Here is a 288358-nt window from a genome sequence, read left to right on the forward strand (position 1 = left end):
CCCTAGATTGTGTTTGGGTTTATGGGATTTTAGTCCCAACACTCAAACAGGGTGGCTTAAAACATGTAACTATGTCTGAGTATAGATGCAGTATGCTTAGATTTGTCCTTTTTTTTTTCTTCCTATCTCTAATGGCCTCAGCAGAGGGTTAGTTTTAAACCAAGCTCCAGAGTTTTCCAGATGACAGCATGTTTTTGTGGCATCCTAACCTCCTCTACATATTCTCACCCAGAACCTGGATTGGTTGTGCAAATTAAAATGTCTGATAATGCATCTTTCCACTCTTACCTCCCTATTCACATGGGTGTTAAATGTGTGGGTAACTTTGACTGAAGCTTTAATATCAATGATTTCCAATCTCATGGGAAGGAGCAGTGACAGAAAAATTTCTCTCTTTACTGGTGGTTTCTGAATGTGCTCATTAACCCCAGTTAGTCACCACAGTGATGATTTTGGTGTTAGCGGTGTAATAGTGCTTTTCCAGTCTTCAGTCCGCTGCAGAATCAAGTGACACTCCAAATAGTCTTAATATAAAAATATGCACAATTTATTTTTCTGTGTTGAAGAATTAGGGAAATTTCACAGAGAAATAAATAGTGCATATTTTTATGTGCATAGGAAATTCTTCTCTGTTTTACTAATTAGGGAAAGCAGACACTTCTCTGTATTTCCCAAAATAATGCTGTTTCCCTTTTTACCACTGACCATGGTATGTAGTAGGACCAGTCCACTGTTACTCACAATAGCCTGCAATTGCATTTATACCTGAGCATTTTTGATGCCTAAAACAATGGTAATTCCTCATCCCATCCTCGCATTCTTTACATCTTTTGCTAAATTGGCACACTACAGTTATTGCAGAATTATGTGTCCCTGTAGTTTTTTACTGTTAACAGAGCAACCAACCCTTCATAGATTAATCTTCATAAATTCTTCTGATTTTCCAGGTTAATGTTACTTATCCTCACCCACTCCCATCTTCCCATCCCATCATACCAGAGCATGGGATTTCTATGTAACACTCTGTTGGGGTTTTTTCCTTCAGCACATGGAAACATGGATTCCTAAGAATGAGCCCTGCAAGATCTGCACATGTCTTGATAACAAGAGGATAAACTGTACAGTCCGACCCTGCCCGACTGTCCAATGTAAATTCAGTATTATTCAATATTATTAATTAATATTATTCAAATTTAGCTCTGTGACTGCACTTGAATTGATGCTCTGGTTCCTGGCTTCCTAGTTTTTGTTCAAACTTGTTTTATGGATGTTTTCTCCAGCTGTCCAGTGTGGTCTGTGTGAAGTCGCTCGCCTGCGCAGGGGCCCTGACCAGTGCTGCCCTGAGTACGAGTGTGGTAGGTTCTTGTACACTTTTGTAATCTTCTTGGTCTGTACTTTTTCCAGATATTTCTAAGGTATACAGTCCCTTTTTAAAAAAATTAATTCTGCATTTTTTCAGAATTAGTGCTGCATTTTTGATACCACTGAATTGTTGTACAATCATCCATGTGGAAAACCAAACAGCTCCTAAGGATATGAGTCTCCATTCACTTCCAACTTTGTATCTCTTTCTGTAGTAGATGAGGAAGCAAATGGAGCAATTTTTTTGTCTAAATGGCATTAGAATGGTTTTTTTCTCAAGCATTTATTTTTGCATCATCTATATTTGCCCATTAAATATAACATTAGAACCTTAATCCGCATAACCAGAGCTTGAACACGTCTCTGAGCTATTTTGAAAACAAACTCTGACCTGTTAAACTTTAATATACTTCATATTTTAAGACAGCAATTGAGTGTGAGTTTAATGGGGATGTGCATGTGTGTGTGTGTGTGTGTGTGTGTTTTCTCGAGAACTAAGTAGACATGGTTTTAACCACTTTCTGAATTTCTGCTCTTAGTTTGTGACCTGGTTTCCTGTGATTTGCCTCCTGCCCCTGTCTGTGAGTTTGGCCTGCAGCTTGCCCTAACTAACCCTGGAGAATGCAGACCAAATTACACGTGTGGTAAGATTTTTCCTAGCAGGGAGTGACTCTGGAACACTGCATTTGAGCCACGCTCATAACTTCCTTTAGGCATTATTTTTTCCCCCCTCTGAAAGGTTTAATTTTGGTGCCAATGGATGTGTAACGATTTCCCAGACTTGGCAGAAGTATATTGCTGGCACTTGGAGTACCCTTTCAAATTAAGGACAAGAGAAACACTTTACTCTTGGGCGTGTGTTCTCTGACCCTGGTGCTTATTTTATAAATCTTCTTGTTTGTGTATGGGACAAGAATTTTTTTGGCAGGGCAGAAACTTTTCTGAGTTCCTGAACCAGTGCCTTTTATATCTGCGTTACTCTTCAGGCTTTAAACATGTTTTAGTCGTGTTTAAACAGTTTGAGGTCGTGATTAATGCCTTGCTGCCAGTGAACTATTTTGTTCACTGGCAGCACTCTGAAAATCTATGAGCTTGACATGGTGCCCACCTTTTCCTACCAGCCTGCAACAGGGAAATGTGCAGCTCCACCTCAAGCCTTTCCTGCCCATCGCACCGGATGCTGACCGTTGTCAAGACCGAGTGCTGTGACAAATATGAGTGTACCTGCAGCTGTAGGAACTCCACAGTGAGCTGCCCTCTGGGGTATCTCTCCCAGTCTCTCACCAATGACTGTGGCTGTGTATCAACCACCTGCATTCCAGACCGGGTAAGGGGTGAAATGTCTTTTCCACATGGAGCTGCGGCACCAGAGCAAGCAGGCAGCCAGCTAGATATGAATAACCCCCAATGAGACTGCTGGAAAGTGATGCCAGGGCATTTTTAATTTACAAGTGCCTGAAAGAAACACACTATTACTTCATACTGTTGCTTTTATTACAGCAATTTATTTTGACATAACCAGTCAATTATCGTAACTTTGAGATAATATTAAAAACCATTTGAAACTTAAAGGTTACTCAAACATCAGGAATTTCTGAGGTGATTTTTGTTTTCAGGTAACACATATACATACTTTGGGACCACTAGCATTACTATATATTCTTCCAATCCCATGCTAAATTTGTTGACATATTTGGTACACCTTAGACCTAAACTTCCTTGTGCTCATTGATTACCTTTGTCTCTGTCTGAGAAGGTGTTGTGTTTTTTAAGAACTGTATCACCACTTTTAAGTTTTTGCCAAAATATTATTCTGCAAAAGCTTCACCGGGGTATATTTTTCTTATTTTGCCAACCTTTTATTAAGTTGTTATATTATGTTAACCTTTAAGATAAATTTGCTTAGGGAAGATGTTGCAGGGCAATGTAATTTTTTCATTAAACATGAACACAGGGTTGCCTTTTCTTGCAGAACAGGACATCTACCTTTTATTGACCATTTCTAAGTAGTTCATGACCTTGCATAATTCATTTTATGTCTCTGAGACTTACTTGCTCAAGCTATAAAAATAAATGTTCTCTCTTTAATACCAAGCTGTAAGTTTATTAATAGGAAGTTCAATATAAGGGATGGCTCTACTTTTTAGGAGTAGCTGTGGTGGCCAGATGATACAAGAGGATGAAAGCTTTTAGCTCCAAGTAGTATCTCTTCAGATCAGATGGTTTAGCTGGAAGAAGTTTTGTCTTCAATGCTCCTTCTAGAGGACTTACTGTTTATTATCCCTAGATACTGTCACATTATACTTACGGGGAAACTGAGACCCTGGGCAGCTCCATTGACTGCAGATAAAACTCTCCAATTTATTTTCTGTAAAACAGCAGCTTTATTTGTACTTATTTTTCCTTTCCTCAACAGGCTGACCACAATTTTAAGACCGGTAGCATTCTAAGGGATTAAAAATACTCCATAGAATTTATGATTGGTTTCACACCTTAAAATGTAGCCTTTTGGAACCAGCAGTGTGCCCTGACAGCAGCAGTGTGCTCTTTTATGTATTAATTATTGCATTTAATAGGTGTGTGTGCACAACAATATAGTCTATCCTGTTGGGACAACCTGGGAAGATGGATGCAGGGAATGCTCTTGCAGCAGTCTGAGGGATGATGTTACAGGACTTCGGATGACGGAGTGTCATGACAAAGAATGTGACATGTTCTGCTCTCGGGTAAGTAACACATAAACCAATGCATTACCCAGCAGAGCCCTGGTGGGGACCTGCAATGATCCCTTTTAAGCCTCCTTGTTTAGAGAGTAACCAGGAAAAATTAGAAAAATAGGTGTTGTAGCAACGGATTATCTTGGGAGCAGAACCTAAGAGCATGAGTCTGGGCATTATTGACTTTATTTTAGGGTAATTGTTTTAGGATTGCATTTATTTTATGTTTTGATAGAAGAAAAACTGTATCCGGAAGTGTCTGTCACACCACTTGCACAATAAGTGTTCATGATGTCTGAACTTCAATTGCAGATGTCTGTTCTAGCTCAAGTTCACTTTCTGAAGTTCCCATTTCAGCTGTCTGTTGCTAAGCTCTGCCTATTGTAGCAGTAATAACACCTCATGCTGGGACCTTTATTGTGCTTAGACATCTGCTAAATCCTATAAAACCCTGTGGTTTCCTCTTGGAAGCCTGCAAAGGAAGTGTGAGCCACTTTGTTATATTGACTTAGATGGTCAAACAGGAATAGACAGATAATTGGTACAAAGAGTTGGTAGAGGAATGTGATTTAAGCCAGATATTCAGAAAAGGTTCTTCTCCCAGAGGCTGGTCGGGCACTGGCAGAGTCCACCGGGAATAGTCATGGCCCAAAGCCTGGAAGAGCTCAAGAAGTGTTGGGACATGGTGAGATTGTTAGGGTGTTCTGTGAAGGGCCAGGAGCAGGACTCAGTGATCCTTTTGGATCTTAAATACTGTATCATTCTCTAGGAACAACCAAAAACCCTTAATCCATTAGGAAAAAACCAGAAAGGAAGTGCAGAGTTTGATGAGTAAGTTTGAGGATGCCAAATGCAGGAAAAACCATGAGAATAGATGTGGCAGATTTTGCCTGTTGCAATACAATCCCTTCCTTGTGTAGAGAAGACTTTTCTATATTATGGCAATTTTTCCTTGTGTAGAGAAGACTGTTCTATATTATGGCAATTTTAATGAAATATTAGGTCTAAAGTATCTGGCTGTGTTTCAGCTCGCATCAATAATTTATCAATAATTTTTTATTCCAATAAAATCTCATTAATGCAGAGCTACAGTTCTTTGACATTGCAGCATCAAAAAATCTGGTTAAAAATACATAAAAAGACTCGGTGGAAACGATGCCAGTTCTTTATGGGAATTTGTCATTTCTTCAGCTCCTTTAATGGTTATCAAGGCTGTACAACCAAAACTGTTACGGATAGACTACCTGGATACCTCAGATTTTTTTTCCTTTGCTTACTCCTGATTCAGTAGATATACATATCAAGGACATCAGCGGTGCTGTCATCCAGTTTGAATTGACCTTAAAATTATTTTTCCGTTCAGATTAGATGGCATTAAAAGTTTTGTTGATATCAAATACTTACTTCAATCATGATTCATTACTAGGATGCTAGGATGATATTTAGTCTCTCTGCTGCTCCTGCTTATTAATTTCATTGCCAGGTGTTAAAGTTGTGCTGTATCATTTTTGACAATGTCATCTGATTTCTGTGAAAACAACTTGGAGGTTTTTTTAATCTTGCTACAAAAAAAAAAAAAGAAAAGAAGAAGAAGAAAACCCCTACCCCATAACATGTACTAGCTCTTGGATTTTTACTTCTCTTGAGTTTGCCATGCAGAAAGTGTCATCTGATACTTCAGATGCTTCAGACATGTATTTAGCAGATAAAAGTAATGTAAAACCAAATGCTCAACAGCACAACTTTTCTCACAAAGCTGGGTCAAGGCCTGACATCACATTTTATGATGTTATATGAAATAAACTTCCATATCAAGGACCATTGATTATCAAGGTTTGCTAATGTGCTTCATATTGCAAATCAGGGACTGTTCATGAAGGGAGGGAGCAGTTGGGAATCAGTTGGTAATTCAGTTTGACCAAAATAAAATTATGCTTATATTTTACAGGCATTTTTCAATGAACAATATTATGTCACAGAACATCTTTCCTTGAACTCTGTGCTGAGATCAGTTATGTTTTGCCCCTTGGACACTGCCTGGCTATTACATATAGAACATTTTATTTCTAATTAGATTAAAGCTTTTTGCTTTCTTGCACTTAGATATTTTACTGTTTCAGTATTTGGCTGCTTGCTTTTGGAGATTAATATGTATTAAAAGTGAGAATTGGAATTCCTGTTGTTTCTGCAGGTTGGGGTTTTTTGACCTATTTTGCTGGATTTATAAGATTTTTCTTTAGTAACAGAGGACCTACTGTTAAATTTTCATGCTGCTTATTTAGTTTTCCATAAGTAGTTGTTAGACTTTGATGAGATACATAATCTCTAGTGTTACATAGTAGTTTCATTTTGTTATCTTTGTAGAATTTTTTTCAAATGCCTTTTGCAGGTAAACTGTTGCCTGTAATTGTGTTGGACTTGACAGTGCTGGGTTAATGGTTCAACTTGGTCTTAAAGAGGTTTTTTAATGTAAATGATTCTATAAAGAAAAGATAAAATGATCAGTCAAAACCAGTCCCTGGATTACATGTCTGAGAAATCTGCATCCTCCCTCTGCTTAAACACAGATCATACCCTTGAATTTTCTGGAATGGGAAGGGCAGTTGCGAGTGCTGGTTAACCTCCAAGATGCCACAAAAGCAATTTTTACCTTTAATTTGCCTTTGTAAAATACTTCTAGATGAAAAAGAGTAAAAAAAATATTTAAAACCCCTCATAATTTTTCAAACTCTGTCCTTTTTCAAACTCTCCTTTTCATAAAAGTTGCTAATATTAAACATGAATCCTAAAAGAAAATGCTGGGATTGATGTTCTTGTTTGCCTCCTCTTCCTGGATAAGGAAGTTCTTTTATTTTCTTTCTTCCTCCAGGGCTACAAGTACATTGTGCCAGAAGGGGAGTGCTGTGGGAGATGTCAGAAAACTGCCTGTGAGGAGCTGCACTTTTGGTCTCGGGGTGATGAAGATCCTCCTTTGCATGAGGTGAGGCACCAGTGGGATGGACACTTTTCCTCCTCACAAAACCCTCTGGAATTATTTTGTGTTCCATGGAAGGAGATGAAGATGATATCAGCTTTTTCTTCTACACATCAAGCAGCACTGAGAGACAGTGTTTTGGGTATTCTTGTGACCTACCCAGTCAATCCCCATGTGCGAATCCTCCCCACCCTTGTCTGGGCCAGATATTTTGTGTGCAATCACTAATTTCAGCCATGGTAGCTTGAAAGAATGTTCATTGGGTATAATGTCTCCCTGGCTGTCAGCTATTTCTTTAAATTATCCCAGTTAATGTGTACTGCAATATGCTGCTGTCTTAAAAAAAGAATCTTGTTGAAGTGCTGTTTTGCAACCTGCCTTTTTCCTTGTTTTAGCATGAGGATTTCTTAATGTGGATCACTATACTTCTCTGCTTCAACAAACAAGCCTTCGGAAGGCCTATTTTTGTGTCCCACTGTCTCTCACTGATTTTTTTTTTTGTCCTAACACATTAATAATTATACTCTGCAGTCTTTTCCTTGCTACGTCCTCTTGTAACTCTTCTGTCATTAGTGAAGAAGTAAGCATTTAAACCCCCTAGAGGAATGTGTTTCCAAACTTTCTGAGCAAAGATGTTTGACTGCAGTTTGGGATCTAATCTTGAGTTTTGCTGTTCCTAAAGTATTTTCAGAGTTGTATCAGTGAAGGAATTAAACTAAAAAGCAGTGAGAGCTTCTCCCAGCACTGAACTGTGGCAGCATCTTCCTCCTGGCTGCTGTTCCCTGTCCCCACAAACAGCACTTGAAGTTCCTGCTTTGTCTGGTCTGTGGGTGATGATAATAAGAGAACTATCAATAGGATCTTGTCTTTTCTGCATTTGCAAGTGTTTCAGGTCCAGAGCCGGTTGCTTAAGCCTCCTGTGGGCTTAGCAGAGCAGATTTGCAGCATATTGCAGCAGAAAAAGGGGCTGCTCAGCTGCAGTGCAGTGCACCCAGTCACCAGGGAATAAAAGCAGATTTAACTCCAGTTAGGAGTGCTTTTCCTTCTTCACATGTTATTTGACCTGTCCCTTTCAAAGGATACTTCTCTAATTCTTACTCTCTACAAACTCAGCATACTTTATAAACTGATTGTCACGGAAAGGGTTTATGGAGAACTGTTAAATGACACTTCTTCCTGATGCAGTAAATGTGCTTTTGGCAAGCCAGCATCTATCTGGGGTGGCCTTCCCTCTGTCCAGGGGCACAAATATCCCTCTATCCGAGGACTGTTTGTGTTCAATCCACTCTCAACTTCCCCTCAGGTTGGCACGGAGTGGCGATCCCCCTGGAACCGCTGCATTGTCAATGAGTGTGTCCGGGTGAACAATGAGGTTTTTGTGCAGCAGAAGAATGCCTCTTGCTCCCAAATGGATGTGCCTGACTGTCCAGAGGGAACTGAGCTGCGCTGTGACCAAGTGATTGACTGTTGTCCTTCCTGCAGATGTGGTAAGGTTTGGGGCATGGCAAATGGGATCACTCCAGCATGAATTGTTTCATGGGGTGATTTTCTGGTTCTCAACAACAATTTTAAAAGTGTGTGTTCTGGAAGCATAGCCCCACTTTGAAGGGCTCCTGTGTAATTCAGACACTGAGTACAGAAGCACCTGCTGCTGCATCCAAAGCCCTATGGACAAAAGGGGAGGGGGGGATTCTGCTTTCCAGTGCCTGAAGGGAGCCCACAGGAAAGATGGAGAGAGACTCTTGACAAGGGCCTGGAGTGACAGGACAAGGGAGAATGGCTTCACACTGACAGAGCACAAGTTTAGCTTGGATATTAGGAAGAAATTCTTCCCTGTGAGAGTGGTGAGGCCCTGACACAGGTTGCCAGAGAGGTTGTGGCTGCCCCATCCCTGGAAGTGTTCAAGGCCAGGCTGGATGGAGCTCTGAGCAACCTGGGGTAGTGGAAGGTGTCCCTGCTCCTGGCAGGGGGTTGGGACTGGATGATCTTTAAGGTCCTTTCCAAGACAAGCCTATGATTCTGCAACTCCTAATATAGTCTTGACTCAAAAGTCTAAAGCAAAACGTTTGGTTAATTGGCCTCAATCTGGGAAGACTCACAGTGGTGTTTAGTTGACATGCGTGTGTGCAACCACAGGGTGAGGAGGGAGCACTAGGAGGAGGAAAGGATATATGCTGTCTAAGTTACAGAAAATTGGAGTTCATCCTCTGAAAGTGTGAGGCTTGAACTGGAGGGGAAAGTTTATTATGTTCTGCCACGTACTTGTTCAAAAAGAGCTCAGCCAGAGATAATTTTATGTAGCATCAAGTATAGCTCTGACAATTTGTTGCCTTTCAATGTGTAATGTAAGGGGGCTCAGTTATGCCTCTTTACAGTGAAACTGCATACAAATTTCTTCAAGCTGGAACTGTACTGAGTCAAAAGAGCATAGCTGTGGTTGATTAAATCTTGGAATTGTCATTATAATGGTAATGCTAAGAGGAATACTTTTTTCCTTTTCAGTGCCCCTGAATGGTTGTCCATTGAATGGCACTGTTATTGGGGTAAGACACAAATTCCTTTTACCTTTTGAGATGGCAAGATATTTAAATATATGAATGAGCTTTTGAACGACACACACTTGTCAGAATAGTCACACACAGAATACAGGGCAGCTTTTTTTCCAGATAGAATCTCTGCAAGGAAGACCTTGGAGTAAAAGCATTGCTAGGGGGCTCAGCATGTCTATGTCCAGCTCCTGACTCTGCCAGGGTCTCTTCCTATATGACAATGAGCATCTCTGCAAAATGGGGACAGTAAAGTTTCCTTATCTTGAAGGATGCTTGAAAAGAGTGCTGAAAAACTGTGATAATCTGCATTTTGTAATGGTTTGCAGACTACCAAACACACAGGAAACTCTCTATGAGGCTTAATCTCCCTAGTGATCCTTGCCCACTTTGGGGAAGCAAAACCTTCCCATATTCTGCTTAGAGGATAAGGCATATTAAAGCAAGGATGGAGACTTCCTCCACCTGTGTGGAAGGAGAGGTATCCCTCCTTGGCTATTAGCAAGAACAGGAAAGCTGAGCTTCCTCCCTGTTTGACCTCTTTTCCCTTTCAAGATCCCTGCTGATATGCCCTGTGAGGAAATTTTTTCTCAGCTGTGTATTTAATGGATAGATTAAGACATGTTTAACCCAGCCTGTGATAGTGGGAATGATGTTAAGCATCTGATCTCATTTATGCCGAATTTATCTTTGGAAAGCTCTGTCAATTGTCCATTGTTTCCCTAAATCCATATTCTGGCAGCACCTCTGGTGTCAAAGAGCTCTAAATATTCTCACCATCCCCCAGGGAAACAGGTTCTCTTTAGTCATTTAACCTAACTTTAACCTACTCATTCCTGCTTTGTCAACATTTGCCTTCCTTTTTCTTTTATTTAAATGTACTCAACAGTTATATTTATATTTTAGTGGTGTGGCAGAGAGAACCTTTCTCTATCTATTTCTTGTGGTTTGGATTTTTTTTTATAGTCCAAAGGCATAAGTTTATAAGTTTTTTAGAGCTAAAGCCATGTCATCAAACATCCATCATTCTGTGTAGAGATGACTTCCCTATAGAATTAAATCAAAGGAAAAATTATTGTTTTTCCTGTCAGAAAAGAAGAGCTTTCTTGTCAGAACACTGGTTTTACAAGTGATAAATTCTGGAATAATCTACTTTCTCTTTGATCTTACTTCTTTCCTCTTTTGTATGTTGTCAGAACTAGTTGGCATCCTATAAAGACAATATTAGTAGGGAATGTCAAGCAGGACAGTAATTAGCAGCTCTTGCCACTTTCTCTTATACAGGATTATATATTCCATATATATATATATAATTTCTGTATTGCAAACCAAAGCTGTTTCCAGTTGTGTGCTGTGCTGCCATGACCAACTAATTTTTTTTCTCCTCCAACAAAATGTTCACCTGATCTGTCAAGTAAGGTACTTTTTCTTTCTTCAAGCATTTGAAAATATTTACAAATAATTTAAAATGAAACATAGGAAATTTTGAAACAAAATGTCACATTGAAACCAAAATGAGAAGTGTCTGTGTTTTGAAAACTTCAAAATAAAATGTCTCAGCTTCTGCAATATTGAAAAAACAATCTTAAAATTTCTTAAACTAGCTTCATTTAATGACTTACTATAAGTTTATTAGCTGCCTGTCTGAAATATTCTGAGCACCTGGTGTCACTACAGCTTTGTTTTGTACTATTCTTTGCTTCGGTGACTGGTTCCAGAGTCATGGTCAGGAAGGAAGATGTGGTGTCCATAGAAGTTTATACTTCCTGGATTTCAAACCCTTTATGTTGGGTCCTTTAAGAATAGGCTTCAAGTTTCATTTTATATCAAGGGAAAACTTTCCTTCATTAACTCCTTCCCTGAATAGTTCCAAGTTTCGACATTTTACTGCATTTCTGGTAATTGACTGTGTCCTTAATCCCTTTACATTTTTATCATGTATTTGGTTATCAATATGATAGTCCAGTAATTTGGTGTATTGCATCTACTGTGCTGTTCTTAACAATGCCGTGGGTTTTAACTGCAAGTTTCCAAGCAGGTGGCTGTATTTACCAAAAAGATTATCTGTATCTCTCATCTGTTTTCTCAGGCTTTTACTGAGTGGCATTTTTGAAGGTGATCTGAGCAGATTTGAGCTTTATGCAGGTTATTTTGGTGGCGCTGGGTTAGCAGGTATTGACATTTCGTTCCAAGGTAGCCAAGAAAGCACATGATAGGTGTGTTATATAAAGGGAAAAAAATCTGTATCAATACATTATTTTGTTCAGTTCTGTCATGCTAAGCAAATTTGGGATCAGGGCTAGATCTTCCCCCAAAAGCTCAAGGCACTTGTGTGTGAAGATTTAATTTCAACTCATGTCTAGTAAATCCCTATGCTCCTGCCTCTCAGAGTGATTATCATGTGAGTTCAACTTTATCTATTTTGTACTTAATTGGAATGTTAGAACTATTAGAAGAATCCATGAGGATATCAGTGACATCAGCCGTGGCTTTGTAGACGTTTTCTTTATGATGTTAAAGCCTAGAGCCACTGAGGCATTCTTTGATAAAAATGTCATGTGGTCTGCACTAGAACTGTCACTCTGGTGTCTGACTGCTTTCCAGTGTTGAGATCAAACAAGAAATATGAATTTTTATAAGATATTTGCTCTCCATCTGTTGTGGTGTAACCCCAGCCAGCAGCCACTCGCTCACTCCCCACCAGCAGGATCGAGGAGAGAATGGGAAGGGTAAAAGTGAGAAAACTTCTGGGTTGGGATAAAGAGGGTGAAAGTAAAAGCTGTGCAAGCCAAGCAAATAAAGGAATTAATTCACTACTTGCCATGGTTGGGCAGGTGTTCAGCCTTCCCAGACAAGCAGAATGGTGCTCCTTCATTTCTCCATTGTATATTCTGATCATGATGCCACATAAGGTCTGGTATATCCCTTGGGTCAGCTGGGGTCACCTGTCCTGGCTGTGTCTCCTCCCAAACTCTGAGGCACCCCCAGTCTCATCTGCAGCCAGCCAGTAGGAAAATCAGAAAAGGCTTTGGCTCTGTGCAATCCCTGCTCAGCAGTAACAACATCTCTGTATTATCAACCCTGTGTGCAGCACAAATCCAAACCACAGCCCCATTCCAGCCACCGGGAAGGAAATTGTACCCCAGACAAAATCATCACACTCTCCCTCTCCAGGAGCAAAATTTTGAGTGTATCCCTATACCTGCCTCTGTTGAGGTTTTTTAACCCTCCAGATTAATGATAGTCACTACAAAAGGTTAAATCTGGAAAGCTGAGGAATCCCATGTTCAGGTCTCAAGCTAAGCTGTTAAAAGACAGGAATCTCCCTCTTGGTATTTCCTCTTTCATCATGTTTTATGTAGAGGATCTTTTTTTAGACCTCAGGAGAGACTCATTGTTTTTACTGGTTATAGAGACCTGAGCACCTCTGTTGTCCTGGGGCACAGAATAAGAATGTAGTTAAAATTCTGTGCTCAGAACATTTGTACTTTACAGTATTGGCTCTAAACTTCCTATAAATGCATTGCTTTTACACTGTTACTCTGGCCAGTTTCTTTGCTCCACTTGTTTCCTGAGCATTTAACAATTCAAAATGGAATCTGAGGATATGCATGCACAGTACCAAGTGAAATCAATGGTGGCGTTCCATTAATATCTGAAGCACAATTCAAACCTTTCATAATCTAGCAAAATTGTCTATTTACCTTATTTATTTTCCTTCTTTATTAGTTTTTAGAAGTTTGTGCAAATCTTGAGTAGGCTACTCCCACTTTGTCCTTTCAACCTTTGTGGTTTGTTATTTTGAGGTTGAAATGAAGGGCTTTGCACCTGGGAGGAAGAAAGAGTTTGTCTTGGGATTCCTTTCAGTGTAGGGTAACCAGTTACTGACTCCACATACTTTTGTTTCTTAATGGTTTGGCATTTTTGCTCTGCATTTTAAATGTAATTTTTGCTTCCTTTGAAAAGGTGATGGGATCCAGAAAACAAGGTGCTGGGCAAGAGCTCAGGGCATTTGAATTGTGTTCAGCCTGATTTGCTTGTAACTATGGACAAAGTAGAGTTCTTCAATCACTAATTTTGCTTTTTAAAATTTTGTCTTTTCTTAATTTTAAGCTTTTAGTCCTTTAGAGATTCCAAGCAGAATTATTACAAAAACAATATAATTTCTGCCCATAATCTGTGGGTTGTGATGGCTCTAGAATAAAAACTTGTTGCCAAATAAATTCATTGCACTCAAAAAACTCTTGGCAACCACGTAGTCAGAGTAAAAAAAAAAATCTTCCTCATAACTTTCAAGAATCCCTTTATTGCTTGCTAGATATTTAAGCAACAAAGAAATGTCAGTGCCATTTCTCAGATTAAAGACTTCTAAAGGGCTTCCTTGAAAAATAGCTTCATGCCATGCTGCTTGTTCTGGAATTAGAGATGAAAAATATTACGGTCTCTGGAAACTTGGCGGCATGGGTTTCTTGTTTCTCTAGCAAAGAATTACAGTGCAAGATTTAATGAAAGAGATTCAACCTGAAATCACTTGTTTATCTGGATTTTGCTGGTGAGATGGTCACTGACAAACTGATTCTGATGTTTCAGCACGGGAGGCGCCTGATGGTGGATCAGTGCACAACGTGTGAATGCTTCCAGTCAGCACCTCGGAAATACACCCTGAGGTGCACCAAACTCAACTGCCAGGCCTGCCCAGTGGTGAGTGGGAGCAGCCTGAGGGGGTCTGCTAGGAATGTGTCTGATGAGAGTTATGTTCTTCACTATACACACCACTTTATGTCAGGTGCAGCTCTGGGGCCTTTGGCCTTTCTTCAGGTTCTTCTGAGAAGTCTTGCTCTGTGTTCTTTCTATGAAGTAAATTATATACATCAAATCTGATCTAAATCCTCAGGGTAGCAAAGATAACTTTAGATGGTACTCAGCTCCACAGGCACATTTTATTGTTTATTTTAGATTACTTACTGTTAGGGCACTATAAGTTTTGGCAAATCATTTGCAAGAGGAACTGCTGAGTCCTCTTTCCTACAGTGTTACCTGTCCCTCCAGGGACTGGCAGCTCAGCCGGATCTCCATGCTTCAGGCCTTTCCTATGACAATTTTCCAAATTGTCTAAAAGCTGGGCTCAGTAGCATTTGTTTGGTTCCCAGCCCTTGCCTTTGGTGATTTGAAGTGATTGTCCCCATCAGTTCCCACTGGTTTTTGAAGTCTTTGCTGCTGCTTTGGTGCCCTCACCTGCAAGGAATGACTTTGGCTGAGAAAGCCGGAGAGATGTATATTCCATTTTTGCTCTGCTGACCAACAGTGTGACAGGACTGCCTGATTAGCTCTGCTCAGTTCTGTAGTTTTCTCTCTTAGCACCAATACCTCGAGTAGAAGGAGACCTAAGTGAGGTGCGGAGGCTGGTTTGATCACCCTGTGTCCAAAGAGCACAGACCAGAAGCTAAGTTTCACAGAAAAAAAACCCCAAAACTTATATGCCTGTTCCACTTCTTCATCCTTTCCCTGGATAGTGGATGGAGCACAATGGCCCCAACCAAACCCAGTGTGTGTCCAAGTGGTGGCCCTGGCACCCAAAATCCACATCTCTAACATGATCATGTGGGATTTCTGGCTGATGTCCAGGAGGGGCATACACTGATAGGGTCCTTGGAACAGAGAGGGGCAGAGTTTTTGATGAGTCCAATCTCCCATCCTGAAGTAGAACTGGAAAGGACTGGAAATGTAGTTTAAGTTTCTGTAGAGAGTAATCTGTACCAATAAAAAAATAGAGCAAGACTGCAGACGCAAATTATTTCCTGCAACTCTTTTTCTTGAAGAATTATCAACAGTGTCCCAGCTGGCCTGTTGTGAGTAGAAAAATGATGATGTGACTTCCAAATGATGTCCAGGACAGGTCAGTGGTTAGGGCAACCCAAGGCCAGCCAGTTTCATGTGGAGAATGCAGCTCAGATAATTCATAAGTGTTCCACTTGTCCATTAGGCCATCAAACTGGCTTTGATCCCTTTTATTTGGTGGTATGGATGTAGCCTCTGACAAAAAGGACAATCTGGAATACCTTTTGTGGTTCTAGACCCTAATATCACCCCTTCTGTAAGGTTTGATTATAGACATAGGCTTCTGAAGGGAAAACAAATGGCCAAGCTCAGTGCTGAGCATCTTTCTCAAAATGTAACCTGGCAGATCCATGAAAAAGAAAAACAGATTGAATTTGTGGCCAGAGACATGTGTGCATGTGTATGTTCTCACACAAAGATACACGAGCATCCATTCTTGCTGCTTAATGCAAGGAGCCAGCTGTAGAAATTAATGGTAGAGGAATCAATATAATACATGATAAAAAAAAAAAAAGGTGTGGGGGGGGAACATTCCTCTCCTGCTTCTTTCACCACCCACACATTACCCAACCAGTTCCTTTTCCCCATGTAACACAGAAGTACAGACTAGGCAGAAAACCCCGAAGAAAGGGCCATTTTCAGTTGGGCTTATTAAGGACTGTGAACTTGTGTTTGGGAGCTATGCAGCTACCCAAGGGAAGTTGCAGGTCTAGGAGTATATATCCCTTCCTAGCCATTGGAATGAATTTGTGGAGCTTGAGGGGAAAAAAATCAAATAAGATACAGAATGTCTTCACCTCCCTAAAGGCCAGTCGGATTCACACAATTCACAGGATCTTTCCTGTCTCAAAGCCTCTGACTTCATGGTATACCCAGCTTAAAAGCAATTCCTTGCTAATGGATAAAATTTAAGAGTACAAATGGGTTAAGAGCACCAGTTCTCTCAGGAACACCTGCTTTCTCCTGGATGCTGAAGTTGGGTAAGGAAAAGCACTGGCAATTGAAGTGCAGCCAACTCCAGCATATTCTGCTCAGGAGGGTCATTTTTTGGGTCATTTTATGACCTGCTTTAGGTGCTTATATTTTTGCTAGTAGGGAAAGTTCACCTAAGTAACAATGAACTATGTTTTCCCCCAATGATTTAATAGTAACTCTCCCTCCCCAAATTCTCTTCTGTAAAAAACATATGGATAACATGCATGCCTTCACAGAACCAGAAAGTGTTTGTTTTCTTAAAAATGTTCATCTCATCATAAGCAGCTGTTGGTTGTCTGCAGCAGCTGGGGACGTTATTATGGGATACTTCATGTGTTAGCTCAGTTGCTTTCTGCTTGGTTTGATTTTTTTCCTTTCTATTATTCACTCTATACCTTTCTGCCTCTCCACTTAGTGCTGCTTATTCTCCCATGCTCTTTTTCCTGCCACTGATTTTCCCTTCAATGCTGTTTGTGGGGCTCCATTATTCTCCTTTTCTTTCTTGCTCTCCTTTTCCCTTATTCTGCCCTTTCCCTGCCTAAGGCTTACTGGATACTTTTCCCTTTTCTCTCCAGTTTCAGCACTTCCAACTGCTTTTCCATGTTGCACTGTATAGAGCCCATTGGTTTTACTTAGAAGCATTTTGCTGGCTGTCATTTTGTCCACTGAATCTTATTTTTTTTAAAAAAGCTTCTTAAAATAAATACAGGATGCATGCTTAAAGCAAAATAAATCCAGAAAAATATCCTTCACCTTCTAGAACTACAGAAGGCAGGAAATCCCTGGCTCTTGCTGTGGAAAATGCGTGCCAACTTCATGTAGCATCAGGCTGAGAGATGGAAGGGTTCAGTATCTTCAGGTAAGTTTTAAGCACTCTTTATTTTATTTACTCATAGAGTAAATGCAAGTGCATCATCAAATGTAAATCAAATGCATCATCATGTTTTTGATTAGGTAACGTGTTTTTACCGGTGTTTTTTGTATCTCAGAATAACTGATCAAGGAAGTTAATTTGTTTGTAAATAAAAAATGGGTAACTTCATACCCCAGTGGAAAATCCTAGAGGAGCATTCTAGATTCAGGAATGTTATCACAGAACTTTAACTGGAATATGACCTCAAACAGAGGAAATTAAAACCTTCATTTAAGATGTGAAATATTTAAATTAAAAATGTGAATTTTGAGAAACTTCTCCAGCATAGAATCATAGAATGGATTGGGTTGGAAAGGACCTCAAAGCTAATCTTGTCTCAATGCCCTGCCATGGGCAGGGACACCTTCCAGTAGAGCAGGTTGCCCAGAGCCACATCCAACCTGGCAGTGCAGGATATGTTCTTAAACAGGAGTGGATATTTTTCTGGTTTAACCAGAAAAATATCCACTCCTGTTTAAGAACATATCTCTGTCACCAGAGACAGCATCTAAAATTTTCTTTTACTCCATTTGTATGAAAAATCTTAGATGGGGAGAGTATGGGAAGAGCCATGAAGCTGGGTAAGGGTCTGGAGCATGAGGAGCAGCTGGGAGGAGCTCAGCCTGGAGAAAAGGAGGCTCAGGGGAGCCCTTCTGGCTCTGCACAACTCCCTGACAGGAGGGGACAGCCAGATGGGGATCTGGCTCTGCTCTCAGGGAGCAAGGGACAGGACAAGAGGAAACAGCCTCAAGTTGCACCAGGGGAGGTTTAGATTGGATTTCTTTTTTCCACTGGAAGGATTGTCCAGCTTTGGCACAAGCTGCCCAGGGCAGTCGTTGAGTCACCAGCCCTGGAGGGATTTTAAAAATGTGTGGATGTGGATCTTAGAGATGTGGTTTTCTGGTGGACTTGGCTGGCAGTGGGACGTTAATGGCTGGACTTGCTCTTAAGGGTTTATTTCAAACTAAATGATTTGGTGGGGGGATGGGGGTGTGGTTGTATATATGTTTTCTAAAGAGGTTCCCAAGTCCTCCAGAAGGTAAATAATTGTATCTATATCTCTTTGAAAGACAGATCATAGGCCAGACCCCCAGATCTCTCACTTAGAGAAGGTTTTTTCGTAAGTTAATGGAAATTTCTTCCCTGTTAAGAGCTGAAAAAGTCAGGTTTTGGCAGTCTGGGCAGAGCTGTGATCAATATGGCCATGGAATTACACAGAATAAAACAACTTTGGTGATAAGCAAAGATTTCTATGTTTTATAACTGTCACCACCATGGTACTTTAGTTGAGACATCAGCAAAGTAATATCCTGAAAACTTCTTGTCCCCTGTTGTTTCTGGGTAAAGCTAACAGCTCTTCAATATTTCCAGGCAAATGCATCCCTTCAGGATGGCTGTGACAGTCACTCCTGCAGAGTAAATGAGAGAGGGGAATTTATCTGGGAAAGGAGAATCACTGGCTGTCCTCCATTTGATGCCAGAAGATGCTTGGCTGAAGGAGTAAGTAGTGAAACAGGTCCTGTTCCCAGGTTTCCTAAAGGACTCTGTTATGTTTCTGGTACCTTCTATGTGCTGGGCTGGGAAACCCCAACCCTCTCCCAACACCTTGGCTAAACTGAATTTGAACTTTGAAATTCAGAAAAATGTAGGTTTTCTTTGTGTGAAAATATAAGCTGTTTTTTGTGGGACTGTGCTGACTGCTGACCCTAATTCTGTTATGAATATGAAGCTGAATATTTGAAGTATCAAACATTTGCAAGTGGTTCTTCTAACAATCTTCTCAGTTTGGGATCCAGAGCAAAACTGTGTGGACAATGACGCAAACTGAGAAATATGCATATGAAATGCTATGGTATTTTTTCTCTGCCATTATATGACGTTAGGGAAAGGAATTTTCACACTGCTGTAGAAAGATCAAACTTCCACAACTGCAGTTGTTTAGCCAGATAAAAAGCCCTGCACAAAGTACTCATCCATCTTTCTTGTGATTTGAGGTTAATTAGACACTGAGGAGCAGAGTGAGGTGTGAGTGTAGCACATGGGGCCCTGTTTTTGCTTATCTGTCAGGTTTTACACATGTTACAGGTGTTTATATCCACCTGTTCCAATTCTCTTCTGCATGGCAGGAAGCAGGGAACCTTTAGTAAAGCTTGTGGCCAAACCAGTCTGCTCATACACATGAAACAAATGAAGAATTTACATATAATGTGGGAAAAATAAAACTTCTACAGGGCATTTCTCACTTTATGAAATTGTAATACATGGTTTTGTTGTATAAGCAAAGATTTAGGAAAGAATGCTGCGTTACATTATGGGCTTTGGGGTATTATCATATTCAAGTGATGTTAATGGTAAATCAGTGAAAAACAGTTTACTTTTTAAACAGAACTTCTCAAACTGCATTTATTCTTCTCCTATTCCCCACAAACAGAACTATTTCAGCTATAAAATTAGTGGTTTTCATCTTGTTGCAGATCAAAATTTTAGGGTTTCTAATTAAAAAAGCCTCCAAACTTTTGCATGTAAGCTCAGGGGTTGAGTGCAACAATGGTATCACCCTGCAGTGTAAATATTTCTCTATTTTGCCTTTCACTATAGTTTTTCAATAATTTGCACTACGCATATATTTCTGAGAATTTATTCTGGATGATAACAATGAAACAAAACATAAAGTTTTATGGCTTTTAAAATTTACTTGACAGATGTGATATTTCTTAAACAGAATGAAAGCTGAATGCTACTGGTTTTATCTTTCTGGTTTTCAGGAATTTATCTGTATTTAATGTCTTTATTTTAGAAAGCTCCTAATATCAGGTGAGAGCAATATTTTCAGGTGTTGAGCTTGCTAATAAGTCAATTACTTCCAGTTAGCTACCAGCAAATATCATCACAAGTCAAAAATCTTAAAATTGATAAAGAGAAGATTATTAATGTAGATTTATGATTTTGTATAATATAGAAATTCAGTTTGTTTGTTTGGTTTTTTTTTTTGCCTAGTATCCTGCTTTATACATCTTCTTCCAGCAGATCAGAAGTGTATCACTTGTGCCAACATCTGAGTTTTCTTTTTTTTATATAATTTTAGGGCAGAATAGCAAAAATTGGCAATACTTGCTGCGACACATGTAAGTAATTAATCCAGAAATCTTGTATGGAAAAGACAGAATATGTAAGTACCTACATTTTCCATGATATGCAGGGTAATGAACCAGAGCTTAGCAATGTGGTTATAATAAACCATCAAAGAAGCCCACCCTCTGACATGCTGCTGTCTGTCATGTTTTGTCATCTAGAACACATGTTTTGACAGTATTCCCAAGTGATGAATGAAATAGATACTCTCCACATTTTATGCAGATGTTAATTATGAATGTTTTATTTTATTGTTCATCTGGTGGTAACAGGAATAGTCCTGCACAGATAGCCTAGCAAGTCACATAACCTGATACTGCTGAATATGTGAGGAAAACACTTCATGAATAAAAGATCAACTTAAAATTAATTAATCAAAAAAGCCCAACCCTGGTGGCAGTAATGTTTTTAATAACATATTAACCAAAAATAGTAGGGGAAATGCATTCCTATGGAACAGCCTGACTGGTTCTTAAATTTGTCAGTTTAGGGGTCAATCAAGCAACTCTTAATTTCATGCATCTTTGGGTGGATAATCCAATGTCAGTCAGGCTGTGAGAGTAGGAAGGGTTTGCTTACATAAGGAAGGATTGCAGGGTTGAGTTCTCATTTCTAAAATGAATCACTGATGCATTTGTGAGCAGATAACCTCTCAGTTTTCTCTTCTATAAGTAAAAAATAATACTGTGGCTTATATAAAATTTAAAAATATAACAAAGGATTGAAATTCCCTTTTAAGGTCGGAATATCAAGATCTTGTCTGTGTTATGTCTTTTAATTTTCTTTTTTTTGCTATGTATGTGCTCATAAATAAAAGATGGCCGGCATAGCAGCCCATCACCACACTGGCACAGGAGCTGCTGCAATAATACCCCTGATGAAGGACGGTAACTCCTAGAGAGTTTGCAGCCTTTGCTTGTCTGGGTAATCACTGAGCTCTGGCTTGAGAGATAGAAGTCAGAAAGGTATTGAGAGACTGTCATCAAATGGATCAAAGAGGTAATTTGGTTAAAGAAGCTTTAATCTACCAGGCTACAAGTAAGGAATTCTCAAAATTCTTTATTAACAAAAACAGATTTTGAGATTTAAAAGACAGGGTGGTGGGCAGCTAGTGCCAATCCCTGTAATTGAGGAGAAACTAGTTCCACATGAGCAGAGATCAATGCATAGATTTATTTAATGGAATAATTTAAAAGCAATACCTCCCTGCAGCTGCAAAGGCAAGCTGATCTAAGTCATGTGCTGCCTGCCTAAAACCTCCCATATTGAATGGGCCTTCAGATCCTTATTTCCCAATGATGTTTTGCCTGGATGTAGCTCAGTTCTCAGTTTCTCAAGGACATAGATTACATTATCTTCCAAGGTCCTGAGAGAGTCTGTCTTTCAGATGTCTCTGTGCCATAAAGAATTGGGCAAAGAACTCACTCCCTCAAGTCCAGGCTGATGCCTTTGGCTCAGCAGAGTCTAACAAGTCCTTGGGCAAAGGAGCTGATTGAGGAGTCAGTTTCCCTTCCTATGTTATGCCTTCACAACTGGAATTTTTTTCATGTCTGAGGGCATTGTTCCGGCTGTTAGGTTTATGGAAGCACACAAGTGAACAGCTCCTATTTTCTCATGAGATTTTTGTGGTATTAGCCACAGAACTTGATAATTGGCAAAGGATATTCCTTATTTTCCCACTTAAAAAAGAAGTTGCATCTCTCTTCTCTGTTGATCTCAGTCTCACATGTCTTGTTAAGTTACAAGCACTAGCCTTTGCAGAAGAGGCACAGTCAACAAAAAAAAATAAAAAACAGAGGTAAAGTAACTAGAAAACAAGTTGATAAGTCAGAATCAAAAAGGGGATGGATCTGTGTTGAGGCTGATGACTTTTTTTTTGTGCTTTTCAGGTGTGTGAGCACAACTTGTCCAACTTTCAGGTGGACAATTTTTATAAAGGAGTGATGAAATCATTAAAAGAGAAAGGGCAGTTCAGCCCTGGAACCAGATACGAGCTGTATTTTTTTTTGTTTATGAAATTTAAGATTTTAGCAAGGCACAGAGTCAATTTGGTACCAACATGCTGATGGAAAGTTGTGTTTGCTGGTAGGAAGATGGATACCTTTCTCTTCCCTTTGTGTGTGTACTTAGTTGTGCAGTTGCCCTGCTGAATTCCTTAAACTTTCTGAAGTGTTCTGGGGTAGTACCAAAAAATCAGTCCAATATTCTGTTAAACACAGAAATTTCATTGGTTAGTTAGAAATGGGTACGAGTAGGCGTCTGTCTTCACAGCGACATAAAACTACAGTAACGCTACACAGACCTGCTGTTGTCTATGCACAAAATACCCACTGAAAAAAGCATTGGCTCCTTCACAAGTCTTTAGATGCAGACCAAAACATGGAAGAGTTCAGAAGAAAATGTTCTGGCTTAGTTTATATTTGAGCATATTAATGATGAGGTTCTCTTTGAAAGGAGGGGAACAGAGTCCCTGTTGGTTACTGGAGTTAACAGGAGAGTTGTCTAAGACCAGGGGAGAGGCTGGTGTTCGATGGCCAAAGTGACTTTAGAACAAAGCAGTCAATTGAAAATAAACATGAGGGAAACCCTTCTCTAATGGAATTTTAGGGCTGTAGTGTGGAATAGTCACACAGCTCTGCATGAATTACTCTGAGACACACCCAGCTAGAGGTTTTACCAGGAAGAACATTTCACTGACAACAATTTCAGGAGTAAAGGCATGTAAGTTACAACAAGCATTTGCCAGCAGTGTCAAACATTTTTTAAATTTTTCTTTTATTTTTCCTTTTTTTTTACTTGCTAGGTGTAGAGGTGGAATGTCATCCAGTAAGTACCAGACTGCAGTTTGGGAATATCAATGGATGTGTGGCTGAAAAGGAGGTGCCCATTTCTCATTGTGAGGTAAATAACAAAAATCAACCTTCTTTTTCTTTCCCTAAGTGAAACCATTTCTTCCACCATGGTTTCACTTCAGTAAGTGGAGCATCAGTTTCTCTTTGATTGGCTTAGTGTTAACCTCATTGGCACTTATTTCCTGAAGTAATTTGCTGATGCTGAATTTTCCCTAGTCAAACCAGCATGAAAAATGGCACGTTAGACACAAAGGCTTTGTTCATCCCACTCTCTTGCTTCCATCAGAAATTAATGACTCTGAAGTAGCTCTGTTAGGACTTTCTACTTAAAAAATATCTTCACATTTGTGAAGCTTATTTTCAGTTCTGAGTATGTAGTTAAGCACTGAGCCTCTGGGCTGATTAGGGGAATTTAAATAAGTATTTAGATAAATGGCATTTTAAAAGACCTTTAAATCCAAGTGCCAAGATTTGACTTGTATGCCTTAAAAGCTCTGGGATTCCTCAGTTAGCCTTGGCGCCAAGCTCTTGTGTTCTACATGTCTTGTATCTTCCATAATCAGATTAAAAGTTTAATTTCTAGCCCATCACTACTTACACCTTATATGGCAACTTCCTTTAAAGACAGGAGAATAACTTCCCTTCTGGGTGTTCCCATCTCTGCTCTTTCCAAGATAACGAAGCCCCATACAAGGATTTTAATCACCCTTGTGTGCAATCCAAGTTATGGCATAACTAACAATTCTTAACCTCTTGTCCTGTCAAAGTAAATGGTCCTTAGCCATAAAGTCATAAGTATTGATTTTTCTCCTGCAGAAGTCCAGATTTTACATTGGGAATAAACAATATTAAGTACATTTTTTCTAAAGCCATCCCTAATAATGATAGGATATTTTAATTTAATTAGACTGGGAAATAAGAGCACAAAGCCACCAAAGGAAATGGACTCTGACAGAGTGTTATGTAAGGCTACTTATTTTGACATCATGAAGGCTTACAGCTACAGGCACTGACAGCTTGGTCTAATTTAGTTAAGTGGCCAATCAAGCAGAACAAGAAATAATAACACCAGCAGGACAACAGTGGGTGTGTGGGTTGCAGCATTTGGGCTAAAGCACTTTCTGAATGCATGATAACCACATTTACTCAGAAGCCAACACCATAGCTCTGGACATTCCCTATAAGATTTTAAATTCCGGGCTCTTTTGTGTGTGTGAGCAGTTTCTTCGCCTCTCCTTTGCTCTGATTATGCTCATAAGAAGTTACTCTTTGTGCAGCACCCTGCATTCTGGACCCAGGCACCTGTTTCCGAGTTCATGTTTTCAGCAGAGCATTGAAGCCGGACAAAGTCACCCATGGATATTTTGAAGGAAGGAACCAGGATTCTGAGTATCATGAGGCTCTGTTCAAACTTCAGCTCTCTTCTTTTTCCATTTAGGGCAAGTGCAGAAGCACCACCAGGTACTCTGCTCAGACAGGGCAGTGGGAAGACCACTGCAGCTGCTGTACAGCCACTCAGACCACCACGGTGACAATCCCACTGCGCTGTCCCAATGGGACCATGGTGCAGTTCTACATCCCCTCCGCCTCGCTGTGCGAATGCCATGATCGCAAGTGCACACCATGAATATTGACCAGAAGCCCAGCTGCTTAATCTGAAGTTTTATGATGGAGGAACTTCACAATGCAAGCCTAATATTCTCTGTACACTGCCTTATCCATTAGAATCCTGAAAAATTGTACGGACACAGCAAACAATAAAGCTTATCAGCACAACAGATCACAGTCTGATTCATCTTGGGGTGGACTGTAGGAAAGAGATTCTCTTCATTTCACTGTGGAAATTAATCCATTTTATTGAAGAAAATCCCAAAAGGACAACCACAAAAAAATCATGCTCAGAAGCAGTTGCTTATACTTAAAGAATATTTCCCAAATCATTTGGTATTGTCTGCAGAGACATTACACTTTCATTCCCCACTTCAGTCCTTAGTGACACACGGTGGACTTATAATTTTTTTCTCTTTTTCTCCCCCCATTCTTTTCAGGGAGTACAGTAATTATGGGAGAAGGCTTCAGAGTAAGAATAGGATGTTCGTGGTACACAAACAATACTGGTTGTGGCTCAGACAACCAAATATCTTTCTGCAATGCATATACATGTTTCTCCTGAAGCTTAATGAAAAGAAACTGTGTGTTGAGGACAGACTGTGTAAGTTCTGCATGTCCTCAAGACATGCATACAGGTTTAAGGACAGCTCTTACTTCAGCCCTTGCCCAGACCAACTCAAGGAGAAAGCTTAGTGGTTGTCTCACCTATTTCCAGGTGCCTGGACTTCACCTGTTGCATTTGTTCCAAAAGTTGGAATTAATTTAGATGCAGAATTTGCAGTGGCAGGTGTAATTTAGTTATTGCTGCCAGGCATATATTTACAAGGATTTAAATTCTACTTTGTCTAGTTGGGCCATGGAACACAAAAGATCTTCCAGAGTGTTGTTGGTCCTGGAGGAATCTTGTGTCAGTGAAGCAGTTTCACTGGGAAGTACTAATTTCTCAAAAATATGAGAGAGGGAGGACTGTTATTGCCATGCGTGTTTTTGAAAGACAAGAATTATTTAAGCTTCTTGTTTAACTAACAATTTTTAAATAATGAATGGCACTTTGACATGATTAAATGGGTCAAAGCATCTCCCGAACTGCAAGGAAAGCTCCCTTTGGGAGTAAACAAAAACACCTGTGCTTTCAACTAAAAAGGTGAGTTGTATTTCTTTTTTAGAGGAACCAGGCAGATCCCTGCTGCTTCTCTCTTGCCAGTCAGTTGTGGATTCAACACACCCTGAATTGTGAGCCCTTTTTGGTTTTAATACTCTTTCAAGACAACGTTTATTGCTGCACAGTGGTAGAAGTGCAGGCCTTCCATGCATCTGTGTCTTCTGCTATAGTCCACAGTAATACCAGAGAGAGAAACCCAGTTTTAATTTGCACCAGCCCCACTTGCTGCAGTAGATTTGTCACCAGTTTACCTCCACCGTCACACCAGTTCCTTCCTCTAGCTGCCTCTATATGTTAAGCTCGCTGACAGATGCATTTGGGTTACCCAGGTAGTCAACAGTTCATCTGAAGCTGAAGGTCAGCAATTCCTGGAATAGCAACCTGCAACATCAGAGAGGAGCAAGAGAGAAGGGAGTAAAAGGCAAATGTCATCCTCTTCCACTTACCATGGCTGGGATGTCCCTTTGTTTCAGCCTGTGCCCTCACCCAGACTGACCCTTCTTAGCTCATGAAAGCTGACAGGATTGCAGCTTAAGGCTTCATGGCTGCAGACAGGTCTTCTAATTAGATAATGAATTGTCTGAGTCAGTGCAATGCAGCCCATGAGAGCACTTACTGGCTTTACTTACAGCTGGGATTTCTGGGGACTTTGTTGTGGCCTACATATTGTTACTCAGACCTGTGTATTCCAAGCCCCCGTCATGAGCAAGACCAGAAGAATCTTCTTTGACAATTCTTTTGTAGCAACAAACTGGCAAGGAAGAAAAAGCAGAAGGGAATATTATACTATCTTCTTTAACAGGCTGAGGAGGTAAATACATTTCTAACTTTGACTTGCTGCCATGAGAATCAAACATTTTCAGGCAGTCTGCCCCAAAAGAACTGTCTGACTTTTGCCCAAGGAGCCAGTGGGCTCAGACCTGCTCCGTGTGGGTTTCATTGCCTTTCCCACAGGCAGCTGCAATTAGTGCCATTCCAATACTTTCATCAGCATTTCTTCCTGGCAGGAGTGAAGAGCACAGTCCTGCCTACCATCAAGTGTGCCAGCACATCACACAGTACTCTACATCTGACTGCTCCATTTGCATTCTCCAGCAGAAGCCAGGCTTTGAAGAATGTTGTTTCCCAAGTCCATACATTCAGTTTGTAAGCCTTGATGAGTTTGAACAACCTTGGCCTCTACCTTTCCACCAATGATTAGGAGCACATCCCACCGTTTCAGACCACCAGCTGTGTTGTTGAGTGTGCCATAGGATAGATTTACAGGAATGCTGAATGGATTTGGGGAGGAGTCTTATATAACTCCTTAATAATTCAAAACATCTAATCTCTCTGCTAAATTTACAGACTTGCAAGCACCACTCCTCTACACCAGGTGAAACACGAGCAGGTATATTGGTATTATTTGTCACAGCTCTGCATTATCAATTAGCACCATACCCAAGTACCTCAGGAAAGATACTGATGCCAAGATATGATTTTCTCTGCTGGAAAGTCTTAAAAATAGACTACTTCCATTCTAAGCAGCTGGATGTTGCTTCCTTTCATATTGCTGTGTATCTTATTACCTGAGATAAGTGTATTACCTGTAACACACCCATCCTTATGGCTTATAGAAACTGCTAATTGCAACCTGTGTAGGCAGAGCTATAAGTCGACAGGGATCCCAGCAGGACCTGGCTCTACATTCCTATACTATTCCAGAATTGGCCAGGATTTGCCTTTCTGGTTTTGAGCTTAGTTGGAGCAGCATACATTGTGGATGGAAAATAGCAAAAGTTTCAGAACATTTTCATTTCCCTCTCCCTGAGATAGGTGTAGAAAGCAGGAGATTTGTTCCCTGTCTAGGAAACAGATTAATTGTTTTTAGAACTTCTGAAAGAAGTTCTAAGAGTACTATAAGATACCAGCAGGGTAAAAAGGAGAAAGTATTTGACACCTGTTGATATTTTGGTTAGAAGATAATAAATGCCATTTCAAAGTAGGGACCAAGAAGAGTGGAGGGGTTGAATGAATTTAAAATCCCATACAAATTTCTTAGTCTTGCTGGGAACATTTTACATCACCCAGCCCAAGTTTTGGGAAACAACAGCTGCACTGCTCCTTTTATGTACTCAGCAGGTTTGATAGCACAACCAGGGTGCATCAGCACATCTCTCTGTGACAGAGACAACTTCTACCCTTGCCAGCCATGACACAGTGCACTATCCTGATTTACAAGGTCGTAGAACCACTGGACTTTATTCAGGCATTGAATAAATCCGTTTCTCCCTATCACACTAGAAAAACCATCATTGTGTCATAAACAGGCTTAAAGAAAAAAAAGATTTGGACTCGAATAAGTTACATCTCTCATAAACTGGCTTAAAGAAAAAATATTTGGACTCAAATAAGTTACATCTCTCTTTAGTTATCATTAGCAAATAAGAGTCCTTTCTCAGATAGCATTGGTCATCAACAACTTTTCTTCCCTATAGTTGCTTAAATTGCAAGGTTGAAGGCTAAGCAGGATCCATCACCTGTTCTGATTAGACCATTGATTACAAGATAATCCCCTGAATATTTCATGCACGAATAACAGTGCATGCAGGCACTGAGGTAACTTGAGTACTTGAAACAGCCTTATAAAAAGCTTTCTGCACTTACCTCCTACCTGGAAGCACTGTGAAGCTTTGTAGATACAAAGACACACCTCCCCACAGAAACCACCTCCAAGACAATCTGATCCTTGAGTGCTGATTCTTTGGACAGAGCTGGCTCTGCTGTAGAGCCCTGGATCTGCATTAGCCTTTTTCCTTCCTCTCCACTGCCTTCTGGACAAAGTATGCTTGTTTCATGAGGTGCTATGGAACATGAGGACAAAGTGCTGAAATTCTCCAGCAGAGAATTGCCATGGCCTCTCAGGTCATGGGAGTTTGGTCTTTCTCCTTCTCTTCCCTCCATGATGGTAATCACCAAACCAGAAGGTCTCGCTAATTAGCTTCAGTTTGTGGTTTGCTTAAAGCAGGATCAAGGCAGGATAGAAACAGCTACTGGTGCTGTTCTCTCCTTAAGCCAGTGCAGAAGCAGATCGTGCACAGCATAGCCACATCCTATTTTATAGCACTGATGCAATTTCCAGCCAAACCTCCAGGCAACATGGAAACACACATGCCTGGTAAGTTTTTTTTCTGTTTCATTCTTATTGCTGCCTATGAAGAGGGATAGGCCAAGATGGGATGGAGAACAAAGAAAGGAGTACTTTGGAAGAACTTTTCTGTCTTCTTTTAGGGAAAAAAAAAAAGAAAGAGAAATCTGCAGCCCAGTTACATACAGAGAGCTCAGAGATAAAACATGCAGAGTTCAATTCTCCTGAAGCCTCAGAAGAGCAGCTGTGGGTCAGTGTTGTGATGCACGTGGAAAAGACAATCACTAGGCAAATGCCTTGAAATGCCTTGTGCTGGTCTTCTGCTGTTTCCCCCTGCATTTGCCTTATTGCATTGCAGCTGTGGGGAGTGAGCAAAATCCTTTTCCAGGAGAAAATGGGCAGCCTTGAGCTCTCAATTCCCATATAAAAGGAGCAAATCTGCTGAGACTCTTATTTGCATAAAACCTTCATGCTGGAGTTCCCAGTGTACGAGTTTAGAATAGCTTTCAGTGCTGATGTTGAGTCATTGTTCTATTGCTGTCACAGTCAAAAGCTCTGTGGTTGTTTCCACATTATCTCATTGTTTCTGAGGCTGTATCTCTCCTGTGAACTTCAAATTCCTTATTTGAGTAATAGAAAAATAAAATTTGACCTTTAAATTTTAGCTATCTGGTATTTCTCTCTTTAGAATGGTTCAAGAACTATTTAGGTGTTTAGTCCCCTGCTGCTTAATTGCTTCTATTAAAATCAGTCCCACAAGTAAACTCAGAATTGGATGGTTCTCTTTATAAAGAGTATTTCTTCTCCAATCGTATTTGGAGGTGGAAAGACAAAGGATATCTGCATTATGTACAGACAAATGTAGAGAAACACAACTGAGATACTGAGTCCTACCCACGAGATTCTCCTGCTGGGTGTCCTGGAGGCTCAGGACATTTCAAACTGAGTGTTAGCATGGGGTTCAGACAAGCAGATGCACTCAGGCTGTCCAGATTAGTTTGGCATTAATCAGGGTTTGTTGTTTTACCCTTTCCACCTGCAGTCTGAGAGGTACTGTGTGAGCCCTGAACACACAGGCTGCAAATTAGATGGCATTAGAGACAACCCAAACAGCCTTGTCTGTCTAATTCCTATATTCTTAAAAAGCACTAAAATGGTGGTTTTGAAGACACAGTGGAGGAAATAATGCTTTACTGTAGTTGAGTTTGGTGGAGATGTGCACAAGAAGTAATTTTGGCATGAGCTGAACTTCTTCGTCTACATTCAGACCTGAAAATTTATGATTTACTGAGAACCTAAAGAGCATGTGTATAGCCGTCTTTTCATATATATATATCTATATATATATATATAGATGTATATATGTCCTTTGAAAGACGTTTGAGTAAAGCTACAAGGAAACAGTAAGTTCAAGTAGGTTTTTTTTCATCCCTACTTGGGGGCTGGAGTTTGTCAAACAATGTTCCTAAATTACAGATGTTTTGAACAGCCTTGCAGAGGAGTATTCTTCAAACTCTGGTGTCCTTCAGAAATGCAGATATTTTCTAATACTTATCTAAAAAGAGAGTAAGATAAATGAAAGCAGTTCCCTGTCTGTGCCCTGGATGACCTAACCACTTGCAACGTATTCTGCAAGTAGCTATGCTGGGATAATCTGATCATCTGGACCACTCAGCTCAGTTAATTGGCTGTTACCCAGGATTTAATACAGAGCTCCTAATTAGGAAGACTCCTTTACTGCCTCTTTCATAAGCAGTGTGGTTCTTTAACACTCCCTCTCAGTCCTTCCACTTTTGGCAGTATGTGCAACTTCTTCATGGTGGCACTCTGGACAAGGACCTGGGAATGCAAACAGTGAGGTGAATTGCTGCACACGTGGGCAACCCTTAAGTTTGCAAAAAGCTGAGGCAAAGGAGTGCAGAGAGGCTGAGTGAGCAGGTGGTGACTGGCTGTGAACTGAAACTGGAGCTGGTCACTGATCTCTGTCCTGGAGGTACCTTGTCCTCAGAAGCTGTTTACAACTCGATGGAGTTTGACTGGAGGGATGGCTCCCCAGCCATTTTTGTAGAATGAGTGTAGTTCCTGAACATTTGCTTTCTAAGTTGAAGTCAAGATTCTCGGTACTGCTGTTCTTTGAAGATACATATATATGTAAATATACACCAAAACCATGCATGTGTGCATATTTAAATTTTTATATATATTCACATACATACACACACACACAGAGCTTGTTTCTATAGATACTAATTCCTCCAGAATATTTACAGAATGAGAACATGTAAGGCCAGATGTCATAAAGGCTTACAGGGTGGAATGAGGTCAGGCTGCATCTGAAGCAGAAGCCCCTGAGGCAGTGCTGTACCAGGCAGGAACTATCAAATGTGGAATGCATTCAAACCAAAACATTGTGGTTCAATTGGTTTAATTTAGGAAGTTGAAAAGCTTTTGGGAGAACAGGAGTCCTCCAGATACAAATATGGCAATTGCATTTTCATCAAAAAACTTCTTCTGACTGGGAGTCCCTGACTGCCTCACCAGTTTACCAGTGTTAATCTCAGGTTTGTGACACAGTTTCTGGAGGCTGAGAAGCATAATGGAGATGAAATCATGTTATAAATGAACTCCAGCTCTTTCCCTAGGCCTAGTTAAAAGGACTGGAAAGTAAAAGATGTCTTTAATTGACTGTGTAGAGGTCTTGTGAGATACCTCAGACTTAGTCTGAAAATACTGGAGAAACATTGTGTGTGGCCTTTGGAAATGAAACCTTCACTTACTAATTATTTTTCTTGGAGTTTCCCTCGTGGCATCATTATGTGCTTTGTTAAAGTGAGCCAAGCATGAGTCTGCTCGGGAGATCAGACAGGGAAGACTAGTGAGTCAATCTGTTGTACTGTTCAAGTGCTGCTGGACCCTAATCTGGTATTGGTAGGAAATACAAGAATAATCATAACATTTAGGGGTCAGACACCCTCCTCCAAGCATTTCCTTCTTTAGCATTCTACGGTCTCCTCTCTCAGAATGTGGTGGTGGGGAAGCAGTTTCAGTCTGAGTATAGGGGATAGAAGGGTCTCAGCTAAATGAAGGGGAAATACAACCTCCAGACTTTAGCAGTACACAGTGGATGTGGTATCTCCCTGGATAGATGGAAGCTGTTGTTTCTTATTCCTGGAGAAAAGTCCTGACTAGACAGAGGCAGTGGCGTATTGTCTCTGTAGTGGTGATGGTGCTGACCATGTAGGCAGATGTGTACAGGATGTCTTCTCCTGGATATAAAATACTAATGCCGGAAGGACCAAGACATGATTTTTCCCTCTAAGAGCTTTTCCAAGAGAATGAGAATATGGATCAGTCAATCCCATTTCAGCTGTGGCACCACTAGAGGGGGAAAGAGTATGAAACATTTGTGTGTTGAAACAGGTTCTGTATCCACTGGTTTTTATTAGCATTTTTCACCGTGCTACTGCCAGTATGGAATTGACCTGTTGGAATGAGGAGGCCTCTAAAAGAATCAGAGGGATGAAGCAGCTGTGCTGTGAAGAAAGACTGAGATAATTGGGAATGTTCAGCCTGGAAAAGAAAGGGCACTGGTGTTACCTCATTATGGCCTTCCAGTGCCTGAAGGGAGCCCACAGGAAAGACGGAGAGAGACTCTTGACAAGGGCCTGGCATGACACAACAAGGGGGAATGGCTTCACACTGACAGAGCACAGATTTAGGTTGGATATCCAGAAGAAATTCTTCCCTGTGAGGGTGGAGAGGCCCTGGCACAGATTGCCCAGAGAAGCTGTGGCTGCCCCATCCCTGGCAGTGTTCCAGGCCAGGCTGGATGGGGCTCTGAGCAACATGGGATAGTGGAAGGTGTCCCTGCCCGAGGCAGTGGGGATAGAAATGAGATTATCTTTCAAGGCTCTTCCAACCCATTTGTGATTCTGTGATGATCTCCATCCCCTCCAAACCCTCCATTATTCTGCACTGTGACCATGTAATTTGTCAAACACAAGAGATGGGGAGCATGTCTAAAAATTCCAGACATTACCCCCTAAGACCAAAACATGTAGGTAGATATACTTGATGAGCATTTCACATGTGTAAAGAGTTCTTTATGAAGAATGATCACGATCCACAAGTTTGTACCTCTACCTGATGCCACTGGATTTGTTCACATCACTAGAAATGAATAGTGTCTACTGACTGCAGTATTTTGCATTCCATTAGAGAACCACCTTTACAAAACCTGCTTTATGTATTTATCTCTCCTTCTTAGACTTTGCTCTACCCTCCTCACACCCAACTCTCAATGGACAGAAGACAGCAAAATCAGCAAGGGACTCTTTTTCAGCCTACAATAGCAAATACCTCACTGTTCCTCAGAACCGGACTTCCTGGCACAGAAGTGGGACCAATGGAGCTCTTGAAGCATCAGTGGTATCCTACAGAAGTTCTGTAAGTAGGGTTTCATATTCATTGACCTAGGTCAAGTGCATTTGGGATTATGAAGAGGCTGGAAGCAGAGTGAGAAGAGCAGGGTGCACTCTCCTGTGTGTTGGTTAAATCAGAACAGGGAGAAGAATCTTTATGAGGAAAGTGATACCACAGCCTCAGGTGGTTCATTTGTCTCTCTCTGTGTACAACAAGAATTAATTTCTGCAGTAGGAATCTCACCAAAATTTCTGGATTGTTTACTTTAGCCAAAATCCTTCAAAGCAGGAATGGAGGGGGTTGCTATTATCCCCAGTGGCAGAAAGGTCTGCAGGTTGATCACTAAATTGGGTGTGCCTGTGTCAGCCCTGAGTCAGCTGTGACCAAGGGGGCTGGATTGGATTGATTCCCTGTAGAAGTGTGGTGTGGCTGTAGTGTTCAGAGGAGGGCTGTCATTGGAGGAGGCACATTTGGGATGTATTTGTAGTGACATATTTGCTACCAGACCACTAGAACAAAATCATCATGAAGTGCGGATCCTACCTTCCCATTTTCTTATTCCTTGGTGTGATGGTTTCTTGTCTTGGAAACATCAAGAAGCAGTGAAAGCAGGAAATCTGGTCATTTACATCACTGTTTCTGACCTTTACAGTGGCTGTGAGAGAGGAGGAGAGAAAGATCTTGATAGTTCCTTCAGAGGCATTTTTGAAATTGTGACTTTTTGTGTTCCTCCCTAAAAATCTTCTTGTGCCAGAATGTCACATGGTAAGGCAAGCAGTGCAAATTTACAGGCAGGAAATGTCTTTAGTGAAATCTGTGGGAATTTTAATTAGCTTTCCGTGAATTGGACACACATAATTATGGGGATGGCACCTTGCTGCCAAGAGAGAGGAAAAGAGTCCATGGAGAGGGTATCACTGTTGACTCTCCACATCCCCTGTGTAACTCCAGCAACCCCAAGTGTTGCTATGGTGCTCTCTCAGGTGGCGGGGATGTGGCAGGTGGCTCCACACAGTAACAAACAGGAAAACCTTGGAGTGATTTTCACATTCTACAACCTCCTTGTTCCCTCTCCTGCTTCTTGTTCGTGCTTTTTGGTTCTGCCCACACTCTCCAGTAAGGGAGGAGAGGATCCTCAGAGCTCATCTTCTCTAGAGCCAGCTAATGCATTGCCTTGCACCAGTGACCTGCTGTGGTGACATCATTCCTTCTGCACTGTATAGCCTGAAATTCTCTGGGAGGGACACTAGAAATCTGCCACAGGTTTTCCCTCGCTGGGGCAGAGATGGATCTGGAGAGTTTGCATGGGCTTCCTGTGAGTAATACATGAAAATGTATCTAATCAGGAAATGGGGAATTGAAATAAAAGGATGTCTCAAAAGCAGTTTTATATTCTGCCAGGATGTAGTGCTGAGTGTAATTTTGGATGTGCCTAAAGGGACTGTATATATACTTTAGACATGAAGGATGTGATGAGTGTGATGTGCAGAACAGATTACTCAGTGATAATTTTGTAAAAGGATGAAGGATGTAGCATACCTTCATACCCTCTTGTAAACCCAAGATTTATTTAGTGACGTGACAACTGAAAGCTACTTTGTGGGAGAGTAAGTGAAGCGAAACACTCTAGAGAGCTCTCTGAAGGGCTTAACACAGCAGCATTGTGCTGGAAATGGTGGCTGCAAACAGTTTCAAAAACTCACGGGCTGCCTTTAATGAGTGGAAAGTGCAAGTGAATGCCTCAGTGTCAGACTTCCAGATGAATGCTGCAGAATTCCCATCCAGGCTGATGAGTGATGGCAGGATTACTATTGGAGCTGCATCCTGGAAGGGTTCTGAGAGGGAGATGGTGAAGCACGGATGGTCTGAGGGGCTGACTGGATGCAACATGGGTGGTTTGAAGGATTTTAGCCATAGATTTCTTTTTGCAGGAATTACTGTGTTACTGGCCAGTCACACAGTCTTTTAATATGTTAAAATACAAGCTAGCATGGCTAGCCATTCATGGGACATATCCTTTCTAATCCCTGGTATTTTCAAAAGTGTTTCTGTCCAGCCTGGCCCTTCTGAACCACATTAAAGATATTTCTCCTATTCTGTGTAAGATTGATTTCTTCCCTTCCAACATTTATTTTGCTTCCCTTCCCCGCCTGCTTTGCTGCACAGCACATAGCACATGGCCTATAATGTGGTCCTTATTCTCACTTCTCTGTGCCCTTTCATAATGTGTGTGTCCTCTCCCCTTGGTTTGTGCACGGGCAGAATAGGGCAACAGAGTTGGGGTGTGCCTCTGTACCTGCTTAGGAATCCCAAATGTTGGGATAAACTAAACTAAACTATGTTTAGTTTATGGCCAGAGGAGGAATGAAGTGAGGCTGGTGTGCAAAATTAGTATTTGTAGGTCATACCTGGATTCTTAGCGGCTTCATGTGCTCATGCGGAGATAGACCCCTCCCCCAACCCCCCACCTACTTGGGCCTTTTGGCTTTGTCTGTGCAACTCCCATGTTTCTGTCCCAGATTATCAACAACTATGTGGAAGGGATCCAGACAGGGGTGAGGGACAAGGCCTCCCCGAGTGGCCTGCACTTCAGGGACAGCAAGAGAAAGGTCGACTACGTCTTGGTCTACCATTACCGCAAACGCCTGGCCCGCCATGTGCCTGGTGCCGCCTCCCTGGAGCCGAGGCGCGGATCCGCCTCCGTGGCCCTGGTTTCAAACGGAAGCACTGGGAAGGGTCGTGCTGAGCCCCAGCAGCAGCAGGACGATGGCCAGCGTGCCCTGCAGGAGTGGCCAGGGCTGCCCGGCCTAGAGGTGGTGGAGCTCAGCCCGCTGGACACCCTGGAGGAGGAGAGGCAGCTGCAGCGGGAGGAGTACGAATGCAAACTGCTGGAGGCGGGGCTGGAGATCGAGAAAGACCCCGAGGTAAGAGGGGGAGATTTGCACCTCATACATGGCATCTGGTGTCCCAATGGATAATGGACACTTTGGATGCCCAGAAAATGGTGTGAAGCTAAGAAGGTGGCCAGGGTATTTGTTTGCTTGGTCCTTTCTGCCTGAGAAAGACAAGGTGGTTATTGTTGTTTAATGTAGTGTTGAGTAGAAATTTCAATCTTACTTCAGGTGAAAATGTATTCCTTTGTCTAAATGTTCTTATGGCATGCAGCAGACACACTTTTCTTACCAAACATCCCCCCAACAACTTAAATATTGCTAAAATGAAGAAAGTATCTCTTAAGTAATTTGCTGGAACACTGCTAAGACATTTCGTATTTCCTCACAATATTTTCAGTGTGACTCTCAGCTTTCTTCTCAGCCATACGTAAGTTTTGTGTCCTTCCTTCATTCCACCCACAAAATGAGTGGCCCCTATGCTTTGACAGGAGAAGATCCCAGCCTATGATGTTTTTATTCTCCCACATGTGTGATGCTGGAATGACACTATGCTCATGCCAGCTCAGAGCTGTGGTTATTTTACTTGGCTGTTGCCAGTCAGTTAGTCGAGCACAGGTCTTCCAAATCCCATGTCGTTGCACTAAGCTCTGTGCTATCCCTCTGTACCCCTTTGAAAGTCATGGATATTTATATCCAATGAAGGGAAATCCCTGCTAGGTTCTGGTTTTAGGTGCTCTGGTGCACTTGACACCAAATTTGAGAGATTTAGAGTGCCTTTTTGTAAGTGCTGAGAACTTACAGCTCATGTTGCTTCCAGTGCAGCCAGTCAACGCTTCCACAACATGGAGCAAATCACAGACTGAATCTGAAAATTTGAGACTGACTTGCTTAGCATAGTGTATGCATAATTAAATCACTGGCAGGAGTAGAAAGAAATAGAAAAGTCTTTTGACTCTTAACATTTTCCTTGCTTAATTTTCTGAGTTGCAGGTAGCTCTGGGTTGTATTTCACTGCACAGCCTGGCTGAGCCATCCTTGTACTGAGCAGAAAAAAGTGATCTCAGATCCTGATTCTTTTATGCTGTGCTCTGAGGTTTTGGTTCAGTACACGACCATCTTACTGCTATGACTTTTATAACCAAATTGCATAAAACCCAGGAGAACAGCTGTTTTTGGAGACCCCTTTCAGTTCTGAATTTCATCAGAACCTCAAAAGTCAAGCAGGAGATTTGGATTTGATTATTTGACACATTGCTTACCCTAAGTCTAGCTGGATACAAATTCTGTTTTGGCCTCCTTCCAAGTGGTGTAACATGCTCTTAAATAATATACAAAGTGATAAATGATGTCATAAAGTGTTGATCAAAAAAACCCTTTTTGTCACAGTCTTCACTATGAAGAGAAAAAGGCTTTTTGTAAAGGAACTGGGAAGTTCACAGGAAATTGTTGATCAGTTCTTTTATGGAAAAAATGAATTGATTTTGAAAATTACAAAAAAAGCCATTCCATCACTTCTCTAACTGTGTATGTACAGAGTCACTCCTATCCCCCACCCCTCCTCCTGTCCTTCCCCAACACACAAGCTGCCTAATCAAAAGGGGAAAAAGTTTTCCCTTTCAGAATCTCCTGAGAAACTGGAAGGGGCTGGAAGGACTATGCCTTATCTTTTTTCTTCCCTGCCCAAGACCTGTGGCTTTTACTTCCTTTATTTTTTCTCACTTCACTGATTTTTTTCTTCTGTTAGTTAACTCCTGTTGGAACATGCTGAAGGTTCTGTCCTTTTTCTTGCTGTGAATTTCCTAGAAAATGCTGAGTAGGCACATGTGAAAGGCACAGCTCTCCTTCTATGTGGATTAAAACTGTATGTTGAGCTGATACGGGAAAAACTTCTGCTTTTAGTCCTGGGAGAAAATATGTGTCTATAAATTCATTAAACTGAGAACAGCCTTAAAGCAGCATTTGTATTTTTGTATAGCACAGTGGACTTTCAACTACTACATTTCCAGTGGATTATGCTGAACTGAATGTTTGTTTGGTGGAGGTTTTTTTGTTTGTTGTTGTTCTTCTCAGTGCTAATATAAGAAACAGATTAATATAATATTATTGCAAGTTGAGATATATTCTCTAATATATACTCTGGACCAGGTTTTGAGAAAAGTCTGATCTGGCTGGAAAGGCAGATATTAGAGAGATTCCACTTTTGGAACCTTAGTTTGGAGCAGGCCTAGTTTCTCTGCATTACATTTCGTCTTACTATGGTTTTGCAAGAAAGTCCACTAATTTAAGAAAGATAGGATGTCCTGAATCAAAGAATCAGGGAATGGTTTGGATCTACCAACCTCACATGGGAGTAGGGACATGGGAGTTCTTCCAGAAGCTGGTTTTGTTGGTTTAAACCTTTTAGACATCAGGAAGTCCATCTCTAGGAACATAAGACGGAGTTACAACTATTTAAACATCTTTATTTTTTCAGCTGTCTTTTTTTGGAAAAGTGAGAATTTCTCTGATGTTAATATGTTTGCTCACATGTGGCATTATGATTGTTATATATTTGATTATTAGGGATAAACACCTTTCTCACTTACATTGTCAAATGTGTAAAAGAAGAGGACAAGAAAAACATGAAGACGTATAATTTGTATGTGGAGAGAGGCATATTGCTGTTTTTGAATTTGTGGAAAATAGGCAAAACTATGGACTGTCTCAATTCAGCCAGTTGTTATTTGTGAAGTAAGGAATTTTGGACTACATTTTCAACTTCCTAATAACTTGCTATCATTTGTTATTGCTGTCCTCCAGAGAAACTTCCATTTCTCTTAATAAAACATTCCTGGGATTTTATTTTTGTTACTGTTGTTTTTGGTTTTTAATTTTTTTTTTAATTTCTCTTTACCTTTCCTGTTGCTTTGTTTTTCTTTGTTTTGTTTTGTTTCTGTTTGTTTGTTATTTGTTCCTGGGGAAACTGATAATTGTGTTTCACCTAATCTGAAACCAGTTATTCTATTAAATTTGAATTTTACTGTTGCTTTAATGACTGCAAATGCAACACACACCGTTTTCAATTACAATTATGTATGGTAAGGCATAATAAGTATGGAATAAGAAGACATTGGAGATGTGCCTTGGCATTCTGACAGAGCTGATCATTTTCGAGAACATTGGAAGTGAAATGTACTATGCTAAGTAGCAGTTGGGAGAGGAAATATTATTTCAAGGGTAAGATGTCAGTTCTAAAACAAAGTGTAAATTACCCTCCAAGAAGCTCATCTAACCTCAATTTTTGAGCTAGTGTTGTTTCCAAAATGTCTCACTAAACTCCCTTGATTATATTACACTTGAGGGGAAAGGAAGTCCTTAAGGTCCTCAATGCTGATATTAATATTACTGATGATGGAGGTTGTGATTTGATTTTTCTGCTTGATATTCCAAAGCATATTTTGGAATTTTTGTGGAGAAAAATGCATGTAAACTTAAAAACCCAACCAGCCAAACAAATCTCCCAGCCTGACTCAAATAAAAAATCCACACAGACTTAAAAACCCAACCAGCCAAGACCTCCCCAGCCTGACTCAAATCAAAGCTTATAGTGCTGCAGTTGATTTTATTTATGGGGTAAAAATTAACTGTTTTGTTCCACTAAGGTGCTTCCTATTTGTCAGTGGGAGAAGGCCTCTCTCCTGTCAGCTGCTAAGGACAAAGCACAGCCAAAATGATGTCATGTATATTGCTTAATTCAGTAGTATTTAAACGCCTGAAAAAAGAAAAAAATTACTTTTTTTTTTTTTCCAAAATCTATCAGTGTGCTCTGTGGATACTCCCAGGAAAACATCTCCATGTCCTTAGTACATGTGAGTCACCTTGCAGGCACACAGTATGGATATTTAATTGCCTCAAAATATTCATTCATCTAAAGCGCAGAGGAAAGCTCAATAGTAGCTAACATTAATTTTAAAAGGATATGGAAATTTAATACCAGTCCTAGACCTTTATCCCTGTTAATGAATGCCTCCTGAAGCCAAGGAGGATACAGAGTAATGGAGCATTGGAAAAAGACTGGGGTCTTTTGTGCTCTAGGTCTTTGGACTTTGTATTTCAATCTCTCAGCACTCAGAACAAGGCTTTACTTCTTTGGGGAGCCAATTATATAAATATTTGATGCATATTTTTCAGTGACTCTAGTTGCAGAAGCATTAATTAGCTAAAACATGTTCTGCTTCTCTATGTTACTTATATGGGGCTGAAATGAAATACACAGCTCTTATAAAATTAAAGTTGAACAGGCAAGGCAAGGTTTGCCGTGGTAGTGAAGTGAACGTGATGAAAATATTGACAAGTTGATTAACTATTTAAGGGGAAATTATGTCTCCATTTTAGACAGGATTTTGAACTAGCCCCATGGGATTTAAGTGTGATTAATCATCAATGAAATAATGATCTATAATAAAAGGTAGCTAAGTAGAATGGCTGTGCTGTCAAAGCTCAAAATCCATATTATGGATCCTGGATTTTTTTTAATAACTGTGTTGTGGCTTGAATAGATGAATGGGCAGACTGACTCACTTTTAATTACCATCCAGATTCTTGGTGCTCAGCTGTGAGGTACCTTAGTCAAAAAGGCTTCCAAGAGATTCAGAGAAAATTGAAGAGGTGTACAAAAATCATCTATATTTTGTCAGTAACATTTATAAAGCTCTTGGGTAATCAGTAGTAAATCATCAGTTGTAGTCATCAGTTGTCTGCAGATTGGGAAATGGAGTCATCCATATCCTGAATTTTAGATGAAGGTAGAATAGGGCTGTATATGCTGGTGATATTTACAATGGGATTTGGGCCAGAGGCATCCTAATTTAACATATATTTTCTACGTAATGCTGTTTCTAGCAGACTTGCTTGGTAGTAATGGCCAATAGCCTCCTGAATTTGTGTTTTAATTTCTCTGTGTCCTGAGTTCTGTCACCTTCTGGGAGACTCCAATTCCTACAAACTACCTGGCAGATGAGAAGCCCACAGGAAATGGCTCATACATCTCTGCTGGGGGATGGACACTTGCAGTATAGGGCATGCACAGTAACAAAATCAGCTGCTTCGCCTGTTCACAGATGATTCCCTAAAAACATATTTTAACTATCAGCACTCTCGTTTGCAGCAGAAGTTTTAATGTGTAAATTAAATACCTGGGGAGGGTTTGAAGGGTGACACATGAAGCCCTGAGGGATGTGATGCTGCCACAGTGCCTGCAGAGGAGGCTTGGAGGCTGAATAGTGATAATTTCTCCAAGGCAATCAGGCCAGTGCAGCTTGAATAGCAGCTTCATGAAAATAAAGTAGTAAAATATGAGATACTTCGGGGAATTTGGCCCTGGGATTTGTTGCTTTTCTGAGCTATTAAATGGCAGTGGTCATGCTGCTGTTACTGGGGTGAGGTGCTGGGTGAGGACTGCCCCACCTGCAATGCCTAATGAACCCTGACCTATTCTTTGTCATAGCAAAAAAAATCCTGATTTTCAGGGTTTCTTTTGGAGGGAAAATGGGACTTTGTTTGCTTTCCTGTCCCCAGGCCACTGCTTGCTTTGTCTCTAGCAGCAAACAGCCCTGCAGGTATCTTTGGTGCCAAAGGAGTGTTCACTATTGACTTTCTGCTGGTTGGGTAATTGTTCTGTGATATCACTATTGTTTTTAGAGGCATTGCTGGTTAGCCATGAATTCACACCTCATGAAAAATCCTTTGCCTAAATCAGAGCCACTGAGAATTTTGCTTTGGAGCAGATGCAACACTGTAGATAAGTGTTCTCTGTTTTCAATATGTTGCTTTTATACACATATATAAATATATAAAAACTTATGTACTGCTTTATGTTGTAGATATAAAGGATCTGAGCTGAGACAGTGCCCCTCTCTTCTTCTCTTTTCTCTTTTTTTTTTTTTTCCTTCTGTCTGCAATGAGACAAATGAAAAGGTATTCCATAAGGTGTCATTGTTCCTTCTCAGATTCACGAATGGATTCTAGCAGGGAATCTGAGGGATATCTACAGGCTGGGGGATATCTGACAGTGGAAATTAGTGCAGGATAGGACTATCTTAGGGGGAAAAAACCCTCAACTGTTTGTGTGCGTGTGGGGAGTGAGGGGGTGGAACTTGCCATCCTTGGCACATCCAGGGAAAGGTAATGTAAATAATGACTCAGGGTTGTGGGATTCTTGTACGTTTTGAGCTCTTCTTGCTTTACTGATTACTCTAATGGCTGTGTGTGTGTCATTCTGCCCAAATCTGAGTTGCTGTAATGTCATGTTGATCATGACATTATGCTCAGACAGGCAAGCAATATTTTTCCAGGAAGTGAGGCACTGTAGGAAAGGAATGATCCCATGTAGGGAAGAAATGTCTCAAGACATTTTACATTGTGTACACTTTCAAATGTTATATTGTAGTTGAGAGGGAGGCATTTTGGAGTGAAAACTGGATTCAAGATTTTCAACATGAACAGTGGAGAGGTCTTTTCAAGAAAAAACAAAGTAATTTCCCCTCAGTAATCAGAACATCCTCTTCAGCTCAAACTGTTTCTTAAATCCTTTGCAGTCCTAAGTTCTAGGCAGGGCCAGAGTTCCAACAACTAAGTGCTAGTTCCTGTGAATGAGCACAGATTTAGTGGGGGGAAGCTGTCGTAGAGGGAAAAATTCATTAACTGTCTCACAATGCTACATCCTAAAAAAAGAGGGAACTGTGACGTACAAGCCACCAGTTGTAATCAGATGGTATTCAAAGTGTCTTTCCTGGTCATTGGAAGGTCTATTAAATCATAGGACAAGGCAAATCAGTCAAAACTGTATCACAGAGTTGCTTCTGTCATTCCAGTGGTCCCAGGTCAGCTGTTGCTTTGTCCTGAATATAACTACAAGGAAAAAAAATAACTTAGCAGAGTGACATTGGGCTGCATGGCTCTCATTAGCATTAATGAGAGTTTGGTGGCTAAATCCCCATGCACAGCATGGAAAATTTACACTTTGAGTGGGTTCTCTCCTTGGTAGACAGTGCTGATAAATGTGTGCCCTTTATTGAACCTCTTTTGTGTACAGGTATGTGCTCACAGTAACAGGCCAAAGAAAAAATCATGTTAGATCTTGATTTATGTAATACTGTGTTACATTCTATAATATCCTGAAATTTCTGTGCAGTTATTCCAGGTCAGCATTAATGTAACAATGATTTCATCCCTGAAACCAAATGTTTGGACAAAATTATTTCTTTTAAACAGCTGCTTGGATTTTTATTTGTTGTTTCTTTGGGGGGGCTTTTTTGTTTTTGTTTGTGTATGTTGATAATTGATATGTTTTCTTTAAGCTCTGCCATCTAGGAATTAACTAATTGGTTCTCTGCTGGCTTCTCCCTTCAGTTCCTGGATTCTGTAATAATTTTAAAGCATTACAAAATCACTAAAAGGATTGACACCCATATGCTGTACTTATAAGGAAACCCTGGAGGTGGAGCTTGGTAGATGATCTTGGAGTTTCATAAGACGTTTCCTGGTAAAATAAATACACAAGATATATTTGGGAGAGAATGAGTTACTTGTAGTTAGGGTGGGAAAAGGACCGAACAGCTATGTAAATTAATATTTCTTTTTTCTTTTTTTTGGTAACAGCAACCTTTTCAGGGGGAAAAAAAGACACCAATAGGAGCATTTTCCTGGAAATGTAGACGTGGTCATTGCTTTCCATAGGCTGGAGCTAATACAGTACTCTGGAAAAATACCAGCATCCTTCTCTTCCAGAGGAGCCCAGTTGCACTTGCCTTAGTCATGTCTCAGCTGTGACATGGGGAATTTCTCTCCAGCCTTTGTGTACATGTTCACCAGCTCATGTTGTGGTTTAGCTGGAGTAATTTAGTAATACAAAGAAAAATTAACATTTCAGAGACATATAATACATATATTCAAGATCTTGCAAATACTTAAGCGGAACTCCATGCTGACACCTCAAAAGTGTTAGTTCAACTACAGTAAATTTTCCTTAATCACTTCAAAATGGGGAAGAATATTGCTGCCCATCCTATACTTAGGACTTTTCCTCAAGACACTCAAAATCCTAAGTCTGTTCCTGTTGAAACTGGTTACAGAGTGTGAAGGATGCCTTGAGTTTCCTAATGCTTTGAAAGTTTCAACTCCATGCATGTCCTTTAAGTCACAGGGTTTTCAAGTTTTTCTGGATTTAATGTCATTGTTTCTATCTGTTGCTTGCCTCATTCCCACTATCCTCACTCATTTGTAAGTTTGCCTGTCTTAGAAATCACTGGTGTTTGAAGTGGTCAAGCTGGAGAAGGATTGTCCTTCTCAGACGTCCTGGCTAGCTATCCAGCACCGCTAGCAGTAGGGGAGCACTATCCCAATCTCCATGGTTCAGGACAGCACCTAAGGCAAACGCTCTGTGCTATGACAGCAGCGCTACCTTGTGGTAGGACGTGGCTTGGCTTATGGCTATAGTCGGCAGAAAAAGAAGAGAGCGCTCTCGAGCTGTGGTGAATCCAGGTTTATTGGGTCCCAGGGGAACCGACAGACGAAGAGGCGTTTCTTCCGGGGGTTGCAACAGCTTATAAGGAGGGAGAGAGACAGGGGAGGAGTCAGTCCTTGGACGAATAGAGTTTTAGAGGGGAGTGGGATACAAAAGATTGACTTAGGGAAAACCCCAATGGGGATAACTTGAGGGTGGGGCCCCGGCCCCTGAACCAATCACTTGACGCTGTAGCTGGAAGGTTCTAGAGATTAGGGTGGGAGCGCTGAGTGATGGACAGGGCACGGGGGAGGGATTTGAGAAAGGATACATTTGTCTCCAAGGCAACTAGGGAGGAGTTGGGATAACTGGCAGCACAAGGAAGGGAGGAGAGAACCAGGGCAGAGCCATTACATGATAGGGGGAACAGAACAGTCCAACATATACAGACGCAACACAACAGGTGTTCCTGCTCTTTTCCCAACTCTCATATTCCATACTTCATTTTGCAGGCTTTGACTGATCATTCTTTGCTTGCCTCTGAAGATGTACAAACATTCAGCTGCCCTTGAGCCCTGTTAGGTCATCAAGGCCAAAGTAATGTCCTAAAGATTATTTCTCTACGGAAGGTCACTGGAAGGCTCTTCCACCCTTTCAGTATACACATTTTGGTTATTGGGGTCTAGGAAATTTCATACCATGTTTTTCTTGTTAAATTAGGGGTACTTTCAGGCTCTTAAAATGCAGTCAACCGCAGCCCTGGTAAGGCTCCTTGCTTGTGGCAGGTCCCTGTGAGTTCACTGGATCATGTTTACACTCTGCCTGCAGTGGCACTGCTCAGCTTTTACAGGTCAGTGAGTGGTATCTGCTTTACCTTACCAGTGCTTGACCTGCTCACCTGCCTCTGGCCTCTGCATATTCCCCCCTGTCCCTTCACTCCAGTCTCCTGCAGGGCTGCTTGCCTGGCCACCACAGGGTGCTCCATTTCTGTCCACAAAGCTCTTTCTCCTTATCCTATATCCTGTAACCTGCTCTTATTACTAAGGGGAAATTACTTTGTTTTCTCTTGAAAAGACCCCTCCACTGTTCACATTCAAAATGTTGGAAATCCTGCCACTTCTTGGTGCCACTGTGTCTTTCTTCGGTCATAGTGAAGTCAGCCCTTCACCCTTCCCTGCTGCTCATCAGCTGCCATCAGTTGCAGGTCCACATGAAGTCACAACATCCAAGACAGCTTGATGACCCCTGTGAGTCCGTTTCACCTCAGATTATTCCATGGTCTGTGATCTTTTCCACTGAGAAAATCCACAGCTGGGACAGCTGGACATGCAGACTTCATACTTCCCAACTGCTTCTCTCTCAAGACTTCTGTGCAAAATTTCCTTCCTCCCTTATTCTGTCTTTTATTTCAAAGCTGTCCTTAGGAAACTGCTCACCCAAAGATGGCCAAGTTCAGCTTCGGTGAGGCACCAAAGTTTGCTCATTAAGGTACTTGCTTTACTTTTCAGCTGATGTGTTGTAGGAGGCACCTGAGAACACCGCTGTAACAACCTACGACACAGCTTGCACCACTAGGGACCCTGTGTTGTTTTTCACCTGGGAGCCACAGTTCACAAATGATTCTCCTGGAAAGTATTTGTTGGTTTAGGGATGTTTTGTCACGTCCGGCCACCAACTGGCAAGACTCTTCACACAAAGTCAGCACAAAGAATGCTTTTAGCAAGATCCAGCTGTAAATTGTTAATTTCCATGTCTTCGTAATGTTCAGACTCTCTGAACAAACCCCCCTATCAGGTGACTTTCTAGATGATGTTATTAAAGACAGCTCATTTTAGTATTTAAAAGTAGGTGTGGTTTTATAATGTAGTGGTTGGTAACCCTCTTGATATCAATATAGCAATTCTGTAGTCATGTACTGTGCTCCTAGCAATTCTCCCTTCCATTATTGTATAAGAAGATGAAAATGTAACTAGAATGTAAAACCTATTTTGTTAATGTTGTAGAACTTTAAGTACCACGAAAGACTAATAGGCAGCTCTAAAATGTATTCCTTCACTTGTATATGTCAGTGCTAATTATCAAAGATAATAATTGGCATATAATTACAGAGCACTCCAATGTAATTAAAGCCGTAATAAAAAGTGTAGCCAAGGGATTATACATCAAAAGCTGTAAGCTGAATCCAGGAATTGAGGCAGTTGGCATCCTCCTGCTACCTGGACCCCTGAAATCAGATGGGAAAGTGGAAGAAGTGAAAGAGGCGGAATCAGAATCCGAGGATGGCTCAGGCTGGAGGGGACCACAGTGGGTCACTGGTCCCACCTCCCTGCTCCAGCAGGGCCATCCCACAGCACAGGGCACAGGATTGTGTCCAGAGGGGTCTGGAATATCCCCAGTGAGGAGACTCCACACCCTCTCTGGACAATCTGTTCAGGACTCAGTCACTGCACAGGACAGAAGTTCTGCCTCCTGCCCAGGTGGAACCTCCTGGGCTCAGTCCCTGCCCGTTCGTCTGGTGCCATTGCTGGGCCCCTGGAGCAGAGCCTGGGCCCTGCTCTGACCCTCCCTGCAGACAGGGACACCCAGGGCTGAGGCCCCTCTCAGCTGGGGCTCCTCTCCAGGCTGGACAGCCCCAGCTCCCTCAGCCTTTTCCTGCCAGAGATGCTCCAGGCCCTGAATCATCTCCACAGCCTCCACTGGCCCTACTCCAGGAGCTCCATGTCCCTGCTGTCCTGAGGAGCCCAGGACTGGACACAACACTGCAGATGTGCCACACAGGGCTGGGCAGAGGGACAGGATCACTCCCTGAACTGCTGGCATTTTCTTAGCACAGGTCTAAGGGCTCTTTCAAGTACTAGCAGGACAAGGTAAACTCCTATTGCCTGATACTCTCCATATCCAGGTGCCTGTATGCAGATACGTTTTTGTATAATCAGTATTTTATTATACTGATAGGTGCCTTGAAGAACAAATTTCATCCTGACTCTCAGCTGCCTGTTCAGAGGAATGACAGGAGCTTGAGGAGCTGCTGTTACCTCCTGCAGTTCCTGGAGTGAAGTCTGGCCTGACTCATACCTGTGTCTTTTTCCATGTCAATGCCAAAACTGTTACTTTTAGAAGGAGTAGCTGTTTTTAAATTTAAACTGTTAAATACATGAGGGCAGAGACAAGAATCAAACTTAACTAGCCAAAAACTGTCATGAGACTGAAGGTATTTTTGGGCACAGGACCTCCTGTTCCTGTGTTCCCTGGCATCCTATCTGGGTTCCTTTCAGTTCTAGTTTCCTGTTTTCATCTCATTTATTGTTGAACAGAACACAACCAAAAAGTGGAGGTGAAAACTATGTGAATGCTAAGTTGTTTCACTGGAAAATGGGTTTATCCTACCATCCCAGGATGCCTTGGGTTGGAAGGGACCTTAAAGACCACCTCATTCCACCCCCTGGCATGGGCAGACACACCTTCCACAATCCCAGGTTGCTCAGAGCCCCATCCAACCTGGCCTGGAACACTGCCAGGGATGGGGCAGCCACAGCTTCTCTGGCCAACAAATGTGTGAAAGCGTTTGTGTGAAGGGGAATGAGAATGAAAAATTGAAAGTTTTCCCTTGGCAGCATGTCTGTATTTCTCTTTACACTTATTAACCACAACTGAAAATCTGCTTTGCACAGCTTCTGTTCTGAAAATGTTTTTCTTTTACCTCCACACACTTGATGTAAATCTTCAGCTTTTCTTCCTCCCAAGAAATTTGTGTTGTTATTCTGCCACTTGCCTGTAACATTGACAGCTGTATTTCTTATAGATCACTTTTTAGAAAGTATAAAATTTTAGTTCGTAATCATATATAAATGCCTAATAAATGATGTAGAATTTTGTAGTTATTAAATATTACTTAACAATCTGTTTTGTTCAGTTAGTGTCAAGACGCACATTACCACCATGAATTTGGTATTATTTTTCTCCAGAAGCCTGGGTTGGACAAATGAATCATGATTAGATGTTGATATATTGATATATTAATTGCAAGCAGGCAAAGTTTGCTGGAGTGGAAATGGAAATGTGAACAGCCCAGATGGTGTTTATTCTTTGGTGGGGGCAGGAGGAGAAGCTTTGAACCAGAGTAGTTTCCCTGGAGGGGCAATGTTCAAGCAGGAGTTTCTAATTTGGTTATAAATAATTGTATTTATATATCTATATCTATATCTATATCTAATCTATATCTATATATCATCTATATCTATATCTGTGTCTATCTATATCTATATCTATATCTATATCTATGTATCTATACTAACATGTCGACTTAAGGGGAATTGAGGCATTTTTAGAGTTCCAGAGTTATGCAAACCTGTGTGTGTTTGTGCTTTTTAGTCCAGAAAGAGCATTGCAAATAGATTCATTTTTTTTGTAAACCATCTCTATAAATATTTGAAAAGACCTAACACATGTTGCAAATATTTAGTTAATAGTCTTTGTTAAAGCAAAATTTGAGGAAGCTCTAAAATAATAGTATCTTATCAATATTAGAGGTCATTTTGTATATGTGTGAATGTCCCAGTTAAAGCCTGCTTCAGCCAAAACATCTGTTCAGTTATCTGTGATTGATGTGTGAATTTCTTGGCAAAAGCCCCACTCAATATTTTTAATAGTAAATGCTAAATTTAAATTATATTTTTAATGTTTTCCCATCATGTGAGCAAATTATTTAAATTATCCTTCATCACAAGTGCAATATTTGTGTAATAGAAGTGCCAGGATGGATATGTTGTTATGAAAGGTGAAGGCACAATTTTCTGTATTGTTTCTTTAGTGAGCTAAAATATGCATCTAATTTTTCATGCCTTAGTCTCCTCTCTTTTCATTTGCCAGTTACTGCTTAAATCTGCAGGTTTTTTCCTTGTTTGTTTTTCTTGCTCCCAGTTTTGCAGATTAAATCTCTCATCTCTGAATACTGTCCTTACTGCATGCCAAGAACCAAAAGCATTTTGTGATCAGCATTAAAATGATACTGATAGACAGTTGGTCATGCCCCCTCCAATGGACTCAAGTTTTGCTTGAGATCTTTGTTTACTGATGACTGACAAAACAAGTGGGGGGAAAATAAAAAGGCAAACCCCTCCTACTTTTCCCTTTTGATCTCAGTCCTTTTATATCCTTTGTTATAAACTTAATGATGTCACTTGAAATGTGATCATGTTGAACGGTTCATGTAGGCAGCAGTTCTCAGGTGATGCCAGGCCAGAGGACAGTGAATGCTGTGGCAGTTTGTTATAAGAATGTGTCCTGAGGTTCTTTATCAAGCAAAGAGTCTCTTAAGTCCTCAGGAGAACACCCTCCTGAGGCTCTCAAAGCTTGGCATAAGAGTTTTTACTCCACAAACCCCTTCCTATGTGTTTGTGAATGCTCTCCAAGTATTCTCGTAGTATGTGAGGTTAAGTGTGTGACCACATCAGGGATTTAAAGTCATGGCTATATTCTGCAGGCCTTAATGACAGTAATATAAATAAGTTTTTGTTTTCCCCACTGGTTTCTGAAAGCTTTGACTTGGCACTCATGAGCCACTGTCATGATGTATAGAAGGAACCACATTGGAGAGTAAATGTGTTATGGGCCATTAAGAGAAGGCTTTGGGGTGACCTCATTATGGCCTTCCAGCGCCTGAAGGGAGCCCACAGGAAAGAGGGAGACTCTTAACAAGGGCCTGGAGTGACAGGACAAGGGGCAATGGCTTCACACTGACAGAGAGCAGGTTTTGACTGGATATTACAAAAAAATTGTTCCCTGTGAGGGTGGTGAGGCCCTGGCACAGGTTCCCCAGAGAGCTGTGGCTGCCCCATCCCTGAGTGTCCCAGGCCAGGCTGGATGGGGCTCTGAGCAACCTGGGATAGTGGAAGGTGTCCCTGTCCATGGCAGGGGGTAGGAACAAGATGATCTTTCAGGTCTCTTCCAACCCAAGCCGTTCTATGATTCCGTGTTTAGGTGTTCTGTTGCTGAGCATATCTTCCTCTTATTAAGTCACAGCCTTGCATAGTGTGCTTGTGGCTTGGTTGCTTGGTCTCCCTTTTGTAAACTTCTAATATTTAGCAGAAAATCATTATGGTAGTAGTAGAGGAAAAATATGACAGAACCATGCCGAAACAAAAGCTCAAAAATGTTCACTGTGATGTAATGTATATATATTTTTAAAGGCATGAGTGCAAGCAGTGTCAATGTATGATTTTAAGTGAGCTGATATAAAACAAGCAAAAATATTTATGAAAATGACAAAATGCACAGTACTTCTAATGAGACATAACATGGATTTTAAGATGTGGAAGATGGAAGGTACCTACTGCTATCAATGTATAGCACCTCATTTCTTACAAAAAACAGGTAGTGATTTCCTGTAAATTTCAATTTGTGTGATGCCACCAGGATTGGAATAACAAATCTTACATTTTTTTCCATTGCTAATTCATTTCCCTCATGGCATAAAACACTTTGGCAGTGTATCAGGTTAATATTCATATTCTGCATTTTATTTGCTAATTATCTTTTTAGTAATAGAAAGTTAATAGTCCACTTGACCCTTATGTCTCTAGAAGGGATTTGTTCGTTTTCCACATAAATTGTCATATTTCAATGCCAAGCTAAAAGTTAAATCTCACTAAAATGTTTTTGTTGCATGCTGTTGTAAAATGTATTGGAGAACCTACAACTTTACAATGTGTCAAGCTTTAGCAAACATTGGTATTTTGGTGTTTGCTGACAGTTTATTCTTAGAATCATAATAGAAAATGAAATTCGTGTTTCTTTTATAATGATTTGACAACTGATTTTTTAATAATCCTCCTTTATTTTTAGTGTTACAAAGGAGCAAACTGCCACTTATATATTCTGACTGGCTGGTGTCCACTTTTTGTATTGTCAGAGTGACTCTGAATTGATGATGATGGAGAGCTAAATCCAGCCAACAGAGTTTAGGGCATGCAGAGAGCAGTACTGCCAGGATGGATGAAAAAAGTATGTCTTGTAATACTTATTGTACTGATACCTACTGAGTGATTCCGTCTGGACCATATTTTTGGTGAACTGAGTGTATTGAGTCATGGTTTTCAAAAGTACTGATAATTCAGCACATTCTGCAGAGATCACTAGAATGTGCTGGCTAATTAACATTCCTGAAAATCCAATATTGTCCATTTACTGGCTGATTTCAGTGATTACCATGCTCCTGTGGTAAGGTACTGTTTTGAGCCCTGGTACCACATTAGCCAAGGGCGCTGGATCTCCTGGAGCTACAGAAATTTCTGACACTGCAGTTTCCATCTATGACTGAGGTGTTTCTTGGACACTGAATCCCAGCCCATTTGCCAAGCTTCTGGTGCTCCTCTCAGCTGCAACATTTCAAGCAACTGTTTATATCTGCTTGATGAATCGCTTGGATTTCCAGGCTACAGCTGCTGCTCTTACTGCCTTCTAATCATCTGCAGAGTCTGCAAACACCCAGCAGAGCTCCTCAGCTCCACATCTCCACATTTCATCTGGAGCAGGCTTGTGCCTCGCTGGCTGGGAACTGCTTCTCGAGGTATTGGCAATACTTCCATGAAATGATCCTGTGGTGTGAGAGATTCCCTCAGTGCAGTACAGGGTCTCCAACAGCTGCAGTGGTAAAATGTTTAGGAAACAGCAGGAATGGAACTTTTGTGATGCTTTTGCTCTGATGTTCTGCTGGTGGCAGCTATGTCCAACTTAGCTGCTTTCTCCCAAGTGATGTTTGCCCACCTAGGAACCTTCTGGGGATCTCTCTCCCTAAGTCTGGCACAGTTTCTTCTTAAAATGCTATTCAGTTTTGCACCCACAAGGCAGAGGCACTTCCTTGCTGCATTGATGTTTATGTCCTTTTGTTGACTTTTAATTTGGCTTTGTCTGAGGCCCTGTCGTGCTTGTTCTGAAAGAGACTCCAGGCAGTCCATCCACACCCCATCTCCTTATCATGCAGGATTTTATAGACTTCCACAATAACTTCCTCAGGTTTCCAGAACAAAAGGTCTCAGTCTTTTCAGTGATTCTATGTAGATGCCATAACAAGGCTTTTGTGTGTCCTCTGAACCCATTTTTGGTCTAACTTGTCTCTTTGGAGGTGAGGAGGCAGAAAGTGCACGCTGAGTTCAAGATGTGGATACTGCTATGTTTGAATGGGTTTTTTTTCTTAGTCTTTGTACCTTTCCTAATAAAATGTAAACTTTACTTCGTGGCTCTTATAAAATACTAAGCTGCTATTTTTCAAAGGTTTTTCTGTTGCAAAATTGTCATTACTGACCAGTGACCATAGGTGAAATCAGAGTCCAGCATCTTATTATGTGAATCTAAATTTAACCCACAGGTATTGCTTTATATTTATTTACATTGAGAGCTGTTTGCCATTGTTCAGGCTCTTACAAAGCTTCTCTATAATTTTTCAGAGTCTGCCCTTATCCTTGCTTCCCTGAAAAACTTCATCTGCTTTATCTTTCTCCAGGCCACTTAAGCTGCTGTTGGACACTGCTAACACTGCAAAATCCCCTTAGTGACTTTTTATTTTTTTCCAGCAGTGCAGGTTCTCCTCCTACCCAGTTTCTTCTTGTTTCACTGATTATTTCTCCACCCCTGGACCTGTTGCCTTATCCAAAATGAGTCACGTGATGATACTGCGGGACTGCCCCTGACTCTCCCCATCTCTCGCTGTTTGCAGTGAGGCTGTAGATGTCCAGGGAGGTTTTGGACTTCCTTCCAGCAAAAAAGCCAGCCCAGATACTTTGATTATCTTCATCTTAGTCCTGTCCCAGTCAAGTCCCTGCAAATACAGCCAACCTTCCTTTTACTGCTACTGATCTTTGGAGAGAGAGACCTTGAAGGGCCACACCATCCTGGAAAAGCTTGTAGCCTCTGATTAGGAGAACCCTCTTATTAAACTGAATACCTTTGTACCATCTGTTAACAATTTCAAATTACAGAACATCCCCTAAAGTATATTTGCTAAGAACGAATTGAATTTTAAAATCTTTCAAGACAAAATTGAATCATCCCTTCATATGATTGTTGATCAACTATGGAGGAATGAAGCAATATCTTCAAGTACCTTTCCACTGTTTTTTCAAATTGGCATCCTACGTATTTTGAATTTTTTTTCTTTTTTCTCCAAATCCCCTTTTTTCCTTGAAATTTAATTTGCTAGAGTGAGGGTTCAGTCTCTGTTTCATTAATCCCCCCACTGGGTACATGCCTGTTATCTGGTCTAAAGATTGACTTCCATGATCTTGCTGCTTCATCTGGAAAATTGTTTAGGCCATAAATCTCTGTGCAGATTAGTGAGACTCATTCCCTCAAGAGGAATTACATTTTGCCCTTTTAAATGTTAACTCTTTGGTCTCAAGAAGTTTGTTGATTTTATTATGGATAATAAAGTTTGATATGATGTATTCCGCAGAATATTGGCTTATTTTTTAGCTAATTTGGCGCTGAATGTAGCTAGGCCAGCTGCTTACGTGATTTTCAGTTGACACTGCCAAAATACAGAAGATGGTAGAGAAGACACAGTCCTCCCTTCCTCTGTGAGGCAGTTTGATTTGGGTGAGGAGGCTCTTAATTTTGCATTTTACTATTTATGATATTCAACCTTAGAAGATGTATTGAAATTGTGCCAGGCCTTCATAGCAAGAAATTTGTGTCATTGACCCAGGAAAAATTTGCTGATAAAGTTATTGTAAATAATTAGAGATGATTTTGCTTTATGTTTGAAAGTCATAAATGTAGTGATTAGTGAACGGAGATAAACATTTGGAAAATATTGATGAAAGTGCAGTAATTTTTAATCCAAAATGTGCATTTAAAATGAATTAAAATGAATGACAATCCTGGCATATTTGTTAGTCACCTGCATATAGATCCTGCTTTGAACAGTGCAATAATGCACAGGTCTGTGCTCTGGGTTTTTCCTTTTGTTTTATTTGACAGATTTATCAATCTGTTCTACATTTGTGCTTGAGTTTCTGGCAGCTCATTTTCATTCGATTTTTCATTGCCATTAAAAATTTCCATCTTCTTTGGGGAAGCACACCTGTGTTTTTAGGCTTCCTGTATCATCTTCCATTCAGAGACATTTCCTGTCTGTACATGAGTGGGAAGATTTTGGTTGGAGAAGTTGCAATGCCATGAGGAAACATTGCAAAGGATGAGCAAAGCCAATTGTTTAATTCCACAGTACTTTACCTAAGAAATTGAGATTATTTAGGGGTTTTTTAGGTGTTTTGGCCAGATTTTTCAGGACCGGGTGTTCTGTTCTATGCTTATGCACATTATTATATTCTTTAACTGTTTGTGTTCACAGTGGGAGTAAGAGAGCAACATAAACAAGATATTGACACCATCACTGTTGGTAGAAATTAAGAAAGAGAAAAGTAAACTCTCAAAATGTGTACATTTTGCAGCTTTGCTTAAGGTCTTGAGCATGTCTGTGTACCCACGCACTAAGGTAAATCTACACCCTGGAGAAATAATGGAAAAAGAAAGGGGAAAGTTTGGCAAGGGTAAAAGGGTTTTGTGAAGGCAAATATGAAAAGGATAGGATGCATTAGTATAGCCATACTGTCTTATTAGTTTTTTGCCTTATTTCAGCACTTCTCAATCTGGAACATATTTATCTTCTCAAAAGGCTTTTGATAGAGGGGAGTTCCATTGTCTTCGTAGACTAAGAGGCAGAATTAAATTACCAGCCTAAAGTTATAAGATATAGCTTCTCCTATAAGCTAACATGAGCAGGGAGTTGCTCTGGACTGAGATGTCCATGTCAAGACATTCTGGGTGTTATTGTCTCACCTGGACCAGTGCCCTGCACTTCCTTTTCCTAGTGGAACAGGCCCACACTGTCATTGACTGATTTTGTATCTTGGACACAAAGTTCTGGAAACAGAAACACACTGTTTCACAGATAGAAATTCAATCTATTTGGCAGAAAACACAGCCACTTTTACATTCTCTGCCTGAATCTGGCAGAGCTGTGTCATGCAATCCAGTGCTACCCATGCTGGGGGCCAATAGCTCAGCACTTGGCTCTGCTCTTGTGAATTGAAGGTGACCACAGTTCTGGGATAATAACAAGAAATTGCTTTTTATTTGCAGTATTGCATCACTTTGGTATTTACCTCAATTTCCAGGGTTGGTATCAGGAGAGCAGATGTTAATTTTGAACAATTGCCTTTGTAGACATGATGGATCCATTTGGTGATGGAATTAATGGGAAGACGATTACTTTTACTGAGCTAATAGGACCTGTCTTTTCTTTTCCTCATTGCAAACTCTTTCATTTTCCCTTTCCCTGTGTTGTTTCATTATATTAACTGGAACCATTAAAATATTGCTCCCAAGTATTTTTCTGTCCATTGAATAATCACTGAAGAATAAAATATTTAAAGTTCAGTTATTTGGGTTTTTTCCCCAATAAGTTTACATGATTTATGCCTTTTCCATTTCCTTTGCACATTTTAAAAAAATCATTAGAAACACTGGCAGTTCCCTGGACTCCCTTAGACATTAGTTAATGACTTATTTTCAGCTTCTTTCTACCCTTTGGTGTTACTTTTTCTTCCTGTTAAGATACATAGCAGATTTTTTTTCCCTTTGGAATAGTATTTAAAAATAACTATTTATTTAATATGTAAGTTATTTATAAACGGTATTCCTTAAATATGGAGTGATTAGTGATTTCATGATGACGAAATGATGAGAAATTCTTACTAAGCTGTAGCATTCAGCAATGAATTCTGTATTTGTAAAGTTTCTAGGAACAGTGTGCTCACCATAAAAAAAAAAAAGAAAAAAAGCCTGGGGCTCTTCCAAAATCAAATCATTGGTTTTGCCCTTTCTTGGCTTGATAGTGACTGACAAACTTGATGTCTTTAGTACCGTATGATTTAGCTCATGTTAGAGCTGCCTAAGTAAATTTAGTTTTGTTTAGTTATGCTTGTCTAGCCATGTTTCAGAATGTTCAGCTTTCAATAAAAAGAATAATAATTTTATATATATCTATATGAAAACTTCTGTAGTTATCACAAATTTTTCTCTGCTGTGGCCTTGATGGTGATAAATTTGCAATAAATCTTAGACTTGCAGCTGATTCAGGTCCTCATTTGTTTTACTGTTAAGGCAGGAAAGATAGAAAAATCTCCTTTGGAGAAATTTGAATTTTATTCAGCCTATACATTTCCAGTCCAAGACAGAAAAAGTGTGATATAGGCTGCTGTTAAAGCCCTGCTTTAGACTACTAAGAATCATGGTAAACTGAAAGAAAGACCCAATACATTTTTCTTCATGTGCTGATTGAAAAGCAAAGCAGATCTTCCAGATTTTCTTCCATTTGACATTAATGCTGAGCTTTCCTATTGAAACAGGAAAACCAAATTCAGCTTCAGAAAACAGAGAAGCATCCAAGATATAAGTATATCTTGAATAATTCTGAATGAACTTATTAAAAAGCTTCCACTCTTGAAACTTATTGGAAGAAGTCTGTAATATGGAATATAGATTTGACAGGGAAAAAAAAGACATCATGAAAGTGACAAATCTGTTTGTCATGTGCCTAGGAATACTTTGTAATTTAAATAATATAATCAGGGAGTGCAGTGATAGAGACATGGAACAATGCAGGGCCAAGGATAAAGTCCTGTGGGACATCAGCTGCAAGTGAAAAAGGACTCGAGTAAGGATGGCTGTATTAAATAACGAGTAAATGGTCTAACCAATGTTTGCCAGCACCACATGTTGGCTTTAGTGACACATCTAGAGTACAGTGAATCAGCAGGAATGATTCTGAGCATTCAAAATAAAAGACTGACAGCATTTCATTAGATCAAAGTGATGAGCATGTGCACAATTGTCATTTCAGGTGATTAATCAGAGGACAGCAGTTAGGGGGTGTCTCCAGTAAACAGTTATAAATCCACTCTGGCAAGGAGAAAAGCAAGTTCTAACTTTTGGAGATATTTGCAATACAAGAAACCCTCTGGGAATAAGTTAATTGAGCAGATCCTTGCCAGATGTCATAAGGAAAAAAGGGCATTTAAAGACACCTGGAACTGCTGCAGGTGAAGCCTGGAAAAGTGGAGAAAGGAATCTAACCAGAGGAGTAGTCCTGTAAGTTTTTATTTTGGTGAGCCCATAGAAAATGAGCTAGATGGCTTGTCTCTTGAGCTATGATATTAAGTTGGTAGTTTCAAATTTATTTTAAAATGCTTTGATTAATTTGAATGTTAGGAAGATATGGGAGTATGGTTCTAGTAATCCCAAGGTGAATATCCAGCAGCCCATTGTTCTGCATCTTTTGACTACCATGCAGCTGGAGCCCCCTAGTCCGGTTTTCCCTACTTTATTCACTTTGCATTAGTGTTTATTAAAATTACCTCAATTTCCCATCGCGGGGTGATTTTAAATCTTTTAAAAGATTTGTAATGGTCTGATTCCTCATCATCTGCTATCACTTCATGAACAGCACAACTTTCCAATTTATTTTTGTTCAAATATACAAGGGTCATATTCTTCATCTGGTCTCTTCAGTCAAATTATTTGCCTAATTTTATTTGCAATCTGTGTAGTCATATGAGCCTGAGGTAGAAGCAACCATTTAGATCACACTGTCATTCTTCTTGCAAACATGGAATATAATCCCCCAGACAGGGACATGTGCTTGATTTTAGCCAAAAGCTCAGAAGAAACTCCTGATCTTCACCCACTGAAATGTAACCTCTCATCTGTTCTTAATCTATTTTCAGCAAATGATTACCAGAACATCTGCTCATGCCCAGTAAATTTTTCCTTCCTTCTCTTAAGGCTGACTTCCCCAGTGGACTGATGGAAGAGAGATTCTGCAGCTCTTTCTGCTCTTTAAGCACTAATCGTAGGATTTCCATCTAACTTTTTATTTTTGATTTTTAATCAGGAAGCATAAGGACACATTCAGCAAACACATGTTTGGGGGTTGCATAAAGATGGAAGCAGCCACACAAAGATCGTTAATCTTGGCTTTAATGAAGCCTTGAATCAGAGGATCACTGAGGTTGGAAAAGACCTCCCAAGATCTTCGAGTCCAACCTTTAACCAGTCACCATTTTGTCATCCAGCCCAGAGCACTGCCACATCCAGTCATTCCTTGGATAGCTCCAGGGATTCACCACCTCCCTGGGCAGCCCCTTCCAATGCCTAACCACCCTTTAAGTGAAGAAATTCCTCCTGAAATTCTTCTTGTGTCTACTTCCATGCCTTTCTCTAAGTGATATCATCTGACAGTCTGTGTTCAGGAAGATGATGGCAGAGGAGAGTTTTCAGGAGGGCTTTGAAATCTGAGAAGGCGGGAGCTGTTTGGATTTTTGTCAAGGAAATCCCCTCAAAGAGGAGGTGCAGTATGGGAGATGGTGTGACAGCTGGTCATTGTCTTGATTTCTCTGATATTCACTTTCTAATCTCCCTCCCAACTTTTCTTCCCTACATTTCCACAGCAAGCATTTATCTCTGTGATTTACTGGTACAATTTCTTTGTGTGCCTTGAAGAAAATGCTGTCTGAACCTTCCGTCATTTAATTTTCATGTTTTTCTCAGGGGTGCTGCTTTCTGCTCTCAGGGTTCCTTTCTGTAGCCCCGATGTGCTACCAGGACCTCTTTTGCATGGCTTGCAAAAAACTGGCTGTGCCAAAGCTCTTTTGGGCATTTTATGCTTCTGACCAGCATAACCAACCATTTACATAAACATGAGGCTCATATCTCTTACAGAAGTTAAATTTTTATATTTTCTTTAGGTTCGCTATTCTAACTGCAGATATTTAGGGCAACAAATGTTGGGCCTGATTCCCTGTAAGGAACCACTGATCTGATGAAGTGTCTGGAAAATAGCTGGGCAAAATGGAAAATGAGAACTAAAGCAAAGCCCACCCAGAGCAGGATAATTTTATTTTATCTTGTTGGCTCAGATGGACACAAAAGCCCACTAAAGAAATCAGATCTTTTCTCAAATATCAATGTACAAAAAAAAAAAAAAAAAAAAAAGCGGTATCTTGGGCATTTCTCATTTCCATAATTCCAAAATCTGGACCTGTAGCTTTCTGTCATCCTGGTGCACGCACAGCTACACTGCAGGCAGTAGATTAATGGATTTTAGAGCATAAAAGATTCAGGTTTTAAGGAAAATGTCACTTTGCTGTAGCAGAAGTTGGTTATTCCCTGTGATTGTTGCCTAGTGCTGAATGATTTTGTTGGAGCTGACAACTTGAGATATTAGCACTACATTGTATTCAAGCATATTTAAATACATTGTTTCCCCTTTTTTTTATGTTTCAGAACAAGAGCCAAGGAGTGAGTTTTGTCCGTATACACGCGCCTTGGCAAGTCCTCAGTCGAGAAGCAGAACTCCTTAAAATAAAAATGCCCACTAAAAAGGTAAATATCTCCCATTTTCTATCAATATGTTTTATGATTGAAGGATCAGAATCATCATTGAATGTATAGAAACACATGGAGTTCCTTTGTTTCAAAAATCAGAGAAAACGAACTGTCAGACTTATTTTTTTACATTTCCAAGTCTTTTAGATTATTTACTGTTCAGAGCTATATTTAAGAGGGGATTTCCAAAGGGGTTTTTAAAGGCCACAGAGGCAGCTGGCTGATGGACTGCATTCAGGAGGGTGATGACAGAGGTGAGTGTTAAAGAGGGCTTTGCAAGCTGAGAAGGCAGGAGCTGTCTGGACTTTTGTCAAGGAAATTCTCTCAAAGATGAGGGGTAGTATGGAAGATGTATGAAACTGGTCACTGTCTTAAGACTTCTCCAAAGAGAGAGAGGCTCTTCCCAGAGAATCTGTTTTTGTAATATCAATGACTTAGTGAATTCAGATCTGCCTGTTGTCGCTAAAACTTCAGCAAACTCTTCTTTTCTGTCTGTTTTCAGAAGAGTTGCTGGCAAACCTTGTAAATTCCAAGTAGCAAAGTGCCCAATCTGTGTTCCTGAAATTATTTAGTCCATTGATTAACAGCTCCACCGGAGTCAGGGGAACTGCCTTGTGCTTTTAGTTAGTGATACTCATCAACTGCACTAAAGAACATTTATTTCCTTGCATTGTCATTAGAAATAAAGGAAAAATTGATTTTGTTTTCTCCCATTGTGTTGATCTTTGAGTTTTTCATCTTGTTTTCACCCACAAAAAGCTTCATTCTGGTTCACATTTCATGCTGTTACAACATGTCATTATCAGAAGACTGCCCAAATTAATCTTGCATACTCTCGATGTGTTTGTATGCCAGGGGAAAAAAAAAAGGATATTTCCAATCAATCTTTGAAAATGAGTAGGTTTTAGACAGCTACAGTACTCCTAGAAACTTTCTACATATTCACCTCCTCCCTTCCAAAATTAATTAATTTTATGCATTTTTAGTGCCTACTTATTTCTCCCTCCTTCTGCTCTTATGGGAATTTTCTCATCCAAGTTTCTTGCAGATGCACCAAAGTAAATTTGACACTATTTTAATTGATGAGTATTGCCATCATTTTGGCCTGGTTAAGGGCTGTCCAGGAGCTGATAATCTCTGATGGCACCCTCCTCATTCACAACAGTTCTGCATCCCCCCTCTCTCCTCTGACTGGGAAAAAAAAAATCTTCTATTATCTCCAAAAATAAAAAAATTCTGTTATCTCTAGCTGCAGAAATGGCAGCATTACCAGAAACAAGCTTGACAGAAAAGCTCTATTCATATCCTAGGGTTTGGGTGTTTTTTTGAAATTAAAAACAGTTGAAAGAGGAATTTCCTTTAAAAGAAAAGAAGTTCACTTTGAAAAAACTGAAATCTTGTATTTTGAGGATTTGGCCATACAAAGTAAAAAAATTCATTCAGTAACCACTAAAAGGAAAGTTCTGGTTTTGTTCAAAGATACAAAATACTGCTGTCAAGGCACCTTAGGTAATTTCTGTGATGCTATTTTTATTTATTTAAGGATCATACTAAACCATTCAAAAAGGCATTTTCAGGGGAAAGTATTAATCCACCTCTAAACACGAATTGATTACAAATATTTTTTCCCAAAACATTCTGTTTTAAATAATCTTTCAGAATATAAGGCACACTGGGAAAAGATACCCTCTCAGCCCTTTTAACTATATATAAACTTCTGGATATGATAACAGAGCTGTTTTGGTGAGTGAGACTGTGCCAGGCTCAAATATGAGTATGGGAAAAAAAATAGGAACAACTGCGAGGGCTGCTCTGTGGTGAGAGCTGTGGTGTCTCTGGCTTTAGTGAGTTTTGGGGATTGAATACTGTGACTGGAGTGCTGGGATAGGAAAGTAGAGGCTGTTCAGGAGGGATAGGCAGAGATGGAGAGGTAGAGGAGTTGTCCTATATGGAAGGGAATAGCTGCAGTTAAGGCATTATAAGGCTGACATCTTCTGGATGAGGGTTAGGGGGATGGAAAACAAAGCAGATGTCATTGAGTGTTCTGTAGGACTGATGAATCATTCCATAGGCAAGCAGGAGAAATTTCTTGTGCTTGTGGGAAATGGCCACTTCCCAAACATTAATTGGGAGTGCTGTGACAAGCAAGTCTGAGAAATTCCTGAAGGGTGTTGAAGATAATACTTTGCAGATACTTTGAAGATAATACAAGGATTCAGCAAGCCAATTAGGAAAAGTGGTCTCCCAGACTGGATACTTGTGAACAGAGAAAGACATACGGGATATGTGATAGTAGGAGGCTGCCTTAGCTACGTCAACCATAAAATGGCTGAATTTAAAATATTCAGTCTAATGAGAACAAAAAAGGTCAGCAGAAGTGTTGCTGGTTCAAGAAAGGTTTCAAGAAAGTAAACTCAAAACCACCTAGGGAGCTACTCAGCACTGCTCCCTGGGAATCTGCTTTTGAGTGCTCCATGAGTGCTTGATTGAACAGGGAATTCCTCGTGGAGCTTGAGAAGAAAAATAAATTTTGCATCTCTAGCAGCAAGGCCAGGCCTCACAGGAAGTTTACAAATCTGTGGTTCACATATTCAGGGGGAAAACACAAAAGGCCAAAACTCATCGAGAGCTCAAACTGGCCAGTATTGTGCCACATAATTAAAAGACTTTTTAAAGTATGTTAATAACAAGAGAAGGTGTGAGGAAAATATTGGAGCAATCCTTGTTGAAAATGGTCACCTGACAAATAGGAATGATGAAGAAAGGGGGCCTTCAATGCTTTTTTTGCCTCAGCCTGTAATATTAATTGTCTTGGACTGCCTGATCGTGAGGCAGAGAACTGCAGCTGTAGGAACAGTTTGTGGCTTTCCATTTGTGGCCACTGAATTTTCAAGGGAGCGTCAGTATCCTCTGGATGTCCAGAAGTCCATGGGGCCTCGTGAATTGATCCCACAGTACCGAAGGAATTAGCAGGACCCGTTCAATCCACTCCCAAAGGACTTGGTACTTGCTGAATAGGAGCTACTTGGTGTTACTACAATTTATACGAGGGAAGAGCCAGGAAATGAGATCCCTAATATTCCAACCTCAGGACTTGGATTAATTATGGAGAGAGTCATACCATGTGCAGCAGAAAGGCATTTGAAGGACAAAGCATTCCTCAGGCACAGACAACAAGGTTTTACAAAGGAAAAGTCCTGGCTAATGAGCTATATATCCTTCTGCTATAAGGTTCCCTGCCTAGTGGTTGAGAGGAAGGTAGTAGACGTAACTGTTTTTTTCCCCTGGATTTTACTGAAGTTTTTAATATTATTATATTTTAATATTATCCTTCTGGACAGGTGGTTTAACTGTGAGATGAGCACATACCTGGAGCTCTGGGTGAAGGATTGGTTTTCTTTTTTCTTGTTTTAATAATTCTGCTCTAAGGTTTTTTCTTCTGGAATTAGCTTGTGAGGGACAAGAACTTTCTGGAACTGCAACCCATATGGATTCAGGTGCATATAGTTATATGGGAATATGTCTTCAGAGAAGGCACTTCATTTAATTACAGGTTTAAACATATGTGTACAGCAAAATTTTTTTTTTCCTTTCTTTATTTTAGTGTAATTTTGGAAGGGGCATACTAATGTACAGTTTTATTTCTTCAGATGTATGAAATCACAGAAGAAAGGGGAATACTCAAAACATTAAATAAAATATGGTGCAAATTGACTGGACCTCTGCAACCCCAGGTGCCACAGCAAGAAAATACCAAGATGAAAACCTTGTCCTACCCATTTTCCAGAGAGAAAATATATTTGTGAGTACTTTAAAATGTGATGGACTGTGGATGTGACAGCCTGGTCAGAAAGTGAGAAAACCAGATAAGTTTTCTCACAGCAGACATGTGAAAATTTTAGGGAGTTGTAGAGAAACGATAATAGCTTGTTATTATAAACAACCTGCAGGTGGTGTTTTCCTACTCTGTGTTTTCCAAGTTTTTCTCAAAGATTGTTTGTAAGAAAGGTGTTTTTATTAATTAGCCAATCAGGTGAAATGTATTGGATCAGTCTATAAAAAGAGAGAATTTTCATGTTAAAGCTTCTGCTGTGCAAACCAGCCTTCTGGTGAGTCTGTCATTTCTTACTCAACAGTGACAATGGACAGTGAAGAAAGCTGGAATGTATCATTTTAGAGTTGTAATTTCTTTTTCCCACATTTCAGTCAAAATTCAGAAGTTCATCAAGCATATCTGGAAATCCTGAGGGAACATCCAAAATTCTCAGTTTTTCAGTGGATTAACAGAAATACAAGCTGCAGAGACTTTCTGCCAGTGTTCCTCTTACTTCTATAGGACAAGACACTGGAAGCAGTGCATCAAATAAATTTCTGTATGTTTAGCTCGAAATGTAGAAATCCTCCCACCAAATTCCTGATTATTTCGTTAAGGATATTACTGCCTCTTTTGAAAAAAGCAGGAGCTAGTAGAAATACAGCAGTATTTTCCATCTTGATAGATTCGTTGTAGCAATTAAAACTCAGCTAATAATATGCAGATAAGGAGTTCTTGACGTCAGCTCTTTCACTCAGAAGAATATTTCTGGGCCCAGTTTGACATGAAACACTCTTTTTTTTCCTCCTGGGTGTCTCCTTGTATTTATGTCTGATAAATAAAATTCAGTAATAAATACAGTGACACACCATTTCATTTATTGCCCTCTGACAATTTGAATTAATTCTGAATATGAGTCAGATGGAAGAGAATGATGGTAGATGGAGGAGAATATACTGGGAAGCTAATTTCACATATGATGAATTTGAGGTTTAAGGGAAGGCATAATTGTGGTGGAATAGTTATTTGAAATCAAGTGAAATGCTGACTGTTTAGTAGCCAGGAAAAGAGTAATGAATATCTGCATCAGGCTGGTTGAAACCTACTAACACAACCTCAGTATGTTATTGTGTTGAGAGGATGTTATAAGAAAAATATTAAAAGGTCATCGTCTGTAAACAATAGAGAGGTTCTTCTTCCTCAAAAGGCATTTTATATTAGCTAATAATTTTGCATTTAAATGCCTACCGTCAGTGCAATCCTGGTAGAGCTCTGAATGATTGGGTCTTACATAGCACATTCTATTATGCTGTGCTGTGTAATCTATATTCCCTTTAAACATCTGCTTTTCTGATTAGCTGTGGTTTCTGAGTGACTTCTAAATTTGAATCTTATATGTTGTCTTACGTGTTGCTTCCTTGTCTTAAAACAGAGCTGATTTTCTTTTTCCTCAATGTTTTAGGTATAACATCAAAGACAAAGATACCTTTTTTGACAATGCAACCCGCAGCCGAATAGTAAGTTAGTAAAAATAACATATCCTTGTCTTCTTGTCCTGAGTGGGATTTGCTAGTGGGGTTTAGAATGGAATTTACAGGGAGTGTTTTAGTTTCAGCTTTGCTGTTTTCATTAATTTATGCATTTGTGTGTTCTTGCTGAACATTAATTCCTGACATATATGTGTATAAGGACTTCCTTTCTGGAGCTGCAGGAGTGGGAAATGCTCTGCAGGAAAGCTATTGACTCCTCTTCAGTGTTCAAAGCTCTTTTCAGCCCTACTCCTAATCTTTAACTAGATTTCCTGCCATATAGTTCTTATACTTCAAATACTTCTATAAGGACATAACACAACAGGCTTTAGCCTGCAAATGTTAGGGCAGATAATCCAGTCATAAAATCTGGTAAATTACTTAAATATTTGTGCAGATGAACACTGCAGAAGCCACCTATTTTAGAACTTAGTTTTATTGCTAATTCCATGATGAAATTAATGCTAAAAAGGATCTGTGTGTTATCCCACTGTTCTTTTTTGCAGGTGAGGGAAATTTTGAAGCGCACATCTACAAAGGCCAGAAACAGCATGGGTAAGGTGGAGGAAAGAGAATTAAAGGTGTTCTTTTGAAAGGAATTTTGTAGGTATCTCACAGAATATTGATTTTTCTAGCAGGACACAAAATATGCTGGCACATCTTCCCAAAAGAAAAAAAAATTAAAGATTGAATGAATTTTTTTTTTCTGAGGCATATAATCAGAATTTCTAGTCCATGGTTTGGATGGTAATGGGAACTGGCTTTTCATTTCTACAGGTGCAGCATCTGGCATATTACTCACATTTAATGAATTGTTATAAAATTGGATTTGATTACTGTATGATCTGCTTTGGAAAATTCAGATGTCAACTGCAATATGTTGTATTATTTCTTGCAGGACCATATTTTTCTTGCCATTTCAATTTAATAATTCACCTTTCCAGGTTATTTTTATTGCTTCTGCTTTAAAAATTACCTCCCTGAGCTGCCTAGTGAAATATATGACTTAAATATGACTGTTTTGAAGATACTTTTGGGATAATGCTGAAATACTTGGAGCTTGACGTTGAGAATTTATTTAATTTTCTTGAAGTTCAGAATTTATACAGGTGTACATATTCTCTTTTCTCTACTCTTTTCTCTCTCCCTTTGTGAGATCATGGCAGATGTGGAAAAGAAGTGATCGTCCTCCCTGACATATTTTCTGGAAATCTTCCTGTAAACTTGGCTACCTGTGGATGGATCACAGTGTCCAAGTGTAACGTTCCTGGCAAATAAAGTGCTGCAGCAAGATTCTGCACAGTCCTGATGTGATTTTGGGCAGGGAAGCTCCAATAACACATGTTATTGGTACAGGAAAATAGATTAATTTAGGTTTCCTTGAACAGGAGATAGATTTTGTTTTAATTACATAAAAAGCATAACAAAAATGAAAGGCACAAAGAATGTTTTTTCTTTTTCAACCAAAACCACTTGTCTTTTTCCAGTATAAACTTTTAAATTTATGACTGCCACACTGTTTCCTTTAAAAAAAAATTAAAATATGGTTTTAAAAATGTCAGGCATTCTCAATTTCTAAAACATTTTTTGGCAGTTGCTGCTTTTTAAACTGTTTAGTTGGTGGTGTTCTATGTTTTGATCTGCTCAAAAGTCTGTAGTGGGGCAATAGAGGGGAATGCTGCCTTATTTTTCTGGAGTGCTGGGAACCCTCCTGGAGACTTTGGAATTTTCTGCAGAGAAAACTGGAGAGAAGCTCAAGGATAGAGTAGGAAGGGACAGAGCACTTTGACAATGGAGATATATGCCTCTTAAGGTTTTCTTTACTTTAATAGCTTGTTCTGGTTTATAGTGGAATAAAACGCATCATTGGAGATCAAAGGACTAGTAATAACTTCTCAGGAATTTTTTAACTCTAGCATGAAAATACAGCCTGATGCGCTTCAAGCTCAGGTCAGCTCAAGAACTCATTTGACATGAAATAACTATTTTAGCATTCCCATCCTTTCCATCTTTCTGGTCTCTAGCCAAAACAGGATTGTGCATCATGTTTGACCTAAACTCACTTATTCCTTTGATCTTCTGATATCCTCCCCCAAAAGACCTCTGTTTCATATGTCACTAAGGCTTTCCCATCTCACTGGTCTTAAGCTTAAAACCACTCATCAGGAGAGGTTTAAAAGATTTTTTAATTTTTTTTCTTTTGTTATTAGAGTTCATTGCTTGTTTTGCACAAGAGGCAGGACAGTGATGTTGGAAGTGCTTATAGCAGTCTGGTTTTATAGACCTGTTTTATGAAATTAACAATACTTCAAACACATTTGCTTATAGATTTTTTTACATCTGTGTAAGGCTGAACCTGATTCTGCTCCTATGATATTGAACAAGGAAGGCTTATTTTCTTCTGCATAACTCTTGAGTCACTGTAAACTTCCAAACACTGAATGTTTTCAGGAGCAGGTTTGTCACTATCCAAGCATAACTTCCTGATTCTGTGAATGCATGTAATTGTACTTGTCCTTCTATCAAGGGAGACATTTATTGGTACTGCCTGTCTAGCATCTCTGACCAGAAGGTTTCTCCCAAATATTTCAGGACAACATGTAATTTGACTGTGGAATGTTTCTCGTCACTAAAGACATGATACCTGGTTACTTGTTTTTCTGGGCATTGAAAGCAGAGAGGCCTGGAATAAATTTATATATCTATGTTTTTCTATATAACTAATAATTAGAAATTACTCGTCTTTGGTTGCCTTTTTATGGAACAATTGTTTTCACCTCCAGGGACTGAAGATGGAATTGCTGTAAGAGTTGCAGGTCTTGAGAGCCAGTAGGAATCTTGTGTCTGTCTACAGGTGCTGCAGTCACTGCTGGGAATTCCCTTGCAAAACTAAATTCACCGAAGTGCCCATGGCCAGGTTGGATGGGGCTTTAAGCAACCTGGGATAGTGGAAGGTGTGTCTAGGGGGCAGGGACTGATGGATGTTTAAGGTCCTGCCAACCAAACCAATCTACGGTTTCATAACCAGAAACTTCTGTGGAAGTTTTTGTGGGAGTTGTTTTTAATTGTTGGCCAGTGGGAGCTGTAGCTCTAACTATTGTAAATATTCAAGAAGGACTTCTCGATGCTTTGCTTCTCAGTCATGTGGCTCTTTGCTGTCAGGGTGATAAAGTGATCAGAAGAGTCTTTGCCCTGTGCTGTTCACTGAAGAAAAAGCACTTTATGGACAGTGAATTTCTCTGAAAAATGTTTTCCACAGCCAGGAACCCTACGTGGCTCTCTTCTCATTCTGAATATTGTCAGTTACACAGCTCTGTCCCTTCTGGAATGTTATGAAATGAAATCTGTAATAATGTTTTCTGTTCAATTGTGCCTGTTTACCACCTGCATTTTTCTTTTTCTTTTAGGCATTGGCACGTTAATAGCAAACAATGTTTACGATGCAGCCTACCCACTTCATGATGTATGTATGCACTATGAAAAAATCCAGTCCTCTGCTGGTGTCACTCAGGAGACATCCATTCACAGACATTCTTATTTGCTGTCTGTGACATGGAAAATCTCTTTTAAATGTGATTCTAATATGAAAACTCCTTTATAAGTACATTTCAAGTTGTGACCTAAAAGTAAAATTAACAATGTAGGAACAAGTAACCAAACTTTTCTTTAGTTTTTTCTGCTTTTTCATCAGTTATTAAATTATTTTCTTTCTCCAGGGTGAATATGAAGGCCAAAATGATGACACGAATGAAAGAAAGGTAAAATACATAGCAAAATTTATTTCATATTATATTTAATGTAATAAATGATGCCCTAAATCTCATTGTAAAGCATTAGCCATTGTAAAAACAATTAGATGTTTTAACAAATGTATGCGCTTTTTGAATTACATATTTTCCTCTATTTCTACATTTTAAAATGTTTTCCCAAGATTTTTATAATGTCTTCTTATAAAGCATGTTAGTTAATTTAATTTGAAACTTACATCTTGAAATGCTTCCAGATTCCCTCTGCATACATATACATGATTTTCAACCTGTCAGGAAGCTAAAATTATTAAATAACTCATATAATAATTTTATTTTCCTAACCAAATGGTCCTAGAGAGCTGTGGTTACTAAAATAAAATATAGTTGTACTTTTCATTTGATTGTGCACTCAACTAAATGCATGCAATTTCTAAAAATCTGGTTTTAATTATTTAGTAAATAAAGTTTCTAGCTATCAAGACATTCAAAAATAGATCAATCCTCAAAATAAACAGTGTGAATTCAAACTCTGTTTAATATATATGCTTACTTTTAGAAATGGGAAAAAAATTAATTACTATTAAATAATTAATCTAGTTTCATAGATTACTAATAAGTCATCTATTAAGATCCTTTCCATATTGTTTTCTAATGTTTGCTCATTTTCTTTTCCTTGATATGCAAACAGTGTGATAGGAAATGCAGAGGGAAAATAGAAGGGAGAGAAAGGGGAAGAAGGTAGAATGAAGAAAAAGGGAATGTTTGGAAACCTCCAATATTTACTATACTAGGAAGATTGAGTTCATACAAATGAAGGTCAAACAAATAAATCTGATTTCTCCAATGCTGAATTAGTAAATTTTGAAAACACAATATTTGTAGTTTTTGGTAAATAATGTTGCCATTCAGCCGCTAGATGTCTTCATGTGCCGTATACAATTTAATTCAGTGTATGAACCTTGGTAAGCAAAACAAAGTTAGAAAACAAACTATAAAAGAAGCTTGTTTATTTGTGTCTGTTACTTTGAACTTTTTGTTCATGAAGGCATTGTCTCCTTTGGACTTGGAGAATTTTGTCTGAGAGGCAGCTCCACAGATTACTGACTTGGAAAACAAATATTTTAGAGGAAAAAACTAAATGAACATCAGTCAATGGAGGAAAATTGGGTACTGTGGAGTGGGGGGGAAGAGGGCCTAGAAGGACCAGTGTCTGGAAAAATATTCCCCCTATTAGTTGTATTTTGTGCTGCCCTCTTTTTATTCTGCTTATTAGGCTCAGTTATGAAGTGTTAAGTATTAAAAACATAAAAGCTTCTTTCCAGAAATACTTCATTGATTATTCACATATGTGCCTTCTGCCTAGGCCTTGAATCTTCTGTAGTATTCCTATCCATAACATCATCTGTTTTCTATCTGAATCTAATAGTCTCAGTGTTTAATTTCCTGAAGAACCCTGATCAGGTTTAAAAGAAAGGAGGCCATTTTTAAGCTTTTATTTTCTTCTGCCCTCTTTTATTTTGCCCTCTTTAACTTATCTGTATCTTTGAATTAAATTTTCTCTTGTAAAAACCCCAAATATGAACTCAGTCCTTACGGGGTACTTAAGCCAATAGGGCAGCACAAGTAATCAAGGTTTATGTACCAGTTTATAACATAAAAAGTTAATCCTTATCAACCTTCTTCAGGATTTCCTTGGAGAAAATGCACATTGACACAACACTTTTGTCCCATCCTACAAGAATTAGAAATCTGCAATGAAAACCTTAGACTGAGAGGGTTTCAGTTTTTCCTAAGACTAAAGGAATTTCCCAGTTTCAGTGTGATTTCTGCTCTAAAAAAAAAGTCTTTTTAAGAATGGTATTGAGCAGCAGAATGGTAATAACTCACCAAGAGTATAAACACTGGTTTAGTCTTCAAGTTTCTGGCCCTCTGGCAACTTGTAACCCTTCATTGCTGTCTCTACGTTTGACATTAAAAAAAATCCATTAGGGCTTTGTAACCCACCTGGGAAATCCACTGTTGTCATATACTAGAGCAGCATCCCTATTATTAGAAGCAGATCAGAAAATTCCTATAAACTTACAGAAAGTACCTGTTCCTAAATGAAATGCTGTTTTAGACAGTTTTCTTTTTGCTCTTCAAATTCCATCCTGTAGCTGTGTTCAAAGAAGCCTTTGGGGAGTTTTAGGATCGTGATAGTTTTAACTTTCTTCTTTTGTATATGTGAGTGAATGTATTTATTAGTATGATTATTTATGAAAATAAATAAAATTTTGTAGGTAATGCTTGGGGGTAATGGCAAGGGGTATTTTTGAATAGGCAAGAACAAATATTCATATGAAAATATCCTTATGGCAGCCAAGACAATCCTCTTCAGTGAAGTTGTGTCCCATAAACCACGGGAATCAGAGAGGGAATAAGCAAGTCTATCCCAAGTTCTTTGCCTGTTGCAGTTGAGTGTGTTGTAATCAATCTACCCCAGGTCCTGCAAGGTTTCCTTTTATCCCTGCTCCTATTCCAGCTGGATTCCTCCCACTGCAAGAAGTTTCTTTAGAATCTGGTTCTTCCTTTGAGCTCTCTGTAAGCTGTGGGGGGAATCTGCATGTCCAACAGCAGACGTGGCCTTGTGTTATGTCCCCAGCATGGGAACACAAGTGGCTTTTGTATGGGCACTACTGGGTTTATCAGCCCCAGGAATGCAGCAAATATTTTTAGCTCTTAGATGATTTTTGTGAAAACAGAAGGGGTAACTTTTTTCAATTTAATTTTCAGATTGTCTTTCTTTCTTTCTTTCTTTCTTTCTTTCTTTCTTTCTTTCTTTCTTTCTTTCTTTCTTTCTTTCTTTCTTTCTTTCTTTCTTTCTTTCTTTCTTTCTTTCTTTCTTTTCTTTCTTTCTTTCTTCTTTCTTTCTTTCTTTCTTTTCTTTCTCTCTTTCTCTCTTTTCTCTTTTCTCTCTTTCTCTCTTTTTCTTTCTCTTTTTCTTTCTTTCTTTCTTTCTTTCTTTCTTTCTTTCTTTCTTTCTTTCTTTCTTTCTTTCTTTCTTTCTTTCTTTCTTTCTTTCTTTCTTTCTTTCTTTCTTTAGCTGCTGTATCAAGAATGGGCAAGATATGGAGTGTTTTACAAGTTTCAGCCTATTGATCTCATAAGGTAATGTGGACTTGCATAAAACACCAAGGGATCTAGTTCTGAGGTGATGCAGATTAATTCATTTCCACTTACTTCAGCAAATGAAATCTTGAATTGATCAGAACATTGAAAATAATATCCCCACTGCTTTTTTTTGTGGCTCTGATAATAATTTACTATAACAAAAATCCATTTAACAATTTTTACCTATGCTTTTGGATAGTGCTTATTCCTGGAAGAATGTCATACTTGTTTTTGGGGTCTTTTAGGTATTGACTTGTTCAAAGGAGAGGAATTGCCATTTACATTGGTGAATCTTTATTGGAGGGTATGGTTACAAAATCTGGCAAATAATCAGAAGCTGGTATTCACATCATGAATCAATGTGAAAGGATTTGACAATTTTGAGATTAATTTGATTTTTTTACTCCTGATTTTACAAGTTTTATTCATCTGAACACATCCATATGTGTTCCCAGTGGGGTTTTTTTTGTATATTTATAAATTTTATCTTTACAAACATGAAAGAAGTTGGCTCTAAAATAAGACAAAACAAACCAGTCATGATTTTCAAGGATTTACCACAGTAATTAAAAGAAAGGCAAAACAATTTTTGTTGTATCATATTTTGTTTGTACTAGAAACACTAAGTAAAGAAAAAAAATATTTGAGTAAACAGCTGACTAGAAATATTCTTTTATAAGATGTCTACTTAGGAAGAAATGAATGAAGATATTAAGAAATGGGAAAAAAACCCTCAACAAATATCTGTTTTAAAATAATTTGTAATATAAGAAAGATGACAGTTATTACCATTTGTCTTTTGAATAATCAAACTCTAACTATTTTTTAATATATGATCTGCCCCTATGTGATTGCCTGCAAAAGCTGCTGTTGGTAATATGGAGAGCCAATAAGCTTTGTAAAATATTTTTTTCTATTTTGAGCAAAAGCTGAAGTACTGTATGTAGTTTTTCAAAGAGTAAAGCACTAACTTTCAATGTGAGAGGAATTACTCCTTATTGGGAGCAAGATGTTGCAAAATGGCAAGTGGAAATGAGGCCATCAAACCCTACTGAAGTTCTGCAAGGCTTTGAAATTTCCTCCTTTTTTTGCTTTAAAAGTTTTGTGCAAAATTGATGTACCTTTTTTATGGCAGTTTCTGTGGGACAAGCTCCTGAGTGGAACAGGTAAACTCAGAATAAGATTACAGCACCCTGCTGTGTTGTTGGTAAATATTACCAGTGTTAAACTAAACTGTCACTGGCTAGAGGAATTCTCAAGTTTTAGCAAACCTGACAGCTCAGCTGAGTTAAAAATAGAGGTACATCTGCTTACACTCCATCTTAATTTGTATTTTGCTCTCTCTATTATAATGTTTCACTGTGCTGATATGATTTCATAGAAATCCTGTGGTTTAAACTTCTGTGAGAAACAAAAAGAAGACCAAACATGTGCAATTGATTGTCTGTTCTCAGAGATGACTTTTCTTGCTTTTATCTTCCATATTTTGCTTGACTGCAAGTTCGACTGTTACCACTAAAATAAATGTGGGTTTTTTTTCCTGGGTAATGTTAGAGCTTTAGTGTAGATGTACCTGGAGAATGGCCACCCCTCTCTTTCTGCTGGTGAAGTGGATTTCTTCACTTTTGTGCCATGGGGGTATCTGAGCTCAGCCTTGATGTGGATACTTATTCCCTTAGCAGACATCAGTCACACTTTGTGCTTTCTGGTTATTTACTGTGACCCTCCTTTATTAGACTACTTAGATTATACTCAACATTTTTTTCTGTTTTTTTTTTCCTGTTTTTTTTTTCTTTTTTTTTTTTTTCTTTTTTTTTTGTTGTTGTTGTTGTTGTTTTTTTCTGGTGGTACTTAAGTTTAAATTCAGGCTTTGATGGACAGATGAAGCAACATCCTTTTTACTTAAAGCCTTTCCTGCCCGCTATTTTCAATAAGTGCCCTGCTAATTTTTAAATACAGCGTGCAACATATATTTAACTATTACTGTTTCACTCTTATTCAGTAGGAATGCCAACTGAAAGTCATTCTTTAACTCAAGTGTCTATGCTGGAAGATTAGATGTGGCACTGTAGAATTATTATAGGTTATTCCTAGTGCCTCAGGACCCTCCCTCTGACCACACAGTTGTTGCCAGTCCCCAGATGATTTTACACCAAAGACAGGAACCACATATCTGTTATACTCACTCTTGGTACAGACTGGGGATTCTCTTCTAACGTCTGTAATCCTCAGGGAATTTAACTGCACAGTCAGTCTTGGAAAATTTTAAAGTTCTTAATAACAAAAGGAACTAAAGGACCATTATAATATTCACCAACAATTCCATTCACTCCTGTCTCTCAATCTGTAAAAATATCCTTCTCTGGCTTTGTGGACTGCTTTGGGCTATAAGAAAAAGCAAATATTTTTGGCAAGGAAATGCAACTGTGAGTAAGTAAGTGAGTAACCAAATAAGAACACAGTGCATGTTACTTATTTCTATTCTACAGCAGAACAATTTCACTTTAAAACTTTAAGGAAACATATAAGCAGATTGTGCAAGTAATACAGTGCATAACTTCTGCTGTTACCCTACTACACTTTGAGGCCAACATCTATTTATAGTTCCAAGAATCTCTATAGTGAAGATTCCTTCCCAACATGAAATTGGTCCAGCTTGCAGTTTGTCATCATTAAAGCTCTAGGTGCAGGGGGAAGTGCTGTGCCAGCATACACTCATCCTTGATGTCCCCCCTGCCAGATTTTACAGCAGAGAGCTTCCTGGAGGGGGCCAGAAGCATGTGGGACTCTGGAGCAGTCTGAGCTGGTGAAAAATCAACATTTCCCCCGTAATTATATCTCTTTTCTCTTTCCATGATCTCATTACCCCCCACAACTCCAGTTTATTTATGAATGGCCTTTATTGTCATGGATGCCATACATCCATGAAAATGGTTTGCATTTTAGGAGTTTGATGGTAAGGCAGCACTTTTCAGCTGAGTTGTAGGAAGTTTTCCCTCCCCTCACTGGAACCTCTCATCACAGGCCTTACCCAAGTGCTCCAGCCATTGTTTATTGCAAAGCAGAGGGGTTTTACTTGTGGTGCATAAATCACCAAGGAATTTGTGTTGAATTATTCTGCTGGATACAGGCCTGTGACTGGAGTGAGATGATTTACTTACAGCTCTGCATTTCACGGACTTTGCCAGTCCTGTAGGAAGTGCTTCTCTCTGTCTCTTTTGGCAAGGGCTTGGTCTTATTTATTGTTGCTTGTATGAGAGATGGAATTTTAAACCAGTAGGTTTGGATTGTAGTGGTGAGGAAAAACAGATCCTTGCTTTCTGATAAACATAATTCCCAGGCTTCAGATCACTGTCTGAGCACTAGGATCCTCATTACCACCGAGATTCCTCCCTCCTGCAGTGGGATTTTCGAAAACTAGATCGAACAGAAGGTGTGTATACCTGCATCAGGACTGCAAAGTCAAGTCTCGGATGACTGAGGTTGCTGCACAACTTCCTGGGATCTCCCCCTGTGACTGAGGAGTTTTGTAGGCAGCTAGAATTCAGTTTTCATTGTGTTAAGAACTGTCTCAGGCTAAGTTCAGTAGTGCCTGAATGATGTCTAAATTTCACAGCCAGAAACTTATATTTTTGAATGGACATGACTGACAGGTTCCACCCAAAATGTGTCTTTGGATGTGACATCAGTGTATTTTGATAGGAAATGGAAGTTTTCAAACTAGAGGAAGAAAAGACAGAGGTGAGAGGCCACATTTGGAAACAGAAGTTGTGCACATTTAACTATTTACCTGTATGTGAATATTTGTAGGAATCTAGAGGTGTGGGTGGGTGGGAATTGCAGGGAGTAGAAAAAAGCTGCTGTATTTGGGTGGCTACAGATCTGCTTACTTTTCTTGTAGAGCTGCTCTTAATGTCTTGTCTCTGTAGAAGGTTCTGGTTGTGGCTTACTGGGCAGAGAGAAAGATCTTTTCTGACTCCTGAGTGCTGACCAGGGGTCAAGACCAACCCATTTCTGGTTTAAGGGTATTCCCTCATGCTAAGATCTTTTGTATGAGGATCTTCTCTATCCGTAAGTTATATTAGGACAGACCATGGCTTTGTCTGATCCAGTAACATTGGACAAAACCAGGAACACAAGGGAAGAGATCAAGACCTGGGCACCACATAAAAATTATGCCCAGAAAACACAAGTTTAAGGAAAGCTTTCAATATGGCAAATCTTCCACAGTCAGTACAGAGAGCAGAAAAATTTTTATGCCATATTAGCAGGGTATAAGAAAAGGATGGAACCAGGCTCTTTTCAGCTGTCTCCTGTGACAAGAGTTGATGCACACCAATGAGAGTCAGGTAGAGTAGGCTATAGTTCCATAGGTCCTTCTTCTTGTCCTTCCTGAAAATGGGGGTCACATTTGTTTTCCTCCAGATTTTGGGCATGTCTCCCAGTTGCCACCATAAATCAAAGGTTATCAAGAGCTGTCTTGCAATGACATCTGCTAGCTCCCTCAGCCCTCGTGGGTGCATTCCATCAGGACCTGCAGACATATGGATTTCCATTTTGCTTCAGTATTCCCTGACCCAATCCCCTTCCACCAAGGTGACTAAAAGATAAATTTTTTATACTTGTTTTTAATTGGAAATGATACCTCTGCTTATTAGCCACCAGACGGTGTCTATCTGAGAGCAGTTACACTGTGCAAGTGCTAACAAGGACCTACTTACTAAAATAAATACATGAAATGAATTCAGGCTCTGCAATAAGGGTTAGCCATATTAACTTGAAAAGCAAGAAAACTTTCATTAAATATTAGTTATTATAAATGAAAGATATTTAGGAAAAGATGCCAGTATTTGAGGTTCTTGCTCTTGTTCAATGAGATTAATAAAATCATGAAAATTATCTTGTGGAAACTGAAGATTAGAGAAGTGATGAGATGCAATGACCTCACATTTGTTCAAGTACAAAAAGGCAGAAAAGCAAGTTGTAATAGGTACTAAAAAAGCAGGAAGTAAAAGACTAAGTAACCTCCTTTCCTAAAAGAAAGTCCAAAAGAAAGGTTGATTCAATAGAAATAAGTTACTCCTTATTTGTATTTGTTTCTTATAGAGAAAATATTATCTGTATAATTGAATGAATTGCTTCGTATATAGAGTGTCACTTGGTGCCTGGAATTGTTTATAAAATGAAGCTAACTTCCACACAGGCGAGCTCTGATTGACTTTCATTAGCTTTGAATTAGCCTCAGGTAGCCATGGATTTTTAATTTTCTAGGTCAGGAAGGTCGCTGACTTTCTAAAAAATGCTAAATAAAGAGAATGAATAAAAGAAAGGTGAGGAGAGGCAGAGTGTCCATGGGTTGTCTTATGCATGAATTCTTGGATGTGACACTGTGTTGCTCCTGTTGAAAATGCCTTCCCCGAGCACGGTGTACTGCGGTTTCTGCAGGCTTTGGAATATTTAGAACTTTTTTACACCAAGCACATGACAGAAAACATCAACAGAATAATGTAATCAGGCACTTAACCCTTTCAAAGCTGTTCTGAAGTTTTGTATTGTCCCAAAACAGAGAAGAGAATACAATTACAGTGCCTCTGTCTACCCAGCATCGTGTTGTTTGCTTATACATTTGGCAGTTGTCAGCCTTAATTTCTGTCTCAGACACATTACATGTCTACTTATTATGCTTCTATTGTTCTTTCTCCTACAGTCAGTAAACAAAGGCTTTTTTCAGTTTATAATCCATCACCACAAGCTATGCACTTTCAGCTGTGTTCTGACAATTTCTTGGAATGGAAGCATAAGGTTTGTGAATTTGTGAGGCTTAGAGAGTGGTTTGTCCTAGTTTTACTTCTTTTCAAGGTCTGGCCTTTTGCTATTTTAACTTGCATTTAATACACAAATCCTGACTATTATCATCAATTATTATTTTTATTATTATCATCATCATCAATTATTATTATTATTAAAAATAATAATAATAATATTTCGCCACGGTTTTTGAATCCACTAGAATTTGAGAATTTGAATATCCCCTTCCTCCACAACATCAGCTTCTCCCTGCTACTCCACTGAAGAGTTATTTTTCTTAAGAGCCAAAAAAACAAGGAAAAAACATAGTTTTACCTCTAAGTAAAATTTGCAGTTTCTGTTCTCCATGGAGTTACAATATTTTGACAGAGGATTTTTTTCTTCTCCTATAAGGAATCACAATTAAAATTCCACAGTGCCTTGAAAGATAAATATATCTGTAATTTAGGTAAGTTTGACTCCAACTTTTGTACCATTGGAGGAAATATATACCTAATGGCAAATATTTGTTAGGTAATGTTTTCAAACAAGAACTTTAATGAAAATGGCTTGATTAAATGGCTGTGGTGGCACATTTTTTCATTCTGTTTTCAGGGGAAAAGGTTCAGGTTCTAAAATCCATTCAAACCCACACTTTTAATCACTCCCTACTGGTCATTCTTGATTTTTATGCCCATTATAGGGGGGAAAAAGTGCTTTTACCTTGGATGAAGTCTCCTTTCTTTGTTTTCTGTATGTAGAAAGAGCTGGCCTTTCTAAAGGACATTTTCTTTCCTACCTCAAACTCAGATGCATTGCAGTTTATCTGAGCTTCTGTAGTTGTTATTTTTCCCACTCTTAAAATTTTAATTAAAAAAGTTTTTCAGTCCCTTGGCACGTTGTTCCACGGGGGATTGTGTTCTGCCAGGATCTTTTCTTGGCTTCCATATTGCTTCATTTGGTGCACTCTCTGTATATCTGGATTTAGCACTGATATGTTCCTTCTTGAGATTCCTTGGATGGAATATGTGCTGTCAGGCACAACCCTGGTGGAAATCTCCACGATCTCTCAATGCACAGCAGCCTCAGTGCTGCTGCTGAGCAGTAATTCCACCCAGGTGTCCCAGATGGTTGTAATAAATGCTTGAATCTTGCCCTGAGAAAATTTTCAAGTGAAGAAAGAATGGCAAATCCAGAAAAGTTTGGACATAGGCAGCTCTACCTGGAGTGAAATCTTGGGGTGTTCAGCAATGTTCCTGATTGTCTTGTAGTGACTGGGGCTTTCTATATACTCCAGCAGTCTTTCTGAAAGAAGTCTGCAGTTTTGAGATGGAAACTTCGGATGGTGGGAACTATTATCTCAGAATCAAATTAAATACCTCTGCTTTGAACTTACCATGTGCTAGAAATTGCTTCTCACTTTCTAAGGGTAGTCATAGTTCTACCTGCAGCATAATGGTTCATTTTCCTCTGGTTGCAAAAGTGCTGAAAGAATAAATTGTGTTCCTGGGGGCTGTTGCTGCAGGTCAGAGATGGAAGGTGCACCTGGACATGGAAAAAAAGTTTTAAACTAGCCTTGGCCGTAAAGATGTTCTGACATGAAACTAAACTACTTGTCCTCCTCCCCGACAGCAGAAACACCAGAATTTCACCACCAAACTGTGCAAATAAGTTTATTTTGAAGGCATTAGACGTATGTGTGACCATTTGCACAGGGGAAACCTACCCAAGAGGCAGCTGTAAATCAGTTTTGTTTTGCATAGAAACTATTGCATCTAAATGGCTCCTCCACCAAAAGGCTGGTGGAATGAAATGGAGACATGAAGTAACAGCTGGCCTAGAGTGGGCTGTGGAAATTTAAAAACTGAAGAGTTCTGCACCGATTTCCTGGTTAGGTGACTCAGTGTCCACAATGCCTTTTCCTTGCTTTTTTAGCTTTGTTTCTGAACGTCTCCAGAGTTCTTTCCAGCATGTGTCACACACCACATACTTTATTCACATTCCAGGTACCCACACTTGTTTTCACAAGGGTTTTTTGCTTCTCTCTTTCTCCCCCCCTTCCACAAACCTTAGTCTATTTATAAATTGCACAACTTGGCATGGGAGCACTATGACCAACGTGCGAGCAGAGGGTTTAATAATCAGTTATTCTGTTTGATGTTGGTTTTGCAACCAGACAGACCAAAGTTCATTGCAGATGTCTGGTTTAGGTGTTATATGGGCGAAGCAGAGGGAACCGAGCCAATGTTTCTGCTGCGATCTTCTCAACACTTCTAATTCTGGGAGGGAATACACTTTCTACAGGTGGATGTTGTTGCTGTTGGGAGTTTTTTAATGCTGTTTCTGATAATCTGCTGGAAGAGCAGCTTTTGTTCAGTTTGTTCAGGAGTTATGGGTAATTTGACCAAATGTTTCCTTAAAGACGTGATTCTTGTTCATGAGAGCTTGGTAGGTGGTCATTTAACCATAAAGTCTTCTAAAATGAGAAGCACAAAATTTCACCTTATGATATGTCAACATACATAAGAAAAGCCTTGGGTGCTGCTCTTGATAGGAGCACTACACATTCTTTATCAAAGCCATTTGCTCTTTACTTTGGGAGTAACCCCTGCCTCCATGGAATACGTATATATAAAGGGGCATTTCCCTTTGTGCCAGGGACATACTTTTTTTGTGAACTTCTACAGTATCCATGAGCACACTTTGGAAAGGATTAGTCCTTAGCTTTGCCTGGATATATGTGAGGCATATGTGAATTAGCTACTGAGGTAGGGCAAGACTCTGGTCTCAATTCTCCTCTTTTGCTACGCCAGCATAAATCGTAGATAATTCCTGTAGGATAATAAAATCAGACTGGTTTTATCCCAATGTAAATGAGAGAACATGCCAAGTTCTTGGTGTAAATATGTAAAAACTTGTAAAAATACTTTTTCTTGCCTTACATCATCCTCTACCCTTGAAGCACATTTTTTCCCCCTCTGTTCATTTACTACTGAATCCAGCAGCAGCTGCAGTAGATGTTGATGCAGGAGGTCACACGTGTTTGCAGAGCCTTGACTGCTATTCAGAGGAACCAGAGAAGAGTTCTTGGAATGTGTCACAGATAAGACATGTCTATGTCCTGTGTTCTTCTGACTTGATAAGCTCACATCTAAGTTGTTCATTATGTTTCCAAGCTCTGTCATTACTTCTCCTTAGATTATTTCACTTTCTGGCACATTGGTGGACTGAGCTTGGGCACAGCATCTTAATTATTTTCATTTTTCAAAACAGTTAAGTCACAAAACACAATGCAGTTTTCTTCTTAGCAACTGGATTTTTTCAATACTGCCAGGACATTGTTGAGCTCTTCTCACTTTCTTTCTCTTTCTCTTCTTCCTTTGCTTTATAGGTTACATGTCACATTTCTCACTGGAAGACTTAAAAATTTGAGGGGAAGCCGCTTGAGCCATAAACTTCAACTTTCCTGACCCTGATCAGCTACTCTTTAGTGCTGCTGGCATTTGAACTCTTTCTGTGCTAATCTATGGCCCTTTGTCAAAAAAACAGAGAGTTTTGAGCAACTTTGGACAATTTTTTTGTGCCTGCTCTGACCTATTTGAAGCAGTTTACTAGCTGTGCCCATTGGCCATTTCTACAAACAAACAAGGAAGCAGTAAGAAGATATAATCAGGGTAATCTCCCTCTGGTCCTGCTTTTCCTGCTTTAGTGTCAATTTTAAGGTTGTCACTTCCCAGTCAGGAGGAAACTTGAGAGCAAATGGATTTTCCCTCTATCCTGTGCTGTTCCAACACCATTGCTGCTGTTCGTTGACTCACACAAGAGGCTTGAGGAAAACCTTTAGGCCTTCTGGTTAGTTCTATATTTCAATCAATTATTCCTTCTCTCATTTCATATTAAAAAAGTGTATTAAAATGTGTGTGTTAAACAAACTATAATAACAACATAATATACTAACAAACAGGTATATTAAAATATATATTTATTTTCAAATGTGAAAATAAAGGAAAGCTTCTTATAATTAACACCAAAATTACCTGGCGTGTACCAGGTCAGAGGGCAGTCCTACAGTATATGGCTTGTATTTGCAACACAAATATTTATCATTTCATAAAATGTGCTATATCATATAATATTTCCTTGTATTCTCTGCGCATCCATTGTCCCAAGGCGCTTCAAATCTTAACTTAGTGCCATTCAAGCCATGCTGTGATGCTGATTTCTCTTGTGCTGCTTGATAATTCATACAGTTTGTGGCTTAGGGTACCTTGCAGAGTCAGGTGTAGGGGCTGTACACTTTTCCTTGAAGATTTGTGAAATTTCCCAGGTTCTGGATGGCATCCCCTCATACTGAAGATAATGTTGTCTGTGTATCTCCTCAAAATGCTTTTGTTGTGCTTTCCCCTTAAGGATTGCATGCATCCTTTCTAATGCATAAGCAAGTTTGGTTAGACATGAGAAATAGAGCCACTCAAAGAAGGCAAAACTGAAATAGGCAGGATTGCACTGCCAGCTTCCATGGGAGAGCCTGGAAGTGTGGAGTTAGCTGCAGCTGCAATGGTGTGAGAACAACAGCAGGATCAGTAGTAATAAATATCCCTCACTGTTGCTTCCCTTATCCACCTCTTCTGAGATGGAAGTGACTGTGGAGTCTTGTCTTGCTGTCCCTTGGTTCTCTGACATGGTTGCACTCCTGCTCTGTCTCTCCTGTGACATGTCTGGCCCTTAGACCCAATTTCTGGAGTAGAAAATTTCAGTTTGGGCCTCCAAAAATCTCATTTAAGCATTTTCAGTAGGAATTATGCAAATCTGGGGTGCTGAATTTGGATAAAACTTTCCTAAGCTAAATGGCATCAGAATAAATCTCAGACTGGGATCATGCTCAACCTTTATGAGGAGGTTGTCTTTCTTTTATTATACACATTATCATGAATTTATTGTAATTTTTGCTGCTATCAAAGTGTAAATGTCTCACTGACTCACACTCCATGCCGTGCCCTGAGTACTCTCTTTGTAGCTGCTTTCTGTACAACACTGTCCATCTTCTTCTCTGGCTTGTGCAATTATTTTAACCTTGTTGGTTTTTATCTAAATTTTGGTGAATTCTTTAGTTCTGTGAAGGTCTTTGGGTTTTGCAATATTTGTAATCACTCCTAACTGTACATTAGAATGATCAGTGAGGGTCATCCATGCTTAGTTTACTTCTTGCAGTGTGATTCATGAAGATGCTGGGCTGAGTTCTACCAGTTATTTATCAACATCTGCAGTGGACTGTTCCTCAGAACAGACACTGTTTTTTCTAACCACCTGTCCAGGGGCTGTTAACCTGACAAAATTATTCCTTCTGAAAAGCCAGTGCTAAGTGTACAAGTAAACTTTCCTCCTTTAGCAGCAGTTCCAGATTAGTCATCTTTTAAGATACTAGAGGTTGTTGTCAGTATGATCCCATAGATGTTATTTCTGTGACTCTCACTGTGACAATGTTCACAGGGGTTTTCGGATGAGGGAAGAGACGGAGATCTGACTCCATGTTACAGAAGGCTTGATTTATTATTTTATGATATATATTACATTAAAATTATACTAAAAGAATAGAAGAAAAGGTTTCATCTCAGAAGGCTAGCTAAGCTAAGAATAGAAAGGAATGATAACAAAGGCAGCTGTCTGAGACTCTCTGTCCGAGCCAGCTGGGCTGTGATTGGCCATTAATTATAAACATTCAAGATGGGCCAATCAAAGATCTACCTGTTGTATTCCAGAGCAGCAGATCACCATTGTTTGCATTTTGATCCTGAGGCCTCTCAGCTTCTCAGAAGGAAAAATCCTAAGGAAAGGATTTTTCATAAAAAGATGTCTGTGACATCTCACTAACAGAATCCAGGAGTACTACAGAGGCAAAAATTAATGTGCTCCTCTGAGGCATTGTCGTGGGTTTACAGGAAATAAGTTTTTTGGGAATGGAGTGGCCAGAGGCCAATAAGTGTTCAGATTCTAAAACTGACACCAGGCTTGGCCACTGAGGGTGGATGCGCCTCTGAGAACACAGGGGTTAGAAGCAGAGCACTCCCTTGAGAGCTCTCCCTTTTTAATTTCTGGTCAGCAAAGAGTCAAGGCCTCCCCTGCCCAGCTTTGAGCTGGGCGGGGGAGGGGAAAACCTGCGGCCCAGCAGAGGTAGGCCTGACCCCTCAAGATAGAAGGGTGGTGGGGGCACCAGGAGGCGTTGGGCAGCCCCCCCAGGAGAGACAGAGAGAGAGAGAGAGAGGCCCCGAGAGGATTTGGGCAGCCCCCCCCCCCAGAAGACGAGAGAGAGAAAGCCGGTACAGGCCTGTGGCCTTTAACTGATATCAGCTTGTGAAGAAGGAAGAGGAAGGGGGGAGTGCAGCAGGGAAAGAGCCTAGCTGTGTGCAGGAGTTTGTTAACCCCTTTCTGGACGATGAAAACCTCACAGAGCATTTAGACCTTTCCTGGAGGGGAGATGGAGTAGATGATAAAGAAGAAATGGGCAAGTGAATGACAGTCAGAGCAGTGAGTGAAGCTAAGAAAGTAAAGAAGAAGCTGGAAAGAGATGATGGAGTAGCTAGTTGCTAGACTCTTTTTAGTACAGCCATAGACAGAACCATGCTTCCTTGTGTCACAGGAGCTGCATCCAGAGAAGAGGTGATGGCTCAGAACTGAGAAGGTTCAGTGTTGGAGACCCCCTGGCCCCAGGGAGTAGACAAGTATGGGAGGGACAAGAGGTCCCGAAAGTGAGAGACTGTGCCCTTTGAGAACTGAGCAATGCACCCTTAAAAAAGACAACCCTTGAAGCAGCTCTGTCCATGCGCAGTGGTGAGAGCACTAGGCATGGAAAGAAGAAGTCACCATAGCTCTCCAAGAAAGACTCCTCTCCTCCTGACAGACTGAAATTGAGTATTTACAAGGTGATAGATAGAGAGTTGAAATTTGGAAGATGTATTGGAAATGTGGTGGAGGGAAGAGGAAATGCTTTTGTGGAGTTTTCATTTTCCAGGTGTGTGTGTGTGTGTGTGTGTGTGTGTGTGCGCGTGTGTGTTTTTCTTTTGTAGTTTAGTTAATAAACCTTTTTTTCCTAAGCTAGAAGCCTGCTTTGCTTATTTCCTAGTCACATCTCACAGCAAACACCAAAGAAGTATATTTTCATGGGGTGCTGGCATTGTGCCAGTGTCAAACCATGACAGGCATTAAGTATTTTCCAATGTTTTCTCCTATTTCACTGACTTCTTTTAAGAGATGCAAAGACCACAGTTTTCTCTGAACAGACATTATGTATTGCAATGATACCTGCTTAATTTCAGCTCAGGAGAATGAACCAGGACCATCTTTAACTTCTCAAAACAGAGAAGCCCAAATTGCCAAATGCCTAAATCATCCCCTTCATTGGTCCTATTGTCTTCAAGATCCTCAGGGTTTTTGTTCATGTCTTTCACAATTCGCATTTTAACTTTCTGGGTCTGTTTAGTAGCTGTAAAACACATTTTAAAATTATATCCTTGGCATGTGCTTTTTCTTCTTTTTTTTCCTCTTTTTCAGGAAGTATTTTGGAGAAAAGATAGGACTTTATTTTGCATGGCTGGGTTTATACACAGAATTCCTCATTCCATCTTCAGTAGTTGGGACTATTGTATTTCTATATGGATGTATAACCATGGAAAGTGACATTCCTAGGTAAGCTTATATGTGATCCATGGTTTGTTATTTGAAAATTATAATACTTTTTCTTATTAATCTGTAGTGAGAATAACTGGTTTTAGTTGTCTGAAGAGCAGTGATGTATAATTACCAACCCTGCAAGCATTACAAACACAGAGGCATTGAAAAGGTATTTGAAGGGCACATATTTATTTGATTGGTCAGTGTCTCACTTCCTGAAACAGAAATGTGTAGTGAGTCCACTGTATTGAGTTCGTTTTCTAAGATATTAATTTGCTTTTTATGAGTGCACATTGCTCACTGCTCAATCAGAAAGTTGTTATATGAAACTCACCAAAATTAATGCCAACACTGTCCGTGACTCTTGGAACACTTGATTCCCATTAAAATCAGACCATTTGTACAAGTAAGATGAACAATAGTACAAGACTTAGCAAATGCCAGCAGATCAAGGGATGTGATTCTGCCTCTCTGCCCCTCTCTGCTGAGCCCACCTGCCGAGCAGTATCCAGCCCTGGGCCCAGGAAAGGAAGGACAGGGAGCTGCTGGAGCCAGGCCGGAGCAGGGACACCAAGGGGATCAGAGGGATGGAGCAGCTCTGCTGGGAGGAAAGGCTGAGGGAATTGGATTGTTCAGCCTGGGGAAGAGAAGGCTTTGAGGTGACCTCACTGTGCCCTTCCAGTGCCTGCAGGGAGCCCACAGGAAAGATGGAGAGAGACTCTTGACGAGGGCCTGGAGTGACAGGACAAGGGGGAATGGCTTCACACTGACAGAGAGCAGGTTTAGATTGGATTTTGGGAAGAAATTATTTCCTGTGAGGGTGGTGAGGCCCTGGCACAGGTTGCCCAGAAAAGCTGTGGCTGCCCCATCCCTGGCAGTGTTCCAGGCCAGGTTGGATGGGGCTCTGAGCAACCTGGGATAGTGGGAGGTACCCTTGCACATGGCAGGGCAGCTGGAACTGGATGATCTTTAAGGTCCTTTCCAACTCAACCCATTCTATGATTCTGTATTTGGTCTTCACAGTATTCCCCTTCTAGACACACAATTATGTTGAGTTTTGTGTGTCCTGAGGGGAATATACTACACAAAGACTGCCAAAGTGATACCGTGATGTTAATGTCTGCTTTTTCCAGTGGAAAAAAAAAATTCTGTGTCTTATCTGTGTTTGACTTCTGCTGGAGACAAGATACTGCAGTACTTGTATGCTGATCACACTCATGACAGTCCCTGAACTGTAAGCTTTTAAAATCGCTGCAGTAGGACAAGGTTACTGATAGGTAAATGATGGACAGCACCACATCTGAGGCAGGATCTGTTTTCTTAGCTTGATCTGAATAAATCTTGGTGCTTGTACTAACATTTAAACTCCGATGAGATTTATGGCTGAGATGTATCTGCAGCACCCTCTGCTGCCTCTTGAAATAGAGAATTACTGTAACAACATGAGAGCTGGAAACAGCTGCATGCTTTTCAAACTCTATAATATAAACATATTCATAATAGAGCTTGAATAGTCCTTTTTTCTCATTTGAAGTCATAAGGAAAAACCTATTTCAGAAGGGTCCATATAGGAACAGTCATAATCACCGTATGCCAGCTATCATTGAAATAATGTGCCAACTCAGCTCATGATCCTAACAAGGACATTTGAACTTTGCACTACTCAGTTCACCTAAGTGAGACTGTGCAGGTATGAAAGGCTTTCACATCCAAACCTCATGGAAAATACTGTAGGCATTCTCAGCCCTGACAAGAAGTGTTTGGCCTGTTAAAGTGATACTGATAATGTTTTTTTTCAAAGAGTTTTAGAAACTGAATACATACATAGCAAATAAGATGGAGTTTAAATGATAGTAAAGATCTTAAAAGATCTTAAAATCTGTAAAAAATTTTTTCTCTCATATTTTTGCGCTGCCATAAAAAAAATGCGTATTTTGACAACAGCACTGAATTTCTTTTGAGATCACTTCAGTCTTTCTTTTCAGCGATTTAAATCTGATCTGTATCAAATCACATAACTTGACTGCAGAGATGCAAACTCCACTTTTGTGTTTGAATTTTGGTTTTTTAGTGTGGTTAACCTTGTCTTCAGTGATGTTGTCTTCCTTAACTCGCTAATACAGTGCAGTGATCAGTCTAGTTGAGTGTTGCATCATTTTCCTGTTGGCAAGGTGCCTATAAGGGTCTAAAAATTTACTATCCATGGCAATGAACCTTGAAGAAAGACACAGCTCTTGCTCTCTGCAAGGGCAGGCCACAGATATTGCAGACAGCTTGTAATAGCTGTGATGCACTGCTTGATATCAGTACTGCACATCCACAGTTTCTGAGCTGGGATACTCAGAGTAACCTGTGCCCATGTCTGTCACAGCAAAGAGATGTGTGACCAACGCAATGCCTTCACCATGTGCCCCCTGTGTGACAAGTTCTGTGATTACTGGAACCTCAGCTCTGCCTGTGCCACCGCTCGAGCGAGTCACTTGTTTGACAACCCTGCCACAGTTTTCTTCTCCATCTTTATGGCTCTCTGGGGTGAGTACTGCTTTGCAAGCTATTTGGACTTTTCAAAGTGGCATAACAAAGTGCTGTTTGATTGAATGGGATCCCTATGGCTTTTGGAAGCTGGCAATCCTCAGAAGTCCAGGGAGAGTTGTCTGTATTGAGACTGGGGAAAGAAATATCACTGTCAACAGCAAGCCCTGGAACAAATGGAGTTGTGTAGTTCAGAGAAGAAAAAAATGTTTTTTCTTCCTCTACTGCCGTGTTTAGAATCACAGAGTTACCAAGTCTGGAAAAGATCTAAAAGGTCGTCAAGTCCAGCCTTTGACTGATCTTCACCTTGTCAACTAAACCAGAGCACTGAGTGCCATGTTCAGTTGTTTATTAAACATCTCCAGGGATGGTGACTCTACCACCTCCCTGGGCAGCCCCTTCCAATGACAATGGGAAGAAATTCTTCTTGAAGTCCAACCTGAACTTCCCCTGGCACATCCTAAGGCCATTTTCTCCACAGAGGACATTGTGCTGTTAATGGCACTTCTAAACTTTGCCATGTATTTGCTAATTTTTCTTCATTTTCCATCAACATATCACACCCATTTAATACCTTCTGCATTTGGGACCAGAATGTATTTGAGGATTAGTATGGTGCAAACAGCTGAAAGGGTCTAATTTAGTCATGGTCCCACTTTCTTGTGGGACAATGCAGTCACATAATTTTATCAAAACTTTATGGGATTCCAAGAGCAATGGGACTACTATAATTTAAGTTATAATATATTTTAGAATATTCCATTTCAACAAGCTTGCTTTTCTTTCATGGCAAATATCCCTGTCTCCATGAGGATATCAAAACACTTCATAAACATGAATGAATGCATTGTAGTATTACTCCTGTTTTTCTGACCTCACCTCTGCCCTGGAAAGCATGTGTACTGTGCTTACATGAATTTTTGCTGGTGTTATGCTCTCCTTTACAGCTTGTTTATCATGAAGTTAAATGTGTTATTGCTACTGTAAAATAATTTTTTAATTTCCCTTTTCATTGTTCCCAAAATGAGATTATCATTCTTAATATGAAACTGAGAAAATATGTTATTCTGTTATAGCCATCCCTCTGCAACCAGTGTGTTATTCTTTGCAAGCCTATTAAGATTTTATGGCTTGTTTGAGAAAGGACTGATTGGTGGCTTGGCATTGGGTGAGGACGGCAGAAGGTTTTTAAGGAACTTGCAGACAGAACAGATCATGGAAGCAAGAAGCATTTATTTACCAGTTCCTGGAAGCCGTAGAGCAAACATTAGAGAGAATTATGACTGAGAAATAGAAAAAAGAGGATTATTTATAGACTCTCAGAAGAATTCATTATACTACTTCAGATCACAGGGTAGACTGGCAGATTAAGTGTCACCTGCTGTTGTGAAGCTTAAAATAAATAAAATATAATTTTCCTGACAAAGAAACTCTTCTGTAAACTGGCATCCATGCAAATGACAATTGCCACTGAACCTCATCCATAAAAATTGTGTTTTAGTATCAGCAATGCAACGTGCAAAAGAAAATGTTGATATATCCTTGCACTAAGACAAATCAGAAGAATCTCCTATGGAACAGAACAGGAGGAAAAGTTCCATATGCACTGCTTTTAAAAAAAGGCATATAAAAATAACAGAATACTTTCAGAGCTGTAGCCCTCCTCCAAAAAATGTTTCCCACAGATTAGAAAAGTCTGTTCTTGGGACCATGATAACTGAGCTTGTCAGTTCAAAAAAATGCAGCTGGCACACACAAAAAGCAGCAAAGCAAAATAATGGAGTCTTTACTAACTCTGCCCAGCTTTCATATTAAGTATTACATTACATCAAATTTTGCTGCCCTACTATTAGAGGCTGTGCTGGTTATATCTAGAGCTCAATCTGTTTAATGGCAGAGCTCACTCACACACCTATTCCAGCTGTATAGTTAAAAGAGCAAACTGTGGTGATCTGGGCCGGCTTAATTTCGTGAGGGTGTTGGGCACTGGAATTCATTTATCTTTCTTGTTTTCTCCCATTCTTTAGAAAGCAGAAGGCTTCCTATGGTTAATATCTCCAAAGGAATCATGATTTTAGTAGCTGATCCTGATTCCTCATGAAGTATCTTGGTGATTCTAGCAGTCCTGCTGCAAGTGTCCATATTCACAGTAATGCATGGCTGACTGGGCTTGATGTCACTGGTGTTCTGGTGTAAATTTCAGTGCCAGATGCCTTAATTAGAAATTTTACAGAATCACAAATCACCCAAATGGGTTGGAAGGGACCTTAAACGTCATTCAGTTCCAACTACCCTGCCATGGACAGGGACATCTTCCACTATCCCAGGTTGCTCAGAGCCCCATCCAGCCTGGCCTTGGACATTTCCAGGGATGGGGCAGCCACAGCTTCTCTGGGAAACCTTTGCCAGGACCTCACCATCCTCACAGAGAAGAATTTCTTTCCAATATCCAATCCAAACCTGCTCTCTGTCAGTTTAGTTTTTCTGCTGGTGTAAGTCAGCTCAGACGTGCTGATTTCAGAGCAGCTGCTGCATCAAGCCAAGTACATTTTTATAGAGCTAAATGTTGAACTGAGCTTTTGTATAACAGAAAAGAATGGAATGAGTAATAGCACCCTAGAAAATAACCAAATGTTTTTGTATTTAGGAAATCTAAAATCCCCTGAGTTTTCAAACCATGCTAAACATAACTTTTATATGTTCTGTCTTCTAAAAGGGAGGAACACAGATAGCAACTTTATTGCTTAATGTGTGGATTTGCTTTCAGTGTGCTGCGAGTCCTGTCTTTAAATGATATTTATTTCTTATATAATGGGATGATACCTGTGAAGAAAATATTTGCAGCTAACTGTTGGGATAGATAATGACTTGTAAGAGCCAGGTTATTTTCACAGAGTTCCCACTTTTCTCAGTGTTATCTGATAGTGTAGATACAGTCAAGAGAAGCTGATCGGATTCTCCACTGTTGTCTGTCTTGTGGGGTTACAAGATGTTCAAAGTGGTCTAAACACTGCTGTGATCTAACAATGTTTTTACAATACCCTTTTCACCCACTGAAAAAGTGAGGTGAAGCATAAGAAAATGAAAAACAGTGCCCCAGGTTTTATAGGTACAGCTTTACTGGTAGAGTTTTGGTGTTTTTAGTTGGCATGTACCAGTTTAGTATTGCTATTGATATTGTTATCTGAAAATACCTGTCCACAACCCAAGATATAGAAGTGCTTTTTCTAATAAATCTGTAAGTCCATAAATTAAGAGCAACTAGGAAAAGGGCTATACTGAGTTAACAGCAATTATGAGAGGACAGCCAGGAGAAAAATATGTAAATATGGGACAAGAGGAAAATATCTGTTCCTTCTTATTAGTAAAAAAAGGAGAGGCAGGGGGCTGAACCAGAGGCCAGCCCTTTAGGGCAAAATCACCATGTCTTTGAAGGTAAAAAGCATTTTTACATTGAAATATATTACATGTAATATATTTCAAAATATCTCTTTCTACATCTTGCTGGGGATCCTAGTTATTTCAGTAGCAGGCTAAACCTACCTCAGAATGCTTCATGATGAATTAGGAGAGATGATGTCATCCATGGATACTCACAGTTATGGGCTCAGTTCCATTCCCTGACAAGACCTTAACAGTGGCTCTGGACAACCCATGTTCCATCTTTCTGTATTTTATTTTTAAAATATAGTAATTATTGTCCCACTGCTTTGCTTGAATTCTTTTGTTAAAATTGGGCCTGAGGCTATTTCTTAGTTCTTAATTTTAAAGGGTCTAGCACAACGGGATTCAAATATTAGTTGAAGCTTATAAGTAACACAAATGTTTACCACAAGGCTTTGGATTTATCATTTTTTAAATTGTTTAATTTCTTTTAAAGCTACCATGTTCCTTGAACAATGGAAGCGTTTGCAGATGAGATTGAGTTACTTCTGGGATCTAACTGGACTGGAAGAAGAAGAGGTAAATCTCCTCTCCCTGGGCTAATTTACTGTGTTAATTATTCCATAGATGCATATTATAGAAGCATTGGTATATAGATTTCTCATGAGTGTTCTCCAACCCAATGCAGTTTGTGGCTGTGTTTAGATAAAGGACTGTAACTGATACAGTTTTGAGTATCAATGTTTATTTAGGAAATCCTCACCTATATCTTACTGTTCAGCACTCTGAAGTTAATAATGAATGTTGAAAAGGCTTATAAGGTAAGAACAGATCATGTTTTGCTGAGGATGCCCATCTGCCATTGTACAGTGTGCAATAACACAATGACACTGAATAAATACTTTGTCATGTTGCTTCATAATGTGTAACATGAATTCTTTGTGATGATGACAGCCACAGGTCACAGTACCATCAGCAATTTTTGCATCAAGGTCTGGGTGGACATGTATGATGCCTTAGGTACATCATCCCGAGCTCAAGGTGCTCACCAACAGAACTGTTTCAAAACAATAAATAGTGTGGGTTTATTCAGAAAGAGCTTTCCAATGAGCCCTGGGGTCTCCAGACATAACCTGAACTGACTGAAAATGAGATGTACTTGTTTATTGGTATTTAAAATGTCCTAATTTTGTTCATAGTTTCATCCTTTGATTTGCTCTAATGATTCTCTCTCATCCAAGGATTAATTTCTAACCCTGACTAAAGAAAGTGCGCTGACTAAAATCATAAATAATTATCTTACTAAGAACAGGTAGACTTTGGACTTTGCCCTGGCATTAGATGCTGAGATGTCTCTAGAACAGGGTCATATTCCCAGCATCTTGGTTTGCTGGGAGGATTTGAATCAATTTTTTCTCTTCATGTTCCAGCAAAGTTCCTGAAACAACAAGCCACCTACAAGTCTTCAGCTCTGCTAGGTGAGCTCAGCTCAAACAGGAGATAACAGGAGCAAATACCATGGAGGAAAAGCAAGCTGACATAATGGACTTCATGATATAGCATGGTAGCAATGTTATTCCTCTATTTCCTATTTCCCAGATCAAAATATTTGGAAAACAAAACAAAACAAAACAAAAAACAAATTTAGAATAAAAACCAACCAAACAAACCAAAAAAGACCCTGAGAACAGACAGCACACTCTAGTATTCCTCTTCTTCCATCACTATCCTGTAATGCAGAAATATTCCTTCACTGCTGACTTGGCAACAACCTCCTCTCTTTTGTCTCTGTTTCTCAGCTTTTTCATGACTGTCTCCCCTGTTATGATGTGGATGATGCTCACAGTACAACCCAGTACTCCCAGTCTGTGAGTTGTCATGCAAACCCAGTGCACTAGCACATCACAAATTACAGCTTGTCCCACATGGGATGTCAAACTGCTCCTTGCCAGAGATGTACCAACTGCAGGGCAAACTGAGAGGCTGGAGAGCAAAGTCTGTGTGGGCTCTGGGGCATATTTGATGAATCACCATATTTTTCTGATTTTCTGAAGGCCTCCACCATCAGAAAATAGGAGGACACCTGCTGGATGAAGGGGAGTGGGAATGGGTCCCTACTTGGGGAGGTAATTAAAATTCCTCGTGACCCCCATCACCTACCCAGGTGCCACTTCAGAACAGGTATGAGGCTCTGGATGAGGACGGTCAGCCAGATGACGTAGAAGAAAACTATCTGCCCAATTACACTTCATCTGTCAGAAGGATCACCACCTGTAACATCAAAAAGAAAAGAGGTATAGTCGTAGTGGGTGACTCCCTTCTGAGGGGAACAGAGGGCCCCATATGTTGACTGGACCCATCTTGCAGAGAGATTTTCTGCCTCCCTGGGGCCTGGGTATGGGATATTATCAAGAGACTCCCTGAGCTAATTTGGCCCTCTGATTATTACCCACTGCTGATACTCCAAGCTGGCAATGATGAGATTAAAAAGAGTAGTGTCAGGACAATTAAAAGGGACTTTAGGGCACTGGGTCAAGTGGTTGATAAGGAAGGAGCACAGGTGGTGTTCTGGTCAGTCCCTTTGGTGGCAGAGACAAATGACAAGAAGGAATAGGAGAGCCCACATTACCAACAAGTGGCTCAAGGGTTTGGGTCATCAGCAGAATTTTGGGTTCTCTGATCATGGGGCAACTTTTAAGGCACTTGGCTTGCTGGAACCAGATGGACTTCATATCTCTGTTAAGGGCAGAAGGATTTTGGCTTGTGAACTGGCAGAACTCACTGAGAGAGCTTTAAACTAGTTTGAAGGGGGAAAGGGATGCAGCTAGGCTCTCTGGAAGCAGGCCCAAGTGTGGTAAGCCTGAGTTAGGAGTGAAATCAGTAGCCCAGCTGAAGTGCATGCATACCAGTGCACTCACCATGGGTAACAAACAAGAAGAGCTGGAGGCCACGGTGCAGCAGCAGATGATGTAATTGCCATCATGGAAATATGGTGGGATGACTCTCATAGCTGGAGTACTACACTGGATGGCTACAAGCTCTTCAGAAGAGACAGGAAAGGGAGAAGAGGTGGAGGGGTGGCCCTTTATATTAGGGAGGCTCTTGGTGCCATGAGTATTGAAAATAATGACAATGAAGTTGAATGCCTATGGGTAAGAATTAAGGGGAAAGCCAACAAGGCTGACATCCTACTGGGAGTCTGTTATTGTCCACCCAACCAAAAAGAAGTAGACATCTTACTCTCTAAGCAGCTGGAGAATGTTTCAGCATCACCAGGTTTTGTTCTTGAAGGAGACTTTAACCTACCAGACATCTGCTGGGAACTTAATACAGGAGAAAAGAGGCAGTCCAGGAAGTTCCTAGAGTGTGTGGAGGACAACTTTTTGTCACAGCTGGTGAACGAGCCCGCTAGGAGAGCTTAGACCTGTTGTTTGCTAAAAGAGACGGGCTGATAGGAGATGTGGTGGTTGGCGGCTGCTTGGGGCACAGTGATCATGAAATTATATAGTTCTTGATATTTGGTGAAATCAGGAGGAACATTAATAAGACTTTTTCATTGGACTTCTGGAGGGCAGACTTTGGCCTATTTAGGAGACACATTCAGAGGGCTCCTTGGGAAGCAGCCTTAACAACAAAGGAGCCCAGGAAAGGTGGGCATGCTTCAAAACAGAGATCTTGAGGGCACAGGATCAGACTGTCCCTGTGTGCTAAAAGATGAGTTGACGAGGTAAATGTCCTGCCTGGATGTGAAACAAGGTTTCGAAGGAACTTAGCAATAAAAAGAGGATGTATCATCTTTGGAAGGAGGGTCATATCTCTCAGGAAGTATTTAAGGGGGTTGCTAGGGCATGTAGAAAAAAAAATAAGAGACACTAAAGCTCATTTAGAACTTAATTTGGCAACTTTTGTAAAGGATAATAAAAAAATTTTTTACAAATATATTAACAGCAATAGGAAGGGTAAGACCAACCTTTGTTCTCTATTGGATGAGAGAGGGAACTCAGTAACTGCAGATGAGGAGAAGGTGGAGGGGCTTCACACCTTCTTTTCCTCAATCTTTAGTGGGAAGATGGCTTGTCCTCAGGACAGCTGTCCTCCTGGGTTGGCAGATGGTGTCAGGAAGCAGAATGGTCTCCCTGTTATCCAGGAGGAGGCAGCCAAGAACTGCTGAGCTGCTTGGATGTTTATAAATCCATGGGACTAGATGGGATCCACCCCAGGGTGATGAGGGAGCTGGCAGATGAGCCTGCAAAGCCACTCTCCATCATTTACCAGCAGTTCTGGCACACTGGTGAGGTTCCAGATGACTGGAAGCTGGCCAAAGTGACGCCCATTCACAAAAAGGGTGGGAAGGAGGATCCTTGTAATTACAGGCCAGTTAGCCTGACCTCAGTACCTGGTAAGGTTCTGGAACAGTTTATACTGAGTGTCATCACACAGCACTTACAGGATGGCCAGAGTATCAGACCAGCCACTATGGCTTTAGGAGGGATATGTCGTGTTTGACCAACCTGTTCTCCTTTTATGACCAGGTGACCCCCCTGGTGGATGCAGGAAAGGCCATGGATGTTGTGTACCTGGACTTCAGCAAGGCCTTTGACACTGTCTCCCATAGCACTCTCCTGGAAAAGCTGTCAGTACACGGCTTGGACAGGAGAACTTTTTGCTGGGTTAGGAACTGCCTGGATGGTCGGACCCAGAGAGTGGTGGTGAACAGTGCTGCATCCAGCTGGCGGCCAGTCACTAGTGGTGTCCCTCAGGGTTCTGTGCTGGGACCAGTTCTGTTCAATATTTTTATTGATGACATGGCTGAGGGGATTCAGTCTTTCATTAGTAAATTTGTGGATGACCCTAAGCTGGGGGCATGTGTTGATCAGTTGGAGTGTAGGAGGGCTCTGCAGAGAGACCTAGAATGATTGGATGGATGGGCAGAGTCGAATAGGATGAAGTTTAATAAATCCAAGTGCCAAGTCCTGCGTTTTGGCCACAGTAACCCCCTGCAGCATTATAGGCTTGGGACAGTGTGGCTAGACAGTGCCCAGGCAGAAAGGGACCTGGGGGTACTGGTTGACAGCCAGCTGAATATGAGCCAGCAGTGTGCCCTGGGCCAAGAAGGCCTATGGCTCCTGGCCTGTATCAGGAATAGTGTGGCCAGCAGGAGCAGGGAGGTCATTCTTCCTCTGTACTTGGCACTGGTGAGGTCACACCTTGAGTGCTGTGTCCAGTTCTGGCCCCTGAGTTTAGGAAGGACGTTGAAACCCTTGAGCGCATCCAGAGAAGGCAACGAGGCTGGTGAGGGGCTTGGAGCACAAGCCCTGTGAGGAATGACTGAGGGAGCTGGGGGTGTTTAGCCTGGAGAAAAGGAGACTCAGAGGTGACATCACTCTCTACAACTCCCTGAAAGGTGGGTGTAGTTGGGTGGGGTTGGTCTCTTTCTCCAGGTAGCAGCTAACAGAACAAGAGGACACAGTCTTAAGCTACGCCAGGGGAAATATGGGTTGGATATTTGGAAAAAGTTTTTTATAGAAAGGGTGATAAAGTTCTGGAATGGCCTGCCCGGGGAGGTGGTGGAATCACCATCCCTGGATGTGTTTAAAAAAGACTGTATGTGGCACTTGGTGCCATGGTCTGTCTGTCAGGACATGGGTTGGACTTGATCTTTAAGGTCTCTTCCAATCTAGTGATTCTGTGATTTTGTTATTCAAGTTCATCACTCACAGTTCAAAATCCTTATCTTTAGCTTAATATTTGCAAAATGCTGTGAAAGAATCTATAGGTTTGTGAGGCCCTGTGATGAAGAGGCCTGAAGTGGTAAAAGTCTGTGGACAGGAACTATAGGATCAGCAAGAATCCTTTGTTTATGACAAGGAAAGGAGTGCCAGACAAATCTCAGCACAAGCTGAAGAATTAGGAACTTAGAATCATAAGATAAGACTGGAATGGACCTTGAGGGGCCATCCCTAATTTGTTCTTAAATAAATCCAGCAGTGGAGATTTCAATTCCTCCCTAGGTAATCTACTCTAATACTTCTCTATCTGTACTGCTAACAAGCTTTTCCTAGCAGTTTTCAAATCTTCTTGCTACATGGTAATTTTTTCTCTCAATTTTTTTTCTTATTTTATCTTCCAAGGATCAAGACAGGGATTACTTCTGTCCTATTTTCAGCACAATTCAACATAATATCATGATTCTGTCACCCTTGTTTGTTTAAGATGAACAAGCATCTGCTCTTTCAGTCTTAATTCCTAAATATTTTCAGAGACTCATAGAACCACAGAATGCTTTGGGTTGGAAGGGACTTAAATATCATCTTGTTCCAACCCCCTGCCATGGGCAGGGACACCTCCCACTATCCCAGGTTGCTCAGAGCCCCATCCAACCTGGCCTGGAGCACTTCCAGGAATAGGGCAGCCCCACACAGCTTCTCTGGAAAACCTGTGCCAGGGCCTCAGCACCCTCACAGGGAACAATTTCTTCCTCATATCCAATCTAAACCTGCTCTCTGTCAGTGTGAAGCCGTTCCCTCTTGTCCTGTCTCTCCAGGCCCTTGCCAAGAGTCTCTTCCTCCATCTTTCTTGTAGGCTCTCTTCAGTTACTGGAAGGATTTTCTATGTATCTCTTTATTCTTGTTCCTTTCAGGCCATTTTCTGGTATATCCAGGTATTTTAAAAGAATAATGGACATGTCTCTTGACATGACAGGCAGAAAATGACAGAGCCAGAGGACACAGTCTCAGACTGCATCAAGGGAAATATAGGTTGGATATTAGGAAAAAGTTTTTCATGGAGTCATAAAGTTCTGGAATGGCCTGCCCAGGGAGATGGTAGAGTGCACCATCCCTGGATGTGTTTAAAAAAAGACTGGATGTGGCACTTGGTGCCACAGTTCAGCTGTGTTAGGGCATTGCTTGCACTCAATGACCTTTAACGTGTCTTTCAACCTAGTAATTTTGTGAATTCTGTGAAAATCATGCACACTGTGTCACCTCCTGTCACTTCTTGGTACTTCAACAAAACCCCAAAAGTTAGATCAGGTTTTGTTCACCTTTTATCCATAAGATTCATAAAGATTAGGATAAATTTGTCTGTAGAAAGTTACTGGCATCAGGTTTCAGTGATGGTGAAGTCTTTACAAGTGTTCAAAGTTATGTTGGAAAAGGAAGAATTGTGTCTGATCAGATTAGGCTAGAAAGAACCAGAAGTGGGATCAGTTAAAAGATCAAGAAAAGGGCAAGGAAGAAGCTCAGGAGGATTAAGAGTTTTAAGACTAGATGGAGTTAAGCTATGTATTGTCAATTTTGTTAGGAAGGGAAGGCACAGAACCAAAGCAGGGAGAAAAACAACCATAAATTTGAAGAGCTGAGAAGTACTTTGTTAAAGTTATATTGAAATAAATGCCCTTGGTGTAATTTTTGTGGACATTGGCTATAAACCTTTCAGTAAATTGCTTTCTTTAAACACACTGGGTCAAATTGCTTGCTTCAAAAGAGTCACACAAGATACTAATTTAGTTCTATTTATTTGTAAATAGAACTATTTATTTGGCAATGGCAGTCTGGGAAAGCAGACTCCCTAAGGCTTCTGTGCATCTTTGCAGCTGGCAGCTGTACAGACTTAGAGAATTTGTGTTTGGACACCTGAAGTCCACAAAAAGAATGGCAAGCATTGGATACCAAGTGGAAAACAGCAAATTGTGTTGAAAAGCAATAGAGCATCCAATAAACAAGTGGGAGAGAGAAAGAAAAGAAACAAACTCAGATCAGTGCCATGAGAGCAGACAAAGCCTTGTGAGCACTGTGCATAAACACACATAGAACCACAGAATCACTGAGGCTGGAAAGGACCTCCAAGGTCATTGAGTCCAGCCTTTGACCAATCCTCACCTTGTCACCTAGACCAGAGCACTGAGGCCATGTCCAGTCATTCCTTGGACACCTTCCAAGATGGTGACTCCACACCTCCCTGAGCAGCCCATTCCAGTGTTTTAACAACCATTGCAGTGAAGAAATTCTTCCTGAAATTCCTCTACTCAATGTGCCTTGCCACAGATGTGTGACTGTGTAACACAACGAAAGAGGTTGTTGTGCATATCATTCTAGTTCAGAGTGTGTAATAAGTGATATGGCCAACAGTAAACCAGGAATAGAGGTGGGAGAATCCATACCCTCTTCTGCTTGGTGAAGAAGTACAGATGGACTCCAATTAATGATTGGGGGGTAGAAACTCTTGCCTTCCCATGAATCTTCAGAAATGGTATTTCCAGGATATTTCTGCTTTCATTTTTTTGGGTGGAAGAGATTTTCCTATCATTTGCCAATGATTCTGTGCAAACTGAAATAGAAATGCAATTACAAAAGATGAAATTTTAGAATTTGGGCAAGAACTTGGAAGTCAAATGGATAGAGAGTCTGCATTAACTGAAATGCCAAGGAATCTCCTCTCACTGGTCTTGGTATTGTTCGAATAGTCAAGCTGTTATAGTGTTTTGTCATAACAGGGAGGAACTTGGATGTCTGTTTTCCTTAGGAATATTTAATTTCAATTTAAAATCCTGTGTTCTGTAAAATGTTTGCCAACCATTTTAGTTTACTTGAAAACTAATTCCCGAAGTCTGGTTCTTCCTTTTGCTATTTGATGAGTTTAAAAAAACCCCATAATTATTGAACCCTTAAGGGAAGTCTTTGATGTCTGTGGATTACCGCTGAGTTAAGGCTAATCAGGAAGGTAGATTGAGTAAAAGAGAATTAAACAAAATTAAAAAGCAAGCTGACTTGGTTACATTAAATATGTTTACAGGTACATTCCATTCTCACCTAACTTGATCTTGATTTAGCTTTATTTTCTCTACCATGGTTTCAAAATTCATTTTGATCTGATCAGTTTGATGGCTTCACTTTGTCTTCCATCTTGCAAATGATAGGAGCAGACTCCTTTTTCTGAAGTTTTAATAGTGTCTACTAAGCCACAAAGCATGAGATATTTTTGTTTGCTAAAATCCTCAAAGAGGAGGCTCTAATAAAATAACTGTGTAACCCTCTTTTCCAGTATTGGTAAAAGGGGAATTTGTAGCTACAATATTTTTTCTTGTTTCAAATCTCTCCTTTCTGCATCCTCAAGTTTCTTGTGCCAATGAGATCTTTAGTTTGGATTGTTTTCTTCAGATGCATTATCTCACATTTTTCCTGTAACTATTCGAATTTTCCTGTTGGGTCCATGTTTCCAAATATTTTTAAAATTCTTTGTATGCTTTTTTAGTAAACTTTTTTGGGTTTCATTACTCTTTCCAGTGAATCTTCCCCGACCTTCATTAAATTCTTTCTAACACTAATTAGTTCGTGATCCTTGATTAGCCCTGTTCTTCTAAACAAATCCTTTCAACGTTATATTTAAGTCCTGTGTTTAGGAGGATGAGAGTTTCATTAGGATAGTTGGGGAAGGAATGCTGAAGAATGAATGTTATCCCTCAGCTCTTTGGGGAAGCTGTTTAGTAGCAGTTATTGCTCCACTAAAAGATTATACATGAAGGCACACTTTAAACATGTTTAAAGTTGTAAACGGTAAGAACAAAGTCAGATGAAAATTTCTTTGCTTTCCAAGAAGTTGGTAAAGGTGTGTGATTACATTTTTTCACTCCCAGACTGTTGATCCAGTGATGTGCCAGAATATCCTGGGCCTTCCAGTATATTTTCCTCCTTTATTTCTCTTCTACAGACATATCAACATGCTCTCATTTACTTTCATTGATTCCTTTTCTGTTGTAATGACCTACTCTGTCCTTTCTAGAACTGAATTTTCTTCAAGGCTCAAAACAATTTGATTTTTTTTTATTGGTAGTCTTGATTCCTTGGGGCATTGGGATGGGACCACTCAAAGGCTGGGTTACTTGGGGTGGCACAAGTTCTTCCCTCCCCTGGGTTCAGAGAGGTTAAATCTGTCTTTATCCAGCACTGCCCCACTAGGAAAAGGGACCACCTTGAGGTCTTTCTTTGTTCCTCTTCTCCTTTCCTTCCATCGGGAGATCCAGGTAGGTAAACAGGGTTTGCCAAGGATGTGCCCCTTGGAGAACACACAAATTAGGGAATCAGGTGCTGTTTATGGGGGCCTGAAGTGACAGGACAAGGGGTAATGGCTTCACACTGACAAGAGAGCAGGTTTAGATTGGATATTAGGTAGAAATTGTTCCCTGTGAGGGTGGAGAGGCCCTGGCATAGGTATTCCAGAGAAGCTGTGGCTGCGCATCCCTGGAAGGTCAGGTTGGATGGGGCAGCCTAGTCTAGTGGAAAGTGTCACTGTGCATGGCAAGGGGTTGCAATGGGATGATCTTAAAGGTTGCTTCCAACCCAGACTGTTGTGTGATTCTACAATTTACACAATTCCACTCATCAATATAGGAGTGTTTAAATGGGTTGGATTTGAATTGTGTAAGGAACAACCATAAATGATGCTATATTCTGCTACAGTTACCCACAAAATATGTTACCTGCTGTTGAAATGGCAGCATTTGTTTGTTTGGTCCTAGCTTAAGGGAGTTTCAAAATATGAGGCCAAATTTCAAAATTTAGTTTTACAGCTATTTGCCCAAAGCATTACCACTGTTCTTGCTCAATGAAAGCAAACAAAGGCATAAAATCTCTCTGTCTGTCTGACAAATACAATCCCATAATAGAACCTTCTAGTTTATCTTGATGAATTCTGTTTTATGTTGCTCTAGAATATCTTTAATGACTGAGTTCCTGTATAGTTACTCAGTAGCTTTTAACACTCCTAAACTTGTGTTCATGCTACATGACTTATTCAAGCTTTTGCTTTAATTTTTCATTTATCGGAGTTATTTTGAAAGTGATCTGGACTAAAAAGATTGTGATAGTCAAGCAGTGACTCCATCCTGTCATATAAAACTATTTTTCCTTGACGAGCATCCTATTAATAGGGCAGTCTAAACAGATCCTTGGTGTGAATGACAAACTTTTCCCTAGACTTCTCACCCCCTGCATCCTATGTCACCATCATAAGAAACAGAGGGTTTAAGTCCTTGATTTCTAATAATTAGCCCTTTTGCAGCAGAGAACAGCTGGGTTCTCTGTTCTGCTCATTTCACATTTCCATCTGGCTTTGGGGCAGGAGCTGGGTCATTCCAATTTTTATTTATGGAAACCTTCCTTCCCATCAGTGTGAACTGCTTAGCTGCTCTGCTTGTGTTCAGGATGTTAGCATAAGGATGTTCAAGGAATTTTCAGTGTGTCTTTGCCTTTACTTAAAGTGTATGGCTCATTTTTTTTTGATAACTCCTTTGGTTTGTCAAATCTGGGATAGTTGCTACGGTTCTAATTTTTTTTTTTAAATACATTCCATGTGTTTGTCATGCATGTTTGTAAAATTTCATTATCACATTCTTTTTAAATCAAAGGGAAATTAAGGAGAGATGGGTTCACATTATTTATACTTATCAAACTGGATCATTATCTACAGAGGCTTAATTTGATGGATAGTGGATACACATGTGTATGTTTGAGGCAAATCCTGGAGAGCACTCTCAAAGAAAATTCCCACTGTCAACATGAGTTTTGCCTGAGTAGATATTTCATATTTTGGCTCTTTGGTTTCAGAATGGGAATTATCGTTTTCTACTTGGAGCGCTCATTTGGCCTCGCGGTACCTTGGCTCACATGGTTTTCAATAAGTGTACTGGCAAGTTCCAGCATCCTGGGATTCAGATCTATCTCTACATGGACATTTGGCCTTTGTGAAGACATCACAACTATTTCTAGCTTGCTGTCCTAAGTGCAGAACTCTTCCCATTTTCAGACAAAGAATTGATTCTGAACCACACTCTTTTAACAGCTGAGTGGAATTGTCCCTTCACATCCATGGATGCATGGGTCAAACATCTCTAAGTCTGGACTGCAAAGAAATATTTGGTGCAAAATACTCATAAAAGGAATATATACAAAATGCATTCCAGAGAGCTCTTTTGTCTGTTCAGTTAAGGGTAAGATGACTTGGCAAATTCAACAAAGACAGATCAACTACTATTCCAATCCAGGTGTAGGTGTATGAAAGGCAGTTAAAAGGATACTGGAATGTCTTACCAGGGAATTTAAACATAACTTAGCCAAATTTGAACAGAATATGCTCTCAGAGCAAAATTGTCAATAGCAAAAATGAATTTAGTGTACAATGTTCTGCTTGGCATTTGTTTTCTTTATTTCACCTAGTTTTCATTCAAATCAGTTTTCAAAAGTCGTTCTGACCTCTGGAGACTGCCCCTCATATCTCAGAATACTTTGCTAAGCAGAAAATAAGAGAAAAAGGGAAGAAAACAAATTCAGGTCTGCAGTAGCATAGTTTATCTAGATCTTCTCAGTTTCTTACAGCCTCATTTATCTCCTTTCCCTGCTTTGATCAAGCTGTCTCCTCTCATGTAGCCACCCATGCCAGATATCTTCATCCTTTCTTCATTTAAGTCTAAAGATGTTTGTCACATCCAACCTCTGAATCTTTATATAAGGAAGAATCGTAGCAAATAATGCAAATCAACACAAGCCAGTAAAAATTTAAGAAGCATCAGGATACAGGTGTTGACTGCAGCAACTTTAAATGCCTATTGTTGTATCTTTCTCTGTCTTTTTCTCATCCTGCTAACCACCATTTTTGCTGCTGATCAGCTTTTTTATTAGAGTTTATTTGTACCTCACTGTTTCTTGAAGTTCTGCATGTCGTCCAGAAGAGGGACACCAAGATGATCAGAGGGATGGAGAACCTCTCTTACAAGAAAAAGCTGGGAAGAATTGGGGTTGTTCAGCCTGGAGAAGAAAAGGCTTTGGGGTGGCCTCACTGGGGCCTTCCAGTGCTTGAAGGGAACCCTCAGGAAAGAGGGAGAGAGACTCTTTACAAGGGCCTGGAGTGACAGGACAAGGGGCAATGGCTTCACACTGACAAGAGAGCAGGTTTAGATTGGATATTGGGAAGAAATTGTTCCCTGTGAGGGTGAAGAGGCCCTGACACAGGTTTCCCACAGCAGCTGTGGCTGCCCCATCCCTGGCAGTGTTCCAGGCTGGGCTGGATGGGGCTTGGAGCAGCCTTGTGTAGATACCCAGAAAAGAAGTGTCTACTGAATGTGTCTCGAACACTGATACCGGGGTAGCCATGGAGCCAACCGAGGATTATTGGTAGACACAGGCAAGGGCTGTTGGTACCAGCATGCCAGGAGGAAGAACAAAATGTGACTGGTGAAGGGGTACATGTGGAGGTAGTGCAGCACTTTTCTGGGGCAAATATCTTGGTCAAGTCCACAGAGGCACAACTAAAAAAGTGCAGGAATGAGGCCAAGAAGTAGGCATGGACTGTAGGGGGGAGCAAGACCACCTAAGACCCCTGAAAGCTCCTTGCCCAGTTCCAGAAAGGTCTGAAAGGATGGAGGGTTCAAGATAACTTATTTGACTGGAAAGCAAGAAACTTTCCTTCGGGGGAGAAACCCATCCCTAAAAGGGAAACACCCAGCACTCCTAGGTGTCACCCCTCAGGATCCTGGACACCTCATCACCCCATCAGGTATCAACACTGCAATTAGGGCTGCTCATCTCTTTCTCTCTCTCTCTCTTATTAATCTCCTTTTCTCTCTTCCCTTTCATCTCATTCTTTTATCCAAAGCCCAGTGCCATGTTCTTTTATAGTAGGTTAGGGATTACACACCAATTTGCATGCCAAGTGTGTAATTAATAATTACATTTTTCTGATTGTTTGCAAGACCCTGTGACTTTTGCTATTCCTTACAACCAAAAACATTTACATATCACAGTGGAAGGTGTCCCTGCCCATGTAAAATGGGTTGGAATGAGATGTAAGGACCCTTCCAACTCAGACTATTCCCAGATTCAATTATTTAAATGATACTTTATCACATACTTTTTGAATGCATTAGGAAAACCTCAGTATCAGGATAAAAAATATTTTGGAGGTGTCACTGTGTTTATATTCTCACATGTAACAGAGAATAGTGAGGATTGTGCCTGCTGTGGTGAAAATGTCATGTCAGTTCCATGTAGGCCCCCTTTTATTGCTCATGAGGATGTATTAATTTAAAATGAGCTTTATTCTCTTCATGACTATCAGATTAATTAAAAATGTTAATACTCCATTATTTTCGATGGGGCTGATATGCAAGTGTTCTAATTATAGTAAAGATGGATGCTATGACCACTGCTGTAGGAATAGTCTTTTTTTGTGCGAGATATCAATCCAAATTCCAGCTCTGCATGGATTCAGAACTTGGTGGGAATGAGGACATGCATGATACTTTTCTCTTTTGTGAGCTGCTCACTTGAAAAGCCTGGTAAATTTTTGTCATCTTGCTTAATGTATGCTCTACTCTGGGAGAGGAAAATATATTTTGCAAGGACACATTGAAAGGTTATTGATTAGGGAAGCTGGGCCAGACCTGACAGCCTAGTCCAAAAGCTGTGTGGATTTGAATCATCTTCATGGCTTTATTTGTAAATGTGACCAAAAATTTTGGGGATTTTCTCTTAATCATAATAACATTTGTTTCTTTGTTTTTGTCTTTTTCAGGAGCATCCCAGGCCAGAGTATGAAACCAAACTGCTGCAGAAAAAGCTGAAAAATAAAAACATTACAACAGAAAGTTCAGACGAGGTGAGATGCTGCTTACTCTTTTCATTTATGTGGGATTTGTGTTTTGTTTTGTTGTGATTATATTTTTGTCTGTCTCTCAGAGGTTACAAACGGCACTTTTTGGTGCTGTTAATTAGCCTTTTGAGTTGGTAGGTGGCAGTGTGCTGAAATGTAGGCCTGCAGTGCCATTCCAGGGCTTTGAGGTCATGTCTTTCAAAGTAAAGCAATTTGCCTAGAAATGGGGTTGACAGGTGGTTCACGATCTAATCTGTGGAGTAGTGCCTGATTCTCAAGAGAATCACTACAGAATTCTTATAGCAATCCCTCATCCCTCAGAATGTCAGTACTTTCTGCACAATGGAGAAAGCAGCTTTTATTATGGTGATTTCATTTGCAAAGGTAACCTTGGTGACTTTAGTGCTGCTGCAGTTACACAGTTGTGAAGTTTTAATGGCATTTCCAGGACAAATAGCAAAATAGTTGGTAGATAATTTTCAAACTGAACAGGGTTCAGGATTTTTATGTCTATTTCAAACTTTTTTGAACAAGCCCTTTTTTATCAGTCTCATCTTGTAAATTGTTGACTGAGGTCTATTTTCTAAACACTCACAAATTCTGTACTCTTGGTCCATTAGGCTTGGTTAACCACTGCTCTTTCCCTGCATTCCACGTGTGCCAGGAAAGTCAAAGCATTCCAATACCATGTTCAGCTTCCAGGGAGAAAAAGACCAGTTTAGTTTGATTACAGGTTGAGAATCAGTATCCAAAGTGGAGAATTTTCAAGTTTTCAGGTTTGGTCCAACAATTTAGCTTGTGGAAGAGCTACATTATCCCTTTCTTCTGCTGACCACCATTGTAAAGTGTTTCCAGGGAATCTTTCATTTCAGTGAGCCTGTCTGTTACCTCTTGTGCCCATCCAAACACCACAGAAAAATAATGGAAAAATTCTCAATAATTTTAGTGGTGGTTTTGATCTTGCCCAAGAAGCAGACACTCACAGAGCACTGTGGGGTCTTACACATTGTATAGCTCCCTTGGGCTTTCAAGTGAGGAATCAAGGACTGTAAAAGTCCAATAAAATAGTTGCTCTTCAGCTTTTGTTTTTTTGGCTTAAAGTAAACAGGAACTGGAAACAAGTCAGCCATTGATGCTGTAGAATATTATGATTATCTTGCTTATCTGAGATACAGGAATAATTATAAATTATATATTAAGGTAAAACAAAAAGAAACAGAAAAGAGCCCCAACAAAAATCCCCCAAGACACCAACCAAATGAGAAAACCCCACACCAAAACCCAAAAAACAACCCAAGAAGAAATGTTAAGTAAATAGGTGGAAAACAAGGAACAGTGTAAGATCCAGCGCTACAAAACTAGGAAAAGCTCCTTTCAGATATCAAGAATGAAAAGTCTAACATGGTATATTTTTTGTCATATTGCTTTCTGTGCCAATGTGGATGGAAAAAAATACTGAATTTCTGAATTAGTGTTCCCAAAATTACTGAAATATATTCCAAGCAACTGAGCAGTTTTCCATCAGTGAACATTCTGGTTTACTAATTCTGTCCAGCAAACAGCACATTAGTCTGGGTTTGGAAGATGTGTTGCTCATGGCTTTGTACATCGGTATCTTATAAAATTGTGAGATCAATAGATGTTGATGTGAGAACTGCAGAAGAGGAAAAAACCTAAACATAACAGTTCCATTAAACAGTCCTAACTGTGGAAATGCACCATTACATTTTGCTTTGGAAGGCCTTGAAAAATTAAACATTAAAATGGTGAGTATTTAAGATTGCAATAATTATTTAGCCTTATTTTTAGAGATTTCAACCTTTTCTTTTTGCAAGACCATTAGCTCAGGAGATTTTGTGTGGCAGGTTAATATTAAGACACAGGTTTCTGTGAGGTCTCTGGCTCAATATTTCTGTCTTATTGAGTGGATGCCAGGGTGCAGAACTTTGTCATATTACTAGGGGAGATCTAGCGGCTGGACAGGCATCAAAGTAGAGATGTCTCTGTAGTTAAAGATTCAATCCTCCTAATTTCTTGGTTTTGTGTGAATACACAGATGTCTGTGAGGTTTCTGTCTCTTCATGTTTTGGTTGACAGTCTAATGTCAAGGCATAAGTCTCTGTGAAGTTTTCTCCTGAATATTTTTAGCTAACTATTGTAAATTAAAGGCATATCTTTTTTAGTGTGGCTGGTCAAAAACTGTAGTATTGAGTTAATATCAAAGGATTGGCTCTGGCACTGCTGCCTAAAATTTCTCATTACTTATCTAACATCAAGTCAGAAGTCTCCAGTTCAGCAGCTGTGGCTTGTTGGGATAGAAATGATGCCAAAGGGTGGCTATTGTGAGCATACTGGTCTAGAGTTTACTTAAAGGCATATATTTCTATAAAATTACTGGCTTGTTTCCAGTATGTTAATTCCTCTGTTCCAGTGAGGAAGTGACTGATTTTATGGCAAGAAGCAGCTTTTATGTGCAAAGCTCTTTGTACAGTGCATTTTTCCCTTGCCTTACTCCATCAAGGAGTTCCTGTGAAGTTAATTGGGTTATTTTTGCAATGAAGGGGACAGGGGTTTGGTTAGGGGCTGCTTTTGTGATTGCAGGAGAAAGGTCACACCACTTACATCCTCTCTTAAATGATAACTTGGGAATTCACGTTCAGAGGAAACCAGCACACAGTTTTCTCTCTCTGCTGTTCAAGTCATTAACTTTAATGAGTGTGGAAGATGCCCAGCACCTGTCAGGCCCAGTAAACATATGAGTCACTCTACCCAGGCAGCAAATTCCAAATCAGCCTGATGAGCCTGGCAAGACAAAGTATGATGCATCTAATATATTACTTGCCCACTGGGGTTTGTGTTCTAGAATATAGCTCTCGTACAAAACACCACTTGGGTGTGTTTCTGCTACTGGAATAAGAAAAGAACAAAATTTCACCTTCCACCACTGTGTTCAGGCTGTTTGAATAAATATTTTATTGGTTGTTTGGAGAGTGAGAAAGAAACTGTGAGGGCTCAGAGAGCTTCACAAAAGATTGATGAACAGTAACACTAACTTCTATTATTTCAGGAGAGAATTCATTTACAGCTAAAGGAGTTGAAACATTTGTGTGAAATGCCTCAGATTATGTAGCAAATAGATAAATAGACAGTCTTTATGAATTATGACATTGATTTTAGAAAATTCTAAGGGACTGATTTGGGAAATCTGGAATGACCTGTCTTATAGTCAGTACTACTACTTAATTCTTTATGGTCACGTGCTATTTACAAGGACATGTAGTGACAGCATAATGGGGAATGAATTCAAACTGACAGAGAACAAGTTTAGGTTAAATATTAGGATGAAATTCTTCCCGGTGAGGGTGGTGATGCCCTGGCACAGGTTGCCCAGAGAAGTTGTGGCTGTCCCATCCCTGGAAGTGTTCCAGACCAGGTTGGATGGGGCTTGGAGCAACCTGGGCTAGTGGAAGGTGTCCCTGCCCATGGCAGGGGGCTGGAACTGACTGATCTTCAAGGTCCCTTCCAATTCAACCCATTCTATGATTCTCTGATATAAAGGCTTGCAATGTATAGCTCCTTTATTCATATACATCAAAAGGCTTTTTTGTTCTTGCAGCAGAGATGAAGGATTACACACACATGTATGAATGCATGTATCTGATAATACATTCATGCAAACACAGCAGATACAAGCTTTGTAATGAAGCAATTAATAGTATATTTTGTGTTTCTTAAATGAAGTATAATACTTCATTTCAGAAGATGTGGATAGAAATCTTTAATGAATAGGGTTAAGTTACTGCATGTGCAGAATGTTAACTGAAAATGTGGTGGATATTTGCAGTCTTCTGAGAAGATGTTCTTCTCTCTCTGTAGTAGTGGAATCCTCAATGGAATTACACATAGGTCAGGAAATTAAAATTGGTCTTGTGCCTGAAAACACGCAGATGGGGCTAGATCCAACTCTCACTGGAGCTGATGGAAAGCCTTCCAGTCATTTTTGTGAGAGATGACCCTGACTCCTTTTCATTAAATGTCCAGCTGATCTGGCAAACATGATTCAATATAACGTGTGTGTGTATATATATATATACACACACGTATGTGTGTGTGTGTGTGTGTTCTTATCTTTCCTATTTGGCAGGAAAGTGAATAACTCATTCTACATATTTCTCAAGAAAAATTCTCTTTATAGAAAAATAAGGGCTTGTCTTTTGGCTTGTGTCCTGACTTGGAGCAAACCCTAGGAGTAATAGGTTCTGGCATTCTGTCTTTCCTTTAATTCATTTTAAATATGATACTGGCAGAATCAATTATTCAAATAGTTAATTCAGATGGTAATTGAAACAAAAAAGAAATATTTCTTTCTGAGTTAAAGCAAGCTGATTTGGAGAGGAGGGTCTCTGGTGTAAAGGATGATACAGATAAATATGAAGTAGAATTGTACATTGCTAATACTTTATATATCTATTTTTAAAATTTCAACATTGAAAAACATGAAATAAAAATTCTTGCTAGCAGTTGATTACCAATCTTCCATAAGCAAATCTCCCACAAGGACTAAAAATCCTTTCAGATACTGGAGCCCATTTCTTCATTAAGCAAGTCCTTGATAAGATTAGCTAAAGAAAAAAAATATCTTATTATTGTAAATATTAGCTCAAACTCTGTAGAAAAAACCAAGATAATTGGTCATAAATACCAGTTTGAACAAGCAGAATTATAAAAGAACTTTAAATATACCCAGAGTTCTTTAATCCCTAGTATTTTAGCATTTATTGAACCATATTATTAGTACGATAAACCCATCAATTTGATACAGTATTTCTTAAACTGGCCAGTGTCTTTCTGGCCTCTTTCATGTCTTTACTTTGAGAAATATCTGTCTAAACATATGTGATAGCAAGATGAGTATGTAATAAATTACTTTTGTTTCTTTTCCAACTTATTTCTTGCATCATTAACTTTTGAAAATAAAAAATGACTGAATGAAAATAAAAGAATGGCTGAAGATGAATGAGGACACATATGATTCTAATCTTCCACAGAGATTTCTTCCTCTTTTTTATACTTGTACTTGTTATAATTCTGGGTTTTTTAATGTTTATTCGACTTCTAGGCTATGGAAGTTTCATACCAAAATATTCATAAGCAGAATTTATGTCTTCAAAGGAGTGTTGACATGGTCTTTCAATGTGTTATTTAGATGTGGGGGTTCTTTAATTTTATAGTACATGGCATGTGTTCAAACATTCTCAGTATTGCTGTCTTGGAATTTGGTTATCGTTGTATGGAGTAGTAGAAGAAATACAGCTAAAAATGTCCCACTTGCTCCCTGTTCCTCAGAAAATCTACAGTGGGATTTCCTCTTTTGTATCAGACGGATGAACCCAATGTATGGCCACAGTGCTCTGCTCCTGTGTCTACAATTATGTTCCAGCCAGACTTCAGTAGGAAATAGCTCTTCCTACACTCTCAATATGAAGTAACAAAATACTTAGAAGTGTATTATAGTAGAATATTCCAAGTTGGGAAGGTTTTCAGGATTTTATGTAGTCCAAATAACTACTCCTGTCAAAAAGTGTGATCTCAAACTCTGTTACTCAGGATATTACCCAGTCGGGTTATGGAAATCTCCAAGGATGGAGATGGTAGCATCTTTCCGGACATGCCCTGACTGTCCTCATTGTGTGAAAACTTATCATCATATCCAGCCTGAACATCTCTGCTTTCAGTTTAAGCCCATTGTCTCTTGTACTTCCAGCATTAACCACGGTGAAGAGCCTGGCCCTGTCTTTTGATGAGCTCCTTAACTGTGCTGAGCAAGACTTGTTCCTCAGTTTCTCTTCCTTGGACACGTTCTCTGCCCTTGACTTACATAAGTAGTGGCATTAATGTCTTCTACTGGAAGGCCCAAACCAGTATTTTAGATACAGGCTAATGAGTGCTGAAAAGCTGAGGTAATCACTTCCCTGGACCCACTCATTGACACAGCCCACGTGCTGTTGGACTTCGCTGTCAGGGCACACTCCTGGCTCTTGTTCATCTTGTTTTCTGCAGACACCAAAGGGTCTTTTCACTAGAGTCAGTTCTCCTCCAAGGAGTTTTCTGCTTCAACGGCATTTGCTCTTGATGAAATTCAGGAGGTTAGTAGAGACCTGTTCCTTCAGTCAGTCCAGTTCTATCTGGATGGCAGATGCATACTTAAGAAAACTGACCATCTCTTGACCCACCCCAGCCTGAAATCATCATCCAGGACCAAGCATTCCATCACCTTCTCCTGGTCCCTTCTGTAAAGCAGGGTGGTTCTAGGATGACCACAGCAGTATTCCAGCTGTTATAGGTTTCCAGGCACACTTACTGACTAACACCCTCTGACCAAACCATGGAACTCACTTTTGCTGAAGTCAAGGCAAATAGCAAGGACAAGTCTCCTCTTGCCCACAGGTCCAGTCATTTTCCTCACCGAAAGCAGCCAGGCTTGTGCAGGAAATGATTCACCCTTGGTAAATCCAGAACGACTCTTCACAAATACTGACTTCTCATGATGTGTTTAGGGTGAGTTTCTTCACTTTTCAAGAGACTAAAGTGAGACTTATTATGATTCCTTAATTATCATTATTCCTTAATTCCTTAATTATTCTTTCTGTGAGGATGGATACAAGATTGTTCTTTCTCCTGTTTTCAAGGCCCTTCCCTCATCTTAGTGTCCTTAGGGAGATGACAAGAGATCAACTTGCAATAACATCAGCTTGTTCATCTATCTTCCACTCTTTTTTCTTCACAGTTATAAGTAAATGAAATCACTGCTTGTCTTTCCCAAAGGAGTAACTTTTTTTTTTTCCTAGACAGCTACAATGTGTTAAATTAGGAATACTGGATACTTTTTTATTCAACTATTGGAGGCTGAACAGTGCAGATGAGAGCAAGAATTTTAAGAAAATAGTTTTACTTGTGAGATTCTGCTAAAAAAATTATAAACAAAAATAGTGGTGGTTGTTGGAAGAGTGTTTTGAAGTGAGAAACAAGAGAAGGCAGGGCTGCTGTTTATTGGTCTTATTTATGTAACTTTTTAAGATTTTGGCTGAAGGAAGCATTCTCTCTTGGGTGATGCTATAGCTTGCATTATTTAATCATAGAACTAGAACCCAAGCATGTGATTAAAGTTAAGCACAGGCTTCAGCGTCCTGGATATGGATACAATTAAATGCTTTTTCTGAATTGTGGCCTAAGCTTCTTATTGACAGCATTCAAGACGATGCAGATCTCTTTCCTATTAAACAGGGTGGAAAGACTAATTTCTATAGATTTCATTCATCAGTACTTGAAATTAAGGGGAGTTCTGCCTGAGTAAGTAATAAAGTCCTTAAGTCTGCACCTACTGACTTGCATTGTACCCTGTCAAAGACTATAATAACAGGTTGGAGTGCCACAGCAAATTTTCAGGCTGAAAAATAAATCTCCAGAAGTCTGCTGGGTTTTGATTTAATGCACTAGAAAAAACAGTAAGAAAAAAACTAGAGTATTCTCCCTGTCCTGGGAGCTGGTGACAAACCCCTGTAACTTGGAGTATATTTTTACCTTCTGTTGAGGACACTTAGAGGGTAAAATTCATGCTATTTATCTCCTACAGAAGCCCAGATTTGGGACAAAATTTACAGAAACTGGCTGTGGAAACAACAGTCAGTTAAGTTAGTTGCCAAGAATTTTTTTATTTGATGCATACTGAAATCCTGTCTGCAATTTTAAAGAAATAAACTGCATTTACATTCAGTTCTTTTGGGCATCCATCCCACGAAGATTGTAATTCCACAAACTCCAAGCTTAAAGAGCTAAGTAACTCAGTTTGAGCTGCTCAGTTTTTGATTGAAAAACACTTGCCTGCTGATCTGCAGATTTTTGTGTTTCACTTGGTTTAAGGATATGATGGCATTGTTTTTAAAAGCCCCTTCACACTGTGGTATTTCATGTAGCAAATAAACCTTGACACCAAGGTGATCAGAGGGATGGAGCAGCTCTGCTGGAAGGAAAGGCTGAGGGAATTGGGATTGTTCAGCCTGGAGAAGAGAAGGCTTTGGGGTGACCTCATTGTGCCCTTCCAGTGCCTGAAGGGAGCCCACAGGAAAGATGGAGAAAGACTCTTGACAAGGGCCTGGCATGACACAACAAGGGGGAATGGCTTCACACAGAGAAGAAGGTTAGATTGGATATCAGGAAGGAATTGTTCCCTATGAGGGTGCTGAGGCCCTGGCACAGGTAGTGCAAAGAAGCTGTGACGGCCCCATCCCTGGCAGTGTTCTAGGCCAGGCTGGATGGGGCTCTGAGCAACCTGGGATAGTGGAGGGTGTCCCTGCCCATTGGCAGAGGGTTGGAATTAGGTTGAGATTTAAGGTCCCTTCCAACTCAAACTATCCTGTAATTCTATGATTGTAATTCGCCCAGATACTTTGTGGTCTCCATTTCTAGAGATGAGTAAAGCCTGTCTGCACAGAGGCCTGAGAAACCTGCTCACACTGACCCTGCAGGATAGAGATCTTAGATGGTCTCCAGAGGTCCCTTTCAACTCTAATTGTGCAATTCTGTGAAATGCAGGAAAGAAATGATTCATATAAGTGCAGACAAATTGGTTTGACCACAATAAGCATATTTTGAAAGAAAATATAATTTGAGCCTTACTAGAAGTACTTTAGCAATAGGACAAAATGTAACTTGGGTTTACTAAAGGCAGATTAATAACCATGCCATCTAAAGTTGTGTGTTTGATTAATGATATACTGGATTCCCTATGGTAGGGAAATGTAGTGTACTTCAGTAAACCAACTATGTATTCCACAGGGGGAATAGAATTCATTTAATAAGTTATTAATCAATATCTTTCACTGTGACAGACTAGAAAAGTGTCTGTAAGAATTTTCGTTTCAAAGGAAAAGAGAAAAATCTGATTTTCAAGTAGCTGATTTGGTAATGCAACTACAGTGCCTTCTACCCACTGCTGTTCAGTGCCCATCCTTCTCTGCTGTCCTTTATGACATGATTTTCCATCATCCACTTTTTTTCCAATTTTTTAAAAAGATTTTACAGCGTTGGGAATATCTTCCTTGAAGAAATATAATATATAGAGTGTGGGAAACTTTGCAGGTGATCTCTTCATTTGGTGCAGGTCTAAAGCTTTAGAATGTAGATAAGTGCATGTTCTTGAAAAATTTTTATTTCTCACTTATATTACTAAATATATCAAAATATAACAAAATATGTTTGTTTCTTGGATATTACTCCCCAGGGGTTGTTCAGTTATGGAAACAAATGCATCATGGCTGGATTCTGCCATTTTGTTCTTCAGAATTTAGAAGGCTGCCATATTAAAAAGCAAAATTTCCACCTACTTTCATTTATTCCAATATATAATTAGTCCCTTTTCCCTCTGAGTGCTAAACCAGAGAATAACCCAGACCTTGAGGACAATTTTTGCTAGTTAATTTCTCCTCATGGAAAGGAAAATCTAGAGCAGGTTCAGAGAGACAAAAACTGAATCAGAAAAAATAAAGCAAAAATTATAACTAGCTTTTTAACAGTCTGAAGAAGAAAGAAAGCAGACAATTTCTTCCAGAATGGCTAAGATTGGATAGCAAAGTATACATCTAAAGCATAACTTAAAAGTTATGTTTGGAGTTTTTTTTAACGTGTGTTTTCCTAGTTTTGTACTACATGATAAGAGATGGTCTGAATGGGTTGACATGGAAGCTGGAACGTTGTCAGCCTGATAAATGCTGAGTTAGAAGCAGGGTTGAAAACTAAGGACAGGAGACATATAATGAGAGAATAAAAACAATCACAGGCTTTTGAGAAAAGGATTAATTATGAACTATATACAGAACTTAGGAAATGTAAGGCCACTAGCAGTACAGACTGAACTGTTCAAAACCCATAGCTGTGTTAATGGTGAAGAGTGAAGAAAATTTACTGTGGCTGCTCCATCCCTGGAAGTGTTGAAGACCAGGCTCGATGGGGCTCTGAGCAACCTAGTCTGGTGGAAGGTGTCCCTGCCCATGGCAAGGAGGTTGGAACCAGATGGTCTTCAAGGTCCCTCCCAATCCTAAACATTCCATGATTATAGGATCCTGCTATCACTCTCCTGAGTCTGTTATGTCTGAGTTTTGGGGCACTCATTGCAGGAAAACAAAGGTGATGGGATGTGGTGTTTGAATGCATTTGATTTGCATGTTCAATTGTTGCCTGCAGTGCTAGTCGGACTGATGAGATGAGTCACTTTCATTTGGGTAAATATTTTCATTTATGGAAGCAGCCTTTATGACATCCAGGAAGAAATCTGAGACAGAAAGACCTTAGGTGGTCAAATTGTTAGTGGTACACAGCTGTTCTAAATTATATTGGCTTCCAGGTATGCCCAAAAATATGTATTCCTTCATAAGTACATACAGGATCAGGAAAGACATAGTCTAATGCTTTTAAAAACAGAAACGACACAGAAAAAATGTCATACCAGGCACCTATTGCACACTGGTTTCTTTGTCACAACATGACAATATTATATAAAGCTGATTAAGTGGGAAAATAATTGTATCAACCACTTACTGTCTGTAATAAATCAGTAGCTAGTAATACTTATTTTTATCTAAAATTATTCAAGTTGCAGCATTTTACATTTTTATTTAACTTAGCTTTATTTTTTTGATTGTTGCTATCGTTCACCAGGTTAATTTTCTTTCGCTTACCTGCTAAGGCAGGTACCTCTGGTTCTTTTGTGTCCCTCTTTCTCTGAGCCTCAAACAACAACCTTGTACACTGAGGTGTCTGTCTACAATTGACAATAAGAGAATTCTAATTGGCTATGTCAGCTGTAGGAAATCTTTTAAAAATCTTTTAAAGCAACAAGTTGATAAAGTCATATGAGTTGTTTCAACTAAAATTATATTGAGTAGTAGGCTAAACTTCCTTCAGACAATAGCTGTGGTTTTTAATTTTAGTGACAATAATGATAAGTTAAGGAAAGTTATTTTCAAAACTAACAAATCTGATGTGATCAAGATCTAAATGCAGGCAAGACTTCAGTTTTCTTGAAGTTCTGCTTATTAAAAAACACTAAAAATGCTCATATTGAAGGATTTAATATAAATTGATGAATTAGATCACTGAGGTCATGTAGTGATAATTTCCTTTAAGGAGGATTTTAAAAGCAATCAGAATACTAAAATGCAGTAGATCAAAAAAGATTGTTCAGCAAAAAAACCTATAGCTAGGGAGAAAGGATGAGAGCAAGGGTAAACAATAAATGTTAAAAGTCCAGTTTGAACTAAATTTTTCAAAGGAACTTTTTTAAAAAGTGAAAAAAAATGAACAAAAACTTAACCAAAGAATCACAACGAAACTGTAGATGCACAGACACAGAGAAGAAAAAAGGAATGGGGAAGAGTGGGCACTGTTCAGTAGTCCTGCTTTTAAAGGTAATCTAGTTATGATATTAAAATTAATCAAAGCTGTAGGATGATACGGATTGGGCAGGGTTTCTTGAAACCTTCCAGTCCACTCCCCTGACCAAAGCAAGGCAAATTTGGAACAGTTTGCTTAAGGCGTTGTTCACTCACATTTTTATAGTTCCCAAGGATGGAGATTCTCAGCCTTTCTGAGGAACATGCTGCAATGTTGGCCTGACCTCATTGTGAGGAGTTTCTGTGATCTCTGAAACCTGACTGGAATTTTCCCTGTTGCAACTTGTGTCTGTTGCTTCTCAACTCATCACTCTGCACTTCCAAGAGGGTTCTGGGTCTGTCTTCCCTACACCCTCCTCCTAGACAGTTTTCTACAGCAATTGCATCTTCAGCCTCTTTTTTTTAAGGCTGAATAAGTTCATTTCTTTAAGCCTTTCCTTCTAGGTAGAGCTATATCCCCGTAACTAACCATCCTGATGACTTTATGCTTAACTTCTTTCTGGATATAAATGTCTTTCTTCTACTTTTAAAGGTCTTTAGATGCAGTCTCGGAAGAGCTCAATACAGTCCCCAAATCCAGGCTGTTGATGAAGGTTTTCAACTGCATTTGTCTGAGTATCAGCCTTTGGAGGACAACAAGCTGTCATCCCAAGCAGGGATGTTGTGCTCTGAAATATGCCATATACATCTGACAGAGATATGCTGGCAATGTTTAATGTATAGTTCTGTGGTTGACACAATTAAAAGGTCTTGCAATGAACGGAGCAGTTGAAACAAAGACCAGCAAGAAAAATAAATAGTTGACTCTATAACAACACAAAATGCAAGATGACAAAGAAGCATAGTATGTGTTTTTACTGTTTAGTATCCTAGAGGAAAATTCAAAACAAGCAGAAATACATTTACCACTTGAGGGAAGTACTGTACCAGCAAATGTGATAAGAAAGATTCTACTTTTAGAAACTTGTAGTATCACAATATCGCCATGATTTTCACAACCTGACTAATAACATGATTGAAAGTTGCTCAAAAATTCTTAAGCCAATTAGCATTATTTTTTCATTATTAAATTACCCACAGCTTGTAGATTTAATTGCCCCATTTTCATTTCTAGGGCTTGTACTTAATACTGACAGACGGCAATGCATGCATTAAGTTTTATGTGGTGAGGAGGAAAGTGTTTTATAGGGAATGTAAAAAGTTGTTATGGAACAGAGAGGTATTCCTTAACTGGGTTGTATATCATCAGGGTTTTAATAAATTAGACTAAGTACCTGATTATGCAATTCCTTTTTCTAGAGCCCTTACTGAAATCAAAGGGAGAGCTACAAAATGGAAAGTTTGCAAGACTAAGTCCTGGCATGAGAGAACATTATGGAAAGTTTTATCCTGGAAAACAGACTCATAGCATCTTTATTTATCACAGCATTAAAAGTAGATAATTATAAAGAGTTTTCAACATCTCAAACCCATCATTATCCATATATTAGGAGTTACTTGCTTTGCCTTAATTATTTGATGGAAATTACTTTGTGGCCAAAGTCCACCAAAGTGGAGGGTTGTTAGTTTATTTCACCTAATTTAGAGACAGGTTGTTAGAGATGGTGATTTTGCAGCTGGTAGAACCTTTGGAGGTTTTGATAAAAAAAAAGATTAAGAACAAAGATTGTTAAAACATGAAGTTTTTCATAAGCTTTTGCATGTACATGATTTTGCCACCAGTAGTAATCTTGCTAACTGGGGCCAGTCACAGCAATAAAATTAATGGGATATAGAAGGAATAAGATCTGTGAGTCATAAGGATTGTGTCAAGCCTTGAGAGCTTTGTGTAATTTACTGAGACAGTTTATTTTTGAAGAGGAAACTGGCACAATCAATATGCATTTGATTTCAAGTGTATTGATTCCATATTTTCCTTTAAAAATTAGTTAAGTAAGCTTTTTACTCAATAGCCTTCCTTTATTGTAGTGTTTATGAGAATGTGGAGCTTCTCAGAAGAAGAAGGGTAGAAATAGTTCTCCTTATTAATATTGTATGTCTATATTTTAAAAGATTTTATGTGTAAAGTAAATTGGCAATGAATTATATCGAAGTGCCTAATTAGTTTTTTGTGTGCATGAACATTAATGAATGAGTTGGTGAGGATTATCTTCCATTTTGATCACAGTAGTGAGCACTAAAAGAAGACAAGGAATGTCTGAAATCATAAGTCTTGTTTTCCATTTTTGTTCTGAAATCTCCTTTAGGTGATCGTACACTTGGAAAGGTTAGGCAGCGTTAATACAAGGGTTTGTAGCATTGATGTTTTCTCACTGAATTGCTGCACATTTCAGGCTTAGAAACTATGTCAGGGCCTCAGAAATTTAAAGCAGTCTTGATTTATACTGCATTCTAAGTCTGACTGTTTAAACCTGCATTTAGTTTTCAGTAAAGCTGAATATACAGCTTTGCAGGATAGAAAAATATTACTAATGGGTGTTTATTATTTTCTGAAACATCCAACGTATGTTTGTACCTCAATGCAGAATAATTGCCATATCTTTGTGTGTTCCTAGGAATCTGACTTGCACATTTCTATGCTGCACAAGTCTATTTTGTCCCACAATAACCACACAAGTGAACATTTTCTTCTTAATGGATCTTCCAGACCTGAAGGGTACCCACAAGAATGATAGGGAGAGAATATTCACAAGGGCCTGGAGTGACATGAAAAGAGGTAATGGCTTCACTCTGACAGAGAGCAATTTTAGATTGGATATTGGGAAGAAATTCTTCACTGTAAGGGTGGTGAGGTACTGAAATAGTTTGCCCAGAGAAGTTGTGGCATGTGTAGGTTGCAGCTGCAGCTGCTGTCTTTGAAGTCTTCTCAGATGTGCCTATCTTTTAAAAGACCCCTTTATTTTTCCCATGTACCCTGCTGGCTTCCATTATTGATATTAATGATACCTGGGGGGATTTAAGCAGTGCTGATCTTCCCCTTGTTATTGGAGGCAGAATAGAAGGACTGGTGTCCTTCTACCTACACATAATTCTTTTTAGGGCTGAAGAAACTTGTTTATCTTGTTGAGTCTGAAGCTCTGCATGAGCTTGTAAATTGTGATGGTGACCTGCAAGAATTGCTCCAAGACTGTGCTGCTAAGATTTGGCCAGTGCACCCCTCCTTAGTCAGATTTTCTTTAGGAAGAGGTAATTGCTTTTTCTGTATTACTCTGCAGCCAGTAATGATTGGTAAATACAGATAAATATCTTTTTCTTGTATGTAATTGTAGGAAAATCTTGTGCAGCACAAGTGATCAGTCTCTACTTTTGGGAAGGTGATAAGACCCTTACAAAGTTTTGTAAAGAACTGTTATCATGCTGTGGGCTGGAAGAGAAGCACGAACTTGTGGACAAATTTGGGGTGTTGGGGCTGAAACTATCCAAGATGTTACCAAAAATGCAGGGATCTGTAGGATATTGCACAGTGCTGCTTGATTATGGGGAACTGGAGAAGTGCTCCCACACTCTGCATGAGGAATGAACACAGAATTCCATTCAGCAACACCACTGGAGAGCCTTTGCTTGGTAGATATGTACCCATTCATATGTTCCTGTCTGCTTGGAGAGATATCTGATAATACATTTTTGGATTTGTTTATAATTTAAATAGAGACTTGAGGAGGTTATAGCCAAGGGAACCATTAAACTCAGTATGAGAAGTGGAGATTTATGTAATAACTAACTGTAGCAGAAGTAAGGACAAGAAGAATTTGGCTTAGAGGTAAGGGTGATGAAAAGAAGATTGAAAGACAAGGTATAAATGAGCCAAAACATGACAAATCTGTAGTCAGGTGCAACTTCAAGATGTTGTTTTCAGAAACAACAATGTGCTTTCATACAACTCTAATTTCCTAGTGTTGTTGTGAATTTAACAGCAGAAAAAATACGATGTAAATAGGAGGAATTTCACTCATGACTTAATCTGTCTCTGGCTTTCTGTAAGTAAGAAGTTTTCATTTAATATTGGGGGAAACACTTCCTTTAATCTCCTTTAAGTCTGGATGATTTCAGTGTGAACTGAGCCTCAGGTGAAAAGTATTCAAGACTGTTTTGCACAACCCCATGCCTGGTAGTAGCCTTATTTATTTTAGAAGGAATACAGAGAGATCCTGTTTTTAGCTACTAATTTGTTTCCCTGAGGTGGAGACCATTCCTGCTGTTGTATCAGACCTACATGTGCTGGTCTGAATGTTGATACTGCCTCTAGATCACTGCTTCTGGCAAATGGAGTTTGTATTTTACACATACTCCAACACGTACTTAGTACATTTCTGCTTAAATATTTTGTCTTTAGCCTCACTCTGCTTGTCAAAACCATGATCATTTCACCACAGAGCTCTGTGCTGAACATAAACTCCATTAGGAATGAAGGTTGGATTATGTGAGGAATATACTGGCTTTACTGAACTTACTCCTATCACCATAGACAACATAAGTGCACACAATTTGGAATTTTCCCAATATTTCTAATGGTCCCAACCTGTTCCTGATTTATGTGAGCCACCACTTCTGAACAAGACCTTGATCTCCATAGTGTAAATCTGGAGTAATTCACAAGGTCTAACTAAGGCTGAACAAAGCCAAGTGTTGGGTCCTGCCCTTGGGTCACAACCCCATTATTTTCTCTATAAAAACTCTAAACAAAATTTAAAACCCAGTCCAGTGATTCTGGATTTAAAATTTAAAACCCAATGATTCTGAATTTCCAGGGTTTTTTTATGCGTGTTAGAGAGAAGACTTTAAATTTTGATCCCTCGCTAGTAGAATATTATAATAGCTTGTATTAAACATTTTTGTTTGTTTCTTAATTAAACTGCTACTGCCCATATTAATCCTTTCACTGATGAAAGTCCAGTCAAGCAAGTGTTGCAATCATCAGTCCAAAGCTCCACAAAAGATGTTCCTGGTCCGCATGGTGTATTTTAATGATGCATTTTATATTTCTGTCCAACTAGCAGGCATTTTCCAAACAGAGAGACATCAGTAATTCTCTATTCACAGACAAGACTGTTATACATAATCCTGGAAAGTTAGAAAACAGCATCACTTTAATAATTGTTCCTAAATGCATTAAATTAAGGTAGAATGAGAGGTCTACAAAATTGAAATATTTGATTTGAACCTGTACTAATGTATCCTTTAGTGCATTTTTCTAGCTAATTTCTGTACTTTCTTTGTATGTGGGTTGTTCTTTTCTGGTGTTCTTATAAAGTGAACAAATATGTTTGGTTAATGGTACTTAGACTGAGAACTGTGGTCTCACTACCTGATTATGTGGTAACCCCTTGTGGTTTTTTGTACCAAGACCTGTTTCTTAGTAAATGTGGCCTTTGATCTCTTCAGTCACATTAACTGCAGGCAATACATACTTCAACAGATATTAGCATATGCCAACATTTCCAGAATATATTGAATCAGTGTCACAAAATATAATCAATGACTGACAGGTTTTTCTTATATTCATCAACAGTGACTATATCTACTATGAAATTGCGTCCTTCACTTCATTGGAAGGGAGGATCCAGTGTTTTATGAGGAACTTCTGCTGATGTTATGTGCATAGGAAAATTTCACATTTCTGCTGTTTTTCTCCTGCTAATTACTTTATGTGAGTGCAGCATCAGATGGGATACTTAGATCTCCATAGGGCACCTGGACCTGGATCTGAACTCTGGGAGCAGATTACTATTAAGCAGCTCCTTGCAGTGACTGCTGTACTGAGGTGTTTCTATTTTAGGAAACTGTTTTGATGGTCCCTGCCTGTTATCCTAGAGGGTCTCGCCCTGCCTTTTTCCACATGGCAACATTCTTGTGAGAGAATCATTGTTTCTTTCTCCTGATTTATAATCAATGGAATGGAGATACAAGGGTCAGAGTGAGGTTTTGCCTTTACAAGGAAATTGAGAAACACCATATCTGTCAGCATAAAAATATACATACTTGAGTTCTAGAGATTTATTTTTTCCAAGCAGGATAAACCATTTTTAAACAAAAGCCAAGAACCTTCTTCCATTCTAATTACAATTATATATTTTAACTTTCACTGCTGCTTTCAAACACTCAAGGAGAAACACAGACCTACTCTAACTACATATTCAGCAGCATTCAGCTGCAGTTTCAGCTCTTAGCCAAACCAAATTTATGATAAGTCGGAATAACTGAAATTTCTTCCCAAGCCCTGATGCATTTGAAATTCTTAAATTTCATATTTTGGCATGATAATGCCACAAAAAAGCCCCAGATAATTTTCTATTCCCTTTTGCTATATATCTACAAAGAAAATGTAAACCAAGAGGTGCTTTCTTTAGAATTATTGGCTCCTGCAGTAACAAAGATAAGGATTTTGAAAGCAGCTTTTGGCAAAATGGAAGAAAAATATGGAAAACAGAATGGATGGCCCAAGTTTTTTTCAGTGTGAAAAAAGTTAGAAAATAATTTGAATTTCTTGTGTGCCACTTCCTTTTATGAAAGTAGAAAGGGTGAACATATATAGAACAAATTCAGGTGTATTTAGAAGCATGGTATTGACTTTTGGCCTACATTTGGAAAAGTGTCAGAGGTCTTTTCCCACTGTGCATAATTCAGTGGAGTATGTGGTTATGGGAGTATTGAACTTCAAGTCTAAGGAGCTGAAGTTCCATTGGTCTGTGAGCTAACTACTGCTTTGCCCAAGTTTGCAAATGCAGGCTGACAGAAAGAAACTGGACTGAAAGTTTTCCTGTTCTGCAACACTGATTTGAAGTGACAGCTGTATTTCCTTCACTTGTATTCCTAAAACTCGAGGGACCTCCATGTGTCCCAGCACCTGATCTCATTGGGGGCTACCTCCTTAGGTCAGGTTCAGTCTTTTCCCAAGAAGCCTTTTAGAAGTATCATCTGAAACACACTCACACAAATTAAGCTGAAATGTAGAGCCCAGTAACACCAGTACAGCAATGAAACATACTCACAAAGTGAGCTTTTTGTTCCAGACTTTGGGTTGAAAGGAGGAACTCCAGTGACCTGGCTCCATTCCCAGGACTCTGTAAGAGTCATAGCCCAGGTTCAGGTCTTGAAGGAAGAGAGGTGTGCATTAGACATGTCAGCACTAAGTCACCTGTACCATTCCTGTGACCCACACACTGTTAAAGGTGGTGTGCTGGAATGGGCTGCTAGGTCAGCACCAACACTCCCATACTAGATCCAAAGCAAATTCTAAACTTTCTATGAACATTCAACGTCTTCAAAATCCACCAGTAAATTCCCAGTTTTATGACCCTTGAAGTTTTATTACATACCTCAGAATATCTAATACTTTTTTTAAAAAAACTGTTTCTTGAAGCTGTGTGAATAGATAAGAAGCATTGTGTTATTTTATTAAAACGTTGCTTTTAGATAACACAGAATCATAGAATGACCTGCGCTGGAAGATACCTTAAAGATCAGCCAGTTCCAACCCTCCTGACAAGGGCAGGGACACTTTGCACCAGACCAGGTTGCTCAGAGTCCCATCCAGCCTGGCCTTGGACACTTCCAGGGATGGGGCAGTTGCATCTTCTCTGGGCAGGGGGCTTGGGCTAGATGATCTCCAGCAGTCCCCTCCAACCCTAAGTATGTTGTGAGTCTGTGATCTCAAAGATGGCTGCCTGGCACTTGCTTCATTCTACTTATATTTCTTTGTCATGCTCATGTTTTTATGAGGCCACACACCTCTTATCCTTGTCTATTCCTTCTCAGCTTTTCCTCAGGATGTGATATTGCTGTGGGGACTGAGCCTGAGCACTCTGTGTGTTTCTTTGCCTAAAGCAAACACTTCTGTTTTGGTGTTACCCAGCCCAAGGCTCTGGCTCGTGCCCTAGAGCTCAGCTTTTACACCGTTCTGCATGGGAGAAGCAGAAACAAATGTAGTACAGTTGAGAAGTGGAACAATTAGGCAGATTGATGTGCAACTAGCTGATATTGTAAAAATTATTATTACTATTAAAATTAACATTCTGCTGACTCTACACCTTTTCTATATCAAGCACTAGACATGGGGTACATTTCTTTATTAATACAAGTGTTATCAAACTATGAAGCATGGCCTAAAGCTTTGCTTCAGCTGAGGTACGACTTCATAGTTCACAGCACTCTTTTCCAAAGGTCAGGAAATGAATCAATTATTGTCATGCGTAGGAGCTCTGCAGCAGAGGTTCTTCAGAGGGCTACTTGTTACTTTAGGCTGCAGATTTTGCAAACTATGAAAACATAAAAAATAAAAATTAAGGCCCTGCTTGCAGATGGGTAGTATTATTCCATGGCTATCTGTCCATATAGCAGTGAACCTCCAGTGGGGGGGAACCCAATAGGAGTTCAAATCTCACAGGCAGTAGTGGAACAGGCTCTGTTACCAAGGATGCAAGAAACTGAAAGTACCAGGCAGAGAAGTTGCTATGCCTTTGTGTTTTTCTGGATTGTAACATGTGGAGAGGAACATGACAGCAACACAATGGGGTTTTCTGCCAATCCGCTTATGGAATAGCATGGTGTATTCCTGCATGTTAAACATTGGTCCCAATGGACCCATTTTGAGCTGAAACTGAAAATAACTTTATCTTAGGTGTGCTATTGAATGTTCAGGACTCTCTTAGCTCAATTAGAGCTTGCATTAACAGCTTGAGTGTGAAATTATTAAATTGTGCATGAAGCAGTGACAAATTAAAAACAACTGGAGTTAAACACAGGAGTTCTCCCAAAACAAAGGGCTGTAGCTTGGAATTTAACTGTAATGACAGGCCACATCCCTGGAACTGTCCAAGGCCAGGCTGGCTGGAGCTCCGAGCAACCTGGGATAGTGGAAGGTGTCCCTGCCTGTAGCAGGGGATTGAAACTGGATGATCTTTAAGGTCCCTTCCAACCCAAGGAACCATTCTATGATCCCACAGCTCCTCTATTCAAAAGGATAATGAATTTCAGCCATGGTGGGACCTTTGCAGTAATATTTTTAATATAATATAGAATTTTGAGTGCACGGAACTTAAAGATCATCTTTGTCACTTTTGATCGGGATGTTTCCTCTCACTGTAATTACAAGCATATGACAAAATGTTTCTTAATATAGTTATGATAGAACCATAATTCTTAGTATTTTATTACTACTGCATGAATTATACTTTCGCCGTTTTTCTCCTAAGTTTCCCTATACAAATATGGACAATACATTGTGGTGCTGCAGAGATTAATTTTCTATTCTGATAAAACTTAAAAAATTTTGGTGAAATATGTCTCTATTTACAAATGCTAAATTCTTCTCAGTTTTTTGCCCCCATACATTCAAACTCTCCCCCACTAACATACTGTTTGCTGCAGCTATTTTTTTTACTAAAACATGTTTTGATTTTAATAAAATATCTCAGTTCAACTTTTATAGAGTGAGGAGTTTCCAACTGTTGTTTTTAAATTACTCCTTATTTCAAAATGGAATTTATGTTGCAAAGGTTTTAAAAATAGAAGAAATGAAAAAAATATTATAAGTTGTTGACGTAAAACATTTGGTTCACAGTAATTAAAAACATTTTTGAAAACAAGCACTTTAGCTTTCCATCCTAATTTGGGACATATCTCCCTCATTTTCTTTTCTTTTTGTGGAATGCAGTGAAACTTTAAGAGAAGAGAAAAAAAATCATTTATTGCCCTCTTATCTTGCTTAAATGTCTATGAAGCCTAACTTTTCATTGCTACCTTTCATAACAGACCTATTGACTCTTTTTTTAGCATGAGGAGGACTCTTTGGTCCATTTTCTTCATTTTACTGATCCTTATGATCTCTATCACTGAGAGACTCCAGTCTGAGATGAAAATTTGAACAGGAAGCAGGTGAACAACATAAAGACATGAGGAGAAGCAGTGAGAGGAAAATAGGAGCAGAATGCCTATGTATTGTAGTGGAACCAGTGTTGGTTCTATGGGTAGAATTAGAAGACTGGGCAAAAGAAGGAGCAAAGACAGAGACCTTTGCTAAGGGAAACAGCAGCCAATGTCTTCAAACCAAATGGGATTTGATATGAATTAGTTCTGTGCTGTAGATTCTTTAAGGTGAAACCACATAATATGTATGAAGAAGTCATAGAATCACAGAATGGCCTGTTTGGGAAGGGACCTTAAAAATCACCTTGTTCTAGCCTCTTGCAGGGACACCTTCCACTATCCCAGATTGCTCAGAGCCCCATCCAAGCTGGCCTGGAACCCTTGCAGGGAAGGGGCAGCCACAGCTTCTCTGGGAAACTTATGCCATGGCCTTACCACCCTCACAGGGAACAATTTCTTCCAAAAATCCAATCGAAACCTGCTCTCTGTCAGTGTGAAGCCATTGCCCCTTGTCCTGTCACTCCAGGCCCTTGTCAATAGTTTCTCTCCATCTTCCCTGTGGGCTCCCTTCAGGCATTGGAAGGCCACAGTGAGGTCACCCCAAAGCCTTCTCTCCTCCAGGCTGAACAATCCCAATTCCCTCAGCCCTTCCTCCCAGCAGAGCTGCTCCATCCCTCTGATTCTCTTGGTGTCCCTGCTCTGGACACCCTTGAACAGGTCTGTGTGGGACTCTAGAAGAGAAATGTAAGAAAGGAATAATGTTGACAAAATATTCCATAGATTTTCTGTGAGGCACCAATGGATGTGAGGCACCAAAAGATGCCTGTTCCTCACTCCAGAGAAGATTTCTGGTGGGAGGCAGCACAAAGAAAATATGTGTCTTGCAGAAGAATAAGGCAAGAATGGAAAAATGTGCACTCCAGAAGTTCTGTGACAAAAGGGCCTTATGATGTCTGGGTTATTTCTAGGGCAGAATAAATCCATGGGGCTAGAAATTGTGACAGAGCTTCTTTTGTGGTGGCTGGGGAAACATCCCACCCACACCTTGTCCCCAGAGAACATTCTGGTTTCAAAGGCCGGCAATCCATATGAAATAGCATCTCCAAACAGCTTGTTGTCATGAAGAAAAGCCACCTGGCATTCCTGGGTGTGCTGGCAATGGGGTAGCTCAGGAAAAGAGAAACAGGTGGATGTGTGTGGTATTTATATCTATATTATGGATAGTAGTAAAGAAAATGGGAGCTGCAAATCCTTGCTGGGCCTTTGAAGGCCCCAAAGTGCAGTGTTGGAGATTTGGACTTGGGAGTTTGAACTGTTTGAGTGCACTGAGATGGCAAGTCTCATTTGAACCTGCCAGTGTTGTATCACTTCCAGACCTTTGTAAACCAGATCTCAGGGTTCCGTTGACCAACCATACACCATGCCTGGCAGGACAGTCACAGTGTTAGTTTTCACCTTCTTTAAAATACTGAGTAAATAGATAATTTCTTGAGCAAATAAACAAACAGGTTTTTTTTGGCTGTTCCTCCTGCTGCCTGAGGAAGCTCATCTGTGGGGAAATAAGTATTAGACAATAGAAAAAACACACATCTTTTCTTAATAACATTGCACATTTAGTCTAATTATTTTAAAGATTCCAGATGCTTAATCTGTTGCTAATATGTTCAATCTTATTTGGATAGAAATGAAATTTGTTTGTTTCTGATGGAATGATTCCATCTTATTATTCCCATGAGTAGATAATCATAGCACTGTTAAAAGCCAATAGGTTGTTGGGCACTTCTACAGACATGAGAATTTATGCATTTTAGGCAATGGATGATGCAGGAGTTGATGTGCGAGACTTCAGATATTTCCTTTATTCCCTCACCCATTGCCAGGTAACAACGTTTTGTGAGCTGCTGATTTAGATGAACTGTTGGGCCAACATCAGTAAGCCTGAACCTCTGGGTATTCAGGATTGTGTTTAGACCATGGAGCTCTGAGAGATCTGAGCAATCCTTTCATTAGAGTAGTGTCTAGGCTGCAAGACTTTGTAGGGTTAGCACCGATTTTGGCCCCAGCACCAAGTGACTCGATGCTTTTGTTCACTGATTCAGGATTTGGGCTTATTGGAAGGCCAATTTGCTTGTCTGTACGGTCTGAGAGTCATCTCTTTGTGATTTTTCTTTTTGTGTCAAGGACAACAGGTCTGTTGACTCAGGATGTCAGAGTTCCCAGCTGCAGGTCAAAGATATAGGTCTCTGTTGGGTGTGCTGCTTTTGTCATGGGAGGACAGAATATTCTGAAGGCAACACAAGGCAGCTCTGTTGAATTGGCTTGCTCTGGACAAGGGAAAAATACCTTTGTGAACTGTTGGCTCTTTAACTCCTTGACTTTGTGCCAAGGTGTTGGCTGCTGTGAAGCCATTTGTCTGTCACATCCAAGTTTCTTAGTTATATTGTGGGGAATGGATTTCTGTGAGGTGGTCATCATATATTAAATACCCTCTCATGTAATAAGGCACATGCTTTCAGTGGCCTCTGGAGTGGTGTAAGATGGTTGTATTTGCTCACAGGAGTTAAATGAATGGATATGTGATGAGAGAATAATTTATAAGTGACCACACCTCTACTCACATCCTACTAGTAATTGTTGACTTGAACTACTTAACTTTTAAATTTCTTTTACTAGTGATTTGAGGAAAATACATGAGATTTATCAGCATTCTGTAGTTTTCTGAACAGGAGAAAGAAATAGAAAGAGCTCACAGTAATTTCAATGGTTTTCAGTCCACAAAGGTGTTACAGAAAACAGGTAGGTATTAGAGAAAACAACAGGTAGGTATTACATAAAACAACAACAACAAAACCAACAGAAAACAAAAAAAAAAAACAAAAAAAAAACAAAAAAAAACCCCAAAACAAACAAAAAAAAAAAAACCCAAAAAACCCAGGAATTAAGCTTAGAAGTGTACATCCAGTTCCTGCACTGTGCTCCAAAGCAGGACCAGAGGACCAGCTATACCCAGTGTCATGTTTGCCAGGCATTTCTTTAAGCTGTTCTTAAAAGTCTTCAGCAATGAAGATACCATGGCCTTGTTATGGAACTGTTCCCAGACAGTACCTACATCTGTTTGAAGGATCGAAGGATTTACTGTTCCAAGGGTTTTCTTCATGTCCAATCTAAATTTCCTGTTGGTATTTTAATCCCCCACTTTTTATCTATATCAGCAACAGATATGAAGACTGTTTATCTATTTTCTTTACATACATTTCCTTCAAAATACTTTTTGTCTTTAATTTTGATATAACCGGCTTTCCTCTATTACCCAAGTTATAGAATGTCGCTAAATGAGACCTTCAGGAAATCCATAAGAACTATCAAACTAAACCAAAAAATTATAGAAACGCAGATGGCCTTGATTTCAATGTGCAAGTAATGGAGAATTCCTCAACATTTCTAGATTCCAAAGATCTTGCTTCCTCCATCCCTCATCTGTACAGCTGTACCAGTGACCATGTTCTATTAAGGGTGAAAAGCAAACATGTCTCTTCCTTTTTGAAAGAGGTCATTCACATAGAATGGGAGTGGGACATGAGTGGGAGGTCCCTACAAAAGCTCTCTCTGTCCTGGCATTGCCTTTCCTCCCACTTAGTCATGGCTGATGGGAAGTTCAGGGAGTGACTTTATTACACAAGTAAACTATGAGGGCTTTGGAGTGACGAGACAAGGGGAAATGGCTTCACACTGACAGAGAGCAGGTTTAGATTGGATATTAGGAAGAAATTCTTTCCTGTGAGGGTAGTGAGGCTCTGGCACAGGTTATGCAGAGAAGCTGTGGCTGCCCCATTCCTGGAAATGTTCCAGGCCAGGTTGGACAGGGCTTGGAGCAACCTGGGCTAGTGGAAGGTGTCCCTGCCCATGGCAGGGTGTGGATGAGCTTAAAGGTCTCTCGCAATCCAGACCATTCTATGTAACAGAAACTTTTAGATCAGGTTTGTGCCAAGAAAGGACACCTAACAAACCCCTACAATTTTCTATTGGGTAGAGTCAACCTTAAAAATATTCTAGCAGTTGAGTGCAAAGAACTGTAGCAAATGAGAGGATCCATCTGCATAGCTTTGGGAACTTTGAGGAAGTACTGCATTGAGGACTTCACACTGTAACCTGTTTTTGAGAAAAACCCCTTTCTTTGTTAACTTTAGCTGAAATTCGATTGCAATCGGGGATTTAAATGCAAGATTCCATAGCACTGTTTTCTGCGACAACAGCAGAAGTTCAGAAATTTTTTAGCTTGGTATAAGAACTTGGAGCAAGTCTCTGGGGGGAGGTAGAGCATCACAAATCACCCTATTTGACTTATGGCTTTGTCCAGAGATCCTCTCAGTGCATCCTCCTGATACCCAAGCATCTTGGTGATCTTTTCTCTAATTCTAGAAATAGCCCAGGTAGGCTCAGCTCAGGTCTGTGCTCATCCAGTGGAATATATGTGCCCATAGTCTACTTGCTCTCTCCCATGTATAAAAAACTGGGAGAAACATAAGCTCATCCCTTGCTAGAGGTGAATGCAGAGTTTTTGGAATTTTGAATGTGTTAGAAGGCTGATTTTGTGTATACCACTCTCCAAATCGCTCCATATCATACGCATAAAATTTACCCCCATGCAGGCTGTGAATGTTTTAAGACATTTATCTCCTCACTACCTCTGAGGATGATCCAAGTATAAATTACAACCTTTTCTATACTCTCCAGATCTGATTTTCACACAGTAACTCCCTGCTCTCCAAGAATATTTGATATCACTTTTTACTTTGCTGAGCATTATTGCTGTTTCAAATTATGCTCCTTGTTGGATGAGTCTTAATTTGCCCTCCTTGAATCTCATTCTATTTCACACTTGTATATCTGCTTTCTCAACAGCCTGGTATTTAATCTCTGCTCCCTTCACTATTCACAACCTTTCCTAATTTAGTATTCTCTGCAAACCTGATTGACGTGGCCTGGGGAGTTGTTGCCATGTTAAATGTAGGATAAACTGTGATCCCTGAGTAGATACCACCTCACAGTTTCATGTACATGTTTCCACTACTTTCACCACTTATTTGGTTTGGGATTACAGGTGTTGTTTTGTTGATAGATCTACTCCATCCTTTTTTTTGTTAATTGTAGGAAAGACTCAGAGAAATACTTTTAAGAAAATTAAACGTGAAGCCTACTATTTCCAATTTTGCTAGCTTGCTTTATAATAAATTCAAATGAGGCTTTTCAAAGCATCTTTAAATAGATCTGCATTTTACTGCCAACTACCAACACAACTGTTTCTTCAGAAATATGGAAAAAGGGGGAAATTATTTGGGATGCTGGTAGGAAGTAGCCCCCTGGAGAGTTTTGTGTGTTTCCTACATAGTTTTAGCACATGTATACAATTGGAATAAATATTACCCAACTCAGCCCAGTGTATGAGTAGTTATCATTTCTCTGTTTGAAAATTGGAAAGGACTTGCAATTAGATTGCTATGGACCAGGGAAAGTTCAGGTTGGACATCAGGTTGGAAGAATTTCTTCACATAGAGGGTGATTAGACATTGAAACGGGTTGTCAAAAGAGGCAGTGGAATCCCCATCCCTGGAGGTGTTTAAGGAAAGACTGGATGTGGCACTCATTACTCTGGTTTAGTTGACAAGATGGTGTTTGGTCCAAGCTTGGACTCACTGATCTCAGGATTCTTTTCCAACTCAATTTGTTCTGTGATTCATGAGGAAGTCACTGCCAATTTGATACCATCAGGAATGTGTATATATATGTGTGTGTATATATATATATATATGTCTAAAGATAAGGCTCATAATATCAAAATGTATGTATTTCATTACTCTTCCAACTCCATTAATAGAGTTTGCCTCCTTGTCTTTGCCTTTCCTTGTTTTATTGACACCTCTTAATCACTATACTCCCCCACTCTTGTTGGGTTTTGGAGGGAGGCCGGGTGTGTGTGAAGGTACAGGGATGCTCATTATGGACTTCTACTTGCTATAGACTTTCACCATGATTAGCCAAACAAAATATTTTCCCTGGATATGGGATCAGAGCAAGGGGCAGTGCCAATTACAATGACAAAGAAAGCAGGGTCAGGACTCTTCTAACTCCAAAATGTGTCTTTTTTGGAGCAAAACAGAGAGAGCTGGAGGCCCCTTGCTCTTGCATCTTTTCCTATCCTTCTAGTCTTCCATTTGCTATTTATCCAGAACTCTTTTCTGCACGTCATCTCTCTTATTGGCAAAAGTTTGCCTCTGTAGATTGTGTTCTGCAACTGTGTTTCAAATTTTATAGCAAATTCAAAGTTAGAATACAAACTTAATTAATACTTTACAGCTGGTAATAAATGGTCTGGAGCCAGAGAAAGAATTTTGCATAGCCACATCCCCCTTTTAATTCATTCTTTGCTCCTCAAGCTTTTCATTACCAGCCTAAAAAGTTTGCTAAAATTTACACCACTGTGCTCTCCTCTTGTGCTGGTGTGATCATTCACAGTTTGTGCAAGCTAAATTTGAAATTGTGACCCAAGGAAGCCAATAATGTGTTGCATGTCTTTGTCTCATGCTTTGTGTGGGGATAAGTGGCTTCACATGGTGTAAGACAATGGAGAATCATGTTCTAAGCGTGCAATGCCAGGGCCTTACAGTGAGATTTTGCTTCACTAGGAGTTCTGTGATGATTTCACAGCAAAAAGATGTTCAGTCCAGATTCTTCCAGCTAGGACACCAACACAGAATTAGGCCAGAAAAACTTCAAGGGAACATGGAAAGGACATCTTTCCTCAGAGTCTAGCACTAAATGCATCTCTTCTAGAACTGAAATCATAAGCTCAGTTGAATTTAATTCCGAGAACTGTAATTTGTGCTTTGCAAATTGCAAAATGGCCAACTGCATTACTTCCACTGGGCCCAAATTGCTAATATGAGATGTATAATGAGATTAAACAAGTGATTTTAAAGATAAAGTTCAGATAAATTGTTATCTACCTGTGACAAATAGACTTGAAGTTACAAAAGATAACATAATTTTGCACATTTTTATATTTTAAGGCGAGATACTATAAGTAGCTGGGAACCGATTGTGTAATCAATGGACTCATATAGAGCTGTTAGTCCTATGCTTAAAGATTTAAGGGGGAAACTCTTAAATTAAATCCCTTCCAGTAATTTAAATGGCGCTGAATTATGGGTACTACTAAAAGGTAATATTTTTTTTAAAGTTATGCTTGATAAATTGTTTTAAAATGGGTTGTGTTTATTATTCTGTTAACTTCTCGATTCGATGTTCACAGTTTACATGACAAAGTGTGAAACCAGATTGACTGTTACAATAGTGGTGCTCTGGATTTCACGGTACAAAGTGGAGATTGGAGATCCAGCGAACTCCAGGACAGTGAAATCCTGTTTTTTTTCCTAAAATCAGTCTTTGAAACTCACTTTGTTTCCCCTGATAGTTCCATATCCAGTCAATATCAAAGTGTAGTAAATTGATTTAATCATGCAAAGTAAAGTAAGCACATGTCTGGCTCAAAATCTGTCTTCCTTATGCTTGACTATATTTATTTAAGAGTATTTTAAAGCCACATGTGGTATTTGATCACATTCTTTGAGACTTTTCAGCAGATACATTAAAAAAATAAAAGCTGAGCAGGTGACAGGGTATCCCTTCATGCCCTGAGCTGAATTTGTGACATTCCAGTACCACCTTCTCTACTACGGCAGGCCCAGGTACCACAGTCAGGGGCTTTGGAAATCCCACCAGATGTATTTGTACAGCTGGCCCTTTGCCTTCTCAGGATCAGCCTCATTATGATTTATTAACCATCTACAAAGAGCATTGACAAACAATGAATATTTATGACTACAGATGTAACCCTATTGTAGATGTAACCCTATTTACAGATGTAACTGCAAATTACAGTGTTTTCCTGGTAATATTCTGAATGGCTTCAAGTTGACATAAATAATTCATACTTGTAAAGCCATATGTTAAACTGTCATTGTAAAAGACTAAGTGCTGCCAGTTTTCACTTGAACTGTATGTAAATATCAAGCACTTGATATTAAACAGTGATATAAAGTCTAAGCACCTTAATGCCACTTACACAATAAAGATTGCAATATGCCACAGTGCATTGAGTGCTAGTGTCAAAAGAAGTTTAACTGCAGCAAAGGAATCATTTTTATTCCTGAGTAAATTACAGCATATTAATTTAACCAAGTCTGGCTTTACAGATTTAAATTACAGTGAGAGCAGACCTCTAGCCTTTGTTATTATTACTGTGTGAAGGAAACAGCTTGAAATATTAACACAAATCTACTGCAAGTCGTTAGTTTTTATCAAGGTACTCATTGCATGCATGAGACATACATTTACATACATTTAATATGTGTATATATATGTGTGTGTGTCAAATGCTGTGCAAATGTCATAGAATCATGGAATAGCCTGGATTGGAAGGCACCTTAAAGACCACACAGTTCCAAGCCCCTGCCATGGGCAGGGACATCTTCCACTGTCCTAGGTTCTCCAAGCCCCATTCAACTTGGCCTTGGACACTTCCAGGGATGGGGCAGCCACAGCTTCTCTGGGACTTTTTATTTTTCATTAGGAATTTCAGAATGTAGTGTTAAGACTCATAAGGAGTAAAAAGCTCTTGGATTCATGGATTCTTCCCTCCATGCTGCTAGCATCTCCACTGACAGAGATGAGGCTGGCATTCTTTTTCCTGCCAGGCTCCATGGTTGGAAGCACAGCCCTCACCCACTGCATAACTTATTTCTGGTCTTGTGGGAGGGCTGAGTCTCCTGAGGCACAGAGACTTGGCTACTCACACACACTTCCATGAGTCCTGTTATGTGGAGGGTCAAGTCAGTTGCCCATGTCAAGGCTGTAGGCTGTGGGAGATTTACTTCCAACCCCATTACAGGTGAAGAAATACAGCTGTAGGCTTGCTGCATGGTTCCCATTCTGAGGGAGTGGTCTCAGCCAGCTTAAAAGCCACGAGGTGGCCTGATCATAGTTCAGAAGAATGCACAGCCATGTCTCAGAAGTCTCTCAGTAGATGCTCTTAACTGACAATTTTGCAGCTAAATGACAAGGCTGAAGAATCCAGATAGGCAAATTCACCTTGGAAATAAGCCATACATTTTCAACAGCTAAGGTAATTAGCAATTTGAATGACCTCATAAGGCTTGTAACTGACTATTCATCACAGAAATGCTCAAGCTGTGGTTAGAGGTTTGTTTTTTTTAAATAGTTAAATCACATTTGTTATCCTTATAGCAAAAATCTTCTCAAGGAAGTTGTGTGGTTACAAAGGAGACTAAGACTGGGCGGTTAAAAATAACATTGCTTAGCCTCAAAATCCATTAATTTCCATGATCCCAGTACTGAGCCATGCACACACTTCTCAAAGCTTTCTGTTTTGCATTGCTTCCACAATTTAGATTGAGAGTGTGTCCACTGAAAGCTCCACTGACAAATATGGTGTGTCTGTGCTACTCTGCATGTTTCAAGGACAGCAAAAAATTTTAATTAAAGGTTTTGCAGTTCTTCATGTGTCTCCAGATTAACCTTGGCAGTTTGTTTTCCATGTGCAGTCCTGAGACAGAACATTGCTCACAAAACACAACCACATTAACTGTTAAAATACCATTGCTGCTTGAGTGAGAAGAATAGAAATTAAGTTCTCTTTTAATGGGTTTTAAATCAAAAGTGCTTTCTTTTGCTTCAGTGGGAGTGTGAAAATAGAACTTGTAGATTCAGACAGGGATAGACACAGGCATTACAGATGCTCAGCATGGCAGCAGTTTTTTCTTTCCTCACAGAAGTTTGAGGGCTAATACAATCCCTCAAAAAGTTTGAGTCCCAAATACAGGCTGAAAGAATCCCATGAACTCGGTCGAATTTTCTTAATTGTAATGACCGTTGTGGCTACTGCATGATCCCAGGAATGCAGTCCTTGATTGTGCCTCTTTTTGTGTCATCACCCTGGAATTGATTACTTTTCACAACTGCCCATTCTGCAGGCCTTTTCTGGCTCATAGTTTGCAAATGGCTCTGAAGGATCCATTTCTCCTTGTCTTAAACTTATTTCAAGGCCAAAGTAACACTATAGGGACACCTTATTTCAGAAGCAGCTTGTTTTATGCCTTGTCTTGAGCCTGCAGGGCACAGACAGTGCTTTAGGTGTCACACAAATACAAAAGAGCTGCATTTAATACCACAATCCATATTTCTAGGTGCTCATTTGGACAGTGCAGCTTTTACACAAATTAAAGCTTTTGTATTGAAGTAGAAATTAAATTAGAAATCTACTAAGAAATGTGTGCTTATAAAAATGGCAATTACTTATTTGAAGCTTCCTGGGCATACTTAGAGATGAATTTCTGGATTTTGTTATTGGAAATATAATTTTGTAGCTTATTTTTGTTGCTAGCAGTGTAAGACCTTAGAGAGGAGTCCTAGATTTTGTTCTTCCCTGTGCATCTTTTTACTAAATTCCAGTCAGTTATTACAGCTCTGTGCAAGTCCAGTGAAATCACTGGGATTACCCAGGTGCAACCACAATGAAGACACTGAATTTCAGCACTGGAGCTACAAAGCAGGATGGAGAAGAAAAAAAAACCTCTGGTTGTACTCCCCAAGTGCAGGTTGAGTTGGCATTGGTGATGGTTAGAAACACCTGTTTGGGGGAGGTGTCATCTTGAGGGAAAATATCAATTAATAACTGGAATACTTGTGACCTGAGCAAAGTGGCTGTGGTTTAATTCACAGAGAAGCATAGAACTGTTTTCAAAAGCTGCCTGGTGCTGTCCAAGTGCAGGGCACTTCCAAGTTTCCACAGCCCAGAAGCCCATCCACCTGAAGATGCAGAGCTGGATCTTTGCCATGTTAGGTAACTCATGGAAATAAACTGTCCAGAAAAATAAAGAAGGGATTTAATTTTATCTTTCTTTCTTTTTTGATTTTTTTTAAATTTCACTTTTTCTTTTTAATAGGAAAAGAGCTGTAGATCTTCAAGGAATATATTCCGCACATGATTAAACATTAAAACAGGAACATATCACTGCACACAGACCAAAACCTGCTTTTTCCTCCACTAGAATTTTAAATCCGTCATTGTATGGAAGGAAAACAAAAGTAAGGTTTTAAAAGTAAATCTTTTAGTTTTCCTCTAGCACAAAACCAAACAATTTATATTGTGAGGTTTTCTGTCTGCGTATAAATATTCCCCTGCAACACAGTTCATTATGGACAATGTTCCTCAGCGTAACATATCTGTCACTGAGATTGTTTTGCAGATGATCAATTTTGTCTTATTGTGTCAATAAATACTTACACTTTTGGGCTGCTCCAAATAGAGGATCATCCAGCCCAGTTCCTGGCCCTGCACAGGATCCCCCAACAGTCCCACACTGTGCCTGGCAGTGTTGTCCAAATGCTCTTGGAGCTCTGGCAGCCTTAGGGCTATGACAGTTCCCTGGGGAAATGGGAATTCCCTGTTCAGTGCCCAACCACCCTCTGGGGGTGGTTTCCTGCTATCCACCATAAACCTTCCCTGACTCAGTTTCATCCCATTTCCAGGGTCCAGAGACCCTGTCTCTGGTCAGAAGAACAGAAGGTAGCTTTCCACTGCCTGGATGGATGAGGATGAACTGGGAAAAACTGAGATGGACTAGGAGCTCTGGGAGGGAATACGAGGAGCTGAAACTTCTGGGATGGACTGGGATAGACTAGGATGGACTGGGAGATCTGGGATATTGAGTTAAATTTCCAGATTTGTTTTTAGCAGTGTATGCTAAGCAGCTCAGTTTCTTCATCCAACATTGCCTTTATTCTCATGTTGGCTTAGCAACTCCTCATGTTGTTCAGATCTCCCTTTGGCTGAGTGCTACAGTCCATGGCAAACTCATGGAAAAATAAGGTTCAAAGAAGCACATACATGGAAAAGTGAGCTGAGAAGACGGCCTGCTGATCATCCTGGTGTAACCCCTGCCAGCAACCACTCACTCCCCAACAGCAGGACTGGGGGGAGAATGGGAACGGTAAAAGACAGAAAATCCCTGGTTGGGATAAAGGTAGCTTTATAGCAAAGCAAAGCAAAACAAGGAATTAATTCCCTGCTTGCCATGGTTGGCAGGTGTTCAGCCATCCCCAGGAGAGCAGGGTGCCATCACATGCAACAGTTTCTCAGGAAGACAGACACCATTACTCCAAACATCCTTCCCTTCCTTCTTCTCCTCCCACTATATATGCTGATCGTGGTGTCATAAGGTTTGGAATGTCCCTTTGGTCAGTTGGGGTCACCTGTCCTGGCTGTGTCTCCTAAATTCTTTCAGCAGTGTGGCAGCAGAAAAGCAGGAAAGGCTTGGCTCAGTGTAAGCCCTGCTCCACAATAACAAACCCATCTCTATTATCAGCCCTGTGTTCAGCACAAGTACAAAGCACAGCCCCATACAGCCCCTAGTGAAACTGTAAAATGTGGTGTCCTTCAGGCCTTCTGGGAATATAATCACTCAGAAATTCTTTATGTCCCGTAGAATTACTGAGTGGTAACGGCCAAAATGCAATGAAATGCATGTGTGCATTCACAGGAATGCTTTTTCAAGTAGCCTTCCAGCTAGGTGCTGGACTCTGTGTATGAACTGTAAAGAGTATTTTTGTGCTGTGCACACTGGGCCAAATTATTGGTGCTTCTGGTTTGGTCTGCTGTGTCCCAGTGCTGCCAGGACTGTCTGAAGGAGACAAGGTCACAAGAGGGGCTGCTGAGTAATGATCTCTCCCAGTGTCTGAGGCACCACCACCATGGCAATGGATGTATAAGGCAGGATTATGTCCTAGGTCTAATTCCACATCCTGGTTAGAAAATCCACAGCTGCATTTCTGCACTTATATGCTGCATTCCTAATTCTACTTTGGGAAAGCTTCTTACAAAAGCACAACGCTCCCAGATTTTTATGTTTATCCATGGGCAATTGTGCCTTAGAAATGGTTTATAGGAAACCTTGGACCTGAATTCTAATCTGATTTAAACTCATTTAAATTCAGAATCACTCTGGGCTAACTCATGTGTAAGGGTAGTACTGGTCCATGGGGCAGCAGTGGTGCTTCACAGAAATACCAACAGCAGCTGGCTTTGTGTCCTTAGTTAATTTGATTATATAGTTTTAGTTTAACTTAAACAAAGCAGCGACCTTATTATTATTTTAAGAAATCTATTTTGAGAGGAGGGAATCGTATTTCTCACATAAATCCATCTTCAAATGTCTTCTTTAGATGTACATGCAGCTGGGGCTGGAGTTGAGTTTGTGTGGGGATGGGAAAAGCGTACTCGATTTCACTGATCACAGTTGCTTTAAATTATGCGGGGAAGAAGGAGATGCTGTTTATGCATGAAAAACACAAGGTTGGCAGTGGGGATCAGAGGGGCCTTGCTTTTGTAGTTTCCCTCTGCTATAAAACAAGTACCATGGGAAGGATTGGGGTGCCTTGTCAATAATTATCTGAGGGGTCACATTTGGTGCTTGTGACCATTAGGAAAATAATCTGGGTTCAATGGTAGTCAGCATTCTTATCATGGTTTCTATCTCAAGCACTGTTCTTCTGTAGTTTTACAAGAAGCAATTAAAAATAAATGCTTGAATCTTGCTTTGCCTAAATGTGAATTAAAGTCAGTCTCGGGGATTTCTCCTGATATGAACTTTAGTAGGACTTGAATACATGTTTTCAAATACTTAAATCATAGTTGCATAGGATATTTTCTTAATTTTGCAGACATTTTCTACATGTCTTATTTACTCTTCCCCTCCTTTATCTTGAATTAAAATCTACTTTAAAACATCAGTGTTCTAAATCGCATAATAAACTTCAAAATCACAGCAGGGGAATTGAGAATGGCTCTCAACAACAAATCCTATTAATCATAATATTTCCTATTGTACAGTTCTGTCACATCTCTTATTTTATGTCTTTTGCCTACAGAATGAAAAGGAGAAACTGACATGGAGTGACCGCATGCCTGGATATGCAGCGAACTTTGGACTGATTCTATTTATGGTAACATACTTTTCATTTCTGCTTGTTTATTAGATGTGAGAAACTTTGCCATGAGCATCTAGAAGGAAACCCTTGAATTGCTGTTCTCAAATATGTTTAAAATCTGAAGGTAAGGTCAGTTTGGGAGAAATACTAGGAAGGTTCATGGAGCTCAATGCCTGCCTCCAGCTTTAATCTCTTTTTCCAAAGGCTGCTTGTGGAAAGTCTGATTTGCTGTTATGCCAGCAGTTCATTACACAAATTCTGCCTCTCCCCCAGGGTTTCTGCTCCATCTCTGTTATCCAATGAAGGGATAACATTGATGTTTATTTGTGAGCACAGTATTGCATATGTTGGTCACAGTGACGTTCGGAAAGGTTGAGCCTCTGAACAGGCGACATCCAGGTGAAATAAATCAGTTGCTGATATATATTTATCCAAGACATGTTCAGGGATGGACTGTACAGTAGATCATGGTATACAGTAAGATCATGGTACACAATCCTCCCTTGGGAGCAAGAATCAGGTGTGGAGGACAGCCTCTAAAGTGCGAACACCATTGTCCTAGTCAAAAGTCAAATTTCCAGCAAAACAAACCCATCATGAAGCTACTGGACTTTGTAAACAGCAACAGGAAGGCTTGGGTAACAAACCTTAAATTACATGGTAAAGGATCCCATTATCCCTCTGGTTACAGTAATTACCGACTGAAACCTTCTGTTCATACCTACAGCCACTATAAAATGGCAGTGAAATAGGCCTGTTTACACCATTGCAGCATGTAACTAGGGAAACTCACCTGCGGCCTAAATTATTTTAAGATAGCTTAGTGTATTTCTAATTTACTCAAATTTGCACATACTGCACCAGATATCCTGAGAAGATTTCATTTCTTTTTCTGACAATCAAATGCTCGCATTGAAGTTAATGTCTACACCCTTATAGATATGTTTATATATTTATGAAGAGGTATGCATTGCATATTCAGAATATTTTCTGTACATTTTAGATGTGTCCTCTATGGATGTACTCACAGCATTTTGAGTGAGTTTAACATGCTGTGGCCATACCCAATATTTACTTTTTAGACAGAATCTCTAAGTGTCATGAGTCATGACTTAGAGCAGGCCACACTGAGTCTGACTAAGCACACAGCCCTGACTGAGCTTTTACAAGTCATTCTTTTGCAGACAAGGTGCTTACATGTGCTCTTGACTTTCACCACATGTTTAATTCTCCCCTAAGCATGAGCTTAAAGTGCTTTCCTGACTCATAAGCTAGGTATTACCCTCCCTGCTTACTGTAACATCTCAGAGAGATTTATAAAGGGTTATTACCTACAGTTTGTGAGATGTAAAATGCAGAGCTCCAATTCTTCAACTTCTGTTCATGACTAGTGGAACTAGGCTGACTTTCACCAACTGCAAAGTGGACACAGTGATCTTATTTTTGCAATATTTTGAGCATTATTTATATATAAGTACCTACAGGAGACAACTTGCAAACCATGCATGAAATTCAAACTCACTCTTGATGAGGGAGAGCATGCTCTGCTATTCGACATGGATATTGCAAGTTGCTCTTTACTCTATGGGATGTTTCCCTTTTTCCTGCTAGATTAGTTAAAGACGAATTGGAAAGATCAGACTGAAGTTTTGTTGTCAGTCTGTGAATTGTAGAGAGAAACCTTATTAGGCTTGTTAAGCTCTATTTCTATTATTATTCACCCAGATTAATTATTTTAACTATAAGGCCTCTGTACAAAATAAATAATAAAATCTTGAATTTATTCGTGTATGCAGGGGTACAAGAGCCAGACACAGACCTGCACACAAGCAATTTCTAGTGCTGTAAAAGCAATTGTTGAATTTTTAATGCTAGCTTTCCCAGGCCAAAAGGGAAACGGTGTTCCAAATCTATAGGTGTTTTCCATGAAAATTTCTACATTGCTATAGAGTGATGCTGTTTTGTTCTGTCCCTCTTTCCCTGAGATTTACATCCCATACTTTCCCTGGTGATTCTTGAAGCTGGTAATGGTTTTCTTAGCATAAAATCTTTCCTTTTTTTTTTTCCCCCCTCTTAATTTCCATACTTCTGTTGTGTACTTCACTTATGTGAATCCTCTTTCAAGAATTGTGTCATGGTCTTTTCTTTTTTTTCTGGCTTTTCCTCTGTCTGTATTAAGCTAGGCATGCTGGTTTTTTTGTTCAAAATGCAGGTTGAAAAAAACATTCTGTTTGCTTCTCTTGTCCAGTCTTACTTCACCAAACAATTCCAAGGATTAATTCGCACATATGTGGATGCTTTAAAATCTGATCAAGTCCTTTTGTTGCACACAAAGCCTCACTGGACTGCAGAGGGGGCAGAAGATCCAAGTCTGATTTAAGCTATGCATTTTTGCAGGGATTGTAGGACAGAAGTTCACAAGTCTTATTTTTGCAGAGATCAATGGTAGCAGGAGATCTAGGCTTGGCTGGGCATCTAAAAGCTTTTCTTGAGTGTGATTAACAATAACACAACACAATTTATAAACCCCATATTTAGAAGGCACATGTGGTAGAGATTTCTGAGTTGGTGTGAAGATGCTGGTAGTGCTGGGAGAGAGCAGGGTGGCATGGAGCAATGAATCACGGGGGCTTTTCTTTGTTTGGCTCAGTCAGAGGAAGGAAGAAAATCAATTTGTGTCATGGCAGAAGAGTTCAGCCTCTTCCACCCTATTCTCACTCACATGGTGTAATATTTGACTCTAGAATAGCCCTACTGGGGGGCCAGAGAACTATCTGGACATTAAATTGTTATCCTACTTGGATGGAGGTAGCAGCCTAGCCCACAGGGTTTTATAGCTTCCTTCTCATATCTAGTTTGCTTTCCTGTTTGTCTTCATTCATACCAGGCTCAGTAGGTGACCTTTTCTGCAGCCAATTTTCACATCTGTTTCTAAGCAGTTTAATCCTGGATGGACTAGTTCAGCTATTCAGGGAAGAAACTGCCATAACACAGGGGAAGGATGGCCAGAGGGAATGTTGGCAATGACAACAAACCCCACAGTGGGCACCTGAACAAATGGTGGCCTGCCTGATCAAGAATCTGGGCAGAAGAGGTATTTTCAGGAATGAGAGAAATGCTGTGAAGACACAGAAACCATTCCCTCTCAGTGACTGTCTGGGGAATGAGAACTGTGCTCACAGTAACTGTGCAGTCCTACAGGCCCTCCTCAATTTTCTCTTCTTGCTAGATGCACAGATAATGAAGACTCCTAAAGGAGTATTTTTCCATCTGTGTCTAAGCAGATGTTTAAAAGCAGCTGAGCAACTGAGAGTTTCTGAAGCCCTGGTGCTTTTGCAAAGAAAATATTTTTGTTCTTTAAACAAATAAGCCTTTTTTTTACATCTTGCTATGGCATTGCACGGATTTGAAAAGGTTGCTACTCTCTCATCCTCCAGTAATGTTCCTTGGGGTAAGGGATCCCTAAAATCCTTTGATCAGGTTCAAGTTCATTGAACTTTCATGATCTGAAATTTTCTCTTTTTTCTGTTTAGTGTGGATTGTTCTTGACTCTTCTTCCTGTACTGTTAAGATATAATTCCTAAGTGGGAATTCATGATGGAGAGAGGTGTGTATGGAGGCTCAGGGGCCTCATCAGCTCCAGAATGAGGCATCCAATTTCTGATTTTCCTTGTCCACCACCATAATGAAAAAAATTGCAAAGAAATCCAGGGGAAAAAAACAGGAAGACAGTATCAGGAAGATGATTAAGAAGGCGGAATCTGTTGCTCAGATTAAGAAAAAGAAAGGAGCTTAAGGTGTCTGTAGAGGTGGAAGGTGAAGTAAATTAATACCAGGTGGCGCTGGTTTGTTTTCTTTGTTGGGGATTTTACTTTCTACTCTAGTGATTGTAATGGGGAAGCAAGGAAAAATTTATGGTTCTTGTGTTCCTGCACCCCTTCTGTCACAGCAAGGTAGTTCAGCATGAATGTGATTTTTTTTTTGTCTGTTCATTTGGTAGGTAAGTCAAAAGAAAAATAGATATAGAAACTAGAAATGTTTCCTTGACACAATGAAAACTACAAAACCAAAGGAAATAATACTTTATGTAATTTGAAAAATTTTCACTTAAACTGTTTCAGGTTCAGGCTTTTATCATTCAACCTACATTTCATTTAAAATTAATGAGACAGTTCTTTAAAAAGTAAAATTAGATGTTTTACTAGGTCTAACTATTACTATTTGCTGACAAAACATATTTGACAATTTCATCTGAAAACTCCAGGAGTTTCTCCAAATAATTAATTCTTAGTATGTTTACTAGTTCTTCATAAAAGTGTGCCCAGTTTTCACCTTCAACCTTTAATAATTTAACTCTGATTCTTGTTGTGGTTCTTTTGCAATAGTTCCTTTTCATGCAACAACCTTCCCCTGCATACAGGAATTCAATAAACTATTGCTGGATCATTAAAATGAATTGTTAAATTTCCTTAAATCCGTGTTTTGAATCTGGACCCCTAGGCCCATTTTAGTAATTGCAGTAGTTTAATCTTTCACACTGAGGTAGTCTCTTTCATCTGATGATCTCAAGATGTTTTACCTAAAATAATGAATGTACACTGGAATTCTTGCTAAAGGCAAAAATGAAAGGGAAGAATGTACCTTCTCCCCCTTTTGTGCTGTGATGACGAAAATTTGCTATTTTTATTATTGTTTTAATGATTTCTTTTTCATTGTGGATTGCTTTGGATTATTTTTTTAACGGAATACCACAACCCTGTGAAATTCAAGTTCTTCTTGCGGGAACTTGATCTTAAGTAGCAGGGCCAACTTTCCTCATCTCATGGGTCAAAGCTGGCCCACGAAGAATGCCAGGGATACCAAGTGATTTCTGGGACACAAATGTAAAGTGAAGCCCTAATAACCCTGCTTAGGTCAGCCTTAAAGGAATAATAACAGGGGAATAATAACTTTAATTTGTAACTTAGCACTTCTGCTGTGCACAGGTGAAGCTGTTTGAGCCAGTAAAGCCCATTCACCTGACTGCACATAAATACAGGCCTTTCAGTCCAAGCCATCTGAATCTATTGTCAGATAAAAGATCTTACTTAATTCCTGCTTTTGAACCCAAATTTCGCTGCATGAATGATGTGTGTAGCTTTAATCAGAATGGACATGCCCATCTGCAGGAATCCATGGAATGAGTATAAAAGGATCACAGATTGGTTTGGGTTGAAAGGGTTATTTAATTCTAACTCCCTGCCAGGGGCAGGGAGGCCGCTCACTGGATCAGGACACTCAGGGCCCCATCCACCCTGGCCTTGGTCTCTTCCAGGAATGGGATAGCCACAGCTGCTCTGGGCAACCTGTGCCAGGGCCTCAGCACCCTCACAGGAAGAATTTCTTCCTAATATCTCACAAAAAAAGTCCTCTTTTGGTTTAAAACCACCCTCCCTTTTTTTACCACTACCTGCCCATGTAAAAAGTCACTTTCCCTCCTTTTTATAAGCCTCTTTTAGATGATGAAAGGTGGCATAAGATCTCCCTGAAGCCTTCTCTTTTCCAGGCTAGACAACTCTCTCAACTCTCATCCAACTCTCTTCACATGAGAGATGCTGTGAAGCATCCAGCCCTCTGGTCATCTTGTGTCAGTTGAATTGTTGTGCCAGTTTGGAACGGTGCATCAATTTCCTTATTTCTTATTTATGCCCTTGTTTGGAGAGCCTTTTATTTCGATCACCTGCATGTTGTCACCTTGCACTAAGAAACAGCCCTATGATGCCAATTCATGGAACACACTCAACCTCCCAGCTAAAGCTTCTGTTTCCAGGCTAAACTAATCCATGTGTTAATTTGTTTGCAGATCATGCTGGCATTTTCAGCAGTGTTTGGTATCATTGTGTACCGAATCACGACAGCAGCAGCCTTGTCCTTCAGCACAAACGAGACAACCAGGTCCAATGTTCGAGTGACTGTGACTGCCACTGCTGTCATCATTAACCTTGTGGTAGTCCTCATCCTCGACGAAATTTATGGAGCTGTGGCCAAATGGTTGACAGAAATTGGTAAAACTCCTCGCCACATTCCTCATTAATGCATGTATTGACACCAGGGGGTGCAAGGAGGGTCCAGGAGGAGTATTTCCTCTTGGACGGGGCCTGTGAAATCACTCAGGCCTGTGAAGGTATCTCTTTAAGCTAAGAGCTGCAGAAAGTCAGTGAGTTGCTTAAAAAATGTTGATGGCTCTGACAAAGTTACATTTATGTTGTTTCTCTGATGAAAGTTTTAACTATTTCCTTACTGCTCAAATGATTTTTTGGTTCCATTTTGGGGGCATGTCTGGGCTGGACTTTTTATTAATGATTTTTACTGCAGTTAGTGGTTGGACTTGAAAAGTTTATTTTAAACATCAAAATATTGTTGCAAGCCTGGCTATTTATTTCTTTTGAAGAGAAGTAATTCCTTTGACTCCTATAGAGCTTTAGGCCTAAAGTATTGATTTGTTATATACATTAGGTTAAAGATGTTTACTAATAGGGATTTAGGCCGGGCTTTATTTTATTATATAAATTAGACCAAGGATGTTGACTGATAGCACCTTTACATGAGGTTATTCTTCAGACCTCTCTTTCTTCTCAATTTCTTAAAACACTTTTAAATTCACAAATGAAAACATCTCTTTCAGTCCTATTTTTGGACGAACATTACAAACTACAGTTTTGCAGTTGTTAGAGGTCCAAGCCTGAATTGTGGAAGTATGATCCTGTTTAGAATAAATTCCTAAAGTATTTGAAAGAAATTAAGACAAAGCAATTAATTTTCACAAATTGTCACTTTGGTGGGTTCATTTGTTTATTTCTGTTTTGCACCAGGCTTTGGGCAGATTGTAACAGGGTTACACAAATGGACTCTGTTCTAGTAGCATAAATGAGCTCAGGCTCACTGTTCAGGCCAAAATTGTACCCAGATTTTCAGCTTTCACATGAGTGACAGACTGCTAACTGTGTGTGACCTGATCAATTCTGTTCACTGCACCTGCCCAGGTAAGAAAGGCCACAGATGTTAAGGAATGACACAGCTCTATGGAAAGAGTAGGAAAAGATAAAGATGAGATTTCTCCAGCAGCTTCTAGGCAGGAGCTGGGAAGTGCTAGGCACTGCCATGGCCTCTCTTTGGGAAGCGCAGGAGAAAAATCTCTCTCTTTGAAATATGCACCATGCTGAACTGTGAAAGAAACAACAATTTCGTACTTGCTGATTATTGCTCCCTTGTCACTTTGCATTTAATTCTAATCCTGTCATTATTAGGGCAGCATTCCTAACCAATCATCAGATGTTTTGTTTAAGAAGGATCCAGTCAGAATAATCTCTAGTGCTACAAATTACATGAGTTAGAAAGTTCACTCAGGCAGCTTTCTCCAGTGCTAGGCTCAGATGCCAAATGTAATCAAAATGTTTAAAAATATTATAATTCATGCATGCTGATAAATGTTGCTTAACTTGTGAACTCTCATTACTGAAAGGAGAAAAACATACTCAATTCTCATTTCACACTGCACTTAATCCACAAGCTGAAGAACATAGTTGTTGGGCTGAAGGAGTAGCTCTTGACAGCATAAGTTTCTATTCCTGGCCCAAGTACACTCGAATCTCTGTTCAGGTAAAAAATGACATCTGTAAGCACAAGAATAACACTGATAGCAATTGGGTTAATCATAGGATCACAGTCATGCATATGCCTCAATACCTCCTCAGTCAGGAGGAAAAGAGTAGGAGTTTTGTTGTTATCAATACAGAGAGCTCGTACACCGTGGAGCAAGACTCCTGTGGGCCCAGCGGAGTGGGGCACTGATGCCCCTTTATCACAGATCAGACCAGCCAAAGTGTAGATGGTATCCAGCTATTCCCAGGAAGAACAGATTATCTTCAGTAATCAGGTGGTGCCAGACAAGATTTACAGTTCACTTGTAACTCAGGACCACCGAATGGGTTGGGTTGGAAGGGACCTTGAACCTCACCTCGTTCCAAGCCCCTGCCATGGGCAGGGACACCTTCCACTAGCCCAGGTTGTTCCCAGCCCCATCCAACCTGCCCTTGGACAGTTCCAGGGATGGGGCAGCCACAGCTGCTCTGGGCAACCTGTGCCAGGGCCTCACCAACCTCAACGCTTCCTTGAGGCCAAGGAAGAACCAGTGAAATGGGGACAAAATCAAAACTACTTGTGTTTGTCCCTTGCAAAGGCAACAGCTCCTTCAGAGAGCTAAAGCCCATTCCACCCTTAGCTCAACTCATCCTCCACCTGCAAATTCCAGCTGCCTAATTTTGGCATAACTACCCACCGCCAAGTGTTTCATTTTTTTGGGATGAGGGAGTTTTCTCTGTTACAAATGCACCTATTCTGGCTGAATGCATTTCTCATGCAGCACACCCGACAGGCTGGAGGACAAATTCTACACATGCCTCTACAGCTATGGTATAGGATGTCTGAGGGAGCCTCTGGGACCATATATGGTGTGTAAATGTTCATCTAGAGGCTGAGCTCATCCATGGAGGGGGTGGTTCTCTGTAAGGCAGGGTTTAGGATTTTTCTCCCTCAAATGAAAAGTTGCACTGCTGTTATTCAATATTCCTGCTGCCCTGAGCCTTTCTCTTGCAGATCTATTCAGTGTATGGGATCACCTACAAATTGTTTGAAGGTTTAACTAAGCTTTTTTATACTTACAGGTGGGTTATGCCATAGGGCTCATCAGGTTGCGCACTGATCTTTTATGAAAATGTGGTTGAAAGTATCACAAAGAAAGTCAGGCTGTGAGGGCTCATTAGGCTTTTCTTTTCCTTTAGTGCAAAAATAATTATGCAGCTTTTTTAAGAAAAGACACTCCAAAACAACAGCAAAGCAAACAGAACACTCAAACTGTGCCTGAAACAAAACTGTACAAATACAGCAGTATTTTTAATGAAGTCCTTAAGCCAGAGCTCTGGATCTCCTTATTATTCCACACTTTCTTTGTGCCACAGAAGTTCAGCCAAGAATGATAAATTTACTCATAAAATTATCTTCTCTCACATTAGATACAGCTCAGGATGAGCAGAGAAATGCAAGTGTTTCACCCACATAAAATCTTTAAAAAATGATCCTACCATCAGTTTGAAAAACCTGTGCTTTCTGCTGCCAGAAAATTTCCACAGAAATTGAAAAAATAAATCTGGGAACATAATGAATACTGAAAATATTTTAAAAAAGAAATATTGAAATACAGAACACATGTAGTGAATTGGTAACAAAAACGTGCCATTATTTTTGCACTTAATTCACTTAATACCTTATTCAAAAATGTATTTAGTCTTGTATTTAGCATTAAACATTTCAACAATCTCACCAGAGAAAAGAAGGGTTGTGGACTACAAGTTAAGGATGCTTTTAAGGTGTTTTTTTTTCTGGCTGAAAGTCTTTGTACTTTGGTTTCAACATTCCTCAACCGAGAATATGAATGTTTTGTTATTTTAGTTGTGTAACTGTGTAGCAGATATACTCGTGTATGTTAATATCCATATACACAGCAGAGTAATTTATACTGCTTTTGCTTTGTGGAATTGAATATCTCTGGAAATCAGGTCTCAGTGACAGACCTAGTGGCTTTGGTACAAATTAGAGGTACAAAAGAAAAATTAATATAAGCCCAAAGTTTGAAGTTTGGGGGTTTTTTGTACATGTTTGGGGATTCAGGGATTTTTATATTACTTACTGATTCAATTCTCTGGTTTGCTTTTTTTTCCCCCAGAAATACCAAAAACAGAGAAAACTTTTGAGGAAAGACTGATTTTGAAGGCATTCCTGCTGAAGTTTGTGAATTCTTATGCATCAATTTTTTATGTTGCCTTTTTTAAAGGAAGGTAGGATAAATATCCTTTATATATATGTATTTCTGTATATGCATTTTTATATAAGGTGTCTATATTAGTGGATCTGTGTATAAAAATGGGCACAAAGGCCTGGGAGTGGTCATCTTTGCCAGGTCTGAGGAAATGTCTTTGACAGGTTTATCTAAAGTTAATAATTCATTTTGGTTTTTTAAAAAAGTGTAGTTTTTATAATGAACGGTGGTGCTTACAGGCTTTAACTTTCCACAGTTTAACAAATTTTCCTTGAAGCATCATTTGGCAAAGAAAGGTCTTCCTATTTAATTTAAAATTATGGACCTCTTTTTTCTATTACTTTCACATTATTTTGCATTATTCTCACATATCAAATTAAGAAATGACTACAGTCAACTGGCAAGTGAAGTGATTGACCAAAAAGCTAATTCAGCTGTCCTGCTAAATAAGTGTGACTTCCTATGGGCTCAAAATCCTTTTATTTTGGGACCCAGTCATCCACATGCTTTTGAATGGGAAGCTTAAAATTATTCTTTGCTAAAACTTTGGCCAAAAAAAAAAGTTTAAAACATCCTCTGGATTCTGTTTACGATCATTTTGCTCTTCCTTTTGGGGGCTGTAAAATTTTTTAATCTCTAGTCTTCACTAATCCTATCCAGCACCTTTCATTTGAGGATGAATGATGCATTTTGCCAGCAGCTGCAAATATTGTAAGACACCAATGAAAAAAAGTCACCAAATTCTCTCTTTTTTTAACCATATTTTTGTGTTGTATGGTTCGAATAAAGTCAATATCATTGTTTCTCCTGGTGTAGCCAGAAGAGTCTTGATTGTGTACAGATGTATAAATAATTCCATTCAGGGCATTATTCACATGTAAGAGAATGTGAATTAGGATATGTGTCCCCAGGTTTATTTGCCATCTCTAATCAAGTGAGGTGTTTTTAATTATATTGTTTTACCACTGAAAAATATTTATTAAAATTATTTTATCCAGATGTAGTAGAAAATAATTTATAGAGGCCTATTTCTTTGAAATAATCAAAGCTGAATAGATGCTGAGCCCTTGAAAATTCATGTTTAAGAAGCAACTTCTGAAATATTTTGACTAATGCAAATGAACAATCTTGATTTCAAAGTTAACTTATTTTTGTGTTTTTATATTAAATCATGGTGTCAATATTAGCTTATTTTTCTGTTTTTATTCTAGTTTATATATTATTTTTGCTTTTAGGTTTGTTGGCCGTCCTGGTCATTATGTGTATGTGTTTGAAGGTTACAGGATGGAAGAGGTAAGTACATATGAAATTCAAATTACAAATAAAATCCTCTACACAAAGAAATATGTGTACCATGTTCAGTGGACTACAGACAACAGGGGAAAAATAGAAAACACATGTTAAAATAAGAGGTTAAATCTTCAACTTGAATAAACAAAACCCAGGCTGCCCATCTAAGGAAACTTTATATTCTTTCTTTCTGCAGTTTTGACTGTTTCATGGTCTTTCTTAGGTGAAGCTTCACCATTTCTGTGCTTTATTACTGGGCACTAAGGCACAAACATTCCATGGTTTGGTTGAGGCCTTCAGGAAGTGTGAATCTGGCTTCCCATTCTGCAGATCGCTGAAAGCTTGGCAAATTCAATAGCTTAAAAACCTGGAGCCATTTTGTGCTAAACTTATAAACATTTATTTTTTTTAAATCCCCTCATGAAGGGGATTGCTGCTGTGGGTATTCCCTTGAAAGCTGAGAGATGTACTCAAGGTTTGACAGTAAAGCTGACATAAGAGTCTTTACAAGATTGAAGGTTTTCTTTCCCCCCCTGGAGACATCAGGTTGGAAGAGTATCGGTGATCCTGCATTATGGTTATTACATTGATTATATAGTAAATATTTTTAAAGGAAATATAGGAGACCCAGGGCACCGTGAGTTGTTTCAGAGCTCTGCATATTTTCCATAATGAAGTTTAATGAGAGGAGATGAAATACCTTGTCAAACACAGATTTGAAGTAATCAATGAGCTCCGTGATCCCAAAAAAAGTGGTGGTAGGGACAGTGGGCACATGGAGACACCGGCAGTTCTCCCAAGTGGATATTTTTAAACTAATTCTCTAAATCCCTTCACACTCTCTGGTTTTGTTTAATTGCAGTGTGCTCCAGGAGGGTGTCTGATGGAACTCTGCATTCAGCTGAGCATCATCATGCTTGGAAAGCAACTGATTCAAAACAATCTCTTTGAAATTGGAATCCCGTATGTATCCTGGCCTTTTCCATTATATGTTATTCCTATGGCACAGTAAATCAAAGCCTTGATCCCTATTCAGATAAATGGGACTTTTGCCACTCCCTTCAGTGGGTTCTAATTGAATGTGATGATAAATCACATTTTGGTTGCGGTGAAATGATCTGGTTGTATTTTATGTTGAATAATTTGCTATATCTTCACTAAATGGCTTAAAGAAAATGATGGAATATATGAAATAATTTATTTAAATTAATTTTAGAAACCAGAGAAAACAGGTAAGGTATGATAGATCTCCTGGGAGTTTTCAGAGAAGCTTTCAGGACAGCAGCATTGAATACAAATTAGCACAAAGTGGAGGGGAGATATCGTGGGGGAAAGCAATAGCCCATAAAAAATGTTAAAATCTATTACTTGATCTATGACTATTTTATGGGTTTGGGGATGAAATCCACACATTTCCAAGGTGCCTTTATGTCATTCTGGGATGATGCAGGAGCAAGCAGAGATACTGACAGCTCAGTGCCTTTCTGCCATGTACTGCTTCAGTGCTCAGTTCCCTGCTCCAAATACAGCAGGAAAAATCACCAGTGCCAAGGGGATCTTCAGGCACTGAGAATCCACTGAAAAAGTCCTGCTTCTGCGTCTTGGGAGGTTTGCTTCATGGTGGCAGTGGCCTGTGAAATGTTGGAGATGAAGAGTCAGGTTTAGACATCTCAGCTCCACCAAAATGAGGCAGAATCTTCCAACTCTGGTGTCAGCAGCTTTCAGGTCACATGCATAAGGCCATGATGATGCTAACTAGAAATAAAGAAGAGTGATTCTTAAAATATATGAAATACATTTCAAATGAGCCCTTTTCCTCCCTTTTCTCAGCAAGAACATTTTTTTCTTGCAAGGATTTTAAATAGAGAGAGAGAAAAAAATTCCCAAACAAATCAGATGTATATTATGGATGGTTTCATTATTCTTGTGTCAGCGTTTAATAGGAAGGCCTGTTTTGTGTCTGCATCTCATTGAGTTTACATTTTATTTTGAGAAAAGGGTGATAAATCATTCCCAAAATATCTGACATGTTGAAGGCTTAAAGCTTTCTCAGTGTAAACCTGCTGTAATTTGTTTCTCATCTTCCAAAAACGTACTGCTACTGGACTTTTTAAATGGGAATTTTATGATGTTACAAATACTGTATTTATTATTTTTGACTCATGAAAGCATAGGTTGATCTAGTCCAAACAGAAAGTCATGTCCAATTATTTTTAATTTCCCTCCCTTTGGTGTAAGAATGTCATAATTTCATCTAATTTTTCTCCCTCAGATCTGCTCCCCCACCCTTCATTTAACAAACTGTGGTGGCCTCAGTTTTTAAAACTGTTTGAAAACAATCATCTTTCATCGTCCCCTTCCTAGATAATTACCTCATTTCAGTCACAGGGCTATCTTGTCATATTGGAATAAACATATCTGCTTTTCTTTGCTTGTCTGCATTCCCAAGAAAATTGTGTGTGTGTCTGTAGGGTTCGGCCCTTCTCCCCGGACCTATTTGCACCAGAAGAATAACTGAGCACATAATTAAATCAGAGTTAGCCTCCTGTTCCTGAATGTACCGCTGTACTGGTTTGGGCTGGTTCCTCAAGGGTACCAGCAGCTGCATTTTTCATTCCCCCTTGCCTTGTGCCTCTTTGGAGGGACTGAGAGTCGGGGTGAATAACACAGATTCTTCCATTGGCTCCCTGTATTTTCACTGTGGTCAGAGTCCAGGTGCTGCCACCAACCTTCTCCATGTGGAGAGACAGAAGAGGATATCATAAATGGTGATTTGGTCCTCAGAATCTGGTGCTGTCTCGTGCGCATCTGTAACATGGAAGCACCTCTCTGCTGAGTTATCTGATGACTCTCATCAAAAAACATTTTCTTCCTCACTGAAGTCTTAGGATTTCAAGGCTTTTTTCAGGAAATCTTTTAATTTGATTCACCAAAAAACCCAAGGCGTATTAGGTGATTTGCAGAAATCACAAATCCCGTTTTCTTCTCTTTCTCCTCAAAAACTACTGCTAAGTAGATGATGCAAGCAACAGCCATCCTTTATGTGCCTAGAACCCCAAACTGGAAAGAATTGGGAGGCATCTTTCCATGTCTTCATTATGCTTTATCCATGGTCAGTACTGGGTGAGGAGGGAAAATTCAGATGGCAGCCCTGCATTTTTTGGGGACACATCCTTGCTTTTCCTTCAATGTTTCTGTAGAAACTGCTGCTGCAGCTATGATAGATATAATTGCTGATCTCCTGAACCTTGCATGATTTCTTTTTTAAATTTCTGCACCCAGCTATAGCAAACCAGCTAGGTAAATGCAACAAGATTTGAATTATAGAAAACTAAGCCCTCTTGAACTGAAATGTGTGTTCTGCGGGGCTGGAATGCACAAGTTTAACAGATGTAAATATGCCAAAGTTCACTCAGATGTGTCACATACCATCATTCTTTTACTGTTGCCATAGGAATTGACCCTAAAAGGCTGCAGGGCTTGAAAGCCTTAACCGAGAGTTCTTTTAAGACCCTTTTTATTCAGTTCTGTTTTTTTTCTGAACTTACTGAAAAAAAACCCATCCATGTGGTTATTTTATTACTCTCTGTTTTTGACCTTGGTGTTAAACCCTTAGGGTGAAATCCTGGCCCTATTGAAGCAAACAGCAAAACTATTGAATTTAGTGAGGCCATGGTTGTGGCCCTTCTATTCAGCATCAATTTCCATCACTTCCTTCAAAATATAATTAAATATGCTGGATGACAATACCAAGAGTTAATGAAATCCATTTAAATACACCCCTTCATAGCTGTTATCTCTTATGTTGTTTTTCACCTTTACTAAATTATTCTTAATTAAAGGTTTGGGTGGGGGTTTTTGCCTTTTTTTTTTCTTTTCCTGTTTTTTATTGTTGTTTTCCTCTGATTGAGAAACAACTGAAACTTGTAGAATCCAAGATATCTGAGTGTGCCAAGGAAGCATGGCTGTACCAAAAATTTGTGTGAGAGCAAGAAATTTAGATACTTTTGTACTTCCTCTTCTTCCTTCTTGTGCCTGTGAATGTGAGAAGGTGTTTCTTTATGTCAACTGACTGTAGGAATTTGACTGAAGGAAGGCCTGGATCTTCAGTGTTCCTTCCCAAAAGCAGGAAAGGAAATTACAGGGAAGGACACAAGAGTCTGGGTCAGTGCTCTTCCTTCTGTCCAGATACAAGTGCTCCAGCTACTCAACCTAGCAATCTTTTCTGTTTAGCTTTCTCTCTGCACCTTTTTCCATTATCCTACAGATCAAAAAGCATCAGTGGGAAGGAGAGCGTTAAAACCCCGCCTGTTATAAATAATCCTTTGTTCCTGGCAGCTGGATTCTAGGGGCTTTCTGTCTTTTCATGTAAAACCTCCACATGCATTTCTGTTCTAGCAAGTATTCATAGAATCATGAAATCACAGAATGGTTTGGTCTGGAAAGGAACCTTAAAGATCTCCCAGTTCCAATCCCCTGCCATGGGCAGGGACACCTCCCACTATCCCAGGTTGCTCAGAGCCCCATCCAATCTGGCCTTGGACAGTTCCAGGGATGAGACAGCCACAGCCTATCTGGGCAAACTGTGCCAGGGCCTCTCCATCCTCACAGAAAGGAATTTCTTCCCAATATCCCATGTAAACCTGCTTTCTGTCAGTGTGAAGCCATTCCCCCTTTCCCTGCACTCCATCACTTTCAATAGTCTATTTCCATCTTTCCCACAAGTTTCCTTCAGGCATTGGAAGACTCAATTAAGTCCCCTTGGAGCCTTCTTTATTCCAGGCTGAACAATCCCAATTGTACAGCCACTGAAGACACAAACACTTGTGCCAACAAAGCAATTTTCCTGCATCTGTTCTCTTTCAGCCTGCCCTCCGGATGCCCCACCTCTTCAGCCTCTATCCATTCCACTCTCACTCACACCACAATTTTTTGTTTTTTCCCAGTCATCATCATTCTTTCCCCTAGATCCCCCAAATCCAGCTGCTTCTTCTTACTGTATCAAAAGACAAACTGTTGAATCATCTCTCTGATTTTTGAAAAGGAGCCTTCATCTAATCACCATGTGCTTACAGCCCAGCCAGGATCGCTTGGAGCTTGATTTCTCTCTTTTCATCATATTTTTTTCTCAAAATCTTGAGGGTTATTGACAGGTAGTGATTTTATGCTCACTTCAGATGCTTGTTAACGTGCATAATGCAGTGCTTATTGGTTATACTGGGAATTACAATCAGCATAATTCAACCATGTTCCCACCTCTTACCTAATACAATAATTTGGTGCCAATCCCCTCTGAGAAGCTGCAGTGGCATTTTTAACTCCTCTAGACACAGCCTGACAAAACCATGGTAATTTTCTTTCTTTCTCATCCTGCATTGATTCTTCTCACATTCTGTTCAGTTTCCTTAAGGGTGCACCTTGCTTTTGGACATTCCCTGGCAAAACAACCAGAAATAATGGCTATTCTACAGCTCTACAGTTTTCCCTCTTTGCCCAGATCTGTGTGGAATCATGAAACATTGCTGCATGAGCCTCTTCAGCACAAAGCTTCTGGGACACTCATCCTGATTGGGCCAGCTTACCACTTCCTCACTGTGGGGGGCTGCCCAGTAGGAAAAAAATCAGAAGCTAAAAGAACTCTTTTTCTGTCAATTTTCTTTAAAAACGTTGATCTGGGTAATTAAGAAACGGGCTTCAAACAAAGGCATTTAAAAAGCATACTCGGTTTTAGCATCACAATCATAAATACAGATAAAGGGTTCTGCAAAACTAATTTTCATTGCCCTATTGCTGCCCATTGCTATGTAGCTGGAGAATAACACCCTGCAAATCCCTCTTCTCTGTTCCTGTAACTTTCTGACACATTTCTGCTTGGTTTCAAACTTCACATGCTTGGATATGACACAAAGGTACTTCTTGTTTTTTGTGGAAAATTTGAAATAATTGGTTTGGCTTGCTTTCAGTCAGTTGATCTTTCAAAAAAAACCCCAAAAAACAAAACAAAACAAAAAAGCCCAAACAAACAAACAAACAAACAGCCATAAAAAGAAGCATGCAGACACTCTTCAAAGCTGAACTCCAAATGGTTAAAGTTGCTGTTCATCATGCCTGGCTTAGAGATAACCAGATGAAAAATTAAAAATTATTCTGAGCAACTGAGCCCTGGATTTGGTGTATTCCCAAATAAACATTAAAACCAACAACAAATTTTTTATTTACTAGATTCTTGTGGGAGATGTGTGTATGTATTAATCTCCAGAACTCGATTCTGTGGTGCTGTAGCTGAAGTATTAGATCACACGGGCACAGATTTCACATCTAAACACACTCAAATTTTATCTCAGCTGCTGCTGTGCTGTGACAACAAGATCATCTTCACTCTCATCTGCCCACAGAAGTGTGAGGGACATATACAGCTTGTATAATTTCATTGGAACAGAAATTAGCATTGTCTGGAATCTATTGTTCACCGTCCTCTGAGAGTCCCTCACATTAGGAAATTAATTGAGATATGTTGGAAGAACATCCTGGGAATTCTTTGATTATTTTAAATCCTGCCCCAGCCTCCTACCCTCTGAATGATACATCACCTCTATCACTGACAAGTTCCCTTGGCTGCCATAAAGGCACAGGGGGAGAAAGGGAATCTAGTGTCTTGAAATGGCTGAGTTGGCATGATGTAGGAGGTAAAAGTCTTTGAAAGGATTAATCTAATTCTGTCTCGTGAAGTATTTTAAACTTACCCCCACCCTTTCATTAAAACTGTGCAATCTGAGTGTCCTGGTTACCAGTAATGCCAAAGCACTGATGATTTTACCGTCAGACTTGGGAGCTACATCTTCCTTCTACCTCAAACAAAACCAAGAGTTGTCCTGTTGATTTCTGAAACTTTATGATCCGGGATCTGAGAGGGCTTGATGCAATCTAGACCTGTTTAAAGAGTGTTTTCCAATCCCAAATTCCTCCATACTGGTGATGAAATGGAATGGGTCTTGTAAACACTGGTAGGTGCAGAAATTCCTCAGTCACTGTGGGAACACAGTGATCCCATGGCTCAGTGCAAATTTAGGAATGAAGCAATAAACTCACACAGCAAAGTCTTTGTTGTGTTTGCCAGCTTTGTTCCTCAGCCTTGCCCTGCTACTGAAGCCAGGGTCCAGGAAAGTGGTTCTGCTTCTCTGGAGGTCCAAAGGAAAACCCCTTCTCCCAAATATTCCTGTATCCAGGCCACACACCTACAGTTCAAAGAGTTTATCACAAGCTGTGTGGGAAGATTTTGTGGGAGAGCCCTGCTTACACTACTGGCAAAACATCATTGGAATTAGTCTGGATTTCCACTCATGGCACATATGTGAAGAACTGTAAAATAGTGACATATATTTTTGTGGAAGATAAATATCATCTGCAAAAGAAAGATATGCAATAAGTATAAATCTGGCTATTTTATGCTAATTTGACTGTATTTTGCTGCCTTGATTATGAAGAAATTCCTCACTCTACTGTGGTTTTCCATGGGAATTTCTCAGTGTATAAAATAGCTTGAAGTTGCTGATGCATGTGTATTTAAAATATCACAGGGGGTGGGGGAACATTGGGAAAACTTTACTCTTCATTAAGAAATAATTCATTTTACTCTAATTTATTTGTCAATGTCATTAAATTGTCATTAAATTTGTATCCCCATTTCAGTGGGACAATGTTTGATATTTCTTTTTCTACTGTCAGTATACATTCTTGCACCCTCTTTTTTGGAAACATCCCATAATCACAGAATGGCCTTGGTTGGAAGGGACCTTGAAGCTCATCCAGTTCCAGCTCCCTGCCATGAGCAGGGACACCTTCCCCTATCCCAGCTTGCTCAGAGCCCCATCCAGCCTGGCATTGAACACTTCCAGGGATGGGGCAGCTGCAGCTTTTCTGTGCAACCCATGAGCATCTGGCAATTTTTTGACATTAAAATTCTATTATACTGGAAGTTCCCAATTTCTCTATTGAGATGAAAGTGTGCCTGTAGTACAAATGTGGAATGAAACCACTACATTTTGCATTTTGTTAAAATAGAGGTACTCACTATGTTGTTCTTGATAGTACTAATTACTAATATTATCTAGGTTCCAGGATCTTCAGGAAGACCCCCTTGGAATATGCATCTAGAGAGAAAAATTATTATAAAGTACTGGATTCAACTCCACTATGTACCTGTCAATAAACAACATCTGAACTTTCCCAGGGTGGTGTAAACTCCCACTGTGATGAACCAAAGTAACACAGGATTAATTTTGTGTTGCTGTGCAGACTTGGGCCAAATCTTTTAGGGGAAAAAAAAAACCAGACTTAGTTCATTCTGAACTTTTGTTCCTCAGGAAGCTCAAGAAGCTCTTTAGGAAGTTGAAGGATGAAAAAACTGAGGTAAAGGAAATGGATACCAACCAATCCAAGCACCCTCAGCAATGGGATCTTGACTACATCTTGGAACCTTTCACTGGGCTGACTCCAGAATACATGGAAATGAGTAAGTTTTCAGAATTTTCTTTCCCTTTCTACAATAACCATGGCTTTACATAGGACTGAATGCCACAAGTGGTCATGAGAGAGGGAGAAAAATACCCCAGCACTTCTGGTTTGCAGAAATTCCATGTGAGCCAGCAGGGCTATGAGACTACAATAGTGCCAACAGAGAAATAATGATGAATCCCAGTATCTGTTAATACTTCTGCTGCCAGATTCCAGTGTTCCCAGCTGAGGAAAGTGCACAGAAACCATTTAGCCACAGAATCAGCAGCTATGGTTAGGCGGGATCTCTGCAGATCAGTTGGTCCAACCTCCTGCTCAAAGCAGGGTCAGCTAGAGGATGTTGATCAAGACTTGTCCACTTGGGTTTTGAGTATTTCCAGGGATGGAGACTCAACAACTTTTCCTGTATTTGATCACCCTTACACCAAGGATTTTTTAATGTTTAAGTTGCCCTCCCTACATTTCCATTGGTGCCTGGTGCCTCTTGTCCTTTCACTGGATGCCCTTGAGAAGGTTTTAGCTCTGTGCTCTCCAACTGGCCACATGGGTAATATCCAATGAGCCTTTTTTTCCTGTGGTACAGCAATCCCAATGCTCTCAGCTTCTCCTTGTTCATCTTAAGGTTTATCTTAATGGCTCTCCAGTGGATTCACTGCAGTGTGTCCATGTCTTTTTTCTACTGGGGAGCACAGGCCTGTACCTGCCCCATGAATAGACCCTGCAGAGGCAGGGAAGGAGAAAGCAGGAATGTTGTGGGTAGGGGAGTAGAAAGGAAAGAAATAATCCAGGCAAACCCAAGCTTTAAGTCACACAAAAATTCAGGGAGAAGCACAATGGACATGGGGTCTAAAACCAGACATCTGGTTAATTATTGAATGTGGCAACTCCTGTTTTAACACAAGTTACTATTCTCAAAATATCTAAAGAGGAACAATTTTGATGGCAAAAAATTAAATACCATATATGGTTTATCTCTCTATACAGAAACAATGTTTGTTTGTAGATATAGTTTATAATTGAATTAAAAATGAATACATTAAAATTTATAGAATGTGGATTTATGTAATTCTATAAATGCCTAAGTGTATACGAGGTATTTTGCATGATGACAGATTTGGGGATGTCTTATTAATATGTTTAGGATCCCAGCCTTGCCCTCTGTAGTGCCATCAAGAATCCCTCACCTCCCATTATCTCCCTCTCAATTGTTCCAACTCACCTTAGGATCTTGTCTGTGTTGTCACTTCTGTTATCTTATCCTCTTCTGCACTTAATGATACTTTGTTGAAAAATTATCCTTTAGGACAATTTTTTTTCCATGAGTTACTTCAGCCCGAGATGATTTTTCTTCCTGTAAACTTTAAGCAAGCCTCTTAACAATTTTTGAAGTTGAACAATGGTAAAAAAAAATAGACTTTTTTTCCTGTAATTTTTTTTTTGTATTTTTGGGCTCAGGAATAACCCAGAAATATCTGTTTTTAACAACCCAAATTTCTTGGTTAGGTAGGTCTAACGACTTTAGTTACCAGTAACATAAATATATACTGGTGTGATGTTTGTCAGCATTGCTTGGGTTTGCTGTCAGTGGCCTTGATTCTGCTACTTGAAAAGTGATGCTCCAATGCTGTGAGTTTGAACATAATTTCCAAAATGCCAGATTTGTTTTAAGGGTTCATTTAAAACCACCTACCCAGGAAGGAAGCAGGTCAGTAGTCTTTCCTTCAATGAAGAAAGTGGCATTTTCCTTACCTGTTTTGACTTCAGAGTACCTCTTGGAACTCCCATGTTTACCCATCTGTATGCTGTCCCTTAGGGAATTGTTTGGGTTATTCTAATTTTAGGAGCAAGTTCTAGAAATTGCCAAGATGAGTCGAGTCATGGCCACTGAAATAAGTAGGTTAATGTGTTTGGTTTTTTTTAAAAAAAAGAAAGAAATGCAGAAGTACCACCACAGGTTGTTAAGGTTTGGAGGTTCCTGTTCCAGAAAAGTAGTCCCCACCCCAAGCCTGCCAGAGCTTGGACAATGCTCTCAGGAATATGGTGGGATTCCTCTCAGGAGTATATGGGGCTGTCCTGTGCAGGGCCAGATGTTGGACTTTGATGGTTCCCTTCCAACTTGGGATATTCTATGATTCTATTCCATGGCTCTGACTTGTACTATCAAGGTTTAAGCTACTGATGTTATAAATCACTAGACACTAAGCCTGTCATTTAGATCAGTCCCTTGTTCCAGGTTCATAAACCGCAGTGAGCTCCTCAGCCTGCAGCCACTCAGGGGTGATTCAGGGAAAATGAAGAGATTAATTATTGGTCTGAACATTTGTTTACAACAGGAGGATGAGCTTCCCAAGTGGAGAAGCCTCACAGTCTGCCAAGCTGTGCCCTGGCTGTGGGATCTGCAGACAAATGTGCAGCAGATGAAAGCCAAGCTGCACCTCCCCAGCCCCAGTTGCTGCCCTGGGTCCATGTCCCTGCTCTCAGCTGTCAGATCCACTGCTCAGACCACCCATGCTGGCAGGAAGCACTTGGTGCGGCTCAGCACTGAACCTGTCAGCTGGGATTGTTGTCAAGGGCATCGTGCTGCAAGAGGATGCTCAGCAGATTATTTATCTATTTCTCTAAGTTTGAGCTGGGGACAGTGGGACGGGAAGCAATGCAGCAGGCCAGAGGAAGATTTTTTTTTCTTCTGAATTGCTTAAAAAGGCAGGGTTACTGGAATGCAAGAAGAGGTATGATATTAAGGAAAAGAGAGAAATCTGGCTGCTGTTTCAGAACTTCTTTCTTAGTTTTCACACTGATTTATTCAGGCAACCTCCCTCAGGCATCAGTGGCAATCTGGAATGAGGCAGCTGAAGGAGGAATTGCAGATGGGGCTTGCTGCTTTTGGGGTTTCCCCATGCAGATGGTGATGGGGTTTCATGCAGAAGCAGGCAGATTACGTATCCAAGTGTGAGTAGTCACTACATTCAGGTTTGTCCTGTTCCCATTTTTAAGGATGGGTGACATCTTTAGCTAAGGCTCTTGCCTCCAAGTCTATCATTCACTAGGCTGTACCCTAATCACAGGCAGTCCTTGCCTTTTTATCCATATATCCAATCTCTTTTACTGATTTCTGTCAAAACCTGGAGTCTGGCCCACTGCCCACATGGCAAATCACACATTCTCTTTGCACTTCGTTATGAAAAAAATTAATCCCATTAAGGCAGCACTTCTCAGAGGGACAGTGCTTGGAGCAGTCTCAGTGTTTTGCAACATGATGTGCCACCGGTAAAGGAGTTATTGATGATAACTACCCCACTTAAATTTTGGGATGTCCATTTCCAATCTGCTTTCATTTCTGTTCTTATTTCTAATTCTAACAATCCTGAAGCCTTAAAGAGACTTCCACCTTCTCATTCTTCTACCCCTGCCCTCATTTAAATCATGGTAGGTTCACAGAAATAGCAAGATTTACTGGTTATTTTTTAACCTCCTCTGTTTTTCCATTTGGGAAAGGTTACTCTGTTTACTGAAAGTGGTTTCTCCAAAATGTCAGTCACTCAAGTCCATGCCAACAAATTAGATTAGCTGTAAGAAGGAATTTGTTTTACAATGAGGATGGTGAAACACTGGCATAGATTGCCCAGAGAGGTGGTGCATGCCCCATCCCTGGAAACATTCCAGGTCAGGTTGGATGAAGCTCTGACCAACAGGATCTAGTTGAAAGTCCCTGCTCATTGCATGGGTTTGGACTAGATGACATTTAAATGTCCCTTCCAGCCCAAGTGATTCTATGGATAAGATTAATTTTTTAGGGTAAAAGTCTTTGAATCTGATTTCACCAGCAAACTCTGCTGAGCTTTTTTGTTGTGCAGGGTTGGCTGCAATAGCACATCTGCACAAAGATTTGACTTGCACCAATGACATTCCTTGACTGTTTGTTTTGTTATTATTAACTGACATATTCCTGCATTTCTTAGTGGAGACACTTAAAACGTTTGAGTGATCAGAAAAATTTGCTCAAGTAATCCTGAAACATAAATTATTGCTTTCAACATGTGTCAAATTTGTCCTTAGCATTTCCTGCTTCCAAAACTGTGCAAAGACTTTTGACCCAGGACAATATTCCATACCATGTGCATTCCCAAAGTCAGTAGAATGCACTGCAATTTCCTCTTCCCCATGGCAGCAAGTTTGCAATGTATGCAACTGGCCTGCAATAATAGAAGTTGGCAAGAAATCAATATTTAGAGTAGCAATAAATATTGCTAATGAAAGAAATTTTATTAAATTGGCTCCAAGAGCAAAAGGATGCACATGAATGTCTGAAATTTATACCATTCATGTTTCCTTGAGAAGAAACTGAAATCAGTAGTGATTTTCATGTTCCTGTTTCATTTGGTCTTCCCTTCTCTAGCCTAACTCCTCTAGGAGTCCAAGCTTCATGTAGCAATTGATTAAAAACATTTTTCCTCAAGGAGAAGTAATAATAAAAGCTTTCATCATCCAACTTCTGTTTAAAAACAATGGCACAAGGAGAAAATGATCAGATTCAATGTCTGTAGCTACTGACTACTATAAGGATTAATCTGAGAGGTTTGGAAGAATTTCCCCTAAAGCAGGAAAAGCCATCAAAAAGGCAATGTGTGAGGCAGAAAAAGAAAAATAATTGCTGAAGAGAAACCTGCATTTTTGTATAATCTCTATAATGATGGTTTTGAAAATACCATTGGTGGTTCTGTGTAGGCTTGTTGCATACATTTATTACAGAAGAGTTATAAATGACCCCTTTTCCGTAGTTTTTCAGCCAGGCCTGGCTGTATATTGAAAATTTTCTTTCTAGGATTTGGAAAGCTGCTTAGCACAGAAGTGATTTTTCCACTGTTTATTTCCAGTAACATGTGATCCTATGACAGATATTTTTGATGAAGAAGAGAGAAAAAAAAGCAACAAAATTGTAAATAAATACCTTGTCTTAGGTGAGGCTTTGAGGTAAAAGATACTTGGGTTACTCACGCTACTGAGCATGCAAATCTTGTAGAAAAAGTGATCCACACCATAAAAGGTTTTGTGCTGGGGAATGATTCTGTATCCCTTACACAAGAACAGCAGCCACCACCCTCCAGATCCATAATTTAAAAGCTTTGATTTGTGCTTTTAGTCATAACTTAGAGCCCAGACTTAGAGGAACAGGGTGTATTGCTGTTGGGCTGGGGTTCTGCTCAGACCCTGCACAGCTTCTGTGAAGAGTGGACTTCTGAGAAGTGACTGGAGACAATTCTTTGGATGCTGTTTATCCTTCAGAATTTTTGTCTTGGGCCCAGGGCTGGATGAGGCGCTGCACGTGTGGCATCAGGTGTTGTGAAACGCAAGGGCTGGCTCTGAGCCCTTGGCCTCTTTCCTGCTCAACTCAGTAAAGGCACCACCAGCATGTGCATTGGGCTTTTTCCCTCATCAGAAGGATGAAGGCTCTGTCTCAGTGACTGTTGTATGGCACTAAATAGTTTATTTAGTTGTTGTTTTGCACTGGGTGATTTGAAATTTGCACTGAGTATGTTACATCACGTGGATTGTTATTTCTCTTCTCCCGTCACACGGTCTCTCACTCATCCACCCCTCTGTCCTACACCCCCTGGTGGTTACCCCTCCCCTCACCCCTCCTCAATGGTATCCCATTGGCTACAGTCCTCTTCCCCCGCCCCCATCCCCCCTTGGGTATAAAAGTCCCCTGCAAGAAGGGACCCGCCTCTTTTCTATCTGGGGGTTGCCCGCGTCTGAGGTGTCCCTTCCCAAGCTGATAAACAGGACACTCGTTCCCACCTGGAGAAGAGTGTTTCTGTTCTTTTGCTTTCGTCCATGTAAGACTGTGTAGGCCAGGGTCCATAGCTAGCCGGAGTGGACTCAAACAACAGCCCAAGAGACATGGATCTTACAAGTGACAGCACATCCAGGGTCCTGCTTGGATGCCCCATGTCCCTGACTTTCCACTATACCCAGCCTTCAATTGTTTTATTTCCCAGCTTGTGCCATGAGCCTGGGCAATGTTCATCTCTCATGTCTCCAGGCTGCCCTACCGGGGGTAGGAAAATGATGAAACAGGATGGATGGCCAGAAGTCCAGCTCCTGGCACAAGTCTCTTTAGCCTTTTTTCCTGTATGTGGACACGTAAAGAGCTTTGTATGGAGACCTTGTAGCAGAAATGTGAACAAAAAAAGGGTATTTAAGGATTACTATCGAGATTTTTTAGGCAAAAAAAAGGACACCTTGGTGTCAACTGTCCTTGATGGAAGAGTGTGTGTGTCCTAAAAGTATTGTAAATATTTCCAGTGTGACCAGACAGGCATCCACAGAACTCCAGGATGCTGAGATGAGATTCCTTCTGGGATCTGGACAGAGATTCTTCTCTTTGTAATTTATTCACGGTTGTTTCTAGAAACACTGATCACCCTCTACAAATACCTGTGAATTGCTTAGGCTGTTCAGAGACTCCTCCATTTAATAATTGTTTGCTAGTTTGTTGCACACCCCCATCTAAATTCTGGGTTTGGCTTTGGAATTGCTTTTCTTGCCTGCTTTTTGCATAATTTGCGCTTGCATAAGAAGGAGTTGAGAAGGTTGAAGAGGTTTCAAGATGGCCACACAAACACTTCTGGCACAGAGTTTTCTATGAAGACGCATTTACACAATTATCCAAAAGTCCTTTGCATACCTTGAACATTTTTTCATGAACTTGAAAAAAAATTAAACTGCATTTTCCCAGACAATGAATGAAGTGGCTACAAACAACATCAAAGCAAATGCGTATGTGGTTTATTCTTAAAGCATTGCAAATACTTTTTTTTTTCCCTTCTCATTTTATTTTTTTACAGAATCCTGCCAGCTGTATTCCTGCTAAATTCACTTAGAACCAAATAAGGCATATTTTGGGGCTATGCATTTTTCTAAGCATTTCACAGTTTTTGGGGACATTACTTTAACATCTGGTTTTATTTCCTTTTTAATTTCTTTTCCTGACTCTAAACATAAAATAGTCAGGAAAGTATGATTTCAAGGGTAGGATGTTTCTATGCTTTGAAAAAGCTCCATCTTAGTGTATACACTTAAATTCAGAACAAAACAATAAGAATGAAACTCTAATGGCCATATAATTGATATACAGAGATTTTACTTTTGTGTGCAAATATATTGTTCCTGATATTAGAAAGGAGAAATATCTGAGGATTTGTACACAAAAAAAAAGGTGTATGTGAGAGAAGGTCCTGGGGGAAACTGTTTCAAGAGTTAGTTGTAGGTTGTGACAACAATGCTGAAGGAAGATATTTTAAAGTATATTATTGTGCTATGTGCACAGAATATTGTGCTATTTTCTCAGAAAAATGCAATTCCTCCCTCAGTGGAGAGAGAACTTATACAAGGATTTGCTAAAAAAGAAGCCACAGTAAATAGGGCATTGAAACACACCAATACTTTTTCTATGTTAATATTTTTTTTAACTCTGAGATGTAGATCACAGCCAGATTTATTATTTTAATATATATATTTTAATATATATTTATATAAAATTCACCTTTGTTTTGCTTTAAAGAGGAGTATTTCTGAACTTGGAGGATATCAGTTGCAGAAGGAGGGATGAAAATGCTGCACAACACCACTGGATTCTGCATCCGCAGAGACATTTCTGTTCTTGCTTTTCACAGGCTGCCACCAACTTTATCAAAAAAAGCTGAGAAGAAATAGTGGCACCTTGGAGATTTTCTCCTTTTGCTTGATTGTTTATCATTTTCCTTACAGGCGAAAGGACAGGAAAGAAACAGCATGGACTAATCAGTTAATTATGTATAAATGCAGAGCAATAGACTCTGAACCCTTTGTCCTTTATTAAATTTGTTGTTTCCTTTGGTTTGTGCTTGTGCTAGCAGCTTGAAGCTTTATTGGAAACATTCAAAAAGCACAGTGACAAACTTTTGTGTCTTCATAGCCCTACTCTGGGATATTTATTCCTGGGACCAAACTGGGAAGTGGAATTTTATGGGGTTGGTAATGCACAAAGCTCATGAACAATTTGCTGCTCCCTTCAGAAGCTATCAAAAAACACTGGCTTTCTTTTTCCCCCAGTTATCCAGTTTGGCTTTGTCACACTCTTTGTTGCCTCCTTCCCTCTGGCCCCTGTCTTTGCTCTTCTGAACAACATCATCGAGGTTCGTCTTGATGCAAAAAAATTTGTTACTGAGCTGAGGAGGCCAGACACAGTGAGAGAAAAAGATATAGGTGAGTAATGAAAGAGCATTGCAGTGAAGATAAGACCAAAAATACAATTAAACAAAGAAGGAAATTATAATGAACCCATTAATAAGTTTTTTTCTTTCACTTACAGGTATTTGGTATAACATCTTGAGTGGTATTGGAAAGCTTTCAGTGATTATTAATGTAAGTGTTTGGTTACACCAGTTTCTAACCATGATCTTGGGAGCTTCTACTGTTCCTTCAATGTAATTTAAAATTCTTTATAATTCATTGTTTATAATTGTTCATATATTATTGTCCCTTCAACATAATTTAAAAGTGGCATCTAATTTTCTCAATTGCTCCAATACAACAGAATACAGATGTATTATGTTTATTGTGCTGTATGTATTCCCTAAATAAAATTTTCCTCCATATGCTTTAAGATAAAAAAATCTCATGCCCTAGGACTTTAATCCTAATAGTTTCTAGTGGGTTTTTAGCCTAGGGATGATAATCTTATAGAATCATTTACGTTGGAAAATACCTTTAAGGGCATGGAATAATACTACAGATATTAAAGATATCAAAGCTCTTTAGAAAGGGAAGTGATTTTCACTACTGAAGGGAGAACTTGTGAAGAGGTGTTATGCAATTTCTTAAATAAAATAGCTCCCAGCACAAGAGCACAGCACTCTAATGCATCCAGAGGGTAGTGTTGTTTCACTTGGATGGAGTTCACATTGTTCACTCATTGCTCTCCAGTTTCCAGGAATTAAGGTAGGAAATCTGTGGAACCCTGCACATCCCCATAATCTCATAGTCAGGCATGGACTTCAGCTGTCCAGCGCTGAGCTGTGCTGGAAGAGAAAAACTCTGCCACCTCTTGTTTTTCTCTTTGCACATTTATGATCCTTGATTATTTCCTGTGTTGATCAAACTCTGGAAATGTTTATTTCCTGGGGATTCCAGTAAAGTATGATTACATACCTTTTCTTGAAAGAAATGTAAATATGTGCATACCTGTTTGAAAAAAAAATGCCCAATTCTGCTTCTCCATATGGGTAATATTGACACAGGAAATTATTATGTAGCAAAATATAGTTTTAAATCATCATAGGATTGTAGAATGGTTGGGGTTGGATGGAACATTGAAGATCAACTCATTCCAAGGCCCATGCCATGTGCAGGGACACCTTCCACTATCCCAGGTTACTCCCAGCTTCATCCAGCCTGGCCTTGGACACTTCCAGGAATGGGGCAGCCACAGCTGCTCTGGGCAACCTGTGCCAGGGACTCAGCGTCCTCACAGGGAAGAATTTCTTCCCGATATCCAATCTAAACCTGCTCTCTGTCAGTGTGAAGCCATTCCCCCTTGTTCTGTCACTCCAGGCCCCTGTCAAAAGTCCCTCTCCAGGTCTCTTGGAGTCTATTCAGGCACTGGAAGGGGCTCCTATGTCTCCTCCTAAATCCTATTCTTTTTCAGGCTGAACAATCCCATTCCTTTTGGCCTGTCTCCGTAGCACAGGGGCTTCAGCCCTCTGGCCATATTAATGGCCTCCTCTGGACCTGCTCCAACAGGAGAGAGTCCAGAGCAGAAATCAGAGGGATTCTTATTGATATGATGTAGAGATTTCTGTGACTGATTGCCCCCACAATTGCACCAGGTTTATGGGATACCAGTCTCACGAGGCATGAGATCCCTCTATGTGAGATGTGTGAATCCTCATGCTGAGGGGAAAATGGACATTAACACTCAACAGGTTTGGTATAACTGCACCAAAATATAGCCCAAATTATACCAACTGGCTATTAGGTCTTGTTGTAGATTTTTTTTAAACTAGTGATAAACCTCCTAATGGCTCCAGAGATGAAAAGAATTGGAGCAATGTACAGTCCATTAATTGCTTTTGCTACTTCCTTAGCTGAGCCTTCGCTTGGAAAGACAGAGCAGATTACTGCGCAAATATTCAGTACCAATTCTCACAATATAACTCTCCCTTCATTCTGTACCAATTCTGACCACATAACCCCCTTCACCATCACTCTAAATTTACCTGAACATGAAAATTTTCCCCTGAATTACTTAACCTGGAGACACAGATTCACGATGCTGTTGTTTGCTTGTTTGTTTTTTTGTTTGTTTGTTTTTCCATCTCTCAGGCTTTTGTCATTGCTGTCACCTCCGACTTCATCCCACGCCTTATGTATCAATATGCATACAGCCAGAATGGAACCATGCATGGCTTCATCAATCACACCCTCTCATACTTCAATGTCAGCCAGCTCAAGGCTGGGACACAGCCAGAAAACTCCCTGTTTGCACAGGAGGTTGCATTCTGCAGGTAAAGTACTTGTAAGGGCAATTTGCATAGTTGACGGAATTTCCTTGGCTCTTATGTAATTTTTCAAAGTGGGAATTGATAAAGTTCACGTGTATGGCCACATATTCAGCAATATTCATGTGCCTTTGAAAATGTGGTTCTGGAAGCGCTGCTTTTAGGGAATTTTCACTGTGTTACAAGGTCTTTAAAAGGGTTTTTTTCAGGGCATTGAAAGGCAAAATATACAATTTAGACAGACTTGATCCACAGAAAAAAGCAAACTAACACTTTCTTTACTGACAGATACAGCTTTAATCGTTAAAAACAATGATTTTTTTTTAATGGACACCCAGTAATTAGAACCAGATTTGATTTGATTTTATTTTATGATTTTATTTATTTTATGACAGGCTTTCTCTGTCTTTACTAGATTCAGTCTTTACTTGCTGAGATATGAGTTTTCAATATATTATGCTTAGCTTTAGAACCTGCACCAGTCGCCATGTACCTGTCTTCTATTTCAGATACATCTTTTCTGATTGGGGAAAAAAGGCTCAACTTCATTTACAATATGTCCCAAATACTAGATACCTATAGAGTAGTTCCAGTTTGTATGAGAAATCACTAATGTGGCTCCAGCTTTCAAAGTAACTTGGTATTTTTGTAATAGTATACAGAAATTCAAAGAGCTGGTTTAAGGCATTACAGCTCAACAGCCTGTCTCCCCTTCCTTCTTGACTCCCTTGAAATCACCCGGTGCTTGGTCTCTGCAATGGCACAAAATAATTATAAAAGTTCCTCTTCCATTTATTTAAGGATAGCCTTAATGTAGAGTGGTTTTATATCCCTTGCTTTGATGTGCAATATATTTCACACTGATTTTAAGTGGGGCATATATCTTGCCCAACTATAACCCACAAAATGACACATCACAGTTTCTTCACTGGAAGCAGGGTAAACAGGGAGAGAAATCTGTCCTTGTCACTCTGACAATGCTGTTGGGATTGCCTTTGCGGGGAACCTACCTTCTCATCTTGACTACAGCAGAGGACAGATGAATGCACTCCTAACTTTTAAGCAACTTATAAGCTAGTGAGCTCTGCAATTCCCCATTTCTGCAGCTGGGACTTGTTTGTTACTAAAGTGTTCCCTGTTAGAGTATGCAGCATCTCCAGATTTTCAGATCTGTAAGTCTGTGAAATGCTTTTCCACTCTAGCACTTTTTAATTTTTCATCCCTAAATACGCATGTGTTTTCTTTCCACAAGCCTCTTGATCCACTTCACTGTGATTTTGCTACTTTCAGTATGCTGCTTTTTACCTTGTTCTAGCCACTGACCTCTGTTTATAGATGCGTAAGTGCTGGTGTGTTTGGAAGTATGTGCATTAACAACAGGGCGAAAGGCACTCCACGCATTAGTATGGTCATACACAGCCAAATACTCAACAGAGCCCAAATACAGGGAGAAGGGAATCATCTACACTGTGTTCAAAAGTGATCCCTGCCTGGTGGCACCATCTGAGAGACTGAGAAGAGGAAAAAAATTAATGTGTTAGTATGAGTGAGACAGAACTATGGGAACATTTCTCTTATCAGGAGACATACCGGAAAATATGTCAGCATCCACAAACACTGTTTCTCATTATCATCTACCTCATTTGAATCTTACCAAAATCTCAGCTTTGGACAGGACTATCACTGTGATAAAGTATGGGGTCTCTAACTTGCATCCCAATAGACAGGCAACCAAACACTGCCCCTCAAGCTGGAAATAAAATCTGTATTTCTGTTTCTGGCAAATGCATCGGGAACAAGCTGACCTCTCTTATTCTTAGATTTCTGTGACCTCTGGAGATAAATGTGGTTGTAATGAGGCTGCATTTTTCTCCTTATGGGCATTGCCGGAGATTAAGGTATCTTAAAAATAACCATAACAAGCCAGAAACAACTCTGCCACTGAACATACAGAACACATTCTTCAAATATTTAGAGCAGCATTTTTTTTAGTGCTGTGAAGTCTTTGGCACTGCTTCCAAAAAAAGGTTGCTGTAAAGCTGTTCTCATGCACAGTATTAGTTGTAATTTTACTTTTTTTCTTTCAGGGAAAAATGGCATTTGTATAGCTGAAGGCAAAAGAGAAGCAAATCTTGCTAAGATATGGGTTATTTTTATTGGGATTTCCCTTTTAATCCTTGTAGCCTTGTATGATGATGGAGTACATACAAACCTACTGGTCACACTGAAAAAAGGAAGCCGCAGCCATTCAAGGGACTTTTCCTTTAACATGGGTCTGCTCCAACATTCAGCAACTTTATAAAGTGTCTTAAAATTTATTTTCTTAATGTCATGGGATTCATCTCATCTATTCCTAATAATCAGTGGTGGATGCTACCATTTTTCCTAATATTTTTTTACTTCTGCACTGCAGATTCTGTGATTATGGATGTTTTCTCCAATTTCTTTTAAAGGCCAGCTGAAGAAGGAAATTAAACAGATTAGCTTATTTGGACTGATTTGAAATTCCACCTATATACATAGTTAGATTTTTTTTTATCAGTCTTTTTTTCCCCCACACAATAAGCTTCTGAAATACATTAACATTGTCTTAGCTCTAGCTTCAATTCCTTCCACCCAGCTTCCTCTCTCCTACAATTCTCTACTTTCAGTGCACATTTTTCTATTCTTCCTAATAAGTTTTCTGTGCTCTATTCTACAACCACGTTGACCACTTCATATTCTTGTCCTTTTTCAGTGGAATTACAGTTGCTTGCTATTTTGGAAACACAATTGTCTTTACAGCGCTGGTTGGTTGCTGTTCCTACCATATCTGCTGAATCAAATATTTTAAGAGTGAAGATTGAAGAGGTGAGGGAATCCGAGAATCATAGAATATCCTGAGTTGGAAGGGACCCACAAGGATCATCAAATCCTGACCCTGTACAGAAGACCCCAAAAATCACACCTGAGGATATTGTCCAAATGCTTCTTGAGCTAAAAAGATGGTCTTTGTAAAAAATAAACTACCTGTAGAATCTAGGGGTTAGAAAAGGCCCTTTGGAGTCCCATGTGCCAGAGAATAATTAAAAAAGGAGGTGGGGAGGAGGCCCAGCTACCTCATCTATAGCTCTGGCAACATTTTCTTTCACGATAAATCATTTGCTAGTGTTCTGTTGAGTGTAGGTTCAGGCATCACAAGCAGTGTGATTCCCAGCTGAGCCAGGTGAAATTTCCAAGGGGTCTGATGTCCTGCAATACTTACATAGTTTGTGAAGCTCAGAATGCATTAAATGGAAAACCCATCACAGTTGGTGACCCTTCCAGGTGAACCTGGGCTCCATTTCAAGGCTGGGATTGATTTATAGTGGTCAGCAAAGTCCACAAGAAACTCAGTGGCTTTCCTTGGCTTTGATGTTCAAGCAGATTAAGTTCAAGGGAAATGACTTTGGCCCTTGATGCAGCACTCGTACAGATTTGATCAACATGTAGGAGTCCACAATGTCCAGAAAAGTACCAGAGGGGGGATCTGGCATTGCAGGAACAGCACAGGAATCCTAAGATAGGACCTGTGCATGCACTGCTGAGCAAAACCATCCAGGGGCTAACACAGCCCAGGGAGTTCTTCCCTAAATCAACACAGCCCCCAGTTTAAAGTGGTATTCTTGTCCCCATGGCCTGTACCTCATGTCCTTTGTCTCCAGAAGCTGCAGCACAGGATGACACCCAGCATTCAGTTTCTTGGGGGTGGGGAACAGCAGGATGTAGGGAATGCATGGACTGCAAATGTGTAATTTAACATGCAAAAAACCATGTGGGTAGAACCTGAAGGTAATTTTGGCAAGCGCACCTGCAAACTGAAGCTGACAGATTTTATATATGAACCATCTCCATTATTCCCCAATGGAGGCTTTTGCACAGTCTAATGAATCTTACTGTCAGGACGGGTTTTGTGGTATTCAAAACAGATTTTCCCTTTCTTAATTTCATCCCATTACTCCTAGTCAAACACTGGGAACAGCACTAAATTATCCTTTTCAGTCCTAAGGGCACAATTTGCACATGGTTATCATGTCCAAGTGTGGCTGTTACTTACCAAAGTGGAGCAATACATGTGCTGCTCTTTAATCTTCCCGATGAGTCAATCTCTTCAGCCCTTGTACTGTTGTCCTGGACTACCTTTAATTTGTCACTTTTTCTTTGGTTTCCTTTCTTTTTTTTCTTTTTTTTTTTTCCTTTCCCCCACCCCCCACTCTGGAATCTGCACAGCTGAATGTCTGAATGCAGTAATCCAGGTGTGGATTTACCTGGGCTGTTCAGAGGAAGGCTAATTCCCCACCTCAGCACCATTGTGACTTTTGTTGATACACCCACAAGTCATGCACTGTCCTGCTGCCATATTTCAAATTTGTGCTAACTTGCTAGCCTCTGCAAGCTCCAGGCTATTTCCACTTTCAAACACTATCCCTTCAAAGATCCTTCAAGTGTTTTATTTTTAATTATTTTCCATTTCCCCATGTTATTCTCATTGTGTTTCCTGTGTCCATTGCTTTCTGTGTTTCCTGCTATTTGCAAAACTTTCCAATTTAGGAGCATCTGTGATTTTTATTAGCCTGTTGTTTACTTCCAAATGATTGATGATAATACTAAAAGCAACAGTCTTTACACCAAACCACTAAGGCTCTGTTTTATCCTGTCCAAGGCTAGACAGTTAATTTAGGAAGTGCCTTCCCCATGGCTCCCTCTTTTGTTAATGCAAAGACAGGAATCACCAAAGCATGAGTCACATTTTATGTGGGCTGAATTATTCCCTAAATTAATCAAGTTTTAGGTGAAATGAATGCAGGTTTATCTCCTTCAGTCTGAAAATGCCTTGAACTATCTCTCTACTTTCATTTCAGCATTTTATTCCGTGTACGTTGCTGTCAATTTACATTATAAAATAAAGGGGACTTCTGTCAATCCTCTAAAATCTGGACATTTCAAAAGTTAAAAGAATGTTCTGACTTTGGTTACAACTGTGAAAACCAGACTGAGTGTGTTAAATTTAGTGGAGGTAGTCCAGCTCTAATTCTGAAGTTGTATTTCATAATAAGGGTTGAAGTAAGAACATCTGGAGGATTTGATTCTTTGAGTTTTGTGATTGGAAAATGCATTAATCACAGCAATTGGTGCTGGAGGAAATTGCTGTAACTGTGATAACTGAGCTGTTTCCATCTCCAGGTTCAAAGACTACAGAGAACCACCTTGGTCCCCACACCAGTACGAGTTTTCTAAGCAGTACTGGGCAGTCTTGTCCGCTCGCTTGGCTTTTGTGATTCTATTTCAGGTAAGTCTGCTGAGTTGCTTCACTTTCAGACATAGAAATATCATCATAGATGGATCCAAATGCATGTTCCAAACCAGCCCATGTCCAATAGACGTGGAAAGCGAGACCCACAGCTTCCTTAGCCCTTGGTGTTAGCAGAGATCCCCAAAATACCCCAGGATTTTGAATGTTTAAGTGGACTTTGTCAACTTCCATAGTCTCAGAGGCACCACTTGTAGAAAGCACATAAATGCTGTGTAAGCTTGTTAACGGCTGTTCTTTACCCAAAACAAGAAATAAACAGAAGTAATAAATCATCGAAAGGTTTTTTCTACTTTCTTGAATGGAGCAGAGTAAATTGTCCCCAGTGTGAGGATTTCATTAGCAAGGGATTTGCCATCATGGCTTGCCTTTCCATTGGCTTTCTTCTGCCCTCCTCCATGATCTGGGATCCTTCCACAACCAAATTGGGCCCATCCCTCTTTTTCAAATCTGTCTTTCTTTTTTCCCCACCTGCCAAGTGTTCCCAAGTTTCTGTGAATCTTGCCTGGTATGTATTGCCCTCTTCTGCTTCTTTGCCATGCCTTCAGTAATTTTCCACCACTGGCTGCAAAGCACTTGAAAGCAACTGGTTCTGCTGGGCTTCAAACCCTCTGCCTGCTCTGCCAGAGAACATTCCCTGCTTAATTAGCTCCATTGTCTTGGATGGGGATGGAGAGTTCGTGCTAGCAGCCCTGTCAGCCAACTGCTCCCACACATTTCCAGGCATTACACAACTCACTTCTCAAAGCATTATCATGACAATACAAACCCTCAAAGCATTTCTTACCAGTGGATTTCACAAGCAAGCAAAACTTTTTGCCCAGTCTGCTTCCTGCTTGGTGTTATAAGCAGCACCTGTAATCACCTTGACACCTGAGGTTTGGGATTTTGGCTTGTGCAGTGTGGCAGTGTAAAAAACCAATCCTGCTTGTCAGCAGACAGAAGGATTCGAGGACAGAATGGCCATGAAAGTTGTCTGCTGTGTGCTTAGGCCACACTGGAAACGCATGGGTATATTTGCCTTGTGTTTCAGGATTTTTGATGGTATTGGAGGATGTCCTTATATTAATGGATCCTGAACTCAGTACCAAGGAATTGCATGTTGAGAACTGAGCACCTGTAAAGAATAATGTTGGTTTAGCTACTAAGGCCATAGATTATTTGATGATTCCATGTCCTTTCCTATTCCAAACCTAACTGAAGCACGTGTTTAATTCAGCCTCTACACTGAGGGGTAGCTGTGCACAAACCTGCACTCTTCCTTGAAATAAAGCCTTAATCAACTGCTTACTACCACACACCACCAGCAAAATGTGTTTGACATCTGTGTCATAGCTATAACAAAGGTTTGGTTTTGCTCCAGTGCGAGTATTTTTGATTTTTCATGCTTGCTTCACATCTGCGGCTGTGCTTGCAGAACCTGGTGATGTTCCTCAGTGTTCTGGTTGACTGGATGATCGCTGACATCCCCAAGGACATCAGTGAACAGATCAAAAAGGAGAAGACCGCGCTTGTTGACTTCTTCCTGAAGGAAGAGCACGAAAAGCTGAAGCTGATTGAAAGCTTTATTGCACACGACAAGCGGAAACGCAGGAGCGGGACCAAAAGCAGAAGGACCAGGGCTGCCAGCTTCTCCCAGTGTCACCGCAGCCCCAAGGGCAGCTTCACCTCCTTCAGCTCACAGCACACCGTGGTGTGACTCCTGAGGGAGGGGAACAGCCTGTGCTTGCCTCTGCTTACTGCATGGTGTGATACTGAGCCTAGAACAAGGGAAAGAGAGAAGGGACAGGGAGCAAAAGGAGGCTCTTTTGCTTCCTTAGAATCTCCAGATGTGAGTGGCTCTGTTACAATTTAAATGCCCTCTGGTCTGCAGCATTTCCAGATTTCATCACTGTGAGATAAGGGCTATACTGGGGCTGCAGCTGACAATGCATGCGAGTTGGGAAGGCATGCGGGAATTCTCCTGGCAACCATCCCTCCTCCTGCAGATGCCCGATGGGGCACTCCTGCTCTAGTCTCTATCCTTGGGCAGGTTGGACTGACCATGGAGAAGGACTGACCATGGAGAAGGACTGACCATGGAGAAGAGCACATACCTCATGGTCTCATGGGCTGCAGCTGCCAGCAGAGGGTTTGCAAACGTGGAGTCTGAAGGAGTCTATGCTTTCCTAACCTACACTGCCAGAGGGTGCCACCTCTGGAGGGCACACAGGGCTCTGGGAGATGTGGGAACAGAAGGAATTTAAATCACTAGGCACTTGCATCTATGGATATATTGTGCTTTGCTTAGCAGTAGCTGGAATGCATGTGCTGGTGAGCAGGGAGGCCATCAGAATGGCTGAGCTCCCAGAACCAGAGAAGCTCCTTTGCACCCATTGTCCTGAACAAAAAGCTAAAAACCAAACCTTGCATGTTTGATTCTCCTCTCACTTAGACTTGGAATTCAGCCATTGTCAAGAAGAATCATGCCACTGAACCACCAGTGCAAAGCTGAGGAGTGAGAATGGAATCAAGCCCTCTAAATCATGTGGCATCTCCATGTACACTGTATGTAAAGTAACCAAAATTGCTGCTGTTGTTATTTACTGTAAAGTAAAATATTTTGCAGAACTGCATTTTACTGGAAGGTAAACATATTCACTAACCAATCTTTCACCTACAAGCATTTAAGGAATAACTTTGTCATTAATGAAAATTAAACTTAAAAAATCTGTTTCTTTTCCTGTTGATTTTGTGTCTAACCCAGCTTGAAATTCAGAGTCTGGACAAAAAGTTTTCTTCTCATTTTGTCTTCTCAACAATACTTTCAAAACCAGAAAAAATACAAATGAAAATAAATACTTCAGCTTCAACCATTCTATTCAGGATTTCTCTTTAACATAATAATCTTATTTTATATATATCTGAAGCCTAAAATTTTACTAAATTTTACTAATGTCTTAGATATTTTTTCTGTGTGACAACTTTTGGTACATAACGGGTGGTGCAAAGATAATTTCTTTATTCATTCAGTGCCCAAACTAAGGCACCTCAAAATGGGAAAACTGTTTCAGGTGGGCTGAAATGAAAAAAAAATTATTGGAGTTTTGTTTTTAAAATTTACTTTTGGGTTATGTATTCCTTCAACATAGAAATGGAATTTGAAAAGATAATGTCGTCTGAAATAAAATTGCAAATGTTTAACTTTGTTGAAAAAAAGTGAGTCCTCTCCAAATGTTTTCCTCTTTTTTCCTGTCAAAACTCCTTGTTTTGTTTTGTTTTAATTTTTTTAGGTGATTGAATTATTTTTGGTTTGTTTGTTGTTTGCTTTTTAAGTCTTTGGCTCCCTTACGGAAACCTGTGACAAGGCTGAGACATAACCTTTGATTTCTTCCCTCTAAGATCAACATTTAAATGAGGGAACGGTATCTCCTTAAAAACAAATTGTCTCATTTTACTTTCAAAACACCAACAAAGCCCTGTTGGGGATTCCATGGTCTAATGTATTAAGAGAGTCAATATTAATAGCATCTATTCCCTCTTTTACACCAAGAGGATGCTCTGCTATTGGACCTGGGGATTTGAAACTGTTGGGGCTTTGAAAGTATCTGTACTTGTTTTTTGCAACCCTAGTTTTTTGAAATTCAATCAGTTCTCTTGTCCTAAGGTGACGTTATGATGCTTGTATCGCCATCCTTGTATTCTGTTTATGCTGGATATCATGTTCTGTGCCTTCAAGACTGGCTCTGAAGAGTGAATGTTTTGTTTTGGTTTTGGTTATCAGCCTGCTTCCCCACGACTGGTGGGACACAGAGACAGGGCAGTACATAGTGCTGCTTTTGCTTTTGGCTTTGCTTTTCGCTTTGCTCTTGCTTCTGCTTTGTTTCTGCTTTGCTCTTGCTTTTTGCTTCTGCTCATTAGTTAGTTTAGCTAAGCAGTCCGAATTTTCCCTGGACTGTTTTTCCTTTCCCTTTTTTGGACCTACTCGAACCTGCTCCAGACTGGGACCTGGGAAACACCAAGAGTTTGCACCTTGAGGCCTGCAGCAGCTTACCCAGCACAGGACGGACTGATAACAGAGCGACCACCCCCAAGAGACACTTTCTGAATTTGTCGTCTCTTCAGAGCAGTGAAAGAGTGTTGTCATCTGGTATTGTTCATTTTGTGTGCTGGGGGGTGCTTTGCCTGTTAAATAAACAGGTTCTTTCCACTTCTCTCTGAGGAATCCTTCCTGAACCGGTTGGGGGGAGGGGCCGTGTGGGTTTGCTTTCTGGAGGGACCCCCTTTTGGAGGTTTTCTCCCAAATTTGCCCTAAACCAGGACATCGCGTCACTCCAGAAAGCCTCTGATGGGGAGAAAATATGTTTCTAAACAGTAGAAATATCAATCTTGTTTGTCATAATTCTTCCTCTCCTTTTTCCAGGAATGTGGGAGGGTGTGCAGAAATGAATTTAGAAAGGGATTGCACGCAGGTTGCACAGCGATGAAGGATGTTCAGAATTAAGGGTTTCCTTAAAATAGCACCATTTTGTACACTTTGTACACTCTCCCTCCACCCAGGAAATACCTTTTTAGAAACTGTGAGTCACTCCAAAGCAATCAGAAAAATGTTATCCCAAAGTTCAGTGCATTAGGCTGTTGTTACATAGGATTTCCATAACAAGCAACTGAAATGCTAGCTGTGGTCCAAAAATGATAAAGTTGTTCTTGATTTCCTGGCACAAGGAACTAGAGAAGCCAGCAGATGCACACTGATGCTCTACAAGTTCTTCTGAGGTTTATATATTTCACCCAAACAAGGCTGGAAAAGAGGCATGGCAGCAATCCCGGCTGATGTCTAGATAGGATCTCCCTTGATATCACAAACGGGACAGGCAGCTCAATTATCTTTATCTCTGATACACTTGCTGTTTCCCCCTTAAACTTGAGAGTTTCATTCATTGAGGATCCCTGCAGGTTTGATAGCTGACTCAGGTGCACTCCCTGAGGATTGCACCCTTTGTTGCATTTCTATGGCAACCTCTGGATTCTCCCAACACTGCTTCCCATCAGCTGCTGTAATTGTAGATCACTGATCAGGTATTTGGGCATTCTCAGGTTCCAGTTTATCTTTTTTGGACAAAGCCAAACTTTATCTCCCCCTTTTTTATCATCAGGATAATTGTAAGTCCACCCACAGAGCTCCCTCTTGCCATAAGTTGTGCTTCAGAAGCAGAGAATGGCTGTTCCAAGAGATGTGCATGGGGATGCTCCATGGACCAAGGGGATAGAGATGCAAGTAGAGGCACAAAGGTAACAAAACCTGTGGGCTATTGTCACTCCTTGCTTTAGCAATGAAAACCAGCTAAAATCTCTGCAGGGAGAAGGGGAAAAAAGTAAGCACAGAAGGAATTGCATTCAAATTTAGTGCAGATTTTCTTAGCTGTTTTGGACCACTCCAGATATAAAATGGAAAACCCAATTAAACAGGCAAACAAATGAAAAGCAGCATGTCTGTGTGTGTGAGTAGCTAACACCACACTGGGTGCTACAGCTAGTACCAAAACTCCAGATCCAAACTCTAGTATGCATGGAGCTTCATCAATAGGAACATTTGAACCTCCACATCTAATCAGAGCAGTACAAATAGGAAGCAACAAAAAGGAGGAGTGGAATGGCTTGTATAAATCTTTACCAGCTCCAGCTGGATGTGAGCCTGTCAATGTGAGGTGTTTACCTGTCCAGCAGAAACTGCAGTTTGCTGCTCTGTTTACAACTTCTCCCTGGGACTGGTGGTGCAGGGTAGCGTCAAACAGCTTTGAGGAGTTATTCAGGAGAAGAAATGGACCCAGATGGAAGGAGCTTCCTGTTCCAGAGTCACTCCATACTCAAATGCCATCAGTTAGAGATCTGTCTGATCCACACAGCCACATGAACCCTCTTACTGTGCTTATCTCTAGTTTTAAAGGGGGTTTTCAGGAACTGAGTGAAGTTGTGGGAATGTTGGCCTTTTATGTCATGTCTTCTTCATGCAGACCTTGCCCACTTTTTAAATCACCAGCCCTAGATACATTTTTTTTGTGATGGGTATCCCTGGATTTCAGTCCTCATCTCGGGATATAAAAAACTTTGCTGTCTAGTCTACTCCTGCAACATTAATGACACTCAAACCTTTCCTTTTTCCAAGAAGAAAAGGGTGACCTCTGTGGAAGTCTGCTTGTTAAATAATTGGTTGGAAATGCCCATTGCACACAATATTCACCACTGTTAGAAATAAACTCCTCTGACTACAGCAATATAACATCTGTTGCTTCTCTGCAGTCTCAGCCTTTAATTAACCACAGATGGTCTCTCTGTTCCCCATCTAGTCTAATTATTTTGCTTTTGAAAAGAAAAAATAAAACAGTTTTGTTTGTGAGCTGATCTTTGTACGTAAATTCCTAAACACCTTGTACTAGATGTCTTGTGTGTCCTGGAACACAAAATTTCAGATACAACAGTAGAATTGCATTTAAAGGTAGGAGAGGAGGAGGATTTACACCTAAACTTCCAGTTCTTACCTTGCAAGGGCTACCAGTCCATGGTTCATCTGAAAGGCCTGCAGACAATGGAGGCTGAAGAATATTTTTAGTAAAAAAACAAGTACAGAGTCTGTATGAACCACATGCATCCTTTTCAAGAAAAGGTCTGCACAAGTTTTTTACTAAATGTGTTTTGATCTGTCCTAAATCCCCCAGTACTACCAAAACTCTGAATATTCCCTGCAGTTCCCATCCTTTACCCATCATCTGCAAATGTATTCAATTATTAATTGATTATTCAATTATTAATAGCTGCATTAGTTAACAGGGTGCCTTGCTTCCTCTTTCCCAGCCCCAGAGGAATTGTTAAAATCAACCAGATTCCCTAACAACTGCTGAGACAGACTGATAATACTCTGTATTTGTACATAATGATCTAATTAAAAAATTTTATTTTTGTGTATTTTCAGTTGCTTGTTGACACAATTCTGCAGCTGTATTTTTCCCGATTCTTAGGACTTTCACTAAAAACAAGTCCTCTATTCACAGTGTTTCCAAGCCACTCCTGGTTCCACAGATACAGCTTCAATGAGCAAAATTATTACTATCAAAGAATTATATGTGTCTCTAATGCAATCACCTGAGGCAAGGAAGATTCAAACCTCACTGGAATCAGTGGAAGTCTTTCTTTTGGCTTCAGTATCCCCTTGAGCTGAGGGGTTTATTTTCTCTATTCAATTCTGTGTGCAGCTTTTAGCAGTTAGGTAGAAAAACTGGGATAGCAGTAGAAAAATGTGCATCCCCAGCAAACTTCCATTGCTGTGGCCTTCAGTGAGTCCCACTGTGGAAAATGTGCACTCCCAGCGGTTTGGGATTTGATCCTGCAGTTTCCAGCTATAGGATCACTCTCCAAAACTGGCTGGCAAATTTTGTCTGAATTCATCCTGGTGTTAGGGCTAGCTTTAGTGAGCTTGATTTTCAGAAGTGTGCTTCCATGGGGAAGGACTTAAGGCAGACACACTTTTGAAAGCTATCATCCTTGAATTTAAATATATAAGGAACATTTAAGTATATAAGGAATATAAGGTTCCACCATCTGGTTAAACCTGTGCAGTTTATATCACAGATATCAATCCTTATATCAGGCTCCCTGTTATCTAACATTGTAGTGTCTGATTTCAGTAACTTCAGGGATGCAATTAACAGGGAAGCAATGTGATCCATCAGCTTGGAAATGCTACTGCAGCCCTCCAACTGAACCATGCATTTTTGGGAAAGACAGTGGAAGTTGTGCCTTTAGGACCAGAAGGAAGCTAGGTAGGAAGGTGGAAAATGGGCAAGGAGAGGAGCTCCATGAATCTGTGGGGATAACGATCTGCACAATTTTTGCTGATATGTCAGAGCCTCCTAGTGTCTTATTCCAGTCCACAGCCTCATTCTTTGCTGAAAGAAGCTGTTCTCTGCTTAAAGGGTAATTACAACCCTACTTGAATCTGCCCCACAAGGTGAAGTCTATTTCTGCAGTGACTCCTGACTTTCCTGATGCACTTTAAGCACAAAAGGCAGCAGAAATCCAAGCAAAAACCTTGCACAAATACACAGAGATATTCTAACATTTTCTGCTCAGCGCTTATACAGAGTGCTCTCCTAATGAGCTAATTCTTAAGAGGATTATTTTCCCAGAGCTTTTCCAGTAGCCACTTTAAATAAGGGTCAAACATGACAATATTCTTATATTCAATCTTGCAGGTGTGGTTTAAGGTTTCCTCTGGCATCTAGTTTTTCCCCCATCTATTACGAAGCTTTTTTCAAATGATCATTATTTTTAATGCAATAGCTATATATGACTTGTACAACTCGAATCTCAACTAAATTCAACAAAACATCCTCTGTTGATGCTAGGAGAGGATTTTGACTTGTTTTTGTTGTTATTTTGCTGCATCTCATCTTTTGAGATACAACAACATACTTTCATAAGAGTTTGGAAAAACAGAAGGTCAGTAAGGACATAGCCCTGTGAGGATACTTAGATCTAGAATTGTATTCCTACTGCCAGGACTGATGAAGAGCCTGAAAAGGGGGAAGATTTTGTTTACAAAATGTGGACTTAGCTATAAAACCAAAATAAATCAACAGTAAAGACTGGATTAACTAGTTTCTTTTTTTTGTCTTTTTTTTCCTGACAAGAGTAAATAAATATACCCCTGACACTATTCATTCCAATGACATGTAGAACTGGTTCCAGTAGATGGAGCAAGAAAGCAGAAGGAAAGCAATGCCACATACCCAGGGCACTCAATCAGAGGAGGTGGGTACTGAGTCATAGAATCATTTAGGGTGGAAAGGACCTATAAAATCATCATGTCCAACACGTTCATGGGGCAGGACATGAACTGCACACAGGTTCACAGAACAAGCTACAAAGCATCAGAGGAGAAAGCACTCTGAAAGCTAGTCCATGGCTTCAAGTTCAGTCAGGAACACTTTTCACCTAACTGACACTGACAGGAGTTTTTCCTTGGAATTGGCTTAGTAGCTGAAGAAAAATAACTTGGGATTTTCTCCAGAACCAAGAAAATACATTAATTATAACTGGCTTGTTATTCTCTTGGCTTTAGTGGAGATTACAGCAGCTTAATCCTTCAGCAGAAGCTAATGCTGTGAAGAAGTATTAAAAGAGACAAGCTTTACATTTCCTGTATATCTCAAGCCTCTTATTTCTCACTGCCTGTCTCCTCTGACTCTGCGTGTGCTGCATGTTTTATTGTTTATTATCAGTTTGTGTGTCATGGCAGGGATCACATGCCCTGCACAGGCACAAACCAGCTGAGTCCCAGCTCCTGGGAGACACTGCAGCACCTCGTGAGCCAAAATAAGGCCAAGCTCTACATTTGGGATGAAATGACTTTTTTTTTATTATTATAATTTTTTATTTTCCTTCTGCCCAAGTTAATATCTTCCAAAAAGTTACCATCTTCTAAAAAACAAAATAAAACCCACCACCAAAACAAGCCCCCCTTGTTATGGTGGAAATGAATGAGAAGAGGTCATGCTGAAATCAGTGATTTTTATTTTTTTTTCTCTGGACCTATTTATCACAGAAGCCTCCGGCAGACAAGCAGCAACATCTGCGAGGTCTGTGTCCCGTCATCATCCCAGGAAATCTGTGACACCCAGCTGAAGGGAAAAGGGAACATCTGGGAGCACCAGTCCTTCCTCTGCTCACACTTCCAGGCTCAGGGGAAGTCAATACTTTTCTTCTTGCTCTTTCCCTAACTCCCAAAGCTGAGACTCAGCCCTGTGGGACCATCTCCAAGCCCTGTGTGGTCACCCCCACTGGCAGGTATTTTAGAGGCAATTTCCACAGGAGTTTTTTGACAGCAGTCTGCTTGGCTTCACTTCCCGGCTTCATCTCTCTGTGATTTCCTGAGTCCCTTTGCCAAAATTGGGCTGACCAAGTTATTCTGAAAATATGTGGTCAACTTCCTTTTAAAATCATACAGAAAAAAACACCCAAGCCCCAAGAAAACTATTACAAAGATGCTGAATTCCTTTAAAAGAGCCTGCTTTTTGAAGGGCATTTTTGGCAGACTGTGTGTCAATGTTTACCATGTGTAGGACCTGGCTGGGATGAGATGCTGATGCTGGCACCTGCCTGCGAGGCTGCCTTGAAGCTGGGCAGATTCTGATCAGTGACTTGGGTGGGGCACACACATAGTGGAAATTATGGAATCATGGAATGGTTTGGGTTGGAGGGGACCTTAAAGATAATCTCATCCCAACCCCTGCTGTGGTGTAACTGAGGCCTTCCAGTGCCTGAAGGGAACCTTCAAGAAAGATGGAGAGAGACTCTTGACAAGGGCTTCGAGTGACACGACAAGGGGCAATGGCTTCACACTGACAGACAGCAGGTTTAGATAGGATATCAGGAAGAAATTGTTCCCTGTGAGGGTGGGGAGACCCTGGCACAGACTGTGCAAAAAATCTGTGGCTGCCCCATCCCTAGAAGTGTTGAAGGCCAGGCTGGATGGGGCTTGGAGCAACCTGGGATAGTGGAATGTATAGGTGGTTCCTGTGCTGAGGTTCCCATCCCAGGCCCAGCAGCAAATGCATGTTGGTGCTGTGGTCATTCTTTTATTGCCCTCCTTTCTGTGACATGTTGCTGGAGCTGCCTCACCTTTAGAGTGCCCAGCTGTGGTTTGTAATGTCACATCACCCTTGCAGCAGCACTGGTATGGGAGCATCTGTGCCTGTAGTGCATTATAGACTGCAGTGGTTCTTCCTGCTGCAGGTAACCCCAGCAGGTTTGTATGGTTCCCTAGTTTCTCTTTTTTTTTTTTTTATTAAAAAAACCCCAAACAAACAAACAAAAATCTGCCAGTTTTTCTATCCATTAATTCTCCCTTATCGGGTTCAAAAGCAACAACTCACTCATTTCCAACTAAAGAAGCCTTTTCTCAGATGTTCCCTGAAGGTCTGCTGTTCCCTGGTGGTCCTGCAGCAGGTCAGCCAGGAGCAGAGAGGAAGCTGAGGTGTGTGTCTGGAGCATGGGGTACAGGGCAGCCAAGGGAAAGAACAGGGATGTTCCCACCTACCAGCCCTCACTGCAGGTGTGTGTTCAGGTACACACCACTCATACGCTGCAGGGACAAGAGGAGGAGGGTGGGCACCTGATGTGAAGAGGTAAACCCAGCTCTTCTCTCCGCTTTTTCTCCCTCCAGTAAGAGGACAAGAGATAGGAGTGAAGGGAGCTGGAGCCACGGAAGGAAGGGAGCCAGGGAGCAGGAGGCTGTGCTCACACAGCATTTCACAGCTATCCCCGCCACTGCTTGCACAAGCAAGTGCTCGGACAAACACCTGCTTGGACAAACAACCACGTGGAGCCCTTCCTGACCTGCACAGGACCAGGCCCTCTGCCTGGGCCTGGGGAAGAACAAGTGAGGGAACCTAGTGCAGAGAGATATCTGGCACTGTTAATTCATCTATTTTTGCAGAGAATATGTGTCTGGACATAAAAAAATTCCATTCCAAGCGGTAACAGAATTGCCTATGTCAGCCACTTAGGCATCACTGCCCTGTATGGCATATCCTTGCAGAGATGGTGCACCTCAAAGAAGCACAAGGGCAAAGAATTCTGCTCTGCATGTCTGTAAATAATTTTTAATTAGCACCAATTTGGGAGGGGAAAAAAAAAGAAGTGTTTTGCTTGTAGATGCTTTATGATGGAAAAGGATGGGATTTGTTAAATAAATAATTCCTTTTGAATTAGTCACCAGGTCTAATTAAGTGGTACCAAAGGGACAAGGAATCATAGGAGCAAGTTTGAAAGAATATCTAGCTTAAACATAAGATAGAAGTAGTATTTGAAAATATAAAAATAAACAGTGTGCGTGAATGTTTTTCTTGGGATGAGCCAAGGGAAATATTTTCCTGGGTTTGGCCCATACAATGTGCAACAGATGAAACCAATCTGGTTGTTCTTTTGAATGAATTGCACAATTAGTGGATAAAGGGAGATCTAGTGGATGCTTAAGCAAAGCCTGTGTGTCATTTGAGCAGCATTACCCTCTAAATCCTGATGTTTGAGTCCTACCTTCTCCTGTAATTGACTTTCTCTGTTGGTGGTGTGACTCCTTTGACTCCAAGGGGCTGATTTCACCTACTGGAAAGAGGAAACATCTCTTTGATTCCTGGTGAAAATTTTAGATGTTTCAGCTCTACTGGCAAGAAGTCTGCACTTGCTGGGGGATTTCTCTGCTCCTTTAAAATAGAGATACAACTAACATATCTAACGTGATCCCGGGAAAATCTATTAGTCACAGCCAAACCATCCAGGCAGCCCAGGGGATCCTCTGCCCTTGCAGTGCTGCTGCCAAGGGTTTCCTAAAGCCTATTGGGTTTTCATTCCAGCAGCTATCCATGGGTTCTCAGCACAGCCATGGATGTGGAGACCAGACATCCCCCTTGGAGTGGCCACCTGCTCTGGCCTCTCAGACTCTGGCACCAATCACCAGAGCAGAGGTGAGAGCAGACCCTTCAAGATCCAATAAGAAATTTCAGATCCTGCGCTGTCACTGCTAAGGCATGCTCCCCATCTGCTCCTGCTCCCTTCCTGTGTAAAACCCAGGGAAACTTCAGGGAATTCTGAGGGACACCTCCAGCTCTGGAAATGAGACAAAACAACACAAAAACAGTGAGATTTACATGCCTGTTGTGGCACATGGTAAGCATTAAATGCAGAAGAGGCTCCAATATGACACTGTGCACAAGTTTCTATTAAAACAACATTTGCCTCTGTGCTCAGGAAAATTTGCTAGTAACAGTAAACCTGAATTTCCCAACACTGTTCAGGAAAGATGTTTTTTAGTATGTGCTTGTGTGTATCCCTGGTTTGTGCAATTTCCAAACTCAAAGCTACGTGAAGCTGGAAGGAGCTTTGGGAGCTTATATCAGCAACACATGAAAAAAAATTGTCGTAAAACCACTGTAACAATCAAAAAAGCCATGCATTAAAAAAAAAAAAGGAAGGTGAAGCCCAAATAATAAAACAGCAATAAAATACTACAAACACAAGAGCTTTGTTTCTGCCTCTGCCAGGGGAGACAAAGCTCAAAGGATAATTTGTGTCCAGCCTTTCCCAGCTGAGGCAGAAACAGAGCTATGCTGCATTACTGAGATGAAGGAAGTGCAAAAAAGCACACAGGGATTTTTTTTCCTTCCCCTTTGCACATCTGCCTTGTGTTATTCCCGGAATCCTGATCTCAGTGCATCTGAAGGAAGGATTTGTAGAGTGTTACCTGCTCAGCAGAGCTGGGTGTTTGAAGGTGGGCTGGCAAGGCTGTTGTATGTGGCACTGGGGGACAATTTGTTGAATTCTTCCATCTCCAAAAAGAAATACAGGTTGTCAGAAAGAAATATTAAAGGTTGATTCCTTCTCTGCCTTAGAAGTTGTTCCGCAATGTGTTGGGTATTCCCTACCAAAAAATGTTTCAGAAATGGTGCTGACCATTGTATTGAGGGAAGGAAGTGTTATTCAAGACAGTCCTTGTGCTGGCTTGGCCTTTTAATATTAACACAGCTTGCTAGAGAAATTGGGACAAACTCTCCCTTTGCCATGGGAGATATTACTCAAATAAGTAAAAAATGAATCTACACTCATCTCAGCTTTCAGGAGCAGGCCTTTTAATCATGACTAAATGCATGGCAGATATGTGATATAACATGATAAGTAGAGAGAAAAATGTAGTACCTCTAAAGGGATGGGGTAGATTATTTATTTTTTTATTTGCTTAGTTTGTTTTTTACATACCACAGTTACCAGATGCATTCAAAACTTTTAATGTTCTTTTTAATTTCCCATCCCTGTTGTCTTCAGAATGGTTCTCTCAGGATTTTAAGGAAATAGATAAAAGAAAGCGGTTAAGCTTTTGTGCTGGTGGTATAAACCCTTCATCACCTGCCAAATGCTCCAGGGACGTTATTTATGGCCATAATTGATACTATTGAAATTAAATACCTGGAGACCTTGTGTTTGGCTGCTGGAGTATTACAGGTAGCTCACTTTCTTCCTTTTCATTTTAAAAACAGGCTCTCCTTGGACTACATGTCTGTCCCACAGAAATATGGCAGAGCTGAATTCCCTGATGTAAGTGTGCTGCCTCCATCCTGTCCCTGCTGATATCCAGCACTGGTTATCCAAACTTTCATTTTTTGTCTTTAAAACACTGCCATCTGTTGTTTCCAGATGGCTCAGTCTTCTGTTTATCCAAAACTTTGTTCCAGACCATATGGAAAAGATATCTATTTTTAATTAACCATCATATTTTCTTAAAAAACATACTACAGAGATGAGGAAAAAAAAGGCCTTGCTTACGCAGAGCTGCTCGTGAAGGGACAACATTTTATTATGCACTGGAGCTTCAAGATTTTGACCATGTGGCCATTCAGAACATTCAGATACCACAGAAGCTGCCAATTTTGCAATAACACAAACATGCTTGAAGCATTTAAAGGCTGTTTTCATATATATATATATATATATATATATATATTTCATTGATATTAACACATTAATTAAGTCATTTTCATAAAACAGTTTTTCTAAACAGGCCATTTTTCCTTCTGCAGTCAGAAACTCCTCACAGAATCATAAAATGGTTTGGGTTGGAAGGGACCTTGAAGATCATCTTGTTCAAAACCCATGCCATGGGAAGAGATACCGTTCACATTTCAGGTTGTTCAGGGTTCCATCCTGGCTCTTCGAGGTTAGTTTCCTCCCAAAATTCTCCTGTACTTGTGCTGTGAGACCCCACCTTCACCATGAACCAGAGAGCAGTGAAAAAAAGAGACAATGAGGACATTGCCTTCAACTCAGAGCAGAAATGAAGGAGGTAAAAAAAAGTCAGTAGAGGTACTCATCCAGGAATTCATCTCGATGAGATCAATTCCATCTTTTCTTTCCCGAACCTCAGTTTCTGATAGAAGAATTTTCAATGCTAAAAAGTGAAGGAGATACCAGGCTCAGGCACAAATAGATTTCTTCAGGACTTAAAAAAGAAATAAATATAAAAGGATGTTATTTTTAGGAACAGACTATGCTTATCATTCCTCAGTTCAAAGGAATATTTAGAATGAGAAGTTGAGTTTCCACTCAAAGCCATCCTCTTTGAAGCAGGATAAAGGCCTGGCCTTCCATCCTTCAAACAACTGCAAGATTTTGTCCTCCTGAGTTACAGTCTTGTCCTCCCAGCCACCCACAAGCAGCAGCCTCCCCCAGATACAGTCAGATTATGGCTCTGTAAAGTGACCCAAGTTGAAACTAAGGAGGGAAACAGGTGCCAGGTGGCCAGCATAGACTGGTACAGAACTGCTTCGGTCTCTTGAGCTGTTCCTCCCCTCTAATTTACCAGCTCTCAGTGTAGCCAGGAGCAAAAAGGAAACAAAAGGCAGTGGTGCAGATGTGGGAAATCCTGCAGGCAAGATCAAAATCTAACTGCATGCTAAGTGGACAGACAATAATAATGTGTGTTACATTTAATTAATCAGAGAATTAGCTAGCCCAAGCTGAACACTGGTTCCTTTCTGGTGAATAATTACAGGCTGCTTCTCAGCTTGAAACAGAGCCAGATACATTTTTTTTGCCCATTATTTGTAGTACTTTATCCAATTTTCATCCACTTGAGAGTGCTTGAGTGCACATCCACCAGAGTTCTGGAAAGGAAAATTGTGTGAGCGCTCTGCAAAACGTGCTTTCTTAGATGTAAGGCATGGACAATGCAGTATCTTTCACTGCTATTTTATATTACTTTATCTTTTTTGAATGATCAAAAGAATACCTGGCCAGGTGAACAGTCAGAATGATCTTAGGTTTTGGATTTTTCCAGAAGCTCATAAACTTAATACCGTTCTATAAAGCTCATCTCTGTGGGACATTGTGCCTTTTATCAGCTCATTTTACCTGTCAGGAGGTTGTTCAGCCTTTTCCAACGCTACTTGTTTCAAAAGTCTTCAGTGTTTACATTTTAGTACCAGTGAAGTGGAGGTCCCCAAGTGATATTCCCATTTTTGGATATATTTTTCACTTTTTCTCTGGAAGCAGTGATCTTTAGCTAGGAATGTGTTTCCTCATAAACAAACAAAGTCTTTGCATGAATTTACAGACAAAAAGTTTTTGGGATTACTGAAAAACAAAACAGGGTTGTTTTTTTTCCCTCATAGGAAATTCTAAGTACAAGAATATGACGCAGCTCTGGGTGCAAGAATCCCAGCCAGATCCAAATGGAAGCACACAGATATTGGGGACAACAAATGATTTCAGTTTAGTGTTTATTTGGGAACAGCAGAGGGAAAGAGGCTGAGGCAGAGGCACAAACAATGTTAGAGAAGGAGTCCTCTAGTGTCAGTCCCATTTTGCACTGGAGCACAAGCAGTGTTCTTCTTTAATGCAATAAGAATATATTTCCCCCAGCTCCAGTGACTAGAAAGAAGCATGGCAGAACCAGCTGACTTCCCTGTTTTTCCTCTGGTAATGTGAAAAATGGCGTATCATGCTTGGGTTGGTCTGTGATTTTCTGGGTGGTCTCTTCCTCTAGAGGGGAGAATTATTCTCCAAAATTATTATAGAGCCCCAGAGTGATCACTGACCATTGAGGGGTCTGTGGATGGACACATTTTCCTCATGGCTCTGAGATGACAGAGAACACCCTGCTCCCTGAAGACGTTCCTGCTGTTCTTGAGCATCAGCACTGATGTCATTGATGTCCCAGGTGCCTCAAGATGGGTAGTGGGGATTTCCAGAGGTTTCACAGGAAGGAAAGCTGAAAATGTGGGAACCATCTCCTGTCAGGGTGCACATTCACATTCAGGAAAGCTTTGTAAGAGAGATTCTAACTGTGTCTGCCGCTGGGCAGGGCTGACATCAGACAGAACTTCTGATTCTGAAAAAGTGTTGCCTGGAGGCCAGGAAACACAGTGAGGTCTGTGTCACCTTCAGTCCTCTGGAGACTTAATGCATTAAATATTTGCCAGTCTTTTGGTACAGATGTTCATGAACACATGCAGGACTGCTGAAAGAGCTGCACTGCCCCTGGGTCCTGTTCTTGTTCCAATACATAAATTATTAATTCCCCCTTTGTTCTCACATACTCTTTCATGTACTTTCATGACATAGTTTTGGTGACTACTACCAATTTTTACCTTGGCCCACCCCTGTTGGTGGTTGATTCACTAAATTTCCATTGTCTATGTGACACAAATAAACAAAGAACCTCTTCTAAAGGAGTCTTTCTGCAGGGCTCCACTTGTGCTCTGTGGTTTATATCTGAGACATTGGCATGGCAAGCACAGGCTCACATCTTGCTGTTATGAGAAGTGAGGAGAATTGCCTGAGGATCATTTCACTCATCCCCATACGAACAAGTCCTGCTGCCCAGAGATGTTCTGGGCTGTTGGAAAGATCCTCATGGCTCTGTCTGATTTGTCACAAGTCCTGTGGGAGACCTTTGCCTTTCTGTGGGGACAGCCGGGAGTGAGTTCAGCTCTGCTTGGTGAGCACAAATGGACAAAGATAAGTACATAAGAAAACAAAATTGAATTGTTGGTCTCTCCTTTTTGCCCAACAGTGTTTTAAATGGCATTTTCCAGTTTGAGTCAGCTGAGAGGTTCTTGGCAATGATGCCCCAAGCTGAATTTTACTGACTTGCAGGCTAGAAGTTACAGAATGCTTCTGCCACAGGAAGAAAGAGAAAGGAAGATGAGGGAGGTGGGAGAAAGCAAAAAGGAGAAAAGCCCTGGAAGACTGGGAATTTGAGACCTAACACAACAGGGGATGTGAAATATATGGGAATGGTGAGCACTGTTTCTATGTGAGGCTGATTGTCCTGCAGCAAAACCAGCTTGCAGCAGAGATGGAAGAAGGAATTTTGATTGTCCAAAAATCTCCTTAGGAAAAAGCCTAGGCATCTAAATGTTTTTATGGACTTATCAGTCATTATCTCTAAGTGTTACTGTGGTCACAAAGTGACTGGACAAATATGACATCTATTTGCTCCACAGATGCTTTTAACCCAAGAGGTAAAAATTGGGTTTTGGCAGACCCAAAGTAACAGACTCTCAGTGTCTTCATGGCTGTGGGAGCCCAGCAAAGGAAAGAAAAAAAAAGTTGAGATCTGGGGAAATTTGAGAACCTGGCAATGAGAACTGGGACTTCTGAAGGTGGGACTGGTCCTGATCTTCTGCCTGCCTTGAGATAAGTATCAAAGCTGAGGTGTTGAAATGTCAATCCCATTCTGCTACTGGCAACATAAAAATAATTCCTGGACATGTCTTAGACCTTCATTGCTGTTAATGGTGTGTTGAAACACCTACTGGTGTGTAAAGTCCCTTTACATGCAGTACTTCATGTCCCGTACTAATTTAATATTCCCTTTTCCTATTTGAATGTGTATGATGAGTGGAATTCATTGATCAAAGATGTTGCTGAGGGAAATGAAATGTCAGGGGAAGACAGAGAAGCACCACATTGAACTGAATTGGGTTTTTTTCTGATTGGTGCATCCTTGGTAGAATTTTTAGCTACAAGATAAACCATAACCATTCTTCATGGCAGTTTGAATGATGCTGCGTCAGACATTGCAAAAGGCCAGTGTGAGGAGAAAAGTCAGCAAACATGCAAATCTTTTCTTTCCTTTCAAGGAAACTCATCCAAGTATCTCAGATGCCAAAATTTGAATAGATTTATGTTTCATAATCTAAAATGTAATAAGGGAAAACCAAGGATAAGTTTATGGTAATACCCATGTCCTCTCTCAGCTGCCACCTCAATATGGTTAGTTATATTTTACCTAAATATATGAATTTGTGCTGAGGGTGATAAGCTGCTTGGAAATAAAACCCACAAGCAGGGCTGGAAGTAATGTAGAATCTACTTTTTTACTGTAATTACCATACATATCTGTGAGACAGAGGGATTGGCTGGGGCTCAGAAACAGGCAGTGGTCTCAGAATAGAGGAGCACTGTTGAGCAGAATGAGCCATTCCTCTGAAGCATTTTTCTGTGTCCTCTGATAAAAGGGTGCATTTGGGTATGGTCACTTCACAATGCTACCCCTAAAGAGGCAGAACCTTGTCTGCAGCAAGATCAGCCCAGTGCTAGCAGGAGACATGGGCAGCCTTGTTCATCACCGCTCTGCTGACTAACCTTGTGGCCTCATCCTCATCACCCCGTGTCAGTCCCTTACCCTGCCTCGTGCTTGATCCCCTGGCCTTTTGTTCTGGCTGCAATTAGGGTGTCTGCCTCTCAGGGCACTGACCACATCCCCTTATCTTTGTGGAGGCTTTTGTGACCTTAGCAGAGATGAATGGGAGACAATGACCTCTCTCATCATTGCTTTGGGTGATTTTGGTGATGGCTCCCTGCTTATCTAGAGCACATTTAATCATGTAATACATAACCTTCCATCTGGTTTGCATATCCTGACAAAGCTGCTGAAATTGAGTTGTTTTATACTCAGCTGCATTCCATGCAAAGGTTTTGCAAACTTTGGTAAACTGATTCAACTGGATCTCTCCCCTCTCCATACATCCATTATGGTGAGATCCAGTGGAATTTGCATTGGATGAAACCAATAAACTTCAACACTGGCTTCTTCATACTAAAGAAAAGTCGAGCCCAGCAGAGAGGCGTGGGAGGTGAAGGTTTTATTCCTGGTCTGATCTCCTCTGTGACCTTGAGGAAGCTGCCTCACTGCAGCAGCTCCCATCCTAGTTACACTTCTTGTATCCTGGCTGTTGAGGCTGGAAATGCTTTTTGGAGGAAGGATTGCTTCTGCATGTTTATGAAGTGGTTCATCAGCCATCATCCTGATGGGCATCTTAAAGCTCTTTCATGATATCCCAAACAAGATTTCCTGACAGGAGGAACAGCTTCCACTGACAAGAGAAGTAAGTTCTATTATAGATGTGGAAGTGAAGGGACAAGCAGAAAAACAGCAAAGCTGAGAGGCAGAGCCTACTGGTTGCTATAACCATTTGGCAAAAGTGATACAAGTTTCACAGTCTCTGCACAAGCAATTCAGCCTGTAATTATACTCTGCATAAAAAAAAAAATCCCAAAACAAAAAAACCAACCAACCAAACAAAAATATCCCTAAACGCACACCCAAGTCCTCAAACCAGAATGCCCCCTTTTTTTGGTAAATACCTTTTTTTTTTTTTTTAACTGCACTGGTGAAATGAATGTATTGATCAGTGGCACTAATAAATCTAACTAAATATTAGTAAATTTTATTTTTTCAGACATTTCTGTAACACACAGCAGCTATAGCAGGGATGGAGGAGGTGAAAATTCTCAAAGACTGTATTATTTTATCAAATTTCTCAGGGTGTTTTTAATGCCTGTATCTTGCAGCTGATTTGCAAAGGCAAAAATTAATAGGGATCTGCACTCCTAATGGGATTTGCACCCATTGCGAGCCTGGGGCCTCAGGGCAGAGCCATCAGCCAAGCCTGCTTAGACAGACATGGAGATCCCATTGCCTAACAGCCATGCAGCTAGAAAACATCTGTATATTCAACCTAGCATCGAAAGCTGGTTGCCTGCCTTTTCAGAAACAGCCCCTAATCCTATTTATGACCCTGTGACTGACAGGCATCTGCATTCCAGACAAAGTACAGAAGAGTTCTCAATTACAGGAAATATGTAGAAAGTTGCAGCAGGTTATTTGCTCATTAGACCTCCCCCTCAGTGACTGTGGGAGTGCAAGGCATGTCGGTAAACTTTCCAGCTACCCATCATCTGTCTGTCATAACGTGATCAGCCATTCATTACTAATGAAAAGCTAATGCCTCGAGGGAATCCAAAGGCTGGAGTTCAGAGTGGCTTCTTAGGAAGATAAAAGGGGCAGAGATAATTCTGAACGGATGTCATTTGTGTTTCCATGTGGCTGTGCCTGCTTTCATCTTTTTTTTAAACCTGTCCAGAACTGCAGCCCTTCTCAGTGTTAAAGGATTTTTAGTGTCACTGAATTGCCTGATTAAGGGAAGTGGGAGTTTCTCATCTCTCTTGATGTCTTTTTTTGGAGAGGGCGAGAAATGGCTTCCAAAGGATCAGCTGATGCTTGTGTCAGGTCCTGTCCTCAGCAGCCATGTACCCATGGTCAGATATACTACAGCTCTTCTCAATTGTACATCATCCTCTTCCCACTTCATGGGTGGGGAACTGAGCCGGGAGGTGAAACGCGACTGGGAAAAGTTCATCCATCTTGTCACTGCTCTATCAGAAATTCACTCCCACTTTGCTGCTCCCATTACTGCTGCTTTTCACCTGCTGAAGGCATGAGCTAGAAGTAGTAATTTGGGGTGTTTCCACTACAATTTCTAGAGGAAAAATAATGAAGTTTACTTCTCTGTGCTGAGAAGAATGAGGCAGGCATGTCCCTCTTGCCTCAATGCACTGCCTTGGCAAAGATTTCAAGAGGATTCATTATTGTCTCTTCCAAGTGGTCAGAGATTCATATTCAGCCTTTACAAGAAATTGCAGTTTGATAGTCTTTACTTTTTCTATACCACACCAGCTCATGCCAGGGACAATTCTGTGATCCTGGTGATTGTCCCAGGATCCCACTGAGGCCACCATTATTATATTTAAAGTGTGCTGTTCTGGAAGTTCAATATACATGGATCTGTGTGCATCCTTAGGCAAGAGTCTGCTCTGACTGCTTGATGCTGCAGGAAAAATACAGCACATTTCTGATCCCTAGACAAGTCCAGGAGGTTGGATAGTTCATGTGTGGGAGCAATGGATAGTTCCCAAGAACAACCTGCAAGATGCAGAGAATTCAGGATAAATTTGCAATCATCCCAGCCAATGGTGAGATCCTCCATGTTTACACATGGTTGACAGCTCAGTGATGTCTTCAGCCCAAGTTATTTGCCCACCCCAAAGCCTCACATCCAAAGGATCTGAGTTAATTCCAGGAAAATGTGTGCCCATTACAGACATGAAAGATTGAAGGGAGGCATGACAGAGAGGAGCTGTGTGAGTCCACGTGCAAATAATGTCTCTTTCTCTGCCCCCCCTCCCAGCACCCACTGCTCTGGAAGACTGGGCACCTTGACAAAATTTAACTTAAACAATCTTTTCTAACTGGTCAGCATGTCCTTAAGTAAACCTTAAAACCACCACAGAGTTAGGCAAGAGAAGAAATAGCAAATCCTGACATCTCCTACACATGCAATGCCTGGAGCAACACACAGAGGAGAATGAGGAAGAAACAAAAACATCTTGAATTTCTCCTTGAAAGTGTTTGCCACAGTTGGGCCTTGTGTGTGATAGAGGAGATTCAGCATCACAGGTCACTGTATCTGAAATTATTGCTTTATTGGCTAACTGAATATCTTTGGCCTTAGCAAACAATGCAATAATAATACAATTAACTTTTAATAGAAGTCTCCAAATGATGCAATTCCATAATCCCTGAAATTCCAGTGATTCAGGTGCAGATCACCAAAGAGACTCAGCATTAGAAAGTCTCAAAAAACTTGTCTTGAAAAGCAGGACAGGTAAAGGATGAGAGGAAAAATTCAAATGCATTTTGCTGTTGGGAAGATGCCATGGTGTGTTTAGCACCTGGAGCATTTGACTTCAAAAAAAATATTAAGATTCTCTGCTTCAGGAGATATTCCCCACCTGTATCCCTCAGGTGTCCTGTGCAGGGCCAGGACCTGAAATTCAAGGATCCTTCCAACACTGTGCATTCTATGATGCTGTGAAAAATGTTGTCACTCCCTGTGGCTCACAACATTGTTTTATAAATTACTGTTTGATAAATAATGGTTCTTCAGAATATTTCTACAGAATTAAGAAGAGTAACACCATTTTCCCTTCACTGCCTCCTCTCCTCATTGCTCTGACCCTGTTGCATGTGGCCCTTCCAGTGGGATACTTTTGGGGTAGGAGGAGGAGTAAGGAACAGCAGAGGAGTAAGGGTGTGTTTTCACATCCTGGTTGAAATCTCTATGTACTTCATGAGTTACTGGATGGAAAGAAAGGCCCCTATGAATAGTTTTATTATCTGAATACACTTGATTTTTGCCTCAGTGATATCTTACATAATGAGTTTCACAATACAATAAAATGGTGTGAAAATGTTTAATTACTTTGCTGCCACCTTGAGTCTTTTCCATTTAATAAATCTAAGTTTTATGTTTTTGGAGTGCCTCATACCCTGGATTTTAGTTTGGACTCTGAGGTTTAAGGTGCTACTACTGAATAGAAGAGAAGCATTGTGTATTCCAAGAGTTTACAGCCTGTTTGGCTGTCCTTGTGGTGCCTTTCCTAACAGAGAATCAACAACTCATGAGGCTGTATCCAGCTCATTTGAGATGTGGAATTGTAAAGGTTGTCCCTCAGAGTGCCTGGAGCTATTTGATGGCGAATAATGTGACCCTGGCAAATCAGATGTGCCCAAAAGTACTCTAGGGACACACACATTAAAATGGCTCATGGAGTACAACTGCTTTTCCACAGTCAGTTAAAACAGCTCAATGTGGCATGAAACCTAAGGAAAATTAAATTACTTCTTGTCTCTTGACCTGAACATATCAGAGCTTCAGATAACTATATATAGGCAATGGAAAATATTCATTGCCTATAGCAAACATTGTTTACAAAATTCTCTAAATAGGGCTATTTTCCACTGCCAAATATAGATTCTTAAATGAAGCAAGAAAGCCAAAAGCCCTGCAAAACTGCCTTTATAATCTCTGAAGGCAGGAACTGTCATGGCAGTCCTTTGTGCTCTTCCTTGGCGTGCAGCTTCAGCTCTACCTTACCAAAGTCAGGGGGAGTTTTTCCATTGACTTCCAAGCTGTCTGGAACTGTCCTGGTCACCCAAGATTTATACACTCATTTTTTGCTTCTCAGCCCAAAATTTTTGTTTTGACTCCAAAAAGGCAGAAAGCAAAGGATATTAAGCAGATCTCTGACTGAAAGCCTTGACAGAGTGACTTCACCTTAAAACTGAAGCATCTATGGGACAGCTTAGGACCCCTGTTATTTTTGGAATGATTTTGGCAGTTCTGAGCACAATCAGAAGGAGCTGAACACTCACTTGCTGTGCTGAACAAATAAACCTGTCCACAATGATGTTACAGGGAGTCATTCCAATCACACTGTTAATAGACACCAAAACCATGTCATGCCTTGGAAACAGGGGTATCCAAAAGCAAAGGTCATGTGTGATTATGGTTGTTTTATAAATCACCTGGAGAATGAGGAAAAGGATTCAAAGTGGAGTGCTGAGAGTTGGAATCGGCAAAGTGGGAACGCATCTTCTGTTCTGATAAGTGTGCACGTGGTGGGGAGGCAGAAAAGTGGCCTTTCTGAGGGGAGATGATCCTGTGCTGGCTCCCTGGCCTATCTGACAGGGAAACCACCAGCCTTTTCCCGTGAAATGCCAGGTATATCTAAATTTATATAAATAAATAAACTCCAGGTGAACTCCTAGCCTGCCTTACAATAAATGTCAAGCTTCTGTGGATTTCCATCCTTAAAGAAAGCATAAATCCTTTCATTTCATATTTGAAAAAAAAGATAAATTCTTATAATAGAGATGAACAAGACTAAGACAAAACAGGGGAAATAAAACAGACTCGATAACTTACAAAAAAGTAGAACTAATTTCACACATCTCCATTTCATAGAAATGTATAATACTTGTGAAAATAGGGAGATTGCTATTTATTGTCCATCTTCTATAAGAAAACATCTTCCACTCATTATGGGGCTATAGGATTCCTCCCAAAACTATGTATTTAATTTTGGAGAGAGACTATTGACAAGGGCCTGGAGTGACAAGGGGGAATGGCTTCAAACTGACAGAGAGTGGAGCATAATTATATAATAGGAAGAAATTGTTCCCTGTGCGGGTGGTGAGGCCCTGGCACAGATTGCCAGAGCAGCTGTGGCTGCCCCATCCCTGGAAGTGTCCAAGACCAGGTTGGATGAGAATCTGAGCAACCTGGGATAGTGGAAGGTGTCCCTGCCCAAGGGGGCTAGAACAAGATGATCTTTAAGGTCCTATCCAATCCAACCATTCTGTGACTCTATGATGATTCTATATGATTTTTATTAAATTCCATTTCAAGTAAAAAATGAGGGCTTGTACTCTACCAGATCTCCAGATATCATTTCAAACCCATGAACAGTGTTGCCACACATCGGTTTTGCACTGTGAGAATCTAAACACTTGCCTAAGTCTTCTTATAAGCAGAGTCTTAGAATCTTGGTTCAAATGACTCTTGTTTTTTCCCACCTCTGTTCTTGAAATCATACCTTAGTGTTGGATTAAATAGAATACATTATTCTGACTACAATCCATTTAGGTAATAATGAAACTATTCTGGTATATTTTTTGTTGTTGTTGAATGTGCCTTTCCTAATTTATTTAAAACATATGAGAGATAAAATGTTTGAGTCACTCCAAAACTGAGACTATTTGTTAGCTAAGACCTGACAGTAGGGAGGCTGGTGCCAAATTGGCAAACCAATGTCCAGGCCTCAACTGGACTTGAATTTTCCTAATTGCATGTGTGGCTGGAAGCTGACAAACAGGAACAGATCCAGCAGTGCATCAACTCTGTGCCATTCATTAATTTCTATCAGATCATTGTAAGGGATGCATTTAAAACGCAGCTATCTGGGAATTTTGATGTATACCCTTGAAGGAAAACTCTTTCTTGTGGAATGAAACTCTAGAGAATTATGTTTTCTTGTACCTCAGCCTCTTCCCTCCTCCACCAAACATCAGGCACAGCATGCATGTGGGCAAACTGCTTGTAGGGAACTGCTGCTTCGTTGTAGCAGTCCCTATGGACATGAACAAAGCTCCATGGAGAATTTGAATGAGACAATGAGACAGCATTTTTACTTCCTGACTTCTTGACCCCCCGCCCTAGAGCATATCCCTGTAACCCTATAGTTTAGGACTTTAACCCTTTGCCATTGGTTCAAACTCAATCCTTCTAAATCCTATAAAAGGGGCATATTTTAGCCCACTCCTCAGAACGTGTGCCGACCGGGACCCCTTCACATACCTCTTCAATAAAGACATCTTCACGGAACGCTCCGGCCCATTCTCCTCTGTCTGCTAATGCCTCTAGCCCTGGGCTGACAACTGCCTTAGCAAGCAAGCTGAAATCCTGAGCTGCAATCACTATAAGAGCTGATAACTATCCTCGCTTGCTGGCAGGCAGCCCTGCAGCCACGGCCTGAGCTGAGCTTGGCTTCAGGCTCCTTGTTCCCCTGGGGATAAGGCTCCCAATATTAATAAAGGCCATACCAGAGGCATATTAATACTTCTCCACCTGGTGCTTTCTTCCTTTTTCCCAGCATTCATAGATGTAGGGCTCTGAGGTCACCCCTGCAGATCTGAGAGCAGGACTTTTCCTTTGGGCTCTGCAGCTGGGCTGTGCTCTTGGGCCGTGGGTGAACAGCCAATCCATGATGCCCTGCTATGCAGGAGGCAGGCAGGAGTTTCTCCTGCACAGAGCTTGGAATGACCAAGTTTGTTAGAACAAGTGGCCGGGCCGGAATGGATGCTGCCTTATCTAACTGATTGCACTTGGAATGACTTCATGCCTCACACTGCTTTACAGATGCTTTTTTGAGGGAGTTTATCAAGAGACAGCTACCAGAGGATAAGCTGTTTTTGAAGACATTTGGCTCTTGCAGCAAATTCACTTGCCAAAGAAAACTCTGTGTTCCATTTCTATGAGAACCCCTGGAAACATTACTCCTGTTGTTGTCTGCTTCTCTCTGCTTTCTCGAGCAAGTGACTATTGTTTCCACTAGACTGGAAATCTCTTCCTTAGCCTCTTTTTTCCTCCATCAGGACTGCTTCTTTTGCTTCCTTGCTTTTCCTTTCACAAATATTACAGGTTTCTGCTGACAGCTACTTTATCTCCTTCCTTATCATGCTGCTTTTCAGCCAACAGCCTTTGCAGAAACCTATTTTACCTCTGTAAATCAGTGAAGAGGCAATTTCACATCATCTGAACTAGACAACTGTATGCTAAAGAGCTCTTCCATTGTGTGCAGAGCCTTGTTGGACACATCCCTGGCTGCAGGAAGTTGAGCACCAGGGATCATTATTGTGTGTGGGGTACATCACCTAATGTGGCATATGACAGCATTTGATACAGAAAAAAAGATGAATTTTTAAGCTCCAATACAGTAAAAAATCCAAATTGTCTACACATATTGAAGGGAGCAAAAATCCAGATTTTATACAATTAAACCAACCTTTAAAGCAGGCTATAAAGGGACTTGTTCTATCAAAGCATGGAATAATCTTAATCTGCCCTCATATACAGGGACACACACACACTGTGAGTTGCTTCATGTTAAAGCAATGAAGAAAACTATTTTAAAACTGTTTCCCTTTCCAACCAATAAATCTTTTGGTACCTAATTTTTTAAGGAGTGTGTCTGTGGAAAGGACAGTCTGGCTCAGAAAGCAAAAGGTTTCAAACTCTTGGAAGTTCCATAGCCTCGTTTATCTGCTACCTCACCTAGAGGTATTTAAGACAATCATTGGAACATTTCCTGTCTGATTTTCTTATCCCTGAAAGGTAATTTCTTCCCACCTGTACTAATGCCTTACAAGGAACATTTGTTTAATGGCAGGGTATAAAGAAGTCCCCTTAAATTGTTGCCTTTGAATTTCTATTGTTAAGTCTTGAGATGATAAACTTAGCCCCATTATTGGTTGCTGAATCCATGAATGCCTATTCTCTTAGTAATGTTTGAAATGCATAATATTAAATGCAAAATTCGAGTTCCAGCTGCCATATGTTCAACATCCATCACTCCACCTGATTTTCCTCATGGTTCTTCCTGGGTGTAGGATTCAGCCCATAGATCCTTTCTAATCTCACTCCAATATTGCTGCTGCTCCAGTGTGAATGTAGTAGAAGAAAAATCAGATTCAGGCCCAGATATTCATTAAGAAATGATATTAATCATTTAAGTTAAGTTGTCTTTTCCAGAGGCAACAATGTTAAGTTGCCCCTGGAAAACTTTCACGGCATGTCAATAGCATGTAATGTCATGATTACATTAATGTAATATATACATAATTACATATTAGCCCTGTAAAAATATACATATACAAAAAAAATAAAAATATACATATACATAATTACACATTAACACTGTAAAAAAGCTACAATCCTCACAAAACATGGAGTGGGAACTACTTCAGCTAAGCAGGGGGAACTGGGGTCTGGTGTCACCCTCACTGAGATGACTGGTACATAACAAATTAGTGCTTAGAGCAGGAGCAGAATGAGTCTCATGACATTTTCAGGACACTTCAATTAGTGGAAAAAAACCCTCCACCACATTTCCTGAAACATCCTGCAGCAGATGAAACCTGCAGGGCAATTCCTCTGGTGCTAAGATGTTTGAGAGGGTCACAGCCTCCTGTTTCCGGAGGCAATCAAAGATGAGTAGTTTATGGGTTGTGTGCAAGTCCAAGTTATTGCATACACAAGGGTTTATCTGGTGATATGAATTTAATGAAGTTTACAAAGTAAAATATCTCCAACATTGACCCTAATGTTGATTTCATATTTGTGGAAACATGAGCAGAGCATAGAGTAACCTCAGTGTCAGGAGGAAAATGATGGCATTGGTAAAACAGCTAAAATTAGCTCCTAATCACAGGGGAAAATATGAAAAAAACACCAGGGTTTCAATTCTTTGAGCATTTAATTAGTTATATGATCCAACATGAGCAAATAAATCCCATCAGCAACATAATATCTTTTTTTTTCCCAGGAAGGTTGGAACAAGATGATCATTAATGTTCCTTCCAACCCAAACCACTCCATGATTTTATGATTCTATGGGTCTATGATTCTGTGATTCTATGGTTCTATGATGCAGAAGATGCAGAAGAGCTGCTTCAGTCCAAGTCTGAGCCCAAATGTGTTGCCTATTCATATCCCACAACTGTGGAAATCCCCTCGTGACTGTCCCAAAGTCATGATGCCACCTCTCATGATGGAAAAGGTTCATCATATGTGCTGTTTTAGGGGCCTTTGTGGTGGACAAAGGTCTGGAGACAACATAGAGGCTCCAGTTGTCCATGCAGCCATGCTGTGACAATGTTGGGCAGCAAAGCTAAGGGGAAACTCCTTTGAATCCCACTGATACTGATTTGGTGTCTTCACAATCTCGTGTGCCCTGTCATTGGGGTGTTTCTGCTCTCACTGTAAAATATTTGACACAGTAATTCGCCATAGAGGAGAGGGGAGCTGTAAATCTGTAACTGGAGTTATTTTCACTTGTTTTGAGCAGTTTAAAGTGCTTTCGAAATGTTTCAATTAGATGGGCATCTATTGTGGGTATCATGCTGAAAAAACAAACTAGAAATATCAGGGTGAATACATGAGTAATGTTTGTCGCAACAACTTGAGATTTTTTTAGGACGCATTTTGTTTATTTTATTTTCTTTCCTTTCTGGACTTCTGTCTTAGCACCCTTCAGAGTAACTCAGCAGTGATGGCACCTCACTCCTTCTGTGACGGAGTTGTAAGAAGTACTCTGCTGGAGCATGCCCTCCCTGGGTAACTTTGTTCACGTCAGTAAATCGAGTCGTGCAGGCTTGTGCAGAGCTGCACAGACTGAAGTCCACAGCAGTTTTCACATGCTTAAAGACATGCTTCAGTGTTTCCAGTACCAGGGCCTGCCTTCTCCCAGTGGGGAATTGTGTTCTTCCAGAGGCTTTTGTCCCTGTGTGCTTGTGGAAATCTGTCCCTTTAAGTCTTGCAGGGATGAACGGCTCCAGTCTTCCCGTAGCCATTTTGCAAGTGCTGACTGTTGGGTGCCTGTTCTGGTTAGTCCCTGTCCTGCTTTTCCACATACCTCTCCTTCCACCTCTGCAGCTCACAAAAAGCCTCACCAGAGGTAAGTCTGTCTTTTCTTTTATGTTTGATCATGGTAAAAATGGTGTAACATGTTGTTTGTGGTATGAATGTCCATAGCTTTGAAAAATTGTCTCTGTTCTTTTTTACTGAAGAGCAGGTTCTGTTCCAGGATGCAGCACTTTACCAGAGTACACTGATTAAGGAGACTTCTGAAGGCTCTTTCTTTTGCAATCTGAATGGGTATTTTTGTTTTTCTCTGTAGCTCAGGCAGTTTCACTGTCAGTGGTACATGCTTTAAACCTGCCAGACAGGTGCTCTGTTTATTGCATAAATAAAATTCATTTTGCAGTAGTCTTGGATTTGAAAATATAAGGCAGAGGTATTAGCTGAAGGTAGTAAGAGGCACGGTAGGTGAAGGAAATGTGATGTGTCAAACAAATGTCATTTCTCAGACCTCTGTCATGCACTGAGTCACTAAACAGCAGCACTGAATGTTGACACCCTTGATACATCCCATATTATGTCAGCTAAAAATCTAGATGCCACTGAATGGTTTAAAACTAGTTCCTGAAGAGTAATACGTAATAATACTGTGATAACGAGTATACTGAAATAATAACTTTGAAATAATAAAGAGTAGTATTTACAAGAAAAGGAAGTGAATTTGGAAGCCTGATTTCCATCAGAAAACAAAAGTTTTAATTGAAAGAGCTGACAGGCTTGCCTACAAAAAGATATAACAGCAGGGAATAATCTACAGAATCTTTTTCTATGAATGTGGTTAGCCTGCAGGAAATTCATACATAAGCTCAGGAATCTACCCTTTTCTTCCGGAATGCCAACAGCTTATCCCAGGGAAAAATGTGAGTAGTGGCTATTACATCACAAAGCAGCCAATTACACTGCAAGATGACAGTCATTTTCTGCTTTGTGCCTCTTCCAAGCTTTGCAGGGGATTTAGGAAGAGCTGTTAAGACTGTAAGAGAGAAAACTGCAGAAGCTGTCCCTGTTCTTAATTTGTCAAGTACCACAGTCTGGAAAAAAAAAATCTAAAAGGAGAAAGGGTGGGGAACGCCAAGCTGGCAGAAAGCAGAGTGCAGAGATGCAGACAGAATCAGTTGCCTGTGTCCTGTGCTACTACAAAATGTGATGCTTGGGAAGTGCTAAGAGTGTTTTCAGCAGAGGTGCTACTGACAGATGAGTATTTAACCCCTTGCAAGAGCTGTGGCTACATTGTGCCTGCCTTGTGTGGGTTGTGCTTCTGAACTGACAAGGAGAGCTCTGTAATCCTGAATTGTAGCACACTTCAGTCTGTGCTCTGCCTTGGGCCCACCACTGCCCATACAGAATCTCAAAATCCCAGGATGGCTCAGGCTGGAAGGGACCACAGTGGGGCAGCTGGTCTCGCCTCTCTACTCCAGCAGGGCCATCCCACAGCACAGGATTGTGTCCAGAGGGGTCTGGAATATCCCCAGTGAGGAGACTCCACACCCTCTCTGGACAATCTGTTCAGTGCTCAGTCACTGCACTGGGAAGAAGTTCTGCCTCCCTTGCCCATTCCTCTGGTGCCATTGCTGGGCCCCTGGAGCAGAGCCTGGGCCCTGCTCTGACCCTCCCTGCAGACAGGGACACCCAGGGCTGAGGCCCCTCTCAGCTGGGGCTCCTCTCCAGGCTGGACAGCCCCAGCTCCCTCAGCCTTTCCCTGCCAGAGATGCTCCAGGCCCTGAATCATCTCTGCAGCCTCCACTGGCCCTGCTCCAGGAGCTCCATGTCCCTGCTGTCCTGAGGCGGCCAGAGCTGGACACAGCACTGCAGATGTGCCACACAGGGCTGGGCAGAGGGGCAGGATCACCACCTGACCTGCTGGCAATGCTCCTCCCAATCTACCACAGGACACCACTGACCTTCTCGGCCCCAGGGCACTACTGGCTCATGGACAGTCGCAGCAGTTCTAAATGGTGGGGCCAGGTTTTGTCCTTAGAGCAGTGGAAATGCTTCAGCTGGACACTGGGGCAGAATGGGAGTGCTCATCCCTGCAGGATCTGACATGCCCCTGGGTTTTGTGAATTCCTTCAAACACCATCAGCAATGGAGGCTGCTTTCTCAGCTGCCTTTTGGCGCAGGTGCTGTAGGAAGATTTTTCTATGTACTTGCAGCCCAAATATTGCCTTTACAGGTGGTAGAAATCATTGTCTGGTGCAGAAGGGATGCCTGTTCCCAAGTGCATGCAAATGTGTTTTGATGTGCTGCCTTCCTACTCCTTGGCTTGTGTTATAGGAACAACATCAATATAGTGGGAAATCCTTTTAAAACGTCTAATATTTCATTGTTACTTTGAAGACTGCTGCCCTGGCCTGTGGGACAGAGCTGTGCTGCCATCTCAGAGGAATGTGGCCCTGCCTTTCTCCACATGTAGCCATCCTGGCTGAGGGCCTGTACTGATCAAGCAGACGGTGCCTTTCCATTCAACCACCTTTCACTCGACCATGGAGGAGAACTTTGTTCTGCCTTGCTGTCCAGCTGTTATTTTACAGCTCTGTCTTCCCAGATTAAGGAACTGGTTATATTTTTAACTCCCAAAATGTCTTTCCCATTAGCGCTTTCCCACTTGATCTGTGTGGGTGGCCTGCAGCTCCTTGGCACCAGCTAACACTTAATCTTGGTCAGTCTTCCAGACTGGTTGATCTTGTCACCTGCCCAGCCCAGCAATGGGTCATTGTCTTGCACCCAATTCATCATCTCTATTGCAAACTGCACATTTGAGGATTGGCATTTTGTCACCGCTGCCAAACATCCAAAGGAGTTGTCTCTTCCCTCCTCCTTGCTCTCTCTTCTCCCTCATTTGAAGCCATTTGTCCTGGGATTTCCATCCCTGTCCTATGAGCTCTTTTATTTTTGGTCAGTGTTGACAGCTTTAACTTCATTTTCAGAGCTCACACTTGCACTGAAAGCACCTGGGACTTCCCCTTTACAGAATATCTTAATTTGAAATGCTGGGATTTGTAGGTAACCTATGCTAGGGACAAGTCTTCCAGCCCATTGGAGGCTTCTGGAATTACAGAGTAGGTCCATAAAAAAAAAAAAAATTAAAACTCACATGAGGTAAAAGGGAATCAATAACTATATAAATGTATATTTACATGTGATGAGAAATTCTATTTTTTACTATTTTAAGGGAAAATTAATTCCATTAAGTGCTAGACTCAGGTTTTCTGGGCGCTTCACTCCATCAGTCCCAAAAATCCCTCTCATTCAGCCCAACCCCCTTTCTCCTCATAGGTAGTTCCTACTTTTAGCCTGTCAGTGCATGTTGGATCAGGAGACAGACAAAGTGGTCTGCAAATAAGATTGTGATCCTGACAGAAAATGAGTCTATATCCTTATTTGTCCTTCTTTTTAAGTCTTTGATGGAATTCACCATTCCCTAAGACAGGGGTGCCCATCCTGCAGCATCCAAGCTGTTTCCAGCTGGCCAAAAAATTCATCTCACAGTCTGGTTTTGGCCACCATTCCTCAGAGTCCTCCACATTTGATTGACAGACTAGTAAATTCATCTGGAGAACTAATAAGAACAGAACAAGAAGTTAGCTGTGAGGGAAGAGAGGTGTGAAGGCAAGTGTTAGTGCTGTCCTGACAGCAGTTTGCCAGCTGCAGTGACAGATACTGGTTCTTTTCTTTTAGCACCTCTGGACCTCCACAGTGAAGGATCTCACCTACCCTGACATCAAGGATGACATTAAACTGCATTTAAGTCTGTGTGTTTGCTCTAAATTTCCCATAAATTTTTGGAGCTGTCTAGCAAGGACTTGGAAAAGCGTAGGACTTTATTGTAGCAACTTGCTTGATGGGGTATATGGATGGTAGGAGGGATAAATTCACCTGCAGTTGTAGCAGCCTTCAAGCAGGTCAAGGAGATCATTACCTGAAAGATTTTCTGTTTCCTCAGCATCTTTTAGAAAGTGCCGCTGTCAAACCCCTCACTTGGAGGGAAGTGTTCAATTTGCCTTCAGACATTGATGTGAGCACCTCAGTCCCTCAAGTGGCCTCGATAACTTCACCCTAGGTCTAAAGCTGTTCCCACAGTTATCCATACAATGACTTTTCCCCCTGGCATTCCCAGTTATCTCTGCATGTAACTGACTTCCCTTTCCCCAGTACCCTGTACAGACAATGTGAATGACTTTTTCAAGGAAGAATTTGTGAAGTGCTGCCAAACACTTTGCTGCTAATTTTTGTGCTTTGATTTCTAAAAACAATGAATGATCAGTTTTTTTGTTGTGTTCTGTTCATTACCCTATAAATCCATGTTGTTTTATTGATCATGGTTCAATTATCAAGCACATAACTCAGGACCCATTAGAAGTTTTTTGAAGCTTTTTGCAGATTTCCATGGTTTTTGGATCAAGCCTTAAATGCTAACAGATTATCTTTTGTACTTCTTCTACCCTGGGAGTTTAAAGAAAAATTTGTAGGATGGGAACTAAGGGGCTTGATCATATTATTGTTCCATTTGGGGTTTTCTTAGTGAACAACTGTAAGTTCCAGGAATAAAATCACTAATTAATCTTATTACCCTGATCCCTAAAAACATTTGAGCATGGGCTCAGTTTTAAGCATGTGGTTAATCTTACCAACTTCTTGACAGCTCTTTTTCCTTTAAAACTGGACATGAACTTATTATGGGTTATTTTGGATCAAGACTTACACAAGCAGTTAGAGTGAATTAAATCCACTTTAATGCAGATCAAGCTATGGAACTGTCTCTCAGTAAATCCTGATTGTGGTTATGGGGTGGTTTTTTGGTTTTTTTTTTTGAGAATGAATCTATAAACCAATCCTACAGACACTATTAGCAGAGACCCACTAAGTGCTTTAAGGACAAAAATCTCCCTGACAGCAGAATTTCAGCTCAAGCTGTTATATTTTATTTTGTTGGGAAATGAATGGATTTTGCAAGGCAGAGGGGGATGAACCTTCTAGGGAAAAAAAACCCAATTACTGCTATTATCAAAGGTCAGCTTATTTTTTTCCCTAAGTTTGCAAACTTCTGGATTTTGTTTTTCGTCATTTTCTGCTTTTCTCTGCTAAAGTTGGAGGTTTTTTTAAGCTCCAGTTCTGGCTTTCCAGTGAATTTCTTGATATCAGCTTTTGTGTTATTGTTTGTATTCACACCTCCTAAAATGTAGCTATTCACTCATGGAGTCTGCACTGTTCCCACTGAGCAAACCATTGCTTGGGGCAATGGAATATTTAGTAAGCTCTTCATGAGAGAATGGATGACCTCAGGGCTGACAGAAGTGGACACTTCAGATTATGTTTAGACACTGTAAAATCTCTGGTATTTATGAAGATTTTATGGAAAATCATATGAAGAGAAAAATCTCAAGGAAATTTTCCTAGCCACGAAGTCAAGCCGTATTTGCAAACTGAGCCATTATTGGAGGCCGGTGGAGGCTTCAAAATTCAGGACATGATGCTTAACCATGATCTGCCGTTTCATTTTATTTCAGGTTGTAGTTCTGGAATGTTTGTAATGTAGCAAATTTTATCATGCTAATTATGCTCAATAATACCTACTAAAAATGCCTGGGAAAGCCAAAACCATAAAGTCTCTGGTGAACTAAAAAGAAACTCGCTTGGGCATCACTGTTCAACAGGACTAGGATCTTTGTCTTTGCTCCAAATATACTGCTGTTGCCTAAAACAGTTTTGTTTCTGAACAAGAGCATCTTCACTGAGCCTGCAGTGTGTACATGCTACCTTCATCTCACAGCGTTCTTGTGCTGGCAGTAGTTACGGATTTCAGAATTTAATTCTGAATGCCAGTACCTGCACATCTAACTTTAATTTCTCATCATTTGTTCGAACAAAACCAAACCACTGAAGTTCCATCTGAAGCAAGAATCACAGCTGATGTTGAATTCTCTGCATTGTGGTTCTCAGGAAAGATTGCTTAGCTGGTGGCATGGAAAACCCCTAGGGTGCCTGGTGAGCTGCATTGAGTCAGTCTGAGAGCTGTCAACAATATCTCTCTGAGCAGGGCAGAGGTAATTTAAAGCATGGAAGTGTAGGTCCTATAATCTATCCCATTAAATAATTCCATCGGCATCCATCACCGAATTTCATGGGGCAGCAGCAATATGGCACACAGAAATTGAGAGTCTGATCTCTCACAGAGCCCACCACCTGCTTTCAAATGTCACAGATGTAATTCCAAGCTTTATTGTATCAGTAAAATCTGGGACTGATCCCACTGAAGTCAGACATTAAACCTGCACGAGATCAGAATAAAGCTGAGTATTTATTAGTTCTGTATGTGACTTAGATACTTTTCACTATTCATAGAATTTTTTCCTGTACATTCTGGATTCCAATATACTGTTCAACAGCAATTACTGCTAAAAAATCCCACCAGATTTTGCCTTTCATTTTGTGTGGACCGAGTCCAGACCATTGCAGCGCTGGCTTGATATTTCTTAAAGTTTGTTCATGAAATGGCATTATGGATCCTTCTCCTTGAGATCCCATGGAGGGAGATGAAGGGAATGCCCTGGATCAGCCTCTGCAATGATGGAGTTGTCTTTGTCCTGCCTTTGCCTGACTGTTGTGAATGGAGAAGTGTGTTCTGCTGCTATTCTGTCACTGCTCTCCGTTTTTGTGCCATTGACACCCTTGAATCTCCCTGGGCATTCAGGAAAAGAGAGGAAGGAGCCACGGGGATTTCTGAGCTCCTCTCTTCAATCCAGATTCTGTACTGAGATGCTTTTCATTGTCACTCACATGCAAATTCTCCCTGTATCTGGGTCTCTGTCAGGAAACTTCACCACATAATTTTGTAGTGAAGGTAAAATAGGTCACTGAAAAACTCTGCTCAATGAGAATTTTCCTCTTTCTCCCTAAGTTCTGTTCTCCAGTGCCCTCATATCCCTCTGAGAAAACTACAGGCAGAAGGCTCTTTCTCAGAAACCCATATCTTCCATTTCTGCAGAAAAAAAAATTAAAAAAGCCATGGGATTTTGAGACAAAACTGTTCCCATGAGAATGCCCTCTTCCATAATTGCTGTTATCTGATTATGGTGGGAGAAGGGGTTTTTTTCACCTTTACCCCCGCCTAGGATAAGTACCATGTCCCGATGCCAAGTCTCAGGAATCCAGGATTATTGACCTAAGGAATAAATGCCTCTGAGTCAGATCCTGAGATCAGAAGGATCCTGAGGGCTGCATTTTAAATGTTTGTGGGATGTAGTTTTCAAGGAGGTCATGTAATAATTATTGTCCCATCCATCTCCCACTTCTTCTTCTTCCCATCAACTCTCCAGCTGACCAGATTCTTCCTCCTAAAGTCTTCAAACATGTGATAGCATGGCATAGACACTGTGAATGTGGCAGCTGAAGTCTCACTCTCTGCAGAAAAAAAAATTCCTTCCTGGTAGTTTTATCCTTAGGACATAAACTCAGGGATTATGCTCTGACCTGAGATTTGGCTCATCTGTTGGGCATATTCTGAATGCTCTGTCAGCAGTGTGGAAATGAGCAAATTTCTGTTTTCTGAACTTAATGGGAATCACATTGAGTAGATTTGTGCAATAACAAAGATTACAAAAATTATGCTCCATGTGAGCAGTGGGTTGTGTCATATACAAATCTGACTTGAAATATTTGTAATAACTTGAAAGAAGCTGTCATTTGATATTTTAAAACATATTTAATCTCTCTGAGCCTGAGAAACCAATTCTGTTATTTTCACGTTTGTTTTCACTCTCTGCTGTGCAAGTGTGGGACTTGCAACTCTTACATTGCTCAGCAGCTTTACAGCCATGTTTCTACTTCATTGTCTACAAAGATTGCACACCACAAACCTCTACAAGCAGTAACTTGAGGTGATTATTCTACAAAATGTGGTGAGTAAAACAAAACCAAGATTTGTATTAAATTCTTCTCTGAGACACTGAGAAATAAATAAGAATCAACAGAGGTTATTTGCAGTGCTGGACACAGTATTTCGCTGCATATTTCCATTTACAGGGTTCTTTTCTTTTGTAAATTGCTGCTAAATATATGTGTACTGCTCATACTAGACAGTTCAAAATTTATTTTAAAACTTAAATCCCTGGAACTGGACAAAGTAATGAGAAATTTTTATGAACTCATGTTAAAAACTGGGCTTGTTTTGTGTGGTGGATAATGCTTCCAACGTGGGCTCCCCTCCTTCATTCAATGTGGATTTGGTACTTTCTGAGCCAAATTTGGCCGTCACTTAATGGCTTCATAGTCCTGAGTGCTGAAAACAGGGGCTACCACAGGGTAACTGAGAGCAAGGCTTCATCATTTGTGCCCAGCGAGTGTGGTTAACTCCTCATCAACACAGAGGAATTAACCCCAATTAATAAAGGTTCATTTTGCTTTTGAATTACTGCTACAGATGATCTAATGGTATTTATTTAACCCTTATCATAGCAGGAAAGAGCCTTTCATCTGATGCTACAGTTGAACAGCTGAATTTTCCCTCGCTTTCCAAAATCTCTGCAAGATGTTTACCTCCCAACAGCTCTGACTCCCTGCATGTTTCAGCATTTCCTTTGCTTTCCTCACACCCTCCATAGGAATATTTTTGTTTAGAGAAAAGGACCATGTTACCTGCCTCCTTAGTAGTCTCCCCTGGATGGAGGGGGGGAGCTGGCCTGTCAATGACTGGTCTGTCAATGACTCCATTTGCTCCCTGTGACACAGGTGGAAAGTGACAATGTACTGTGTTTTGGAGAGGGCCAACGCTGAAACCATAGCAGCCTTTTACAGAAGGTATACCCAGGTTCGCACAAGACATGTTAATGTGAACTGAGAAATTCTCCTCTTGCCAAAGATCATCCCTGGAAGTGCTCAAGTACAGGCTGGATGTGGCTCTGAGAAACCTGGTCTAGTGGAAGGTGTCCCTGCCCATGGCAGAGGTGTTGGAATGAGATCATATTTAGGGTCACTCCCAAACCTAAGCATTACAGGATATTCTGGACATCTGAACCCTTGGACATGCAGAAAGCAAAACTTGATCACCAGCCCTTGATCATGCAACTCAAGATGAAATCAGAACAGGAGATGTGTGAAGGTGGATGCAAAGATGGCACAAGGCTGCCTCATTATCTCTTTGTTGTCATGTACATAGCCACTTCTCAATCAGCCTGGTCATGATCTCATCTATTGTGTGGATAAGAGCTCCAAAATAGAACCCTGTGATCAAAATGTCCAGAAACATGAGGTCATGAAATCAAAAGGCCAGTTCTGTGATGAAAGTATGGCTTTCAGGCTCCACTGGCTTCAAAGCTGAATTCTAAAACAAAGGAGAAATCTATATTTGGGGACATTCATGCAAAGCATTACCATTCATTGTTCATCAGAGGTGCCAAAGCAGCTAGAGATTACCATAACAAACAAACAAACAAAAACTCAAAGGGACAAGAAAAAAAAGGAAAGGAAAGAAAACGATCCAGCTCATGAATGTAACGTGCTGCGGGAAAAAAAAAAGACTCCTTTCCTCCCGTCCCCCCCGCCCCCCCGCCCCAGAGATTAGCCAAACCGTTAAATTAGGCTTGTCATTGCTGAATTCTGCAGTCACCTGCCCAGAACTGCAGGGACCCACAGTGGTAGCAAGTGGCCGACGTTCCCGGGAAAGTTTTTTGTTATCCTCATATTGCTTGGTTTTTTTACACCACATCTGTGATTACTTCGTCATTCTGCCATCTGCTGTAACAAAATACAGACAAAGCATTTCAGAGAACAACCCCTCCACACTTTAAAATGCTCCAAGCTGGAGGACAGCCTTTTAACTTCTTACAAGCTCTAGTGCTTTTTATCTGATTCTACTCCTCTTCCTCCTCTTCCTCCTCCTGCCCCATATCCATGATGAACTACACATGCTTAGCAAGCACGGAGAGCACAGAATCCCGTTGCTTTTGCCACAATGTTTCTATTAAATGAAACAAATGTTCCTGTGCTTGACTTTGCTGTGCAAATGCATTTGCCAAGAGGTCCGAGATAGCAGGTCATTATCGTGAAATTTTTAATTTTGAAACTCCCGATCAGGCTTGTTTCCTGTTTGGTATTGTCTGCAGATACACAATGCAAAAGCCTCGGGTTGCTAAAGAATTGAAATAACAGAGTATGAACAGAGTGGTTTTGAGCACACACTCTGTAAAGTCCAGTCAAAGTTTCTTCCTGGTGCAGCCGCACAAATCTCTTGGTAGCAGTAAACTCTCTGCACAGACTTCATTCCTGAACACATGTTCAAAGGTGATAAAATAAATGCAGATGGTTTTCCAAAACCTCAGTGGAGCATTTTTTGCTGTTACTAAATGGACTGGAAAAAAACTAGGGGGAAAAAGCAGAGAAAATACATTTTGACACAGACAGGCAATTTCAGAATAGCATTTGGTCATTTGGGAGAAAATCTAAATATAATGTGTGTTTATAATGATCTATTGGCAAAACAATATTGACAGAGAATCTGAGCTCCCTAATGGAAGGGATTTTTAAAATGGTTAAATTAAACTGGCATTGAGAGCTGAATATTTTGTTTAAGTACTTAACACAAACAAAAAAAGAGTTGGATCGGAATTTTGAATTCATTGTGCCATGACCAAAGTCGGCAATAAAACCATCCCTGGCTACAGTGAAAAGAGAATTAGACCTTAACAAATTTATTACAGCGTTTGTTTACAAACTTGTTACAAAATTATACAGCATCTTATGCATACACAGGATTTACAGGAACGTGTTACTGATGTGTGGGATTGCTGGATTTCTTTGCTCTCTGGTCGAGATCTGCAGGTTTTTCTTTGCTTGGGGCCTGATCCAGATTCCACCAGAGAAGGTGAGATTTTTTTTTTTCCCCCATTGACTTTAGTGGAAGCTGGATCAGATCCAGAGGGTAACACTTCCACTCATTGTTTTCCTGGGATGGGAAAGGGGCAGCCAGTCTAATAACCGTACACATCACGCTCTGTTCTCATCTCATGTGTTTCAGATGACAGGCATATTTACTCTGAGATATTTTTGCTGGCTGCTTGTAAAATACTTGTTAAAGTCAAGAGTCAAAGACCAGTTCCTGTTACTGGATTTACAGTGGAAAATGATAAATGGCTTTCTTTGAACCCTTAAGGAATGAACCTCCCTTGATTTTCAGTGAGCATAAAAAAAAGGCATTAGAATCAACTCTGATGTTGTCTATATTGTTATAGAGCTATGTTTTCTTCCCTGTATCTGGAGAAATGGATTTATGTAAACAAAAGTGACATCCACACTGCCGAACAAGGCAGTTTCTGATTAATGGGATTGGTCCCCTTACCTCCTCTTCTCACATGGAGATAGACCTATGTGGCACAGTGAAACAAGGAGATCTCTAAAGTTAGTGATCCATAACTATATAAGCTCTCAATTGCTCCCAGCATCTGCAAATGATCTTTATTTGGGAACTCAGGGTGTAAAATCAAGCTTTTGATCTACAAAAAAATCCAGTGTGGCAGAACTCTGAAAATATGCTTATTCCCCCAAGCCAAAATGGTTAGTTAAACTTTCCTACTGGGAAAAGTAGCAAAAGGTCTGTGGGGTTGGGTTTTTTTTCTTTTTAAAATTTTTGCCAAGAGATGAGAAATATTCTAATCAGATCTATCAGATACTGAGTTCCTTGTTACATTACATCCTCTCATTTTAATGACTGCCTTCGTATTGAACCTCTGAAGTGGTTATTGCTTGGAGCAAAGTTAGGATTTAGTGCTGAAAGTGATGATATTTCCTGTGAGGTAAATACCCTGGCCTCATGCTGAAAATTGAGATAGTTCTCAAAAGCTTTGCTTCTGGCCTCCCCTGAAGAAAATACCCATGTGCTCTAACCTGGCTTTCCAAGACAGGACTGTTCCACTGCTTGGCCTCAAGGCAACCTGTCCAACTCCCTGGTGGTTTTATGGTGTGCAGCGCTCTCTATAAGGGATTAGGGGATACCCCACAGTTTGCTGCCTTTCATGGCCTGTTGCATGTTTGAAGCTGGTTTTTCAGAGGTGAAAGCTGCATGAGCAAAGGCATCCTGCAGCCTCATGTTTGAGGGCTCTGATCTCATTTCCATTTGTGATGCTGAACACACTACAGCAGCAAAGGCTATAGCTGTAAACCCCTCAGAAAATAAATGAAGGTAAAACTTTCTGAATAACTGGTATTTCCCCGCCCTGGCTGTGTGTTAGATCTATCTGGACACAGATAACATGCAGCTCAATCTGAATTCTGTTCCTAGCCATGAACTCTCATTTGCTTCCTAGGAGTGGGATCCTGACCAGGGCATTGCACAGCTAGTGTGTAATGGGACATCTCTTCAAGTGGTGTCATTATTCCTGTCCCCAGTGGAGCTACATGACAATCCACAGAAGACTCTGAGGTAAATACACGTTAGCACATTTGTCTTTCCTAAGCAACAACTCATATGTTTAATTGGGGAACTTCAGTATGACTACAGACTTCATAGATTTTAGCCACCATCCATTTCACATTCCTGTGAAAGGTACCAGGTTTCTCAAGCAGTTCAACACATTTTTTCCCTCTGTGAAAGATGGAGAATGGATCGCTGAGGAGAAGGAAACCTTCGTATGGGCTTGTGGCTGTGATATCCGTGCCAGGATATCGCATCTTTCTTTACTACGATGTGCAAGCCAAGGACTCTTTTAAGGTTAAGACACTCCCAGCTTTGTTTCTAATTTGAAAACTCAGAGAGGAATGATCCCACAATGCAAGCAGAAGATAATTGATTCATGTGAGGAGGAAGAGGCTGATCACAACAAACCATCTTTTATGTTTTATATTAATGATCCATTTAGGTCAGTTCTTGACTTCAGCAAGTTTTGGCTACAAATATTTCGGATTTTTTTCATATTTTTTCAATGATGCACTGGCAGCATTAGAAACAGTTGCAAAACAAATGTACTTCCTAAACACAAATGGATGTTCCTGGATTATTAGCAGCCATTCTGAATTGCTATCAGAGGGAAAATAGTCATCTCACTGGCAAAACTGGCGTAATACACAGAAACTTTATTTTAGGGCTACCTGATGCCTGAAAATTTGACATCATCTGCAGGCTGCAACATGTATTTTGGTCCATTTTTTTTTTGGTGGTGAGGAGTCAACACTGCAGATCCAATCAAATATGAATGTATAGAGCAGGGAATATAAATATGTACACAAGTCTTGGCATTGATCTGATTTTTAACAAGTTTACTAAATGACAGTCACTGGTTTGACAATACTGAATGAAAAATACTGATTTTACAGATTTTACAGGAAGGTTAAGGTATGCTGCTGACAAGCAGTGTCACAAACATAGTCTAAAAAACCCTGGAGTTGGCCATGGTAGAGGCACACACCCTTTGCTCTTGTTTATTGAGAGAGAAAGCTTATATATTGTAGATTTGCTGAAGTTTAATAAATAAGGTCAACTTATAATATATATAAAACAATATAAACATTTATATGCTACATGCGTATCATATAATTTAAAGTAATAATTTATATAGCAAAGAGATGCAGATCTATGTTCTTCCTATTTTCCTGGACAAGGCACACACACAGGAGGTGTCTATCCGTATCCACCTCCAGCCCACCAGTTTGTTGTTTTCTGAAGTCAGTGCTCTGACATAAGTTTGGGATGTCTTGCATTGGGAATTCCAGTGCTTGTCATCAATGCCGCGGCAGCCATTTTTCACAGGCTTGGCCTCTTTACACCTCGTTTCATAAAAGTATTGCTTAACTGGAGAGTTGCCTGTTTTAATTTCTCCCAGAACAGTCACCTGGTGTCCCCTGATGTCGATGGCGGAGGATTTGTCCGTGACCCACAAACTTTCACTGTCACAAACGGAGTATTCCCCCCGGTGGCCCCTGTGCTCTGCGTACCTCTTCCGCCGGGAGGTTCTGTTCACCACCACGGAATTCCCAATGTAATCCTCCGTGAGGTACAGGGGTGGCGGCTCCAGTGGCGTGTTGTCACTCAGAAGGACTCGGGGAGAATTGTAGTGTCTCTGCTGCCTCAGGAGATCTGTATCCACTGAGATAACTGGCTGGAAGTCTGATTTCACATTTTCCTCTCTGTCTATGTCTTGCTGAGTGTCTATTTTCTGCACTGTGTTTTGATAGTTTTCCTTAATGTCTACCATCTGCTTAGAAAGCTTGTTTTTTAAAATGTCTGCCTGAATGAGTTTAATAATAAGAGAATTTATCGAGTCTTCTGGCAAACTCCTTTGATCCATGTTGGAAGACTGGATGCCACGAAGGTAAGTGAGAAATATCACATAAAACAAGATGGACATCACCTTGTTCACCTGTAAGATCTGCAAAGAAACAGAGAGTCAATGTTAAAACAGTCCAAGAGGGAGGTTTGCTAGAGGCTGTAAACATGAAAATTGGGATTTTTTTAGTAACATCTATGTTACTAAGATATGAGACATATATAGAGGTATGGAAACAGGCTGTGTGTTTCTTTGAAGATGCTATTTGTTATACTTTATAATGAATGCAAACTCTCTTCTGATTTTTTTTTTCAATATTTCATCTATATTTTAGGCCTTGCTTTTCCCCTTTCCATGCATAGTGGCATATATATCAGTTAAGCCCTTTCTCTGCAGAGGTAGGTAGTTCTTGGGATAGCATGGCCTGGGCTTGGCAGCAGAGAGGGGCCAAGTTACTTCCACAGAGTTTATTCCACAGAGAAGTTTAGTTTCAAACTTGCAGGATCATGCACAGTAGAAAACTGTCTTACTATGTAAAATGAAAAATTTCTGACTTTGCTAACTGTTGTCAGGTTTTGTGTGCTGAGATCTCTCAGACCCATCTAATTCATATTTATTAACTGGCTTCTGTTTAATGTTACCATAAGAAGGAAATAAATCCTGTGTTTCAATAGTGCTTTTGTTTTCTTTCTCTCTCTAGTAAGGGGAAGGGTTCCTGAAGGAAAATGATGCAGTCAAATCAGAAAGTGGTTATTAGGCCTCTATAATACAAGTGGGGAATTCAGAAGGACCCAGTGACCCAACTCCCATTTTGTGGGAGTTGTTTTCAGGACTGAGGATCTTTTTTTTGGTGGTTTTTAAAGAAGTTGTATTTATATAAGGTGAAACAAAACTGACATCAATTAGAAATATTCAAGGACAGATTGAGGACATCCCTCTCCCCACCATCTCCTAAAATTCAAAAATCTTCTTCAATGATTCAGTATTTTGAAAACCATTTCTAAAAGTGTGCTGCTTCTTGGTACTTTGCCATGCACTGCTCTATATGGCTTCCTGTGGTCTCCTTCTAATTCTACCTTCTGTCCATATTCTAGAAGCTCATTTGTCACTTCTTTTTTAAGCCTTTCTGTCATCTTGTTTGTGTAGCTGAGAGCCAGGAGCAACTGTCCAGGGAGGACAGATTTTTTTTTTCCTTGTATATTTGGACACCTGTATATTTCGTATTATCATTAATATTTAAATTAAATCAATTTTCAAGGTAAAATCCTAAGTCATGGATGTGAACCATTCACTAAAGATCACACCTGTTTATAAATTTGCTGCACAAGTAGTGGATTGAAGGAGAAAATACAAAACTCCTCTTAGAGCACCCTCATAGGCTGTGATAAACCCTGACTGTAATACTGGTTCAAATGACTCAGGAAAGCCTTGAATTTGATTTTCCTGCTCTGCAAACACATCCGCCACGTGTCAGAGACCTCTGTCACTCTGGGATGAAGTCACAGAGTCACAGACCGTGGGACAGATGGAGTTGGGAGCATCCTCAGGATATCATGTAGGCCAATCTCACTGCTCACAGGAGTATCAGCTAGGGCAGCTTGCAGAGAGCTGTGCCCACTCTGGAATATCTCCATGGATGGAGAGTCCACAACCTCTAGACAAGCCATTCCAGTGTTTCACCACCCTTAAACTTAACAAAAAATACATTTCATGTATTAGCAGTGTTTCCTATATTTCAGTTTTTTCCCATTGCCTTCTGTCCTATCATGGACACACCTGAGTAGAGCCTGGTTCCATCTTTATTAATCCCTCCTGTGAGGTATTTCTGCACTTCAGTAAAATCCCCCTGGAACTTCTCTTCTGCAGCATGAACAGCCCCAGCTCTGTCAGCTTCTCCTCTTCGTACAGTTGTCCTAATCCTTAATAATTGTCATGGATTTGCTCCTGTACTAAGGAGCCCAGAACTGGACACAGCACTCCGTATGTGCCTCACTAGTGCTGAGATAAGGGGAAGGATCCCCTCCCTCCTGAACAGAAAATTTTCTACTTAAAAAAAAAATCACCATTTTCTGCTTAAGAGGGTGAGCCATTTTCTGTTTCAGAAGGCAAAGGAAAAAAAGAAGAAAAAAATCTTTAGCTGAAGAACCTTCTATCCACTCTAAACAAAACTCCTTTTTGCAAGATTGAGTCCCCACTTTGCGGTTTGGAACAGCAGCAATATCAGAGCTACCCTCTGTGGATATGTGAGCTGTCCTTTTATGGACAAGAAATGTGTTTTCTCCATTCTTAGTTTGTCACAGTGTGAGTTCACCTTAATCTAGACCGTTGCCTGCAGTGGTGTTTTGCTTTTGAGGGGGGAAAAAATCGAAGATGTTCAGTTACCATACAATTACTGTCATACCTGAATAAATACTAACTTAATGTAGATGGATCTCAGAGCCCAGACCTTTCTGTCTGTGCAACTGCTGTGCAATTTCGCCTTCCCTCAGCATAGGATTTTCTTTTAAAAACAGTAAAAATATTATTAAACAGATGTCATTGAGCAGATTTCTTGCAGCACCCTGAAGCCACACATGGGACGACACACGAGCCCACAGGATGGTGAGCAAAACTCTGATATGGCTCAGCCCAAAAGCCAGAAGCATTATTCATGCCAACATGCAGCTGCACGCAATCCCTGCTCTGCTCAGTCTCAAAATTAAGTGGCACTAGCAAAACACACAAGTTGGAGCATGATGAGGTGGGAAAAGTAAGGCTGGAGTTCCTGAGGCTCTCCTCAATGTCACGCTGCACACAGAAAGGAAGGGCTGGGGACCTGAGAGCTGGAGAAGCTAAAATGAGCTGTTTTTCTTCTCTGTGGAGGAACCCCATTAATGGGAAAAATGTTGAAAAGTGTTTTCCTGAACTTCATGTCTTACGGATTTGGTGGGAGAGATTCTAACTTTGAAATTCAACATGTAGTTTGATTTATTTTGCAGATTATTTGCTGCAAAAGTAAAAAGGTTTCAGAACAAATATTTATATTTTTCTGGGTGCAAAGCTTTAACAAAACCCCAAAGATTGGTGAGATTACAGTTTTCAGGAAGTTCCTCCAACCTAGGAGGTTCATAAGTGCTATTCAGAAGTTCCAGTCCATGACTAAAAATTGTCAGGCTGTCCATGAAGTCCAGCAGTTCAGAGTATGTCTAAAGCACTATTTTAGATAGAAGAAATGAGTGTTATTGGAAAATTCCAGCTGGTTTATGGCCTTGTCTGTAATATGGTTATAAGACACATTAAAAGTATATTTGTTTGCAGGTCTGGGGAATATTGCATTTGGTGAATGACTCTTTGCCCAAAATGGAACGTTGTGCCTGTCTGCAGATAATTTGAGATTTATTTGGCATGTGTGTTGTTAAATCTGTAAAAAGGAGAGGAAAATGTAAAACATTAAAATGTCTATCTTTTCATATTTTCAAAGCAAATAATCCTGGTGTTTCTGGCCATGCCTCCAGAAGTTTCGCAATGCAAATCACAATGCAGAACAAATGCTTTCTCAGTGCAGACCAGTGAGTAAATTATCTATAGAGGGGACTTAGACTGGGGGCATGATTTCAGCATATGTGTCCTGTCTGAGAGAATACTGACTCAAATTCTAGGTTCCTGGGGGGCCCAGGATTCTGTGAACCTCAGCAGAAGCTACTTCAGCACAAGCAGCTCTTTCTCTGGCATTTTGGAGAATGGTCTAAAAATCTCCCATGAATTAAATCCTTCATGTGACCTTTTCTGCTCTTTCATTGGGATTTTTTTTTTGTTTTGTTTTGTTTTTCAATTCAGATTGTTCATTACAAGTGGAAAGATTTTACCCAAGCGAAATTATTTTCCTTGGTTAGGTGATGCTAGTGAGATATTTTTGTTGTTCTTCATGGTTCTTCTTGGAATTTTCCATATGTAAATTCCTGACAAAAGTTCATTTTGGCTGTGTTTGTGGCCAGTTTGCACTAAGCAAATTTGACTTGGAGACTGCTGATATCTGTGGCTCAGAGAGGAAAAGCAAAGAACACAGAAAACAAAAGCTCATGCATTGCAAATCTGATAGATCTCCCAGCTGTGGCTTTACTCTATTTTTTTGTTTGTTTGTATTCCTGCCTATCACTGCAGTTTTAGCAGGCTATTAATTCTGTCTGAGCTAGGTGGCTCAAGGTCTACATTTAAGGAGAAGTTAATAAACTTACCTCTTCCTTCCATTGATAAATTCAATCCCTAATAAACTCTGGCAAACCATTTGCTGCTCTTTTCAGACTCACCACTTTATGTAGTAGTGAAAAATTTTGTTTAGTTTTGTTTGTGGTGATTTATTCTGGTCAGTTTCTGAACATGCCACACAGGGAAAGAGTGAGACATCATTTAAAATGTTCTGCAGAAAGCATGAAATCCTAGTACTGTGAGAGACTGCCCAAGTATTTACTTGTAAGTCATTGCTAAGAGGAAGTGGAATAGAAGGAAAAGTGACTGGTGAGTTTTACATTCAGCATTGTAATACCCCACATGATTTATGTCAAGCCAGCTTGAAGTGTTTGGCACTTCCTAAAAAAATTTAGGAGCAGCTTCAGCTCTTCAGACCAAGCAACATTTAATAATCCTTTGTGGTGGCTGACAGCTTTTCCAAGCTTTTACCAAAGAGGAAAGCATGATGATTGTCACTGTTTGCTGAACACTGCTTCCACAACCTCCCAAGTCATGGACTGTCCTGTTGATTCCCTCTTCCTAATAACTATGTTGGGAAGAAATGGAGCCCTCTTCCTCTGTGCTTTGGGGGACATGGGGAAGATACAGAACAAGAAAAGAATTCTGAATGTCCAAGAAAGTAGAAATATGACATAACTGTGTTTGAAAGTTTGCACTGTATTTCAGAATAGTAATCAACTGTTGTACAAGATGGATTTATGAAGGTAGGTTGCTGGAGAGTGCTAAATGTCCCTGCAGACGCCCTCCTGAACACTTTTACTTCTCAGGATACAGAAATTTCAACAGAGACAGATTGAAACTAAAGCTTTCACAAGAGCCAGGCCCTCTGAGAAGCTGAAGAATTCAGAGACAAAACCAAGTGATGGCAGCCCTAAGTGTTAACCCCCCCATCCTGAGGGGCAACCAAACTGGAAGTTAGAGTGAGGAGATTGGAAACTAATCCATTTCTCTGGCACACTGGCAAGGGAGTGCAGCTACAAATCTGAGGGGGACCCCACCAAGGTTTCTTCATCTCTGCAGCAGCTCAGAGATGTATTAATTAATTTACTCAAGGCCATTTATAAAAGAGAAGACACATCTGAGCACTGAGCCCCAGTAACCTCCAGTGAAAGTTGTATACTTAATTTCTTACGGAAATGGAGTTCAGCCCACAGAGTCACTGACATTTCTTTTTCAAATGACTGGCTGAGCAAAGCATAGCAGGACAGCTGCTCACGCAAGCATGTAAAACTCCTCTGCATTTGGAGCCAACCCACAACACTGTGGGGGTGGCCATGACCCTATGGTCACTGGGGAAAGCTTTCCCAACCAGTGACATCTTCCTGAGGGCCAGTTCTGTGACAACACCTCTGCTGCAAGGAGCAGTCTGTGTTCTGCACTGTCAGATGAGCTGTGTAGAGTCACACAGGTGAGTGCAATGGCAAGTGTGTGTTTACATTTGGTCCTTCCACAGAAATATCTGTATTTTTTTGGAAATCAAGAGGAGGCTGCTGGACACATACCTGCCTGATTACAAGAGAAAGGTCAGGAGCAGTTCCTCTGTGCTTACCTCACTCTTTGGAACAGCTGCTACTTCTCACACCTTGTGCACAGTTAATTCTTGTCAGGTTTTGGACCTGCACCTCCCTCCCCCACCACCTACACCAGGGCATGTGAGAGATCCCTGGAGGCATTTGGCAGTCCTCACCATCCTCTCACAATCCCACTGGGGGACTGCACTATTAATAATGTCCTGTATGATATCACCCATCCCAGCTACATCCCCAGGTCTATAATCAGATATAGGAGTAGGCAGCCTTTTCTCAGGCACAAGGTCCTTTTCCATTCCAGTTCCATCCCTCACTGACACTTCTGTGACATATTTACACGTTTACACCTGTCTGTCTATGGCCCACTGCTGTGGTATCATTTTGCATTAAGCAGTAGACTGATTAATCTGTGTATTGAGGAAGTCAGAATGAGGGGTTTGAAGGCTGGGATCCCAATTTCCCTGGTATGTTGGAAGAGTTCTGTCAAGTCTAAATGTCTAGTTGTTACTTTTTGTATCTGCAAAGAAAGGAGGTCTATGGAATGACTATGGTATCTTATTACTCTAGGTATATGACATCCTTTGGGTTCTCTGTCAAAGAGCTGGCTGATTTTCCCCTACTGAGAGAGCAAAGGCTGGAAGAATTGGGATTGTTCAGCCTGGAAAATAAAATGTTTTGAGGTGACCTCATTGTGGCCTTCCAGTACTGGAAGGGAACTTACAGGAAAGATGGAGAGAGACTCTTGACAAGGGCCTGATGTGACAGGACAAGGGGGAATGGCTTCACACGGACAGCAGGTTTAGATAGGATACCAGGAAGAAATTGTTCCCTGTGAGGGTGCTGAGGCCCTGGTACAGGTTGCCCAGAGAAGCTGTGGCTGCCCCATCGCTGGCAGTGTTGCAGGCCAGGCTGGATGGGGCTCTGAGCAACCTGGGATAGTGGAAGGTGTCCCTTCACTTGGCAGGGAATGGGACAAAGCGACCTTTAAGGTCTCTTCCAGCCTAGGCCATTCTGTGATTCTCACATCACTGATATTGGAGCAATCCCTAAATGTTTCTCTTGGTTATTACTGACAATGTGGGAGTACTGCCATCGTTCCCTTTTTAAAACAGTAGAAACTGGAATACACAGAAATCAGCTGATATTTGCAAAGTCAGACAGGTTGGGGTTTTTGTGTTGCGTGGGCTGGATCTGGGAAGGCCACCTGTAATGTTTCAAAGGCCACCTGTAATGTTGTTTTATCTATCAAAGAAAAGCACGAATTACAGGGAAATAAAAACAATACCATTGTAGAGATAAAGCTGTAGTGGGGTAAATAATTTCAATAAAAGTGGAGGTATTTCTTCATATTATTCACTGTGTAACTCTGAAAACTGCCCAAAATACAAAGAAATCTAAAAGTCATGTCCATAGCTGAATAAATAGGTTGACTTGACTGGACCTGTGCTTATTGTACAAAAAGCAGAATATTTGCTCAGATTTTTGCACTTTCATTTTTTTTCCCTCGGAAGTAATTTGCAAACAAAAGAATAGAAAACTCCAGAAGTAAAATATTATGGATAATTTAAGCTAATAAACTGTGTGTTAGTTAAGGTTTTCATTACTGTTTGTTAATAGCAGTATGGCTAAGCAGCAAACAAATTTAATTTCCAGCTCAATTTGGAGGTGATGCAAACAGCAGTGAGCAAAGAGAAATACAATCTCTGCTGGGGAGATGGAGAAATAAAACATTGGCAGAAAATTGCAAAATGAAACCTGAAGTAGAAATTAAAAGCTTATGTGCTGGGGAAACATTAATGTTGAGCAGTGATATATAGAGGCAAAAAAATTAAAAAAACTTAGAAAGGAGCAATACCTGATCAGACCCAGGAATGATCTAAAACTTTGGGAAAGCACAGTATTTAATAAATGAAAATACTGAGGCATTTCATTGCCGAACTGGAAAGGAATTGCTGCTTCTTGTAGCAAAGCAGTAAAATCGGGAAAGCTGCTTGAAAGATGGAAGATATTGTCATACAAAAAGAAAATTGGGAAGGAGAAGCAAAAATGACTGAAAGGGTTGTAGAACTGACCTTTGAGGAAACTGCCTTGAAGGTGCAAACATTTGCCTTGAGCTTGCAGAAAGGGCATGACAGAAATCCCAAGGCAATGATCTGGAAAGTGTAGGCATTGGGGAAAGGGAACATTTGCTTTAGGGTGGGGCAAAGGAGTGCAATCAGGAAAACTGGGATTAAGCTGAGGAAAGGGAAGTTAGGCCCATCATCAAAAGCAGTTTTCAAGCTATGCAGGATGTTTGTAACAAACCCAAGGCCACACCAAAGAGGCCCGGGTTTCATGTTTCCTTGCAGCACTGAAACTCCATTTAAGTCTTTTCTTGAAACAGTTTTAAGATCCATTAACCTTTCAAGTCAACCTGGACCTACTTTGGCTCAACCAGGGATGATTAATTGTTTTGTATTAAAATCAGGCAGTACTTGCAATTTCTCTTATTTTTATCAGAGAGATGCTTTGAGGCTTAAGTTGTCCATAATTAAAGCTGAGAGCAGCCTTCCAGATGAAACTTTCACCTCCCACAATTCTCGAGGCTTTAAGCCTGGCCTTGTAACAGATTGTCCTGATTGTTGTATTTAAAAATGCCAGAGGTGGATTTTTTTTAACTTGGTAGCAGGAGGAGAAGGGGAAGCACCTTTCAGATTATCTGGATTTTGTCCCTCTCCTGTTAGGCTAAGAAAGAGCAGCCTCCTAGAGACCCCATGATGCTGGATGGTCTGACGTGTTTTTCCATTTACATTGCCTCGGGACAACTCATTTTTTTAGGGAAAAAAAAAAAAAAAAAAAAACAAACAAAAACCCTTGGCCCTAAAAAACCACTATTTGTTAGTTTTTCTTTTAGGAAACTTGAAAGGAAAACTTTTTTCAGCTTTGCCTCTCAATATATCATTATTTTGCAAGATTTTACATTGAAAGCAAAAGAGTTTCTGGGTTTTTTTTGTTTCAGAAGCTGAAAACAACTTCTGTCATTTTTAACATCATCTGATTTCCTTTGTCTTTTGTGAAGTAAGGAAAATAGTAAAATCCAACAGACAAACAGAATAAAGCAAGGGATGTAAATTCAAAAGTGTAGAGTCTCATGAAAAATCTTGTATTCCTAAGCCTGATTTATGAGTACAGACAGGACGTGCACCCACAAGGAAAAAGAAATACAGGGAATATAGGGAATGCTAGTTAGAAATGAAGTGAACTTTTGTTTGGGTAGAATTAAAATAGACCCTGAAGTTAACCTGAGATATTTCTGTCATTAACATTTTTTAAAAGGGCATTTATTTGTTTTTCTGAGAGCTCTGCTGTGACCCTTGAACACAGATGTTTGCACTGAGGGTATAGAATTGCTGAATCACAAAATCATTAAGGTTGGAAAAGACCTTTAAGAGCATAGAGTTCAACTTGTGACTGCCAACCACTTTGTCACCCATCCCAGAGCACCGAGTGTCATATCTAGTCATTCCCACCTCCAGGAAGGGGGACCAGAAACCTCCTGGGCAGCCCCTTCCAGTGTTAAGATGGTTTAGAAGAGACAACATTGCTGCTCTGGAGTTTGTCCCAAGCACTGAGCCTTGCTGGGGAAGAGCCGCTGCATTTCACGCAGAGCCGCACCTGTGCTTGCTTTTCCAGAGGCCATGACTCCGCATTTCCCTGAATCCACACGCAAATACATCCATGGCCACTCCGTGAATCTAAGGCTGCTCTCTGAATTGCCTCTCCCTATTCCTCAAAGGTTCACAACCCCCCAGATACAAAAAGTCTTGTTAGGCTTGCAGGTGCAATGTATCTGATGCAGCATTCTTAAGAAAAGGATGCCAGACTTGATCCAATTATTTTAAAACCACCATAGGAACTCAGTGAAATCAGCATTAATTGGACAAAGCTTTTGTACAATAAGAGAGGGAGGGGATGACAATGTAATTACATACAGCTGATGTTTGAACTTTATTTTAACATACAGCATGCAACTGAATTGTTTCCATCAGAACTGTGGTGTGAAATTAGCATTACTGTGTATAATTAACATCTTTTCCATGCCCTTTGCACAGGTGCAGTAGCTCACTCGCAACAGCTTAAAATGAAGTTTTTTAACTCATTCTCAGAGAAAAAGGAATCTTCTATTTCTGGTGAAACAGAAGTGTTAGGTGACAGGTAAGGTTAGAAGTTTGCTTCTTTGCAAAAGATGTCAAACTTTAAAAAGAGTTTTGTACAGAAAGAGCTTGTTTGTTCTGACCAGTTAAATAAGATTGTTAATAGGAGACATTGCCTCTACCCACAACTTCTCTTGGTAAAATCATGAGGGCTCTCTTAGAGCTGCTCCCAGGTGCATAGTGAAGCCGTTGAACCTCTCTTATGGAGAAGAGCTCACAAATACAATGTATGCCCATGACAGGCTTGTGTTTTTTCCCATTGTATGAGTCTTTCAAAAAACCATTGCCCCTTCAGAGCAAAAACGTCATCCTGCTAATTGCATTAGTTTATAGCAAATAACAGTTTACACATAGGCCTGTCCTGAGGGTAAGGACTGTTCTGGCAAATCCAGCTCCTCTGCATTTTTTTCCTGGTAGAAATCTGCCTGAAAAGGAACTTTGCTTGGGAGTCCCCCAGTTCATCAATGTGCATGTGGATAAAATTTCTTGTATGCAATTCTCCTCGAGATGTGGAAGTGTTACAGTTTCAACTCTCAGTTCACACTTTACCATGAGTTTGACTATATTTGGGGATTAATGCTCAAGGGTGGCAAGAGTATTCTGGTCCTAGTCTAGCAGAATATCTGATTTTTAAGTTTGTGAGCCACCCCACTACAGTGCAGACTGCTCACATGTTCAGCTCATGTTTGAATGCTCTGCTAATTTCCATCCAAACTGTCCAATAATTTGCAAATCAGGATCTCTAGAAGCCTTTTCAAAGTCAAAGCATGATTTCTGTGTTCTCCCACTGTACTAATGCAAGCTCTGCGCCTCTGCCAGGTCCAAAACTCATCAGAAAATGGCCTTGGTTTTTGGAAGCCATGGAGGTTTTTCTTGTCTTTCAATCCAGATACCATTTTGCTGTTGATACACAATGCATTCCCCACTCTCCCTTGCCAAAAATCCTTGAAAGTAGAATTTTAGAGCTGGGAGTACTTTAACACATGTTGTCTCTCACCCAGCATATGATGTCCAGATATTTGACAGAAAAGCAAAGTCTTAAACTGGGCATGTGAAGGAGGAAAATGAGATGTACCACAGCTGGTCTTACCTCTCCTTACACAGCCAGTAACTAGTATAGCTTTTTAGAAAATCTCTTCTTACTGAAGAAATTCTGGTTGTGAAAAAAATTATAGAAGGGCAAGATTGAAGTAATTCTCAGGGTATGAGAACCAGGAATGGAAAGAGTAATTTTTAGTAGACTTCTGGTCACCTCTTTTCAAATGCACACTTTATACGTTTCACAAAAGGATCCTACTCACATCTAACCATCCCAAAATTCACAGAATCACAGTCATGGAATGGTTTGGGTTGGAAGGGACCTCAGGGATCATCTAGTTCCAACTCCCCTGCTAACAGAAGGTAAGAGAGGGTTGGGGTTGTTTTACAGTTTGGAAAGTGAAACCCAGGTAGATTGTATGACTTTTCTTAAGTTATGCAAGCCAAAGCTCACATGGGAAGAAAATGGGAGAGTGGGTCTTCATACTTTCCTCTCCTGAGGTCTGGGCTGGCCTAGGTTAGTTCTACACACTGGATTAGCCTCTTCCTTCAGCTTCTTCCCCACACTCTGCTGGCCTTAACCAAAGCTGGCCAAAATCAGAAGTAATTCCATGCCATTATTTCTTCTACTGAAGTGGTAGAAAAGGGAAACAATCCTTACTTGAGTGAGGTCAGAAGTAACTGGGAAGTAAGCAGAGGGAAGGAAAAAGATGTGGAAAGCATTGCCAAAGGTTCTGTGGCTGGCTCATGCACATCTCAGGTGTCTTGAGGAATTAAGAATAACTTGGAATGAGCTTTAAAAAAAGATCAGACCAATGTAAATCGGCTGTAACAGTTCAGTAGTTTTCCCCAGAAACTGACAAAACAATCAAGGGAAGGATTTTTAATTCTGCGCATAGGAAAAGCCTGGTCCTAGACTCCAATTTGCACAGCAGAAATCCCTGATTAAAAAGGAGCCAAATACTGTTGTGCTTCAGGAAGTAGGAGAATTAGGGATGCTTACTTTGGATGATGGTGTAACTTTACAGCCTAAACGAGGGGAGATGCACAGCTGCATCTCCCCAGGAGCAGGGAACTGAATATATTGTGAGTCAGTCACAGTTCCTCCCTATCTTCCCTCCACCACCACTTGCATTCCCTTTGCTCTGCTACAAAAGTCAATTACTTCATTCCTCTTTTTATTTATTTTTTTTTTCCCATGGAGCAGTTTACTCTCCCATGCTCCCAGCCAGCTCTTTTGGCGAGCGAGGAAGCAGAGTGGGGTGAAGCTTGGGCTCTCTGCACTTCTGTCATCTCAGTATCCCCTCTCCACCCACTTCCTCTCAGCGGGGAGTATTGGGTGAGCAGTCCCTGCTCCTCTGGCTGCAGGAAGAGTTGTTCTGAGCAAGCTGAGCTTGAAAAGCCATAGGAGCAAAGCTGGGGAAGACGGGGGTGGGGGGGGGACAGTCCTCCCTCCCTTTTATATTCCTGACTAGGTACCAGCTCTGGCAACATGTGGTGAGTAGCAAGAGCATCCTGTGCAAAATCTGAGGTAAAGGCCTGTGTTTGAATGAGATAGGATATTACTAATGCTGGAAAACTGGGGAGCCTAACCTGCTCACAGTCTGTTACTAGAAAATATGGAAAGAAGCCCACTGCAAAAACAAAACAAAGCAATCACATCCTTAGGAACTTCGGGGAGGCAAACATATGCGGGAACTTTTTACAAAAGGTGAGAGGTCAGTCAATGTCTTGGGATAACTGCATGTAAAGGGGATAAAAAGTTCTCAGGCCTTTTTGACAGTGAGAACACAAAGAGATTTGCTGAGCTGCATGCAGGAGTAATGGGCTTTTTTGATGGAAAGCAGCTTTTCCTATGGCTGGAGGTGAAGGGAAGCCTACACATATTCAGGAGATATCTCCTGTGCCCTCCTAGGAAAAGACAAAACCACACACAAGCCTCTTAAGCCTCTTTTCTGTCATGTGCTCCCATGATCTCACCCTAAACCAACATCTCTGGGCTGAGAGTACTGCCAGCCTCAGAAATTTCTTCTTTGACAGTGTCATGAAGGCCTCTTTCTTGTATGCATTTATATGAAGGCACAGTTTGGGATGTCAAACCTCCAGTAGGGCTTTGATTGAGATAAGATGAGTGGAAAGCAGAAGAGTACCTGGCAGGTCAAGCCTGGGGGTTTCAGACTGTCTGGACCATGGAACTCAAGGGCATGGGCAGAAGTTGGGTTTACAAGCAAAATACTTTGCTAGAATTATCCAGTAAAGATAAGACGTGTATTTTTAGACTGCTAGAAATTAGGGAAAATTGAAAAGGATATTTATTCCCATTTTAAATTATTGAATGGTATTATGCTTGGAGACAGTTGTGTATATGCAACTCTTAAAAACTAAAACTTGAGGCCAAACTCTGCTTTTGGTCACACAGAAAGCAGGCGACTTCAGACTGAGTTGCATAAAACTGAGGTCATAATCTGGCATAAAGTCTGAACTGGCTTGGTTTTCTCTTCAGCTAATGTCAGTAATGGTAAGCTGTTAGGAGGAAACCCAATAGGGAATGGGTCAGGTGTTAATGCTCACAATCAGCATGATTCCAAATAAACTGGAGGAATTTAAGAAACAATGCTGTGTCTTCTGCTTAAAAGTTGCTTGCATAGACTTAAAATACTCTTTAGACTTAAAATAACTCTGCAGACTTGTATGGTGCTGCTTCATATTTACCTGGATGAAGAAAGTGTGACTGTTTTTAAAGCTCTTGCAGTGGCAGGTCTCTAACAATATTGAAAAATGGAATATACAAATATCTGAATATCAAGCTGGTAAAACAAAATTATCTTCTTGACCTCTTTTCTGTGCTCTATCACCAAGTTGAAGCTAAGATCAGCAGTTCACCAAATTATTTCCTTTTCCTTAAATTTGGGAATAATACTGAGCTTAGACTGAAGCTGGTTGTGCTGGTCTACAGCTATGTGGAAGAAAAAACCAGCATTACTGCAAGAAAGGAGACTAGTTCATCTACATTCTAGCAGAAGAAATGTCTTTAATGCAGGTATCACTCCACAAAAATGTATTGTAGCTTCATTGCCTTCCTCCTAACCTGCAATTTTTGTCAGTGAAAATGACGGTTTTATACATGGTGTAAAGACAATGAATGACCTCTCAATTTTCTTTAATTTGTTTCTAATTGAAGAGAAATTTTCAGGCTACAGTGAGATCTCAGGTTCAAGATTTGAAATTGAAGTTCTGTATTAGTGTTCAGTATTTTCCTTGAGGAGATGGAATCTGAAATACCTAGCAGGGAGGCTGAGGAACAACTTGTTCAAGGACTGTTTTGTACTGAAAAGTCTTAATTTATTAAACACTTTGTGAAAGCAGAAAAGAATACAAAAAAAATAAGGTTTTAAGCCATTACTATTGAACCTAAAGAACATAGCCCTTTAAATGTTAGTAGTAGCCCCCTTGTCCTTTGCGTTCTGGGAAGGCAAAATTGCAGCCCAATGAAAATGGGACAAACCAAACCCCACAAACACCATCGTTAGGAAGGTGGAAAGAAGAATAAATAATGATTATACTTTGGAGCACAGGCAGTGCTTGACTACCCCAAACACTCAAATAAATCAGAATTGTATTCCTTTTGAAGCTTCCATGGTTGTAAATTTCCTTATAGAGTGCCCTGTCATTTTCTTCCTGAAAACATTCATGCTCTTTTCTTGAGCTGTAACGTGTTCCATATGTCACATCGCCTTTGTACAGTTCAGACTCAGCTCTCCTTTCATCCCCCTGACCTAGTTTTAAAGTCTTATGACTGTGGAGGACTAATCTGGATCAGTTTGATCAGACCCTCCAATTTTATAAATGCCATTTAACACACCACAACTTTTTTTCCCCTTTTCCATAACAATAAGCTCAACCAAGTTGTTCTTTGTTAAGTGTTGCTCTTATAAACTCCCTTAAATTCAACCTCTAATTGAACGTTGCTCTGTGTCTCAGTTCATTATTGTACTGCTTGCTTTCATTCAAGTGAATTTTTAAAGTAATGCAACACAGAAGCTTAATTATCATCTTGTTTTCCTGGTATTCTCTGGAGTAAATTTTTTTTCCTGCTCAAACACTTCTTTTGATCTTATTTCTTTGAATAAATTGCATTTAGCATCTTTACAAGCATTTTTTTTTCCTTCATCCCTCTCATCATTCTTCTGTGTATGAAATGTATGTGCTTAAATATGGTCCAGATTGTTCAGTTCACTAATTCAAAAATTCTCACTCTTGGTGTTCCTGTGCCTCACCTCTTTCTCTAACACTGGTTTAGACTGGGAAAAACTCCACTGTAGCTGATAAAGTGAAACGTGTGCAAACTAAGCACAAGTGACAAAAGAAGGTCCACCTCTCTTTCTGATTCTGTTCTATCAATATTCACATTCTTCAAATATTCCAAACCATAACTCTGACACAATGTCTTTTCAGTGGATTAATCTGCTTGCTATCAGTTCAGTTTCTGTTTGTTCTCCTGGTGGGGAAAAAAAAATCAAACCATTGTAAAAAGGATCACATAGACAAGTTGCACCAGCTCAACCATGAAATTTTAACTGAGCCTGTATCAGAGGCACTGGTGTAAAGCAGAATAAGTCAGGGACTGCAATATTAGGAAAAAATTCTCCACAAAAAGGGTTGTAAAGCATTGGAATAGATTACCCAGGGAAGTAGTAGAGTCACCATCCCTGGGAATGTCCAAAATACATGTGGATATGGCATTTGAGGACACAGTTCAGTGTGGCATGGATCTTCACTCTCTCAATGTCTCTGCTTGTGGAAGGCAGCTCCATCTACCTGTACCTGATTGTGCCTCTGGTTGTTTCCGGGTGGACTCAACCTGGCAAACATGACATAGGCCCAGGCCAGATCTATACTAGTGTTTTTCATGTAGTTTTTTAATCAAAATCTCTGTCAGACAGAGGTTTGCCTGTATACCATGGACACAGATGTGCTGCTTCAAAGTCCTTGTGTTGTACAGCTTATGCTTGGGAAAGGACATGGTCTGGTGGTGGTGAAATCCCTTTTTTTTTTTTTGTCATGTCCTGTCATCCCATTAGACCTTTTTAGGCAGAGACAACTGCCTGAATTGTGGCTCTAGACAAGCCCTTTTGCTCTCCTCAACTTCAGGAAACTTGTGATTTGATATTTTTAGAGTATTTAATGTCATGGTATTCCCACCAGGCTGAATGGTGCTCCAGTGATTCCTGTTTTGCAGGTGAAAATCTTTCTGCAAAAGAGAGAAGCTGACCTGCCTGAGGTGCACAGGAGGCCAGTGGCGTGACAGGGCTGGACTGGAAGAAGTCAATGCAAACAGAGGCCAGAGAAGCTTCTGGGTTTGGACCTGCTGGTTCCTACAGCAGCACACTTCATTGACTAGTACCAAAAATGAATTTTGTTTTGTGTTGTGATTTGTAGTTAGGTTCTTTGGTTTCCTAAAAAATCAAATTGCAGCAGTTTGGATGTTCTTAAATTGTTACTCTGTGTGGATTGCCTGATACCGATGGCTCCAGGATTCTCTCCTGTGGAAACCCAGGGCACCGAGAATATTTCTCTATCTGCTCTGGGGTGCCATGACCCCCAGGGGAGCACTGACTTTGACCCTCATTCATGGAAAAAGTTTCCTAGACTTCAAGACAGACTAGAATCCACAAAAGTGTGAAATAGATTATTGAAAAGATTATAGTGTAGGTGTATCACTTGGTGAGGAATTTAGGTTTTGGGATTTTTAATATGTTGTGGATGGAAGCAAGATAGAGGGCACAGGGTGTCATTCTCGGTTTCTTCATGCTTCTTCCTTCTTCTTCATGGGTTTGGGTGGCATTTTGTAATTGGGAAGAAAAGTCCGCATTGTGGGCTCTTTGGGATCAGTTATTGAGTTAAAAGGGAAAATAATCTAGGTGTCAGTTCTTAATTGGATAGTTTAGTTTTAAAAGACCTTGTAACAAGAGATTGTTAGCCATTTTGTGCTTTCTAATGAAAAGGTGCTGAACTCACAGTAATGAGACTGTTTTACTAATAAGAAATAATAAACACCTGAGTCCAAACACGAACTACTGTCTCAAGTGCCTTCAATCCAGACCCAGAAAAACCGATGACTGCTACCCCCACACTCTCCCTTGGCTGGACTTCCCTCAGGGGGAATAGCTCTTCCATCCTTTCTCTCTGGGCATCTGGTGAAACACCTTGAGATCCTCTCTCATCAGGGGCCAAGTTAAAAGTTAATTCGGAGGGACTAGGAGAAAGACACATGGGCTGTATCACCATATCAGACTCACATATTACAGAAATTGCTGGGAATTGGGTGAGATGGGCTATGGAGACATGCAGAAACACTCCTGGATTTTGCCCCATATCTTTGTTGGAGCCTTCTGCTCTGTGCAGACCACAACAGTTGTTTCATTCTCTCATTCCCTTTGCCACAGCCCCAGTTTCCCCTGGTGTCTCCTCCACCAAGAGCAGCTATACTAAATTGTTCATTCCTCTCTGCCATCTCTGCACAACAGAAGAAAGAAGAGCTGCAAAACATAGTTCTCCCCGCTTCACATGTTGTTTAGCAGGTACTTTCTTAGTCCAGACGAGTCCCTGAACACTTTAGCTCAGGTGGGCAAAGCAGGACAGGCTTTGAATGCAGGAAATTGAGCCAAATTATCAGAGAGCAATTGAGGTTTACATCTCTACTATAGATTTTTCTCTTAGAGCCCTGCAAAGTTGAGATGGTGTTGTTTGAAGTGTACAGAAGAAATTGGTGTTACTTGTACTAGAATTTTTTGAAAATGCTTTAAATCACTGGAGCTTGTCTCAGGTACCAAGAATCTAACTGGGGTTTGAACCACTATTTAAAATTGGCACTCAGAAGCCAAGAAAGTCTCTCAGAACCCAAGGGAGTCTCAAAGAGATAAAAGCCATGAATCTGGAAAGAAAAATCATGGGTCAATGTCAAAAAGTTTACAAGTTGACCATTTGAAAATATTTTGGCTTCAGTTCTATAGATCAAAACAGCTTATTTGACTTGAACTTTAAAACAAATAAACAATCAAAAATATGTTTAGAAGGACAAATTGTTTAATTGTTTAAAGTGAACAGGCCTTCCTTCCAATGTTTTGAATTTAATTGATTCTATTTTTCTGATCCAAACCTTTTCAGGAATTTGAGAAGGCTGGGATGTACAGTGTGTTTACTACAAAGTGAGAATTTCATATGATTTCTCTAGGAAGTCCATGACTTGAAGGATAATATAATTACAGTAGAATTGTAAGATCTAACAATATCCACAGTATCTGAGGAACAAGGATTTAAAGGCCTTGAAAGTCCATTTTCTATGATGATCCAGGCATCTGAATTTTGCCTAGAAGGCCAGATCTTCTGTAGTTTAGCAGCACTGAGTCATCTCACTGGTTTGTATCACTGTGAGGGTCTGGTCCTAACCTGAAAATACTCCAATGCTTTGTGAAATTATCTCATTAAGTGAAAAAAACAATGAACCTTGATTGTCAGCATGTGTCATTCAGGAGCTGAGTTTTGGTTTGATGCCAGTACACATTTTCACCAGTTCTGAGATTGGCAACTTTATTTCTTCATGAGAAATTAAAAAAAAAACCTCTCTTCTCCTCCCTCCTACCCATCTTTGCTCTTCTCCCAGCTGTCCTCACTATTTACAGTTTAAGTAAGTGAAAATATATATTTACAAGTACAGCTTACTGCTGTGTTTGCTGGTATAGACTGCCCGAGGGTATATCTGGGAATCAAGTTCCCATCTCCCTCCAGAAATTCACTCCCTCCTCTCCTCAGCCTTGCACCTCCCTGGCCCTGTTTTCTTAAGCTGAGTGTTTACTCTTGTCTCTTGGATTCTGATCTCTTTGGGAGGGAGACTGATGCCTTCCTTCATTCCGGGATGCGAGCGCTGTCAGATGTCGAGCACTAAGTGATGCTCCCATCTTTCCCTGGCAGGGAAGGCCAACCCTCCTGCCCTAATCCAGCACTTCCTGCTCGGAGAACCTGCAGGCTGTATGAACTGATGCCACAGAGCAAAAGTTTCATGTGCCTGCCCTGCAGCTGGCTGGCTTCACCTCCTGGACCTGTGTGTGAAAGCAGACTTGGGAGAGGGTTTTGTTTTCAGCCTCGTGCTGTGGCCCTTTTCCTGGTTGGACACACGCCCATTGGACAATCCCACAGCATCCTGCTTGCCTGCCAGCCCCAGATGCCGGAAGCATGTCCCCATTTCCTCTCCCCTTACATGAGGAATTCTGCAGGGTCTTGTTCGCTACAACACAGAAAAGTTGTGTCTCACACAGTTTGGGGGCAGTGAGGCCAGATCCTGAGCAAGGCTTCCAGATGTTACTGCAATAGTAATTAAAAATATACCATAACTAAGTGAATGAGGTACAATACATTTAAAATTGTGCATTTCAAATGCATTTATAAAAATATTGCCAACACCCATGGTCTTGTCATAACTAGGCTTCATCATCGTGCAGACTGTGTTTGTGGCATTCCAAGTGCTCAGGACTTCGAGTCCTGCTGAGACCAAGGAAAAGCTGATGATTCTTGGAAATTTTGCAGGATACCTCCACAGAGGTCAGCTAGTCAGAAAGGAGTGTCCGGTGGTTAAGTCACAAACCTGTGTTCAACTCTTCACTCCCCTGGGAATTGCCTTTATAAGTTTGGGAAAGACATTAATGACTTGTTTATGCTGCTAAAATTAACTTTTTATTTTTTTGGTCCTGCAGCATTACTGATGAACGTGTAGCTGCTACATGTTGCACCAGTAAAGACAAAACATGTTCATTTTAGTCTGAGGTATGTTTGCTGAAGTTGATTCACTAGCACAGATGAAAGATTTGTTTATTTTGTAACTAGAATGCATTTAGTGGTTCTGAGGTAAAAGAAGAATGCAGCTTTTTAAAGCTACTTTTCTACCTGTGAAATGGGAATGAAAGTAATTAATCCCAATGATACTACTGAGATACTGTAATTACTTTAGAGACTGAGATGTTATATTTGTGGTGGGAGCTGCTGTGGGAGATGAAGATAGCTCTGTATCCAAGATTCCCTAGACATATTCAAGTGTAGGCAAAAATATATTCAGATATTTGTCTCAACTGCACATTTCACTCATCTGTGTCACAACAACTAAAAACAAAAACTAGAGAAAGCTAGGTTTTTGCTGGCCACTATTTCCCTAGCTGCAGAATATCTGTAATAAAAGTTTGCATGAACATAGCTGCAAGTGGTGCTATGAGACACAAACCTGGGAGACTCATGATTGATGCAGACAGTTATCAGTGATCTGTGGGTAGCTTGAACCGTGCTTGAGAAAGGTGTGCACCCAATCAGCTTTCACCTTTGGGAGGATAATAACAGTGGGTTTTGCTGATGTTTTTGTAGATCATAGTATCACAGAACCACAGAACTTCCTGGGTTGGAAGGCACCTTTAAATTGTCTCATTCCAAACTCCTGCCATGGGCAGGGACACCTTCCACCACCCCAGGTTTCTCAGAGCCCTATCTAACCTGGCTTTCATATATTTTGCCTTATCTTTGTAAACCATAATGCTGATTTTGCTAATAAAATTTATCCAGACACTAATTTTTGATTCCAGCTCCTTATTTGTTTTTACATAAGTCCATGCAGAAGCAATTTCAGTTAAAAAAAAAGTGACACTCTTAAATCCCTGGAAGTGTTTACATGGGCATGAGTAACCATAGAAACCTTGTGTGCTGACTCCCTCTGTTATCAGTGTGAAAACATTTGGGGTGATCATAGTAATGAAGGTTTTTTGTGGATCTCCCCCTCCTACATGTAAAACCTCACAGCGATGGCTCAGGATGAGATCGTAGTTCAAGAGAGAACATAAATATGTTCAGTTCCTTTCAGTGAATCACCCCCTCCAGAAAAAAAAGGGGGAAAACCAGTATGATGGGAAGGATTTCTGAACTCTGATAGAAGTGCTCACCTCCTCAGTTGACAAGGATGCTTTGCTGCCTTTGCAGCTTTCAGAATGAATAACCAAAGAACTCTATAACACTCTGGGAAGTGACAATGACTTTAAAGCCCCCATCCTTTGATAGCTTTAGAAAATGGTTCAACAGTTTTAGACAGGATAGGTGTTTGAGGAATATTAATGGGACCAGTGCATCTACCAGCTGGAAAAGTCCTGCTCCTACGTCGTTTGTCAAAGATGCAGCTTCCCTGGAATGTGGGATTGATAAAGAAGAGAATCCAGTTTTTTATTCCCTACAGAGATAAATTGGAACACTAAGGGGTTTAGCACATGCAGTCTATGTAGAATTACCTTTCGCTGATAATTTTGTTCTGCAAAAAAATATGTCCCTTAGTTAGGGATGGAATCACTGCAATGTTTCAGCAAGTCCTCTCCTCCCTTTTTCACAATAACTCACACAGGAAAGCATAAAAATTGTATCTTGTTCCTAAAGTATGTCAGTGAAAAAGAAACTTATCACCCTAAAAATGGACATAGAGAAGTAAATTATAAGTATGAAAAGTGTTAAGTAGTCATAGTTTCACTGATCCCAAAAGCAGAATATCCTTGTTCTCCCGTCACACAGCTTGCATGACATAATCAGAGCCTGTGATCCTGTGTTTTCCTCAATCTTTTATGACTTTTCTATTCATCACTGGTATGTATTCTGACAGCCAGAAACATGAACCATCAAATGAATACTACTCAAAAAATAAATTCTAATTAATGAGCCTCCACGCACTTTCTCATATGATTTTAGCTATTTCCGTGCTTCTAAGCAAACAGCTGTCTATCCTGCATGCAGCACATTTCAGGACCAGTCCAGCTCCACAAGAAGCTAGTGGCAATCTGTCTGTCTGTCTGTCTCTTTTTGGAGAGATGGAATTGGACTGATAAAGCTGTGAGAAACGCTGGGGAACCCTTTGGGAATGCTTACTCAGAGTTACTTAATGAGTCAGGATGAAAATACACAATCCCTCTGGTATTTCCTAATCCTTCATGTTTTCAGTAATACCAAATGTTAAGATACTGGAGGCTGGAATTTATCCCCCAAACCCACCAAACCCACAGTGAGACCAAGCAGGGGGGCTCTCATCTCTTCACATCATTCATCTCAATGCTGTGTCGAGGACACCTAAATTCTGGGAGGTGAGGAATGAGATTACTTGTGCCTCTTCCACCTTGTGCTCCCCAATATGCCCAGATGTGGCATCCAAGGTGGCACAGATCACCAGTTTGTGAACCTGAAATGTCCAGTGTGAATGTTCTTCTGCCTTCTCAAGCTAAACTCTAACTTCTGGTACTTTCAAATATGCAACCTCAAATCATTCCTGCTTTGAAAGCCTGGAAATGTGTATGAATCCAAAATCTTGACAGTCTGTAGATATATGAACACACTTTCAACATCTTTTCCTTTCCTCTTTAAATCACCTCTTTTTTTTTTTCCTCCACGGTTAATGTACTGGGATTGTAATTTTTTATATTTTTTTAACCAGAATTCTCCCGTGAAAATGGCAACTTTATGACTGTCTGTCACTCCTGTTGGAGCTTGACTGTCTGCTGCAGTGTCTGACTGGTGGCTGACCCACTTGGCACTTATCGTGCAGCAGGGACTTCTTAAATAACATATCAGGGTCCCATTTGCTTGACAGCCCCTGATTATGACTGAACCATCACAGTGTGGCACGGCAAGAAAAAATGCTGCTTTATATTTGAACCATCTGGAAGCAAGGACTTCAACAGACATGAATTAAAGTTTTCTTTGAAAGGAAACACATGAGTTGCTCCACACAGTTTATCTTTCAAAATACTGCCCTGAGTGGGAAATCACAACCACTATGCTTTGCAAAGCTTGAAGGAAATAAGAAGACCTAAGAAAAAATGAAGTTAATTGAGGATGAGTAATGAAGGAACCCAATAAAAAAAATGGATGTAATTCTGCCTTTATTGTTAAATATGAGTATTATACATAGGTAATTCTAATTACCTATGCATAATACTTATATTTAAAAATAAAGGATGTTCATCCGAGTGCAAGCAGTCATAAAAACTAGTGACATTTTCATTAAAATCAGATTAAGCTTCTCTTCATATTAAGCCCATTACATTGCATAAGTGTAATTAAATTAATTTCAGCAACTTTATACCTCCTAATATTTTTCTTTGGTCTGGGACTGTTTAGTAAACCAGCATCATTGCAACTGTTTCTTGTTTTTATAAACACAAAGCCAAATCCCTAGAGCAGAAACTCTTCCTTAGAAACAATTTTCCAGTATTAATTTTACCTGAAAATTCAGTTTTCCAGGATTTACTCTGTGTGTAGGGGTGAGTGGGCTCCTTTTTGTTGTTGTTGTTATGCAGTGCATGGAAGAAGAGACATGGAGCTTCAAATTTATGCTACACTCAGAAAAAAGAGAGATGGAACAGATTTAATTGCCCGGATCCTATGTTTTCAAAGGGCACATCATATTTCTAAACATTTGCATTATCAACAATGATTATCAATCTTTTGCTTTATTTCCTGCCAGAAGTGATTGGAGGAGGCTGGGTGAAATATGCCAAGGATTCTGTTCCCACATCCCAGCTCTGGGATTAAATTGATATTTCACCTTCTAAAGTGATGCCACCTTGCAGTTGAAAGCTGAACTGTCTGGGAAGACCACAGGCCATGCTGTGGTCTGTAGAAGTTTCTCTCTATGCTGGCAAATCTTCAGGTTTCTCATCCAGTTTTGGGTGGGGTTTTTTGTTGTTGTTGTTGTTTTTTCACATTGCCTTCATTTGACTCCAGTTGGCACACCAATAAATTAGAGGCATCCCATTTCGCCTCACACACCCTAATAGCCATAAGGACTGTATTTAATGAAGTGACTCCCACCTCAGCAGAATGAGACTGCTTTGACTACATTACCATGATAATCAACAATTAAATTGGCATTTGCCAGCCATAACCACAGATGTCTTCTTTGAAGTGTGGGAGAAAAAGCACTAATGTCAAATACCACACTGTGGGAACACTTGGCATGCATGACCAGCACAAGGAAATGAAGCACATGGCCGTGCTCCTGGAAGATACTGTGATGGAAGTGACATAAATATATAATTATAAGAATCCATCCATATATCAACAAGCTCTGCATTAATCAGCAGAGATAAATCTGCTGATTACTGCATAATCCATGCATCAACAACCTCTGCACCTGCTTTGCTGTAAAGGTGTTGGGGAAATCACAAGCACTTTTCATTGTTCTTCACCTCTTCTACTCTGGAGGTATCTGAGACAAACACATCCCTGACTCTGATTTTAAGAAGGCTGCTGAGGGGCCCTGCTTTAACTTTGATCTCTATGTGTACAATAAGCAGAGTCACCCCAGCAATGCCTTTGAGCAAATAACCACCTTTAAATCACAGTCCAGTAGTAGTGCTCATGTTTGGCTTGTGCACGTCTTGCTCAGTTCCAGTACAGTAAGTACAATAGGCTTGGAGCTGGACTGCAGCACAGTCATTAATCAAAAACCCTATAAAATTGAGTTCCAGGAATTTATAAATGCATAATACAAATATGAGCTGTGGGATTTTTTCTGTAAACACTCCATCTCAGAGATGCTTCTTGTCTCCCCAAGCACTAGCCAGCATAGCTTGTTCTTGATTCCTATCTGCCTCAACATTTTACCTTGCTCTGAGCCTGCCTGCCAGTTCACAGGCCTTGGAAAGGGGAGAGAGCAAGGAAATTGTCAGCATCCCAAAAGCCTACCTATTTTTTTTTTTTTTGACGTGACCTATTTTTTTAATATGAACCCCTAGGTCTGTCATCAACTGTTTGCCTAATTTCTGGAGTAAGATGGACTGGACCTGATCCCTCTGACCCACATGCCAGCAGCCTGTCCATGAAACATCAAAAGTTCAGTATAACCCCAAAATCCACCAAAATACTTGGGAGTCTCTTCACTAACTTCATCTGGATTGATATATAGAGTTCTAGTGTCTTTGCTTTCAGACTGGTCAGAAAAGAAATAATACTTTTTGCTTTCTCTGAAGGCAGGTTCTCTCTGTTTGTGCTTTCCTTTTGTATGAAAACTCTCCACTCCTCTCCTTCAGTCCTATCATGTGTTAAATTCCCAGTTTGAGCTGTCACAGATGAAAGTCTGACACTGGAAAGTTTTTCTGTTGGTTCCACCTCCTTCTGAGACCACTTAATCTTCTGAAATGCTGCTGGGTGATTATTTTGGAGAGAGCTGAACATGGAGATCACTTTCTTTGCCTTCCAGGAGTGACCTGCAAAGGACTTTCCTAGTGAATTAATTTGCTTTCATGTACTCTGCAACGCTCTGTTGTGCCTTCTCCATACTGTAATGGCATGAGCACATGTTGGTCTCTGACTCAAAAAGTCTTGTCAAGTGGAGAGAGGAGTTTTCTTGTAGGTCTTTAGTTTTTTGTTTTTTTTTTTTAGTTTGCTTTTAGTTTGGCACGTAAGCACACCTCAGTAATTCATAAAGCACTGCAGATATTCATTCTAGCCCAAGTAAATGGAGGTGATGTTTAATTTTTCATTTTTAAGTGCTGATGCAGAGCACAATATTGCACATGCAGCTCACAAGGTTCCCACCACTAGCATATGGACTCCATTTTAAGCCTATAAATCACATGCTAAGTATAGTGATTGTTTGTTAAGTATTTCCTTCTTGTTTGTTCTTATCAACATTCAGTAATGATATATATATATGTCATGCAGGACAGTAAATATGCTGACATTTCAAGGAAAGCTTCAGTGCCATATCTCTGCTGATTAATGCATAAATGTTTGAAACTAGCATAAAAGCTAGGATTGTGATAACCTTTAGCAGAGCCCAGAGGAAAGAACACAGCAGATAAATGTGCTCCTATGAAAAGCAGCAAAACTCATGTAACACCCAGCCTCCATTTCAGGGACTCCAGACAATTGTGTTCCCTAGTCCTATTCACTCCCAGGTGTATTCCACTCAGTATGAGAGGCAGGAAATTGCATTTTCATCTTTATTCTTCCGCCAGCTGTAAGCTAAACCCATACTTGAAGGCTATAGCAACAAATGCATCAAGTACAAGAATCTCCTGCCACTTTGCTAATCAGTCATTTGAACTCTATCCTTCTATTTCTCATGGTTGTACCAGATGGAGGAGGAACCTTGCCTACATGATGCAGTTGTAAGAAGCAACAGATGAGGCTTTGCATGGTGCTGTTGGTTCCAGTGATACCAAAAATGGAAAAAATGGAGAGGGACCACAAGTGCTTCAACCTGAGGATGAAGCTGAATGGTGCAACTGAAAGTAAGAGATCCTAAGATTCAGGAAACCCTCAATGACCTGTTCAGGAAACATGTCTTAATTTTCCAGTAAAATCCTGTTACTAATATAGCCTTGCTACAGAATGAGACCTGCACTTGTACCTTGCTTTCTAAGTGATGGTTTTATGAGAGAATATTAAGATATGAGCCAAAACCCCATGAGCTCAAGTGGCCAGAACAAATTTTTGTCCCTCTTAACATGACAGTGCAGCGAGATAAGAACTGCTTGGCTGAAGAACCACGCAGGTAGTGGGTGTCCTTCTAACAGCAAGAGCTTGCTTAGAAAACATGCAGTTTTCATCACTAGAGGCTGCTGAGGACAGGATAAACAGACATTTATTTACAGGGAAGAGTTTTTGAATAGGAAAATGGTGATCTCTTAATTTATGATTCTGTGTGAGTTTCTTGACTGGATCTTTTACTCTATGAGATTCCCAGGGCTGCTGCAGGAGGAGAGGGAAGTGTGCTTCATGTACAAAAATGTACTTGCAAATTTATGGTCAATAGATGACAAAACTTGCAGACAAATACTGTGATATGTTATTTCAAGTTTTGTGTTAATGCCTATTTCTGAATCCATTGTCGTTGCAAACTCACTGGACAGCAAAAGGTAACAGATATTAAAAAATCCCCAAAACCTACCACCAAAACAACTGGCTTAAGTTTTTTCCTAAACTTTTTTCCTTCTTTTGCTCACTTATGGCTCATTGTGTAAGAAAAACCCAGAATATGACACTGATTCTGTACCCATGCTAGGTACGGGCAGAAATCTAGGTTTGCCTGCCTGTCAGAGAATGCATTTAGCCCTGAGCCTGTCTATCTTACTAAAATAGTTATTGAGATCTGGTAAACAAAATATGCAACGATGGTTTCCAAGCTTCCCTGAATAATTCTACACAACCGTGTATAATTACAATTTTCATAAATATCCTCTGTTTACACAACACCTCAGTGGAGCTGCTGAATTCTCTGTGGCCTCTATACATACAGTGCCATGAAATGCAAACATTGCCTCTGCCTAAACACTCCTTAACAAACACACTGTGAAAGCTGTGTGTGGAGGGAGATATCAGTCAGGAATATCCAAGCCTGGGTTTATAAGGGAAGAACACAGAATCTTCTATGCCTGCATGAGATATGTTGGTGTAAGAACAGCAAAAAATCTCGTAAGAATCTCACCAATACTTCGTAATTCATAGGAAACTGGAGTTTCCTTGGAAAAGTAAAACTGGGGTGAGAATTGAGCACATTTTAAAAACACTAACAGGTAAAAACACTAACTGTAATCTCCCCCTCTTTGCAAAGTATCAGCTAAGCTCTCTCATAGAAGTCTAGCACATAGCAGGTGTTGAAAATGGAAATGCAATTTCCCAGCTAGGCAGACATCCAATATTTATGAGCCAAGTCTGTGGAAATAGCAAACTGCCAATAGGGACAGAATAATTTAGTGGAAAATCAAGCAAGTTTTCCACTTCAAGAGAATTTGTCATTCACCTTGTGTCCGATCCTACTCCTACTTGGCAGAGCCAAGTGATGTATGACTGAGAAAAAGAAAAAAACCCACACACACCTGACAGGGAATCAACCTACTGACTTGCAGAAGCACCTCTCACATTTCCTAGGCGAGGTTTTAAACCCAGATTAAGTGTTGCACTCACATTTTGAAAATGCCATAGTTTTGTCAGACATGCTTAGAAACTTCTACCATGTTTGGGTGGAAATCTTAATAAGGAACAGAAGCTGCTCTGAGATCTCTGGAGCAGGGAAATGTGACCCTTGCACATTTGGACTGAGGGCAGAACCAGCACTGCAAAAATAGAATGGCTCTGGAGGAGCAGGTCTTGGGCACACCTGCTGCTCAGTCAAAATTTGAGGTACTTGGATTTTCCCTGTAGTTAGGAGAAGAATTGATAATTGCCAGACAGAGGGATCTGCGCCTGTCAACACTCCTAACTCAAAAGTCAACTTCCAAATTTGCTTGAGAATTTCCTGTCTCCTTCTGATAAGGCTCCTGTCTCCTTTTGGCAGACTCTCCAGATTGAACTGCCAAGCTATGCATAACAAGTCATGTTTCATGGGTATTTGCACAAATTTAGAAACTGCTGGCATCACCACACATGGCCCAGATGTCAGTGGATCAATGCAGAGCATTAAGGTGTGGGGAACTGAATGAATATGTCAAAAATATTAAAATATTCAGTGCATTCCCCTTTTTCCTTCTGTCTGAAGCTCACTCTGTTACAGGACTGGGGAATAGGCTGGACTAAGGCTGAGCTCTTGATAAAATAGGCCCTAAGAGGAAGAGGAGCTTGAGGCTGGGTCTCTGTAAGGGTGAAATTCAGCTTTGAGAATTAGTTTTAAGTGAATTGTGACAGCTCTGCCACCACTCCAGTGTATTTGTTATTCAGGCAGACATGCCAAATAACCTCCACAAAGCAACTGCTTTTTTTGAGCTGGAACTTACTCCTGGACAGTTTGTTGTAAGCACTTGGTCAGAGTCACAGCAAGACATTTTGGAGCCTGTTTTCGCAACCCTTCATCCTCCTTTCCCTCTTCTTTGAGCTCCTAATAGCTGCTGCCAGCAAAGATTCCTGCATCCTCAAAGATCTGCAGGGTCCCCTCTTAGAAAAGGGGAGCAGTTTTGCCATGTGCCTCTTTTGGTGCTTCGTCCTGATCACTGTATTCCTTGCTTGGCTGGATATCCCAAAATGTCAGGCTGCACTGCTAAAAGGGTGGAATGGGTTTGTCCCATCCTTTCCAGGTCCCTCCACTTCCAAGATGCCCCCATACTTATTTTTACAAATTTACGATAACCACCCTCAGATCAAAGTACAAAATTCCCTTAAAATTCCCTCATTCCTTCATGAGCTTGAAGTAGTGATTATGGAAAGCAAACCAAAAATGGGACTGATTACTAGCAAAATGTGTTGGTTTTTTTTTTTTTCTGTTAATGAAAAAATATTTCTATTCTCTCAAACTGTACTTATTTTTTGTTTTAAGCAGATGCATCACCTATAAGCTGAAACTCCATAGGTCAACATAAAAGAAATTTATGTGTAAATAGAAAGATAGTTTGTATCAATGTGTCCACAAAATTTATATTGTGATGCTTTGGAGACAGAGGCCAAAACATCACTTTGCACCTGATCCATGTAAAATGAAGTTTGTTTCAACTGAAATCCCTCAGAAATGTTCTGTTCATCTGAGGAAATCAGCTTATACCCCAAGAGCTGAGTGTATAAATGGAAAAATATAAAGAAATCTACTTGCTCCCCAAAACAGAAGAAAAAGGGAATGAATGAGAGAATAAACAACTGAATGGATGTCAGAGGGCTGTGCTGGAGTTTAGCAATGTATTACTAATAAAAGCCAGGGGAGGAGTATTTGAATGTGCAGTACCTGGGTTCTAGCAATGCATTACTAATTACAGCTCAAGGAATTTTCCTTAGAGCATTCATTCAAACTGGTTTGGGTGTGATTTCATTGTGACATGGGCAGACCACTGCCTGACAAATTCCCACCCTGAGATATCTGCAGAGCAAGGGTTCAAAATGAAAACACATATCCTGGTGAGTTGTTCCTAGTACAACCTGGCAATTCAAACACACATGGTAAAGCTGGTCCAATTATTTTTAAAGAATTTTAAGGGATTTTTCTGTGGTGAGCTCTAGCTGTCAGTCACCTGGTATCTTCTGCGCATGACTTGAAGATTCTCACCCAATAAAAATGCAGGACATTTTTTGGGGGGGGAAAAAGCCCCACATAACCATGCCCAGTGAGAAGGGCTGCATTTTTCAGATGCACATCCTTCTACAATCAGCTGAGGAAAGGAATTTACTCAGTTAAAGCTCCATGCAAGTGCAAGTTCCAGCATGTTGTGGGGAAGCTTTGGTTCCACTCCTCTCCAATAGCATGATTTTAGCTCTGAGGGACTGCTGATCCCTCTGAAACAGCTGAACTGATCAGCAACTCAGATAATTGCATTTCTTTTCCAGTATCAAGGCTTAACTATAAACCTTCGAGTTTGCTGGGTTTACAGAGGCACTGAGTAGAAGGACTTTACAAACTGGGCTGTCAGCACTGAAGATCACAGGTTTACACTGTGAAAGAGTGCTTCCCTCACTGCAACATGCAATAACTAAAATTAAACTGGACAACAGATTGATCTTCCTTCTGAAATAGAAAGGAAAGTTGTCTTCAAATTATTTTAGGGCAAGTAACCATCAGAAGACACAAAAATTTAAATAAATAAGACGTGTCTGCTCTTCCACAATTCCCCGTCATAGAGACAGTCCGGTCTGGCTCCCAGTTTCTTCTAAATAAATGTTAAAAACTAGGTATGATAAGAAAATAGATATGAAAATATTTGTTAGAACAGAAATATTCTTTAGCCATGCGGTTATTGCTTTAGAACTGGGGGTTGTTCAGCCTGGAGAAGTGACTTCATTGTGGCCTTCCCGGAGATGCAGGAGCCTACCGGAAGGATGGAGAGAGACTCTTGACAAGGGCCTGGAGTGACAGGACAAGGGGAAAATGGCTTCACACTGACAGACAGCAGGTTTAGATTGGATTTTAGGAAGAAATTGTTCCCTGTGAGGGTGGTGAGGCCCTGGCACAGGTTGCCCAGAGAAGCTGTGGCTGCTTCATCCCTGGTAGCACCCAAGGCCAGGCTGGATGGGGCTCTGAGCACCCTGGGATAGCAGAAGGTGTCCCTGCCCATGGCAGGGGGTTGGGACAAGATGATCTGTAACATCCCTTCCTTTTAACTTGCTTTAAATTCACATTTTAGGCTGTAGATTAAAGTTTGGGGTTTCTTCCTTGTTGCGGGGCTTTTTAATAATTATTTTTTACATGAAGAAAAACTTTTATTGCAAGGAAATTAGATATTGTCAAGAGCAAAAGAAGCAAGTTTGAAGAAATGCTGACACAGTTTTGATTGTGAAGAAGGAATTTTGAGGTGAAGACACAACCATTGTGCTAAATCTGTACAAACATCTAGGAGGGAACATAGCAAGGGTCAGAGGTATGAAATGTTTTTCATGAAATGGGAATGCAAGTAAAAAAAAATGTTAAATCATCATCTGTTAAGTAGATGGAGATGCAGTGCAGAAGTCCGATAAAATAATTATTTTTCTGTGCCTCAAAAGAACTTTGAAAAAAAATCCAACCTTGATTTTAACCATTAAAGATGGTTTCACTTTCAGTCTTTTTGAAAGAGGAATGCAGGGATGCCTTTTCCCTTAATTCCATTTTTTTTTTTTTGTCGTAGTTCTGTCTAACCCTCACCAAGGCACAGTGCATTATAGAAGGAGAAAAATGAGCAAAAGAAGATCATATGTAAAGCATGAAGAGAAGAAAGATGATGATGAGAAAATAGAGACGCCAAAGGTCCTCAAAGAGCCCAACCTTTCCTGAAGTCAAACAGAAGGGATTCCGACAGGAATTTGCCTTCTCACAAAAATAAGGAATGCATTGAAAAATTACATAAGCAGCAATAACTGGGGGCTTGGTTTTGGGGGCTTGGTCAGAGGTCAAAGATTTATTTCATTATCATGGTATCAGGAGAAGAAGAGAAAGACAGTGGTAAAGAAATTTTGAAAGGTGTCAGCATTATATAAAGATGAAAAAAATTTGGGAGAAACCTTTTTTTACAGAACATATTTGAATATTTTTCAGGAATTTTTAGAGGAGCTTGTGGACATCATCTACTCAGATGACGCTGGGGTACAGAGACATCAAACTGAAGGGAAAAAAAAAGAATACTACAAACTCCTGATTTATATTTAGAGAAATAAAAAAGAGGAAAAATTGCCAGGTTGCACAGCAGAAGCAAAACAAATTGCATGTTTTGGAGGAAAAACAGAAGACAATCACAGCTGACAAGGTTACCAAACCACAAACTCATAGGAATATGCAGGCACAGGAGATAATTGAAGACTACAGGTAAAATTTGACAAAGGCAATCAGAGCCAACTTTTAAAAGAAGCATCAAGGATTGCATCATGCGTGGAAAAACAGTACCAGTTTATGCAGCTCCAGCTTTTGGAAAGACTTGTTTTGCAAAAAAGAAGCAAAATTCTGCAAAAGATGTCAAAAGAAGGCTGAGGATGTTTATCAAGAAACTCAGTCTGTGTCCATGTCTGAAGAAAATAAATATTGATTGGAACTCTTGGATAACTTTATACACACACACACACATATCTATATGTATCTACGTATGTATGTAGATATATGAGAGTCAAGGAACCAGAGAATTATTTGGATTGGAAGGGATTTTGAAGATGATCTCATTCCATCCCCCTGCCATGGGCAGAGACATCTTCCACTAGCCCAGGTTGCTCAGAGCCCCATCCAAACTGGCCTTGGACACTTCCAGGGATGGGACAGCCACAGCTTCTCTGGGCAACCTGTGCAGGGGCCTCACCAACCTCACAGGGAACAATTTCTTCCTAATATCTAACCTACATTTTCCTTTTCAGTGTGGAGCCATTTTCCCTTGCCCTATCACTCCAGATACCCTATTTGTATTTTTTGGGAACTGTATTATCAGCCTCCTTGGTATGCAGATGGGAAATTATTTGCTCAAATGTCCCTCAATATCAAGCCCAAAGCAGGAATAGCCAATTAATAATAAGATTAAAACCGAAGGTGCTGTGAAATCTCATAAATGAAATGTAAATAAAACATGGTTTAAAAAAGAAAATCTACTCAAATAAAGAGCAAGGCATCTTCAGTCTTGTTCTGCTTACAGTTAGTGCACATATATACATGCTCATATATATATATATTATATTTACACATTATGGAAATCATAATTTCCAATATTTAAAGCAAAAAAGTCTGTGATTCAGACACTCTCCAGAGACCAAACATTACTATAATGATTTCTGTGCATCAGATTTCCCATCCAAAGGTGCTACATTTCCATTTTAAACTGTTATAAGAACAAGGTCCAAATTACCTATATATAAATTCAATTTAGCATAGTTTTAAAAGGTTTTGACAGAGTTAATGGACTTTAAGTGGAATCCAGACTGCAGTGTTCATTGGAAGGTAGGAAAGACCAAGGCAGACAATTTCCTGTGGCATAAGAAGTAAAACTTCAAATGAATCTCTTTCCTTTTTCTGTTCAGAACTGGGGTTTTCAAGATAGCTGAACAATTAGGTGCAAAAAGCTACAGAAAAAATGGCTTTGCAAAATCATTCATCCTTAGTGTAATTCAGCCTTTGTTGAGTCAAGGTTTTGATATTGATAATTGACAAAACTGGGCTGGTGATGAACAAACTTGACACCTGGCTCTTTTCATACTGATCCTTCAGTCTTTCCAGATGGCATAGTTTACTTCTGTTCCCATCTGTTCCTTTTCAGTAAGGAAAAGGGAGGAAAACCCAAAATTGCTAAAACATTTTATGGCTTTTAGAAGTATCTATGAGGTTCTTTTCAAGTCCTTTGCTCTGGACCACATTACTGCAGAAGGCTGGCAATGGCACCTACGATTATTTGCCTCAGATCAAAGGTAGGATGCCAAGTTTCATTTTTCAGATTTGGTCTGTCATAATTCATCTGGATGAAAATTTCATGGATGGAAAAATTGAGAGAGCTGGACTCACCACACCAACACCATCTTGTAAAAAGAAGGAGAAAACAAGCAAGGAAGCAAACAAACAAGCAAGAACAGTATCAGACTGTGATTAGATAATTTTTGAAAGGTCAGAGCAGAATTTAGGATAAAGCTTTGCTAGTTTACAGTTGGAAAACTGTTCCTACATTAAGAAAACCTTTTTTTAAATTTTTTGCAGACAGAACCACTCTCATTCCCCTGGCTATTGGCAATAGTTTCTCTGTTGAGTTCTCAGGTCTTGACTCTGGTCTAAATTTTTACTGCCTCAAGATGAACTTATTCCCTGGGGCTACATTAGGCTTCTTCCATGTAAGTGGGGTCAGAATTAGGCCTCTGTTAAGTTGGTTATCTCCAGAGTTAGCAAGAATCAAGAATATTCAGAAGAAAATTCAGAAATCAATTGGAATAAACAAGTCTCCCTAAATAGGCATAAATATTTAGAATGTTTATGAATAAAAATGAAAATAATTGATTTTACAGACCCGTCTGAAGGAAGGTTGTGGTGCCCATGTGTACTCTGCTCTGGTAAGACCCCACCTGGAATTTTGCGTCCAGTTCTGGTGCCCCCAACAGAAGAAGGACATGGAACTGTTGGAGCAAGTCTAGAGGAGGCCACAAAGTTGATAAGAGGACTGGAGCACTTTGCCTATGGAGACGGGCTGGGATAGCTGGAGCTGTTCAGCCTAGGGAGGAGAAGGATGTGGAGACCTCACAGAACCTTCCAGTATCTGAAGGGGATACAGGGAAGCTGGAGGGGGACTTGTCATCAGTAGCTGTAGTGGCAGGGCAAGGGAGAATGACTTCAAACTGAAAAGGGAAATGTAGGTTAGATATTAGGAAGAAATTGTTCCCTGTGAGGTTGGTGAGGCCGTGGCACATGTTGCCCTGAGAAGTTGTGGCTGCCCCATCCCTGGAAGTGTCCAAGGCCAGGTTGGATAGGGCTCTGAGCAAACTGGGCTAGTGGAAGGAGTCCCTGCCCATGGCAGGGGGGTTTGGAATTGGATGATTTTTAAGGTCCCTTCCAACCCAAACCATTCTGTGATTCCTGTAGAGGACCAGGAAGATTTCTGATTCCAGTCATCCTAAAGGATCATATTGGCCTAAAAGCAGCTGGAAAAAGGCTGTAGCTTGGTTCATGTGCCTCACCAAGCAGTCTGGATACCTGAGAGGAGCCTCAGGGTGTTTACATTGACCTGGCAGAGCAAGGGACTGTCCTCTGTGCTCACCCTGGAGGTGTGCCGGCTCATACACTGCTGTCTCTGCTGCTCCACCAGAGCTGCTTTACACAGCAGGATGTCTTAACAGCAGCCTGCAGGGTGTCTTTGGGTGTCCCTGGAGAGCTTTGCGTGGCTATCCAAGTAGAAATAAGGTTGGTTATCCTGGTGCAGTTTTGCTAATAGATTGGAATCTGGAGACTCTCCATGAGGGAAGGTGCAAGCCTGGTAATTTGTATGGAGTTACCTCCTGAAACACTGTCCAGGTTGCTGCCAGGCTACAGACATACCCACCATCTTGAGGAGATGGTACTGAGCTTTTTAGAGAACCACAAAATTATTGAGGTTGGAAAAAACCTCCAGATCATCAAGTCCACATCGAGTCCAGCCTGTGACCAAACACTACCTTGTCACCCAGCCTAGAGCACCGAGTGACAGGTCCAATCGTCCCTTGGAGACCTGCAGGGATGGGGATTCACCACCTCTCTGGGCAGCCCCTTCCAATGCATGACCACCTTTTCCATGAAGAATTTCCTCCTGATGTCCAACCTGAATCTCCCCTGGCGCAGCTTGAGACAATTTCCTCTCATCCTGTCCCTTGTTCCCTGGGAGCAGAGCCTGATCCCCCCAGCTGTCCCCTCCTGTCAGGGAGTTGTGCAGAGCCAGAAGGGCCCCCCTGAGCCTCCTTTTCTCCAGGCTGAGCCCCCCCAGCTCCCTCAGCCCTTCCTGGTGCTCCAGACCCTTCTGCAGCTCCATTCCCTTCTCTGGACATGCTCCAGTCCCTCAATATCTTTCTTGTAATGAGGGCCCCAAAATTAGGCCCAGGACTCAGGTGTGGCCTCACCAGTGCAACCTTTCTTTTGAGAAAGAGCTGTTCTCCAAGAACAGGCTATTTATATAAAGTATTTCTTTTACTTTCAACAACGACACATTTTATTTTCACTTTTTCCTCAAGGAATTCCATCACAAAACGGTAACCGCTAGAATTTAACTAAAGAAAAAATAACATTGAAGCCAAACCACTCGTCTAAAATGGTCTCTTGCCAGCTGTCCTACTGCCACCCAGGACTGTGTTGTTGCTAACAACTTGTCCATGGGAAAGCACTCAATCCTGTAGTAATGATTGGCACTCAAGCTGGATGGGGGATGGTATGAAAATTTTAAGTGGACTGGTAGAAGCCCAGTCACTTGATGAATTTAAAATTAGACATGACAGAGCTTTGAAGAATATTCTATCTGGCTGGCTGAGACAGACCGTATTAGGAGATATTAGACTGTACTAGAGATGAATTTTGTGGGATTTAATTCTCCAGTGCTGAGGAATTTCTCTTTGCCTCCTGAGCCCGAGTCCCCTGTGAGGTAGAAGCATTATGCCCTTGTTTTCTCTAGGTTAATGTGCTTCACTGGCTTTGTCCTTGTAGCTCCAAGTACCAATTCCCTGGTCTGTGGATGGCTGGTGGATGAGTCAACAAGGACACAGGGTTTTGAGCAAAGGTTTTCAAACTTTGGTGTCCACAGAGACTTAGTTGAGATTTATTAGAACAAGTGGGGAATGCTTGGTGTCTGAGGAACTGACAAATTCCAACAACAACAAAAAGAAGGTATTTGTTGCAATTTTTCCAATCAAAATACCACTTACCAAATATAGGCATATTCCCTCCCCTTCTCTGATTTCTATGGTTCAACATACTAAAATGCTTTGGATGTGCATTCATGGTTTAGAAAATCCCCCCAAACAAACCCTAAGAGACAAATTCAAAGTAACAGCCTCACAAATATTAGTAAGATTTCCTGTGTGCAACTGAGAGTAGAATTTGACCTGCAGTCAGGTGGGTTTTTTCCATGTTTGCCTTGATCCTGTGTTAATCAGAAATACATTGGAATCAGTGGAAGTGCTGGTGTCAAACCAGAGTCAGGAAAGGCACAGTCTGAACCAGAGGTGTAAAGAAAGATTGAGGGAAAAAAATGAACTCATCAAAGGACAACTCAATTAATAAGATTTGATAACAGTGGTTCAAAAAACAGATGACGCTGAAAATTAATCAGCTTTTATTTCAGAGGAATGAGGCAAATGAGAACCTCTGGGGGAAAAAAAATTGACAGGAAGATTTCCTACTAGAAGAAAGACAGGAAAAAAATCACTGGATTTTAAACCACTTCTGTATCCCCAAAACTCAAACTTTTCCAAGGGAGACCACTATCCTAGCAGATGTGAAAAGCAGCTTTAGCTTCTCAGGGCAACATTTAACTCCATGAAGCTTTTGTTTATTTTCATTTTGTTTTAGTAAAACAACAACAACAACAACAACTCCTCCCCAAACTCATCTTGCAGTAGTATTTAGATTGTTTCTCTTTTCTCAGAGCTTGTGATGGTTTGTCTTTCAAAAGGAAAACTAAACACATTTCCTGAGTTAAAGACTTAAAAAGGCAGTTTGGACATCACAGGAACACAGAAAGGCAGTTTGAACACAGACATTTTCTCTGAGCAGAAAAAAAGTCTCTACCCAGATTAATTAATGCATACATTTTGTATATATTTTGTATAAATAAATAAATACTTTGTTCTAGTTATATCTGGAACATATCTAGGAAGAAAGACATATTGAGGCAGTATTTCCTAAAGGTGCCCCTATATGATGAGATGGTTTCATCTCTATAATAAAGAGTTTTACTCTGTAGAAATCATAGAAACATAGAATGGTTTGGGTTGGAAGGGACCTCAAAAATCATCTCAATCTGAAAGAGTTAAAGAGTAGAGCTGAAGAAACATGAAATGGGAGAAGGAACAGGCTGCAAATGGATAGAAAGGATGGAAAGGATAGAAGAAAGCGCTACATAGAAGGACAGAGGTTTGTTAGAAAAATGCAGAAAATAACAGATTCAGAGGAGAAAGGTCTAAGATAATATGTCCAGGAAAAATCAATTCAGAGCAACTGAATTAAATGTTAGGGAGAAAGTTGGAAAGGTATAATACTGAAAATTAGTCATGATTTAAACAAGGAATTAGTGCTGGATTTATTAGACTAAGTTATTTTGCAGTAGAAGGGAGACACAAAAGAGAAAAATAGTGAGTGCAAAAAGTCAGTGTGATTGCAGAAGGCAGGCAAACAGAGGAAAGAGGTCTCCTGGTTTTGAAACATCACTTTCATTCCTGAATGCCTTAGTGCCACAAAGTTTTGGATGAAATTGAGGGAAGTCAGAAAACTGAAAAAACATAATTAAGAAATTGAAGGAAATGCTTAGAGAAAAAAAAATCATATTAACCCTGTAAGAAAAGAATGAGCTTAAACAAAGGACAGCTTAACTAAAATATATGAGGGATATCTTTAGCAAACAGTAACAAAGAAGGAAAGTTGGTCAAGATGTTAGGGGATCTAAGTGGGACAACAGGCAAATATGGATAAACAGCAAAGAAAAAACACCTTTTCAGGAAGATTTTTTTAATGTTATGGAGTTGTCTGCAACATCCATTTGGAAAGCCAGTCATGTAAAATCTGACTGTGCAAATTGTTTGAGAAATGAGTGGACGAAATTGTTTTACCTCTCACAGGAGCTGAAAACACTGAAGTAGATAAATATTTTTTAACTTTTAAATGTACAAATCCAGGAAAGGTCCCTCAGCACATGAAATGATGTTTCCCTCTTAACAACTCTGTTGTTTGGTCTCCATCAGATTTATGAGGTCTATATTTGGCAAGTAAAGGCTAAAAGTATCTCATCTTGGTTTGGAGCAGAAACCAAATACTGCCCAAATGCCATCTCTGGAGGGGACAGAAGCTGATTTTGTCTTGCAACTGTGTCTATCTCCTGGGTGAAGCAGAATTCACTAGAGAGGATGTTGTATTAAAACTTGTCTAACCACAGAGCTTTTCAAAAGAAGTGGATGGGCTTAGAACACTCAGAACCTGAATTCATGTAGATACAAAATACTTCTTCCTTCTGCAGCTCTACAGTTCCCTTCGAGTTACCTCTGACTGTATAGATTCAGATTTTTGGCAAACGTGGTTGAATTTTTTGTGAGGCAATGCTTAGAAATATATATTTTTGAATTAACTAGATTCTCACATGCTAACTCAGCTATTGTATGATTAAACATGTAAAATCTATAGCAGGGTCAGACTCAAAATACAGAAATTTATTGCTGGAATGTATGAAAGAGCAACTGAGAAGAAGCACGTTTATTGCTGTGGTTCCCTTATGGGCAACATGCGCATTGGAAATGCTGGAGAAGTTGCCGCAAATCTTACCCTGTGGGTTGCAATCCTTCCAGAGTGTTTTCATCACCTCTGGTATATGTTTTTTTTAACAGATAATCCAGATAAGTTATTTAATAGATAAGTGGACTTTGCTCCGCAGAATACGCGGATTTTCACGGCCACACAAGCTGCGACTCCTACTCTGCCTGATGGAAACGTGGAACAGCCGGCCATCCTTCCTGTGTGCCTTGAAATGCAACCACCAGGCTCCTTCTATGGGCCTGAGATGACAACCAGCAAATTCTGTTTTGACATGCACAGACACACAGCCTTCCCCGACACGGCAGCTCAGTCACACATTCCCTCAGGTGGGAATTCCACACACAAACCCAGAGGCTAAGCTGGGAAAGACTCTTCCTCATGTGTGTGAAGAAATGGAGAGGAGACAGAGGCAGGGAAAGATCAGAGAGGGAGGAGTATATGGTCCTGCTATGATCTTTCAAGTGCTTGCTGCTCTGAAGGAAAGGGCCACCTTTCCTGGCTTGCTTGTACTGTGTGAAGGAGAGAAGGAGACTCTGAACTGAACAGCATGCTTGAGTGAGGTTTTTCTAGTTCCTTGGGAAGTGCAATTTCCCTCGAGGTTTCCTGTAGAGGACTCCCCTTCCCCTATGGACTTAAGGCTTATGATACAATCAGGAGCATAGCTGTGGATGTTGCTCCTCGGACTCATTTCACAACCTTGAAACTACTCCATATCCACCCTTAGCACTTCTCTCTTCACATGCACATCCCATCTGTCCCCTCAGAAAGTGACTGATCCCCCCATCCCTCAGTGACAGATGCATGGAGAGTCTCCCACACAGCAACAGCTGCCATCCCCCTCCATCAGCCCTTCCAACTGGCTGCTCCTGCACACCACCAGGAGACACACACATGGCCAGTCAAACATCTGCATGGATACCCATATGTTCCAGTCCCTTACAAGCAGATTTCTCTGGCGGTGTCATGGCTGCAAAGGATGCAGGCAGGCACAAATGCCCCACGTTCTCCACACTGAGCACAGCTTGTTCACTTTTGCTTTGTTCCCTTCCCTGCCACAACCCATCAATCCCTTTCTCTTCTCTCAGCCAGATGACAGGTTGATGCCACTGATTTTGATTTTCCTAGTGCAGGGAGCAGAGTGGTCAGAGGTCAGGGGAACACTGGTGGCAGTGGGCTGAGCAGGCTGTGTGGTATCAGCCCATCTGAATCCCAGTGTCTGAGACTGCATCTCCTCCTCATGGACAACTGCTTCACCATTCCCTCCACCCACAGCCTGCCATGGTGGGAAGTTCACTCCCAGCAGAGAAGAAAGGTCCTTCCTGCAGACTGCAACCAGCTGCAAAAACTGTCAGGAAAAATTATCCTGCTGGGGAGCTTGAGCTGTACTCTGCAGTGGGAAACCAGTGTAAAATATGGGACAGTGGGTTCCCAACACAACCTATGGCTGCATGAACACTAATTGCTTATCATTTCACAGGCTGCTTGCTTTTATTTTAGCAGGAATTTGTCCTTGCAATGAACAGAAAAGGGATCTACGAACCATGGTCCATGGGACTGGTGTTATTTAAGGTCTGGGTTCAGAGGCTTCAACCTTTAAGTTTAGAGGTTCTGTGTGATCAGACTGACTTCTTCCAGTGCAAGTTCCACAAGATTACTCACAATCTTCTCACCAGCTACCCCTGCTATGGGTGGAAACAGGCACTTCCCTACTCTGTATAGAAGAACCCAAAGTCCTAGGCGAGCCACACAATTTGAAGGTGTTTTTAGACAAGATTTGAAGAGCAGCTGTTGTCAATAAATGCAATTGTTTCAAAGGGAAATAAGTTCCTAGTACTTCTCTCTGACACCCAAGATGTATCTTATGTTTTTAACCCTCAACCAAGTGCACATTACTCCAGCACGGCTTCAAGCCATGGAGAAAGCCAGTGCTTTCCTCTTTCCTTCGACTGACATCTGTAGTCCTTCTGTGTGCTTCAGTCCAATGGTTGTTCATCCAAGAGCCCTGTTAACTTGTCCCAGAGAAACCCTTCTGCCCTTTGTGCCAGGAGCAGTATTCAGAGGTTTTAACGTATGAAAATAAGGTATGTTGGTATGCTTCTGAATGAAACTGGTTTAAATATCATAGTAAATCTACTGGGATTTTCTAAGGATTATTCAGCACTTCTTCACAAAAAGTGTGCAAAAAACCTCTAGAGAGAGCCTGCCTGCTGTGCAAGTCATGCAGAAGGCAGGTACATTTAGAGCATGTCAGGTCCTATTGCTACTCATGCACCAAACCATTTTCCTGGTTAGTCATCCTTTCCTACCCTCCTTCTCAATGCAAACATTGCTTTCCTAGCACTCACGAAACTCACCCCTGGTGCTGGTCTTACGTAAGTGATTTCGACATGGAGAGCTGTGCCACAAACACAGTGGACACGTGATGCTCCACTTAGCCTCTGGTAGCCACCCTGCATGTCAGCATGGCCTCCTGGGTGGCTCTTTGGGACTTCCACACAGGTATTCATCTCTTACAGCGACACAGGGCTCTTACACACCCCTCAGGGGTTTCAGCTTCTTCCTGGATTGTCCTCATCACCTACAACTCTGCCAGTCCCATAAGCACAGCACCCACAGAACATATCCACCCCTGTCCCTTGTGCATTCCATGTATTCATGTGCCTATCACCAAGGTCTGTATGGATTTACCTGCGCCCTTGCACTGAACTCCCAATCTACTCTCCTGTTGCACTGCATGCACCTAGGGGTCCTTGCACACTTAAACTCCCTCACAGCAAGAGGCAGATAATGAGAGATGCCTTAAGCCTTCATAAACTTTTTCTCATTCCTCATCACTCTTCCTTCCCCCATAAGTGGTTTTCCTTCTCCCATACCCCACACCCAGGTCTGCAATTATCACCTGTACTTCCCTCATTTCCTTTGAGCATGCTGTGTACACAAATCTCTCTTATCAGACACTACTTTTCCCTCCCTTCACCTTCCCTTGCACAGCCCTTGCAAGCAGGCACAGCCTGACAGGTCCCTTCCTCACTCTCACACTGCTGTGTGTCAACCCACACTGAGCTCCTCACCCCTCATAACTGGAACTGTCATTCCCATCTACTTCCACCTCATGCCCTACAGCTCCCAACTCCACTCACCTCCCCACACACTTCACACTTTACTTTTGGCCTCAGCACAGCCATGTGGCTTATACAGCCCTCCAGGTAGTTTTTCCTCCCATTCCTTCTCCTCCCACCCCTTTATGTCTTTAGCCATTTCTCCACCAGCACATTTGTTCCATTCCCTCTTGCTGTTTCACTCAGCCAGTACCTACCACAGAGATATAAACACATTTGTTACGTCTGTTGTAACAGAAAATCACTCCTTTTTGTTTATGTTCTCCTCCTCCCACAGTCTTCCCATTATTCCTTGCTTGCTGTTCCTTGCCCCAGCTGCTTCCCCTGTAACTTACTGCCTATTCTTTCCCTGTGTTGCTCCTACTCCCTAGCAAAGAAGCATCCCCAGTTCTGCTGAACAAACCACTGCACCTTTGCACCACTCCCTCTCTTTGCCTACTAAGAAACACACCCCCAAATTTCCCTTCACTCTCTGCCCTTGCCCTGTATCTCCTCTAAACCACCTCTTTCCTAGGCATTACAGAAAACATAGGTCTTCATTTCGTCCTCATTCATGCCTCCTACATTCCTTAATTTTTCCTCATTCTCATGCTCCTCAACACCTGCCATGGCTTTATATCCTTGCTGCAGTTCATCCTGCCCCTGTGACTTCCCCTCTCTTGAATTTCCTCTCACCACTTCCCCATGGCTTTTCCCCCAGTTCTGTCTTTCTCTTGCAGGCAGGCAGCACATTCCAACAGACTTTCAGCCTGATCTGAAATATCTCTAATTAGTTACCCCTTCAAATACTAACAGGACCCTTTTTCCCTCATCCCCTCATCACACCCTATCTCCATCCAGCCAATTTTTCCCTCTGTGTTCCTGTTCTCGGCACATGTTTCCATCACCATGCAAGCCTTGCCTTTCATACTCTGATACCTTCCTTGTAAATACATGCCCATATCTATTTCTTGACAGAATCAAAGGTGTCTCCTTTTGACGCCCCCCACAAGCATCATATAGCAGATTATTTTCCATACCTTTCTCCAAATAGCTAATACTTCACATTTTAACTCCTCCTCCAAACATCCTTTGTGCTTTCACTTTTCTCCCTCCAGTCCCACTCCATACTCAACCTCCCCCTTGCAGACCCTACCATCCTTGTATGTCCCTTTCATATCCTCACTCAGCCTCCAGCCTGTACCTTTTCCCATCTCTCTCTCGTGTTACTTCCTCTTGTGAGCTCCTAAACTTTCTGCCACCCACAAAGATCCTCTTTCTCCAGTTGATGTGCTGCAGTTTCTCTTTCAAGCTGACCACCTTTGCATGTCTCACCTGCAATGAACATGTAGCACTTTATTTCTGTGGTATTACACCTTCCCTCCAGTTTTTATATACCTTTATATGCACCATTTCATTTTTTGTTTCATGAAGAGAAAAACACTCCAACCCACAGCAGAACAATACAAACAAAACCAAACCCCCTTAAACCTACGTGTTCTGCATACTTCAACATGTACACAAAGCACTCCCCTGCTGGCTCTGCTGGTACCTCCACTTCTCCCCAAGTTTTGGCTCCACCTGCAATCATGCCTGGATTTTGTCCCCCCACCATGCTCACACACAGAGTCCCTGGTATTTACACGTGTATCTCAGACCAGTCTTTTTACTACCAGCAGCTGGGACCATGCTGAACTCTTCCATTCTCTCATTCTGTGCTGCTCTGCTTTTGTCTGGCAAGGCTTTTTTTTTTTCTTTTTTATTACTATTAGATTTTCCTTTTCCTTGCATCCCATTTATAAGTGCTACTTGTGCCACTTCTCTACTTGCAAGCTTGCACATATCAGGTATTTCTGCGCCTGAAAGTGCCTCTCCTACTTGTCTGGATATTTTCCTGAAGGCACAAATGCAAAGGCAAAACTTTACATACCATTTGCACTCCTCATGCAACAAATCACATGAGCCTGAGAGCAAAGAGTGTTTTCTGAAAGACTGTAGCTCACAACAATCCTCTGGACCGAATAATACACATCCCTGTCTATTTAAAAAGGAGGGAGGGGGAGAAGTAACCCCTCACACACACACACACACACACACACACACAGAGTCATCTCTAAATAACTGGTTTTGCAATATAGGAACCAGACAATGTGCACATAGCAGACCTATTCAATCCAAAATATCCATCTCTCCAGATACTGCATATTTATAGTTATAGCTTTTATATATCTTTCCCATTTATTTTAATGAAGGATTAAGAACTGATCAGAAAACTATCTAAACCATTCAAGGACTTTTTCCGTTCTTGGCTAAGAGCAGTTTGGTGTCTCCATAAGGACTCACCAGTAACTGACGCTTCAAGCTGCATTTCAGCTGCTTAGATGAGAAACAGCTTTCTATTTTGCTCTCTAGATGTGCATCTCTGTTGATTAGTTATCTACTGCATTCCTAGAAGGTACTCACCAAACGCTGGGAGCTGCAATGTAAGAATAGTTTCCCTGCTATTCCAGCACAGAGTGAGTGTATCTTTTTCACCTAGACACAGATGTGCAGGGAATCTTTTGATGTCCAGCCCTTCCCACAGATTTTAGTGTTTGGGTTTGAGGAGAATGAGGATTAATTCAAAGGTCATGAAGAGGGTTTCCAGTGTCTGGCATAAACACAAAGTATGAAAGCTCCAGTGAAGCTGGTTACCTGTGGCAGGCAAGGTCTAGGAACTGGGAATTTTGGCTTTGCTTGTCACGGGCTCTAACTTTGCCGGAGGGCAAGCATGCTATGTGTGCTGAGGCTGGTTCTTGCAAACCATGGTCAAGATTTTCAATCCCTTTTGTTATATCCGAACTTGCTGGCCTCCCTCTTAAGACAAAACCTAAGGTCTCATCTGCTTTTGCCTCTTAAATCAGATTTCCTATAGCACCTTGCTTTTCTCCTTCACCACTTTATTTCCAGGGACCCGAAGAACAGCGTGAGGAGCAGGAGGAGAGGGGAACCTCAGGACTGAAGCAAACTATCGGGCAAGTAGGGGTGAGGGAAGGAGGAGGCACAATAGGAAAGGCAACATTTGGGACACATCTACTGCTTACAAGACCCGCACCTCCTCCCCATTATACTTCTTTAAAGGACTACCCCCCCCCCCCGCCTCTTAGGACCCTATTAGAAAATGTCAAATTTCCCTTACCGTGGTAGGAGTAACCATGGCATCCGTGTGAATGTTTCCAGAAAAGTCGACATGAAGAGAAAGGTGGATATAAATATGTTCATTCAAAGTCCCAAAGTTGGTCTGCTTGGGTTGTGGAGAGTTGCTCTATGGGAGAGGAGCCTTAAACTCTGAGTCCTGTGAACATAATCTGCTCGATTATAACAAACCAGCTCAGCCAGATGGCTCTGTGCTTCATGGATTAACCCCTTTATTGCCACACTTTGCTTTCCCTACCTACCATTTATAACAACCTTGCTTGGCTGGGGAAATTCAGAGAATGAGGCATTTTTTTGAAAATGGCAATACTGTCGTAAAGGTTCTTTTTCCCTCTGTGTGCTCTAAAAAAACATCCTGTGCCTATTTTTTTTTTTTTTTTTTTCCCAAATCCAATTGATGGTTTTATTCCTCTTCCTGGCAAAATCTCTTCATATTATTAAGAACATTATTAGCACCAGGGAACATTTTAGAGAATTCTTTTGTTAAATCACCACCATCCCTTCCAGACTGCGATTCTCAGCAGACAAGTATTTTATTGCAGGAATGTCTCTGTGTTTGCACTCTAGTGGTCCATCCACTCCCCCCTTCCTGCCCTTCTGTCCCCCACGCTCCCTCTGTCTCCCACATGCACACACATGCACACACTTTGCTCGCACTGCCAGCATGTGCTGCTCTTCCTACCCGTGTTCACAAGTCACTGTAGGACACATCAAGCAGGTGAAATAGAGACACAGAGCTACAGCGCTACAAGCCCCTGCTCCCTTGCTCTGACTTCCCTTTTAATTTTTTTTTCCCAGTTATTTGCAAATCTTTGACAAATTTATTTCTTCAGTCAGTATTTCTGTCAAGGAAGTCACCCGCCATGACACAAAAATAAGTTCTGGGAGAAACACTCACTGTTAAGAACAGACCTTAGGATGGATTTGCATACAGTTCCTCCTCTTTTGACTTGCAGATTTGTCCATTAAGGATGGCAAGTGCCAAAAACATGGAAAGTTCATCAGCAACCAGCAGCGACTGGTTCCCAAACTTTTTATTTAGAGAGATCGCTCACAGAGATGGCTGATAAATTTAGCTGCATGCCTCTAAGTCTCTCTCTAAATTTACATGCTTAAGTCATCTTTCTTTTCTGTTTGATTTGAGCTTAATTGAGCGAGTCATAACCTTAAGAACGTGGTCATATAACATACGAGGTGACACTTTAAATCATAAGGGTCACCAAATTGTTTCCTTAAAGAATACTTTTACTAGATCAATAAGTTTTTTCTGTTCCTGTTTAACCATGGATTTTTTTCTCTTTCCCTTCCCTGTTTAAAGATAATTAGCCCTCTCCTGCTATCAAAGCTTTGTACCATCTCCTTTAAGACATTTTAATCTACCTGGAAAGTTGTCACAGTTTTATTGAAATATTTACCACCATAGATGGAAATACAGATGGTGTTGTTAGTTGCAATGGTTCTTTCTCTGGAATTTTTCAAGCATAAAGTGATCCCATTTAGAGGATTCTGCAATTTAAATGGTCCTGTTGAAGGGATTCCACAATTTATGTCTGTCTCAAAAGTTCCACCTTTCTCACCCAGATGGAGAACAAAAGTCATCTTCCACCGCCGTCTCCTAAGAATTCTATACTAAAACTTGCTGCTCTGCCAATTTAAAAAAAGCAAACCAAACAAAAAAACCCGCACCTCCTCCCCACTATACTTCTTTAAAGGACTCCCCCGCCACTAAACAAACCAACAAACAAAACCCCAAACCTCCTCAAACTTGTATAACTTTAATTCCAATGGTTTTTGTCTCACCCTGTTCCTGAATGCTGTTTCCATCTGATTTAGAGCTTTTTCAGCTAAGATGAGGGAACTCGAATTAAATCCTGTGCATCCCCCACTCAGCCCAAGCACTGCATTCAGATCTGAGAAATACTTAAAATGTGACTCAGCTTTTAATCTACTGAAGTAGACAAACAGTGCTGGGAATAGAAAACTGTCCTGTGGCTGGTGAACAAATGTTCCTCTGAAGGTAGGCAAAGGGTTAAGCCTCTGAAGGCAGCCCTAGCCCGGGAACTTCACATTTGCAGTAGCAAAAAAAAAAAAAACCCAACACAAAACCCAAAGAAAAAAAAGAAAAAAAAAAACTAGCAAAAGAAGACGAAGCAAATAGAAGCAAATGACCTGGGCAGAAGGGCTGCCTACCTCTGATGGGAGGCAAACCTCCCAAAGCTTGCACAAGTGGAGGGGTTTTGCCCTCTGTCTGGGTCTGTGGGCAATCAGACGCCTTGTAATTTGAGATGTGACACCTTAATCTCGCCAAATATGTGTGCACTGCAAAAAGCATTGTAGACAGCCTGTTTTCCCAGCCAGGGAAAATGGAGACGTGTTTGGTCCTTGCCGTTTTCCAACCTTTCCCCTACAGATGTTTCTGTTGTTCTGAAGCTGCTTCTTTCTAGGTATTTCTACATCTTCAGCTGTTATTCTGGGCATGGGGTGGTTGTTTCCCTCATGTTAACCCTTAGAATAGGTGGGTTTCTTTCACACTTTAAGCAGGTTTCTGAATTCTTAATAAGAAGTAATCCAGCTCCCAAATGGTCACCTTATTTTATCTGTCGCCCTTGGGTCTGAGGTTCTGACATGGAAGAAAAAAAAGTTAAAAATAAAAAAAATTTTAAAAAATTTAAAATACTACTTTGAACAAGTCCCTGTTCTGTCTTGAAGAATCTGAAACATTGCTCAAAGCATGCAGGAGAAAGTAATCTTTGAATTCTGGGGATTTTAATTGGGATAATTACAAGACATTGATCTGATTAATTAGGCACTTGACCAGACTTCAAAACATGATATTTTATATTCTTTGAAGACATGCATTTTTCTCTACATATTAGCAAATACCACTGTGATTTCATTTGATGATAAAAAATTGAATATTTATGGGGAAGACATGCGTGTGAGTATGCAAATGCATGAATATTTTGTTGGGTTTAATGCATACCTTGGGTTATTCTAAAAGCAGGGAGCATGTTCTATAATGGTTAGCTTTTGCAACAGCACCACTTCGTGGTTGAATTCCCAAACAGATCCAAAAAAGGGGCTGTAGGGACTGTAAGGACACCACATGTGCCTCAGCAAGTCTGAGCAGATCCCATGGTGGTTGGTTTTAATATCCATTGACAAAAGCACTTACCTGGGATGGAAATGTGTTCCAGCCATATGGTCCTCTCTTTTTTGAGATGGTGGGTTTAAAGTAAAGGCAAGGAAGAAGTGAGAGGAGAAGATTAGCTCTGAGCATTTTGACCAACTGATAATTTCAGTATAAGAGGCTGTTCACCTTTCAAATGCCAAAATCACTTTTGTTCTAATTTTCAGAATTTTATAAAGGGCCTGACAACACCTCTAGAACTTTTTTTTATACTTTAAATGTGCTGCAAATGTTTTGTTGGCAGTAAAAAGGAATCCAACTATCTTTTTATTTGGTGGGAATGGTGGTGGGAAAGAATAGAAATTAATCATTTAAACATTTTTAAAATATTGTTTGAAGAATACCAATGGTGCCATTTCAGAGCTGAAGAAATTTCTGAAACCTCATTGGCATCCTCACTTGCACCCAGGCTAGGCAAACGAGAAGTATTAGAAAGAATTTCCAAGCATGATTCACAAAGAACTTCAAGCTTAGTTTTGTTACACATTTCTTGGAAATTTGTCTTCTGCAGCTTTCCCTCTTTCTTAAAAATAGTTAGCACAACTCATAACAATTAACATAGTAGATCAAAGATGCCACGGTGTAAAATGTGTACCCAGAGCTGTAGGCATGCCAGGAGGGAGGATGGGAATAATATGTGTAAATAAGCAGGAATTCTGGGCACACCCTGAAAACCATTATTCTTCAGAGCTTTTTCTAAAAAAAAGTCATTTTACAGAATCAGCTTTTATGCAATTCACCTTCAAACCTATTTCCTTGGCAGAGAATTAGCAAAGTGAGATCAAATGAGATTATAATAATAATATTAATTAAAATAACATACAGATGCACTAAAATGCACCTAGTAAGTACAACTACAATAACTTTCTTGCATGAAAGATTTTACACACAAGCAACCTTGCAGTACTCAGATCAAAATTTTAATTGTTTTACAAATATTTTTCATTTAAAAGGAAATTTATTGATCTGTACTCCTATATCAAAATAAAGGTATATATTAAGTGATATACAAAAAGGGATTTACACTTTCCAATATGTAGCTGTGTTCTGGCAGTACAGTTATGGATGATTACAAATCTCTCAAATGTACTATTGTGTTACATCTCTTATCAGCTTAGCTCATATTTTGGATTTACATAATATTTGTCTTTTTCTGATGCTATCCTTTTATTTTTCAGAGATGGTCTTTGTTGCAGGAATAATTCAGAAACAAGGTTAGTTGATGATAGGCAACATTTTGAGAAAAAAATACATTCCTTGTAATTATAAAATACTTTGAACCCCTACTCATTTTTTATAATTCTAAATTAGCTGAAGAGAACTTGCATGACTATCAGTAAGAAAAATGTTGAGGAAAAAAATCAAATTAAAGCCATAAGAAGAGGTTTGGTTCCATTACTTATGCTAGGACTGGGAAAAGGTGCCTGCAGTTTTTAATGATGGAGGAGGATTTGGAGTCACAGCACCATTCTTTTGTGAAGAAGATAAATTCCACACAGGGACATATAAGGAGATACATAAAGTGCTTGGTAAGATGTCAGCTGGGATGCTGGGACTCAGTTCTGACCATGTTCAAGTCAGAGAAGACCTGGAAAATGACAGAAAAAGTTATTAAATGTCTCATGTAGTTTAAAATATGGTGAAAAACCCCAACAAAGAAATCAGTGAGGACTCACAAGGCTGTAATGGACCTTCGCCAGGACAAGGGCAGGTCTAGGTGTTCTCTCTCCCCCCATTTCTGCTATTACTACATGACTTAAACCATCACAGAAAGTAAATATGTTCAGGAACATTTTGTACTCATGAAGCTGGCATAGCTTTTGAAGAAAACTTCCCAGTGAAAGCCTTCAGGAAGTTTCCACTACATATTCATATGACTTGGTTTGGGACACTTAATGTCTTTATCATGGGGAAATTTTCCTACAGGGAGGTCACCACCACAGTACTGGTTTTCCCTCCTGGACTGGTGCTTCTGCACCTTTCAGGTACAGTGGAAAGAGGATGAAAGAAATGACAACAAATTTATGTTTTTCAAAATAAAGATAAAAAGAAATACAAGTCAAGCAGTTCCAAATGAAAGGGACTTAGAGTATTGCTGGTCTGGCATCTGTTAGATCCAAGCAGGGTGCCCATCACTGAAATGAAAGGCTCAGTTCCACACCACACATCCAGGAAATGTGTCCTGACCTGTGTGTTTATTCCTAAAGTGTCAAATACAGGTGCTCTTCTCAATGGTCACTACCAGAAGAAATAGAAAATAGAGCAAAGCAAAGCAAAGCAAGGTTGAATAGTGAAACACTCAGTGAAAAGTGAAGCTCATTCATTTGCAAGCAGCTACAAAAGTTGGTGTAACAATGGGCAATGGTATTTTGCATAAACTAATCTAGTTAACATTCTTCTTTTTGTCTGCTGGAATAAAAATAGTTTTGGTTCAAAGTAGAGCTGACAAAGTGCATTTAACATCAGAAATCAACTTGTTGAAGCCAATGGGACCTTTCTCAGTGCTGGCTTGCATCCCTTGTAGTTAATATTTGTGTATTGTGTCCTTACAAGGCAATTTTATTTGAATTAAAGCAGCTTTTATTTAAAATTTTTATCTAATGGATGCTGATGCCCATTTCACTGAGCTTCTACATTTTAGTTCCCTAAAACCTTAGTGTGAAATCACATCTACTGGAGGAGGGGCAGGGAAGCCAATGTGGTATGGATCAATTTTCAGGCAGCCGAAAACTGAAAGTCCCCTTTGAGCCAATGCAGATGTACAGGCAGGAGGTTTGAAACAATTCTGGACCAAAGTGTGCTCTCTGTCCATCCTGCACTATCTTTTTTTATCTTTTTTTTTTTTTTCTTAAATAAGGCATTCCCCAAGCCTAGTACGCACATATAACTAAGTACTCTTTGAGGGCCTATAGGTAAAACATGCAATGCATCTTTCGATAGTATTAAGCTTAAGCTCACTGGGGTTGTCTGTTAGCTAATTAAGCAGTCCCTGGATTGATTTGGGACTGTTTCAAATGATGGTGTCTCCAGCAGCTTCCAGGCAGGCCTCGCAGCTGAATCATTGCAGCCGCATCCCCAGCAGGATGCTCCTTCCCTCCTACAGGCAAGGGATGTGCTGATGCTCTGTATCCAGCTCAAGACATGGATCAAGGATGCACAATAGAGTCAAAAACACTCTTTAGGAGCTGTGTGAGCAGGCAATCGAGTCTTTTGCATGCTCAGAGCCTTTTCTTGACCGTGATCCAAAGAAAGAGATTACCTTTTTCTTTCATTGCAATGCATATCATTTTTAAAACCAAGTAAACAGACAAATGTTTTTCACTCACATTCCATTCTTCTCCTGTTTTATTTGGAAGAACAAATTCATCCTGCTGGGAATCAAGTGGGATAAGGAAAAAGCAAAGGCAAAGAGGATTTTAAAATTATAATTTTTTTTTAGTCCAAAGACTGTATGGCTTTTGACCCCATCTCTTATCATGGGAGTACTGGGTAAAAAAAGAGGCTGGATGGAAAAATCCAGCATGTTTTTTTATTGAACCGCACTACTGACACTTGGGGCTGGTTGTGCTTCAGGCTGTCCATATCTGGAGCTAAGACTAGGCTAAGTTCTTAGTTTATAAGGAACTCTTTTCCCCTCTGAGGAAGCTCATGCCAAATTCTGTTCTACTACATGCGCGTGGCAAATCTCTCTCTTCCCAAATATCATCAATGTTTAACCCACGCCTTTGGTTGTGTATAATGTTCCTACTCACATGCTTTGCTGTCTGTCCAATGTCTCATTTTAGTTCTGCAGCTGAGCCATTCCTTTATCAAGGACCTGAATAGCAACTGAGGTTTCTGCCCTGCAAGGGAGGAGAATGAAGAAATCACATGTTGAGCAGAGGACACAGAGAGTGTTTATTGCAGGAAGGTGGGGATGGTCACACAATCATCCCTGACTGACACAACCTAATCCATGAGTCATACAAGCTTGGTCACACAAGCAACAATAGGAAAATTTTTGGGGCTTTAGGACTATTATGAAGTTATGGCATGTATGTTTTCTCCAGTACACATGCTGGGTTTGATTTTTATCTTTCCTTTAGCTGTTAATTTGATGCCTTTTCCCCTTGCTGAGAAATTCCTGCTGGAGGCAATTCCCCAGTACAGCTTGTCTCAGTAGCCAGCAGTGTTTGTTAAACACAGCCTCTGTCCCTGCAAGCTCTGCCTTTGATATAAAGCAAGACATCATTATGCTGTAGAATTGCTTGAAATGTCTGTAGGGAGTTGAATCTAAAGGTATAAAGGACTGTTTTTGTGGCAATGTTTATAGTCTAAGGAAGCATCTTGGCTTTCCCTTAATTATCATGGTCTCTGCCTAAACATTATGAAGCGAATGAGATGAGATTTTTATCCTGAGAGTGAATAAAATTCATTTGCATGGGTACATCTTCTGAAATTAGAGATTATTCTTGCATCAAGGCAGAGTCAGTGTTACAGACACACCTTAGCTGATAGAGAGAGATATTTTGACTCTCATCAACCCCAAATAAAGCAAAACTCCAGGAATCCCTGATTTCTTTATGTAAATATGATAATACTGAGCTAGACCCAGAATGTTAAACAAATAATCACTCTAAATCTGTCCATACCAATCTCCACATCCTCATGGATTAGTTAACTTTCTTCATTGTATCTTGATACCTCCCCTGTATCTTCCCTTAATTTTTGAAAAGTTCCTTTCTTTTATGCATGACTTCTATTTTTTGAAATACCTCAAAAAAAGAAGGGATATTGCACTGTATCTAACCAGGTGACAGATCTGAGGGTCTTACTGAGCCAGTAATGTGAGAAAATATCACAAAATCCTAAAAAATGCCCAGCTAGAACCTACAAATTTCCTAGCATGCAATGCAGTTTTAAGTCCTCCCCCCATACAGAGGCTTTTGTCCTGTGATGTGATACCTAGAGCAAGTGGGAGTTGTTTCACTTGGGAAAAACTGACCATGCATCATGCCTTGCTTTGCACTGAGAGAAATGCCACGTCAGTTCTGCTGCAGTCTCAAGCTCTTTAAGGCAATTTCCATGCTCCATTATGTTTTTCCCAGGGATGAGATCCTGAATCAGCTCAATAAAATGAAGAACATGCAAAATTTCTGTGTGATTATGCTTGGGCTGCTTGTTAAATGCAGTAGATGTGTCCCTGCTCACACAGAAATGGCTTTGTTTTTGTGATGTTAAAACACCCCACAGAGACACTGCTGTGGAGCTTGGATAGTCATCATTGCTTGGGTCAGTCTTGTGGATGGCTGTGTGGGATGCACTGAAAGGGCTCCTAAACACTGGAATGGGCTTCCCAGTGAGGTGGTGGAGTTCCCATCCCTGGAAGTGTCCAAGAAAAACCCAGACGTGGCACTCAGCACTCTGGTTTAGTTGACATAGCGGTATTTGGCCACAGGTTGGACTGGAGGACCTTGGAGGTCTTTCCCAACCTCAGTGATTCTGTGACTCTGTGATTCTTTCTATACGGCTGATCTATTCTTCTAGCTGCTGTGCAGGCCACTATCACTGACCCCTTTTTCCAAAAAATTCCACCTCCTTGTGCTTTGCACTTGTGGCTTTGCATGTATAACACAAGGGCTGGGGTTCCATCTAAAGGTTTAACACATCACCTACCCTTTTATAACAGCAGTTCTGGGGTTTGTAGGAAAAAAAAGGGGAGTAGTAGTAAGTAGTAAGTGGGAGGCCGACAAGTAGACAAAGAAGGGATGGAAGAGCTGGTTGGAAAACTAAATAGGACTGAAAAGAACAAGAATAGCTGCAGAGGAATTTAGAGAAAACAGATAACACTTGCAATCTGTGGCTATAAAATCAACATGCAGAGGAAGGTACTAAGGCACGGTTTTACCTCTTCTACAATGGCCTGAGGCACAATCACTTTTGTAATTATTTACCCTGCAGCCTACTCAGGCCAGTTGTTAAAAGCTATAATTTAAGAGTCATCCTCTCTACTCAAAAATGCACCCAGAGTCCAGCTCTGACATGAAGTCATAGTCTTTTACCAGTGCTCCCAGATTATCATGAACATTTGGTGCTGGTACTGGATGTTTCCAAATCTCAAGTAAGATGTTTGTTTTGCTACTGTATTTTAACAAAAAAAAAAAAATCAAAACAAAAACCGAAAAAACCCCAAAACCATACAAAAACCAAACAAAAACCCAACAAACAAACAAACAAACAAACAACCTCAAAAACCAACACACCATCCCAAAAAAACCCCCAGAAAAACTCCAAACAAACAAACAAACAAAACCCACAAAAAACTCCCCCAACAGTTTTGTTTCTGAGAAAAAAAGAAGCAAACAAAAATATTTCAGTAATATTTTCCATGAGGAAAAGTTTATACTACTGAAATTTCTATTTAAAAGATTATTTTGTTCTTGCAACTTTTCTACTCCAAAGGATGCTGTTTTTAAGGTCCACTTAAAACCCCAAAAGTTATCACTTAGATTAATCTGGATCAGATCCTAAAGCAGTGTTCAGTCACTATTTTAAGATAAAAGTCCTGAAAACTCAAATGAGAACAACATGCTACTACAATACTTGCCTTATATTTATGTATTTATTGCAAAAAATTTTAATTAACAGATTTTTACCCAGTATGAAAATGTTAACAACCTTTGATGACTCTGTTCTGGCTTGGTGCAGTGGAAATTATGCAGGAAATCTGATCCTGAATATTTTGAAATAGCTTCTCCTGAAGGAGACCCATGCCATTGGGCACTCCGAAGGATTCAAGCTAAAAGCCCACTCTGCAACTTTGCAAACATGGATTAAGCACCGGAGCTCCTGCATTCGGGATGGATATGACTGAGAAAACACACGCAGAAAACTTTAAGAGATCACAGTTTAGCAACTGAAGAGATCCACAAATGGTCCTTTCTTGTTTTGCTGTCAAGAGCCAAAATAATTTTTTTTTTTTTTGGCTACTCCGCTATGCCTGCCAATGTCATACACAGGGTAGGCAAGACTAACATTTGGTATCAGAGGTTAACATAACAAGAGTGGAAAAGCACGCTTCAGCTCCCAGGGAAGTAGATAAACACTCTGTTCCCTCGCTGGTGGCTGCCTGCTCTGCTGGGAAATATCCGTGCTTTTGCTCTGGGTTAGTGGAGGAAAGACACAGAGCAAAAAGGCCTTTTTCTTCCACTAGATATTATTGAGAGAGTCTTCTGGCTTGGTGAGTATGAAGGAGGTTTTACTGATCCTTTCACTGCTCTGTGAACAGCACAGAGGTAAAATGATTCCTTCATCAAATTTTAGGCAGTCCAGAAGCTCTCTTTGTGCTCCAAAGTCAAAATCCACTAAGAATAAAATTGCTTTACACCCAGCTGAAAACCAAATCAATAAAACTGGTGAACTCAATGTAATTTCTTGCTTATATTATACCTCCTCTTCATTACTAGAGTGATACAGAAGAGACTGCAGCATAAATTGGATTCTTGCCTTGTACTATTTGTCTGAATGTCAATGAAAACCATTACTTTTTTTTTCAGGAAGGAAAAAAAGAGGTTTTTCCAAGCTTTTTTGGTTGTTCACTGGAGGAAGAAAAAAAAAGAAATAAAATATATTAAATAAAAAGCTAGATAAATAGTAATATATTAGTTATCTTAAAATATTAAATATCTTTTAAGCAGTATTGTCTCTTCTGTGTTTGTTTCTCATTAATCAGGCTCTCTTTCTCCATTTTAATCTACAATATTCCTAGGAGGTGTGGTTCTCATAATACGAGCTTCCTATGCAGGCCAAACTCATCACATTGATCATATTTAACTCCGAGATCAGCAAAAATGTCAGTGACAGATATCAGAGGGGTAAACTGTACCTCAGTTCAGTTCTCAACAGTCTTAAAAGCATAATGAATGATGATTTTCTGCCTCTACTTTCTCATTATATGAATGAGAAATGTTTTGTCTCTTTGAACAAATGTAAAGCAAATTTTACTAGTATCAACTTCATAAACTCAAATACTCTATTTAAATGTTACAAATAGTACTTCTGATTAATTTCTCCACACAAATTTATTTGTATTCTATTTTAGCAGCAGTTCCAAATTTTTGGGAGTTTTACACTTAAAACATTTGGCAGTTTCTGAATAGTATTAATAACTTTACAATTTGAATCTTACTATTTGCCTTTTTTTGTCCTCCTTTAAAATTGGATGTTTTCTTTTTCCTTAGCCCACAGATCTTTGCATTCCATTCCTTGAAGCTTTTGCCTTTATCTTTCTAGAGGTTTTTCCCCCCCTTCTAATTAAAACAAAATGACAAAACCTCAAGAGAGTGCTTGGAGGCATTAGAAGATGTTTTCGAAAGGTGCTAAGCTGTTTTAGATCAACAGCAGCTGTTTCTTTTGCTTCAGTGCAGCTACAAGAATTTATAGCATTAAAATTTACATCTTTTTGCTTGTGTTCCCTGAATAAACAACTGGCTAAGCTTTTCCCTCCCTAAACGCAATGTCAAAATTTTACAAAGAAATTCTTTCTTTGTGAGAATTGAAGAAGCTGAGGATTCAGTTTAAAGTGTATTGAGTTATTACAGGTGAGGATATTTGTTTTTCCAGCATGCTGACCTCTGAACTCCTTTTCCTTGGTATTCCCATGATTTTTGTCTTCTTTTCGTGCTGAACAGAAGAGCTTAAAAAATTACCTGGCAACTTTCAAAGGTCTATTTCTATTTCTATTTCTATTTCTATTTCTATTTCTATCATACCTTCCAGCAGCTGTTTGACCCTCAACAAGTATTTATATCTTTGAAACACTGATTTTTATAGAGAGTACTCATAGGCAGCTTATACATGTATACATCTCTACTTGAGATTACAGCAAATATATATATTGATGTATATAACATATATACAGGGTTATTAAAGGTAACTGTGCTTAAATCTATTTCTTCTGCCTATAATGTTTATATTCTTGCCTCTTCCCTGCACATTACCCATGCCTTAAGTCCACTGATCAATGTGGGTAACGAAATGCAAACATTCCAATTTTAAAAGCGAAGACACAGTTAAATAACCTGCAGCACATTATTCCATGGGAAGGCTAAATTAGAAACTGAGAGAAGCTGGGAAGTGTCATGGGACGGACAAAGAAAGGAGATAATACCGAATGGTTGATCTCTGCTGCCGTTGGGGATGGTGCCAAAGCTCTCAAAATATTCCTGGCGGATTCCTGCAGCACCTCCGAATTTCACCCAGCATCAGAGATGAGCGTGATCCAAGTGAGTTAAAGAGGAACATACCACCCCTGGCTGGCTGGGAGCTGGCAGGAGTCCCGTCCATTGACTCAGCTGCAGCCCCGTGAGCAGGTTTGACTCAGAGTGTTGCGCTTTTGTTGTTGGCACAGGGACGGAGCGGGAGCCAGCAAGCACTCTGTGTAATCACCACTCCGGCCCCAGGTTGGTTTTCCATAAACAAACTACAGGCCCAGTCTTCCATAGGGGTCACTTCAGTCCTCTGTGGGGGTCACTTCACTCAGCTGCTGCTCTAGCTGTGGGAAGGTCCCTCGCCCCATTGAACCAGGGGTTTGCAGTAGTGAAATCACAACCAAACGCTTCAGATTTAACGGAAGGGCTCAGCATCCTGGAGGATCAGCTCCCGCAGTAGCCAAAGTCAATCAAAGATCAAAATACAGGTTACTTCCAAAGGAGGGTCTGGATTTTCACCAGCATAGCCAAGAGGGGAGCTCAACACTCTTTGGAGAGACTCTTCAAGATGTCTGAGAGTGCCTAAGGTTAAAGACAGTGTAGGAACAAACAAACTGTGGGAAATGGGCTCAGAGGTTCTCTGTAGAAGCTCTGAGCAACTTGATCCTCTCCCTTGACAAAAAAGAGGTCAAGACTGTCCCAGCCCCTTATCTATGTGGCCATAATCCTGAGACTGTGCCATTCTGACATGACAAGAAGAAATGGCCTTAAGCTGCACTGGAGGAGGTTCAGGTTGGACACCAGGGGGAATTTCTTCCTAGGAAGGGTTGATAAACATTGGAAGGAAGGTGGTAGAATCCCTATACCTGGAAGTGTCCAAGGAACACCTGGACATGGCACTCAGTGCTGTGGTCTAGTTAACACAGTGGGGATCAGTCACAGGCTGGGCTCAATGACCTTGGAATTCTTTCCCAACCTCACTATCCGGTAATTCTGTGTTTGATGGTGAGTCCCCAGCAGTTTTTTCCCTTAGGAAAAAGGAGAAGCCAAGTCATCCTTCAAGGAAGGCTTTTTTCTCTGTAAGAAAAGACAGCACAGGCTTCTTCAGGTTTGATTCCTTGATCACAAATTCCCAAGGAAAATTTAACAAAAGGCACTCCAAGGTCATTCATGGTCAACCTGATGTGCAGAAGTGGATTTCCAAATTTTGATCTGTGTTATTCTGCCTACCTTCTCCCACCTATAAAGTCAATCCTTTAAGCCTTTTTTTCCCAAAAAAACCCAACAAATAAGCAAAATTGTTGCTGTAAATACATTAACTATGAATATTAATAATGTAAGTATTAATTACCTCTAAATCCACATATTTGTAGTTGTAAAGGGATTAATACTGCATTGATATTATTACATTTATTTTAAATAAACACATTTATTACATAAAAATACATTTAAATAATGCTTATGCATTCATGCATTCTTTCTTTTATAGATATATATTCTTTCTCTGTCTACTCTGTTATCTTTCTGTGTCGTTAACAAGTGCAGAAACTTTTTTGTGTTAATTTACCCTATATCCACAGTCCCTAAATTCTAGATCCTAACTCAGTCTCAAAACACTCTTTAAATTCCTAACACTATCCTGATTTGCAGCAGAGGATCTCCCTGTTGTGGGTTTTAAGGAAGTGGGTTTTCTGAGGTTTTCTGGGATGTGCTGTGGCCACCAATTAGGTGTTCAGATTTTAATTGGCACCTGATTTTGGCCACTGAGGTATTGGACACGCCTCTGAGAACACAGGAGTTAAAAGCAGAGCTTTCACTTGGGACTTTCTCTTTGAGTTCCAGTCGGGGAAGGGTCACGACCTCCCCTGCCTTTGAGCTGGGCAGGGGAGGGGAAAAAGCCATGCGGCCTTGAGGTGAGCCGGGTTTTGGACAGAGAGAGGGTTGAAGGCCCCCCAGGATGGAAGGGTGGAGGAGCAAAGAGAGACATCAAGCAAACCCCCCGAGAGAGAGAGAGAGACAGAGACAGAGAGAAGCACCGGGAGGAAGCCAGTGCTCTGTGCTCGGGACTGTGCTGTGGCCTTGAAGAGTTGATATCGTGTTAGCAGCACAGCCCACCTGCGGTGGGGTGGGGTGGAGTGGGGGGGTGGGAAGTGCAGGAGAAGGAGTCTGGCTGCTGGTGGGAGCCTTAACCCTTTCTGGACAATGAAAACCTTGCAGAGCATTGACTTTTTCTGGAGCTGAATGAGAAGAGGGATAAGAGATGAGATAAGAGGAAATGGGCCACAAGAGAGGTGGAGAAGAACCTTAGGTGGGAAGAGATGGAGTGGCTTTTTGCTGGACTTTTCTTGTATTGCCATGGACAGAACCTTTTTTTTTCCTGTGACACAGAAACTGTATCTAGGGGGAAGGCAATGGCTTGGAGCCAAGAGAGTTCGGTGTTGGTGCCCCTCAGCCCCAGGGGGTGAACGAATTTGGGGGGGACAGTTGTCCCAAAAGTGAGAGACTGTGCTTTCTGGAACTAGTCAAAGCATCCTTAAAAGGGGAACCCTAGAAGCAGGTCTGGTCCATGCGCAGTAGTGAGAGCACTGGGCATGGAAGGAAGAGGTCACGACGGCAGATTGTACTCTGGGCAGTGCCACGTGTGACATGGAAACACAAGAGGTTTCAACTGTGTTTCCAGGGGAAGCCTATGGCACAAGGAAGACTCCTCTCCTCTTCATGAACTGGGGATTGATTGTCTGAAGGGTGGTGATGGACTGAGAGTTGGGAATTTGGGGGAGAGATGTACTGGGAGAATTTGGTGGGGGGAGGAGGAAATGTTTTTTTGCAAGGTTTTCATTTTCCCTGTGTGTATTTCTTTTAATATGTAGTTGTAGTGTAGTTAATAAAGTTTTCTTTCCTTTATTCCTAAGCAGAAGCCTGTTTTGCTTATTCCGGGTCACATCTCACAGCAGACACCAGGGAAAGTGTATTTTCATGGGGGCGCTCGCATTGTGCGAGGGTCAAACCATGACACTCCCTTACTGCATACCTTAATTAAAACAAAAAACCTAAAAACACAACAATAAAACCAACCAAACCAAACCAAAACAAGAAAAATCCAATCCCAGCACCAAAAAAAAAAAAAAATCCCTCAATAAAGTCCCCAAACTAAATCAAAATAAAAAACATGGAGAAAAGCTGATGTTTCCATGTTAATTGTAAAGAAAAAATGATGGACTCAATAACACAAGAAAAATAGAAAAATTCAAAGGAAGTTGTCTGGATTTCACATGTCCAGGGGAGCTGAAGGATACTTAATCCTTTATTTCTCCAAACTTTTTTAAAACAAAAGCAAAAAGCCCAAACCACTAAAGAGCGAGACAGATCAAATGTGATTTGGAATTATGCTTAAATGATGACAAAGAATGGGGTAAAATATCACAATGTTACCATGGTGCATCTCATCTTTCAGGCCTCAGAACATGGGAAAACAGGTTATTAAACTTATTTTTTTTCCAAATTGGGGGTCTTAGTCTTGTTTTCGTAGAAGACTTCAACCTGTCTGATACTTTCATACCAGTGTGAGGTTCCTATGTATTGCTACTAAGTTGTGATATCCTGTATTTTTTTTGACCAAATCTGTGATATCCTCTCCCAGTCCATCTCAAAAAGAAAGACTTAGATAATTAAAAAATTATTAAGATTTTCTTCTCTTCTGTAATTACTGACCTTGTCAAAGAAAAGTTTTTAAAATCCTTCTCCTTAAATTGTAAACTGAGTTAAAATGCCTGTTTTTACATGCCTATTGTTTATAGAAATTTTCTTTTAATTCTTTAGACTGGTTTGGTTTTTTCCCACTCCTGTACTTTAGAAAGTTATGTAAATTAATTGTGAATTAAAATATTCTTAAATTCATCTTCCTGCTATAACAGATACCCAGCTTGCCAGGGAAAGTTAAATCAGCAGAGCCAGTAATGACAATAGAAGGGCAATTCCCATTCCCCTTTTTACAGAAAGAGCGTCAAATCTCCTTATTCTGTACCTGCAGAGGAAGTTAATTTTGTGTCTTCCTTCATTTTACACTCAAACACACACAGCCAAATCCTTGGCTCTAACATTTTGAGAAAAAATGGAGAATATTGGAGGCCCAAATAAGTCAAGAAGGAGATTAATATCTTGGTGTTTTTAAAAACCCATACAAAGCAGATTAAATTTCTTACTGTCCTGTTTATGAGCTTGGCCTCATAAAAATTTAGGCTTAATTTGAATACATATCTGATTATATTTTTCTAAGGATTTCAGTTTCCATCAGTCTTAAAATGGATTGTACTTTTTATTTCCATTAAACTGCAAGTGCATGATGGTTAACTGGATTTCTAAATGTGTTACTGAACAAGTCTGAGGATGTTCTTGAGGACAGACATATCCTGTCAGAAAGTCTTTCTGAAATATGTTTTATCCAGAAAAAACTTCTGTTTTCCATCATTTGGGCTCAAATTTGGACGTTTTTGACTTTTTGGTCACCTCTGCAGGGCTGGGTCCTTGGACATGCACAAATTCTAAGCTACAGTGACAAGCACATTGAGCAGCATCCAGGTTAGGAAAGAAATGTGACATTAAAATTCCCCACAAGGAATTGCTGTCTGTTGTTCAACAGCCAGCCATGAGAACATTTCATTTCACATTAATGTGTAAAGGGATGATGGGGGTGAGGGGAGAGTCCTCCACGGCATTTTTTTCCATGGGGCTGGGAAATGGGATATGGGAATGAAGGTTGAAGCTGAGACTCCCGAGCTGGGGAAGGAGCTGAGGGCCAGCCCAGGGATGACACGCTTAATGTGAGGCATTCTTCTCGGTGGGAAGACTTTGGCACACATTCCAGAGAGGTTTGAGCTGGCATTGGGACTTGGAAATATCACAGCCCCTCGCACTTTGAGAGGGTACTTAAATTGACACATTGGCTCCCTTCCAGGAATATTACAGCATATTAGTAGAAAGGCAAGGATTTCCTTTCTAAGAAGTCATTGTAATTTTTTGTAATTCAAGACGTAGCCAAAAATGGGCACAAAGTTGCAGTGTATAGCTGCAGCCCTTTATGACTCAGTTTTTCATGCTATATCCAAACAGAGGGACAGCCTGCTGTCAGAACATGCTGGACTTTTTTTCCAAGTCTCCCTATTTCTCTTGTCATAACATCCTGGACTCAAGGAGATGTTTGAAAGCCATTGCCAGCTGAGCCTCTCCTGTTGCTGGTGCATCATCCCTGTTCACCTCCACTCAGGAGTCAGGGAAAGCCTGCAGGTATCCACCTTCCTCCCTGACATCTTCGCTACTGCTAACATCAACTCCCACCACTGATTTCTGCTTACATGGGAGGTGAGCTCAGGTAGCCCATAAATTTATGCTTCAGTGATTTCCTCTGCTTTATAATTAGACTCTCATTCATTAAATAAATCAAATGCACGTGCTGTCTGCTGCCTCAGGAGTGGCAAAGCAGGTACGTGGAAAACTCTCTTCTCTGTTCCCACAGCCAGGCTGCAGGGTCCCAGCAAACAGGAGGCATCCAGGGATTTCCTCTGAGGGGAGCTGCTCCAACAATTCAGCACAAGATACCAAACCTGCAGACACATCACTGGTGTGATGCTTTCACCTTTCCATGAACTGCTGGTGGTTTAGGCAGTCGTGGTGCAAAAGATGAAGTCATCACCATCTAGCTGCAGGAATTACCTTTCCAAATGGGAGTTAACAGAAGGGACAATATTTACTCCCTGGCACAAAACTCATTTGGTGAAGAAATGCCAGGATACCAGAGCAAGAAAGGAGCAGAGCATTCTTATACACACACTGCCCTCTAAATGCATATTTACAGAAAGGTTTAAACAGTGGCAGGAATATTATCAATAATTGCTATTTCTGACCACATCTGTGGGAAGCTGACATTTTACATAGATCCACTGATATTTGAATAACATCCCTAGTCATTTGAACAGTGTCTAATATTTTCTTGGGTCAAGAAGCAGTTCAGTCACTCTTAACTGAAAAATGTAACAGCACCACTTCCATGAGACCCTGTAGACCCTGATACAAATTCTGCATTCTGAATTTTCACAGTTGCCAAAGGGACTGGGTTTTGAATATTCTCGGTTTAGTAACCTGGTGACTAAATACCTTCAAACCATCCCTGATAGAGGATTGGCTCACAGGATTAAGAATAATCAGAGAATTACGACAACAGAAAGCCCCTGCCAAACCCCGTGAGGCACTGTACAGTGTAGTTAGACACAAACTGAAAGACAGTTAAAACCACTTCATAACAAGCTCTTAAATCAAGCTGATAAAAGCAATTAAATAAACAGCAGGAAGGGAGAAGAGTAATTAAACTGAAGGAAATAATTGGCACAAGAACACATGGGTATAACATAGAAGGAATATATCTAGGCTGGAAATTTGTTAAGCATTCTGAAGTCCTCAAGGACAGAGATTTTTGCAACAGTTGTTCAGCAGGAGTAAAGGAGAAGTGAGACTATAATCTGAGCAGATTTTAAGGTAGAGTTCCATGGATTTTTTACTAGGATTGTTTGATGTTTCCTGAGACTGCAGTAGTTAGGGCTTGGCGACCCTGTGAAATCCTGTTCTCTCTCCCAGGATTCTAAAGAAAGAGGAAAAAAAAAAAAAGGAAAAAGCCAGGTGAAAAACTGCTCCCGAAGACAGGACTGAGAGTATAAGTGTGTATAAATAATCAAATGGAGGGCTCCGAGCAGGGCCCAGGCTCTGCTCCAGGGGCCCAGCAATGGCACCAGAGGAACGGGCAGGGACTGAGCCCAGGAGGTTCCACCTGGACAGGAGGCGGAACTTCTGTCCTGGGCAGTGACCGAGCCCTGAACAGATTGTCCAGAGAAGGTGTGGAGTCTCCTCACTGGGGATATTCCAGACCCCTCTGGACACAATCCTGTGCCCTGTGCTGTGGGATGGCCCTGCTAGAGCAGGGAGGTTGGACCAGCTGATCCAACCTCACCCATTCCATGATTCCTGTGGGATGGGGCAGTTTTGCCAGCCAGGCATAAATGTTCCTGGAAGAACTGCTTGGAAAAGAGACCCACATTGCTCTGAACCCACTGTTACCACTGTGTTGTGTCCCAGCTTTTTGGAAACTCTTCATCTCCCTGAAGGTTAAGCCCTCCCGAATTCCATCCTTGGGAAGCTCAGAGAGGCAACCCTGCCTGTCAGGCATAACCTTCCTCTTTACTCAGCTCTAATGCTGCAGATACGCCTATTTTGATTTAATGGCTGCTCTGTACATATCACTTCCCTCCCACATGACTCTGCAGAGCTCTTCTCCTCAGCTCCTTCATGTGAGCCATTTTCTCTCTGTTGAAGGTCTCCTATAAGAGACTCATTTATTGATATTGCTTAGTCTGCTAATTGCCCAGGAGGATCATCCATCTTCTCCTGGTGGAATGTTCAATCAGCCTGAGTCTTAAGATTACATTTTTCCCCACATTCCCCCATCCTCCTTTCTCCTTGTGTGCCCTCCTCCTCCCCTCTGCCCTGTGTCATCTTTCAGGAAGCAATATATTGTGCCCTCCATTTACATTTCTGGCTTCAGGCCCATTTGGAAACTGAAATCCCCATTAGAAACAGAGACACAAATGATTAAACAAACCTTAAAACAGGACCAGGGTGTAGGAAAGTAATTAAATACTCCATAAACACTGTAAAGCTCTAATGAAACTGCCATCTTGTTGAGTTAGTGGCTCGTGGAAGATGCTGCCCAGGGAAGAGTTCAATCCTGGCATTTGGCCATGGGCAGAAATTCCTGCTGGCTTGCTTGTCTGAAGCTGGAGGAACTCTCTGGCCAGCGTCACTGTGGGCACGTGTGGGGCTCAGATCTCTTCATTAACCTGATTTCCTGCCACAAAACAGCCAAAGTTCTTCTGGAGCTGTAAAGATTCACTTATCCACGGGAGGGCTGTTGAGGGAGGAGCTACATTGTGTTGCTCTATACAAATTGCCTTTTAAAGAAGAGGATTTACATGCCTCAAAACAATAAAATCACTGCTTGACATTCTAAGCAAATGGAAGACATCTCGATAAAATACTCTAGAGATTTAGGCCTAGTTTGCCTTTTCTGCTTTTAATTTTATGGGGCATGTTATTGTCTGAGTTATTAGACTCCATCTTGGACCGCAGGCTTTTCAGTGATCGAGTGATTTTTTTAAAATATTGAACAGTTAATTGATCTTAAGACATAACATAACCTCATAACAGCATCAAATCATGGTTTGCTCTGGCAGTTTAAACCCTTTTCTTATTGCAGCTGATGAAGACCAGGGACCAGGTTATGACTGAAAACCCCAAACCTGTGCTCAGCCTACTCCAGTAGCACCAGAATTGTGCAACTCTGACTGCATCAGGGCAAAACTTGAATCTACAAAAACTGAAAAGAGAAAAATTCATTGAAATCAGATGTTTTATACTAAAAGGAGGACAAAATTGGTTTGTTATACAATTTCTGGTGCTTCTCTATACTTATTTTTCTTCCTAAT

The 288358-nt window shown here is 40.5% G+C and overlaps 3 protein-coding genes across 3 annotated transcripts in view; 2 read left to right on the top strand and 1 right to left on the bottom strand.

Annotated features, from left to right (window-relative positions):
* VWF (von Willebrand factor) overlaps positions 1-25084 on the top strand; it is a 127001-nt gene extending 101917 nt beyond the window's left edge. Inside the window, exons 39-52 of the mRNA XM_030960690.1 lie at positions 1046-1148; positions 1281-1355; positions 1902-2006; positions 2484-2689; positions 3939-4088; positions 6949-7059; positions 8357-8540; positions 9556-9596; positions 14190-14300; positions 17173-17271; positions 18697-18825; positions 20411-20450; positions 23261-23358; positions 24748-25084. Coding sequence (XP_030816550.1) covers positions 1046-1148; positions 1281-1355; positions 1902-2006; positions 2484-2689; positions 3939-4088; positions 6949-7059; positions 8357-8540; positions 9556-9596; positions 14190-14300; positions 17173-17271; positions 18697-18825; positions 20411-20450; positions 23261-23358; positions 24748-24936 — 1641 coding nt within the window. The 3' untranslated portion in view covers positions 24937-25084. The remainder of the gene's footprint in view (positions 1-1045; positions 1149-1280; positions 1356-1901; positions 2007-2483; positions 2690-3938; positions 4089-6948; positions 7060-8356; positions 8541-9555; positions 9597-14189; positions 14301-17172; positions 17272-18696; positions 18826-20410; positions 20451-23260; positions 23359-24747) is intronic.
* A 4136-nt stretch (positions 25085-29220) lies between these two features.
* ANO2 (anoctamin 2) lies at positions 29221-179311 on the top strand. The gene is made up of 25 exons (XM_030960274.1): positions 29221-29239; positions 33477-33655; positions 36151-36555; positions 60350-60448; positions 64102-64253; positions 65728-65782; positions 66301-66349; positions 69202-69257; positions 69511-69552; positions 72626-72690; positions 86029-86163; positions 88520-88680; positions 92561-92643; positions 106633-106716; positions 142026-142100; positions 147928-148129; positions 151846-151957; positions 153174-153231; positions 154091-154191; positions 161592-161740; positions 169837-169989; positions 170096-170148; positions 172108-172289; positions 177486-177591; positions 179030-179311. Exons 1-25 carry the CDS (start codon positions 29221-29223, stop codon positions 179309-179311), a joined length of 3057 nt encoding a protein of 1018 aa, XP_030816134.1.
* A 38876-nt stretch (positions 179312-218187) lies between these two features.
* Positions 218188-267705, bottom strand: NTF3 (neurotrophin 3). Its single transcript, XM_030960494.1, has 2 exons — positions 267436-267705; positions 218188-221878 (listed from the first exon to the last, which is right to left on the bottom strand). Exons 1-2 carry the CDS (start codon positions 267451-267453, stop codon positions 221084-221086), a joined length of 813 nt encoding a protein of 270 aa, XP_030816354.1. The 5' UTR covers positions 267454-267705; the 3' UTR covers positions 218188-221083.
* Positions 267706-288358: the final 20653 nt, after the last annotated feature.

This window comes from Camarhynchus parvulus, chromosome 1A (genome assembly GCF_901933205.1).
Source record: "Camarhynchus parvulus chromosome 1A, STF_HiC, whole genome shotgun sequence".
Classification (NCBI taxonomy): domain Eukaryota; kingdom Metazoa; phylum Chordata; class Aves; order Passeriformes; family Thraupidae; genus Camarhynchus; species Camarhynchus parvulus.

Coding starts and splice junctions, on each gene's coding strand:
- ANO2 (XM_030960274.1), top strand. Junction 88,681..92,560: donor CATCTTTATGGCTCTCTGGG/GTGAGTACTGCT, acceptor TTTCTTTTAAAG/CTACCATGTTCCTTGAACAA. Junction 106,717..142,025: donor CAACAGAAAGTTCAGACGAG/GTGAGATGCTGC, acceptor TTTTGCCTACAG/AATGAAAAGGAGAAACTGAC.